Source organism: Mobula birostris, chromosome 8 (assembly GCF_030028105.1).
Source record: "Mobula birostris isolate sMobBir1 chromosome 8, sMobBir1.hap1, whole genome shotgun sequence".
Lineage (NCBI taxonomy): Eukaryota > Metazoa > Chordata > Chondrichthyes > Myliobatiformes > Myliobatidae > Mobula > Mobula birostris.
The window spans coordinates 130,626,278-130,914,635 of record NC_092377.1 but is presented as its reverse complement, the minus strand read 5'-3'; the positions used below and the strand labels follow the sequence as shown (position 1 = coordinate 130,914,635).

Genomic DNA, 288,358 nt, shown 5'->3' with positions numbered 1-288,358 from the left:
CCTCCTCACCACCCCCCCCACAGCACAGACCTTCCTCCTCATCCCCTCCCACATGATAGTGCTCCCTCCTCACTGCCCCCCTACAGCACAGTGCTCCCTCCTCACCACCCCCTCCCACAGCACAGTGCTCCCTCCTCACACCCTCCCACAGCACAGACCTCCCTCCTCACCACCGCTCCCACAGCACAGAGCTCCCTCCTCACCTCCTCTCCCACAACACAGTGCTCCCTCCTCACCACCCCCCACAGAACAGACCTCCCTCCTCACCACCCCTCCCACAGCACAGTGCTCCATCCTCACCGCCCCTCCCACAGCACAGTGCTCCCTCCTCACCACCCCCCACAGCACAGACCTCCCTCCTCACCACCCCTCCCACAGCACAGTGCTCCCTCCTCACCACCCCTCCACAGCACAGCCCTCCTTCCTCATCCCCTCCCACAGCACAGTGCTCCTTCCTCACCACCCCTCTCCCACAGCACAGTTCTCCCTCCTCACTGCCAATCCCACAGCACGGTGCTCCCTCCTCACCACAGTCCCACAGCACAGACCTCCCTCCTCACCACCCCTCCCACAGCACAGAGCTCCCTCCTCACCACCCCTCCCACAGCACAGTGCTCCCTCCTCACCACCCCCCACAGCACAGACCTCCCTCCTCACCACCCCTCCCACAGCACAGTGCTCCTTCCTCACCACCCCCTCCCACAGCACAGTGCTCCCACTTCACCACCCCCCCACAGCACAGTGCTCCCTCCTCACCCCCTGCCACAGCACTGACCTCCCTCCTCACCACCCCTCCCACAGCACAGACCTCCCTCCTCACCCCCTCCCACGTCATAGTACTACCTCCTTAACTCCCCTTCCACAGCACCGACCTCCCTCCTCACCCCCTCCAACAGCACAGTGCTCCCTTCTCACCACCGCCCCACAGCACAGACCTTCCTCCTCACCCTCTCCCACAGCACACTGCTCACTCCTCACCACAACCTCCCACAGCACACTGCTCACTCCTCACACCCTCCCACAGCACAGTGCTCCTCCTCACCACACCCTCACAGCACAGTGCTCCCTCTTCACCACCCCTCCGACAGCACAGTCCTCCCTCCTCACCACCCTCCACAGCACACTGCTCCCTCCTCACCACCCCTGCCACAGCACCCTTCTCCCTCCTCACCCCCTCCCACAGTACAGTGCTCCCTCCTCACCACCCCTGCCACAGCACCCTTCTCCCTCCTCACCCCCTCCCACAGCACACTGCTCCCTCCTCACCACCCCCTGCCACAGCACAGTGCTCCCACCTCACGCCCTTCCACAGTACAGTGATCCCTCCTCACCCCCTCCGACAGCAAAGTGCTACCTCCTCACCCGCTCCCACGTCATAGTAGTACCTCCTCACCTCCCCTCCCACAGCACAGACCTCCCTCCTCACCACCAGTCCCACAGCACAGTGCTCCCTCCTCACCCCCTCCAACAGCACAGGCCTCCCTCCTCACCCCCTCCCACGGCACAGGGCTCCTTCCTCACCACCCCCCCACAGCACAGCCCTCCCTCCTCACCACCCCTCGCACAGCACAGTGCTCCCTCCTCACGCCCTCCCACAGTACAGTGATCCCTCCTCACCCCCTCCCACAGCAAAGTGCTCCCTCCTCACCTTCCTTGCAACAGCACAGACCTCCCTCCTCACCACCCCTCCCACAGCACAGACATCCCTCCTCACCACCCCTCCCACAGCACAGTGCTCCCTCCTCACTACCCCCTCCCAAAGCACAGTGCTCCCTCCTCACCACCCCTTCCACAGCACAGACCTCCCTCCTCACCACCCCCTCCCACAGCACAGTGCTCCCTCCTCACCACCCCCTCCCACAGCGCAGTACTCCCTCCTCACCCACTCCTACAGCAGAGTGCTCCCTCCTCACCACCCCTCCCACAGCACAGTTCTCCCTCCTCTACCGCTCCCACAGCACAGTGCTTCCTCCTCACAGCCCCTCCCACAGCGTGGTGCTCCCTACTCACCACCCCTCCTATAGCATAGTGTTCCCTCCTCACCCCCTCCAACGGCACAGTTCTCCCTCCTCACCTCCGTTACCACAGCACAGTGCTCCCTCCTGACCACCCACCCACAGCACAGCCCTCCCTCCTCACCACCCCTCCCACAGCACAGTGCTCCCTCCTCACCACTCCCTCCCACAGCACAGTGCTCTCTCCTCACCGCTCCCTCCAACAGTACTGTTTTCCCTCCTCACCCCTCCAACAGCACAGTGCTCCCTCCTCTCCACCCCCACCCACAGCACAGTGCACTCTCCTCACCCCTCCCACAGCACAGTGCTCCCTCCTCACCACCACTCCCACAGCACAGACCTCCCTCCTCAACCCCCCCAACAGCACAGTGCTCCTTCCTCACTACCCACCACAGCACAGTGCTCCCTCCTGACCACCCACCCACAGCACAGCCCTCCCTCCTCACCACCCCTCCCACAGCACAGTGCTCCCTCCTCACCACTCCCTCCCACAGCACAGTGCTCCCACCTCACCACTCCCTCCAACAGTACTGTTTTCCCTCCTCACCCCTCCAACAGCACAGTGCTCCCTCCTCTCCACCCCCACCCACAGCACAGTGCACTCTCCTCACCCCTCCCACAGCACAGTGCTCCCTCCTCACCACCACTCCCACAGCACAGACCTCCCTCCTCACTCCCCCCACAGCACAGTGCTCCTTCCTCACTACCCACCACAGCACAGTGCTCCCTCCTCACCACCCCCCCCACAGCACAGACCTTCCTCCTCATCCCCTCCCACATGATAGTGCTCCCTCCTCACTGCCCCCCTACAGCACAGTGCTCCCTCCTCACCACACCCTCCCACAGCACAGTGCTCCCTCCTCACCACCCCCTCCCACAGCACAGTGCTCCCTCCTCACACCCTCCCACAGCACAGACCTCCCTCCTCACCACCGCTCCCACAGCACAGAGCTCCCTCCTCACCTCCTCTCCCACAACACAGTGCTCCCTCCTCACCACCCCCCACAGAACAGACCTCCCTCCTCACCACCCCTCCCACAGCACAGTGCTCCCTCCTCACCGCCCCTCCCACAGCACAGAGCTCCCTCCTCACCTCCTCTCCCACAACACAGTGCTCCCTCCTCACCACCCCCCACAGAACAGACCTCCCTCCTCACCACCCCTCCCACAGCACAGTGCTCCCTCCTCACCGCCCCTCCCACAGCACAGTGCTCCCTCCTCACCACCCCCCACAGCACAGCCCTCCTTCCTCATCCCCTCCCACAGCAGAGTGCTCCTTCCTCACCACCCCCTCCCACAGCACAGTTCTCCCTCCTCACTGCCAATCCCACAGCACGGTGCTCCCTCCTCACCACCAGTACCACAACACAGTGCTCCCTCCTCACCCCCTCCCACAGCACAGACCTCCCTCCTCACCACCCCTCCCACAGCACAGTGCTCCCTCGTCACCACCCACCCACAGCACAGTGCTCCCTCCTCACCCCCTCCCATAGCACTGACCTCCCTCCTCACCGCCCCCTCCCAAAACACAGTGTTCCCTCTTCACCGCTCCTCGCACAGTGTGGTGCTCCCTCCTCACCGTCCCTCCCACAGCACAGTGCTCCCTCCTCACCCGCTCCCACAGCACAGACCTCCCTCCTCACCCCCTCCCACGTCATAGTAGTACCTCCTCACCTCCCCTCCCACAGCACAGACCTCCCTCCTCACCACCCCTCCCACAGCACAGTGCTCCCTCCTCACCACCCCCCACAGCACAGCCCTCCTTCCTCATCCCCTCCCACAGCACAGTGCTCCTTCCTCACCACCCCCTCCCACAGCACAGTTCTCCCTCCTCACTGCCAATCCCACAGCACGGTGCTCCCTCCTCACCACCAGTACCACAACACAGTGCTCCCTCCTCACCCCCTCCCACAGCACAGACCTCCCTCCTCACCACCCCTCCCACAGCACAGTGCTCCCTCGTCACCACCCACCCACAGCACAGTGCTCCCTCCTCACCCCCTCCCATAGCACTGACCTCCCTCCTCACCGCCCCCTCCCAAAACACAGTGTTCCCTCTTCACCGCTCCTCGCACAGTGTGGTGCTCCCTCCTCACCGTCCCTCCCACAGCACAGTGCTCCCTCCTCACCCGCTCCCACAGCACAGACCTCCCTCCTCACCACCCCTCCCACAGCACAGTGCTCCCTCCTCACCACCCCCCACAGCACAGCCCTCCTTCCTCATCCCCTCCCACAGCACAGTGCTCCTTCCTCACCACCCCCTCCCACAGCACAGTTCTCCCTCCTCACTGCCAATCCCACAGCACGGTGCTCCCTCCTCACCACCAGTACCACAACACAGTGCTCCCTCCTCACCCCCTCCCACAGCACAGACCTCCCTCCTCACCACCCCTCCCACAGCACAGTGCTCCCTCGTCACCACCCCCCCACAGCACAGTGCTCCCTCCTCACCCCCTCCCACAGCACTGACCTCCCTCCTCACCGCCCCCTCCCAAAACACAGTGTTCCCTCTTCACCGCTCCTCGCACAGTGTGGTGCTCCCTCCTCACCGTCCCTCCCACAGCACAGTGCTCCCTCCTCACCCGCTCCCACAGCACAGACCTCCCTCCTCACCCCCTCCCACGTCATAGTAGTACCTCCTCACCTCCCCTCCCACAGCACAGACCTCCCTCCTCACCACCCCTCCCACAGCACAGTGCTCCCTCCTCACCGCCCCCCACAGCACAGCCCTCCTTCCTCATCCCCTCCCACAGCACAGTGCTCCTTCCTCACCACCCCCTCCCACAGCACAGTTCTCCCTCCTCACTGCCAATCCCACAGCACGGTGCTCCCTCCTCACCACCAGTACCACAGCACAGTGCTCCCTCCTCACAGCCTCCCACAGCACAGACCTCCCTCCTCACCACCCCTCCCACAGCACAGTGCTTCCCTCGTCACCACCCCCCCACAGCACAGTGCTCCCTCCTCACCCCCTCCCACAGCACTGACCTCCCTCCTCACCGCCCCCTCCCAAAACACAGTGTTCCCTCTTCACCGCTCCTCGCACAGTGTGGTGCTCCCTCCTCACCGTCCCTCCCACAGCACAGTGCTCCCTCCTCACCCGCTCCCACAGCACAGACCTCCCTCCTCACCCCCTCCCACGTCATAGTAGTACCTCCTCACCTCCCCTCCCACAGCACAGACCTCCCTCCTCACCACCAGTCCCACAGCACAGTGCTCCCTCCTCACCACCGCTCCCATAGCACAGACCTCCCTCCTCACCCCCTCCCACGTCATAGTAGTACCTCCTCACCTCCCCTTCCACAGCACAGACCTCCCTCCTCACCCCCTCCCACGTCATAGTACTACCTCCTCACCTCCCCTTCCACAGCACAGAGCTCCATCCTCACCACCCCTCCCACAGCACAGTGCTCCCACCTCACCACTCCCTCCCACAGCACAGTGCTCCCTCCTCACCACCCCTCCCACAGCACAGTGCTCCCTCATCACCACCTCCCACAGCACAGTGCTCCCTCCTCCCCAGCCCCTCCCACAGCACAGTCCTCCCTCCTCACCACCCCCCCACAGCACAGCTCTCCCTCCTCACCACCCCTCCCACAGCACAGTGCTCCTTCCTCACCACCCCCCCACAGCACAGACCTTCCTCCTCACCCCCTCCCACAGCACAGTGCTCCCTCTTCACCGCCCCTCCCACAGCACAGACCTCCCTCCTCACCCCCCCCCCCCCACAGCACAGACCTTCCTCCTCACCGGCCCTTTCCACAGCACAGTGCTCCCTCCTCACCCCCTCCCACAGCACAGTGCTCCCTCCTCACTACCCCCTCGTACAGCACAGTTCTCCCTCCTCACTGCCAATCTCACAACACGGTGCTCCCTCCTCACCACCCCCATCCACAGCACAGTGCTCCCTCCTCACCCCCTCCCACAGCACAGACCTCCCTCCTCACCACCCCTCCCACAGCACAGTGCTCCCTCCTCACTACCCCCTCGTACAGCACAGTTCTCCCTCCTCACTGCCAATCCCACAGCACGGTGCTCCCTCCTCACCACCCCTCCCACAGCACAGAGCTCCCTCCTCACTACCCCCTCCCACAGCACAGCCCTCCCTCCTCACCACCCCGTCCCACTGCACAGTGCTCCCTCCTCACCAGCCTTCCCACAGCACAGACCTCCCTCCTCACCCCCTCCCACGTCATAGTACTACCTCCTCACCTCCCCTCCCACAGCACAGACCTCCCTCCTAACCACCCCTCCCACAGCACAGACCTCCCTCCTCACCACCCCCTCCCACAGCACAGTGTTCCCTCCTCACCGCTCCTCCCACAGTGTGGTGCTCTCTTCTCACCGCCCCTCCGACAGCACAGTGCTCCCTCCTCACCACCCCCTCCTGCAGCACAGTGCTCCCTCCTCACAGCCCCTCCCACAGCGTGGTACTCCCCACTCACCACCCCTCCCATAGCGTGGTGCTCCCCACTCACCACCCCTCCCATAGCATAGTGTTCCCTCCTCACCCCCTCCCACGGCACAGTTCTCCCTCCTCACCTCCGCTACCACAGCACAGTGCTCCCTCCTCACCACCCACCCACAGCACAGTGCTCCCTCCTCACCACCCACCCACGGCACAGCCCTCCCTCCTCACCACCCCTCCCACAGCACAATGCTCCCTCCTCACCCGCTCCCACAGCACAGTGCACCTCCTCACCACCCCTCCCACAGCACAGACCTCCCTCCTCACCCCCTCCCACGTCATAGTACTACCTCCTCACCTCCCCTTCCACAGCACAGAGCTCCATCCTCACCACCCCTCCCACAGCACAGTGCTCCCACCTCACCACTCCCTCCCACAGCACAGTGCTCCCTCCTCACCACCTCCCACAGCACAGTGCTCCCTCCTCCCCAGCCCCTCCCACAGCACAGTCCTCCCTCCTCACCACCCCCCCACAGCACAGCTCTCCCTCCTCACCACCCCTCCCACAGCACAGTGCTCCTTCCTCACCACCCCCCCACAGCACAGACCTTCCTCCTCACCCCCTCCCACAGCACAGTGCTCCCTCTTCACCGCCCCTCCCACAGCACAGACCTCCCTCCTCACCCCCCCCCCACAGCACAGACCTTCCTCCTCACCGGCCCTTTCCACAGCACAGTGCTCCCTCCTCACTACCCCCTCGTACAGCACAGTTCTCCCTCCTCACTGCCAATGTTACAACACGGTGCTCCCTCCTCACCACCCCCGTCCACAGCACAGTGCTCCCTCCTCACCCCCTCCCACAGCACAGACCTCCCTCCTCACCACCCCTCCCACAGCACAGTGCTCCCTCCTCACTACCCCCTCGTACAGCACAGTTCTCCCTCCTCACTGCCAATCTCACAGCACGGTGCTCCCTCCTCACCACCCCTCCCACAGCACAGAGCTCCCTCCTCACTACCCCCTCCCACAGCACAGCGCTCCTCCTCACCACCCCGTCCCACTGCACAGTGCTCCCTCCTCACCAGCCTTCCCACAGCACAGACCTCCCTCCTCACCCCCTCCCACGTCATAGTACTACCTCCTCACCTCCCCTCCCACAGCACAGACCTCCCTCCTAACCACCCCTCCCACAGCACAGACCTCCCTCCTCACCACCCCCTCCCACAGCACAGTGTTCCCTCCTCACCGCTCCTCCCACAGTGTGGTGCTCTCTTCTCACCGCCCCTCCGACAGCACAGTGCTCCCTCCTCACCACCCCCTCCTGCAGCACAGTGCTCCCTCCTCACAGCCCCTCCCACAGCGTGGTACTCCCCACCCACCACCCCTCCCATAGCGTGGTGCTCCCCACTCACCACCCCTCCCATAGCATAGTGTTCCCTCCTCACCCCCTCCCACGGCACAGTTCTCCCTCCTCACCTCCGCTACCACAGCACAGTGCTCCCTCCTCACCACCCACCCACGGCACAGCCCTCCCTCCTCACCACCCCTCCCACAGCACAGTGCTCCCTCCTCACCACCCCCTCCCACAGCACAGTGCTCCCTCCTCACAGCCCCTCCCACAGCGTGGTGCTCCCCACTCACCACCCCTCCCATAGCATAGTGTTCCCTCCTCACCCCCTCCCACGGCACAGTTCTCCCTCCTCACCTCTGCTAACACAGCACAGTGCTCCCTCCTCACCACCCACCCACAGCACAGCCCTCCCTCCTCACCACCCCTCCCACAGCACAGTGCTCCTTCCTCACCACCCCTCCCACAGCACAGTGCTCCCTCCTCACCACTCCCTCCCACAGCACAGTGCTCCCTCCTCACCGCCCCCTCCCACAGTGCTGTTTTCCCTCCTCACCCCTCCCACAGCACAGTGCTCCCTCCTAACCACCCCCTCCCACAGCACAGTGCTCCTTCCTCACCAGCCCCCACAGCACAGTGCTCCCTCCTCACCCCCCCCCACAGCACAGTGCTCCCTCCTCACCACTCCCTCCCACAGCACAGTGCTCCCTCCTCACCGCCCCCTCCCACAGTACTGTTTTCCCTCCTCACCCCTCCCACAGCACAGTGCTCCCTCCTCACCACCACTCCCACAGCACAGACCTCCCTCCTCACCACCCCCTCCCACAGCACAGTGCTCCTTCCTCACCACCCCCCACAGCACAGACCTTCCTCCTCACCCCCTCCCACAGCACAGTGCTCCCTCCTCACCACACCCTCCCACAGCACAGTGCTCCCTCCTCACCGCCCCCTCCCACAGCACTGTGCTCCCTCCTCACCCCCCGCACAGCACAGTGCTCCCTCCTCACCACCCCCTCCCACAGCACAGTGCTCCCTCCTCACCACCCCCTCCCACAGCACAGTGCTGCCTCTTCACCGCCCCCCCAACAGCACAGTGCTCCCTCTTCACCACCCCTCCCACATCATAGTACTACCTCCTCACTGTCCCTCCCACAGCACAGTGCTCCCTCCTCACCCCCTCCCACTGCACAGTTCTCCCACCTCACCTCCGCTCCCACAGCAGAGTGCCTCCTCCTCACTGTCCATCCCACAGTACACCCTCCCATAGTGCTCCCTCTTCACCACACCTCGCACAGCATTCCCTCCTCATCCCCTCCCACAGTGCTCCCTCTTCACCCCCTCCCACAGCGCTCTCCCCTCACCCACTCCCACAGCATTTCCTCCCCTCCCCCTTCCACAATATTCCCTCCTCACCCCCTCACATGCTGTTCTCTCCCCACCTTCTCCCACAGCGATCTCTCCTCACCCCCTCCCACAGTGATCCCTTCCCACCCCCTCCCACATCGGTCCCCCCTCACCCCTTCCACAGCACTGCTTCCTTGCTGCCCTTTTGTCAGCCCTGCACTGGGAACATTGTCCTTGACTTTGAGCGGACTTCTCTGGAGAGTAGACGGTATTTATATTTCAACAAACACACAGAACAGGCAAAATCGCCTTCAGCTGTGATGAATTCATTATCTCACATCCGTATATTATTCAGGAGGGCAGTCTGCAGCAGCAGAACTCTGAGAGGATCGCATTCGTTTCTGCAGAGTGTTGAAACTTCAGAGGAAGAGCTGACGTGAGGAAAAGGTTCGGGGAATATCACAGACTCACCTCAAAATTAAAAGAGAGCATCAACTACTAGTAGTGGGCAGACAAACTTGGGTTGTTTTATCTGAAGCAGTGGAAGCTGAGGAAAGACATGATAGTTTATGAAATTTCAGCAGGCAGGGGTATGGTAGATTATATCCCCCTGGTGGAAATATCATATACAATGGAGCATAGTTTTATGTGAGAGGGGGAAAGTTTAAAGGACATGTGCAGGGCAAGTTTTTTTTAACACAGGGATTGGCGGATGCTGGAATGTGCTGCCAGAGGTGTTGATGGAGGCAGATTTAACAGAGATGTTTAAGAGGCTGTTAGACAGCACGTGAATGTGCAGGAGATAGAGAGATATGGACATTGTGCAGACAGAACGGATTAGTTTTAGAACATAGAACATACTGTCAGACATAGAAAATACACTCATACATTGGCCACGTTATTAGGTATGCCAGTACACCTGCTCATTAATGCAAATATCTAATTGGCCAACCAAGTGACAACAATTCCCTGCATAAACGCACATAGACGTGGTCGGGAGGTTTAGATGCTGCCCAGACGAAACATTAGAACGTGAAGGAAATGTGACCTAAGTGACTTTGACTGTGGAATGATTGTTGGCGCCAGGTGGGGTGGCTTGAGTCTCTCAGAAGCTGCCGATCCCCTGGGGCTTTCCCGCACAGCGATCTCTGGAGATTACAGAGAATGGTGTGAGAAACGAAATATATCCAATGAGCATCAGTTCGGTGGGTGAAAATGTCTTGTTAATGAGAGAAGTCGCCATTTTGGTTGCAGCAGCCTCTCCGGATCCAAACAAAGGTGTAATTGTTCGTTCTTTGCACGTCTTGTGCAATTACAAGACCCTGCTGGATACTGAGAACATCAACTACTGCAGGTATGTCCTACTGGAGAGATGCTTGATGGCAGTGGAGCTGGACTTGTTGCACATGGTGATAAAAGGCAGACAAGGAGGAAGGCTTCCTAGGCAGTGTGTGGAGTCCAGAAAGCGATACAAATGATTGATCAGGACACTTGCCTTGTGATCGGAAGACCCTGCAGGACGTTGGTAAAGTAGAATTGTGCAAGTCTGGTTCACTGGCCCATTGCTGAGACCGAGGGGAGGTGAGCTGCGTGGCCCCAGTCATTGCCTGTTGCAGGGGAGACGCTGGGGCCCGTGGTGTGGGGAGCTGGAGACCACGCTGGGTTGGGAGCTGGCCTCTCCCATCCAGTAGAAGACGAGTTGGATTGTGTTTGTCTGTGGTTGCACTAGTGCGTGATGAGGACTGCTGCACCATCAGAATCAGGTTTATTATCACCATTGTGACGGGAAATTTGTTAACTTAGCTGCAGCAGCTCAATGCAATACATAATCCAGCAGAGAGAAAAAAATAATAATTAATAAATAAAAATACTAATAATAAATAAAGTAAATCAATTATGTATATTGAATAGATTTTTTTAAAACGTGCAATAACAGAAATACTGTATTTTTTTTTAATGAGGTAGTGTCCAAAGATTCAATGTCCATTTAGGAATTGGATGGCAGTGGAGAAGAAGCTGTTCCTGAATGACTGAGTGTGTGCCTTCAGGCTTCTGTATCTCCCACCTGATGGTAACAGTGAGAAAAGGGCATGCCCTGGGTGCTGGAGGTCCTTAATAATGGACGCTGCCTTTCTGGGACTCTGCTCCCTGAAGATGTCCTGGGTACTCTGTAGGCTAGTGCCCAAGATGGAGCTGATGTCATTTACAACCCTCTGCAGCTTCTTTCGGTCCTGTGCAATAGCCCCTCCATACCAGACAGTGATGCAGACTGTCAGAATGGTCTTCATGGTACAACTATAGAAGCTTTTGAGTGTATTTGTTGACATGCTAAATTTCTTCAAACTCCTAATAAAGTATAGCCACTGTCTTGCCTTCTTTATAACTACATCAATATGTTGGAACCAGGTTAGATCCTCAGAGATCTTGACACCCAGGAACTTGAAGCTGCTCACTCTCTCCACTTCTGATCCATCTATGACCATTGGTATGTGTTCCTTCATCTTACCCTTCCTGATGTCCACAATCAGCTTATTCATCTTACTGACGTTGAGTGCCAGGTTGTTGCTGCAGCACCATTCCACTAGTTGGCATATCTCACTCCTGTACGCCCTCTCGTCACCACCTGAGATTCTACCAACAATGGTTGTATCATCAGCAAATTTACAGATGGTATTTGAGCTATGCCTAGCCACACAGTCATGTGTATGCAGAGAGTAGAGCAGTGGGCTAAGCACACACCCCTGAGGTGCGCCAGTGTTGATCGTCAGCGAGGAGGATATGTTATCATCGACCTGCACATGTTGTGATCTTCTGGTTAGGAAGTTGAGGATCCAATTGCAGAGGGAGGTACAGAGGCCCAGGTTCTGCAACTTCTCAATCAGGATTGTGGGAATGGTGGTATTAAATGCTGAGCTATAGTCGATGAACAGCATCCTGACGTAGGTGTTTGTGCTATCCAGGTGGTCTAAAGCCATGTGAAGAGCCATTGAGATTGTGTCTGCCATTGTCCTATTGTGGCGATAGGAAAATTGCAATGGGTCCAGGTCCTTGCTGAGGCAGGAGTTCAGTCTAGTCATAACCAACCTCTCAAAGCATTTCATCACTGTCGATATGAGTGCTACTGGGAGATAGTCATTAAGGCAGCCCACATTATTCTTCTTAAGCATTGGTATAATTGTTGCCTTTTTGAAGCAAGTGGGAACTACCGCCCGTAGCAGTGAGAGGTCGAAAGTGTTCTTGAATACTCCTGATAGTTGGTTGGCACTGATTTTCAGAGCCTTACCAGGTACTGCATCGTGACCTTCTGCCTTGTGAGGGTTCACTCTCTTTAAAGACAGCCTAACATCAGCCTCTGAGATGGATATAACAAGGTCATCAGGTGCAGCAAGGATCTTCACAGCTGTAGTTGTGTTCTCCGTTTCAAACGTGCATAGAAGACATTGAGTTCATCTGATAGTGAAGCATCGCTTCCATTCATGCTAGTGGGTTTCGCAAGAGGTAGTGTCTTGCAGCCCCTGCCAGAGTTGTGCATCTGATGTCACCTCCAACCTCATTTGAAACTGTCTCTTTGCCCTTGAAATAGCCCTCCACAAATCATACCTAGTTTTCTGGTACGGGCCTGGGTCGCCAGACTTGAATGCCACAGATCTAGCCTTCAGCCGATGACGTACCTCCTGGTTCATCCACAGCTTTTGGTTTGGGAATGTACAGTAGGTACTCACTCATCCACACAGGCTTTAATGAAGTCAGTAACAACTGCAGCACACTCATCCAGGTTCGAAGATGAATCCTTGAATACAGTCCAGTCCACTGATTCAAAGCAGTCCTGTAGTTACTTCTGTGCTTCCCTTGTCCATACCCCTCGGTCCTCACTGCTGGTGCTGCAGTCTTCAGTCTCTGCCTATACTCAGGGAGTAGAAGTACAGCCAGGTGATCAGACTTCCAGGCACAACACACTCACAGGCACATCCCAAGTCCATATGGCCCAGCACCCACGTCACGCTCCTTTCTCACTGTTGCAATCAGGAAGAAGGTACGGGAGCCTCAGGACTCACACCATCAGATTCAGGAACAGTTATTACACCCCAACCATCAGCCTCTTGAACCAGAGGGGATAACTTACCTCAACTTCATTTGCCTCATTATTGAACTCTTCACACAACCTATGGACTCACTTTCAAGGACTCTTCATCTTATGTTCTTGATACTTATTGCTTATTTATTTATTAATATTCATTTTTTCTCATCTTAAGGCGATAAACCCTTAGGTATGGGCAAAGACAAGCACACTCATTTCTCAATTGCTAGGAACTTTCAGACTATTCTAGTGGTGTTTAATATTGTGATTTGTGATGATTTACATAAATATTGCCGTGTAGGCCTAATTGTTTAATTGTGTAGTGGCTTTGGGATGTTACTATTGGGACAACTTTCTCTTTTAATTCAATGTACTTCTGGTGTTTTAACTTACTGATTTCCCTTTATTATGTATGCTTGGAAAGGCTATATCTATTAAGTAAGTTGTTCTTGCACGTTTTTTCTGTATTATTATAATCAGACAGTTATTGTGGATTGTCCTGTCTGTAATAACAGATTGGTCATAATATAATTTGTAGCACTCTGACTCTAAAACTGGGCCAGGCTAGTATTTATAGTAAGGTATGGTGTCTTTTATGAGTTTGTATCTTAAAGCTAGATTTTGCCTGTGTAAGTATTCAGATTGAGTTAAACTGCTGCAGGAACCTCTTATGTGTCAGATTGTTTCTGGCGTCTCTTGGCATTTTCTGCATTTATCTTGAATTTGTTGGTCTTTTATTATGTATTTTTGATTTTTTTTTGTGTGTGTGTTAACCACCTAGTTCTGTATTGCCAAGGAACCCTACTGTTCCTAGGAAGAGGTCTCCAACTCTGAGCCAGGTGTTCAATGCTTCCTTATCGATATCAAGTTTGCTCAGATCATGGGAATGTCTTCCACAGAGTGCCATGTTCTTCCATTGGTTAACCTTTTCTTCAATAGTAATAACTGCTTCACTTTTCTGGGTTGTGCCGTCATTTAAGGTGGTATGTACTTCGTATCAAAATTGCATATGCTTGCATGGATTGCCGAATCCCATACTCAGAGATAAAAATATATCATAAGGGTCTTATCCAACTGTTGTGTAAACTTGTCTATTCCTCCCTCTGTCCTAGGTCATGCTAATCTAAGTGCATTCGAGTGTACATAGTGTTTTCTGAAATTTGTCACGTCTTATTTTTCTTTGTAAATTTCAGATTGGTTTTGGACCAAGATATTATGCCAAAATAATACGTTAATTTGGCAGATTATCTTAAGCATTGAACTAAATTCTGTCACAAGTTTCCCCAATAGTGCACTATGATCTATTTTCTCTGCTTGATGATATCCCAGATATTTACATGTTTTATATATCCATTGGCTGTATTGGATCCTGCTGCTCTGTTTATATTCGACTAGCTCTATTGCATCTTTCTTTATGCTTAGTGTACTGCACTTATCTAATTCAAAGGTCATCTTTATATCCTCAGAAAGTAGTTCTAATATCTGAATTAATTGCTTTAGCTTTACTGATGAAGTTGCATATAATTTCAAATCATCCATATATAGGTGTGTTAAAGTATAATTCATCTGGTTATTTCTGACTTAATGCCCTATTTTCACCTGATTGTTTCTTTCTCTTTCTTTCTTTTTGTATTCGCCAAGTTTGTTGACTTTTGACATTGGTTGTCCACCCCACTGGTACTGTCTTTCATTGATTCTATTATGGTTATTGGATTTATTGAGCGTGTCTGCAAGAAACTGAATCTCAGTGTTGTGTGTGGATATATATACAGTATATATATAAAAGCACCCCCCCCCCCCACACACACACACACACACATATATATGTATGTGTGTGTGTTACTATATATATATATATATATATATATATACTTAGATAGTAAATTTACTTCAAAGTTTGAATTGATGAAAGACTGCAAACAACCAATGTGCAAAAGGCAACAAGCTGTGCAAATGGTAAAGAGAAAACAAAACAATAAATAAATAAACAACAAATATCAAGAACATGAGATGAAGATTCCTTGAAAGGTTGTGCGAGCCGTTTAGTGATGAGGCAGGTGATGTGGAATTAAGTTATCACCACTGGTTCAAGAGCCTGATGGTTGAGGGGTAATAACTGTTCCTGAACCTGGTGGTGTGAGTCCTGCGACTCCTGTACCTTCTTCCTGATGGCAGCAGTGAGAAGAGAGCGTGGCCTGGATGGAGGGGCTCCTGATGATGGATGCTGCTTTCTTGTGGCAGCACGCCATTGAGATGTGCTCAATGGTGGGGAGAGCTCTACCTGTGATGGACTGGGCCATATCCACTACTTTTTGTAGGATTTCACTTCCAGGGCTGGGCTTGCTCCAAAGATGTTTGAAGTAATCTCGTTTTGCGATGGAAGAAACATAGTTCTGCCATATGAGAAATGCTTCCTGCTTCTCTTCCAGTACCCTGGTGTTATTTTCGTCATTTTCCTCAAACCAGTCCTGATAGGGTCGTAGAGTCAAAGAATCAAAGAAAACTACATCGCAGAAAAAGGCCATTCTGCCCACCTAGTCTGTGCCAAACCATTTAAACTGTCTGGTCCCATTGACCTGCACGCAGACCACAGTCCTCCATACCTATCTAAACTTCTCCTAAACGTTGAAATCAAAATCACACACTCGCTGCACTGGCAGCTCATTTCACACTCTCACCACCTCTGAGTGAAGAATTTTCCCCTCATGTTCCCCCTAAACATTTCACCTTTCACCCTTACCCGTGACCTCTGGTCTCACCCAACCTCAGTGGAAAAAGCCTGCTTGCATTTACCTTATCTATACCCCTCATAATTTTGTATACCTTTGTAAACCCCCCCCCTTTCAGGATTCCCCATCCCCTTTTCCCTCTCTCATCTTATCTCATTGCCCATTTCCTCCCTCATGTGCTGCTCCCACCTTTTCTTTCTCCCTTCTCCAGCCCTGTATCGGCCCAAAACATTGACTGTACTCTTTTCCAAAGATGCTGCCTGAGTTCCTCCAGCATTTTGTGTATTTTACAACCCTATCTATCTGTGCCAACGCTTTCAGGGAATTATGGACCTGTATTCCCAGAACCCTTTGTTCTACCGCACTCCTCAGAGCCCCACCACTCATCATGTGAGACCTACTCTGGTTGGCCCTACCAAAGTGCAACACTTCACACTTGTCTGCATTAAATTCCATCAGCCATTTCTCGGCCCATTTTTCCAACTGATTCAGATCTTGCTGTCATCTCCGATAGTCTTCCTCGCTGTCCACTGCACCCCCAATCTTGCTGACATCCGCAAAGTTGCTGATCCAGTTAACCGCATTATCATCCAGATCATTGATATAGATGACAAGCAACAATGGACCCAGCATCAATGCCTGTGGTGCTGCACTAGTCACAGGCCTCTAGTCAGAGAGGCAACTATCTACTACTATTCTCTGGTTTCTCCTGGAAAAGTCAATGTCTAATCCATTTCATCTTGAATGCCAATCAACTGAGCCTTCTTGACCAATCCCCCATGTGGGACCTTGTCAAAGGCCTTGCTGAAGTCCCTATAAGTGACATCCACTGCCTTGCCTTCATCAACTTTCCTGGTAACATCTTTGAAAACCTCTATAATATTGGTTAGACACAACCTACCACACACAAGACTAAGCTGACTATCCCTAATCCGTCCATGCCTATCTGAATATTCATATATCTGGTTTCTTAGAACAGGGGTCCCCAACCTTTTTTGCACCGCGGACCGGTTTAATATTGACAATATTCTTACAGACCGGCCAACCGGGGGGTTGGTGTTCAAGCTCAACAGTGCGTGACAGGGAATGAGGAAAGGTGCAGCTGACTCATATTGTTTCATATCGCCAAATCATATTGTTTCCTCGCGGCCCGGTACCAGTCCGCAGCCCGGTGGTTGGGGACCTCTGTCTTAGAATACTTTCCAGTAACTTTCCCTCTACTGATTTCAGAATCGCTGAGCTATAATTTCCTGGTTTGTTTTTAGAGCCTTTCTTAAATGGTAGAACAGCATTAGCTATCCTCCAAACCTTCGGTACCTTGCCTGTTGCTATGGGTGATTTAAATACTTCATCTGAGGTCCCTGCAATTTCTGCACTGGCCTCCCACAGAGTCCGAGGGAACACCTGGTCAGGTCCTGGGGATTTATGCACCCTAATTTGCCTCCAGAGAGCAAACACCTCCTCCTCTTTAATCTGTATAGAGCCCATGAACTCGCTGTTGCTTTTCTTCGCTTCTATAAACGCTCTGTCCATCTACCGAGTAACTATAGATGCAAAAAAATCCATTTATGGTTTCCCCCCATCTCTTTTTGCTCCACTCATGGGTTACCATTCTGATCTTCCAGAGGTCCAATTTTGACCCTTGCAGTCCTTTCACTCTTAGCATATCTGTAGAAACCCTTAATATTCTCCTTTACCTTGTCTGCTGGAGCAACCTCATGCCTTCTTTTAGCCCTCCTGATTTCTTTCTTAAGTGTTCTCTTGCATTTCTTGTACTCCTCAAGTACCTCATTTGTTCCTACCTGTGATGCATCTCCTCTATTTCTTAACCAGATCCTCAATATCTCTCAAAAACCAATGTTCCCTAAACCTGTTATCCTTGCCTTTTATTCTGACAGGCACATACAAGCTTCGTATTCTCAGAGTTTCACTTCTGAAGGCCTCCCACTTACCAAGTACACTTTTGCCAGAAAACAGCCTGTCCCAATCCACACTTGCCAGTTCCTTTCTGATACCATCAACGTTGGCCTTTCTCCAATTTAGAATCTCGACCAGAGGACCGGATCTAACCCTTTCCATAGTTACCTTGAAGCTAATCGCATTATGATCACTAGATGTAAAGATCTGTCACAAACTTCTGTCACCTGGCCTGTCTCATTCCCTTATATGAGATCAAGTATTGCACACTTTCTCGTTGGGACTTCTATGTACTGATTGAGGAAACCTTCCCGAACACATTTGACAAACTCTATCCCATCTAGTCCTTTTACAATATGTGAGTCCCAGTCAATATGTGGAAAGCTAAAATCACCTACTATCAGAACCTTATGTTTCTTGCAATCTCTCTACAAATTTGTTCCTCTAAACCTTGTGGCTTGCTGGGGCATCTTAGCCACATCTATTAATGCGGCCATAGCTCTGACTTTCTCAGTTCCACCCATAATGCCTCACTAGATGAGTTATCCAGTCTTCCCTGACTGAGCACTTCTGTGACATTTTGCCAGACCATTTACGCCACCTCTCCCCCTTTATTCCCTCGCACTATATCACATCTGAAATAACAGAACCCTGGAATATTGAGCTGCAAGTCATACCACGTGACCAAGTCTCACCAATGGCTACAATATCATAATTCCATGTGTTGATCCATGGCCTGAGCTCAACTCCTTGCATTGTAATACACTCAACTCAGAACATTAGTCTCACCTTGCTTAACCTTTTGCTTCCTGACTTTGTCTGAGGTCTGAACAACATGTCTCCATAACCACTCTACCATCTGTTCTTGCACTTTAGTTCCTAACCCCCTGCAACTCTAGTTTATCCACCCACCCCACCGTGCAATACTAGCGAACCCTCCCACTAGGATATCAGTCGCCCTCCAGTTTAGGTGCAAACTGTCTCTTCTGTACAGGTCCCGGCTTCCCTGGAAGAGAGCCCAATGATCTAGAAACCTGAAGCCCTTCTTCCTACACCAACTTCTTAGCCTTGTGTTAAACGCTGATGACTTATGAGAAGGGCAGCTTTCTTTTTTTGGTCTGAGGGATGACTTTGCTAATTTCATCACTGGTGCCATATGTTGATCCCACTTCTGTGCTGCAGTTTCATTCAGGGGCCTATGGGATGCCAGTGAGCCATCAAGACTGCTTACAAATTGTGCTCAATGTTCACGGAGCTGCAGCTTGTTGGTACCAAAAGGTTGTCGGATTACTTTAGGTTTCTTTCGATGCAGCTGGACGATGTGCAGTGAGAGGACTGATCTAACCAGGTGATGATCAGTCCAGCACTTCACTCCACACATGGCTCTAGTAGTCTTGAAATCACAGTGTCCCACCTGCGACAAGTGATGTAATGGCAGAGCAGACTCAATGGGCCAAATGGCCTAATTCTGGTCTTATAGCTTATGGTCTTATGGTCTTCTAACCATGACGTGGTGAGAGCAGTTGAGTGGAAAGTGGTGCGATTAGTAATTCATTGACATATGTTTGCAGTGTTGGTAGGCAAGGCAGGAACAAAGTCTTGATGGCTAATCCTACTCCATGTATTCGATCTTCATCTTCTGGCTTGCCTTTCCAGCAAAAGGTGTAACTGCCCTTAGGCTCAGAAATAGAACTTTTGTTTGCGAGCCTGGTCTCACTTGATGCAGCAACATCGATGTTGTAGCATGCTAGCTCTCATGCTATGAGAGCCATTCTTTGCTCAGGCCTATCTTCTGTCAGCAGATGGCACATTCCTGCTCAGAGAGTAAAAGAGCAGGGGAAGAGAGCGCTTCAGAAATTTGTTCATGGACCCTCTACCTTAAACTAGACTGCACTCAGTCGGGTCCTCAGTAACCCACTGCAACGGTCTCGACCTCCCTCCTACAATGGTTGAAGTCAAACAAGCTATTGCTCGCTTAAATTCTGGAAAAACCTCTAGGAAGGATGGAATCCCTGCTGAGATCTTCGATAAATGGGTCCATTTGCACTGGGCTTTCCATGACATCATCTGGGAAGATGAAGACATACCCAAAGAATTCCGAGATACTTTGATATTATCTCTCTTCAAGAAAAAAGGCTGCAAAGCTGACTGCAGAAACTACCGCAGCATCTCACTGCTGTCGATCGCCATGACGATCCTACCCCGCATCATTTTCAGCCATCTAATCACCTCCATATCACAGAAGAACCTGCTGGAGATGCAGAGTGGGTTCTGCCCCCGGAAGGTGCTTCAATCTCTCGTTCCTACAGTTGGAAGTCACTGCCTGCTTCAAAAGGGCAGCAATTGTTAATCCCAGTGCCCAAGAAGAGCAGGGTAAGCTGCCTGAACAACCGTCATCCAGTAGCACTCACATCTACGTTGATGAAATGCTTTGAGAGGTTGGTTATGCAAAGGGTTAACTTCTGTCTCAGCAAGGATCTGGACCCACTGCAATTTGCCTATCATCACATCAGGTCTACGGCGGATGGGATCTCATTGGCTCTTTGTGTGGCCTTGGATCACCTAGAAACTCCACAAATATCTATGTCAGGATGTTGTTTATTGACTATGGCTTAGCGTTGAACACAATCACTCCTACAGTTCTGATCAAAAAGCTCCAGAACTTGGGCCTCTGTACCTCCCTCTGCAACTGGATGCTCGACGTCGATCAGAAATTACACTTCCACCTCACTGACAATCAACACTGGCCCACCTCAGGGGTGTGTGCTTAGCCCACTGCTCTACTCTCTCTACATCCATGACTCTGTGGCTAGGCAAAGCTCAAATACCATCCATAAATTTGCTGATGATACAACTATTGTTGGCAAAATTTCAGAGGTGACGACAGGAGCGGGACGTATCAGCTAACTGAGTGGTTTTGCAGCACTTGCACTTAGCATCAGTAAGATCAAAGAACTGATTGTGAAGTTCAGAAAGGGTAAGACGAGAATGCACATACCAGTCCTTATAGAGGGATCAGAACTGGAAGAAGCGAGCAACCAAGTTCCTGGGTGTCAAAGTATCTCAGTGCAGGATATCTCATGATTCTCCTGAATCTCATTTAGTGGGCACGTGTCCAAGTGGTTAAGGCATTCGTCTGGTGATCTGAAGATCGCCAGTTTGAGCCTTAGCTGAGGCAGCGTGTTGTGTCCTTGAGCAAGGCACTTAATCACACATTGCTCTATGTCTGTGTGAGGAGTGGCGCGCCACACAGTCTTTCGTTCTGAGCCTTGTAAGGCATGAAAATGCCCAACGCTGGCCTCTTAGGCCTGAGTCAACGATCCCTCCCTCCCCTCATGATTCAGGAACAGCTTCTTCTCCTCTGACATCTGATTTCAGAATGGACATTGAATCTATGAGCACTCCCTCACTGTTATTTTAATTTCTATTTTTGCACTGCTCATTTAATTTAACTATTTAATATACTGTAATTCACGCTTTTTCTATTATTTTGTATTGCATTGTATTGCTGCTGCAAAAACAACAAGTTTCATGGAAAGTTTCAGGGATAATAAACCTGATTCTGATCGATATGTTCGCTGTCTATCAGGTTCAAGAAAAATATGTCGAGCAGAACCTGGCTCTCTGCATTGTCTTCATAGTCTTTGACACAGTAAACAGGGAAGCACTCTGGACAATCTTGTCAAAGTTGGGATGCCCACACATTTCGTCAATCTTACTTGCTTCTTCCGTGACAATATGACTGGCCTTGTCCTCTGAAATGAGGAAGCCTCCGAGTCACTCAACATCCCAAATAATGTGAGGTAAGGGTGTGCACTGGCCCATGTGCTGTTCAACCTCCTTTTCACATGCATACTCAACCACGCAGTTGGGAACCATGAACACAAGGTGTACTTACAGACTTTGATCTGTGTCACCTAAAAACCAAATCTAAGATGGTTAAAAGAGTCATCCTCAAAGCACTCTATGTGGACAACTGCACTCTAAGAGCCCACACAGTGTCAGATCTGCAACTTGTCATTCACAGGTTCGCAGAAGTCTCGCTTTTGTTTGGCCCCACCATCAGCCTGGACAAAACAGAGGCCATACCTCAGCCTGCTCCTGGATCTACTGGTGTGCTCCCTTCTATCCCCATTGAAGGCACAACAGTGAGGGTAGTAAAGGAATTTAAATATCTCCACAGTGTCATCTCCAGTGAGGGTTCCTTGGATTCAGAAATTAACGGCAAGATTTGCAAGGCTAGTCAGAGGATGGGCCGACTGCGATCACATGTGCTCAGCCAGCACAATACCCAGATGTCCATGGAGATCAGCTTGTACAAGGCTGTTGTCCTCACTCTCCTCCTGTGTGGCTGTGAAATGTGGACTGCAGACAAGAGGCAACTCAAGGTGCTGGAGCACAGCCACACACACAGCCTGAGATCCGCTGGCATGACCGTGTCACAGTCCTGCAAGTCCTCAATAGGAAAAAGACTGTCAGTATTGAAGCCATGATCCTGGAAGCCCAACTTCATTGGACCAGACATGGTTAATGCATGGAGGACTCCAGACTTCCTAAGCTGCTGCTCTATGGCCAGTTATCATGGGAAAGCAGAAACCATAGTAGACTTCATGAGAGATTTAAAGGCTGTGTGAAAGCCAGCATTGCTTATAATGGGCTTTCTCCCTGGCACCTGGAACATAGGACATGAGACAGAGCTGGTTGAGATGCCTTGGTTTAGCTTACTCTCAGCGACTTAGAAGATAGGTGTTCCGTGGAACCGGAGACTACCGTACAGGAGAGAACAGCGACAACCCTATGGAATCCCTGCAGAATTCCTTTGTCCACACCGTGAACATCTATACCATTCAAGAATTGGACACCAAGGTCACCTCCAAACACATATCAGAAGAGCTGCACAAACACAATCATCACAACCAAAATCAATGGACAACCAACCCACTGTGTGTGACTGTTCGCACTGTCATTTGTACCTTGGCCCAGCAGGAACGCTGTTTTGTTTGGCTGTATTCAGGTATATAGTTGAATAGCAATTCAATTTCAACTTTAACTTGAATTTGGGGTCAGAGAAGAATGGCCAGACTGGTTCAAGGTGACAGGAAGGCAACAATAACTCAAGTAACCACACATTACAACAGTGCTTCTTGAACTCACAACACGTTGAACCTTGAAATGGATGGGCTACAGCAACAGAAGACCATGAACATACACTCAGTGAGTGTAGGACATAGAACACAAAACAGTAAAACATCGGACAGGGCATTAGCCCACAATGTTGTGCCAATCTTGAAGCCAATTCTTACTAACTGTTCTCCTCCTGTGTAGCAAGGATCAGTTCTATTTGCCAGGTACATTCATATGGAAAAGGAATTTGCTGTGGTGAGTTGGCGTCACATGCAGCAAAAATCAACATTCAACAATTATTAGAATAAAGAATAAAAAATTGAATCACAGGCGAAAGTACAGAAATGGAATAAAATGTACAGGAATACATAAATAGCTATTTGTATTGACAATGTAAACAGCATTATAAAAAGTGGTTTAAGTTGGCTGCAGTGCAGTGGTTTTGGTAATAGATGGGGGGGTGAGAGGAGGCAAACTAGAATGAATGAATGAATATCCCTCCATTCCCTTCACATTCCTGTGTCTATCTGAAAGCCTCCTAAACTACACAAGGCTGCTTATTGCCACCTCTACCCCTGGTAACCCATTCCAGAGACCCACCATTCTCTGCCCCTCACATCTCTATTAAACCTTTCCCCCTCATCTAAAATATATGCCCTCTAGTATCTGACATTTCTACCCAGGGCAAAAGACTGTCCAACTTATCTATGCCTCTCATAAAGGGTAGCGTGACACTTGGGGTGGTCTGGACTTCAGAGTTCATTTCAGGCGCTGTCTGTAGGTTGTTAATACCTTCTCCCCTTGAACCATGTGGGTTTCCTACAGGTGCTCTGGCTTCCTCCCACAGTCCAAAGACCTACCATTTAGTAGATTAATTAGTCATGCAAATTGTCCGGTGAGTAAGGTTAAGCAGCTGGGTATTGCAGCTCATTGGGCCAGAAGGGCCTGTTCAATGCTGTATCTCTAAATTTAAAAGAAAAATTATTTTATAAACTTCTATCATGTCTCCCCTGAGCGTCCGCCACTCCAGAGAAAATATCCTATATTTGTTCAATCTCTCCTTACACTCTCTAATCCAGGCAGCATCCTGGTGAACCCCTTCTGCACCCTTTCTGTAATGGGACAACCACAACACTTCAAGAGCAGTCTGACTGAAATTTTACATGCTACAACATGATTTCCTTGCTCTCATACTCAAAATTCCAACCAATGAAGGCAAACATGCCATACACATATTCTCTGTGCAGTGAACAATGAGTGACATAAAATTAGAAAACTGAGGAGAGAAAATCCTACGTTAAAAGACAGAACATTCTTTTCTCTCTATGGTTGTTCAAAATTGGAGCAGGAACTGAGTGTTTAGATCTTGAGCCTCTGCCCATATTTCATCATCATCATCAGGTTCTGTGCCCCCAGTTTGAGCTTTGACTGCCATGGCCCACACTCTCCAGTTTCGGGTCAAGTGTATCAATTCATTGGTATTCATTTACAGTTCTCTGGCTGCTGTCTCCATCATCATTTGTCTTTGGTTTCCTCTTGCTTTCTTCCCTTCAATCTTTCCCTTAATTACCATGCACTCTAACTCCTCTTTCCTAATCATATGTCCAATGAAGTTACTTTACCTTTTCATGATCTCATACATTATTTCTCTTTTTGTGTTTGCTCGGTTCGTGACATCCTTGTTAAATATTCGTTTCATCCATGATATTCTTTGCATCCTCCTCAAAAACCACATCTCTGTTGCTACAATTCGTTTCCTCATGTTACTAGACGTTGTCCAACATTCTGAGCCATATAACATAACTGGATAAACGTAACATTTCAGTACTCTGAGGCGGGTTGTCATGCCTTGTTTAGCATTGGTCAGTATACTCTTCATTCTCGTAAAGGTATCTTTTGCCATCCCTATTCTTCTTCTGATGTCCATGTCGCACCTGCCATCTGATGTCACCCAGCTTCCTAAGTAGCAAAAGTTACTATATCTGCCCATATATACCAAGCTCATAACACCAACTACCTGCACCTTGAAATTTCTGGGTGTTAACATATCAGATGACCTGTCCTGGGAGCAACACACAGGTGCAATCATAAGGAAGGCGTGGCAACGTCTTTACTTGGGATGTTAAGGAGGTTCAACTTGTCAGTGAACGCTCTAACAAACTTCTACAGATCTACTATTGAAAGTATCCTGATTGGTTGCATCACGGTCTGGCATGGCAATTCAACCATGCAGGACCATAAGAAGCAGCAAAGAGAGAAGTAGACACAGCCAATACACCACGGGCACATCCCTCCCCATCATTTGTAGCATCTACAGGAGGTGCTGCTTCAAGAAAGCAACATCCATCATCAAAGATCTCCACCATCCGGGGCCACGCCATCTTCTTGCTGCTCCCATCAGGCAGAACGTACAGAACCTTGAAGTCCCACACCACCAAGTTCAGGAGTAGTTACTTCCCTTCAGTCAATTGGTTCCTGAGCTAACCAACACAACCCCCAATCACCACCTCAGTATAGCAATACTGTGACCACCTTGTACTCCAAGGACTTTATTTTTTTTGGTTCTATTTGTGTTCTTTCTTGTAAAAATTGGCTGTAATTTATGTTTTTCTTGTAAATATTGTGTCTCTCTGTGCCTGTGATGCTGCTGCAAGTAAGTTTTTCATTGCACCTGTACACACATGGACTTGCGCATCTGACAATAAACTCGACTTTGACTTTGAGGTAGGCATGGTGGCCAGCATGGAGGCAATGGCCGAAAGGTCTGTTTCTATGCTGTACAACATCATGACTCTAATGGCTGCAAGGTTTGGATGCTTCTGTGGTTTCTCAGCAGTTGTAAGAACATCAAACGTGGAATAGTGCTGCAAGAACAGACCCTTTTGTCAATGAGGTCTGTGCCTTCCCCAATGCCAAATGAAATTAATTATATCTACCTACGTATGGTCTGTTTTGAATTGACTTTATTTCTTACATCCTTCACATACACAAGGAGTAAAAATCTTTATGCTACCTCTCCGTCTAAATGTGCAATGTACAATTTATAGTAATTTGTAATAAATTGTATGTACAACAGGACAGTCAATATAGCATAGAAATACAATTGTATCAGCCTGGTGGAAGAAGCTGTCCCACCTGGTTTTTATGCTGCTGCAGCAGCTGGAACAGTTTGTGGTTGGGGTGACTTGGGTCCCCAGTGATCCTTCGGGCCCTTTTAATGCACCCGTCTCTGTGAATGTCCTGAATACTGGGAAGTTCACATCTACGGATGCGCTGGGCTGTCCACACCACTCTCTGCAGAATGCCTGCTTTGAGGGAAGTACAGTTCCCAGACCAGGCAGTGATGCAGCCAGTCAGGATGCTCTCAATTGTGCCCCTGTAGAAAGTCCTTAGGATTTGGAGACTCATGCCGAACTTCTTCAACTGTCTGATTTGAAAGAGGCACTGTTGTGCTTTTTTCACCATACAGCCGGTACGTACAGACCATGTGAGATCCTCGGTAATGTGTATGCCGAGGAACTTAAAGCTGTTCACCCTCCCAACTCCAGATCCATTGATGCCCATCTCCATTCCTCCTGTAATCCACAACCAGCTCCTTTGTTTTTGAGACATTGATGGAGAGATTGTTTTCTTGACACCACTGTGTCAGGGTGATGATTTCTTCTCTGTAGGCTGCCTCATTATTATTTGAGATTAGGCCAATCAGTGTAGTGTCCTCAGCAAATTAGCAGATTGGAGCTGTGGGTGGCGACACAGTCATGGGTATACAGAGAGTAGAGGAGGGGGCTTAGGACACAGCCCTGAGGTGCTTCTGTGTTGAGGATCAGAGGGGCAGAGGTGAGGGCACTCACTCTTACCACCTGCTGGTGACCTGACAGGAAGTCCAGGACCTAGCTGCGCAAGGCAGGGTGAAGGCCGAGGTCTCTGAGCCTCTTGTCAAGCCTGGGGGGGAGTTATGGTGTTGAATGCTGAACCGTAGTCCAAGAACAGCATTCCCTTCATCCCCTGCCTGTTCATGTGCCTACAGGGCCTCTAAAAGCGCAATGTTATTACGGCTCGTGCATCAGAGTTTGGAGTTCAGTTCTATCGTCCTCTGTAAGAAAGTTTGTACATTCTTCTTGTGTGCACGTGGGTTTCCTCCAGTTTTCTTCCACGTTCCAAAGACATAGAAGGTTAATTAATCATTATAAATTGTCTGGTGACTTGGCTAGGGTTAAGTCAGTGGGTTGCTGTGTAGTGCGGCTGGAAGAGCCTGTTCCATGTTTCATCGGTAAGTAAGTAAGTAAGTAAATAAATAGTTCCTGCTACGTCTGGCTCCACCACCCCTTCTCCCCGGCTGCACGTTCCAGGCACCCACTCTCTGTAAAAATATTTGCCCACACATTCCTTTGAACTTTCCTCCTCTCACCATTAATCTTAGGCTTCTAATGTTAGACATTTTTACCCTGAGAAAAAAACTCTGACTGTCTTTGCCTCTCATAGTTTTATTAATTTCTCCCCTCAGCATCTCATGCTCCAAGGAAACCACTAACTTCTCCTTATAGATCATGCACTGTAATCCAGGAGCATCCTCGTGAACCCCTTCTGCACCTCATCAAGTTCTCCACAGCCTTCCTGTAACAGGAAGACCACAAATGCACAGTACTCCACTAAAGTTTAGTAGAGGCCTTAACTAAAGTTTTATATGGTAATGTGACTTCCTGACTCATATACTCAGTGCCCTGAACGATGGAAGAAAGCATGCTTTACCTCTTCTTTTACCACCCTGTGTACCTGTGCCGTCACTTTCTGGGAGCTATAGACTTTGACCCCAAAATCCTTCTCTGCATCAATGCTGTTAAGGGTCCTGCTGTTTACTGTGTACTGTCCCTTACATTAGACCTTCCAAATTGCAACACCTCACACTTGGCTGGACTAGATTAGATTATGAGAACACTCAGTCCTCGTTTATTGTCATTTAGAAATGCATGCATGTATTAAGAAACGATACAATGTTCCTCCAGAGTGATATCACAGAAAAACAGGACAAACCAAAGACTAACACTGACAGAACCACATAATTATAACATATAGTTACAGCAGTGCAAAGCAATACCATAATTTGATAAAGAACAGACCATGGGCACGGCAAAAAAAAAGTCTCAAGTCCCAATCGACTCCCAAGTCCCCGACAGCAGGCGGCAGAAGGGAGAAACTCCTTGCCATAAACCTCCAGGCACTGTCAACTGCCGCTGCATTGGAAGCACCCGACCACAGCCAACACTGAGTCCGTCCGAAAACTTCGAGCCTCCGACCAACTCCTCCGATACAGCCTCCCGAGCGCCTTCCTCTGCCATGCGCTTTCATCCTCGCCCAGGCTGCCGAAACAAGCAAAGCCGAGGATTCGGGGCCTTCTGCTCTGGAGATTCCGGACCACATAGTAGCAGCGGCAGCGAAACGGGCATTTCAGAAGTTTCTCCAGATGTTCCTCCGTACTCTCACGTCTGACTCCATCAAATCAGAATTGTGCACGGTCCCCTACTTGACAGATAACAGATATCATTCACCGGAGAGTCTGTGTGCACTGCGTCGCACTGCCATCTTCTCCTCCTCCTCCCTAACTGGGCCTAAACCCTAACCGGGATTAAACCCTAACTGCCATTTCTCTGCCCATATCTGCAACTGATCCTTTGATCTGGCCTTCACTGTCAGTGACTCTACCTATTTTTAACGTAAATAGATGATAGTGTGCCTCAAACTGACATGCAGTGATGATTCATCACTTCCTCAAGTCAGTAATCAGAGGGGCAAAGGGACTCATACAGGATTCCATTATGGTTCACTTGCAGGTTGAGTCAGTAGTAAGGAAGGCAAGTGCGAAGCTATCATTCATTTTGAGAGGACAAGGATATAAAAGCATTGCTTAGGTTCTATAAGACATTGGTCAAACTGCACTTGGTGTATTGTGAGCAGCTTATCTAAGAAAAGATGTGTTGGCATTGGAGACGGTCCAGAGGGGGTTCACAAGGATGATTCCGGGAATGAAAGGGTTAACGCATGAGGGCCACTTGGTGGCTCTTGGTCTGTACTCGCTGGAGTTTAGAAGAATGAGGGGGGAATCTTATTGAAACCTATCCAATATTGAAAGGCCTAGATAGAGTGGAGGTGGCCAGGATGTTTCCTATAGTTGGGAAGTCTAGGGCTAGAGGGCACAACCTCAGAATAGAAGGATGGCTCTTTAGAACAGAGCTGAGAAGGAATTTCTTTATCCAGAGGGTGGTGGATCTGTGGAATTCATTGTCACAGTTGGCTGTGGAGACCAAGCTCCTGGGTATATTTAAAGCAAAGATTTCTAGGTTCTTGGTTAGTAATGGTTGCAAAGGTTACAGGGAGAAGGCAGGAAAATGGGGTTCAGAGGGATAATAAATTGGCCATGATGGAATGGTGGAGCAGACTTGATGGGCCGAATGACCTAATTCTTCTCCTATGTCTTATGGGTCTTCTCTCAGAGGTAATTTGTTGGGATCAGGCGTGGGCTACTCAGTCTCTTCAGGCTCCTCCCCACCCCCACCCCCGTAACATCACGGATTATCTCAAAGTAGGCTGAACTTTTCGATCTCAATAACCTCCCTCCTCCCTCCTCCCTCCTCCCTTGTCAGGAACCAATCTCCATTGCTTTAAAAATCTCCAGAGACTCTGATTCCCACCGTTCCCTCAAGGACAAGAGTGCCAAAGGTTCACACAGCGTCTGGGAGAAGAAAATTTGCCCCATCGCTATCTTTAAAAAAAGACTCTCCTTTTCAGAGCCATTGAGCCAGGCAGCATGGGAAAGAGGTGCTTCCGCCCAACTCCTCTGTGCAGACTCATTTGATCACTCTTGGCCCATAGCCCTCTAAACGTGTGGGCACGTGGCCAAGTGGTTAAGGTGTTCGTCTAGTGATCTCAAGGTCGCTAGTTCGAGCCTCAGCTGTGGCAGCGTGTTTGTGTACTTGAGCAAGGCACTTAACCACACACTGCTCTAGTCTGTGCGAGGAGTGGCGCCCCACACAGACTTCCAATCTGCGCCTTGTAAGGCACGAAAATGCCCGACGCAGGCCTCTTATGGTCTGAGCCGACATTCCCCCTCTAAACCTCCCCTCTCTGTGTACTTACTGCATCTCGATGACTTTTAAACATGGATAATGTGCCTGCCTCACCACTATCTCTCACAGCTTGTCCCAGATACACTCCAACTTCAGCGTGAAGAAGCTGCCCTTGATGTCCTTTTCAAAACCCTTGACTCTGATCATAAGCTCGATTTACAGCACACCACACCCACCCCGGGATAAAGAATTGGAATCAGGTTTATTACCACTGACATATATCATGAAATTTGATATATGGCTACAGAAATACAAAAAAGGCATTAAAAATTACTATGTTATACTAATAAAAAAGTACACAAGAGGAATAGTGAGGTAGTGTTCATGGGTTCATTAATTGTTCAGAAACCTGATGGTGGAGGGGAAGAAGCTGTTCCTAAAACATTGAACTTGAGTCTTCGGGCTGCAGTACCTCCTCCCTGTTGGTAGTAATGAGAAGAGGGCACGTCCTGGTTGGTGAGAGTCCTTAGTGATAGATGCCATCTTCCTGAGGCACCACCACTTGAATATATGGTCAGTGGTGGGGAGGGTTCTGCCTGTGATGGAGCTGGGTGAGCTTACAAAACTCTGCAGTCTCTTGCGATCCTGTGTGTTGGAGCCTCCATGTCTGGTGGTGAGGCAACCAGTCAGAATGCTCTCCACTGTACGGCTGTAGAAATTTGTTAGAGTCTTTACTGGCATATTGAATCTCCTCAATTTCCGAATGAAGTAGAACCAGTCTTCTTTATGATTGCCTCAGTGTTTTGGCCACAGGATAGATCCTCTGTGACTCCAAGGAACTTGAAGCTGCTCACCCTTTCCACCGCTGACCCCTCAGTGAGGACTAATGCACTGGCTGTGCCCACAGCTCCCTGCAGCTCCTTGCAGTCACAGGCTGAGAAGTAAATCTGCTATACAGAGAGTGGTAGGTACATGAAGTGCACTGCTGGGACGGTGGTAGAGGCAGATGCATGAGGGATCTTTAGGAAACTCTTAGATAGGCACATGGATGATGGACAAATGGAGGGCTGTGTGGGAGGGAAAGGTTACATTGATTTTAGAATAAGTTTAAAGGTCAGCACAACAGAATGGGCTGAAGGGCCTGAATGGCTTGTACTGCACTGTAATCTTCTATGTTCTATAAAATCCAGAGTTGAATCTTCGATGATTCAATCCAGTCCCCCTTCAATGCTTCTAAACCCCAGCAATGTTTGCAGGTGCACCACAGAAAGCATCCTGTCTGGATACATCACCTTTCGGTACAGCAACTGCTCTGCCTAAGATTGCAAGAAACTTCAGAAAATTTGGACGCAGTTCAGCACGTCATGGAGACCAGCCTCCCCTCCATGGACTCTCTGAGCTCCTCGCTACCTGGCTAAAGCAGCCAGCAAAATCAAAGACCCCACCCACCTTGGGCATTCTCTCTTCTTCCCGTCCCATCGGGCTGAAGATACAAAAGCTCAGAGGCATGTACCACCAGGCTCAAGGACAGCTTTTAAACCACTGCACAAAGACTACTGAATGGACAAAGGTGAACTCAGAATCTCCCAACTTACCTCATCGTGGCCCCTGCACTTTCTCTGTCCACCTGCTCTGCATTTTACAAAACTAAATGCTTCATCAGACCTGATGAAGTCTCTGTTTATTCCCCTCCATTGATGCTGCCTGACCTGCTGCGTTCCTGCAGAATTTTGTGTGTGTTGCTCAAGATGTGTTTATAGTCTTCATTCAGCCTTCTTTTCACTACCTGGATGTGTTTTATGTTTGGAGGAGGCTGTATGGATGGCATGCAAACAAGTTTTCACTCTATCTTGATATATGTGACAATAATAACTTGTCCACCCTTCACTCATTCTAGGAATCAGGGAAGTAAAACTATTCTGACTGCTCCCAACACATTAACATCCTTTCTTAGATAAGGAGCCCACATTGTGTTCCAGAGATAGTCTGGCCAGTGTCATATATAACCGCTGCCTACTTCTCAAATCGGTTCCTCTTGCAACAGGTCGCAGTTAAAGTCAAAGTCAAGTTTATTGTAAAATGAGTAAGTCCATGTATGCACAGGGTGCAGGGACAAAAATTACTTGCAGCATCATCACGGGCACGCAGCATCAGATAAGCAGCATTCACAAGAAAAAAATAATTTCAGCTTAAGCTGTTCACAATTTTTACAAGAAAAAGCACATTGAGGTATAAGGTGGTCACAGCATAGCTATATTGATGCACTGATTAGGGTTATGCCGGTTGGTAGAAGGGAAGTAACTGTTACTGAAGCTGGTGGTTTCCTGTGCTCGGTGTCAGATGTGGGAGGTCCGGGAGTCTCCCTGCCTCCCGGACGGCCATATCTGCACCCGGTGTGCTGAGCTGCAGCTCCTCAGGGACCGCATTAGGGTGCTGGAGATGCAGCTTGATGACTTTCGTCTGGTCAGGGAGAGCGAGGAGGTGATAGAAAGGAGTTATAGGCAGGTGGTCACACCGGGGCCATGGGAGACAGACAAGTGGGTAGCAATCAGGAGAGGGAAGGGCAAGAGTCAGGTACTACTCCTCAGGCAAGAGGAGTTCTGCCTGTGCTACGCAACCGTGAGTTTAGTAATAGAATGAGGTGGAGGATAAATGCGTGGCTGAGGGACTGCAGCAGGGGCAGGGATTCAGATTTCTGGATCATTGGGACCTCTTTTGGGGCTGGTGTGACCTGTACAAAAAGGACAGGTTGCACTTGAATCGGAAGGGGACCAATATCCTGGCAGGGAGGTTTGCTAAGGCTACTGGGGAGAGTTTAAACTAGAATTGTTGGGGGGTTAGACATGGAGGAAGAGGCGGTTGGATCACAAATAGAGAAAGCTTGTAGACAGTGTGAGAGGCAGGATAGGCAGGTGATAGACAAAGGACACTCTCAGACAGATGGTTTGAGATGTGTCTATTTTAATGCAAGGAGTATTATGAACAAAGCGGATGAGCTTAGAGCATGGATCAGTACTTGGAGTTATGACTTGCTGGCCATTACAGAGACTTGGATAGCTCAGAGACAGGAATGGTTACTTCAAGTGCCAGGTTTTAGATGTTTCAGAAAAGACAGGGAGGGGGGCAAAAGAGGTGAGGGTGTGGCACTGCTGATCAGAAATAACGTCACGGCTGCAGAAAAGGTGGACGTCATGGAGGGATTGTCTACGGAGTCTCTGTGGGTGGAGGTTAAGAACAGGAAGTGGGCAATAACTTTACTGGGTGTTTTTTATAGGCCACCCAATAGTAACAGGGATATCGAGGAGCAGATAGGGAAACAGATCCTGGAAAGGTGTAATAATAACAGAATTGTCATGATGGGAGATTTTAATTTCCCAAATATCGATTGGCATCTCCCTAGAGCAAGGGGTTTAGATGGGGTGGAGTTTTTTCGGTGTGTTCAGGAAGGTTTCTTGACACAATATGTAGTTAAGCCTACAAGAGGAGAGACTATACTTGATTTGGCATTGGGAAATGAACCCAGTCAGGTGTCAGATCTCTCAGTGGGGGAGCATTTTGGAGATCATGATCATAATTCTACAAACGTATCTCCTTTACAATAGCATTGGAGGGAGATAGGAGCAGACAAGTTAGAAAAGCATTTAATTGGAGTAAGGGGAATTAAGAGGCCATCAGGCAGGAAATTGGAAGCTTAAATTCGGAACAGATGTTCTCAGGGAAAAGTATGGAAGAAATGTGGCAAATGTTCAGGGGATATTTGTGTGTGGTTCTGCATAGGTATGATCCAATGAGACAGGGAAGTTATGATAGGGTACAGGAACCGTGGTGTACAAAGGCTGTAATAAATCTAGTCAAGAAGAAAAGAAAAGCTTACAAAAGGTTCAGAGAGCTAGGTAATGTTAGAGATCTAGAAGATTATAAGGCTAACACGAAGGAGCTTAAGAAGGAAATTAGGAGAGCCAGAAGGGGCAATGAGAAGGCCTTGGCAGGCAGGATTAAGGAAAACCCCAAGGCATTCTTCAGGTATGTGAAGAACAAGAGGATAAGACGTGAAAGAATAGGACTTATCAAGTGTGACAGTGGGAAAGTGTGTATGGAACCGGACGAAATAGCAGAGGTACTTAATGAATACTTTACTTCAGTATTCACTATGGAAAAGGATATTGGCGATTGTAGTGATGACTTGCAGTGGACTGAAAAGCTTGAGCATGTAGAAATTAAGAAAGAGGATGTGCTGGACCTTTTGGAAAGCATCAAGTTGGATAAGTCTCTGGGACCGGATGAGATGTACCCCAGGCTACTGTGGGAGGCAAGGGATGAGATTGCTGAGCCTCTGGCGATGATCTTTGCATCATCAATGGGGATGGGATTCCAGAGGATTGGAGTGTTGCAGATGTTGTTCCTTTATTCAAGAAAGGGAGTAGAGATAGCCCAGGAAATTATAGACCAGTGAGTCTTACTTCAGTGATTGGTAAGTTAATGGAGAAGATACTGAGAGGCAGGATTTATGAACATCTGGAGAGGTATAATATGATTAGGAATAGTCGGCATGGCTTTGTTAAGGGCAGGTCATGCCTTACGAGCCTGATTGAATTTTTTTGAGGATGTGACTAAACACATTGATGAAGGAAGAGCAGTAGATGTAGTGTATATGGATTTCAGCAAAGCATTTCATAAGGTACCCTATACAAGGCTTATTGAGAAAGTAAGGAGGCATGGGATCCAAGGAGACATTGCTTTGTGGATCCAGAACTGGCTTGCCCACAGAAGGCAAAGATTGGCTGTAGACGGGTCATATTCTGCATGGAGGTCGGTGACCAGTGGTGTGCCTCAGGGATCTGTTCTGGGACCCTTACTTTTCATGATTTTTAAATGACCTAGATGAGGAAGTGGAGGGATGGGTTAGTAAGTTTGCTGATGACACAAAGGTTGGATGTGTGGTGGATAGTGTAGAGGGCTGTCAGAAGTTACAGCGGGACATTGATAGAATGCAAAACTGGGCGTGGCAGATGGAGTTCACCCCAGGTAAGTGTGAAGTGGTTCATTTTGGTATATCAAATATGATGGCAGAATATAGTGTTAATGGTAAGACTCTTGGCAGTATGGAGGATCAGAGGGTTCTTGGGGTTCAAGTCCATAGGACGCTGAAAGCAGCTGCGCAAATTGACTCTGTGGTTAAGAAGGCGTACGGTGCATTGGCCTTCATCAACCGTGGAACTGAATTTAGGAGCCGAGAGGTAGTGTTGCAGCTATATAGGGACCCTAGTCAGACCCCACTTGGAGTACTGTGCTCAGTTCTGGTCACCTCACTACAGGAAGGATGTGGAAACCATAGAAAGGGTGCCGAGGAGAATTACAAGGATGTTGCCTGGATTGGGGAGCATGCCTTATGAGTGAACTTGGCCTTTTCTCCTTGGAGCGACGAGGATGAGATGTGACCTGATAGAGGTGTATAAGATGATGAGAGGCAGTAATCGTGTGGATAGTCAGAGGCTTTTTTCCCAGGGCTGAAATGGCTGCCACAGGAGGGCACAGGTTTAAGGTGCTGGGGAGTAGGTACGGAGGAGATGTCAGGGGAAAGTTTTTTTACGCAGAGAGTGGTGAGTGCGTGGAATGGGCTGTCGGCAGTGGTGGTGAAGGCGGATATGATAGGGTCTTTTAAGGGACTTTTGGATAGGTACATGGAGCTTAGAAAAATAGAGGACTATGGGTAAGCCTAGTAATTTCTATGGTAGGGACACGTTGGGCACAACTTTGTGGGCCGAAGGGCCTGTATTGTGCTGTAAGTTTTCTATGTTTCTATGTTTCTATGGTGGTGTGGGACTTCAGGCTTCTGTATCTCCTGTCCAACGGGGACAGTGAGTAGAAGGCTTGGCCCAGACCGTGGGGATCTTTCACGATGGACGTTGCCTTCTTGAGTCACCACCTCCTGTAGATACTACCGATGGTGGGGAGGGATGTGTCTGTGGTGTACTGGGCCTGCAGTTTCCTCCATTCCTCTGCATTTAAATTGAACAGCATGTAGTCAGCGATGGGTGTAAAATCATTTAGGGGATTTGAAGTGAGTTGGAGGCACCTCAGTCTCTGTCACTGTCTGTGAATGTAGTTGAAAACAAAGGCATTTGAATGAATTTCTAAGTTTTGGTGGCTCGGGAGTGTGAGCTGTGGTGAGGGTCAATCAAAGGGAAATCTATTAACACTCACATTAAGCAGATCATTGACGTAACTGACCTTACAAGTTTAATTATCCACTCATCATTATGAAAGATCTGATCTGGTCCCACCCTGTGATCAATCAAAACACATCAACACTATCTTTATCAAATAGTCACTGAAGGTAGAGATCTTTAAACACTGAGGTATACGGGCATTCTCATTCTTTTGCCATGGCTGAAGATTCACACAGGTGGGTACATACACGTACATGCACAAACACATTGGCACACCCATACACACACACACATGCACACACACTCACACTTCCTCTCTCTCTCACACACACACTCACACATGACTTCTCCATCTCTCTCTCAAACACACCCACATATGCATGCACGAATGTAACATGTACACACACATCATAATAAAGACAACGCATACGCGTGTGCATGCACCCCATCTAATACAAACATACACGCAGACACATAACTCACATGCAAGCTCATGTCTGCATACACACAAATAGCAAATAAATGTATGGCACATGCATGTTCACACAGACATACACAAAGGAGGGCTTGAGTTATAAAGGGAGCAGGATAGGCCGGGTCTGTTTTCCTGAAGTGAAGGAGGTTTGCTAAAGAGGTTTGTAGAATCGTGAGGGGCATAGATAAGGTGGATGGTCAGAATCCTTTTCCCCAGGGTAGGGGAGTCTGTAATTGTACTCGTCTCAACCACTTCCTCTGGCAGCTCATTCCACAGACCCACCACCCTCTCTATGTAAAAAAAAGTTGTCCCTCATGTCCCATTTAAAACTTTCCCCTTTCACCTTAAACCTCTAGATCTTGGTTCTATTTCTCTGGGAAAAGGACTGTCTCTGCCCCTCATGATTTTATACATGTCTATAAGGTCACCTCCTCATTCTCCTATGCTCCAAGCAATAAAGACCCCGTCTAGTCAATCCTTCCTTGTAACTCAGGCACTCAAGCCCTGGCAATATTCTTGTACAACTTCTCTGCGCTCTTTCCAGTTTAATGATGAGTTTCCTATAACTGGGTGGCCATAGCTGTACACTGGATCACCACCATTTTGTCCAGCTACAACATAACATCCCAACTGTCTGATAAAGACCACCTTCACTAGGTCTGTGTGGGTCCCTGGATGGTGGGACAGGAAAGAGGTAAATGGGCAGGTCAGACATTTAAAAACTCTTAAGATCCTGAGAAGTCTCAAAGGGGTTGCATTTGGGGAGTGTGTCTTCTCCTGTAAGAGAATCTAAAACAGGTGGCGGAATAACTTTTAAAACTAAGGGGGTGTCTGTTTACAAGAGAATCATTTCTCCCAGCAGGGAGGTGGGTCTCCAGTGCTCTTTCCCACAAATGGGTTGGGGAAAGCAGATTCTGTGGGTGTTTTTACAGTGGGGGGGGGAGGCAGAGTTCGTTTCTTGGTAAGTGAGGGGCGAGAAAGGTCAGTGGGATCAGAGGGGAGGTGGAGTGGGGCTCACTGTCAGATAAGGTGTAATATTTTTGAATGGGCAGTGTAGGGATGGGACTGGCAGTGGGAGGATGGAAGGTTGTTTCAGAGGGACTGTATCCCTGTTAGTGGTGGAACTGGTGCTGACGTCACTGGTGGTGATGATGTGAACAGTGACGTCACAATAGAGGTTATTATGTTACACTGGAGATAATTATGCCATATTAGAGATGCTTATATCACAGTGTAGCCAATGATGTCATATTAGACGATGATGTAATATTACAGGCAATAATGTCACTAGAGATGGTGTCACATTACATTAGAGATAATGGCGATGATGTTATATTTCAGGCAATGGTGTCATATTAAAGGCACCATAGTAACGTAGCAGTTAGCACAGCGCCATTACAGCTCGGGGCATAGGAGTTCAGAGTTCAATTCGAACTTCAACTGTAAGGAGTCTCCCTGTGGAATGCGTGGGTTTTCTCTGGATGCTCAGGTTTCCTCCCACAGTCCAAAGACTTACCAGTTGACAGTTTAATTGGTCATTGTAAATTGTCTGCGATTAGGCTTGGGATGAATCAGGGATTGCTGGGCGGCATATCTCGAGGGTGCAAAAGGGCCTACCGATAAACAGATAAGGTCAGTTTGGAGTCATTAATGTTGCATTGGAAGTGACGCTGGAACAGTGTGGGCAATGATACCCAACATTGTATGCAATGGTGTCACATTGTAGCGATGATGTCACATGGTATATGATACTTCCACATTGTAGGATGTCACGTTGGAGATGATGACATCAGATGTGATGAAGTCAGTTTGGAAGTGCTGATGACTCATTGACTGTAGTATCTGCTGGGGCATGGCAGCTCTGTGTTGGACGTGGTGATATCACGTCGGCAGTGTTGACAACACAGGGCAACACACATAAAAAGCTGGAGGAACTCAGCAGGCCAGGCAGCATCTATGAAAATGTGTAAAACAGTCGAGACCCTCCATCGAGTTCCTCCAGTATTTTGCTTAGGAGTTCCAGCATCTGCAGATTTTCTCATGTTTGACGAAACACGGGATGCGATGACATCACGTCAGGATATCGTGGCATCGCACTGTCCGTGATGACATCATCCCTGGAAGGGACGGACCTTCCTGGAGTGATGAAGTCACATCGGGTGCGGTGACCTCGCCTCATCTGAGAGTGCGAGGGGCAGACCAGGGGATACATGCGTGGGATCCTGCCGTGCGCGGAGATGCCACCAGGGTTGCAATAGGCTGCTGCGGGACCAGCTCTGTGAGTGGGATCTTGCCCTGCGCGGGCCACGGGACAGACCGGCCGCAGCAGATTCAGGCAGCCTGACTACAGAACACCAGACTTGGCAGCACTTCACACAGAACAGCACTTGCACACATTCTCTGCAAAATCGCCTTTGATAAACTGGCTGATTGAAGGCGATCGTTTGTCAATTAAGTTGCTCTCTCTCACCGCAGGACGTTCCTCCCCAGCTTCCCCCTTCCTTCCTCGCTGCCGATCACATCTGGCACTCTGCGTCGGCGGCTCCCTTCACCTTTCCGGCTCTCCTTCCCTCCCTCCCCTCCCCTCATCTCCCATTATTCCACCACTTATCCTGCTCCGCGACACCCCTTCCTTCTATCCCTCTATTCTCGACCTCTCACCTCTGTCACACACTCTGTCTCTCTGTCCTACCATCCTACCCTCTCTTTCACTATTGATTCGCCTCATCCTTCCCTTCCTATATTATCACCTGTAAACATTTGTATTTCTCTCTCTCCCCCTCTCATGACCTCTTCCCCTCTCACCGCGCACTCTTTTCTCTTTCTCCTTCTCACTGATTCTCTTTGTCGCAGTCTCTCCTCACCTAATCTTTCCTCTCGCTATCTCTCCTCTTTCGCTTTTTACCTCTTTGCTCTCGTCATCTCCCTCCTCTTTTCACTATCTCATTCCTCTCATGATCTCTCCTCCCTGCATCTCACACTCTCATCTCTCTTTCCTCTCACTCTATCTCTCTTCCTCACTCTCTTTCGTCTCTCCCCTTTCCAACTTCCAACTTCCTGGCTTTCCTTCCCCATCTCTCCCCACGCTCTCTCTCACACCCTCACCATCTCTGCCACGCTAACTCCAGACCTTTGCCCCTCTCTTTTACCTTTCCCCTTCTCTCTTTTTGACCCCTCTCCTTCTCTCAACACGCATTCTCTCTTCCTTTCATCCGCTTCTCTCTCCCCTCTCTCACACATCCTCCCTCTCTCCAACGCTTCCTTCCTCTCGGTCTCTCTAAATCCACACTCTCCATGTCCTATTTCCCTTCTCTTTCCCTCCCTTTCTGTCTCCCTCCCACACCCCCCTCCTTCACATTCTGCTACTCTCCCTCTCTCCCCTCTCTTTCACACCATTTCCCTGGCCCCTCCCTCGCCCCCTCTTCTCTCTCTCCCTCATCTTCCCAACCCAACTCTCGCTCTCCTCCTCTTTTCCCTCTCCGTCTCCCTCTCTCCTTCCTTTCCTTTCCTCTCTCTCCATTTCCCTCCCCTTCCTTCTCTCTCTGTGCATCTATCTCTCCCCCCACCGTTCCTTCCCCATTCCTATTCTTCTCTCGGCTTCCCTCTATGTCCATTTCTCTATATCTCCCTCACTCTCCCTCATCTCTCCCTCTTCCCTCCATCTATTTCTCCCTCAGCCTCTCCTCTTATTTCTCTCTCCCTCTCTTTAAAATTCCTCCCCTATATTTTCCTTTCCACGTCCCACACCCTCCCCTCCTTTCCTCTCTCTTCTCCCTCTCTCCTTCCCTCTTTCGCTCCTCTCTCTCCCTCACTCCCTCCTCTCCACACTACACCCCCCCTCTCTCTCTCTCTCTCTCATTTTTTTTAAATATTTAAAGCCCCCCTCTCAACTGCGCGGCTCCAACACAAACAGATCAAAAGGCTGGCCCGGGCCATTAGCTACAGTTGGTGATTGATAAGTTATCGATCCCGGAGTCAGACCGAACACACAGTGTTCTGTGTACCGGTTGCGCGTTGAACTCTGTAAAGTTGTAGCCGCGGGTTATATAACAATGAGGCGAGTCTGAACGGTAGCAATGTTTGAAACGCAGCTAACAGCACAGCGAGTAACTAAATCGATAATTAATGACTTTGAATAATTTAAATGATCGATTTTTTTCTCTCACACAACAAGGAAAGCGTGCCTGCTATGTTTTTTTAGCCTGAACGCCAGAGAGATTCAAACCTTTGCAATCCAGCTTCGATATATTTTTTAATAACAGTAAACTTAAGCGAGTAAGTGGATTTATAATCAGACACCCCATGTAAAGAACAACCTTGCTTTCGGGCTGATGTACGACGGTCTAACTAAAGGGAAAAAACAACATCAGCCAACTCCCTCAGCTACTTGTTATAACGTTACTTCGGGAGGATCGGACAAGTTGAAAGCGATTGTAAAGCGCTAGTCAAAACTAACAAGGAAGTTAAAAAAAACAGCGCTTTATATCTGCGCTGAGTCGCTGCCGGCAGCCCACGGGGTAGAGATGGTATTCCGCTTTGATAGCTAAAAAATGTATCACCTCCGAAATCAAACAGTAAATTACTTAAAGCCGCAGAGAGCCAGGGAGGAGGTCGACATCACAGCAGAGGCAGGGAGAAAGGAATGTGCGGGAGGGGGTGGGAGGAGGAGGTGGGAAGGGAGACTCGGAGAGGGGGCTGCAGACAGTCCCGAAGAGTCAGGCGAGGGCAGGGGTTTGGGGAGAGGGAGGTGGGAGAGGGGTGACGGGGTTGGGGAGGGGGCCACAGAGCTATAAAAGGTGCTCAACAGTACACGGGCGTACACAGAGGACACATCAGTACACAGATATACAGAGTCCCATTGTTGGTGCAGCCGTTGCTGGAGTGGGCCAGGACTGGAGTGGGAGACCTTGACTCAACAGGTTTTGGCGAGAACAGGTGGAGGGTAAAGGTGCGGAGTCTTTTGGAACCGTTTAGTGATTGTAGACCTTAAGCTGCAGAAGTTAGTCAAAGGTATAACAAGTGTGGGCAGGATGGCATCTACGGCAGGGGAATGCTCCTCCAGTAAGATGTGGGATTGCAGGGTACCCTGATGAATATATCTGCAGGAACTGCCCCCAACTTCTTCTCCTGAATGCCGAGGTCCACAAACTGGAGGTGCTCAGGACCAACCAGGAGGCCAAGAACCTCATAGATGAAACCCATAGGTCACACCCAGAGTGCACGCTTCACACAGTTCGATGGGTGACCACCAGGAGAAGTAAGGTGTGTAAGCAGCAGGTGCAGGGTTCCCCAATGGCCATTCTCTTCAGCAACAAGTATACTGCTGAGGTGGGGTGAAGCAACAGCCAGGCCAGTAGCACTGTGGCCAGCTCTGAGGCTCTGCAGGGAAGGGTAAAGTTAGGCAGAGTGACAGCGATAGGAAACTCCTATCACTGGGAATGGACAGGAGATTCTGTGGCCATGAAAGAGACACCAGCATGGTGTGTTGCTAGGGTCCAGGATGCCTCAGAGTGGCTGCAGAATATTCTCAAGGGGGAGGATGAGCAGCCAGAGGTCATGGTGCAGATTGGCACCAATGACATAGGTGGAAAGGGGGAAAGGGATCCTTCACTGTGAGTATAGGGAGTTAGGAATGAGACTGAAGAGCAGGACCTCCAAGGTAGTAATCTCTGGATGGCCACGTACGAGTCAGGGTAAGAATAGACTGATAGTACGAATGAATGAGTGACTGAGGAACCAGTGCAGGGGGCAGGTTCAGGTTCTTCGATAATTGGAATCTTTTCTGGGGTAGGCGTGACTTGCACAAGGGTGAAGGGTTACACCTGAACTAAAGGGGTCCCAGTATCTGGGAAGTTTGCTAGTGCTACTTTTCAGGGTAAAAGTAATTTGGCAGGGGGTTGGGAACCAAAGCATCAGGTCAGAAAGTGAAGGGATGGAGAGGAAGGTAGATGTCAGGGCTGGTAAGATAGACAGGAGCAAAGTAATAGATATGGTGGGGTGGATAGCTTGAGATGTCTGTGTTTTAATGGTAGGAATACTATGGGTAAAGGCGATGAACAGAGCTCGAATCAGTACGTGGGTCTATGATGTTGTGGCCTTTACAGAGACCTGGTTGAGAGAGAGACAGGCATGGGTGCTTAATGTCCCAGGGTTTGGATGTTTTAGAAAAGATAGAGAGGGAGGTAAAAGAGATGGAGGAGTTATACTACTAATCAGGGACAATATCACAGCTTCACTCAGAGGGGACATAATGGAGGGTCTATTCACTGAGTCTATATGGGTAGAACTCAAAAACAGGATGAGTGCAATTACTCTAATAGGATTGTGCTACAGAAACCCCGACCCCTCTTACACACACACACACACACACACACACACACACACACACACACACACAAGTCACCAGGACATCGAGGAACAGATATGCAAGCAGGTAAAGGACAGGTGTGAAAACAATGTTGTCATGGGGGATTTCAACTTCCCTAATATAAACTGAGACGTTCTGAGCGCAAGAAGTTTAGATGGGGCAGAATTTGTTAGATGCATTCAGGAGGGTTTCTGAAATCAATATGTAGACAGTTTAACAAGAGGAGAGGCTGTACTCGACTTGGTGTTCAGTAATGAGCCTGGCCATGTGGCCAACCTGAGCAGTTAAGGAACAGTGACCACAACTCCTTAGATTTTCAGGTAGCCATGCATACAGATAAGTATAGACCTTATGAGAGTATTAAATTGGAGTAGGGGAAATCATTAGAGCATTAAGCAGAAACTACAGAGAGTTAATTGGGAACAGCTGTTTTGGGGCAAGTCCATATCTGACATGTGGAGGATGTTTAAAGACCAATTGTATAGAGTAGAGGACAGGTAAGTGGGTCAGAAGGTAGAATAAGGACTCTTGGATGATGAGAGAGGTGATGAATTTTGTCAAGAACAAAAAGGAAAAGTATGTAAAGCTTAGGAAGCTACAATCAAACAGAGCCCTTGAGGCTTATAAAGAAGCCAGAAAAGAAATGAAGAAGGAATCAGGACAGGCAGGAGGGGCCAAGGAAAGTCAATGGTAAGTAGTTATTGAAGAGAATCCCAAAGCATTCTACATACGTCAAGAGCAAGGAGATAACTAGGGAGAGGGTAGGACCACTCTAGGATAAAGGGTGGAATATTTGCTTGGATGAGGAGGTTGTGGGCGAGGTCCTTAATGAGCACTTTGCATCAGTATTTACCACGGACGAGGACGTGGAGGATAGGGAGATTAGTACTAAGCATATTGATAGGCTAGGGCACTTTAAGGTAAAGATGGAGGTAGTGTTCAATCTCTTAAGGAGCAGTAAGGTGGATAGGTCCCCAGAGTCTGATGTGATATACCTCAGGTTATTGAGAGAGGCAAGAGAAAAGATTGCTGAAGCCTTGAACAATATCTTCACATTCTCTCTAGCCACATGCAAGGACTGGCAAGTAGCTAATGTTGTTTCATTATTCAGGAAGGGAACCAGGGATAATCCTGGAAACTATAGGCTGATGAGTCTCACGTCAATGGTAGGGAAGTTACTGGAGAGAATTCTGAGGGATGAGCATTTGGAAAAACCATGGCCTAATTAGGGAGATCCAGCATGGCCTTGTGCAGGCAAAATCTATCTTACTAACCTGATTGAGTTTTTTGAAGAGGAGACAAGGGTAATTGATGAAAGTAGAGCTGAGGCTGTTGTTTACATTGATCTTAGTAAGACGTTTGACAAAGTCCTTCATGGGAGGCTTACCCAGAAGATTAAGATGTATGGGACAAATGATGAATTGGCTGTTTGGATTCAGAACCGGTTTGCCCATAGAAGCGAGAGAGTAGTGATCAAAGGGACTTATTTTAGCTGGAGCCCAGTGATCAGTAACATTCCACAAGGACCTGTTTGTCATCTGTACTGGGACCTGTTTGTCATATATACAGTATATGTTCCCAGGGTTGAAACATCTAATACCAGCAGGCACGCATTTAAGGTGAGAGGGGGTAACTTCAATGCAGATGTGACTTCAATGCCTGGAAGGCACTGCCTGGGGTGGAAGCAGAGACATTAAAAACATTTAGGAGATGTTTAGGTAGGCATGTGAATGTGAGGAAAATGGAAGGGTATGGACATTTGGTAGACAGAAGAGATTGGTTTAGTTCGCCAATTTAATTGGTTCGGCACTCATTGTGAGCAGAAGGGCCAAGTTCTGTACAGTAGTGTTCTATCTTCAATGTACATAACAGTAGACAAATATACACATCCATACACAGATATACAGAGAGTACATGTTGGTACACAGATATACACAGACTACACATCTTTACACAGATAGACACAGAGTACACATCTGTACAAAGACACCACTGAAAGTGTCACAGGGTTCATACCATCACTTAGAACAGTAACACATTCTTCAGCCCGGTTGGTCCATACTGACCATGATTCCCATCTAAACTCGTCCTATTCCCATATCCTTCCAACTCTTTCCTATCCGTGTACCCATCTAAGTTCCTTTTAACTGTTAATGTACTAGTCCTGCCTCAACCACTTCCTCTGGCAGCTCATTTCAAATTCACTTACCACCCTCTGTGAAAAGAAGTGGCCCTATTAAATCTCTCCCCTCTCACTTTAAACCTCTTATGGTCTATTCTCCACCTGGCAAAAGGACTCAAGAGTATTCACACTGTCTATGCCCCTCAGGATTGTATTTGCTTCTGTAAGTTCACCCTTCAGTCTGTTACGCTCCATGGAATTAAGTTCTTGCCCACCCAACCTTCACTTATACCTCAGTTTCTCAAATTCTGGCAAGATGAAACTATAAGACCATAAGACATAGGAGTAGAATTAGGCCACTTGGCCCATCGAATCTGCTCTGCCATTCCATCATGGCTGATTTATTAATCAGCTCAACACTATTTTCCTGCCTTCTCCCTGTAACGTTCTGACTAACCCAGAACCTGTTAACCTCCGCTTTAAATATACTGAATGACTTGGCCTCCACAGCCATCCATGGCAATGAATTCCATAGATTCACCACATTCTGGCTAAAGAAATTCTTTCTTAGCTTTGTTCTAAATGGGCATCCCTCTGGTCCTAGTCTCAACCACTATAGGAAACATCCACTCTGTCTAGGCCTTTTAACATTCGATAACTTTCAATGAGATCCCCACCCCTACTTATTCTTCTAAACTACAGTGAGTACAAGCCCATATCCTTCAAACTCTCCATATACTTTACCCCTTTAATTCCTGGAATCATTCTCAGGAATCTCCTCTGGACCCTCTCCAATGCCAGCATATCTTTTCTTAAATAAAGGACCTAAAACTGCTCACAATACTCCAAGTGCAGTCTGACCAATGCCTTATAAAGGTTTAGCAACACATCCTTGCTCTTATATTGTAATCCTCTTGAAATGAATGCTAAGATTGCATTTGCCTTCCTTACCACCGACTCAACCTACAAATTAACCTTTAGGGATTCTTGTACAAGTACTCCCAGGTCCCTTTGCACCTCAGATTTTTCAATTTTCTCCCCATTTGGAAAATAGTTTATACCTTTATTCCTTTGACCAAAGTGTATGACCATGAACTTCCCTACACTGTATTCCATCTGCCCATTCTCTCAATCTTTCCATTTCCCTTTGTAGACTCCCTGCTTAATCAACCCCTTCACTTATCTTTATTTCATCTATAAACCTGGTTACAAAGCAATCAGTTCCAACATCTAAATCATTGACATATAACGTGAACAGAAGTGGTCCTAATTCCAAACTCCGCAGAACACCACTTGTCACCAGCAGCTGATCAAAATAAGCTCCTTTTATTCTGACTCTTTGCTTTCCGCCAATCGGCCAATTTATACATCCTTATGAATCTTTTCTCCACTCTTCCCAGTTTAATAACGGCTTTTCCAAATCACATTTGCTGGTTCCCCCTTAGCTATTCTACAATATAAAAGGCAGTGCCTCAGTAGGGCAGCATCCATCATTAAGTACTCCTGCCACCCAGTATTTGCCCTCTTCTCATTGCTATCATCCAGGAGGAGGTACAGGAACTTGAAGACACACATTCAATGATTCAAGAACAGCTTCTTCCCCTCTGCCATCAGATTTCTGAATAGTTCATGAACCCATGAGCACTAAATCACTATTTCTGTGCTCTTTTTACACTACTTGGTTTATATTATAATATTTCTTATTATAATTTATAGTATATTTTGTGTACTGCATTGTACTGCTGCCACAAATTTGACGGTGTATGTCAGTAGCATATATGTAAGGATATATCTGCAGAGAGATGCCAGAGCCAATAACATCCTGAAGGACCCTACCTGCTGTTTGTTCCGCTTCCATCAGAAAGGAGCTCAGGTCCACCAGACTCAAAAGCAGTTGCTTTCCTCAAGCAGTAAGGCTGATCAACCCCTCCACCCACGAGCCCACCCCTCCACACCCCCAACCACCACTACTTTATCATTCCCTGTCAGGGTCACCTTATGTACAGACACTGCCATGCCTAGTGTCAATTTGTGGGCATACAATCCAGCGATGTCTATAAGCTATCTTATGTATTTATATCTATTGTGTTTTCTTATTATTGTGTTCTTTTTTGGTTGAGTTTTTTTCTGCTGCATCGGATCTGGAGCAACAATTATTTAGTTCTCCTTTCCATTTGCATACTGGAAATGACATTAAACAATCTTAAACAATAATGAGCTGGATTTTTGATATCACATCTTCAGAAGATTCTAAAAAATGTAATCAAACATATTTCTTTTCCCTATTTCCCTATTGACACTGTTTGCCAATTATCTGGAGCGTAGGCTGTTGTGTGTCCTGATACAGCTATTTCTGTAAAATAGATAGACTGTGATTACACGAAGATCACCTATATTTTACACTCAGTGTCCTGACTGATGAAGGGCAGTGTGTCAAATGCCTTCTTCAGCACCCTAACTCCACTTACAGGGAACCATGTGCCTGAACACCAAGGTCCCTCTTTTCCATTACCTCCAGGACTTACCATTAACTGTGCAAGTCCTACTTTTTTTTGACTTGCCAAAATGCAAAGTGTCGCACTATCACTGTAGACTAGAACTAAGGGACATAGCCTCAAGATTCAGAGGAATAGATTTAGAATGGAGATGAGAAGGAACTGCTTTTCCCAGAGAGTGGTGAATCTGTGGAATTCGCTGCCCAAGGAGCAGTGGAGGCCACCTCAGTAAGTATATTTAAGACAAAGTTGGATAGATTTTTGCGTAGTAGGGGAATTAAGGGTTATAGGGAAAAAGCAGATAGGTGGTGATTAGCTCATGGCCAGATCAACCATGATCTTATTGAATGGCAGAGCAGGCTCGATGGGCCAGATGGCCGACTCCTGCTCCTATTTCTTATGTTCTTATCAGAATTAAACTCCATTTGCCGTATCTCAACAAATGTAATCAGCAGATCGGAATGCCCCTGCAAATTTTGATGATAATCCTCTGTACTACATATTTTAGTGTGTGGGCACGTGGCCAAGTGGTTAAGGCATTCGACTAGCAATCTGAAGGTTGTGAGTTGGAGCCCCAGCTGAGGCAGCGTGTTGCGTCCTTGAGCAAGGCACTTAATCACACAGCGCTCTGCGACGACACTGGTGCCAAGCTGTATGGGTCCTAATGCCCTTCCCTTGGACAACATCGGTGTCGTGGAGAGGGGAGACTTGCAGCATGGGCAACTGCCAGTCTTCCATACAACCTTGCCCAGGCCTGCGCCCTGGAGAGTGAAGACTTTCCAGGCGCAGATCCATGGTCTCGTAAGACTAACGGGTGCCTTAATTTAACATATTTTATCTGCAAACTCACTCCCCATGCCTTGTGCATACTAATCCAAGTCGTGAATATGGGTGACAAACAACCCAGCTCTGACCCCTTGAAGGTGGTGAAGAAGGCATTTGGCATGCTTGCCCTCATCATTTGGGGGACTGGGTTAGGATGCATTGCAGCTTGGTAGGGCAACGTCTCTGCTCATGACTTCAGGAAACTGCAAAGAGTTGTGGACACAGCCCAGACTTGTGGCCAGGATAAAACGCCCAGCATTATCAAAGACCCCACCCACCCCGGACATTCTCTCCTCTCCCCCCTCCCTTCAGGCAGAAGACACAAAACCCAGAAAGCACATACAACCAGACTCAAGGGAAGCTTCTACCTCTCTGTTCTAAGCGGTTCCCTAGTACAATGAGATGGACATGACCTCACAATCTTTGTTGTGACCTTCCAACTTATTGGTCAACATGAGGACTTGGACTACCAGAACGGGTGACAGCTTCTTCCCTCAGGCTGTGAATACCACCACCAAGGTCTCGTCACTAGGACTAGGAGCTGTTTACTGTTTACCTGTACACTTCATATGCATTTTAAATTATATTTTGTTAAATTATTTGGGAATTATATGTATTGCAGGTGCACCATTGTCTGGAGGAATGTTGTATCATTTGTCTGTATATATGTACAGTCAGATGACAATAAACTTGACCTTGAACCATTGTCTGATTCCATTGTCTGCCTGCTCTGCACTTTATTCTGCATACTGTTATTATTTTACCTTGTTCTACCTCAACGCACTGTACAATGATCTGATCTGTATGGACAGTATGTAAGACAAGCTTCTTGCTGCATCTCGCTCGGTACATTTGACAATAATAAACCAATTTCAATTCCATTTCCAGTTTCAAACACCGGTTAGACCACACATGGAGTATTGCGCGCTGATGTGGATGCCCCACTATGGGAAGGTCTGGTAGTAAGAGAGGGAGTACAGTGTGTTGCCTGGAACAGAGGGCTGTGATTATCAGGTGAGATTGGAGAGACTGGGTTTATTCTCACTGGAATGGAGGCGGCTGAGGGGGTAAACCTTTATCATAATGAGGGCCACAGATAAGAATAAGAGACAGAATTCTTCTCCCAGGGGAGGGGAGCCTCGAATGTGAGAGCACAGGCTGGACGTGAAGGTGGAGGAAGTGTGCAGGAGTGAAAGGTCTCCATTGCATTCCAATGGCACTGGACCCGGAGCCCGACCTGGCTGGGACTGTGTGGTGGCTACCAATGCATCAGCTCCCCCATGTTGAACAAAGCCATGTACAGGTGTTCTCCATTCAGGAAATGCACCCTAACATATGTGAATCCTGAACCTGGATGTAGATCAAACACCCCCACAGATATAATCTGTCTCCCAGCACAAACACACCCACGCACTCCGAGGGGAGACTGTATATGAGCTGAACACTGGCACGATGAGGGTTAACGAGATCCGTTCACCACTTATATAAGACAAATCCCACAATATCCCAATCACACATTGCCAAAAGCTCATTAACTCTTTCCTCTCCAGGGAAAGCCTGCTTCCCAGAGGAATAGCTTGTTCGGATATCCCAGAGCTAAACAGGAAAATGCAGAGTATTTGAGATGCTGGAATTCGGCGATGTAAAATCATACCGCAGAATGCCTTTGTGTGCTGGTTACAATGTGTTCACCAGCTTCAGTGAGCTCTGCAGAAATGTAAACCAGAGGCCAGGGTAAGTTATCAGGGAAGGAGCAAATGTGTACATGAAAAGGAAGGGCCAAACCTGAGAGCGGGAGAAAGCAGAGGGTGTGTGGGACAGCGAGGGAGAGGGAGAGAGAGAGAGAGAGAGAGACAGACAGACAGACAGACAGACAGACAGAGAGAAAGGCAGAAATGGAGGGGGAATTGGACAGAGACAAGTAGAGAGAGAAAATGGGAAAGTGGAGTGTAAGAGAGAGGGGGAGTATTTCAGAGAGATAGACAGAGAGAGAACAGGGAGGAGAGATAAAGCCTGAGAGACAGAGAGGAATAGAGACAGAGTGAGAGTGAGAAGACAGACAGACAGAGAGATAGAAAGAAAGAGATTGAGTGGGAAGAATGAGTGTGAGATACAGAGAGAGAGAGAGACAGTAAAACAGTTGGAGGAACAGAGAGAGAGGAAGATATAGAAAATCACAGAGAGAGAAAGAGAGAGAACAAGGCAGAATGAGAGAGACAGAAGGAGGGAAAATAGAAAGACAGAGTGAAAGAGAGAGTTTCTGATTCCAATTCTAATAAACATAAGTTCGAGCCCCAGTCGAGGCAGCGTGTGTGTCCTTGAGAAAGGCACTTAACCACACACTGCTCCAGTCCACCCAGCTGAAAATGGGTACTGGCAAAATGCTGGGGGTTAACCTCGTGATAGACTGGCATCCTATACGGGGGGAGTCTCGTACTCTCAGTCACTTCACGCCACGGAAACCGGCATAAGCACTGGCCTGATGAACCTATAAGGCTCGGGACAGACTTTAACCTTGAGCCCCAAAGTAGTCTTAAACCCTGCAAAGGAGGGACTGGCAATCCAATAATCATGGGTGTTATAGACTCATTGAGTTGAAAAGCATAGGAACGGGTTTTTGACCCAACTTCAAATCAGAATTAGAATCATCTTTATTATCACAGACTTAGATGAAGGGAAACTTGTTTTGCCAGAGCAGTAAAATGCGAAGGCATACAACTACTACACAATCATCGAAACCTTTCCATATTGAATGGCCCAGGTAGAGTGGATGTGGAAAGGATGTTTCCTGTAGTGGGTGAAGTCGGGGGTCTCAGAATAGAAGAATGCCCCTTTAGAACAGAGAGCAGAAGAAATTTCTTCAGCCAAAGGATGGTGAATCTGTGAAATTCTTTGCGCGTACGGTTGTGGAAGCAAAGTGATTGGGTATATTTAAAGTGGAGGTTAATAGGTCCTTGATTAGTAAAGGCGCCAAAGGCTATGGGGAGAAGGCAGGAGAGTGGGTTGAGAGGACAAATAAATCAGCCATAATGAAATGGCAGAGCAGACTCAATGGGCCGAATGGCCTAATTCGGTTTCTATGGTCTAATGGTATTATAAATTACAAAATAAGCAAAGAGTGAAATTAAGGAATAATGAAGTAGGACCTTTCAGAAATCTGATGGCGGAGAAGAAGAGCTGTTCCTGAATTGCTGAATGAGGGTCTTTATACTCCGGTACCTCCTGGTTGTGATGAGAAAAGGGCATCTCCTGGGTGGTGAACGTCACCTTCTTGACACACTGCCTATTGATGACATCCTCAGTGATGGGAGGGTTGTGCCAATGATGGAGCTGGCTGGCTAAGTACAACCCTCTACAGTTTCTTGTGATCCTGTGCACTGGAGCCTCCATACTAGACAATGATGGAACCAGACAGAATGCTCTCCACTGTACATCTCCAGAAATTTGCTGGAGTCTTTCATGGCATCCCAAATCTCCTCAACTTCCAAATAAAGTAGAGCTGGTGTGTCTTCTTCATGACTGCACCAATATGCTAACACCCAGGAAGGAGAAGCTGCTCACCCTTTCCACCACGGACCCCTCGGTGAGAATTGGCGTGTGTTCTGCCAACTTCCCCTTCCTAAAGTCCACAATCTGTCCCTTAGTCTTTCAGATGTTTCCTGCAAGGTTACCATTGTGACTCAGTTCAGCTAGCTGATCGATCTTGCTCCTGAATGGCTCCACATTGCCGTCTGAGATTCTGCCAGCAACAGTAGTGTCATCAGTGAATTTATCAATGGCACTTGGCCTGTGCTTAAACCTTGGGTGCCTTGAAAATGCCAACTTTATTTCCCATCTCTACTAATCCTACTTGGCCCCATTAGAGTCTCTTAAACCTAGCAATTGTATTTGATACCACCACCTCCTCTGGCAGTGAGTTCTGATATCAACCAGTCTCTGTTTTCAAAAAAAACCTTATCCCTCTGATCCCCTTTAAAACTCCTTCCTCTCACTTAAAACCTCTGCCTTCTTGTTCCTGTTCTTGATACCCATACCAAGGTGGGGAGGGGGGGAAAGTTCTGACTATCTACCTCATCTATGTCACCCTTACATACTCCACTGCCTCATAAAGTCAGAGTAACACGGCATGTTACTTGATTAACCTTTGAACCAATTTGTCCATGCAGAACATCTAAGCCAGTCCCACTTGCCCTCATTTGGTCCATATCCTTTTAAACCTTTCCTATTCATGCATCTGTCCAAGTGTCTTTGAAACTTTGCAGTTGTACCTGCTTCAGCCATTTTCCGTGCCATCTCCTTCCATAAACCCACTGTGTGTGTGCAAATCTTATCTCTCCAGTCTCCCTTAAACCTTTCCCCTCTCATCTTAAATCTGTACCTTCCCCAACCCTTGGGAAAAAGACCGTGACCATCCAGCTTATCTATCATGACTTAATAAACCTCTATAAAATCATCTCTTAGCCTCCTTTGTCCCAGAGAAAACGGTCCCAGTCTATCCAGTTTCTCCATATAACTCAAGTCCTCCAGTCCTGGTAGTATCCTTGTGATCCTTGTTTACACCCTCTCCAGCTTAAGAACATCCTTCCGATAACTGGGCAACCACAACTGCACACAGTACTCCAAGTGCAGTTTCACCAACGTCTTGTACAGCTTCTCGGCTTCTCGGCTTCTTAGGCTTATTATTGGAAACACAGAACATAGAACATTACAGTACAGTACAGGCCCTTCAGCCCATAATGTTATGCTGACCTCTTAAACCACTCTAAGGTCAATTGAACCCTTGCCTTCCACATAGCTCTCCATTTTTCAGTCATTCATGTCCCAAACTAAGAGTTTCTTCAATGCCCCTATAATGTATCTGTCTCTACCATCTCTGACTCTCTTCACTCTGTGTAAAATAAACTTACTTCTGACCACTCATACTTTCCTCCAATCATCTTAAAATGATACCCCCTGATATTAACTATTCTCACCCTGGGAGAAAGTGTCTGGCTGTCCACTCTATCATTTTTATCATTTTGTACACCTTTATCAAGTCACCTCTCATCCTTCTTCTTACTAATGAAGGCCAATATGCCTAACATCTTCACCATTCTGTCTAGCTGTCTAGCTCTATTCCATAGTACTCCTCAGGGTTCTACCATTTGCTGTGTAAGTCCTGCCCTGGTTTGTCTTACCAAGGTGTAACACCTCACAGTTCATTGACTTAAACTCCATCTGCCACTCCTTGCCCCACTTCCCCAGCTAATCAAAATCTCATCGAAATCTTATTTAACTCTGTCTACACTACTGACACATTTCTTTATTCAGGGTATGAAAGGCTACGGGGTGAGGGCAGAATAATGGGGTTGAGAGGGAAACTAGATCAGCCATGATGAAATGGTGAAGTAGACTGGATGGGCTCCAGGGAATCAAGCCCAGCTTTTGCCCAGACAGTCCCCATAAATGTATCGATAAATAGACCCCATAGATAGGTAGTTAATAAAGTTTTGGCGCATTGGCACGTATATCGGGACATTGAGTACAGGCTTGGGATGTTGAAGTTGTGTAGGTCCTAAGTTAGTTCTATAAGTTGGTGAGGCCAGATTTGGAGTGTCATGTGCTATTCTGGTCACCTACCAACAGGAACGGTATTGTGTTGGTTTCGGGGAGAAGGCAGGAGAATGGAATTGAGAAGCATAATAAATCAGTCATGATGGTGACGCAGACTCGATGGGCCGAGTGGCCTAATTCTCCTCCTATGTCTTATGGTCTTGAAAGAATGCAAAGAAAATTTACAGGGATGTTGCCAGGGCTTGATACCTGCGTTAAGGGGAAAGGTTAGGACTTTATCCCCTGGAGCATGGGAGAATGAGGGGAAATCTTACAGAGACATACAAAATTATGCAGGGTATAGATGGGGGTCAATGCAAGCAAGCCTTCCCCTTGGGTTAGACGACTAAAACTAGCGGTCATGGGTTAAGGGTGAAAGGTGGAATGTTTAAGGGGAGATTTTTTTCACTCAGAGGATGGCGTGAGTGTGGGGTGAGCTGCCAGCAGAAGTGATAGACGCATTGGGGTTTGACAAAATTATAGATAGGTACAGAGATGGGAGGGGTATGGAGGGTGGTAGTCTGAGTGCAGGAAATGGGACTGGGCCGACATGGAAAAAATAGGCCAAAGGGTCTGCTTCTGTACTGTGGTGCTCTATGACTCTATGACTATATCTAAAGTAATTCAAACCACCTCCTTCTCATAGTGTGGGTGACTAGAACAGAAATGGGTAATGACTGAAGGTCTTTCACTAAAGAACTCCAACTAGTGAACATTTAAGGTTTAAGATCGGGCAGCGAGGAGGGCAGATGATGTGTTGCCCACTATTGTGAGAGGATTTGCATACAGGCCATCAAGTCATAGAGTCACGCAGCACGGAAGCAGGATCAAAGGGATATTCTGACCGAGGTCCCACCAACCTTGACCTATTGAATTGGATTGAATTGACTTTATTACTTACATCCTTCATATACATGAGGAGTAAAAATCTTTACATTATGTCTCCATCTAAATGTGCAATGTGCAATTTATAGTAATTTATAGTAAATATTATGTACAACAGGATAGACAATATAGCATAGAAATACAATTGTATCAGTGTGAATTAAGCAGTCTGATGTCCTGGTGGAAGAAGCTGTCCCAGAGCCTGTTGGTCCTGGCTTTTATGCTGTGGTACCGTTTTCCAGATGATAGCAGCTGGAACAGTTTGTAGTTGGGACGACCTGGGTCCCCAGTGATCCTTCAGGCTCTTTTTACGCACCTTTCTTTGTAAATGTCCTGAACAGTGGGAATTTCACATCTACAGATGCACTGGGCTGTCCGCACCACTCTCTGCAGAGTCCTGCGATTCAGGGAGGTACAGTTCCCATACCAGGCAGTGATACAGCCAGTCAGGATGCTCGCAATTGTGCCCCTGTAGAAAGTTCTTAGGATTTGGGGGCCCATACCAAACTGCTTCAACCGTCTGAGGTGAAAGAAGTGCTATTGTGCCTTTTTCACTACACAGCTGGTGTGTACAAACCACACGAGATCCTCGGTGATGTTTATGTCGAGGAATTTAAACTTGTTCACCCTCTCAGCCCCAGATCCATTGATGTCAATAGGGGTTAGCCTGTCTCCGTTCCTCCTGTAATCCATAACCAGCTCCTTTGTTCTTGCCACATTGAGGAAGAGGTTGTTTTCTTGACACCACTGTGTCAGGGTGATGACGTCTCCTCCATAGGCTGCCTCATTATTATTTGAGATTAGGCCAATCAGTGTAGTGTCATCGCAAATTTAATTAGCAGATTGAAGCTGTGGGTGGTGACATAGTCATGGCTATACAGAGAGTGAAGGAGGGGGCTCCATTGGCCCATGTTTGGGCCATACCCCTCAAGCCAGGAGTTTCCAAGCTTTTTTTAATGCCATAGACCAATAACGTTAGGCAAGGGGTCCATGTACCCCAGGTTTGGAACCTCTGCTCTAAACCCTTCCTACCCATGTGCCTGTCCAAATGTCTTTTGAATGTTGTTACTGTACCTGTCTCAACCACTTCTTATACGACTGCAAGACCCAGGAGCAGAGTTAGATCATTACCTGTATTTCTAGGTCTCTCTGTTCTACAACACTCCCCAGAGCCCTGCTGTTCACTCTGAAAGTCCTACCATGATTTAACTACAACAGCTTACACCTAGTTCAATTAAATTCCATTTGCCATTCCTCGGCCCACTTACAGTGCCTAGCTGGTCAAGATCCCTCAGAAAAATTTGATAACCTTCTTCACTATCTAAGGTGCCATCCAATTTTTTTGTCATCTGCAAACACGGTAACCATACCTTGTACATTCATGTATAAACCTTAGAATCCTAGAAGTAGGTTTATTGCCAGTGACATCTGTTGTGAAATTTGTTGTTTTTTGGCAGCAGTACAGTGCAAGACATAAATAAATTACTCGTTCAAAATAAAAAATAAATAAACAAATAGCACAAAAGAGGAATAGCGAGGTAGTGTTCATGGGCTCATGGACCATTCAAAAATCTGATGGTTGCATGGAAAAAGCTGTTTCTAAAATGTTGTGCCAGACACATAAAAATTTCTGGTGAACGCAGCAGGCCAGGCAGCATCTATAGGAAGAGGTACAGTCAACGTTTTGGGCCAAGACCCTTCGTCAGGACTAACTGAAAGAAGAGATAGTAAGAGATTAGAAAGTGGGAGGGGGAGGGGGAGATCCGAAATGATAGGAGAAGACAGGAGGGGAAGGGATGGAGCTAAGAGCTGGAAAGTTGATTGGCAAAAGGGATATGAGAGGATCATGGGACAGACAGGAGGCCTAGGGAGAAAGAAAAAGGGAGGGGGGAAGCCCACGTTCCATTCCCATTATGATATGTCTATCCGCAGCCTGCTCTACTGTCAAGATGAAGCCATACTCAGGTTGGAGGAACAACATCTTATATTCCGTCTGGGTGGCCTCCAACCTGATGGCATGAACATTGACTTCTCAAACTTCCGTTAATGCCCCACCTCCCCTTCGTACTCCATCCATTATTTATTTATCTTTTATTATTATATAATTTTTTTCTCTTTCTCTCTCTCCTTTTTCTCCCTCTGTCCCTCTCACTATACTACTTGCCCAACCTCTGGGCTTCCCCCCTCCCCCTTTAATAATGAGAAGAGGACATATCCCTTATGGTAAGGGTCCTTAATGATGGATGCTGTCTTCTTGGGTCACCGTCTCTTGGAGATATTCTCGATGGAGGAAGGCTTGTGAGCTAGCTGAGTCCACAATCCTCCTCGTCCTCTTGCGATCCTGTGCATTGGTGTCTCTGGACCAGGCGGTGATGCAACCAGTCAGAATGCTCTCCACCCTATATCTGTAAAAATTTGCTAGAGTTTATGGTGACATACCAAATCTCTTCTAAACTCTGAATGAAGTATAGCCGCTTTAATATTATATAGATAATGATTGATGAACAAGAAAGGTCCCAGCATCAATCCCTGTGGCACAGCACTTCTCACAAACCTCCAGTCTGAGAAACAACCCTCGATCATTACCCTCTGCTTCCACATGTCGAGCCAGCTATGAATCCAATTTGTTATCTCTCCCTGGATCCCTTGTGATCTAACCTTTCAGACTAGCCTATAGTACTTAACAAGTCGGAAAATCGACCATGCACTGAGTTCCCACACAGCAGAAAATGCCTGCAAAGATGGATTGTTCCAACAGAATAGATAGATTGGAGAAACGTTTCAAATCTTTCTTAAACAATAGTGCAATCAATGCCAGCAAGGCCAAGGAACGGATTGTGGACTTCAGAGAGGGGAATTGGGGGAGGTCACACACCAGTGAGATCAAGTTCCTGGACATCAACATCTCAGAGGGTCTATCCCAGACCCAACATACGGTTTTAATGCAATCTTGAAGAAGGCACACCAGAGCCTTTACTTTCTCAGAAGTAGAAGTTCAGGATTCAAGAGCCTGACAGATTATATACATGGTGAAAAGTTTCTATAGTACGGTGGAGAGCATTCTGACTAGTTACATCACAGCGTTGTATGGAATCTCCAAAGCCAGGAATGCAAGAGGTTGCACAGAGCCAGAATCATCACAGGTACAGCTTGCCTCACCAGAGGAACATCTACAAGAGCCAATGTCTCAGGAAGGTGACATCCATCACCAGGGGCCCTCACTATTCTGGCAATGCCTCCTTCATCAGGCAGGAGGTACAGGAGCCCGAAGACTCACTCCTCGGGGTTCAACAACAGTTTCTTCCCAACCATCATCAGGTTCCTGAACCAACCTGGAAAACCCAAATACTACCTTGGACTATATTTCATTTTCTCTCTCTCAATTTTCACTAGAGTCATTTATACTTCTCACTGCCTTAGCATAAAGCCAGTGTAATCGAAGACCCCACCTACCCAGACATTCCCTCTTCTCACCACTCACACTCTCCCAGAAGATACAAAGTCCTGAAAGCATGCCACCAAGCTCAAGGCCAGCTTCTGCCCCACTGAACGGATCTCTTATTCAATATGATGGATTCTTGGCCTCATTATCTACCTTGTTACGATCTTGCACTTTATCATTTACCTGCACTGCACTCTTTCGGTAGCTGTTACACTTTATTCTGCATTGTCATTTATGCTTTACCTTTTCCTACCTCAGTGCACTGTTTAATGAGCTGATCCTGATGAACAGTACGCGAGACAAGCTTTTCACTGTATCTTGGTACATGTGACAATAATAAATCAATTTCAATACCGTGTTCATCTTCTTCTGTAAGTAATGCATAATTTATGCAAATTTTAATATTAAATTAACCCATGTTTGTAATGCACTGTGCAAAAAGCTCATTTCATTGGCACTTATATATACCCATCGCAATAAACTTGAACTTAAAAGTGAGGCTTCTTTACAAGTCCTACCCCAGCTTACAAGGGCATGCATTTAAGGTAAGGGGGGGGTGGTAAGTTCAAAGGAGATGTGCACTTTACACAGAGAGTGGTGGGTGCCTGGAATATGCTGCCTGGAATGGTGGTGGAGGCAGATATGATAGAGGTGTTTAAGAGACTCTTAGGCACATGAATGCACAGAGAATGAGGGGATGGGGATCATGTCATGGACTTCATTATGACCTGGCACCTTATTGTCTCCCTGCACTGCACTTTCTCTGCAGCTGTTATGCTTTGTTCCGCATTCTGTTATTGTTTTACCTTGTCCTACCTCAATGCACTGTGTAATGATCTGATCTGTATGAACAGTATGCAAGGCAAACTTTTCACTGACTTTGGTACAAGTGACGATAATAACTAATTCCAATGTGCAAGCAGAAAGGATTAGTTTAGTTAGGCATTATTACTGGTTTAATTAGTTCAGTGTTGGTGCGTGGCTAAGTGGTTAAGGCGTTCGTCCAGTGATCTGAAGGTCGCTAGTTCGAGCCTTGGCTGAGGCAGCGTGTTGTGTCCTTGAGCAAGGCACTTAACCACACATTGCTCTGCGACGACACCGGTGCCAAGCTGTATGGCTCCTAATGCCCTTCCCTTGGACAACATTGGTGATGTGGAGAGGGGAGACTTGCAGCATGGGCAACTGCCGGTCTACAACCTTGCCCAGGCCTGCACCCTGGAGACCTTCCAAAGTGCAAATCCATGGTCTCATGAGACTAATGGATGCCTATATACTATACTATAATTAGTTCAGCAGAGTATCATGGGCTGAAGGGTCTGTTCCTGTGCTGTATTCTTCTAAAACTGATTTTAGATTAGATTAGATTAGATTATGAGGACACTCAGTCCTCGTTTATTGTCATTTAGAAATGCATGCATTAAGAAATGATACAATGTTCCTCCAGTATGATATCACAGAAACACAGGACAGGCCAAGACTAAAACTGACAAAAACCACATAATTATAACACATAGTTACAACAGTGCAAAACAATACTGGAATTTGATAAAGAGCAGACTATGGGCACGGTAAAAAACATGTCAAAGTCCCGATAGCCTATCATCTCACGCAGATGGTAGAAGGGAGAAACTCTCCCTGCCATGAGCCTCCAGCGCCGCAAACTTGCCGATGCAGCACCCTGGAAGCGCCCGACCATAGCCAACTCTGAGTCCGTCCGAAAACCTCAAGCCTCCGACCAGCCCTCTGAGACCGAGCACCGAGCACCATCATCTCTGCCGAGCGCTTCGACCCCACCCCAGCCGCCGAGCAACAAGCAAAGCCGAGGACTTGGGGCCTTCCCCTCTGAAAATTCTGGACCACACAGTAGCAGTGGCAGCGAAACGGGCATTTTGGAAGTTTCACCAGATGTTCCTCCATTCTCTCACATCTGCCTCTATCAAATCAGGATTGTGCATGGCACCCTACTTGACAGATAACAGATATTCATCACCGGAGTGGCCGCAGCACGCTGCGTCGTGCCGCCATCTTCTCCTCCAGGCTTATTAACAAATTAATCCAGGTTAATACTAATATTCTTTTGAAAGATTTTACTGCAGATGAGTTTTTAAATGCCATAGATAGCACAGAGGGTGATGGAGTACAGCAGTGAGATAGGCCAGCTGGCTGAATGGCAATGAAACAACATCCTTGCGCTCAACTTCAGTAAGACCGAGGATTTGACTGTGGACTTCAGGAAGGGTAGGTCCAGGGAATACCCACCAGTCCTTGCTGAGGTATCAGCAGTGGAAAGGGTGACCACTTTAAGTTTCTGGGTGTCCACGTCTCTGAAGATCTATCCTGGGTCCAACATATTGATGCAATTTTGAGAAGGCACGACGGCAGCTACATTTCTTTAGGAGTTTGAGGAGATTTAGCATGTCGCCAACGGCTCTAGCGAATCCCTACGGATGCACCGTGGAGAGAATTATAACTGGTTACATAACCATCTGGTACAGAGGGGCCACGAACCAGGATCAGAAAAAAGTTGCAGAAAGTTTCACACTCAGTAAAGCAAGTTCTGTATGGGCACTAGGCTCCCCAGCATTGAGGACGTCTTTAGATAGCGATGCCTCAGAAAGGAGGCATCCATCATGAAGGATCCTTATCACCCAGGACCTGCCCTCTTCTCATTGCTACCAAGGAGGAGGAGGTACAGGAGCCTGAAGACACACACTCAGTGCTTTAGGAACAGTCTCTTCCCCTCCACCATCTGATTTCTGAATGGACAATGAACCCTTGCTCACAACCTCACTACCTCACTATTTTCTTTTTCTCTCTCTGACTGCACTAATTATTTAATTTATAATTTATATTTTTGTAATTTATTATATTTTTTTATGTATTGCACTGTACAATCTGATCACAAAACTACAAATTCCACAACATAGGCCAGTGATATTAAACCTGATTTGACTGTGCCTCTGACAGGATACTACATAAGGTATATGGCACACTTGCCTTCACCAGTCGGGGTACTGAGTATAAGGGTCAGGAAGTTAGGCTGAAGCTGTAAAAAACTCTGATCAGGCTGCACTTACAGTTCAATGTAAATTTATTATCAAAGTATATACTTATCACCATATACAACCCTGACATTCATTTTCTCGTGGGCAATCACAGTAAGCACAAGAAACACAATCAATGAGGACTGCACCCAACAAGATGGACAACAACTAATGTAAAAAAAACACAGCAATCTACGCAAAGTACCTAGTGCTAGGTACGATATGTTGGTTAGACAATTTAAACACCGGTCCAGTTCAGAGGCGAGAGCCAATTTCATTCATTCTCCGCGATGGTCACTGCTTTCTCCAGAGCGCCAGAACCTTTCGCTGTTATTATGATAGGTCGGTTTAAACACCGGTTCAGATAGACTGAAAAGACAAGGTGTCAGCTGGGACAAGAGCTGATTCTGCTCGTTCTCCACGATAGTCATCTCCATGGTGCTGAGGCTATGAAGACTGCCCCGAGTGCTGTGCTTCATGCCTGCTAATATGGTGAACTGATAAGCAAGGCTTTAGGCCTACTCTGGGCTGCTCTGGGTTCCGATCTGCAGATTCAATTCTAGTTCGGAATGCTGTTGTTCGCTTCAATTGTCTACATGATTTATATTTCTGATTCTTTCTCCTGCACATTGAGTGCTAGTCTTTTTTTTCTTTAAATTGGGTTCTTTTGAGTTTCTTGCTTTGTGACTATCTGTGAGCAAACAAATCACAAGGTTGTATAATTTATACATTCTTTGATAATAATTATGCTCGAATCCTGAATCTTGAACCTTGAAAGTAGAAAAAGGAGAAAAAGAAATTATAATAATAATAAAAAACAAGTAAGTACTAAATATTGAGAACATGCGATGAAGAGTCCTTGAAGTTGAGTCCATAGTTTGTGGGAACAGTTCAGTGATGGGGCAAGTGAAGTTGAATGAAGTTATCCCATTTGGTTCAAGCTTGATGGTTGAGAGATAATAACTGTTCCTGACCCTGGCGTTGCGAGCCCTGAGGCTCCTGCACCTTCTTCCTGATGCAGCAGTGAGAAGAGAGCATGACCTGGATGTTGGATGCTGCTTTTCTGAGACAGCGCTTTGTGTAGATGTGCTCAATGGTAGGGAGGGCTTTAGCCATGATGGACTGGGCCGTATCCACTACTTATTATAGGCTTTTCCATACAAGGGTACTGGTGTTTCAATACCTAGCTGGGATGCAACCAGCCAGTAAACTCCTCACCACACATCTATAGAAGTCTGTCAAAGTTTTAGATGACATGTTGAATCTTTGCACACTCCTTGGACTTGCTGACAGTGAGGGAGAGGTTGTTGCTGTAGTACCACTCAGCCAGGTTTTCTATGTGCAGATTTGTCACCATCTTTGACTTGGCCGAAGCAGTAGAGTTGGCGAACTTAAACATGGCATTGGAGCTGTGCTTAGCCTCACAGTCATAAGTATAAAGTGAGTAGAACAGAGGGGTGGCCTTGTGGTGCACCTCCCCTGAGGGAGATTGTGGAGGAGAAGTCGTTGCCAATCCAAACTGACCGGGGTCTGCAAGTGAGGAAGTCAAAGATCTCGTTGCACAAGGATGGATTGAGGCCAAGGACTTGAAGCTTATTGATTAGTTTTGAGGGGATGATATTATTGAATGCAGAACTGTAGTCAATAAAGAGTGTTGTGTTAAGTTCTGGGTGCCCCATCACAAGAAGGATGTGGAGGCTTTGGAGAGGGTGTAAAACGGGGTTACCAGGATTACAGGGTATGAGCTATAAGAAGTTGTTGGATAAATTTGTTTTTATTGGTAAGATTGTATTTGGAATATTGTGAGTATAATCTGGGTCCTGTATCCAAGGAAGGATGCGTTGGCCCTGGAGAGAGTCCAGAGGAAGTTCACAAGAACGATCCCAGGAATGAAAGACCAGCGCAGTATGGACATTTCAGACCATGATGCTGTGCCTAGCTTTTAACCTACTTCAAGATCTCTAACCCTTCCCTCTTACTTAGACTTCCATTTTTCCTTCATCTGGGAGTCTACTATACGTCCCAAATGTATCTGCCTCTACTACCACTCTGGCAGTATGTTCCACACTCCCACCACTCTCTGCGTAAAAAAAGTCATCTATCACATTCCCCATTTTTTCCTCCAATCACCTTCAAAGGATGTCCTCACGTATTAAGCATTGCATCTCTAGTCATCCTCCTTCACTCTGAAGAGAAAAGCCTTAGCTTGCTAAAGCACACTCAAGGGTTGATGTACCTGGACCAGTTGATGTCTCTGAGCCTGTACTCAATGGAGAATGAGGGGGGATGTCCCAGGTACTGAAAGGCCTGCACAGAGTGGACATGGAGAGGGCATTTCCATCAGCAGGAATTCTAGGATTCAAGGGCACAGCCTCAGAATAAAGAATTGCGCCGAGGAGGATTTTTTTCAAGCAGAGGGGTGGAATTCATTGCCACAGAGGGCAGTGGGGGCCAAGTCATTGTACATACTTAAGGCAGAGGTTGAAAGGTTCTTGACTGACTTGTCTTCAATTTGTCGCTGACATCTTGCCTTTTTCACTGTATGGTATACTTTTACATATAATTTATATTCCATGTGTTGTACCTACAAGCCTGTGATGCTTTTACAAGTAAGTTTTTCATCACGCCTATACCTCACCATAACGGTGCATAGGACAGTAAACTTGACTTGAGTTCTTCCGTTAGGTAAGTGGTAATTAGTTTGTTGTTCGTCCTTCGTAGTCGAAGATGACCATGGCTTCAAAGTCAAATGGGAGATTGGTGGCTGTGGGTCCGGAGGTGACTGATGAGGCCAATCCGGGCCCTGAAGGCTCGCCCACATGTGGGACACAAGTGGGTGGGTGCTGTCGTGGCAGTGGATGCTGCTCGGGCCTTGCGCACAGCACACTTTCGTTGCGCCTCGATGATGCACCTGACTTCAGCTGCTCGGGCTCCTGTGGTGATCTTGCTGCGCCAAGCTGGACAGTCGAGGGCAAGCGTCTCCCATGTGTTGATGTCAACACCCAGGCCTTTGAGGGACGCTTTGAGGCAGTCTTTGTAACGTTTCTTCTGCCCCCCGACTGAGCGCTTGCCCTGACACAGTTCTCCGTACAGCAGCTGCTTAGGCAATCGGCTGTCTGGCATTCTGACCACATGTCCAGCCCACCTGGCTTGGGCTTTCAGTAGGAGGGTAGACGCTGCAGAGCCCAGCTCGTTCCAGGATTTCCGTGTCAGGGACTTTGTCCTGCCAGCTGATGTGGAGGAGTCTGCGGAGACAGCTCAGGTGAAAGTGGTTGAGCTGTTTGGCGTGTCTGCTGTAGACAGTCCAGGTCTCGCTGGCGTAAAGGAGGGTGGTAAGGACCACTGCACAGTAGACCTTCAGCTTGGTGGTAAGGCTGAGTCTTCTCCGATCCCAGACGTTCTCACGGAGTCTCCCAGAGGCGGCGCTGGCTTTAGCAATCCTGTTGTTGACCTCAGCGTCTATGTTCACTGCGCGTTTATTAATGCTATATATACTATAGTATAGTGAAAAACTTTATCTTGCCTGTCATCCATACAGTACATCGAGGTAGTACAAGGGAAAAGCAATAACAACACAGAATAATGGATTTTTTGCATCTGTATTTACTCAGAAGATAGACACAGAGTGTATAGAATTGAAGCAAAGTAGGAGCAAGGTCATGGACCGAAGGAAGAGGTATTTTGAGGTAAATTAAGGTGGATAAATCCCCACAGCCTTACAAGGTATTTCCTTGGGCCTTATGGAAGGCTTTTGCAGAAATTACAGGGGCCCTAGTAGCGATATTTTAAACATGTGGGCGAGGTGCCGCAGGGTTGGAAGATAGTTAATGCTGTTCTGCTGTTTAAGAAAGGCTCTAAAGGTAAACCAGGAAATCATAGGCTGGTGAGCCTGACATTATTAATGAAAAAGTTATTGCAACATATACTAAGGAACCGGAAATATGAGTATTTTGATAGGCAAGGACTGATTAGGGATACTCAGCATGGCTTCGTGTATGGTAGGTTGTATCTAACCAATCTTGTAGAGTTTTTTGAGGAAGTTTCCGGGAAAGTTGATGAAGGTAAGGCAGAGAATAGTGCTTACACGGAATTTAGCAAGGCACTTGACAAGGTCTTGCATGAGAGGTTGGTCAGGAAGGTTCAGTCACTCGGCATTCAAGATGAGGTCGTAAATTGGTTTACACATTGGCTTTGCGGGAGCAGCCAGAGCCTGGTAGTAGATGGTTGCCCCTCTGATTGGAGACCTGTGACTAGTGGTGTGCCGCAGGGATCGGAGCTGGGTCCATTGCTGTTTGCCATTTAAATCAACAGTCTGGATGATAATGTGGTTAACTAGATCAGTAAATTTGCAGATGACACCAAGATTAGGAGTGTAATGGACAGTGAGGAGGACCATCAGAGCTTGCAGCAGGATCTGTAACAGCTGAAAAAATGGGTTGAAAATGGCAGATGGAATTTAATGCAGACAAGTGTGAGGTGTTGCACTTTGGAAGGACCAACCAGGGTAGGTCTTACACAGTGAACAGATGGGCACTGGGGAGTGCAGTCGAACAAAGGGACCTGGGAATACAGGTCCATAATTCATTGAATGTGGCAACACAGGTAGAAATGGTCATAAAGAAAGCTTCATAACACGAAGTATTGAGTACAGGAGATGGGATATTATGTTGAAGTTTTATAAGATTTTTTAAAGGCCTAATTTGGAGTATTGTGTGCATTTTGGGGCACATACCTACAGGAAAGATGTAAATAAGGTTGAAGGAGTACAAAGAAAATTTACAAGGATGTTGCCAGGACTGGGAGACCTGAGAAATAAGGAAAGATTGAACAGGTTAGGACTTTATTCCTTGGAACGTATAAGATTGAGGGGAGATTTGATAGAAGTACACAAAATTATGAAGGACATAAATAGGGTAATTGCAAGCAGACTTTTCCCACTGAGGTTTAGTAGGACTACAAGTAGAGGTCATGGGTTAAGGGTGAAAAGTTTAATGTTTAAGGGGAACAGGAAGGGAAACTTCTTCACTCAGAGTGTCATGAGAGTGTGAAACAAGCTGTTAGCGCAAGTAGTGCATGCAAGCTTAATTTCAACATTTAAAGGAAGTTCAGATAGGTACATGGATGAGAGAGGTATTGAGGGCTATGTTCCGGTGCACGTCGATGGGACTAGGCAGTTTAAATGTTTCAGCATGGACTAGATGGGCCAAGAGGCCTGTTCCTGTCCTGCACTTTTCTATGACTCTAATAAAGTGTTACAGTTACAAAGAAAGTGCTGTGCAGGCAGGCAGTGAGGGCCACGTCGAGGTAAATTGTGAATTCAAAAGTTCATCTTTATTGGAAAGGATATCCATTGAACAGTGGGGTAGAAGCTGTCCTTGAGAATACTGGAACATATTTTAAGGCTTTGGTATCTTCTGCCCGGTGGGGGTGGGGGGGGGAGGCAGAAAAGAGAATGAAAAGAGACAGAGTGTGTATGGTCTTTGATTATGCTGGCTGCTTTACTGAGGCAGAGGGAAGTATAGACAGAATCCATGGAGAGGAGGCTGTTTTCTGTGATGTGCTGAGCCGTGTCCAGAACTGTCTGCAGTCTCTTGCAGTCAAAGATAGGGCAGTTGCCGTCCCAAGCCATGATCCATCCAGATAGGATACTTTTTATGGTTCATCTGTAATATTGGTGAGGGTCAAAGAGGACATGTCAGATTACCCTAGACTTCTCAGCACGTAGAGCACTGGAGAGCTTTCTAGGACGTAATATCAATGTGTTTGCACCGGGGCAGGTTATTGGTTACATTTACACCCAAGAAGCTGAACTTCTCAACCAGGGGGTGTGTACTCCGCCTTGCTTCCTGAATCAATGACAAGTTCTTTAGCTTTGCTGATATTGAGGTAAAGATTTTTGTATTGATACCAATCTTTTTTCCTGTACTCTGTCCAATGTCCTTTTCGCACTAATTGTCGAGCAGTGGGTTCCGGTTAATTGGGCCATCAGTTAATTGGAACAGCCGCTTATTTGGGACAACTCTTTAAGAACAAAAAGTAATCAAGAAAATAGCCAGGACTCGCTTTGTTTTTTTTTTTGGGACACAATGCCACTTAATTGGGACAGAGGATTGTTGCTGAATGGTTTCTAACTAGCATCAGTCACGCATGCTCGTGTGCCCATTAGACCATTCACCGTGTTTAGAGTGAGCAGTTTTTAAATAGTGTCAGTTGCATAGGTTTCTGTTCAAAAAGCAGTGACTTTTGTCACTAATGGTCGGTGAGACATAAACTGCCTTGCTCACTGCAGTTTCAAGCATTCAGGCGTGGTGATGCCAGTGACAGCTGGGAGTGAAAATGAAATAATGTTGCTACTTCAGGAAGTTAGGAACCATGAAGAATTTGAAGATATTCACAACCATCTTGAATGTCACAATGAAAATAAAGATTTGGAGGATGCAACCATCAAAAGCATTGTATGAAGGCACTAGGTGTCTGCAGCTTTACAGTCAATCAAAAGAACATGGCAGCATACACTGAATGAATGTATTAGGAACTGTTATATTCCATTGTATACAGTACCATTGTATAGTACTGTAGTAGTGTTTTAATTTGTTTTGAATTTCATTTAAAAACATAATTTATGCTCAGATAAATGCTAGTTTATCTTTTTTATATTTGTTTAACTATCTCCATGAAACTTCAGCTAATCGAGGCAGCCATTTAATTGGGCCAAAATATACTGGTCCTGATGCGTCCCAATTAGTTGGAATTCACTGTGTTTATTGTTGTATTTATTATTATCTTGTGCACTGTTTACTCTGTGAACTTCATATGTTCCAGGAACTTCATTGCACCGCTTGTGCATATGACAATAAACAAATTCTTTGGTCCATGATGTTGTGCTGAGTTAATAAAACCAGTACTGAAAATCCCAACTAAATGAATTCACTTCTGCCTATACGTCTCCTCATTCACTGCACAGTAATGTACTGACCTAAGAGCTTCTGATATACCTCGACCATATCTGCCTCCACCACCACTCCTGTAGCACATTCCAGCCACCCATCACTCTCTGTGTCGTAAAAAAACTTGCCCCACACATCTCCTTCGAATTTATCCCCTCTCACCTTAATGCCCTGTAGTGTTAGACATTTTGATCCTGGGTTAAAGATTCTGACTGTCTATCCCATCTAGGCCTCTCAGAATTTTATTAACTTCATCCTTCAGCCTCTGCCACACCAGAGGAAACATCCCAAGTTTGTCCAAACTCCTGTATTGGTCGTGCCTTCTAAGCCAGGCAGTATCCTGGTGAACCTCTTCTGCACCCCCTTGAAAACCCCCACAACATTCCTGTAACGGGGTGACCAGAACTGCACACAAAGCTCCAAGTCCAGCCTAACCGAAGTGTTACCCAGCGGCAGTATGACCTCCTGAGTCTCACACACGATGCCCCGGCCGACGGAGGGAAGCGCACCCACCCCCAATACGGGGTTCCTCTAGCTAGAGCTTTGCAAGGTGCTGTAGAACAATTTTGTGAAAAGGAGGAAGTGATGAGAGTTGGCTACCGTTGTCGTACATCTGCTATTGGACTGAAATCTCGCTGCCTGTTCCGGAGGCCGAAGAGAGTGCGCGGCTGCGCCGGCTACCGACGCAAGGACTGGTCGCCATCCTTTGCAATCCCTTCCCCCGGCCGGACGAGAGGCAGGGGATGTGCTTCCGATTCTGGCTCAAACAAGAAGCGATTTTATTCTCTATTTTTCTTCCCCGATGACAATTTCTTGGAAGAGGTAGACTTTCTCTCTCTGTCTGCCCGTGCGCTTGGGAGCATGGCTCCTGTTCCATGGAGAGACTGACATACCCGCACCATCTGAGATAGAATTCGGCAGAATTGCCCGGGGAAATATAGCCCAGAGATTAGCCGCTCCTACAGATTCCAACCCTTCAGAACTCATTAAGAGACTATTTATAAATATAAATTACTTGTTTTATCATTTTCTTACATTTTAATGTCATCTTTAGGAAAATATTTTGCGCATAACTGTCTATATATTTATATATGGATTTTCATTTGTTATATTTTACAACACTACTGGAATTTAGACAGGTTACTTCTATCACGTAGTTTGTTTTATACCTGTTAGTTATGTGATACATATCGTTTCACATTAATAAATCAATTACATTCACGGGAAATTATACGCACAACAAATTCTGCAGATGCTGAAAATCCGAAGCAACACACACAAAATGCCGCAGGAACACGGCAGGCCAGGCAGCATCCATGGAAATGAACTAGCGGTCGACGTTTCGGCCCGAGACGCTTCTTCGGGACTAGAAAGGAAGGGGGAAGAAAGCAGAATAGAGAGGTGGGGGGGGGGAGGAGAAGCCAGGTGGGTGGGAAAGGTGAAAGGCTGGAGATGGAGGTCAGGAGAGTGGGCCATAGGAGAAAGGGAAGGAGGGGAGGGGATAGGCGGGTGAGAAGAGATAAGAGGCTAGAGTGGGGTATGGAAGGAGGGGGAATTAAAGGATATACATTAATTATACAATTCGTTTAATATATACACAGCCAACTACTTTCATTATATAGCCTGTTTAATGTAGTTTTCATTGTGCATTTTCGATATAAACTCTATGTGCACTTTCTGTATGTACCAGCTACTTTCATTATAGTCTGTTTAATATATGATTGTTCAATATACTGCATATAGGTCCATTACATTTTATTACGATCTGGATTCATTACGTGGTTTCAATGCATAGTTAAATTATATAATGTCATCGTATAGTTTCAATATATAGATTGATTATGTAGTTTCATTATATAGTTTATTCCCTGGTTTTATTATGCTCTGCTTTTACAGTACTGCGCAAAAGTCTCAGACACATAAAAAAATTGTAAAACAAAGACGCTTTCAAAAATAATGAAAAGTTACTAAATATCAAAATTTTGTTATAAGGAGCTGAAAACAGTAAAAATGAAACTAAATCAAATCAATATTTGGTGTGGCCATCCTTTGCCTTTAAAACTACATCAATTCTCTTAGATACTCTGTCGTGCAGTTTTATAAGAAAATCGGCCGGTAGATTGTTCCAGGCATCTTGGAGAACTTGCCACAGTCCTACTGCAGAGTTTGGCTGTTTCACCTGCTTCTGTCTCTCCAGGTAATCTCAGACAGCCTCTATGATGTTGAGATCAGGGCTCTGTGGAGGCCATACTATCTGAAATCATATTTTAAAAACCTAGTGTGCCTGAGACTTTTGTACAGTACTGTATATGCTTTCATGATTTGGCTGATTTTTGAGTTTCATTATATGGTTTCATTAAACATTGCTATTCTACAGATCATTTATTTTACATATAATTGTACCGTTTATTTTACCCTTTATATATAAACAGCTACTTTCATTATATAGCCCGCGTTTAAAATATACAGTAAACCCAGTTAATTTTCATTTTGTATATAAACTAATTACTTTCATCGTGTAGTCCGTATTTAAAACATTTTTTTTAATTTTATATGTGCAAAACTGTTCTTTCTAGCTCTTTTTATAGCTAACGTGGCTTTAAATTTAACTCAATACCATCTCTCTCGCCCTTTTTTCCTTTAACCTCGCCCTCCTCGTCAAACCTCTCGCTCTCTCTGTGTCGCCGTTCACTTCAATGTTAACAATTATCCTCCATTTCCAACGTTTTACATTTCTACAGTACACCGTTAAAGCTCCATGTTCTAAATCTTTAATTCCCTTTGGTGAATTTTTTATTTGTTTTAGTTATTTTTTTATTTTAAAACGTACTTAGAGTTAATTTTTTTATATAAATAATGTCATTTGCAAAATAAATAATACTAAAAGACTGGCTGAAATATATACGGCCTGATTTTTCATAAATACAAAAGTATGGTAGGGACAGCTAAGCGTTTAAATGAATATGTATAATTAAAATATAACGTCAATAGATAACATGAGTTCATAACGCCAGTTTATATGAATATAGAACTACCTTTCAATATGTATTTTGAAGAAAATACAAATAACATAAACATATAAATAAAATCTTTCTATGTTTGTAATTATACATTTGAATGAAATCAAACGTAACCAACTTAGATATAAAATACATTTATGTAATGTTATTTGCAAACATTTGAATAAAATATTAATTCATATGAATATGAAATGCATTTATAATTGTTTCATTGATATACAAATACAAATTATATAGAATATCCTACATAATATGCAATGTGTTTTCTACAATAGTTATATGTGAATACATCTAATCAATAATAGCAGTTTATGTAATTATTAACGTTGTATGTAAAATTATTCCAAACGTAGAGATCGTTCAATTCACTCAACACGTAGCTTTAGTTTTGAAAAAAATTGAAGATATGTAATTTCGAATAATTGAATTTATAAAACAATTTATTATATAAGTATACATTTAAAAGGTGTATATTTATAAATTTATAAAACAGAATTATGACACTCACGGCATTAAAAACAAACATGTTTGGATAATCATTCAAAGTTTAAATAACATGATTTTCTGGAGGCGCTGATTGTTGCATGATGTAACAGTTACTTTTTTTAATGGATTAATCCTCTTACTCTTCAACTTTCGCAGACTGCTTCACTTTGACCGGCATGGATTGCAACTGTGTCTCGGACCTGCTATTAACTCCCCCAATGCCGACTCTCTGGACGCCAGGTAGGGCTTAACTTTGCTGGCGATGGAGAAGATACTCGGACTAGAATGGGCGTGCGGAGAGAGCCGAGCCTGTCGCGGGTCGTCTCAGCTGGTTTGGAGAAAGCGAGGAGAGGAGAGAAAAAGATAAGAGGAGCGAGAAAGAGAAATAGAAGAGAGTGACAGATTAAAAAAAAGAAACAGAGAGAGAAGGGGAAGTGGGAAACGTGAGTGTCTGTGAGAGGGAAAGAATGGATGAAAATGTGTGGGGGGAAATGAGAGAGAGTTTGTATAAAAATTGAAGCATGGTGTTTGAGGTTTTGCTTTCGTGTGTGTGCTGTGTAAATATGTCAGCGTTTCTCTGTGTCTGTGGTGTGTATGTGAACGTATGCCTGTGTCTGTGTTTTGATGTTTGCTGTGCGTGTGAGTGAGAGGAAGAGAGAGAGGAGAGTATGCGTATGAGTGTGCAATAGAGAGAGGGGGTGAGAGAGAGAGAATGAGAGTAACCCTATGTGAGGGACGAGAGTGGGTATTTGAGGGGGCAGGGAGTGAGAATGTTTGACAGCTGGTGACTCACAGTGTTATCGTCCATCACCCCCGGAGCAAGACTTTAGGAGTGGAAGGGGGGAGGGTAACTTCACACTGTGCACGCATCATGCGCCAAGAGTGAACACCAGTGTTAGAGCTGAGATGTCATCAGAACAGGGTGGAAAACAGTCCATCCTAGACACTAACCTCGCTATGAGTAAAAAGTCAATGGGCAACCGTTCCCGAACTCTGACTACAACCCCTACTCACACAATGTGAAAACAACCACTCCGGCTGACTGAGCGCCCCCTTTGACGCTCACCGGCTGTAAATCTTCATCTACAGTCCAACAGGGTCAGCAGAACGTAAGAAGGGATGTTCAGTGAGCACATTGTTTAATGCAAAGTTCGTGTGTAGTCTATAACAGCGTCAATAACACTGACTGTAATGTTGTCCTCAATACGGTCCGTGATTCAGAGTCAATAATGTCCAAAGCACTGACTGTAACATTCTCTATAATAGTGACTTCAACACTGTCTATGAACTGATAGCAACACTGTCTTTAACAATGTACATAATACTGTCTACAGTACTATTTAGAGTCCTATAAATAATACTGACTATAACACAGACTACAATACTATTTGTAACACTGTCTATTGTAAGGCCCTACAACAGTGACTATAACACTGACTACAACAGACTACAATACTCTCTATAATGTCTACACATTTGACTATAACAGTCTAAAGCACTGTATATAACAGTGACTATAACACTGTCCACAACACTGATATGACAGTCTGAAGCACTGTGTACAACACCATCTACAACAGTGTCTACACCATGATCTATAACACCATTAACATGACTATCTACAATGCCATTTATTAATACCGTCTCCAACATTATCTACTGCACCATCTACTACACCACCTACAACGCCATCTACAGCACCATCTACAATGCCGTCTACAGTGCTGTCTACAACACTGCCTACAATGGCAACTAAAACGCCGTCTACAGTGCCGTCTACAACACCATCTAGAACATCATCTACAACACCATCAACAATACCGTCTACAACACCATCAACAACACCATCAACAACACTGTCTACAACACCATCTCCAACACTGTGTACAGCACCATTTACAATATGCACAGCACTGTTTACAGCACCATCTACCACATCTCCACAACATGGTCTATGACACCATCAAAGTGACCACTTATAACACTGTCTGCTGCTCTGGTTGCTGCACCATTTACCACACCATCTACTACACGGTCCAGAGTTCCATCTACGGCACCAACTGCAATGCTATCTACAGCGCTGTCTACACCGTCCACAACTTGGTCTATCACATTAACAAGATCTTGTACAATACCATGTCCAACATTGTCTACAGTACCGTCAACAACACCATTTACAATACTATCAACAAAACTGTCAACACTATCAGCAACATTGCCTACAGTACCATGTACAGAACTGTGTACAACACCATTTACAGCATTGTCTACATCTACACCATCTACAGTGCCATCTACAACACCAACAACATCACCTACAACACTATCTCCAACATTGTCTACAATACCATCTACAACATCATCTACAGCAACATCGACAGCATCTACAACACTGTGTACTGCACCATCAACACTTTCTATAATACCATCTATAACAACATCTACAACACCATTAACAACATTTTAAAAACCATCTACAGTACTGTACAATATCATCAACATCACCATCTACAGCACTGTCTAGAGCACAGTCAATAACATAGTCAACAACACAGTCAACAACATTGTCCACAAAACAGTCTATAACACCATCAACATGACTGTCAACAACTTCATCTATAAAACCATCTCCAAAATTATCTAAGCACCATCTACTTTGCTGTCTACATTGCCACCTACAGCTCCATCTACAGCACTGTCTACAGAACAGGCAACAACACTGTCAATTGTCTACAACTCTGTCTATAATACCATCTCTAACGTCTACAGCGCCATCTACAGCACCACCTACAATGGCAGCTACAACGGTACTCTCTGGAATTTTGAAGAGTGCATGGGGATCTCATTGAATCCTACCGCATGTTGAAAGGACTAGATAAGGTGGACGTGGAGAGGATGTTTCCTCTGGTGGAGGTATCCAGAATTAGAGGACACAGCCTCAAAATTAGGGGGCAACCTTTTAGAACAGAAAGAGAAATTTTTTTTAGCCAAAGAGTGGTGAATCTGTGGAATACTCTGCCACGGACTGCGGTGGAGGCCAAGTCCGTGGGTATACTTAAAGCAGAAGCTGATAGATTCCTGATTGGTTGGGGCATCATGGGATATGGCGAGAGGGCAGAAGTATGGGGGTTGAATGGGATCCCGGTTCAGACATGATGAAATAGCAGAGTGGACTCGATGGGCTAAATGGCCTAGTTCTGCTCTATGTCTTACAGTACCATCTACGACCCTGTCCAGAGCACAGTCAACAACACCGTCTATAACATCATCAACAAAATCATCCACAACATGGTCTATAACACCATGAAAACAACCAGCCACAGAACAGTCTACAGCACTGTCCACAACACCATCAACATGACTATCTACAGCACCATCTATAATACTGTCTCCAACATTGTCTACAACACCGTATGCAACACCAACTACAACACCATCTACATCATCTATAAAACCATCAACAACACAGACAACAGTACTGTCTACAGCACCATCTACAGCATCATCCACAACAGTCTAATGCACCATCTACAAAATAGTCTACAGCACCATCTACTGCACTTCCTACAGCACCATCCACAGCTCTGTCTGTCTACAACATTGTCTAGAACACAGTCTATAGCACAGTGTACACTGTCTACAATGCTATCTCCAACATTGTGTGCAGCACCATTTACAATATCCACAGCACTGTCTACCATACCATCTAAAGCACCATCTAGAGCACAGTTGACAACATCATCCACAATATTGTCTATAACACCATCAAAATGACTACCTGTAGCACTGTCTACAGAATTGTCTACTGCTCAAGCTACCACACCATCTACCATATCATCTACAGCACCATTTGCAATGCTACCTACAACGCTGTCTACACCATCCGCAACACAGTCTATAACACCATCAACAAGACCTTCTACAATACCGCATCCATCTAGCACCATCTATAGCACCATGGTCTGTAACACCATCAAAACAACCATCTACAGCACTCTCTACTGTTCCAACTGCCGCTTCATCTACCACACCATCTACTACATGGTCTAGAGTGCCATCTACAGCACTGTTAACATCATTATCCACAACATGGTCTATAACACCATCAAAATGATCACCTACAACACCATCTACAGCACTGTCTACAACACCTTCAAGGAAACTGTCAATAACACTGTCTACAGTGCTGTGTACAGCACCGTTTACACCATCTGCAATGCTGTCTACAATGCCATCTACAACACCGTCTACAACACTATTAACAATGCCATCAACATCATCTGCAGCACTAACAATAACACCAGCTACAATACCAACAACACTGTCCACAAACCATAAACAATATCATCAACACCACCATCTGCAATACCATCTACACCATGTACAGTACTGTTTACAAGACCATTGATAGCAACATCTAAAACACTGTCTATAACAATTACCTATCTCTCTCCCTGTAATGCTGAATACAACAGTGTCTACAACACTATGACACTGACTAGGACAGCATCTAGAACACCATCAATACACTATTTGCGACACTGTGTATAACATAAACTTTAAGGCTATCTACACCACTGACTACAACATGGTCTATAACACTGACTATAAAACTAACTACAACACTGAATATAAAACTATTTAAGTGACTATAACACTGTTTTCATACCATCTATAACTCTAACTACATCATGCTCTGTAGCATTGACTATAACAGTGTATAAGTGTTTATAATACTGACTACTGTATAACTCTCTCCACAACATTTCTGTGAACAGCAACTAAAACTCTGACTATAATCCTGACTACAGCAGTAACTCGATAAACAATACCAATTCATCAATAGGACCAATCCACCTACAGTACCACTCCATCAACAATAACAATCAATCAGTGGCTTCAGTGCAAGTCATCAATAGTATCACTCCATCATCAAGATTAGTGGATCAACAGATGCAATCCAACAACAGTGCTGCTTTACTGGTGGTACCAATAAATCAACAGTACCAGTCTACTGACTGATCCAAACCATCAACTAGATCTAATCCATCTACAATACTAATTCATCAACAGATACAATCCATCAACAGTACTAATCTATCAACAATACATATATGTCAATGGGAGCAATCTATGAATAGTATTAATCATTTATCAATTTATCCACCAGAAGCATTAATCATTTACAGAGTTAATCCATCAATGGTTCCTAATCATCAACATTATGATGTTTTGTAGATCCAATCCATAAACAGTACCAATTCATCAACAATCCAAACCAAAGTAATACCAATCCGTCAATAGTACAAGTTCACCAACAGTACCAATTCATCAACAGTATCAATCCATCAACAGCCCAGTTCATAATAGTACTAGTTCAACATGCCAATCCATCTACAAACAGTACCAGTTAACTAACAATACTAATCCATCAACAGTAGCAGTCTATCAACAGAAACTGTTCACCAACAGATCCAATCCATAAGGAGTACCAAATCCGTAACATTACCAAAGCATCAACAGAACATGTTCACTGGCAGTACCAATTCATCTTAGAATCAGTTTATCGACTGTAACAATTTATCAACCGAACCAATTCACTCACCAATCCATTAATGAAACCAATCTGTTGTAACCAGTTATTTATCAATGGACTTTATCAATCCTTTGATAATACCAATGCATCTAAACTACTAATCCACTGACCACACCAATAGATCAATGGTACTAATTCATTAATAATATTAATCCATTTACAAAATGAATCCATTATCAGCATTAATCAATTAGTTGTATCCATTATTGACAGTACTAATCCATTCATGTTAACAGACTATTCATAGCAGCATTCCATTGACGATACTAATTCATCAACAGTTTTCCAGTAGATACCCATTGAAAGTAATAATCTATTACTAGCTCCAATCCATTGGCTTGACAGTAAAAATCCATTCTTAATATCTATTTACAGTACTAATCCATTAATATATCATTGCAATAACAAATATTGCACTAAGCTACTTGGTAAAAAATTAAATAGGCTTATTATTGCCACATCGCAAGTTACAGCGAATAGCTTTATTTTTCATGCCATCCATGCAGATCATTTCATCACATTAGTGCATTGAGGTAGTACAAGAGAAAACAATGCAGGAGGCAGAACAAAATGTAACAGTTACAAAGAAAGTAAGGTACAGACAGACAATGAGGAGCAAGGTAACAAGGGACAGTAGATAGTAAGAATGAAAATCCATCTAATGAGGAACTGTTCAAAAGTCTTAGCAGAGCAGGAGAGAAGCTGTCCGTGATCCTGGTGGTATGTCCTTCCAGGCTTTTGTATCTTCTGCCTAATGGAAGGGTGGAGAAGAGACAATATCCGGGGCGGGACAGATCTTTGATGAATCTGGCTGCTTTACTAATGCATCGAGAAGTATCCATGAAAAGGAGGCTGGTTTCCGTGATGTACAGCTTCTTGTAGTCATGGATAGACCAACTGCCATACCAAGCCATATGCTCATTTAAATTGGAATGCCCTAGTTCTCAATGTGGGATTTGAAACCACATTCTCTGAATCATTCTTCTGGACACCAGACCAGTAGTGTAACCCCTCTGTGCTATGACACCCTGCCATGCTTCCTGGAAATCTTTGACGTAATCTGCATCTAATACTGAATCTCAGTGTGTTGGGAGTTACTCAGTCTAATCTCACTGGATAGAAGCCTCCACAACTTGCCTTACATTGAATCACTACCCCCCATCCCCCTTACAGGCTTTGCATTTCCGGACTGGGCCTACAAGCCGGAGTCGAGCCCCGGGTCACGGCAGATCCAGCTCTGGCACTTCATTCTGGAGCTGCTGCAGAAGGAGGAGTACCATGACGTGATCGCCTGGCAGGGCGACTATGGCGAGTTTGTCATCAAGGACCCCGACGAGGTGGCCAAGCTGTGGGGCGTCCGCAAGTGCAAGCCCCACATGAACTACGACAAGCTGAGCCGGGCGCTGAGGTAACATCTCCACCAGCTCCTTAGCTTCACCCTCCTTATCTGCATGCCCTTTCCCTGTGAGCCCATCCTTCCCTGAGGAGCTTCTCATTTGGAAGCAGGCCCTCCAGCCCAATGCATCCATGCCTACTGAGATGCTAGTCCCATTTGCCTGAATTTGGCCCATATCGGTTACCTCTCCATATGCCTTTTAATGTCATTATACCTGCCTTAAACACTTCCTTGTTCAAAGCACCCACCACCCTCTCTGTGATGTTTTCCTTTGTATTTCCTTTAAAGTCTCTCCCTTCTCACCTTAAACCTGTGCTCTCAGATCATGACTCCCCTTCCCTTGGAAAAAGACTGCACATTCACCCTAATCAAGTCCCTTGTGATTTTACACACCTCCGAGGAGAAGGTACAGAAGCCCAAAGACACACACTCAATGTTTTAGGACAGATCCTTCCCCTCCACCATCAGATTTTGGACAGTCCGTGAACCATGAACACAACCTCACTGCTTTCCTCTCTTGTTGCACCACGTATTCATATTTTATATTTCTTATTGTAACTTATTGATATTGTTTTTTATGTACTGCACTGTGCTGCTGCCACAAACAACTGTGTTTCACAGCATATGCCAGTAATAATAAATTGAATTCTGATTGTACAGCGATGTCTCACTCCTGGTCTCGGTGCCCTGTCTGACGAAGGCCAGCACGCAGACTACTTCTTCACCACCCTGTCCACCTGCATCTCCACTTTTAGCTCTCACCTTTGGGGTCTTTCTTAGGGGGAGGGGCTCCCTAGAGTTTGGTCTCATTGGATGTGGATGTGACTTTGAGCAATGAAGAGACCACCCTCCTCAAGGAGAAAGACACTCCCAAAATGACCTCGGGCTCCCGGGGGGAACACAGCCTATGGGAGTCATTGGGAAGTTAAACACAGGTAGACCTTCACAGCGAATGTAGAACAGAGGGACTGAGGAGTACACGTACACAGTTCCCTAAAAGTGGCATCACAGTCAGACAAGATGGTGAATAATGCGCTTGGCACAATGCCCCTCATTTGCAGGAGTTGGGCTTCATGTTCAGAATCAGAATCAGGTTTGTTATCGGTTACACATGTCATGAAATTCGTTGTAAACAGCAGCACATAAATTACTATAAGTTATATAAAAAAGTAAATAGTGCAAAAGAGAAATAGCAAGATAGTGTTCATGGGGTAGGTAAAGATAAAGTTAACATTTGTCATTTGTATATCAAAGCACACGGTGAAATACATCATTTGCATTTAATGACCAATACAGTCTGAACGTGTGTTCGGGGAAGCTCTCAAGTGTCATTGTGCTTTCAGCGCCTACGTAGCAAACCTCGAACTTAACAAATCTAACACGTATGCCTTTGACTGTGGGAGGAAACCAGAGCACCTGGAGAAAACCCATGTAGTCATGGGGAGAACGTACAAACTCCTTCAGACAGCAGTGGGAATTCAAACTCCCATTACTGACCATTCAGAAATCTGATGGTGGAGAGGAAGAAGCTGGTTCTGAATCATTGAGTGTGGGTCTTCAGTCCTCCTCCTCATTGGCGGTAATGAGAAGAGGGCATGTCCCACATGTTGAGGGTACTTAATGATGGATGCCACCTTCGTGAGACATTCCCATTTGAAGAAGTCCTCGATGGTAGGGAGGCTTGTGCCCATGTTGGAATGGCTGAGTCTACAACCCTCTGCGGCCTCTTACACTTCCGTGCATTGGAGCCTCCCATGCCAGATTGTCATGCAACCAGTCATAATGTTCTCCACATTACATCTGTAGAATCTCTGAATGCAGAACAAATCTCCTCAAACTCCTAATGTAGAACTGCTGGTGTGCCTTTGTCATGATTGCATCAATGTATTGGGCCCAAGACAGATCTTCTGAGATGTTGACACCCAGGAACTTGAAGATGCTCACCTTTTCCACTGCCGACCCCTCGATGAGGAACAGGTGTGTGTTCCCTCGACTTCCCCTTCCTGAATGAGAGGTAGTGGGCTCAGGCTGTCCTGGCAGTAGGTGCTTTCAGGCTTTTGCATCTTCTGTTCGATGAGACAGGGGAGAATACAGAATGGTCAGGGTCAGAGGGGTCTCTGATGATATTAGCTGTTTTACTGAGGCAGCGAGAAGAGGAGTAGCTGGTTTCCGTGATGTGCTGAGTTGTGTCCACTACTCTCAGCAGTTTCTTGTGGTCATGGGCAGAGCAGTTGCTGTACCAAGCTGTGATGCATTTGGATAGGATGCTTTCTATGGTGTATCAATGAAGGTCATTTGAACACTCAGAGTCATGCTGAGTTACTGGAGGCTCTGAATTATTGTCAGAAGAGGTCCCAGAGCATTCCTCTCAAACGCCCCCCATGCCATCACTGTGGACATCCTGTCTATCTGCCTCATCCTGATGGTCCTACAGACCCCCCAACTCTCCCTGATTCACTTGGTGGGACCTTCTCTCACTCTGTGAGGCATCCCTCAGAGGTGTTCCAGGTTGTGTGGGAGGGTAAGGTTTCTGTTTTTCCTCTGACAACCTCTGTCCTATTGATGGGGTCCTGGCCTCCCTGCTTCACGCTGCCGGTGGTCCTGGCTTTTCTCCAAGGGTCCCTGCATCCATACTGTAGACCATCATCTACCAGTGGGTCAGAGTCTTATTGAGATGCTGCCTATCTCAATACTGTAGGGAGGGAGTACATTGTTTTGTTTCCCAAGGGTCTCCACCTCTTTATACATTTGACTGTCACTCCTGGTGTACCTCATTCCCTCTGAGAGTCTTCTCTCCAAGGGTCTTGTTTCCTTCTGAAGATTTCTATCTCCATGATAGGGTCTCTCCCTTCCTCCAAGAACCTATCCCTCTTACCAAGAATTTTGTCTGCTTCTGAAGGTTTCCATCTCCTTCTGAGGGTTTCTGCCTTCTTCTGAGGGCTTCTACCTTGCACTTGATGTCTCTTGTCTCCCTCCAAGACCTCTACTTGCTCTCTCCCTCCAAGTCTCTGAGTGTCTCTTCTTCACTCTGAGGGTCACTTACATCCTTCCAAAAGTCTCTGTCTCACTCCCACCCTCCAAGGGTCACTGTTTCGCTCCAAGTATCTCTCCCCCTTCTAAGGATCAAACCCTTCACCAACTTCACCTGAAGATTTCTATCTCCTCCTCATGGGATCTATCTCTCCACAGGTTTACATCTCCCTTTGACAATCTCTCTCACCTTTGGAGAACCTTTATCTCCTCTAGAAGATCACCTCAGGGTGTCTCCCTTCCTCAAAGTGTCTCTGTCTTCCTCGTCTCTATCTCACACTGAGGGTCTGTGTCTTCCCTGAGGTTGTTTGTCTCTGCAAGGTTTTTACTTCCTCAGTCTGAGAGAGAGTCTCTCTCTCTCTTGCTGAGGGTCTCAACTTGCTCCTGATGCTTCCTATCTCTCCATGAGGTTCCCTATTCCCCTCTAGTCATCTTCATTTCCCTCTGTGGTTCTCCCTCTCCTTCCAAGGGTTTCCTGAAAGTCTCTCCTATGAGCACCTCTCTGTCCCTCCAAGTGTAGCTTTTGCCTCTTAAGGGTCTCTCTCCCCGTCCAAGGTAACTTCCCTCCAAGGGTAACTATCGCCTGCCAAGGGTCACTCCCTCACTGTGTCTCCCCCTCCCTCTAAGGGTTTCTCTGTCTCCTCCTCTCTTCAAATGTACTTCCGTCCCTCTAAGTGTCTCCCCCTCCCGCCCTCTGTGGGTCCCATCCTTCTAGAGTCTCTAACACTCTCTAAGCATCGTCCATTCCCAAGGTTGTCTACCATCTGTTCTTCCCTGCAAGAGTATTCCCTAAGAAACTCTTGTCTCCTTCGCCCTTGGCTGCACTAACTCCCACTGTCCACCTCTCCAGGTATTACTACAACAAGCGCATCCTCCACAAGACCAAAGGCAAGAGGTTCACCTACAAGTTCAACTTCAGCAAGGTGATTCTGGTCAACTACCCCCTACTGGAGATGGGACACTCCCAGCTTCTGCTCACGCCCAACCCATTCGGCAGCACCCAGGGTCCCGAATGCAGCAGCATCACTCCTGAGGTAAGAACCTGCTCTTTCTGACCTTCGACTGCTGTACAGAATCACGGCTAATCCAGCATGCCCTTTGCCCCGATCCAGCTCCACAGTCTCCCCCACGACCACCCCTTGACATTCTTCTCCTTTCATCAATTCAAATGACATAAGTAGACCATTCCGCTCATCAGGTCTGCTTCACCATTCCATCATTTATTGTTTCTGTGATGGGACGGTGTGGAGGGAGCTTCACTGTGTCTGACCCCGGGAGTGTGATGGGATGGTGTGGAGGGAGTTTCACTCTGTGTCTGATCCCGGGAGTGTGTGATGGGACACTGTGGAGGGAGCTTCACTCTGTGTCTGACCCCGGGAGTGTGTGATGGGACGGTGTGGAGGGAGCTTCACTCTGTGTCTGACCCCGGGAGTGTGTGACGGGACAGTGTGGAGGGAGCTTCAGTGTGTGTCTGATCTTGGGAGTGTGTGATGGGACAATATGGAAGGAGCTCGACTTGTGTCCTGACTCTGACCTACTGTCTGTGTTGTTTTCACGAAGACAATCCAAAGTTTGTTGAACCCGCCCAGACTCCCTGATGCACGAGCCGGCGATCTGAGAAACCCGATCTTCGAACGGGCTGTCCCGTCCACAGATAACGAGAAACATCGACTGGAGACTGGACTCGCTTTCCTCAGCTCGGGTAGGTGAAGTAGAAGTATGGATTGCAGGGTCACATTCATGTAGGAGTGGGGGGAGGAGGGGAGTGGAGGAAGGATAGAGGAGGGACGAGAGAGGAGGGGAGGGAGAGGAGAGAAGAGAGAGAGAGAAAGGGAGGGGAGGAGAGGAGAGGAGAGAGGAGAGAAGAGGAGAGGAGGGAGAGGAGGGAAAGTCCACAGGAGTTTCTCAGGAATGAAAGGGTTAACGTATAGGGATGTTTGATGGCACAGGGCCTGTACTCGCTGGAGCTTAGAATAATGAGGGGCTACCACTTTGAACGTTCAAATATCGTAACGTCTAGATGGAGTGAATCCAGAGCGGATATTTCCTACGGGCGGGGGCGGGGGTCTAGGATCAGAGGTACCAGCCTCAGAATAGAGGGACATCCACCTAGAAGAGATGAGGAGGAATTTCTATAGCCAGGGGGTTTGGCGAATCTGTGGGATTCACAGACGGCAGTGCAGGCCAAGTCATTGGGAGAAAGATGGACAATGAAGAAGAGTGAAAGAAATAGTTTAGAACAAATGAAGGTGAGAGTGAGAGAGTTTGAGAGAGAGAATTGCAGAGAGGAGGGGGGAATGGGAGTGAGGGAGATTGAAAGGGGGCTAGCAAGAAAAAAAGGGCTTGAAATTGTATACGTATAGAATGAGAAAGGATGAGAAATGGGAAGGTGATAACGAGAGGGAGAGCGAGAGATACAGAGAGGTGAGAGATGGGGGTAGAGTGACAGACGGTTATGGGACGGATAGGGGGTGAGACGGGGAAAGGGCGAGAGACGGGGGAAGGGGTGAGAGACGGGGGAAGGGCCGAGAGACGGGGGAAAGGGAGAGAGACGGGGAAAGGGAGAGAGACGGGGAAAGGGAGAGAGACGGGGAAAGGGTGGGGACAGACAGAGAGGGAGAGAAGGAAGGGAGAACGGCAGAGAAGGAGGAACATACGAAGATGACCGTATCTCCCAAGGGTGGGCACGGGAGGGGTAGCTGACCTGTGCCTCCGCACACCACTCACTCTGCCTTCCCTTCTTCCCGGCAGGGACCCACTACTACTCCAAGCCTCCCGCCGTGCTGAGCGCCTACGGACGGAGCGGCCATCTCTCCGAGTACCCTTGGGGTCTTCCCTCCTACCCTCCGCCCCCCTTCAGCCTGTCTGCCTCCAAGGTGTCGCCCCTCTACCCTCCTCACTACTACCCGGGCACGCTGGCGCACATCCCTGCCCAGGTCTCCCTCCTGCCTCCCTCTTCCTCCGCTTCCTCCTCCTCTGTTTCCTCCGACTCAGTGGCGGAGAGGGTCCCTCCGCCTCTGGGACCCTACCCCCGCCTCTCCCTCGGTCACAAGGGCTTTCCGCCCTGTCCGGTGATCCAGACGCTGAGGGCGGACCTGGCGCCGACCCCTCTGTCCTCTTCGTCCTCCCACCAACCGCCCCAGCTCCCCTCAGCCGCCTCTGCCCCCTCCTCCTCCGCGTCCTCGGGTAAGGGGCTGGGTTCTGCGGAGGGAGGGGCGCGGACGTGGGTCAAGTCGGAGACGGACTCGGAACTGGAAGTGACGGACCTCAGCGGCTCCGGCTCGGAGGGAGAGGGCGGAGTTGATCCCCGGCCGAGAGGTCGGGATTGGTGCGTCTCCTCCACACCCCTCGTCGGTCAGCTGGGGACCCGTCCTCACCCTACCCGGGACATCCCGGAAACTATCCCTGTTGGGGTGGAGCTGCTTCGTGAATCCTAACCCCCCTCTCCTGCCCCTTCCCTCCGTCTTTTCCCACCCCACCCCCCTTCCTTGCTCACTGCCCCTCCGTTCCCCCCTCCTTCGGCCTCTTGCTATCCTCCTGTTCCCACCAGCCAAAGATCAGCGAGGTCGCGAACAGCGGTGTTTGGGAGGGAGAGGGCAGGAGGAGGGAAAATGAAGGCGAGAGTCCCCATGCCCTCGCCCGTTTATTCTGAGCGCAGCCGCATCTTGCGGGATTGCGGACCCGGAGCTTCCAAACGGATGAGTTCTGAGGCAGATGGCGACATCAGTCTAGATCGGGGATCCTTTGAAATGTCCCTCATTCTTAGCGGTGTGGGGGAGAGTGCCTCATTTCCCACTTCAAGTTGTCCTGTGATTTTTTGATCCCAGCTGTAAGTCGTCGGGGAAGAAGGGAGGGGCAGGGGAGAGAGAGGGAGTTTGGGGTGTCTCATGACCATTCTCGCTCTCTGGACTTTGGGGTTTACCCAGGGAAGCTCCAATTGAATAGAGGCTCGAGTAAGTCGCCCCCTCTTCTTCATTCCCATCTCTTTGTACTCCGGGTACAGTCCTCTCTGACTAGCTCTTTTATCCCTTGCCTCTCCTCTTCTCCCAGCTTGCAGACTCTCTGTTACTGACCCCCTCTTTTGCTGCTCCTGTTTATTTCTGTCGTGCTCACTTTTACAGAATCTTCCTCTCTCTTGCCCCTTTTACAATCTCTCACTCACTCTCTTAGTATGTCTCGCTCTATCCAGCTCTCTGTTGCCTCTTTTAACATATCTCTCATTCACTCTCGGTATATCTCTCTGTCATTCTTACCTGTATCACTGTCTCTCTCTCTCCCTCCTTACCTCATTCACTCTGTATCTCCATTTTATCTCTGTCTCTCTCTCTCTATCTTGCTCTTTTTCTCTCTATCCATCTCTTACTTCCCTTGCTCTTGATTAGTGTCTCTTCTTGTCTATATTTTCTTCTTCTGCTTTCTGTTCCCTCTCTTTATCTCTTGCTTCCCTCTGTTCCTTTTTCACTCATTCTGTCTGTCTCTTTTCCTCCCTCTATCAGTCACTGTCTCTCTGACTCTATTCTGCGTCCCTGTTTGCCTCCCTTTCTCTTATCACTCTCCCCACCCATTTCTGCCTCTCCTCCCTCTCTAGGTCTTTGTTTCTGTAAACTTTAATAACCATTAGTCTGAATTGTTCTTTCCCTGTCTCTTTGCATATCCTTCACCCCTTTCTTCTCTGCCCCCCTCAATTTCCATCTCTCTCACTCTTTCATTCCTTCACCCTTCTCTCCCTCCCTCCCCCTCATTCTCTGTCTCCTCATTCATTCACCCCGTCCCTCTCCCCCCCATTCGCCATCTTTCATTCCTTCACCCTCTCCCCCTCATACCCCATTTCTCTTTCTCTTTCAATCCTTTGCCCTCCTCTCACTCTTCACCTCTCTCTTTCATTCCTTCACACCCTCTCCTTCTCTCCCCCATCTCTCTCTGTCATTGCTTGGCCCTCCCCTCCCTCTCTCCCTCTCAATTTCCATCTCTCTCTGATTCCTTAATCATCCCCTCAAAGCACAGGTTTAGATCAGTTAATTTTCCCTGGTGAAAAGGCTTAGACATTTACACCATCACACAGTTCAAACCTGAAGCTAATATTAAATTCCAACTTCAGCAAGGATCAAAACTCCCCAGCAGAAACAGACACCTCATGTAAATGTTACAAAATTATAATTTGTGTGTGAAGTATTAAAACTACCAAAATAAAGAAACTTGCCAATGTTTAAGCTCTAAAATCATATTGTGTTTGAAAAATTTAAAAATAATAGATTTTGTTGATCTTTTTAAAAATTAGTATTAAAATTACAAATTTATTCTTAGCAGCGAAATAAAGAATCTTACCTCTCATTAATTTGATTATAAAATTATAATTTTGAACATACAGAAGTAAAAATACAGGAGTGTGGAATCAATAATTCCAGTATAAAATTATAAATCTGAACTTACTGCATTAAAAATTCAGGTTTTTTAGGGTAACAAATGTTCCTTTTTTACAGATGCCCTACAGTCAATTTTGTAAATCAGAAAATATATAATCTTTTGATATGGTAACTACACCTCCACACATTGTAATGAATGTCTGAAAACCAGGAGTCTGATAAGGAAAGACAATTACTAAATACCTATAATTCGTCTTCCTTATCAGACTGATGGCATTCATGGAGAGAGAGAGAGAGAGAGAGGAATCTAGTTCTGTTATTTTAAAGAAGAAAAATATATACGCTAAACTGTTGAATTTACTATAATGGAAACTCGTTCACATGGAGGGAGCTTGCATCTAAGGCATGAGTTCATAACCCAGGGGAGGAGCTTTAACAGAACTTGCCAATTGGATTTCACATTTATAAATTTGTGCTTGCAATATTTTTAAAAAGTATATTGTTGATTACTAATTTAGTTATAAAATTATGATTTATAAACTTATTAATTATTATAAAATAAAGAATTTGTTAATTGTTAATTCAATTATAAAATTAAAAATCTATACTTACAAAATAAAGAACAGTCAATTAGAAGATCTTGTTATTATTTAGATTATAATATGACACATTTATATTTCCAAAAATTAAAAAAACAATAATGTGTTAAGATAGATTGTCAAATTCGGTTATAAGTATCCCACGTAATCAGTATTCTCTTTTTGAGCTGTTACACTGCATTCATCTCAGACAAAAGTTTCTAATTACTGTCATCTGTAATCCAATATGTTTTCAGAAGAACTAGGAGATGGAATATTTCTTGGGTTTTAAAGTTTCCCAATTCACTTATTTGAATGCAAAAAAAAACAAGTTGTGGGTCAGGCAGCTTTTGTGGAGGGAATTGGGTGGTTGCTGTTTCAGCCTGCAGCCTGTTGTCATCTGGACTGAAGGAGTAGCGAGGAGATAGTAGGGTGGTGAGGGCGAGGGGTGGAGCAGGCAATAGGTGAGGAGGGTTGCTAGGCAGATGAAGCAGGGAGAGTTTAGATGGTGACAGGTCAAAAATGTTAATAAAATTAATATGTCATGCTTATTGTCATATATAAAGGTACTTACTGATATGTGCCTGTGTTCTGCTGCAATGGAAGACTTACAGCACCATCTCAGACCCACAGGATCACATAAAGCTAACACAATTCTTTAAAGAAAGGATACAATTAGAACAAATCAACGTCCATTGTGGTGAAAGTGGTCATAGCGTTTCTATACTGAGGCATTGATTAGGGTTGTGCTGGTTGGTTCAGGAACCGAATGGTTGAAGGGAAGTAGCTGTTCCTGAACCTGGTGGTGTGGGACTTCGGGCTTCTAGACCTCCTGGGGGCTGCTAGAAGATTGCATGGCTCGGACGGCGGGGATTTTTAATTATAGACATTGCCTTCTTGAGGAGGCGTCCCCTATAGATACTACCAATGGTGGGGAGGGATGTGTCCATAATGTATTGGGCTGAGTCCGCTACTCTGCAGCTTCTTATGTTCCTGTGCATTCGAATTGTTGTACCAGACCAAGTGCAACCAGTCAGGATATTTACAACAGGACAATCTGTGGAAGTTTGTTGGAGTGTTTGGTGACAGTAATCTCCTAAGAAAGTAAGGACACTGGCACACTTTTCTTGTGGTCGCATCTGTGTGCTAGGCCCAAGACAAGTCAACCGAGATGTTGACACCCCAGGTATTTAAAGCTGCTGACTCTCTCCCAGTGTAGACTGGCACTCATTCACCCTCCTTCCTCTTTCTGAAGTCAACCATCAGCAGGTAGAGGTGACCAAAGCAGATACAAATGATGGAATCTAACGTGAGAGGAAGGTAGAGCAGGGAACTAAGTAAGGGAGGTTGGAGAGGGTGGAGGAGGGAGGAAGAAACAGGGTGATGAGGGGCAGGGAAAAGATTGCAGGAGGAAATGGGGAAGCCAAGAAAAGAAAGGGGGGGCAGATTACCTGCCCTCTGATCTCCCCTTCACTCCTACAGTCCAGATGAAGGGTCTCGACCCAAAACGTCGACTGTCCATCTGCCTCCGCACATGCTGCTTGACCTGCTGGGTTCCTCCACCACATTTGTGTATGCTCCAGATTCTTCTGTCTGCAAGTTCCTTGTGTCTCCACTTATTCCCATGCCGGGGGTGAGGTCCGGTTGGAAGCATAAACACCTTCGCAGATCCCTACACGAACTGCCATCCAGGAGAGAGTCTGTTAAAACCCAACAAACATTCGAAACCCCTTCCAAACCTGAAACAAACACTATATTGGTTTGCTAAAATAAATATGTGTAGATATTTAAACAAAAAACAAGAACTTTACAAAAAAAATGGGGTCTTCAGTAAATGATAACAATTGAGAAATAAATGTTTATCTATTTATTTTTTTTAATTATAAATATTCTCTGCACCATTGACGTACTGTGGATTTAAAGTCTGCATTAAGCCCTCCTGTACCAGTGTAAAGTGTCCCTAAATGTTAATTGAGAGTGCTGTTTTTATTGTGTATGTTATGTGTGGAGAGATGTTATTGGCTTTGTTCTCTGTTGAAAGAGAGTTTGATTAAAAAAAGTCTTCACTGAAGTTCAATGTTGGAAGCAATATAAACAAACAGAAGGATTTAACCTTGGCTGGCCTTGTTCAGTTCGGTCTTTTGTGGAGTCAGAGAGAGGAGACAGGCCATTCGGCCCAGTGAGTCTGTGCTGTTCAGCAACCACCCATTGATCCCATTTTGTCCTCCCCACATTGCCATCAACTTCACCCCTGATTCTACACTCCAACCACGCACTGTAGAGACAAATCAGCCACAGATGAACCCACCTACCCAGCTCACTTTTATCTGGGGCGTGGGAGGGAACTGGGGCAACCGGGGGAAAACCATGGGGTCATAGGGATAACAAGAAGGTGTAAACTCTACACATACGCATACGCACGCGCGCGCACACACACACACACAAATACAGAGGTGGAGGTGGGAATCGAACCTGGGTCTCTGTAGCTTGGAGTCAGCTACTCAACCCACTGTGCCACTGGGCTGCTTACTCCATAGAAGAGTACATCACATTATGAGCCTTTTCAGCCTGCAATGTTGTGCTGACTTTTTAACCTCACCCTTCCTTCCCATACAGCCCTACATTTTTCTTTCATCTGTGTGCCTATATAAGAGTTTCTCAATTGTCCCTAATGTATTTGCCTCTACCACCACCCCTGCAAGTGTGTTCTATGCACCCACAACTCACTGTGTAAGACCCTACCTCTGAAATCCCTCCTATATTTTCTTCCAATCGCCTTAATGTTATGTTCTTTTGTACTAGCCATTTCCACCCTGGGAAAATGTCTCTGGCTATCTAGTCTTTTAACATCCAAGTTGCTTGAATTTCCAGCACCTGCAGAATTCCTCATGTTTAGTCTTTTAACATTTTGTACACCTCTATCAAGTTGACACACAACCTCCTTTGCTCCAAAGAGAAAAGTCCTAGTTCGCTCAATCTTACTTCAGAAGACACGCTCTCTAATTCAGGCAGCATTCTGGTTTATCTCCTCTGCACCCTCTCGAAAGCTTCTACATCCTTCCTATAATGAGGCAACAGAACTGAACACAATACTCCCAAGTGTGTTTTTGGGTTTTACAGAGCTGTAACATTACCTCGCAGTTCTTGAACTCAATCCCCGACTAATGAAGAGCAACGCACCGTATGTTTTCTTAACAACCCTTTCACCTTGAGTGGCAACTTTGGAGGATCTATGGACATGCACCCCAAGATCTGTCTGTTTCTCCTGGAGCTTGAAGGCAGAGGATCTGCCCATGCCCTGCAGTACAGACTATTATCTGCACAGAGTTTTAATGTCGTAAGAGACTCCCTCTCTCTCTGTCTGTCTGTTGTCTCCCTGTTGCTCGCACAAACACACACACAGTGCAGGAGGTCAGCATCAAACCCAAATTGGAAGACAACATCTCTACCCATTGCACCACCATGGAATCAGTCTCCAGTTTTCCCATAAAAGATATTTACAGTATTTCAGTAATGCATCAGAATCAAAATTACTGGTGTAGATGGCATGAGATTTGTTTCTTTTTAAACAGCAGTATAGTGCAGGCATGAAATTACCATAAACTATGAAAAAAATAAACGGTACGAAAAAAAGGGAATAATGAGGTAGTGTTCATGGGTTCACGGACCATTCAGAAGCCAGATGGCGGAGGGGAAGAAATTGTTCCTGAATCACTGTGTGCATTTTCAGGCTCCTGTATGTCCTCTCTGATGGTAGTGACTGGGTGGTGAGGGTGCTTAATGATAGACACCTTCTTGGGGCACCGAATTGGAGGATGTCCTCGATGGCGGGGAGGGTGTGTGCCCAGATGGAACAAGAGATTATACAAACATATATAAACAAGTATAAGAACAGATAATCTACAAGGGAAGTAACAATTTAAGTAGTAGTTTAGATCCTAATCCAACAGTGACCTGCAAAGAGTGACAACCCTAATCCATTCCACTATCTGCAGACCCTAATCCGTGCTGGCCAGGCTGAGTTCGGCTCGCAGCATCACCATCGTTACCACTTTGTTAGGTTCACCTATACACCAGCTCGTTGATGCAAATATCTACAGTAATCACCCGATCATGTGGCAGCAACTTAATGTAGAAAGGCATGCAGACATGGTCAAAAGGCTCAGCTGATCTTCAGATCAACCATCAGAGTGATCTAAGCGACTTGGACCGTGGTGATGAATTTAGTTGAAAAGTATGTAAAACTTCGGAAGTCAGGATGAAATGAAGCACATGAGGAGTGTTAAGAAGCCAGAAGAGAACTAAAGAGGGAATTAGGAAAGCCAGAAGGGGCCACGAAAAGTTTTTAACAAGTAGGAATAAGGTGAATCCCAAGGCATTCTATACATACATCAAGAGCAAGGGGATAACCAGGGGGAGGGTAGAATCATTCAAGGATAAAGGGGGGATGCAGAGAATGAGGTACTTCATGAGTGTTTTGCTTCAGTGTTTAACGAAGGAAAAGGATATGGAGAGCCAGAAGATCAGTGCTAAGTGTATAAATATGTTACAGTGTTTACAGGTCAAGGAGGAGGAAGTGTTGGGTCTCCTGATGCATATTAAGGTGGATAAGTCCCCAGGGCCTGAAGAGATTTACCCCGGGTTATTGAAGGAGGCAAGAGATGAGATTTCTGGGGTCCTGACCAGTATCTTCATATCCTCTTTAGCCACGTGAGGTCCCAGGGGACTGGTGAGTGGCTAATACTGTTTAAGAAGGGGAGAATGGAAAACCCTGGGAACTATAGACCAGTGAGCCTCACACCAGTTGTAGGGAAATTGCTGGAGAAAATTTTTAGGGAAAGGATATATGAGCATTTGGAAACCCATGGGCTAATTAGAGAGAGGCAGCACGGCTTTGTGCAAAGCAAGCTGTCTCACCAACTTGATGGAGTTTTTTGACAAGGTGACGAGAGAGATTGATGAAGGTAGGGCAGTGAATGTTGTCTACATGGATTTTAGTAAGGCATTTGAAAAAGTCCCTCATGGGAAGCTAATTGGAAGATTAAGATTCATGGGGTCGGCGGCGAATTGGCCGTTTGGATTCAAAACTAGCCTGTGCATAGGATACAGACGGTAGTGTTTGAAGGGACTTAATCAAGCTGGAGGTCTGTAACTGGTGGTGTTCCACAGAGATTTGTGCTGGGGCCTCTGCTGTTCGTGATGTATATAAATGACCTGGATGAAAATGTAGGTGGGTGGGTTAATAAATTTGTGGATGATACCAAGATTGGTGGAGTTGTGGATTGTGTAGAATATTGGCAAAGAATACAGCACAGTATAGATCAGCTGCAGATATGGGCAGAGAAATGGCAGATGGAGTTTAATCCAGATAAATGTGTGGTGTTGCACCTTGGTAGGGCAAATGCAAGGAGACAGTACACTGTTAAGGTCCTTAACAGCATTGCTGAGCAGAGAGATCTTTAGAACCAAGTTCACAGCTCCTTGGAAGTGGCCACAGGGGTCAATAAGGTGGTTAAGAATGCTTTTGGAATGCTTGCTTTCATTGGTCGAGACACTGAGTTCAAAAGTAGAGGGGCTATGCTGCAACTCTATAAAACTCTGCTTAGGCCGCATCTGGATTTTTGCATACAGATCTGGTTGCCCCACTATAGGAAGGATGTTGAGGCTATGGAGAGGGTGCAGAACAAGTTTACCAGGATGCTGCCTGATTTAGAGGGCATGTGCTATCATGAGAGGCTGTATTAACGTGGGTTGTTTTCTCTGGAGTGGAGGAGATCTGATAGAAATTTAAAAGATTATGAGAGGCATAGATAGAGTGGACTGTTTCCTAGGGTTAAAACTTCTCACATTAGAGGGCATGCATTGAAGGTGAGAGGGGGTAGTTTCAAGAGGGATGTGATGGATAAGGTTTTTACTCAGAGAGGTGTGGATGCCTGAAATAGGTGATAGAGGCAAATACATTTCAGGATTTTGAGAGACATCTGGATAGGCACATGGACATAAGGAAGATGGAAGGATATGGATATTGTGTACGTAGGAGGGATTAGTGTTTGAGAGTTGCTGATGTGCTTTTCAGTGGGTATGGCACATCACTGTGGGGCCAAATGGCCTGTTCCTGTGCTGTACAGTTGTACGGATGATTGTTGGTGCCAGACAGGGTGCTTTGAGTATCTCAGAAACTGCTGATCTCCTGGTATTTTCACATACAACAGCCTCTAGCATTCATCGAGAACGGGGCGACAGACAAAATTCATCCAGCATGCAGCAGATCTGTGGGTGAAAATGCCTTGTTAACCAGAGGCCAGAGAAGAATGGTTCAAGCTGACAGGAAAACGACAGTAACTAAAATAACCACGCGTTACAACGGTAGTGTGCAGAAGAGCATCTCTGAACACACACCACATCAGACCTTGAAGTGGACGGGCTACAGCAGCAGAAGACCACAATCATACATTCAGTGGCCACCTTATTAGCTACCGGAGGTAACTAATAAAGTGTGCTGCAGCTTTACAAAATGCTGGTTCGGCCGTGTCTGGGGGATTGCATTCAGTTTTGATGGCACCATTACCAGAAGGGAGTGGAGGCTTTGGAGAGGGTGCAGAAGAGGTTTGCCATGATGCTGCCTGGATGAGAGAAAAAATTAGACCAACTGAAGTTATTTACTCCGGAGCAGCGGAGGTTGAGGGGAGACCTGATAGAAATGTGAAGTTATGAGGTGCATGGACAGGGTAGACCGTCAGAAAATGTTCTCCCAGGGTTGAAAATGTTTCTCCCTCAGGAGCAAGTTTTTTTACACGGAGAGTGGTGGGTGTCTGGAATATGTTGCCAGGGGAGCAAGTGAGAGTGAGAGAGATGAGAGAGTCAGAGAGGTGGGGAAATGGAAAGATGGAGTGAAAATGAGAATTTCTTATTCTAATAAACAATAGACAGCCTTAATCCCTGAAAAAGACAGACGGATAATCCAACATCTATCGGTGTAGCAGACTTGTGCAGCTGAAAAGCACAGACACAGGCCAGGTGCATTACCACTGACCGAGATGATCCAAATTTTGTTATTTTGCAGTGGTACAACTTAAAATTACAAAATAAATAAAAAGTGCAAAAATAATGTGTTGGTGGTGGTCATGAGTTCATGGACCTGATGGCAGAGGGGAGGAAGCTTTTCCTTAACTGTTGAGTGTGTGTTGTCAGGCTCCTGTACCTCCTCCCTGATGGCGGTAACAGGAAGAGGGCATTGGGCTGTGCTGGATGGAAAAGGGACGATAGTAATCGTCAAAGGGGTTCTGTAACAAATCTTTCTCAGGTACACACACTCTGAATGGTTAAGCGGACCTGGCGCCCTGGTGAAACACATAACTTGGGCTGTGGATCGAGCTTTAAACTAAATAGTGGGTGGGGGGGGGCTAGGTTCAACAGCTTGGGAAAGTAAGGATAAAGTAAAAAGAGCGTAGGCGAGGCTACGGAAGTCTTCAGAATAAAGAAAAGTTAAGAAAGGGATAAGAATTTAACTTCCAGTGACATAAGGGCAAAATTGAAAAGAAGGATGAACACAGGTCTGAGGTGTAATATTTGAATGCACACAATTTACAGAATAAGACAAGTGATCTTGTAGCCCAGTTAAAGGTTGGCAGGTCGGATGTTCTGGGCACCTCTAAGGCTGCTGAAAGAAGATCACAGTTAAGAACTTAATATCCAAGGATACACATTGTATTGAACTGACAGGCAGGTAGGCAGAGGGGGTGGGGTGGCTTTGTTGATAAAAAGTGAAATCAAATCCCTAGAAAGAGGCAACATGGGATAGGAAGTGTAGAACCTTTGTGGATAGAGTTAAGAAACTTCAAGGGGGGAAAAAAAGACCCTAATGGGGTTTATATACGGGCCTGTGAACAGTAGCCAGGATGTGGGCTACAAATTACAATAGGTGGAAAAGAAGTTTTTAAAGATCAATTAGGAGAGAAAAGATAAAATGAAGGTAAGCTAGCCAATGATATAAAAGAGGATACCAAATGTATTTTCAGATATATAAAAAGAGAGGTGAGAGTTGATTTTGGACTGCTGAAAAATGGCACTGGAAAGATAGTAATGGGGGACAAAGGAACGGCAAGCCTTTTTGTCAGTCTTCACTGTGGAAGACACCAGAAATTCAAGAGTGTCAAGGGGCAGGAGTGAGTGTCCTTGCTATTACTCAGGAGAAGGCGCTTGTGAAGCTGAAATGTCTGAAAGTAGATAAGTCACCTCGACCAGATAGACCACACCCCTGGAGCTGAAGAGATTGTGGAAGCAGTAGTTTCGATTTTCAAGAATCACTAGATTCTGGAATGTTTCTGGAGCACTGGAAAGTCCCAGAGTCACTCCAATCTTTAAGAAGAATGGAGATTATAGATAGGTAGATAAATATACTTTATTGATCCCGAGGGAAATTGGGTTTCGTTACAGCTGCACCAACCAAGAATAGAGCATAAATATAGCAATACAAAAACCACAAACAATCAAACAACAACATAGCTCATGGTCGTCTGACTTCAGTGGCTGGCAAGGGGTTCGCGTCCATTATTACAGATTAGGTTTTGGGGTACTTAGAGGCACATAACAAAAAATGCTGAAGTCAGCATAGGTTCTTTAAGGGGAAATCTTGCCTGATGAATCTGTTAAGAATTATTTGAGGAAATAAAAGGCAGGGTTAACAAAGAAGAGTCAGTGGATGTTGTTTACAGTACTTGGACTTTCAGAAGGCCTTTGTCAAGGTGCCTCAGAGGAGGCCTCAATCAGCACGAGAGGTCATTCATTGGTGATACAGCACAAGGTTTAAAATGAGCTCTGGTGCAATCAGCGGGGGGAGGGGCAAAGAAAAGGGAGGAGTAAGCAGAGCGGCCATTGTTGGAGTAGGTCGGTGTTTGAGTGGCCAGGCTTTGGTCAGAGCGGGCGGAGATTCTAAATAACTAAGTAAGTAAGTTTCTATTAAGTTTTCCTTCTGTTAATACACAGCCAGTGCACTGAGAATGGGCTCAGAGTTACTGGTATGTTCTTTGTGTGAGATGTGGGAATTCTGGGATACCTCCTGTCTCTCTGACAACTACATCTGCATGAAATGCACTGAGCTGCATCTTCTTAGCGATCATGTTAAGGAACAGGAGCTGCAGCTGGATGACCTTCAGCTCATATTAGAGATGAGGAGCTGATAGATAGGAGCTACAGGGAGGTAGTCACCCTTAAATTACATTACAGGAGGCGGGTACCTGGGTGGCTGTCAGGAGGGGGAAAAGGAACAGGCAGCCAGCACAGAGTGTCTCTGTGGCCGCTCCCCTCAATAATAAATGTGCCATTTTGGATACTGTTGGTGGGGATGGGGGTTGGGGGGTGGGGTCAACATAATGAGGAAAGCCGCAGCAATGAGTTTGGCAGTGAGTTTGGTGCTGTGGCTCAGAAAGGAAGGAGGGAGGTGGAAAAAGAGGAGTGGAGTAGTGATTGAGGATTCCATAGTTAGAAGGGCAGAAAGTAGATTCTGTGGATGTGAAAGAGACACCGGGATGGTATGTTGCCTCCCAGGTGCCAAGGTCAGGGATGTCTCTGATCGGGTCCCCTGCATTCTAAAGGGGGAGGGTGCATATTAAAGAATATAGGGAGTTAGGCAGAAAGCTAGCACCAGTGTGGAAGTATCTAGACTGCTGCTGTGCCACACGCCAGTGAGGGGAAGAATAAGATGATTTGGCAGATGAATGCATGGCAGGGGGCAGGGTCGCAGATTTTTGGATCTTTGGGATCTCTTCTGGTGACAGCCTGTAGAAAAGTTATGACCTATAAAAAATATGGGTCACACTTGAGCCCAAGGGGGACAATTATCCTTGTGGGCAAGTTTGCTGGAGTTGTTGGGAGGGTTTAAACTAAATAGGAAGAGGGACAGGGCTGAGGATAGGGAGCTGGTTTACAACTAGATGTGGTGTGTAGTGAGACTGAGGAAGGACAGGCAAATGACAGGGCAAAATTGTAGTCAGTGAGATGAATTAAAGTGTAACAAGGGGCCAAAATCCAGAAGGGTCATGAATACAGGACTGAACATGTTATATTTAGATGCACACAGTATATAGAATAAGCTAGATGATATTGTAGTGCAGTTAGAGAATGGCAGGCACCATATTGTGGGGATCTCTGAGACGTGGCTGAAACTGGAAGCTTAACATCCAAGGATACATGTTGTATTGAAAGGACTGTCAGGAAGGCAGAGGTAGCTCTTTTCATAATAAAATGAAATCAAATCCTTAGAAAGAGGTGACATAGGATTGGAATGCGTAGAATCCTTGTGGGTAGAGATAAGAAACTGTGAGGGTAAAAAGACCCTGTTGGGAGTTATAAACAGGTCTCCAAACAGTGGTCAGGATGTGGCCTACAAACTACAATGAGAGATAGAAAAGGCATGTCAAAAGGGCAATGTAGAGATAATTATGGGGGAATTTCAATATGCAGGTAGATTGGGAATATCAGGTTGGTGCTGGATGGCAAGAGGGAATTTGTAGAGTGCCTGTGAGATGGCCTTCCAGAACAGCTTGTGGTTGCGCCCACTGGGGGAATGGCAGTTCTGGATTGGGTGTTATGCAATGACCCATAATTGATTAGGGAGCTTAAGATAAAGGAACCTTGAGGAGACAATGATCGTCATATGATAGAATTCACCCTGCAGTTTGAGAAGGTTAAAATAAAAGGTAAAGTTCCTCCCTGCACCTTTTTTCGTACATTGGGTGGAAACCTTGCCACTTCTTTAGCATTGGTCTGTTTTACGAGGCCAAATTGCTAGCTGAATGCTCAACCCAGCATGGATGGAAAGCATACAAGGAACCAGCTGGATTCAAACCCAGGATCATTCGCTCCAAAGTCAGTGTGGATGCCACTACACCACTTGCAACAGATGCAACTTGAGAAGGAGAAGCTAAAATTAGATGTATCAATTGGATGTACAGTGGAGCAAGGGGAATTACAGAGGCATGAGAGAGGGACTGGCCAAAGTTGTTTGGAAGGGGAGACCAGAAGAAATGATGGGAGAACAGCAATAGCTGGTGCTTCTGGGAGAAATTTGGAAGGCACAGGAAAGATTCCAAAGATGAAGTATGTTATAAGGGAGGATGAGACAACCATGAATGACAAGGGAAGTCAAAGGTGGCATAAAAGAAAATGAGAAAGCATATAGTATTGCAAAGATTAGTGGAAAAGTAGAGGAATGGGAAGATTTTAACAACTAACAGAAGGCAACAAAAAGCCATAAAGAGAGTAAAGATGAAATATGAAGGTAACCTAGTCTGAAATGGCAGGCAGACTCAATAAGTATTTTGTGTCAGGCTTCACTGTGGAAGACACTAGAGGAATGCCAGCAATGTGAGAGTATCGGGGGTAGAAGTGAATGCTATTACTAAGCAGAAGGTTCAACGTTCAAAAGTTCAAAGTAAATTTATTATCAAAGTCACAATATACAACCCTGAGTTTCATTTTCTTATGGATATACGCAGTAAACCTATACTAGAATAATAACCATAATAGAATCAATGAAAGACTGCACCAGCCTGGGTGTTCAAACAGCGCACAAAAGAAAACTGTGCAAATACAAAAAGAAAGAAATAATAATAACTAAGTAATAAATATTCAGAAAATTAGATGAAGAGACCCTGAAAGTGAGTCATTAGGGTATGGGAATATTTCAGTAACGTGACAAGTGAAGATGAGTGAAGTTATCCCCTTTGGTTCAAGAGCCTGATGATTGAGTGGTAATAACTGTTCTTGAATTAGTGGTGTGAGTTCTAAAACTCCTGTACCTTCTTCCTGATGGCAGCAATGAGAAGAGTACCTGGGCGGCGGAGATCCTTGATGATGGATGCTGCTTTTCTGTAGCACTTCATGTAGATGTGCTCAATGGTGGGGAGGGTTTTACCCATTATTTGCATTGGTGTTTCCATAATAGCTGTGCTGCAGCCAGTCAATGAACTCTCCACCACACGTGTAGAGGTTTGTCAATGCTTTAGGTGTCATGCCAAATCTTTGCAAACTCTAAAGGAAGTAGAGGTGCTGTCGTGGTTTCATGCTAGGTCCAGGTCAGGTCCTCCAAAATGATAACACTGAGGAATTTAAAGTTGCTGACCATCTCCACATCTGATACTCTAATGAGGACTTGCTCATGGACTTTGAATTTTCTCCTCTGAAGTAAATAATCAACTCCTAGGTCTTGCTGACACTGAGTGAGAGGCTGTTGTTATGGCACAAGTCTGCCAGATTTTCAATTTCCCTCCTATATGCTGATCCATCACCACCTTCGATTCAGCCTAAGCAGTGGTATCATCAGTACCTTGAATATGGCAATTGAGCTGTGCTTAGCCACATAGTCATATATGTAAAGTGAGTAGAGCAGGGACCCCCTCCTCTTTATGACTTTTGTAAATGACCTGGACGAAGAAGTAGAAGGGTGAGTTAGTAAGTTTGCTGATGACACGAAGGTTGGGGGTGTTGTGGATAGTGTGGAGGGCTGTCGTGGATAGTGTGGAGGACTGTCAGAGGTTACAGCAGGACATGATAGGATGCAGAACTGGGCTGAGAAGTGGCAGATGGAGTTCAACCCAAAAGTTCAAAGTGGTTCATTTTGGAAGGCCAAATTTGAAGACAGAATATAGTATTAATGGTAGACACTTGGCAGTGTGAAGGATCAGAGAGATCTTGGGGTCTGTGTCCATAGGACACTCAAAGCTGCTGTGCAGGTTGACTGTGTTGTTAAAGTGTATAGTGTGTTGGCATTCATCAACCATGGGATTGAGTTCAAGAGCTGTGAGGTAATGTTACAGCTACATAAGACCTTGTTCAGTCCCCACTTGGAGTATTGTGCTCAGTTCTGGTCACCTCACTACAGGAAGGATGAGGATACTATAGAGAGAGTGCAGAAGAGATTTACAAGGATTTTCTTGGATTGGAGAGCATGCCTTATTATGATAGGTTGAGTGAACTTGGCCTTTTTCCTTGGAGCGACAGAGGATGAGAGGTTACCTGATGGAGGTGTATAAGATGATGAGAGGCATTGATTGTGTGGATAGCCAGAGGCTTTTTCCCAGGGCTGAAATGGCTAACACAAGGATGAATAGTGTTAAGGTGCTTGGAAGTAGGTACAGAGGAGATATCAGTGGTGGGTTTTTCACACAGAGAGTGGTGGGTGCATGGAATACAATGCCAGCAATGGTGTTGGAGATGACTACAATAGGGTCTTTTAAGAGACTCTTCGATAGGTACATGAAGCTGAGGAAAATAGAGGGTCATGTGGTAGAGAAATTCTAGGCAGTTTCTAGAGAAGGTTACATGGTCAGCACAACATTGTGGCACAAAGGGCCTGTAATGTGCTGGACAAAATAGGCCAAATTCAGCACGGTTTTCTCAAGGGGAAGTCTGCCTGACTAATCTGTCAGAATTTTTTGAGGAAATAACAGGCAAGATAGACAAAGGAGAGTCAGTTGATGTTGTTAACTTGGATTTTCAGAAGGCATTTGACAAGTTGCCGCATATGAGGCTGTTCAGCAAGATAAGAGCCATGGTATTACAGGAAAGGTACTTGCATGGATAGAAGACTGGCTGACTGGCAGGAGGCAAAGAGAGGGAATAAAGGTGGCCACTCATGTTGGACTACTGGTGACAAGCGGTGTTCCATAGGGGTTGGTGCTGGCTCATGTTATATATCAGTAATTTGGATGAAGAAAAATAATGGTGTCATGCCACGTTTGTAGCATTTAATGTTAGCATTTGTTTCAAGAGGACAAGAATATAAGGACAAAGATGTAATGCTGAGGCCTTATAAGGTATGGTGAGTAGTTTTCGGCTCTTCCCCTCTAAGAAAGTTGTGCTGGTATTGGCAAGGATCCAGAGGAAGTTTATGAGGATAATCCCAGGAATTAAAGGGTTAATGTATGAGGAGTGTTTGATGGCTCTGAGCTTGTACTCACTGCAGTTTAGAAAAATGAAGCAGTTTCCAATAGTGAGAGAATTTAGGATCGGGGACACAGCCTCAAAATACAATGAGGAGGAATTTCTTTTACCAGCGGGTGATGAATCTGCGCAATACATTGCCACAGACAGCTGTGGAGGCCAAGTCATAGGTATATTTAGAGCAGAGGCTGATAGGCTCTTGATTAGTAAGGGTGTCAAAGGTTACAGGGAGAAAGCAGGAGAATTGGACTGACAGGGATAATAATTCAACTATGATTGAGTGGCAGAACAGACTTGATGGGCCAAATGGCCTAATTCTGCTCCTATGTCTTATGACCTTACTATGGAACACTGAATTCACCAAATCCTGTCACAGTTTGGTAATTGGTAAATAGGTTTATTATTGTATGATAAAAACCTGTATTTTGCATGTTGTCATCACACAAGTATCAAGGTAATATAGGTACTGCAGAAACAACAACAAAATGCTAAATAAAGTGATATAGTTACAGAGAAAGTGAAGTGCAGGTAGACACAATGAGGACAATTGAGAGATCAAAAGTTCACCTTCATAGTGCAAGGGGTCAGTAAAAGAACCTTATAACAGTGGGATAGAAGCTGCCCTTGGGCCTGGTGGTATGTGCTTTCAGTCTTTTGTATCTTCTGCCTGATGGAAGAGAGGAGAAGAGAGCATATCTGGGATGGGTGGGGTCTTTGATTATGTTGGCTGCTTTACCGCAGCAGCAAGGAGTATGGACAGAGTCTACGGAGGGGAGACTAGTTTCCGTGAATTTGTGAGCCGTGTCCACACTCTGTAGTTTCTTGCAGTCACAGGCCATGTACCACGACTTGATTCATTTGGATAGGATACTTTCAATGGTGCATCGATAAAAATTGTGTGGATGGGGACATGCCAAATTTCTTCAGCCTCCTGAGGAAGAATAGGCGCTGGTGAGATTTTTGGCCTTAGCAACGAGGTGATTGCGCCATGACTAAGGCCTGATGTTCACTCCTGGGAACTTTAAACTCTCAACCTCAGCACCATTGACTAAACAGGAGCATTTGCACTGCCCACATACCTGAAGTCAATGCCCAGCCGTTTTTTTTTTTTGCTGCCACCACCCAGAGCAAGCTGCCTTCTCACTGCTGACATCAGGAAGAAATTACTGAAGCCTCAAGACCCACACCACCAGGATCAGGAAAAGTTATTACCACCCATCTCTTGAACCGGTTGGGATAACTTCATTTGCCCCATCACTGAAATGGTCCCACAGCCTATGGACTCACTTTCAAGGACCCTTCATCTCTTGTTCTCGATATTTATTGCTTATTTATTTCTTATTATTTTTTTAAATATTTGCACAGTTTGCTGTCTTTGCACATCAGTTGTTTGTCCGCCCTGTTGGGTGCGGTCTTTCATTGATTGCATTGTGCTTCTTGGATTTACTGTGTATGCCCGCAAGAACATGAATCCCAGGATTGTATACGGTGACATTTATGTACTTTGATAATAAATTTACTTTGAACTTCAAACCATTCTGTGGTATTTAGCACCAGATGTGACCCATGCAAGATGTCTTTAAACTGATCCCACACTGACACCTATTCTTCAATATTTGAATTACAACAATTTTGCTGAAATGCATTTACTGGTTGCAAGGAATGAAGTTCAAGTTCAAACTTATTGTCACGAGCATACATACCCAAGGTAGATGTGTAAGTGGCTGCACAATTCCAATAGGGGGGGGTTAAAGAGGACATACAGCACATTTGCATTTATTAATCCGGGCACTAGATTCAAGAGTCAAGAAGTTACGTTGCAGCTTTGTAAAACTTCGCTGGGCCACATTCAGAGCATTGCATGCACTTCTGGCCACCCCATTACAGGAAGGATGTGGAGGCTGTAGAAGAGGTTCCCAGGGATGCTGTCTAGTTTGCAGAGGATGAGCTACAAGGAGAGGCCGGACAAACTCGTGTCATTTTCTCTGAAGCGGCAGAGGCCATGGGGAGACCTGATAGAGGCTTATAAGATTATGAGAGTAGACAGCCGGTACCTTTTCTCCCATGTCTAATGTCCAATTCTAGAGGGCATGCATTGAAAAGTTCAAAAGAGATGTGTGGAGTAAGTTTTTTTTTAAACACAGAGAATATGCTGCCAGTAGTGGTGAAGGCAGATACGATAGAGACATTTAGGAACCTCTTACACAGGCACATGAATGCACAGAGAATGGAGTGATATGGACATCGCAATGAGTTGGGCATTTAAATAATTACTAATTTAATTAGTTCAGCAGAACATTGTGGGATGAATGTTTCTTTGTTCTATGTTGTAATATTGCACTCTCCCTTCACTCCCTCCTCCTAGTGAGTGTGTATGAGTGAGTGCGGCTGAGTGTGAGCATGTGTGTGTGTCTGAGTTAAGAAAGACAAGTACATATATTTCTTTATTTAATAAAATGTTTATTCTTTTATTGTTTATATTAAAAAGCCCCATTTTTTTTTTTTGAAAATCCAGCACTGGATTACAAAGATATAAAATACCACACTTGTTCCCTTTGTCAACAGGTTGGAGAATCAATTGGCACAACATGCCCCTCCCACAGAGTGGTGTGGAGATAGCTAGAGCAGCCTGGCATCAAGTGCCCAGCCTCTCCCTACTGGCAACAGTACAGTTTGAGTCTGCAGGACTGAGTGAGAGTGCGTGTGTGTGTGTGTGTGTTTTTGTGTATATCTGTGAGTACCAATGTTTGTAATGTGTGAGGACTGTGTCTGCCCGTTTATAATGTATGTTGACCCATGTTTGTGACACACGGACACGTGTTTGTAACATGTGGAATGTGTGTGTGTGTGTGTGTGTGTGTGTGTGTGTGTGTGTGTGTGTGTTTGTGTGTGTGTGTTTGCATGTTGTGCATGTGAGAGGGGCCTGCAGCATGTACAGTGATCCTGCCTGTTTTGGGACAAGTGCTAACAACGGCAGACAAAGCAAAGTCAAAAACTTTAAAACAAATAGTATTTTCCTGAATATATAAAAACCTTTCCGCTCCGTGGCGACAGGTGAGGTGAGGTGAGGGTGTGGGGACGCAGGCAGGCTCGAGGGGGAACTGCACATTATTACTTCCCTGAGAGGGACACATGGTGAGCATACACTTGTGTAGCACGTGTGGGCTAAGATTATGAGCGTGCGCGCGCGCACACACACACACACACACACCAGAAGAGCCACATAAACCCAGACATCCATGCACCAATGCAGACATGCATGCACACATAGATGTACAGACACACAAAGACATATAGACCTAAGCATACATAGAGCCGATCACAGCAACACACTCAAACACCAAATGCACACTCACATGAACGCACACATTCATAACACACATGTACACAGAATCAGAGATGTGCACACCCCACACAGAAACTTACTCAGACATGTGCACAGTAACACAAACTCACACGCCCACTCATGCACGAATCCCATACACACTCTCATGTCCAAACACACACCCATACACTCATACTTGAATGCACATGCACATTTACACACACTCTCATATGCACACTCGTACGCCAACACACACACGGGTGGTGCAGAGTGATGGATGGAAGGGCAGTCCCGGGCGGGGGGGAGGAGGGTGGACAGGGCAGTGAGGGAGGGGAGTGACCCAGTGTACAGTGGCATAGGCTGGGATAAGTCAGGGAACAGAGGGGAGGGAGGGGTAGGGGTTTCTGTGCAGGCGCAGAGGGAGGGAGATGAAGCATCTCCTGCACCTCCTCTGTGATACACCCCGTCTCCTGACCCAGACAAGCAACAAACGAGAAGGAAATCCCTTGACCAGCTCGACAATGGCCGTTGCGTGAGCTCAGAAATAAATCGAATAACTTCTTAGACATATCAATATAATAATAAAATAACAACTAGGAACAAAAACATACCCCGGTACAAAGTTTAGTGCAGGAAAGGCACTTGAGTACAGACGGAACAGCATGCAATATTACAAGGCAATGATCTGAAGAAACCAAAGGCCTCCTGAAGATCCAAAATCCCCTGGGACAGACATGTCCCCGTTTGCCTGGGAGACATTTTGACCCAGCAACCACCCCCCCAACCCCAATTCCCACTGAGCTCCCCTTCCCTGTCCTCGAAAGCCTCCCCAAACCCCCCTGAAACGTCCCGCCCAGTTGAGGTTTCAGATTTTGGAAGTAGCTGAATTCAGATGGCACCGGTGGAGGGGTTGGTGTTGGGCAGCTCTTTTGGGGAGGTGGATGGCTTGGGATCCGGAGGGAGGAAGGGTTAGGGACTTAGGAGACAGAGTTGTAGGAGGGGGCCAGAACTTGGGTGATGTTGAGAGAAGAATTCTTATTTCTTGCGAGAGTGAGGTGGGGTGACTGATAAGGCAAGAGTTAATAGTCGGTGGGTATGGTGCTCCCTCCTCTTGGACCACCCCCCCACCTTGCAGTGACATGCTTCCTCGTCACCACCCCTCCCACAGTATGCCAGTCTTGCCGTCCTTCTGCAAAGTGGAGCTCCCCACTCCTACAGTTCAGAGCTCCCTCATCACCACCCCTCTGCCGCAATGCGAAGCTTCCTCCATGATGCACCCCCCTACCCCCAGTGACACGCTCCCCACTTGACTCCCACTCCCTCGATGCTCTCTCCTCACTGACTGCCCCTGTCGTGGAATGAAACCTGCTACGCCAGGGCGACACTCTGGAGTTGGGCTTGAACCCCGGATTCAGGAGCGAGAGGTGGGAGATGGGGTGGGGTGGGGGGGGGGAGTAACGGTTGACATTGGAAATACTCAGCTTGAAGAATCGGGGCACAGAGGCAGTGATTGAGTGGGGGGGGGCCAGTTTCCCATTGGCAAACTCAACATATGAGGGGCTGCTTCGACACCTGCTGCTCCCTCCTGCCAACCTCCACCGAAGTGACACCTAAAGCACAGCAAAATTCCGGTAGGGGAGTAGGGGAGGCGAGGAATAGGCTGAGTGCAGAGTCATGGAGTCCAGTGACAGACAGTGCCTTGCCTTCCAGCCGCACCTCGGCCCTCTCGCCTACCACCCGCCCCTGGATCTGGACAGTAGTAAGCAGGCGCATCGAGAGGTGATAACTTGGAAAGCCTTTGGTAGACATCATGGCAATGGAGGGGGTTGTCCGAAGTGAGCGGGAGTCTTCTACCCAATGACAAGTGAGTCCAAGAGTGGCAGATGCCCTTGCCTACCCACTTGTGAGGAGAGAGAATGACGCTCGAATCGGGCGGGGGAGAAGTGGTGTCAGGGAGTTAGCGCCTGGATTCACCACCTCTCACCTACAGGAGGAAAGCAGAGGATGGGTTAAACAAACATAAAGAGAAGAGGCCCGTCACTCAATCTCATCACACACCCCCGGGATCAGACACAGAGAGAAGCTCCCTTCACACCATCCCATCACTCACTCTCGGGATCAGACACAGAGAGAAGCTCCCTCCACACCATCCCATCACACACTCCCGGGGACAGACACAGAGTGAAGCTCCCTCCACACCGTCCCATCACACACTCCCGGGGTCACACGGAGTGAGCTCCCTCCACACCGTCCCATCACACACTCCCGGGGTCACACGGAGTGAGCTCCCTCCACACCGTCCCATCACACACTCCCGGGGTCACACTGTGTGAAGTTCCCTCTACACCATCCCATCACACTCTCCCGGGGTCACACTGTGTGAAGTTCCCTCTACACCATCCCACCACACACTTCTGGGGTTAGACACAGAGTGAAACTCCCTCAATACCATCCCATCACACACTCCCGAGGTCAGACACAGTGAAGTTCCCTTCACCCCATTATGGAGTTGTGGAATCGGGTTCAATTTCCATATTAAAGAGAAATTTGGATCAGTACATGATAGGAAGGATATGGAGGGCCAGGGTCCAGTTGCAGGTCAATGGGATGAGGCAGAGTTACAGTTTGGCACGGAGATGGGTTGGAGGGCCTGTCTCTGCACTCTGTAGTTCTTCCAAATCCTTGACGCAAATGCCAAATACCAAGGGACGCAACATCAACCCCTGTGGCACACCCCCACCACCTCTGAGCCAATTTTGTGTCTATACAAGTCGCTCTTGTGGACCACATGGGAGAAGACCAGCCTGTCACATTGGACCTTGAAAACCTTGCTAATGTCCAGATAGGCATTATCCACTACCCTACCTTCATCTAGCCTTTTCAGCTACCTCTTCAAAACAACTTGCCCCTCAGGTTCCTATGAATTCTCTCCCCTCTCACCTTAAACCTGTGCCCTCTAGTTCTTTATTTCCCAACCCTGGGGAAAAAGGGTGTGCGCATTCACCCCATCTCTTTCCTTCATGATTCGTTTCACCTCTAGAAAGTCACCCCTCAGTCTCCTGTGCTCCAAGGAATAAACCCCTAGCCTGCACAACCTCTCCCTTTATACTCGGACCCTCGAATCCTGGCAAGGTTCATATTTATCTCCGCTGATCTCTTGTTCACTGCAAAAGGCAAGATCTCGTGGTGGTTACCCACCTCAGTTTGACTTCCCATTCCCAATCTGACATGCCTTTCCACGACCGCTTCTACTGTCACAATGAGGTTGCAGGCTCAACTCCTCATATTCCATGCGGGAAGCCTCCAACCTGATGGCATGAAAAATGATTTCTCTAACTTCAGCTAATGTCTCCCCCCCCCCCCCCCAACTCCTGTCTGTTTCCATTCTACATTCTGGCTTCCTTATCACCCCTATCTCCTCATCTGCCCATCACGTCCCTCTGCTTCCCCCTTTCCACGGTCCACTCTCCTCTCCTATAAGATTCTTTCGTCAGCCCTTCACCTCTTGCCTCCCAGCTTCTCACTTCATCCCCACTCTTTCACCCAGCCACTTCACTCCTCACCTCTTCCGCCTACCTCTTGCCAGCTAGCACTCCTTCCCCTCCCCCCTTCTTTTTCTGGCTTCTGCCCCCTTCCTTTCTAGTTCTGATGAAGGGTCGGCCCAAAGTGTCCACTGCTTATTCCCCCTCCATAGTTCTGCCTGACCTGCTGTGCTCCTCCAGCTTCTTGTGTTTATTGCTCAATACTTCCAGCATCTGCAGAGCTCTTTTGTGTTTACCCTCTGCATTCTTTCCAGCGTAACAATATCTTTCCTACAGCAGGACGACAAATCTAAGCACAATACTCGTAAGTGCAGCCCCACTGACGTCTGTAAAACCACGCCATGACCTCGCAATGTCACACTCAGTGCCCCGATTGATGAGGGCCAGTACGCCAGACCAAACCCGAACATTCTGGGCTCCAGTGTGCCCACCTGGGACCTTATCAACAGCTTTACTGAAGTGTATGTAGCTCACATGCTCATCGATACACATTGCAATCTACAAAGAGGTCCCGGCAGATTCCTGATGACTCAGTCCCGTTGAGTCCTGGCGACATCCATGTAAATCTCCTCCTCAACTCTTTCCAGTTTAATAACATCCTTCCTGTAGCAGGGCGACTGAGACTGTGCCCCTCTTCTCCCGACAAACGCCCCCCTCCAGAGGACTCTGTTCCACATGCTCCCCAGCACTTTCTCAGGAGAAGGGGCCAGACTGGGACATCTAGCACGAGCGGTGACCTGGGCAGGGATCAGCTCCGTGCTGGGAGTGCATTTGGGGCGTAGCTTTATGGATGAAGGCAGGGGGTTGGTTGGGGTGGGGATGGGGGGGTGGTAGGGAATATACTCACCGGACACCATCCTGTAGTTGCCTAGGGAATTCCCCTGTGCCATCGTCAGGGCGACCAGCACCTGCTTCATCCGCAGGTGCTCCTCTTCCACCGCCTGGGAGATGAGAGGGGCAGGCATTAGTGAAGCACGACAAGTCACAGAGATGCAGGGAGTGGGCGCAGCGACAGTTTGCAACTGGGAAGCAGTGAGATGCAGCGGAAGGGGCACTGCGTTGGGAGTGCGGAGAGCCAGTACGGGATCATGGCAACGCCAGGATGCAGTGCGGGTGCAGCAACAATGCAGAAGGGGGCAGAATTCAGCTGAAAATGCAGGTTTGTATAGAGATGAAACGCAAACATGAAACAATAAAACTGCACAGGCACAGCACAAGGATGCAGCACAGGACACCACCAAACAATGAGCCAGTGCGGTCCAGGCGTGCAGCGACTGAGCGCAGATGCACGCACTCAGCTGCTCGCCAGGGAGCAGCAGCAGCTTCTGGGGAGCCAGGGGCCTCACCTTCAGGCGCTGCAGCTTGACCACGAGGCTGTTCATCTTCCGCTCTATCTTCTCCACCTGATCCCGTGAGAGTACAACAGGGGCGCCGCCCGATTCGGGCTCATCACCGCCCGGCGCCGGACCCCCGACGCCATCGGCAGCAGGGGATTTTGCCAGCCCATCCTCGGCTAAGGGTCGGAAAGAGGAGCAGGGATGAACCACTCGGACCATCTATCCGCTCATCCAATTCAATAAGCTCCCCTCTTATATACCTGGCCATCCAATTCAATAAGCTCACCACTGATATACCTGCTCATCCAATTCAATCAGCTCCCTATTACTGTCTCACCAACAATCCCTACCCCCACATCCCCCATCTCTACTACCCTTCCCCCACGTTCCCCCACTGCTACTACTGTCCCACCAATATTCCCTTCCCCGGGGTCTCCTCACCCCTACTACTGTCCCACCAACATTCCATTCCCCAGGCTCCCCCATTCCTACTACCGTCTCACCAACATTCCCTTCCCTCATCCCTACCACTGTCCCACCTACATTCCCTTCCCCCATCCCTACTACTGTCCCATTTCATTCTCTTCCCTGGGGTCTCCTCATCCCTTCTACTGTCCCACCAACATTCCATTCCCCAGGCCCCCCCATTCCTACTACTGTCCCACCAACATTCCCTTCCCCGGGGTCTCCTCATCCCTACTACTGTCCCAACAACATTCCATTCCCCAGGCCCCCCCATTCCTACTACTGTCCCACCAACATTCCCTTCCCCGGGGTCTCCTCATCCCTACTACTGTCCCAACAACATTCCCTTCCCCAGGGTCTCCTCATCCCTACTACTGTCCCACCAATATTCCCTTCCCCAGGGTCTCCTCATCCCTACTACTGTCCCACCAACATTCCCTTCCCTAGGGTCTCCTCACCTCTACTACTGTCCCACCAACATTCCCTTCTCCAAGGTCTCCCCATCCCTACCACTGTCCAACCAACATTCCCTTCCACGGGGTCTCCCCATCCTTACTACTGTCCCACCAACATTCCCTTCCCCAAGGTCTTCCCATCCCTACCACTGTCCCACCAATATTCCCCTCCCCGGGGTCCCCCATCCCTACTACTGTCCCACCAATTTTTCTCAAGGATCCCATCGCTATAACTATCTCACAAATATTCCCTTCCCGAGGCTCCCACCCCTGTAATTATCCCACTGAGACACCCTTCCCCTGAGATCTCTCTCCCACTAACATTCCCTTGCCTTGGGATCCTAACCCTGTAACACACGAACACACCATCCCTAACTATCTAACAAACATTCTCTTCTCTCGGCATCATATTCCCATAACTGTCCATTCAACGTCCCATCCCTTCAACAGTCCCACCGATATTCCCTTCCAGTACTTCCATGGCCTAAGACTCCCTCACCTTCCCAGTCCTCCTGCTCCTCCCCATCTCCGGTCCCCTCCGGCGTCTCCTCTCCGTCCTCTGTCTGTCCGCTGGATTCTCCGGGGTCCGCTGGGGTCCCCTCCCTTTGCTCCCCACCGCTGGACAAGACTTCCCCCAGGGAGGTCCTCTTGCTGGAGCACAGCTCCCACTTCATCCTGTGCACTGCGGAGGTGGAAAAGGTTTAAGAGATGATCGTTAGGATCGTTCTCCACACCACCGCCCTCTCCAAGCTGTTTCACGGCGGGGGACAGGTGGAGAGAGTGGGTGTGGGGTATTTGCAGACAGGGCAAAGGGAACAGTTGGCAGGGAGGAACGACATATCGGCATGGAGAAGGACAGGCCAAGAAAAAGAGCATGAGGGGAATGGGGGTTTGAGAGAGAAAGGAAGAGCTGGGTACTGAGTGACCGAGGAAAGTGAATGGAGGAGGAGGACTGAGTGGGGGGCGGGGAGAGTGAGTGAGGGTAGGGAGAGTGTGATGGGGTGGGGTAGAGGGCGACGGGGGGACAGAGGGCGACAGGGAAAGAGGCGGAGGGGAGCAAGGGGTGGAGAGAGGGGGAATGGGGAGAGAAGGGCAGAAAGAGTGGGGAGGGGTGAGATGGCGGGCAGAGAGGTGGGTAAGAGAGAGTGGAGAGAGGGGGATAAGAGGGGATGGGGAGTGAGGTGGGGGAGGAGAGGGGGGTGTGGAGGGAGACTCGATGGGGGGCACAGACTGGAGTGGGGGGGGACGGCAGACCGGGGATTGGAGGCTGACGAGAGAAATGGGAGATGGGGTGCAGCGGGGATAGGCTAGGGAAAGTAAGACAGTGTGGGGGAGTGAGTTGGGGTTTAGAGATGGAGGGAGTGGGTGGTAGAAAGAGTCGGGCGTGAGGAAAGCCGGGCGTGCGTGTCCGCCGGTGTGCATTGTCCTTGTCTATGTTTGTCTGTGTACATGCATGTACATTCACATGTGCTTGCATGTATACAGGTAGGTTGTGTGTGTGTACACGCGCGTGCATGCGTACCTGTCTATGGCTATGTGTGCATGTACTTGTTTGTTGCCAATGTCATTGACTCAAAGCACGAGAGCTCAGAATCAGGCCCTTTGGTCCATCTAGTCCATGTTGAACTGGTATCCTTCCGGGCCCCATCCACCTGCTCCGGTCTATACCCCTCACATCATGGCTACCTGTCTCACTTTCGCATCAACCTCTGAGTGAAGATCTCCCCCACCCCAAAGGTTCCCTTAAATATTTCACCTCTCTCCCCAACCTAGTCTTAGTGAATCTCAGTGGAAAAAGCCTGCTTGCACTTACTCCATCTATACCCCTCATGATTTTGTATCCCTTTATTAAATCTCCCCTCATTCTCTTGTGCTCAAGAGAATAAAGTCTGAATCTGTTCAACCTTTCCCGATACCTCAGGTCCTGAAGTCTGGGCAATATCCTTGTCAATTTTCTCTGTATCCATACCTTTCCTGTATGTGGGTGACCAGAGCTATATATAATACTCCATATTTGGCTTCACCAACTTTAACATTACATTCCATCTCCTGTACTCAGTGCTCTGATTGACAGGGTCCAATGTACTAAAAAGTGTCATTACGACCCTATCGACTTGTGACGCCACTTTCAAAGGATTATGGATGTGTATTCCCAGATTCCTCTGTTCCACCGGACTCCTCAGTGCCCGACTGCTCACCATGCAAGTCCTACCCTAGTTGGTCTTTCTAAAGTGCAACACCTCACACTTGTCTGCAATAAATTCCATCTGCCATTCATCACCCCATTTTCCCAGCTGGTCTAGATCCTGCTGCAAGCTTTGATAATCTTCCTTGCTGTTCACTACGCCCCCAAACTAGGTGTCATCCGCAAAGTTGCTGTTCCAGTTTACCACAATATCATCCTGATTATTGATATAGATGACAAACAACAATGGATGCAGTACCGAAACATCTGGCCCACCGCTGGCCAGAGGCCTCTAGACAGAGACGCCACTATCTACAACCAGTCTCTGCTTTTACCTCGAAGCTGGTATCGAGACCAATTTAAACCTAATTCTGAATGCCAAGCAACTGAACCTCCATGTGGGACCTTGTCAAAGGCCTTGCTAAAATTGATATGAATGTGTAGGTATCTCTGTGTGTGCATGTTACAAATATGTGCATGTAAATGTGTGTTTACGTGAAAGTGACAGTGTTTATGTAAGTGTGATTGAGAGAGAGAGGGTAGAGAGAGCACACGCAGGAGAGGGGGGAGGGAGAGCGCACGCGAGAGGGAGGGTGGGAAAGGGGGAGGAGAGGGGGAGGAGGGGGGGAGAGGGGGGAGAGGGGGGAGAGGGGGGAGAGGGGGGAGAGGGGGGAGAGGGGGGAGAGGGGGGAGAGGGGGGAGAGGGGGGAGAGGGGGGAGAGGGGGGAGAGGGAGGAGAGGGAGGAGAGGGAGGAGAGGGAGGAGAGGGAGGAGAGGGAGGAGAGGGAGGAGAGGGAGGAGAGGGGGCGGGAGAGAGGGGGAGGGCGAGAGGGGGAGGGCGAGAGCGGGAGGGCGAGAGCGGGCGAGAGAGAGAGGGGGCGAGAGAGAGAGGGGGCGAGAGAGAGAGGGGGCGAGAGAGAGAGGGGGCGAGAGAGAAAGACAGACAGACACACACACACACACACACACAGTGCATTCAGTTGGGAGGTTCCGCATTTCTACCCGTGATGGGAGTTTGGGTGGAGGGAAGAGAGTGGACCCTCACCATCCTCCAGTGCCTCATCTGCCCACCGCTCCGTAGGTCCTGAGGCCAGTTTGGCTGGGTCAACGTCGTTGGCCTTGAGTTGCTCAGCCAAGAGCTGGGCTAGGGCCTCTGTGGGGGGCCGCTCATCCATCCCCGACTCTCCTGCGCCACCATCCTGGGGCAAACCGTCACTCAGCTTCCCTGTGGCAGGAACATGTCAGATGGTGACAAGTGACGCAAAGACCCGGACCCAAGGTCACATCCTCAACCCAGTGTCACGACAGCAACCTGGGGTCACAACAACATTGCTCAAATTGACCCAAGTCAATCTGACCTGAGCCTGGGGTCATGACCTGACCTGAGCCCAGGGTCACGAACCAATCCAAACCCAGGGTCATGACCCTCCTAGGTCTAGTGGAGGGGGGAATTAGCATAGGATCACGCCCTGGAGCTCACTTCATGAGGAGGGATTGCCAGCAAGGGTCAATGTCCCACTCGGCCTGACCTAGGGGTCAGTTATGACCCTAAATCAAGACCTCCATTCCTGCAAACCACCCCCCGCCCTTCTGCCAGTGCTGACCCAGACTCCTGGCAACTTGAGCTCCAAGCTTGACTCCTGCCAAAGGTGAGAGGTCGAGCCCTCAGGCTCAAGAGAGGTGTTGCCCCATCGAGGAGCCCCCATCTCTCCCCTTTACCCCCACTGTCACCCGTAACTGCTCCCCCACAATCCACGTCCCCTCTCCTTACTCTCTTCCCCATCCTCACAGCCCTCTGCTAACCCATCCCTCATACCAACCTCACACTCCCACTTCTCCGCAATCTTCCCCCCCACCTCAAACTGCTCGCCAATTCCTGAACTCCAACCGCCCATGTCTTCCTCCCCTCATCTGCCTGCAAAGTCACACCCTCTCCTTGCTCCCGCCCACTCCCCTCACCCTCCCCGCTCCCTCACACCCCTCACCGGTCAGCTCCGAACCGATCCGCTCGCGGGAGGAGAAGCCGTTCTCTGAGCTCATCATCGGCTCCCTGCAGTGGATAGCAGAGTGGGGGGGAAGGGGGAACAGAGCGGGGAGGTGCGTCGGAGGGGTTGTGGGGGTCAGGGGGAGATGGGAGTAGTTGACGGAGGGTAAAAAGGGGTGGGAGGTATTGGGGCAAGGGTGAGGGGTGGTCAGAAAGGGGGAGGAGGAGCTGGGAGAGGTTGAGTGGGTGGTAGGGGAGGTGAGGTGTAAAAGTTGTGTGAGGGTTTAAAGGTAAGGATCAAGAGGGCAGTGGGGAAGTGGAGTTGTAAGAGGGTGATGATGGAACAGGGAGGTGGGAGGGAAAATAATTGGGGAAAGAGTGGATGGGGAAAAGTGGGTGAGGCAAAATGGATTTGGGGGGACGTGGACATGGGGGGAAGATGAGTGGAAGAGGGGAAATGGATTAAAAGGGGGTAAGGGTGAAAAGTCGATGGCGTTAAAGTGTGAAATGGGATTGAAGTCAAGAGGATGACAGGGCAAAGGTGGCAATGTGTGGTGAGAGCAATTGAGAGGGGTGAGGGGAGAAGGCAAGATGATTTGATGGGGAAGGGGGTGAGAGGTGTTGAGGGGGTTGCAGAGGGGGTGAGGGGTTATGGAAAAGGGATCAGGATGGTTGAGGAAGTGAAGGGGAAAACATTGGAAGAGCGAGGGATTTGGGGGCGAGGGATATTGAGCGTGATGAAAAGGGCACAAGAGGAATTGAGGGGTAAAGGTGGGGGGGGCAAGAGAGGGTGAGAATGGGAAAGAGGTGGAAGCAGTTGAAAGGAGGTGAAGAGGGCAAGAGGGGTTGAGGGAAAGAGATAAGAAGGGTTATAGAGGGCAAGAGGACCAAAAGAGGCAAAGAAGATTAATATGAAGGAAATGAAGGGTTGAGGGGGTAAAGAGGAAGAAGAGCGGACAGGAATTAGATCAACAGAAATGCCTGAACTGTACACACTCCCGACCTCTCCCGCACCCCATGCATCTCTCCAAACCAGTGTCCCTCATCACTACCACCCCATCCCTCCCTCCCGGTTTCACACACCCTCCCATCCCTCCGTCACGCAGGAGACTGTCACAACGTTCGTAGACATTCCCAGTCATATAAGCCTCTATCAGATCTCCCCTCAGCTTCTGAAATCAATCCGAGTTTGTCCAACATCTCCTACAGCTCGTGCCCTCTAAACCAGGCAGCGTCTCAGTAAGTCTCTTCTGCACCCTCCCCAAAGCCTTCGCATTCTTCCTGTAGCAGGGCAACCAGAACTGAATGCGATAGTCCAGATGGGACTGATCAGAGATTTATAAAGCTGCAGCATTAACTTACTGACGCTCAAACTCAATGGTCCAACTGATGAAGGCAAGCAAGACATGCACCTTCTTTACCACCTTGTCCACTTTCAGACCGGTCTGCTTGACCATATACCATCCCTTTACATTTGAACTCCCAAAGCACCACTCCGCAGCTTGTCCAGATTAAACTCCACCTGTCATTCCCGCCCCCCCCCCCGGGTCTGCAGCTAAAACAAGGGATGCTGTACTTACGTGGGACTGAGGGGGGCATTTCCCTGAGGCGGTACCAGGCTGTTTCTGCCTGTCATTGATGGCTTCATTAGATTCAGGGCTTCTTGCGTAGTCCGTATTTTATCACACCAGCTGCGGGAGATAGGAGAATGTTCTTAATTATCTCAAACGGCTCAACGAGGTCCCGTTTCCCCCAACAAACCCTCAACTCTGGCCGCGACTTCGGCCTCACCTGCGTCTCTCAGACACCGTCGGTGCGACCAGCTCGTAGATCTGGGCCCCCGTAGATGTCTGGAAGATGATGAAGAAGGCCTTACGGTCTGGAAGAGAGGAAGGTGGAGAGCATTAGAGGGGGAGATGGATGGCGGGGGAGGAGTTGGACAGGAGCTGAGCCTCGGCTAAATGCGTGATTGGACCACACATGCACACTCAGGTGTGTACGCAGGGAATACATGTGGGGAATAAACTCGCAGGACACACACAAAGGAAACTCGCACACATGCACACAAAACACAGGAATAGACACAGGACACACACAAAATACATGTATCAAGTCACAAGAACACACACACACGCAATACAAATGCACTCACACCACACAGGGATATGTGCACAGAAATATACTCAGTAGGCAACACACACTAAACACTGGCATGTGCATACACACGCACACAGAAGCAAGGAAGCGCGTGGGTGAGGAAGTGGGGGGGAAGAGGATGACGGGAGGATTATAAGGGTGGGAACAAGGCAGGGGACAGAGAGGGACAACGTGAGTTAGGGGAAGATGGAGGGGAGCGGAGAGCAAGAGAAGGTGAGGAAGGTGACAGGCAGCGAGGAGGTGGAAGGGCAGTGCGGAGAGGGTGGGAGCGATGGGGGGGGAAGGAGAGGAGACTAGGGAGAGAAAAAGGTAGAGAAGACGAGGGGAGAGAGGGGAGGGAGAGAGACAAGCTAACACCATGAGCGGCAAACGGAGGGAAGGCGAGAGGGAGAAGCAGAGCATGGGAGAGAAAAGGAAGGGAGGGGGGAAAGAGAACAAGAGAGCGAGAGGGAGAGAAGATGGTGGAGACTGAGGGGAAGAGTGATGGTTGAGTGGAGAGGGAGACAACAGGGAGAGGACAAACTGATACAACATCAGACTCGCATTCCCAAACCTGCACCCCATCCTACCCACCCCATGCCTTCCCACTCCTGGGTCTGTCACCCACGCTGTGCCTACCTGTGGCCACGTCGCGGGCCAGCACACTGCCAAGCTTGACGATGGGACACAGAAGCTGCTTTCCCTCGGCGGTACTGCTCGAATTCTTGCTGTGGCACTTGAGAACCATCCGCTCATCCACCTTCTGCATCAGCACCAGGCTGTCGTCCAGCAGCAACACATGCACATCTGCAGACGGAGAGGCATTAGACAAGGGCTGAACCCCGGGGGGGGGGGGGGGAGAGAGGGTGACGCGGAGGAGCAAGAGGGGGGTGGGGAGTGGTGTGGTGAGGGAGATGGGGGAATGCATGGGAAGGAACTGGGGGGATGGGTGGGAGATGATGGGAATGGGTAGGAGATGGGGGGAGAGAGAAAAAGAAAGAAAGAAGGAAAGAAAAAGAAGAGAAGAAGGAACCCAGAATAGGGGACACACTCAGTGCTGGAGGCACTCAGTAGGCCAGGCAGTATATTGGAAAAGAATATAGTTGACGTTTTGGGCCAAAACCTTTCGGCTGAATAGGGACCCTACTTTGTATCTTGGATCCTGACTCCACATCCCAGATGGAGATAGGGATTCTAGAACCACACCTTTGTCAGTCTCTTGACACTGCCCACCTCTGGCGCAAATCACCTCAAACGGGGTCCTGAACCTGCACTATGGACTCCACACTTCATAATAAAATCTTTTGTACCCAGACATAAGCTCCTAACCCCCTTTGGCTTGTTCCACAGCCTCACTCACCAATTGCCTTCTCCTTAGTCAACCTCCAGACCAGTGGCCCTTCATGCTCCATCCGTTTCTGCGTGAGATCCAGGTTCTGTAGCAAGAGGCACAGGGGTCAGGGTGAAAGTCAAGTTTACTGTCAGATACACAAGTCCATGTATGGGCTGGTGTAATGAAAACCTTACTTGCAACAGCTTCATAGGCACAGAGCATCACGTAAGCAGCATTCACGAGGAAAATATAAATTAATCATAAATTATGCACCATTTTTACAGAAAATAACACAATTAGAACAAAAGCTGTCTATTGTTGTTGTACAAAGTGCTCACATTGTTGCTGCACTGAGTCAGTGATTGGGGTTGTGCTGGTTGGTTCAGGAACCAAATGGTTGAAGGGAAGTAGCCGTTCCTGTATATGGTGGTGTGGGTCTTCAGGCTTCTGTACCTTAAGTTCGATGAGAGAAGCAAGAGGACAGCTTAATTGACGAAGCACCTCCTGTAGATAATACAAATGGTGGGGAGGCACGTGCCTGTAATGTATTGGGTTGACTCCACCACTCTCTGCAGCTTCTTGCATTCCTGCACATTTGAATTGCCCTCTCAGGCACAATGCAACTAGTCAGAAGGTTGTTAGAGTGCTCAGTGTCAAGCCAAACCTCCTAAAACAGAAAAGGCTTTCCTTGAGATTACATCTATGTGCGTGGCCCAGAACCGGTCACCCGAGACGTTAATGCCCAGGGATTTCAAGCCGCTGACTCCACTTCCTTCTCCTTCCTGAAGTCAGCCCTCAGCTCTTTATCTTCAACGACGGTGAGCAAGAGGTTGTTGTTGGGGCACCACTCGACCAGTGGTAACGCCTCATTCCAGTAAACTGACTCATCAGTGCCGGCGATTCGTCCAGGGACGGCAATGATATCAGCAAATCTGAACACAGCCGTGGAGCCGAGGGCAGGCATTGGGATAATTATCCCTCCTGTGTTTGCTGCAGATTCAGTCCCACTAGGAACTGCTCCACCCCTATTTATTAGGATCCAAGCTTTAATACTTAACTTGTATTTAATAAGGGTGGATGGGAGTCCCACGTACTCTGCAGTGCTGAAGAAATAACATGCAGGGAGAAAAAAAAGGACCAAGAAACTTATCATTAAACTTTTAGTTCCTAACTTCTACAGTTGTTCCTGGATATCAATATCTCAGAGGATCTATCCTGGGTCGAAAACATTGATGAAATCATGAAGAAGGCAGGCCAGCAACTTTTTGTTTGGGGTATGAGGAGTTAGGGATATCACCAGGTTTCTGCAAGATGGGCAGTGCAGAGCATTCTGACTGGCTGCATTGCTGCCCAGTATGGAGGCTCCAATGCGCAGGGTCGCAAGAGGCTGCAGTGCATTGGAGACCGGCCGGCCCCACCACAGGCACAACCCCTCCCTTCTCCAGAAGGTGGTGCCTCAAGAAAGTGGCATCCATTAGAAAGGACCATGCCCATATGACCATCCGCAACATGCCCCCTTCTCATTACGACCATCAGGCAGGTGGTACAGGAGCCAGAAGATCCACACTCAATGATTCAGGAACAGCGGCTTCACCTTCACCCTGAGAATCCTGAGTGGTCCATGAACCCATGAACACCAGCTCATTATTCCTTTATTCTGCATTATATACTTATGTTGAAATTTATAGTAATTCAAGTTCTTATCTCACGGTACTGCTAAGTTAGAGATAATAAATCTGATTCCATACATAGTGGGGTGAATTTTTCAGAGAATATAATCTCCCTAAAGTAAAGGTGCCAGGAGATGTTTATAATGGGTAAGACTTGACTCGAGAATTAGAATGGGTATATCATGACCAGGTGAGACTTGGGGGTCTTTTAAGAGTGTTAATACTCTTCAGGTCTTGGGGTGGGGGGGGAGCTGAAGACCGGGGGAGTGATGTTGGGGTGCAGCAGAACAAAGTTTAACATGGGACGCTGCCTCCAGAGGAAGAGGGGAGGTGTTACAGGTACAGACAGATAGGGGGAAGGGGACTGGGATGGAGCGAGGGGTAAGGGGATTGCAACTTAGAGGGAAAAGGGGGATTGAAATGGAGAGTGGGAGTGAAGGGGAATTGAGACACAGAGAGAAGGTGGTAAGGGAGATTGGGATGGAGAGGGCGGAAAGGGGAATTGGGACCAAGAGAGCGTGATGAGGATTGGTACACAGTCAGAGAAGGAAGTAAATTGGTACAAAGAGAATATGGGAAAGGGAATTGGTACAGAGAGATGGGGAAGCGGGTTGGGATGGATAGAGAGAGGGAAAGGGATGGAATGGACAGAGAGAGGGGAAGGGATTGGGATGGACAGAGAGGGGAAGAGATTGGGATGGACAGAGAGGGGAAGAGATTGGGATGGACAGAGAGGGGAAGGGATTGGGATGAACAGAGAGAGGGGAAACGATTGGGATGGACAGAGAGAAAGGAAGGGATTGGGATGGAGAGAGAGGTGGTTAAGGGGGTTTGGGACAGAGAAAAGAAGAGATGGAACAAAGAGAGAGGAGAGGATGGGATGGAGAGAGAGGGGAGGGGTTTGGGATGGAGCGATGAGGAAAAAGGCGGATTGGAAAGGAGAGGGGGAAGGGGGTCAGTGAGAGAAGTGAAGGAGTTTGGGACAGAGAGGTTGGGAAAGGGGTTGTGATAGAGAGAGAGAGAGGCGGAAGGGGTTGGACAGAAAGAGCAGGGGATTGAACAAAGAAGGGAATGGGGACAGAAAGAGAGGCAGGGAAATGATGAAAGGAAGAATCTATTGATTGGTAGGTGCGAGGGGTTGATTGGGGGAGGTGACGTTGACAGAGACAGGGGACTGTGAGAAAGAGAGGTAGGGGAAATTGATAGAGAGAGAAAAGACAGTGAGCTTGGACAGGCAGTTGGGAGGTGGGGGTGGGGGGGGATAAATGCTACTTCCATTTCCTATACTGAGACCAACCCTTCAGGTACATGGTAATAACCTCGCTCACACACAGCCCGGACAGAAATAATCTCACAGTGAGGATTGTCTGTTGTCCACATCAGATTAGTTCACCTCCCACACACCCCTCTTTTGACAACACCAACCCAACGACATTACCTTGATATATTCAACCGTGAAAGGATCTGTACTCTGTTTTAGGTTTGTGACATCGAGTCGACGCTGGTAATCGTTCAGGCGCTGCAAGGGTTAAATGTCAGATCTCAACTCAGACACACAAACTGCAGAAACTGCCCTCTCTCCACACTGTCCCACTGTCCCATCACCCACTCCCGGGATCAGACACAGAGTGAAGCTCCCTCCACACTGTCCCATCACACACTCCCAGGGTCAGATGGAGTGAAACTCCCTCTACACCGTCCCATCACACACTCCTAAGGTTAGACACAGAGTGAGGCTCCCTCCACACTGTCCCATCACACACTCCCAGGGTCAGACATAGAATGAAGCTCCCTCCACACCGTCCCATCACACACTCCCAGGAAGATCCCTCCACACTGTCCCATCACACACTCCCAGGGTCAGACATAGAATGAAGCTTCCTCCACACCGTCCCATCACACATTCCCGGGGTCAGACACAGAGTGAAGCTCCCTCCACACCGCTCCATCACACACTCCCAGGGTCAGACACAGAGTGAAGCTCCCTCCACACCGTTCCATCACACACTCCCAGGGTCAGACACAGAGTGAAGCTCCCTCCACACCGTTCCATCACACACTCCCAGGGTCAGATGCAGAGTGAAGATCCCACCACCCACACTACCTGTCCCACAGTGCAGCAGTTCCCTCCCCAACTTCCCATGGAGTTTCATACCCGCAAGTTCTCCATGTCCCGCACTTCCTGGTTGACATCCTTCAGGATATTGCGACAGCATTCCGCTGCCTGCTGTGCCTTCTGCTTCTCATCACCTTCCTCTGTTGTGGTGGAGACAAAGGGAAAGTTACACACGGCCCAAGACGGGACAAAGATGATCAACACCCCCTGTTCCACTGGTGTAGGACACATGAAATGCTGGAGGAACTCAGCATGTCAGGAGGTGAATAAACAAACGATGTTTCTGACCAAGGCCCTTAACCAGGACGAGAAGAGTAGGGGGAAGAAGCTGGAATAAGAAGGTGGGGGAAGGGGAGGGAATACAAGCTGGAAGGTGGAAGGTAAAGGCAGGTGGGTGAAGGAGGAGGAGGAAATGAAGGAAAAAGCTGGGAAGTGGGGTTGGGAAAGGTGAAGAGCTGAAGGAGAGAGGAGAGTGGACCTCGGTACAAAGGGACACTAGAGCGAGGTGATAGGCAAGTAAGGAGAAGTGAATAGGTGAGAGGAGAGCCTGAATGAGGAATGGAAGAAGAGAGAAGGGGGAGGGGGCAGAAATTACCGTAAGATAGGGACACCGATGCTCATGCTTTCAGGTCGGAGGCTACCCAGGTGGAACGTGAGGTGTTGCTCCTCCAACCTGAGCACGGCGCCATCTTGGCAGCGGAGGATGTTGCGGAGCGACGTGTCAGAACGCGAATGGTTGGCCACCGGGAGATCCGGCTTGTAGCGGACAGAGTGACGGTGCTCAACAAAGCGGTTCCCCGACCTATACCTGGTTTCGCCGATGATTACTTTAGTTATTTAGTGATACAGTGTGGACGGACCAGTCCCTTCAAGCCACACCACTTCCAGCAACCACCCACAAACCCTAACCTCATCACAGGACAATTTACAATGACCAGTTAACCTGCCTGGTATGTCTTTGGGCGGTGGGAGGAAACTGGGGCACCCCGGGGAAAACCCATACGCTTCACAGGGAGGACGTACAGAGACTCCTTACAGACCAGTGCCAGGATTGAACTCTGATGGGGAGTTCGGGGAGGCGGAATGAAGTTAAGATGGCACTAAACGGTGAATCCTTTGCTTGCATCTTTGGAAACAGCTCTATTTCCATCTTTAATATATTTATTTTTCCATTTCAGGGTTCTTTTGAAGACCCTGACCTGGAGTTACATGCTGACTACAGTTCTTTGCAGGAATGGGACTCATTCTCGAGGTTTCAGGACCGGCCGTTGTTCACACGCCAAGGGTTCAGCCTGAGAGTCCGGCTTGGATTTGGAAGCCTAAGATCTCGGGGCTCTGGAGACGGGCGGATCAAGGGTCGGTATCATGGCAGGAGACCCAGGTGTCGTCGGGGGAGTCGCAAAATCTTCTGCTGTGTGCCCAAAGACCCGGGATCTTTGAGATCTTTGGAAACAGAGCTCAGAAAAAGCGACATAATGGATTTTTAACATCATAAACCAGCGAGTTGTTTGTCATGTCTCCCCGCTCGCTGGGAAAATAGAGACACCTTCTTCTCCTTTATTAGAGAGAGAGAGAGAGAGAGAGAGAGAGAGAGAGAGAGAGAACCTGTGGTATGTCGAATGCCAGGTGAAACACAAAGTCTTTGGGGTAACTGCAAGTCTGTGTCTTCGTTATTGCTTTGCTCACACTTGAGTGCTCAGTGGCTGTGACAATGCTTTTTTTTTGCCGGTGGTGGGAGGGAGGATTGTTGTTCACTTCCACTTATGCTTAGGAGGGAGGTTAGCTGGGGGGGGGGGACTTTGGGGTTCATATGTTTAACTGTTGTTCATCCTTTGGGACAATTCTCTGTTTTTGAGGATGTTTGCGAAGAAAAAGCATTTCAGGAGGTATATTGTGTACATTTCTCTGACATTAAATTGCACCTTTTGATTTTGATTCTGTACAGCGAGAGCTCAGGGAAACCGGCACCAAATTCCCTGTATGTGTCCACGTACTTGGCGATAATAAAGGATTCTGATTTTGACCTTTGAACCCTGGAATGCCCCAAGCTGTAATAGCGCGCGCTAACCACTACGCTACAGTGATGTCGAGGAGGCCACACTGGGAGCACCAGATAAAGTAGACAACAGATGAAATGTTGCCCAACCAAGGTGATCTATTTGGGGTCCTGAATGGTGCTGAAGGAGGGGGTGAATGGGCAGGTGTAGCACCTCTTCTGCTTGCAGGGCTCAGTGCCAGGAGGGAGATTAGTGGGGGGGGGGTGATGAATGGAATCAGATTTATTATCACCGGCATGTGAGGTGAAATTTGTTAACTCAGCAGCAGCAATTCAATGCAAGGGGATCGTGGCGGGAGTGATCCCTGTGGAAAGCAGAGACTTGGGGGGGGGGGGAGGGCAGGAAAAGATATAATTGGCGGTAGGATCCTGTTGAAATTGGCGGACTTTATCACTCATGGGGCGATAGCTCAGGACACGAGGAACTCTATCCTTGTTAAGGTGGCAGGAAGAAGACGAGAGAGTGGATGTCCGGGAAATGGAGGAGACACAGGCGAGGACTTGTGTTGGAGGAAGGAGAACTGTTCTTTGAGGGAGGAGAACAGCTCTGATGTACAGGAAAGGAAAGCCTCAGCCTGGGAAGAGCAGTGCAGGAGAAGCTGGTGTCATCCAATCCCCGGAAACAAATATATACTCTCTGGAATAACTTTTATGAAGATCAACTTAATATACATGTAATTCATTTACGATCACTAATGTATCCACAATAAAAGTCACTTAGTTAGTTCAAGTAATACAAATGGTTCAGACAAACAAATCTTAACCAAATTCATAGTAAAACTCAAATGAAAATTAATCTGACTCTGAAAACTGGTGAACGGCAGGGCCCTTGGGAGTGTTTTAGAACAGAGAGACCTATGGCTTCAGGTACTTGGTATCCCTGCGAGTGATGTTACAAGGTGGTGAGGAAGGTGTTTGGAATACCAGTCTCCATCAGGCAGGGCACTGACTGTTACAGCTGGGACATCCTGCTGCAGTCATGCAAGGTACTGGCGAGGCCGTGCCGGGAGTATTGTGTACTGTTTTAGTTGCCCTTTTAAAAGGGAGATGTCATGTAAGCTGGAAAGAGCTCAAGGACGATTCACGGGAATGTTGCCAGGATTTGAGGGCCTTCAGTTATAGGGAGAGGTTGGGCAGGCTGGGTCTTTGCTTCTTGGAGCGTAGGAAACTGAAGGGTGACCTGAAAGGGGGCATAAATAGGGGAACGCATTGAAGTCTACTTTGCTAGGGAAAGGGAGCAAAAAGCTAGAGGTATAGGTTTAAAGGGTGTGAGGACACCCAGCAGGACTAAAAAACACAAGACCTGACAAAGGGCGGATGTGCTCCTTGTGAGCCAACAGCCATCTTCCACGGAAGAGATTAAAGCCTCACCACATATCTACGAATCATATGCTGTGCACCTAGTTAGAAGAGACATGATGAACTTGGCGCTGCACCGTGTGCCTGGACCTGCCCAAGGCCTCTGCCTAAGGAAGGGCCGAGCTCGAAGAAGCGGCCGTGGCTGGAGGCCAACACGGCCTCGGACTCGAGTTTGGCTGGGGCAGCGGCGGGCAGTGCCAAGGCGGACAGCGAGAACAAACTGGAGGAGAGGCTGTACTCGGTGCTGTTGCAAGATCGAAGAAGATGGAGGTGCATAGCCACCAACCCCGGATTCGGGACGGCATCCACTGACTGGCTGATAGGTTTAAAGTGAGAGGAGAGTAGTTTTAAAGGGACTTGAGGGGTAACTCGCTTTTTTTTGCTGTTTGCACAATTTGTCCTTTTTCTTGGCACGTTGGCGGTTTGATTTTTTTTTCTTTGAATGGGTTCCATGGTGTTTCTTTGTTTCGTGGCTGTCTATGGGAAGACAATCTCAGGGTTGTATGCTATTAAATGTACTTTGAATCTTTGCAATTAATGGATTAATGTATGGGGAGCAGCCAATCTCTCTTGGTCTGTACTTGTTAGGAGTTCAGAGGAGGAGGGAAATTTCATTGAAACTTACTAGATCCTGGATTGACCAAATGTGGTGAGCATGTTTCCATCAGCCAGAATAGAAGGGTGTCCCTTTAGAACAGAGATGAAGACGAATTTCTTCAGCTGGACGCTGGTGAATCTGTGGAATTTATTGCTATAGGTGGCTGAGGAGGTCAAGCCAGCGGGTACGTTTAAAGCAGAGATTGATAGGTTTTAGATTGGTAAGGGGTGAAGGGTTACAGGGCAAAGGTGGGAGAATAGAATTGAGAAGGAAAAATATCTCAGCCAAGGTCGAATGGTGGAGCAGACTCCATGGGCAAAATGGACTAATTAACTGGTTTATTTATCACACTTTTCCTCAAAAACAATCACTGCAATCAGTAGCCTGTAATTTCCCTCTCAGAGTCGAACTGTTGAACTGCCTGTATGACCTGGCAGTGTGAACGAAAGTCTCGTTGGTACAGGGCGGTTAAGGCATGGTATGGACAGGCCAAACTGAGGCAGTGGGGCCCAGGCCCAATTATGTGGAACAAGACAATTCTTGGCTGCTGGAGTGCACTCGGAGGCAATTTGAAGCAGCATAACTGAGGACAGGTAGTCAAGGTAGTGGGGCCTGAGGAACAACCCAGGGTTTGACCGATTTAAGTGCAGGGCTGAATTGGAAATTCTGTGCATGGTCTGAATTGAGGTGATGGATCTAGGGCCCACAGGCGCATTGAAGTAGCAGGGCCTGGGGTTCAAGAGCAAGGAACAATCCGCTGTTTGGCCGATTTATGCACTGGGCCAGATTGAAAAGGTCAGGGTGACGGGGTGGTGGCGAGGGACAGGTCTTCAGCTTGCTGATCCTCAGTGTTTACTCATCACAATGCTGAACTGAGATTGTGGCCTGCAACTAATGGGCTCCTGGATCAGCTATGACCTGCTTCGTGGCTGTGGACTCCTTCAGTTCTGAAAGTCACTTGCTTATTTTTATTCTTTGCATGATTGGTTCTCTCTTTGCACATCGGGTGTTTGACGGTCTTTTTTTAAAAGTGGGTTCTATTGGCTTCTATATTTTGTGGCTGCCTGTAAGGGGATGATTCTCAATGTTGTATATAGTATCACAAACATGAGAAAATCTGCTGGTGCTGTAAATCCAGAGCAACACACACAAAATGCTGGAGGAACTCAGCAGACCAGGCAGCAGCTGGGGAAAAGAGTTAACAGTCGACGTTTTGGGCCAAAACTCTTCATCAGGACTGGGACTTTAGGCTCCAGAGGCCAAAAATGACCATGTATAGTACACATCCTTTAATAATAAATGTACTTTGAACTTTGATCTCCGTTTCAGATATGATCTTAGATGCAGAGAGCATCATACAGAATAGCAAATGGCCCTTGTCCACGCAGTCCACCCAATCATTTTAACTAATTTATTCTGACTGGTTAGATCATGCTCTGGTATGGCAATTCAAATGCAGAGGAATACAAGCAGCTGCAGAGTAGTGGACTCAGCCCATACATCATGGACACATCCCTCCCCACCACCAGTAGTACCTACAGGAGGTTCTGCCTCAAAAAGGCCCCCATCGTCCAGGCCACGCCGTTCCTCTCACAGCAGTTACAGAAGCTGGAAGGCTCACACCGGCAGGTATTCAGGAACAGCCACTGCCCTTCAGACATCAGAGTTTCGAACTGACGGGCAGAACCCTAACCCTGCCTCAGCGATGGAATGTCTCTTGCACAATCACGGATTTGACTCTGCTTCCCTCTATCACTTGAGTCATTGAGTAGAAGGATCAGGTTATGTGACAGCTTTACAAAACTCTGTTTAGGCTGCATCTGCAGCTTTGCATTCAGTACTGGTTGCCATTACAGGCAGAGTGTGAACACTTTGGACAGGCTGCAGAGGAGATTAGCCAGGATGCTGTCTAGATTAGAGGGTATATGAACTACAAAGATTGGTTGGACAACTCGGGTTGTTTTCTCTGGGGTTTTGTGGGCAGCGAGACCTGATCAAGGTTAATAAAGTTGTGAGTGGCATACCTTTCTCCAAGGGGCAAAATGTATTAGACTAAGATTCTTTGGCAGTAGGATTGGACGTGTGTTGGGAACACACCTGTTGATGTTCCACTGTACCTGTAAACGGTAAACTGTACCTGTTTACCTCGTGACGCTCCCCTTTGGTGGTATGGAATCTGAGATGGGACGGTAGATGTGTACCTGGTGATACTTCCCTGCAGTGGGATGGGTATGGGGCAGTACTCGTGTACTTAGTAATACTTCCCAGTGGAATGGGAAGAAGGGACAGTACCTGTGTACTTGGCGATGTTCTCCAGCAGCAGGGGATACTTGGTCAGCCTCTGCATCTCAATGGGGATAATATCCTTCAGCTGAAGCCTCCGGCACTGGGGGTTACTCTGGGCGTCCTGTAGGCAAGGGACACAGAATGAGGAACAGAGGAAGGGAGCAAGCTGGAGGGGGTGGAAGAGATGGCGGGGTAGGGAGAAGCAGAGAGGGAAAGGAGAGAGATGGACAGAGAGGAGAAAGAGATTGGGGGAGCAAGACAGCAACAGGGAGAATGAGACAGAAGGAGAGAGGAGGGCAATGAATGAGGGTGGTAGAGAGCTGCAGCGAGAGTGTGAGTGTTACAATGAAAGATAGTGGGTGACTTTAAGAGTATCAGTCAGAGAAGTCAATGAGAGAGAAGGGGAACATCAGGGAGGAGGAGAAGGGAGACAGAGAGGAGAAGGGTGAGAAGATGGTAAGGTGAGGGTGAAATGGAGGGGTAGATGGGGTGGTGGGAGTGGGCGAGGGGGAAGAGCTGTGAGTGAGAGGGGTGAGATAGGAAATGGGGAGATGGAAGGTGGGAGGCAGAGGGGAAAGGTGAGGGAGAGACCTGACAATAATTGGAGGAGCTGGGGTGAGTGGTTGGGTCTGAGGTGATATGAGGAGTAAATCTGCTCCCTTGCTCCTTCTTGGAAATGCGACTCTTCTTTCCCTGTTGGAGATCTCAAATTCCCACCGTCTCTCCATTATTCCGATGTCCTTTCCCCTCTGTATCTTCAGGACTTAAGATCCTTCTTCCTCTGCACCCACCCCCCATTTCCCATCCCCTCTCCCCAACAAATCTCATGCCCTCTCCCATTTCCTATCATCTCTATCTCCAACCCCACATCCCATCTTCCATCCCTCTCTCTCCCCTCCCTTTTCTTCCCATCACCCAATATCCCATCTCCTCTTTCCCCAGATCCCTGGAGACTGAGTATCCCACTAACCCTCCTTCTGCCCCCACTACCCCGGAGGGTGAGTCCCTACCTGGATGAACTGGCTGAAGCGCGGATCCTTCCTGCTTTTGCTCTTGATCAGCTCCAGCGCATAGGACTGCACGCTGCAGAAACGCGACGCAAGCTTCTTGAACCAGTCTCCCTCAGTCCCGTGGAACTGAAGGGGATGAAGACAGAGGCAGCAGCTGAGCAACGCAGTCTCATTGTTGTCCCCCACTGTCCTGCACGCGCCTCCGAGGTAAGCTCCCTTTGCTGTCCCGCACACATCCCCGATGTACGCACCATGCGCGTTCCCAGTGTACAGACCCCACCTTGTCCCGCATGTGACCCCAACGTACGCACAGTGCTGGACGCTTGCTGTGCGCATTCTCAATGTATAGACCCCACGTGTCCCCAATGTACGAACGCCATTCAGCCCCCCGATGTATGCACAGTGCCGTATGCACCCCACACTGTCCCACGCAAGTCCTCGCTGTACAAGCCCCACATGGTCTTCTGCTCGTCCCCACGTTCCCTGTAGTGTTACCAGTATACAAACCCCGCCCTGTCCCTCGTGCCTCTCCAATGTACGCACAACACCCCGCACACCCTATATACATCCCTGATGTAGGCACCCCACGCCACCCCACATGCACCTACCATGGCGAGGAGGGTGTCGCCGATCTCCATCACCAAGTAATCATTGTCTTGACGAATCTTTTTCATGTTGTTGTAGAACGAGGCTGTGGCGTGGAGGGAGATGGGCAAGGGGTTAGTGGTGGGCAAGGGGGTACAGTTGCACAAAACACCCAGACAGATGGCAGTAGAAGGGGAACTGCGACCGCTCCCAGACCCAACCCGTACCTCTCACCCCTCCTGGCCTCATCACCCAATCCTATCACAGAACCCTCCTCATCACCGACCTCTCCCCCTCAACCTTTGCCTCCCCATCAGCATCACCAACTGCCCCCCTCCCATCGTCCACTCCCTCACCCGTACCTGTATCTACACCTCCATCCCTCCCAATTTCTGCCCCTCCACCACCCCTCGCCAAACCCGCCACAAGACTCCCACCCTTGCCTCCCCAACAGCCCGCACCCAGCACACCTCCTGCACCCCCAGTCCTCGAGGGGTAGGAGACGTACCGTGGACTTCGATCAGCTCGTCCAGGCTGGGGAAGATGCTCTGGAGTTCGGTACCGGTGAGGATGCTCTCAGCCAGCATGCGTTGGTAGAATACCTCATAGAGCACCTTCAGCATTCTCATATGGGCATGCTCTGTGATGATCAATTCTGAGGGGGACAGTGAGTGTCAAAGACTGTTCTCCCCTCTTCTTCTCCCCTATCTTCTCTCCTGTCGCCCTCCCCTCACACTACACAACTCTCCATATCTCCCCTCCCTTCACCCTATGCCCTCCATCTCCATTCGCCCTTCGTCCTCCATCTCCATTCTCCCTCCACCCCCCATACCCTGCTCAGTTCTCCATGCCACCCCTTCTATTTTCTCTCCCCCACATCTCCCTTCCTCCCCATCTCCACTTTTCTGTCTAGCCCATCTCTGCACCCCTCCACTTCCCTATCTCTGCACCCCCTCTACATCACTCTCCCTCCTCCATCTCCTATACTCTGCTCAGTTCTCCACCCCTCCCCTCTCATCTCCCATCTCACTTCTTCCCCATCATCCCTTCTCCATCTAGCCCATCTCCGTACCCCTCCACCTTGCTACCTCCCCTCTCCTCTCTTCTCCCATATTCTGCTCAGTTCTCCACCCGTCCATCTCCTCTCCGCCAATATCTCCCCATCTCTCTTTCTCCCCTTCTCTGTCTAGCCCATCCCCACACTCCCTCCGCTCCCCTCCATCTCACCCTCCCAGTCTAACTCCCTTCCCTCTTGCTGACCTACCCTCTCCTTCCTCCTCTCCCCTATCACCTCCATCTCCCTTTATCCTTCTGCCACCAAGACTGGGGAAGGTTTGGGAAGGATGCCAGAGGTTTGTGAATGAGGAGAGGTGGAAGTGAAAGACTGTGGGGGTTTGAGGAGGTTGGGGAGAGATGGAGAGGGGTCCAGTTGAGGGGAGTGCATAAGGGAGCCATAGATATTTAGAGGAAGAGTGTGTTGCGGGGGAGAGAAAAGGGGACAAAGGTTGGAAAAGGAAGGGGGGAAGGTGTGTGGAAGAGAGGGGGAAAGGGAGGAGTGTGGAAGAGAGGGGGAAGGGGAGGAGTGTGGAAGAGAGGAGAACGGGAGGAGTGTGGAAGAGAGGGGAACGGGAGGAGTGTGGAAGAGAGGGGAACGGGAGGAATGTGGAAGAGAGGGGAACGGGAGGAGTGTGGAAGAGAGGGGAACGGGAGGAGTGTGGAAGAGAGGGGAACGGGAGGAGTGTGGAAGAGAGGGGAACGGGAGGAGTGTGGATGAGAGGGGAAAGGAGGAGTGTGGAAGAGAGGGGAACGGGAGGAGTGTGGAAGAGAGGGGAACGGGAGGAGTGTGGAAGAGAGGGGAATGGGAGGAGTGTGGAAGAGAGGGGAACGGGAGGAGTGTGGATGAGAGGGGAAAGGAGGAGTGTGGAAGAGAGGGGAACGGGAGGAGTGTGGAAGAGAGGGGAAGGGAGGAGTGTGGAAGAGAGGGGAAGGGAGGAGTGTGGAAGAGAGAGGAATGGGAGGAGTGTGGAAGAGAGAGGAATGGGAGGAGTGTGGAAGAGAGGGGAAAGGAGGAGTGTGGAAGAGAGGGGAACGGGAGGAGTGTGGAAGAGAGGGGAAGGGAGGAGTGTGGAAGAGAGGGGAACGGGAGGAATGTGGAAGAGGGGAACGGGAGGAGTGTGGAAGAGAGTGGAAGAGAGGGGAAGGGAGGAGTGTGGAAGAGAGGGGAAGGGAGAAGTGGGGAGGAGTGTGGAAGAGAGGGAGAGGGGAGGGAGGCGAGGGATGGGTTGTGTAGTGTCTCCCTCGCCCTGCACTCACCGTTGATCACCTCCTGCCGCTTGACCTCGGATTTCCTCAGCCTGAGGAGCTGTTCACCGCTGACCAGCTGCCGCCAGTTGGACGGCTCCGTCTCCAGCGGAGTAACGCGCGGCCCACTGTCCTCAGGCTGGGCAGGCAGAAAGGACGGCTGGCCGTCTGATCCTCCGCTCCCCCCAGGATCAACGCTGTGGGCACATCAAGGGCATTCTGTAAGCACGGGAGGCCAGTGGCAGCAACATACCCAGATGAACGGTGGGTGAGGGGGTGGTGGGGGAGTGCAGGGAGGTGAGAGAGAGAGAGAGAGAGAGACAGACAGACAGACAGTGAGAGGGAAAAGGGAGGGGGAGGAGGCTGGTGGGTGGTGGATGGGGGAGAGGAGGATGGGGGAGAGGAGGATGAGGGGGAGTGTGGGATAGGGAGGGTGAGGGGTGAGGAGGATGAGAGGTGAGCGTAGCAGGGATGGGGTAAAGATTGTGGGATAATGGGTGGAGGGGTGTGGTAAGGTCTGGAGGGGTGGGGTGGTGGAGGGATGGGGTGGAGGGGTGGGGTGGAGTTGTGGAGGAGTGGGGTAAGGGGTAGAGGGGTGGAGTGTTGTGGAGGAGTGGGGTAAGGGGTGGAGAGGTGGGGTAGTGGAGGGGTGTGGTAAGGGGTGGAGGGGTGGGGTAGTGGAGGGGTGTGGTAAGGTCTGGAGGGATGGGGTGGAGGGGTAGGGTGGAGGGGTGGTGGAGTTGTGGAGGAGTGGGGTAAGGGGTGGAGGGTTGGAGGGGTAGGGTGGAGGGGTGGAGTTGTGGAGGAGTGGGGTAAGGGGTGGAGGGGTGGAGTTGTGGAGGAGTGGGGTAAGGGGTGAAGGGGTGGAGTTGTGGAGGAGTGGGGTAAGGGGTAGAGGGGTGAAGTAGTGGAGGGGTGTGGTAAGGGGTGGAGAGGTGGGGTAGTGGAGGGGTGTAGTAAGGGGTGGAGAGGTGGGGTAGTGGAGGGGTGGGGTAAGGGGTGGAGAGGTGGGGTAGTGGAGGGGTGGGGTAAGGGGTGGAGAGGTGGGGTAGTGGAGGGGTGGGGTAAGGGGTGGAGAGGTGGGGTAGTGGAGGGGTGTGGTAAGGTCTGGAGGGGTGGGGTGGAGGGGTAGGGTGGAGGGGTGGAGTTGTGGAGGAGTGGGGTAAGGGGTGGAGGGGTGGAGTTGTGGAGGGGTGTGGTAAGGGGTGGAGAGGTGGGTAGTGGAGGAGTGGGGTAAGGTCTGGAGGGATGGGGTGGAGGGGTAGGGTGGAGGGGTGGAGTTGTGGAGGAGTGGGGTAAGGGGTGGAGGGGTGGAGTTGTGGAGGGGTGTGGTAAGGGGTGGAGAGGTGGGGTAGTGGAGGAGTGGGGTAAGGTCTGGAGGGATGGGGTGGAGGGGTGTGGTAAGGTCTGGAGGGGTGGGGTGGAGGGGTAGGGTGGAGGGGTGGAGTTGTGGAGGGGTGTGGTGAGGGGTGGAGAGGTGGGGTGAAGGGGTAGGGTGGAGGGGTGGAGTGTTGTGGAGGAGTGGAGTAAGGGGTAAGGGGTGGAGGGTTGGAGGGGTAGGGTGGAGGGGTGGAGTTGTGGAGGAGTGGGGTAAGGGGTGGAGGGGTGGAGGAGTGGGGTAAGGGGTGGAGGGGTGGGGTAAGGGGTGGAGGGAGTGAGGATAGGGAGGGGGTAGAGGGTGTGAGACAGGGAAACAGAGTGACAACAAAGAGTGAGGCACTGACAGTGAGGGAATGTATGGGGAGACGGGAGAGATACAGACAGGACAGAGGGGGAGACGTGAGGGTAGAGAGGCCAGGAAACAGCCAGTTGCCGACAACCTTGTGAGTCAAATTGCAAGACAGACGGACGCAGGTGGCTGCTGGGAGGCAGACGGACACAGACGGCGAGCAAACGAGACGGTGTGACACAGCAGTGAGTGGGGAGACAGCTCAGCACAGAGACAGACGTCTGCCCGCCCTGCTCGCACCCTGGCGCCGAGATGCCAATGTTGCCTCCATCCTGTCGCTACCTTAATCCTCTGGAACACACACCCTATTCTCCCTCACTCCCTTCCCCCTTGCATCTTCTCCCAGCTCAGTTCCGCCAAGGGATGTGGGGTAACTCACAGCAGCCATTTAACCCCGCCATCCTCCGTGCCTTTCCCTGGGATGTGGGAGGAAACTGGAGCATCCGGGAAAACCACGGGGTCACCGGGAGAACGTAAGGAGATATGGTGCTTCACCAAAGCCTGTTGCAAATTTCTACGGTGGACAGCATTTTGACTGGCGGCCTGCTACGGCGGTTCCAGTGCACAGGGTGACAAGAGGCTGCAGACGGTGGCAGACTCAATCAGCTCCAACACCGGAACCACCCTCCCCACCATCACGGACACCTTCAACAGGCAGTGCCTTAAGCAGGTGGCGTCCATCACTGAGGGTATCTCTTCACTACCATCGGGGAGGAGGTACAGGAGCCTGAAGACACACATCCAACATTTTAGGAACAGCTTATTCCCCTCCCCCATCAGATTTTAATACAGTCCATGAACACTATCTTGCTATTCCTCTTTTGAACAATTCAGCTATTATTTCAGAACTTGCAGCAATTTGATGTCTTTATTCTGCACTTCTGCCACAAAATGACAAACTTCATGGCATATGTTGGTGACAATGCACCTCATTCGGATCCACGAAGAGAGTGCCTGAGATCGAGATTGAACCTGGGGTCTCTGGATGGTAAAATGAGCAGAGTTCTTCCCACTTTCAGATCTGAGTGACAAGTATAGTTCACAGTACGGAAACAGGCCCGTCGGCCCAGCTTGTCCAAGATTCCCATCCAGCTACTCCTCCTTGCCCATGTTTTCCTATCCATGTACCTGTCCAACACTCTTCTAAGTATTGTAAGTGTACCTGCCTCAACCACTTCCTCTGGCAGCTCATTTCATAGACCCACCATCCTGAGTGTGAAGACGTTTCCTCTCAGGTCCCAAAATATTGACAATTAAGACTTTCACTCAATTGCATTCAATGTCACCAAGACCAGGAAACTGATTGTGGACTTCAGGGAATGGAAGTCAAAAGAACACACACCAGTCCTCATTGAGCGGTCAGCAGTGGAAAGATTGCAGCTTCAGATTGCTGGGTGAAAAAGAGTATGTGCTTTCACTGTATCTATACCCCTCCTGATCTCATATACCCCTATCAGGTCACCCCTCAATCTCCAGGGAATTAAGACCTTGTCGATGCAACCTTCCCTTGTAACTTAGGCTCTCCAAGGCTGGGCAACATCCTCATAAATCTTTCTAGATTAGTAACAATATTGAGGCCCTCCATTGGTTGGGGTTGACCATCGATGTTGTGTCCTATTTGTCCACGTTAGTTTAGTAACACCTTTCCTTATATCAAGGTGGCAGAAATGGTACACGTTTTTCCAAGTGTGGCATCAACAGCGACTCCGATAATGCCCACTGAAGTCCCCTCGCGTAATCTCGCCATCGTGCACTACATTTGGTCGTGCTTTGTAAGGTTCAGCCCATCTCACTATCCGACATCAGCCCAAGAGCCCCGTCTCCCCCTCACCCGACCGGATGCAAATTAAAACAAAGGGAATGCCTCGTACATACACTCACACACATACTCGCAAGACAGGTGGGGGGGGGGCACAATTGAGTAGGGGATCTAAGCCTGCACACATGACAAGGTCCCAGAGCCCCACACTGGCTTCCATGCCCCCACATCCGCCATCTGGATGGGGTGGAGGGTGGGAAGGGTGACTGAGGCCAGTGGGATACCCTGGGAAGGCTCGACGGACATCGTACATGGAAGGACTGGGATTTAGGAGAGGAAGAGGCGGATGGGTTTGGGGACAGGGACACGCGCTACTTGACCCCTGACTGTGCCAAACCCAGTCATCTCCCCCAAAAGTGCTCCCCACCATTGACCTGTTAAAATGTTTATCCATTCTATCACCTTCAACTCTCTTTGCCTTTGATCCCTGTGAAATTCCACCCCCGTAGCCCTCCACATCCTTGACCTGTTGACCCTTAACTATTATCACTCAACTCATCTAACCTTTGAACCCAGTGACTGTCCATGCCTAATACTAACCCTCTATCCCTTGACCTCTTCCCATCACCCATCTGCATCCCTTCCCTCTCCACATTTGAGCCCCACGAACTTCCAAACATCCCCAACGACCCTCCCACATTTAATCGTTGGCCCTCACACATTCTCCCATCAATCTGACACCACAAACTTCTGCTCCCTCCAGTGACCCTCCCCACCCTTGAGCTCTTTCACCACCCATCCCGACCACTTTTGACACCCACTAACCTCCAGAGCCCACAATGACCCACCCCGTCCTAAACACCTGGTCGCCACTCAACCTCGACACGGGTGACACCATACCCTACATCCTCCCAGCAGACCCCCATGCTGACTCCTTCACACTCCCTGTCCCTCCATACCTCCTTAGCACCTGTGACTCACCCTCCTCCCCCGACATCACCCCTGTCCATTTCGTCTCCATCCCCTCCCCACCTCTGAACCTCTGCAAATTCCTGAGTCCATTGACACTTGTTCTTGTCCTGGGATGACCCGCACTCACACTAATTCAGTACCAAGAAGGGCTTAACCACCCATTTACCAGCCCACCCTTGACAATTCCCAACGCACTGATCTTTTTCCACACCCACCATCCTTATCCTCACCCCTGGGTCAACCTTTGATGTTGGCGGGCTCCTCCACAAAATACTGACCTCCTCATTGATCTTTCTGCAACCCTTCCCTGCAAAAGTTTGACCCCTATCACCTTCTCCTCACTCTGCCCACAAACCCACCCTACCCCACCCAAGGGTGCCATGGCACCTACTTCTGACTCTGGAGGTCGGAGGCCCTGGCGGCTGCCTGGACGTCGACGTCACTGCGGGACCGGGGTTGCTTGCCCTTGGTCGTGCCCTTGTGCGATCGCCGGCGGTCACTGTAGGTGCGCAGGCTGGCCGAGCGACCCAGCTTCCCTGACAGTCTTGAGGGAGGTCATTGTGGGGCATGTGGCAGCAGGGAGAGGGAAAAGAGTGGGTCATCTGTGTCGAAGGGCGGGGCATACGTGCCAAGAGGAGGAAGGGAAAGGAGAAAGAGAGAGGGAGAAATTCGGGGAGGGGAAAGGGGTGAGAGAGAGAGAAAGGAGAATAGTGGATGGACAGAGAAAGGGAAAGGGGACAGAGAAAGGGAAAGGGGAAAGAGAAGGGAGAGAGGGGCTGGCGGAGAGTGGAGAAGAGAGAGGGAGCGGGCGGGCGGGGAGAGAGAGAGGGGGAGCGGGCGGGCAGGGAGAGAGAGGGGGGAGCGGGCGGGCAGGGAGAGAGAGGGGGAGCGGGCGGGGAGAGAGAGAGGGGCGAGCGGGCGGGGAGAGAGAGAGGGGCGAGCGGGCGGGGGGAGAGAGAGAGGGGCGAGCGGGCGGGGGGAGAGAGAGAGGGGCGAGCGGGCGGGGGGAGAGAGAGAGGGGCGAGCGGGCGGGGAGAGAGAGGGGCGAGCAGGCGGGGACAGAGAGGGAGCGGGCGCGGGGAGAGAGAGGGAGCGGGCGCGGGGAGAGAGAGGGAGCGGGCGCGGGGAGAGAGAGGGAGCGGGCGCGGGGAGAGAGAGGGAGCGGGCGGGGAGAGAGAGGGAGCGGGCGGGGAGAGAGAGGGAGCGGGCGGGGAGAGAGAGGGAGCGGGCGGGGAGAGAGGGAGCGGACGGGGAGAGAGAGGGAGCGGGCGGGGAGAGAGAGGGAGCGGGCGGGGAGAGAGAGGGAGCGGGCGGGGAGAGAGAGGGAGCGGGCGGGGAGAGAGAGGGAGCGGGCGGGGAGAGAGAGGGAGCGGGCGGGGAGAGAGAGGGAGCGGGCGGGGAGAGAGAGGGAGCGGGCGGGCGGGGGACTGGCAGAGAGAAGGGGTTCGGGGGGTGGGAGAGAGGGGGGCTGTGAGAGAGGGGGTGCTGGGAGAGAGGGGGTGCTGGGAGAGAGGGGGTGCTGGGCAGGGGGAGGGGGCGGGCGGCCGGCCGGCTGGGCAGGGGGAGTGGGTGGCTGGAGAGGGCATGGAGGAGAGAGAGAGTGGACGGGGAAAGGAGGGGTTCAGGTGTGTCGTGTGTCGGGGAGATGACAGGGGGAGACGGGTTGTTGTGGGGTTTGGGAACCGGCAGATCTGGGACTGACGTTGATGGGGTGAGAAAGGTGTAGAGCTCAGGATAGAAAGCAGTTCCGTTTCCAAAAGGGGAGAATTGGAAGGTGCCTGGGCGGGGCGTTAGTTCGAGGGATGGGGGGCGAAGTGGGTGACATCAGGAGGGAGTGGTGGAGTGGGTTATTTCACCTTCACTCCCCACTTCACCTGTCGATGCCTCACTACGTCGGGTGGGGGCGGGGTTTCAGTGTGACGCCACAGACACGCAGAATCTACAACAACTTCACCAACCTGGATTTCCTTCTGCAAATAAATATTGCAATCCATTAATAGGCACCCCAGAGATGGGGGTAAGGAGAAGGGAATGGCAGGTAGTTGTGAAGGGCTTATGAACAAATTAATGGACAGGCCCCTAGCAGAGTGAGGAGAAAGGTGCTCTCAATCCTCCCCTTCCTCGCTGGCTCCTCCATGGAAAAGAATCCTTCAACCCTTACTGGGGGAGCAGATGAGCAGGAGATGGTGATTCAGTTCATTCCTAAAGCCCTGGGACGGGTAGGGGGTTGGGGGTGGCAAGGTGAGAGTACACCATGAAGGCCGGTTTGTTACCGCTTGGCTCTGAATGTGACAGTGAGTGAGTGAGCGAGTATGTGAGAGTGAGTGAGCATGAGTGAGTGAGTATGAGAGAGTGAGTGAGTATGACAGAGTGAGTGAGTGAGCATGAGAGAGTGAGCATGTGAGAGTGAGTGAGTATGAGAGAGTGAGTATGTGAGACTGAGCATGAGAGAGTGAGTGAGCATGTGAGTGAGTATGAGAGAGTGAGTGAGCATGAGAGAGTGAGTGAGCATGTGAGAGTGAGTGAGTATGAGAGTATGAGAGAGTGAGTATGTGAGAGTGAGTGAGTGAGTATGTGAGAGTATGAGAGAGTGAGCATGAGAGTGAGTGAGTATGAGAGACAGTGAGTATGTGAGACAGTGAGCATGTGAGAGTGAGTATGAGAGTGAGAGTATGTGAGACAGTGAGTATGAGAGAGTATGAGAGACAGTGAGTATATGAGGCAGTGAGTATGAGAGACAGTATGTGAGAGTGAGTGAGTATGAGAGAGTATGTGAGAGTGAGTGAGTGAGTATGTGAGAGTGAGTATGAGAGTGAGTATGAGAGAGTGACTGAGTATGAGAGTGAGTGAGTATGTGAGAGTGAGTGAGCATGTGAGAGTGAGTATGAGAGAGTGAGTGAGTATGAGAGACAGTGAGTATGAGAGACAGTGAGTATGAGAGAGTGAGTATGTGAGAGTGAGTATGTGAGAGTGAGTATGAGAGTGAGTATGTGAGAGTGAGTATGAGAGAGTGAGTGAGTATGAGAGAGTGAGTATGAGAGAATGAGTATGTGAGAGTGAGTGAGTATGAGAGAGTGAGTGAGTATGAGAGAGTGAGTGAGTGAGAGTGAGTGACTGAGTGAGTGCACATGCGTAACAGCAATCGTGGGCCTGTGTGAGCAGGTGCCAATAGATGTGCATGAGAGATTGTGCATGTGAGTGTGACAGTCTTTATGAGTGAATTAATGTGAGTGTGAGTGGGTGAGGGTGAGAGTGACGGTAATTGTATGTGAATGACCTGTACATACACCCAGACTCTCTTTCACACACACACACACACACACACACAGATTCTCTCTCTTACACACCCATCATCTCTCACTAAGAAACACAGCAACTCTCTCTCACACACACAGTCATTCAGCAAACTTCATACTCTCATCTACACAAAATACACCACTTTCTATACACGTCCACTTGCTTGTGAACTGTCACCCACTGTCACACACACACTTGCTGAGACACATACAGTCCCCCCTCCCACCATATACAGCCAAATCATCTTGGTCTCTCTCTTATACACATACACACACTCACTCAGTATCTCTCTCTTACACACACATCATCTTTCACACAAAAACACAGCGACTGTCAGAATCATTTAGCAAATCTCACGCTCTCATCCACAGACACCTCGCCACTGTCTGTACACACCCGCTCATCCCAGCATTTGTGAATCGTCCACACTCTCGCTCATTCTCTGGTGAACAAAATAAAAGTACAGAGAACAAAAACCTATTCAGAGCTAATGGAAAGAAGGAACGTATTATTAGTACAAAACTGAAAAGGCACTTCGAATCATGATGTCTACATTAATCCCTTCTGCCTACACCATGTCTACATTCCTCCATTCTCTGCACATCCATGTTCGTATCCAAGAGCCTCTTAAATACCCCTATCCTATCTGCCTCCATTACTATTTCTGGCAGCACATTCCAAGCACGTAGTACTCTGTGTACGAACACTTGCCCTGCACTTCTCCATGGAATATCTCCCTCACCCTCTAATATCAGACATTTTGGCCTTAGGGTAAAAGATACTGGAAGTCTTCTCCATCTATTCTCATAATCTTACAAATCTTCATCAGGTCTTCCCTCAGCCTCCCCTGCTCCAGAGAAACAACCCAAGCTTGTCCTTATACCGCAGCTCAGTCCCATGTTAAGGAAGAAAGTCAGAGGAGAATGGCTGGACTGGTTAAATGTGACGCGTTCTGCCTGACCAGCTGAGTTCTTCCAGCAGTTTATATGTGTTGCACTGGATTTCCAGCACCTGCAGAATCTCTTGAGTTACAGAAACAAGCATTCCCTTCCATAGATGCTGCCTGACCTGCCGAGTTCCTTCAACATTTTGTGTGTGTGTGTGTGTGTGTGTGTGTGTGTGTGTGTGTTGCCCTGGATAAGCACCAAGATCCAGAAATGTTAAACTACGCAGGCATATTTGCACCAAAGATGCTCACCTCCCCTCCGGCCCCCCTGCCCTGCCTTGTACACTCACATCTGGGCTTTTGCACACACACACCCAACTCCAGCACACGGACATCCTCCAAACATGCCGTTGTTCCCTGTCACCATCCACATATTCAATCACACGCGCACGCACTTGAGAGAGCTCGGTTTCCGAGGCACCTTCCCAGCACACGAGTACAGTTTTGCAAAGTGCAAACGGACTCTTGCCCTGGAAGGGGAGAGGTGTCTCATGAAGAATTTCGCTCTGCCCCACACCCCATCCATCTAGCAGAACAGCTCCAAACCCTCCCATCTCCCAGACTCATTTTGTCAACAGTGGGGCAGCCCCTACACTCTAGAACAAGTTCCCTGCTCCAGGGAGGGGCACGTGCTCCTGAGGTTTGAAGCCAATCAGCCAGCAGCCAGCATTACCCCTCGCTGAATTCTCATGCCCCACACTCTAAACCAAAGAAGAGGGTTCTAACTGGGATGGAGTAAGGGAGGTGGGTGACAAATAGTGTTTGGGAGGAAGGGTGTGGAGGGAGGGTCCTTGGCCCCCTGACACACACACACTGACATGCACTGAGGGATGGGTCAATCACTCTCTCTCTCACATACACACAAACACTGGGGGACGGGGGTCTCTCTCTCTCTCTCACACACACACACACACACACACACACACACACACACACACAGACCCTCACTGGGGGACGGGGGTCTCTCTCTCTCTCACACACACACACACACACACACACACACTGACCCTCACTGGGGGACGGGATCTCTCTCTTTCTCTCTCACACACACTGACCTTCACTGGGGGAGGGGGTCTCTCTCTCTCTCTCACACACAAACACACAGACCCTCACTGGGGGAAGGGGTTCTCTTTCTCTCTCACACACACACACTGACCCTCACTGGGGGACGGGGGTCTCTCTCTCTCACACACACACTCTCACTGGGGGATGGGGTTCTCTTTGTCTCTCTCTCACACACACACTGACCCTCACTGGGGGATGGTGATATCTCTCTCTCTCTCTCACACACACACACTGACTCTCACTGTGGGACGGGTTTCTCTCTCTCACACACACATTGACCCTCACTGGGGGACGGGGGTTTCTCTCTCTCTCACACACACACTGACTCTCACTGTGGGACGGGTTTCTCTCTCTCTCACACACACACTGACCCTCACTGGGGGACGGGGGTTTCTCTCTCTCACACACACACTGACTCTCACTGTGGGACGGGTTTCTCTCTCTCTCACACACACTGACTCTCACTGGGGGATGGGGACTCTCTCTCTCACACACACTGACCCTCACTGTGTGATGGGGGGGCTCCCTCTCTCTCTCACACACATACTGACCCTCACTGGGGGATGGGGGGGGGGGCTCTCTCTCCCTCTCTCTCACACACACACTGACCCTCACTGGGGGACGGGGGTCTCTCTCTCTCTCTCTCACACACAGACACACACACACCTACCATCACTAGAAGACAGGTCACATACACACACACACACACCCTCACTGGAGGATGGGAGTCTCCCTCTCTCTCACACAAACCCTCACTGGAGGACAGGGCAGATCTCTCTCTCACACACACACACACACACACACACAACTGGAGGGCAGGTCAGACACACACACACTCACTGGAGGGCAGGTCACACACACACATACTCACTCTGACCCTCACTGTCACACCCACACACCCAACCCCCCCGCGCAGTCAGCAAAGCGAGGCACTGCACAGGAAGCTCGCACAGCGGCAGGAGGTAGGCCAGCCATGGGCAAGGGCGGAGGGGGGGGTGTGATGAGGAGGTGTATGCAGGTAGACAGCAGATGGATGGTAACGGGGAGGGGGATTTGGTCTATGCCAGTGGATGGTGAGGGTGTGTATATAAGGACAGAGGTGAGCCAAAAACAGGCATGCATGTCAGGGGGGAGAGATTTGGAGGGAGGGGAAGTCTTAGGGTGGCAGACGGGGTAGACACAGTCATGAGAGGGGAATGCCTCTAAAGGAAGGATGTCTGTAACATGGGAAGGGGTGTTGTGTTGGAAAGGGGGGAGTGGGTATGTTTTGGAGAGGGGTAGGTTTAGGAGAGGGTGTAAGTTTCGGAGGGAGGGGGGATAGCCACAGAGGGAGAAAAGGTGTCTTTGGCCAGGAAATTCAGGGGATGCGGGCAAGATGCACGTAGGGAAATATGGGGGCCATAGAAAGTTGAGTCACGAGAGAGGAAGGGCGTGTCCCAGGAGATGTGAGGGTAAGGTTTCCTCTCGGCCCCCCCTCCTCCTCCACCCACAGAACCAGGTCAGTCTGAAACATTGGCAGAATCTGAAGGCAGAAAGCAGCACAGAGAGCACCAACCCCCACTCCCCCCCACCCCACCCGCCACCATCGGGTCCCAATCCTACCCCACCGATTGCCCCTGCACACTCCGGCTCTCCAGCCCAGTCTCCCTTCCCCATTGGCTCAGCTACCTCCCCATCCGCATCAACTTGGGGCCCCCTTACCAACACCCCCAGCCGCTCTCAGCGCCTGGGCACAGGCTGCCTGACAGCCCCTCCCCGCTCCCCCACCAGACACACCTCAGCGGTGGGTGGGAGGGGATGCACTCCTCCACCCCACCCGGTGAAACACAGCTTCCAGATGGTGGCTAAGATTTGCAGCCTCCAGGATGACCCCTACACTGGGGCGCAGGGTGGGCTTGTCCCTCCATTCCTTCTCCCTCACTTTCTCTACACTCTTTCACTCCATATTCTCCCACTCTCTCACAGTACACCTCTCCCCATCTCTCTCAATAACCTCTCCTCTCAAAAATTCCCTCTCCTTCTCACTCTCAATATCCTTCTCTCCACTTGGTTTCTCTCAAAATCTCTCCTGCTTGCGTTTTTTTCGGCTTCCTCTTTCACCTTTTCTCATTCTTTCTCTCTCCCTCCCTTCCCCCCTTTAACTCTACCCTTTTCTGTCTCTGTCTCCCTTACTTTCTCTATCTCTTGTTCCCTCTCTCTCCTCTTTCCCCCACCTTCTCCCTCTCTTCCCCCTCCTGAACACCCTCTCTTTCTCCCTCCCTTGCCCACCTCTCCCACACTCTACACCAGCAGACTGCCCAGACAACACTAGGCTGCAACATGGTGACACGATATACTGCATACAGAGCGAGCGCAGACACACGGAGAGCGACAGACCTTCATGGACAGATGGCAGGGGAGCCGTCAACAGAGGAGCACTGGTGACGACGGACACGAGAATCACGGAGAGGGCAAGGCATAAGCAGCAAGGGCGTGGTATGAGACAGGACTGGGAAGGTGATGTTAGAAGGGACAGGGAGAGGGGGTGGGGATTATAGGGGTGGGTTTACGGGGAGGGGGGGTCGTAGGGGAGAGGTGTCTAGGAATGGGGGTCGTGGAGGGGGGATGGGGGGATGGGGTGGAGGGGGACTGGGGTGGAGTGGGGGATGGGATGGAGGGGGGACTGGGGTGGAGGAGGGGTCGGGGTGGAGGAGGGGTCGGGGTGGAGGGGGCTCAAGGAGAGGAAAGAATAGGGGAGGGGAGCATGCGACTGAGGTGGAGATTGATCGAGGAGTGGTAAGGGCTTTCAGCAAGGCAAGCAGTGGCTGGAACGTACTAGTGGACTGGAATGAACAGCGCTTGGACTGACCTCTCGCTCTCGGTGCCGTCTTCGGCTCCACCATCGCCACTGGGAAGTTGCTCTCCTGCTGATCCACCTCTCTGGCTGCTCTCCCCTGAGTCCCGAAAGGACTGGTTGTCGTTCTGAGTTCGGCTGGTGCCGGAGGTGTTAACTGCGAGAGGGACATTGACAGAGACACAGAGAGAGAGAGAGAGAGACAGAGACAGAGAGAGAGACACAGAGACAGAGACAGAGAGAGAGAGAGAGAGAGAGAGATTAGTGCAGTAAAGACAGAAATGGCTTGTTTCTATCTCCCAGTAACCCCTCTCCCCAGTGCCGTGTCACTGACTATATCCCCACTGACATTAATCCATTACTTGCTTACTCCGTCCCTGAGTGACCCCTCTCCCCGTGTGCCCTGTGGCAATGACTGCATCCCCACTGGCATTAATCCAGCTCTCTTACAGTTCCTCAAAAACCCCTCTCCCTCAGCGCCATGTCACTGAATCATATCCCCAATGACGTTAATCCAGCTCCCTCATGCATCCCAACATCCCCTCTCCCCAGTACCGAGTCACTGACTATATCCACACTGATGTAAATCCAGCTCCCTCACACTGTCCGTCAGTGACCCCTCTCCCCCAGCCCCCTGTGTCACTGACTGTATCCTCAATGACATTAATTCAGCTCCCTTACTCCATCCCTTAGTAACTCTTCTCCCCAGTGCCCTGTTCACTAACTGTATCCCTATTGTTGTGTTGGTTTATTATTGTCACATGTACCAAGGTTCAGTGAAAAGTTCATCTTGCATACTATTCAGATCATTGAGGTAGTACATTGGGGTAAAATAAGGGAAAACGGTAACAGAATGCAGAGTGAAGTGTATCAGCTATAGATAAAGTGTAGTGCAGATAAACAGAAAGGTGCAAGATCACAATGAGGTAGGGTCTGAAATCAAGGGTGCATTTTATCGTACTGGTGGACTGTTCAATATCCTGTAACAGTGGGGTAGAACTGTCCTTGAGCCTGGTGGGATGTGCTTTCAGGCTTCTGTACCTTCTGACTGATTGGGGGGGCGGGGGGGGAGAAGAGATAATGTCCGGGACAGGTAGGGTCTTTTATTATGCTGGCTGCTTTACTGAGGTAGTGAGAAATGTTGACAGAGCCCATGGAGGGGAGGCTGCTTTCTGTAATACACTGACCTGAGTCCACAACTCTCAGACAGAAATGCCCTCTACGGGGCAATGATAAAAATTGGTAAGGGTGGGCAAGCACATGCCAAATTTCATTAGCCTTCCGAGGAAGTAGAGGTATTGATGAGCTTTGATGGCCATGATGTCCGTGCGTGGTTGGACCTGGATAGGCTAATGGTGACTGATGTTCACCTTACGAACCTGAAGCTCTCAACCTCAACACTAATGCTGTAGACAGGAGCATGCGCACCACCCCTCTCCCTTCCTAAAGTCAATGCACAGCTCTTTTGTTGACATTGAGGGGAAGTTTGTTGTCATGACATGTTACTCATCACTATCAGAGACGTGATATCGCTTGTAGAAGAAGTTCGAGCCGCATCTGGCTGATCTATTTTGTGCACTTCTGATCGATCCGTTATAGTAAGGGTGTGGTTAGAGTGGAGAGGAGTTTCCCCAGGATGTTGCCTGGATTGGAAGATGTTAGTTACAGGGACAGACTGCCTTCCCTGGAGTGAAGGAGACTGACGAAGTGACCTGATAGAGTCCTACAGCACAGGGATATACCCTGGGTAACCAGGACTAGCTGTGATTGGAACATTGGTCAGCATGGGCCAGAGGCCGTGTGGCTCCCAAGGACAGGGTCCCAATACCCGAGCGGCTAGTGTAAAGTTCAAAGTGTCCTGACTGGTTACATCACAATTTGAATGCAAGAAGCTCAGAGAGCTGTGGACTCAACTCACCATCAGTAGTATCTACAGGAGCTGCTGCCTCAAGAAGGCAAAAAGTTTCAAAGTAAGGTTACTATCAAAGTGCGTACATGCCATCATATGCTACCCTGAGGTTCCAGAACATGAGTTGTAGAGCTCTTGAAAGTGAGTCAATAGGCTGTGTTCAGTGATCAGTTTAGAGTTGAGGTGAGTGAAGTTATCCGCTCTGGTTCAGGAGCCTAATGGTTAAAGAGCGATAACTGTAATAAACTGAACCTGCTGGTGTGGGATCTAAGGCTCTTGTACGTCTTTCCTGACGGCAGCAGTGAGAAGACAGCCTGGCCAGGATGGTGGAAGTCGTTGACGGTGGATGTACTGCTTTCCTGTGGTAGCACTCATTGTGGATGTGCTCAATGGCGGGGAGGGCTTTTCCTGTAATGGACTGGGTTGTATCCACTACTTTTTGTCAGTTTTTTCCATTCTTGGACATTGGTGTTTCAATACTAGACCATGATGCAACCAGTCAGGATACTCTCCATTGTGCACCTATAGAAGTTTGTCAAAGATTTAGATGACATGCCAATCTTAAAGGAAAGGAGAGGTGCTGCCATACTTTCTTTGAAATGGCACTAATTGGTCTCAGGACAAATCTTCTCATGTGATAAAGCCCAAAAATTTAAAGTCACTGACCCTCTCCACATTCACACTTTAATCGAATTTCATACTTACACTTTCAATTTCAACTTTACACTTTAATTTTGTTCTTCCCCTTTATTCTGCACTCTGTATTGATTTCCCTTGTTACCTCAACACACCGTGTAATGATTTGATCTCCCAGTGCCTTGCCAGGGAGAAGAAAGCATGGCACATCGAACCCTGACTTCAGCCTTCCTCCTCTTAGTAACAAAGGGAGTCTCATTTTCCAATCTTCCAGTACCTTCCTTGGAATTTACCAAGTTAGGAAAAAGTTCAGCCAATGTGTCTACTACAGTTTCTACCACGCTGTTATAGGACCATCGTACGGCTCCTTAATACGACAAGTAGGACACTTGACCTCACAGTCCCCTCGTTACGATCTTGCACCTTATTGTCTGCCTGCACTGTACTTTCTCTTTAGCTGTTATACTTCACTCTGCATTGTTATTGTTTTACTTTGTTCTACCTTGATGCACTGTGTAATGATCTGATCGGTATTTAAGACAATCTTTTCATTGTACCTCAGTACACCTGACAATAAACCAATTACGGTTCTGAAGCAGGTCAGAAACCACGTACCTGACTCTCCCTCGACATCATCCCTTGACGGGACACTTGCCGGTGCCAACGTCCCTGCTGCCTCCGAACCATCCACACTCGCCTTGTGCTTCCCGACCAGGCTGTCCGACTGAAACCGCGAAGCGAGGCTGGAGTTCTTCCTGTCGATGGCCAGCTTGACTGCAGAGAACAAGGAGGAGACGACAAGGGCCGTGATTGTGGCAACTCCAAAGGCAAAAGGCCAACCCCCTGCCCCTTCCCCAAAAACCTCCGCCGGCCACCTCAGGACTTTGGGGAATGCATTCACAGCATGCAACAGCCTTGGGGTAAGGGTGGGAGAAATAATGATCGATGATCATGCACTAAAACCGACCACCTTCGTTAATGATTCGTCATTAGTAAGGGAAGGGTCACCAGGGCAGCAAGGAGATGCATTGGCAGGGAGCCAGTCACTTGCACCCACCTCTAAAAAACACATTCTGGCAACTTCCGGGGCTAGGGGAAGGGAGACGTTGAGTAGGATGGGGGAAAAGGGAGAGGAGAAAAGTTGAAGGCAAGGGCCTGTGTCCAATAGCAGTAGATCGAAAATAGTTGTTCAAACTTGAATCTCACCCTCCCTTTACACCTTCTGCTATTGAGTGTCCCAATGATCCTTCCCCAAACTTTCTCCCACAGGGCTGGGTGTGCTCGAGAGGAGAAGGCAAGGACACTACTGGTTCTAGCAGAACCTGAAATGGCGACGGAGGAGCAGCACAGGAGTGAGGGAGATCGGCTTGTCAAGTAGTGTTGCAACAGCAGGCTTGCGTTCAACGTCACAAGACCAAGGACCTCAGGAAGCTGAAGTCGAGAGAACACACACCAGTCATTGAGAGGCATGATGTGCTGAGCAGTTGCCGTACGAAGTCGTGATGCATTTGGATAGGATGCTTTCTGAAATTCATCTGTTAAAAACCGGCAAGTGCTGATGGAGATATGCTGAATTTCCTCAGCCTCCTGAGGAAGTAGAGGCACTGGTGAGCTGTCTTGATTGTGAGGTAAAAGACAATAGACAACAGACAATAGGTGCAGGAGTAGGCCATTCAGCCCTTCAAGCCAGCACCACCATTCACTGTGATCATGAGGTCTATGTGCTTGGACCAGGACAGGCTATTGCTGATGTTTGCTCCCAGGAATCTGACGCTCTCAAACCTCTTGGCACCACTAAGCGTAGCTGAAGAGGTTGCTTCATATAGCGGGGAAAGTCTCAGACCAGACTCCAAATAGGAGGGCTTTCCTCCAGAATAGAGATGAAGAGGAACTTCTTTAGCTGGAGGGTGGTTGCTCTGTGCAATTCACTGTCAGGTGGCTGTGGAGATCAAGTCATTGGGTCGATTTAAAGCAGAGGTTGACAGGGGTATTCCAGAAGTCAGCTGAAGGTGGGGAAAAGCAGGAGAGTGGCAGCAAGGGAAAATAAATCAGCCATGATGGCAGAACACTCCTGATGGGCCAAATGGTCTGTTTCTCTCCTATGTCATATAGAACATGCTGGCAGGCTTTGCTGGAGGAGGTTGGTGGAAACCGGAGCACCTGGGGGAAAGCCCAGGGTCACAGGAAAATCATGCAGATTCCACACTGGTCAAGAACGAAACTAGGGCTCTCCAAAATCCCTGAAAATCTGTAAGCTCGACAGTCAACCTTTCTGCCGAGACCCTTTGTTGCTTGAAATTCCAGCATCTGCAGATTTCCTCGTGTTTGAGGAAAACCTCAAGGATGGGTACAAGGGCTTTCTCGGGGAGGGTGGGTAGGAAATTGACGGAAGAGTTAGTTCAGAAGAGGCACATGCAGACTCCCCACCTCCCCTCCCTCCCAAATGCCCCGCAGTCCCACTCCCCATCCAGTGTGGAGATTTGGGGTGTGGGTGGGCATGCTGGCCGGTGCAGGGATGAGGGGGATTCTACCTGAATCCGGCCGCGGGTCGACGCCTGAAAAACAAGGAGCAGAGACACCATAGTGAGTGATCAGGTGAGGATTGGAGGGTAGGGGGATGTGTGGGGTGAGGAGGAAGGGGGAGGGCAAGTGGGGAGAGGGTGGAGAAAGGAGAGGAAGTGGGGGAGTGGGAGAGGAGAAGGGGGAGGGAGGAAAAGGGGATGGGGAAGTTGGGAGAGGGGGAAGGGAGAGAGGGAGGAGTGAAAGAGGGGCTGGGGATAGGGTGGTGGAGGGGAGGGAGATGGGTTGGAGGGGAAGGGTGGGGGGTGTGGTAGATGAGGGGTAAGAGACGGGTAAAGAGACGGGGGAGAGACGGGGGGGGAGAGACGGTGGGGAAAGACAGTGGGATGAGGGAGGGAAGCAAGAAGGGCAAAGATTCACAAGAGGGGATCAGTGAGAATTCTTGACCCCAGATGCTCTGACACCCATCGTGACCTCCACAGACTGTCCCCTCCACTCCTGCTGGTGGGGTTGTCATGTGTCCAACTCCACTTCTTCCTACCCCATCTGACTCCTCTTTGCCCTCACCCCCTTCCCAGCCCTCACCCCACACTGCTGGTTGAGTCGTCGTTCCCCCTTCACCCTCCGACTCATCCTGCACCAACACACAAATCCCCACCACTGCTGGTCAACTGACTGTGAATCCTCCACGTCTCCCGCTCAACTCTCCCCCCACCCACAGCTGGCTAGGGCCTTCTGATTCCTTTCCCTCCCACCCACCACCTCCCCCTCATCCCTCAACCCTGCCCTTCCTCCTATCTCTAGCCCCCAGAGTGCCGGCTGGAGCCCTCCCTCTCATTCCTCTCCTCTCACTGTTGGTAGGGTTGTTCATCCTCACCCCCTCTCATCTCCACCCCTCCATTTCCCTCATCCCTTCTTCATCCCCCCTCCTCCATCTCCACCGCCCTGCCCTTCAGCCTCACCCACCCTCCAACACCCTTTTCCCACACAGTGCAGATTGGGCTGCTTTTCTTCCCCCAACCCAGCTCCCTCCCTCACCCTATCCCCCCCCCCACCTCCCACTCTCTGCCAGACGAACTGTTTGGAATCCTGTTCCCATCACCCACCCCTCACGCCCAGTCAGGGTACTTTCAGACCCCCCTCCCCCATCAATCTTACCCCTCCATCCCTGACTCCTCCTCGTCGCACCACCAACACCATTCCCTCCCTCTCTTCCCTCACCCTACTCTCTCCATTCCTACTGCCGGTCGGGATCATCAACTCCTTCTCCCACCTGCCTGACACCCCTCACCACCCCTGCCGGTGCCACCTTACCACAGGCCCCTCCTCTCTTACTTCTAGTCACCAAGCATCCATTAGGCTCATGAGACCATGGATTTGCGCCTTGGAAGGTTTCCAGGGCGGATGCCTGGGCAAGGTTGTATGGAAGAGACTGGCAGTTGCCCATGCTGCAAGTCTCCCCTCTCCACACCACCGATGTTGTCCAAGGGAAGGGCATTAGGACCCATACAGCTTGGCACCGGTGTCGTTGCAGAGCAATGTGTGGTTAAGTGCCTTGCTCAAGGACACAACACGCTGCCTCAGATGAGTATCGAACTAGCGACCTTCAGATCATTAGACCGACGCCTTAACCACTTGACACGCGCCAACACATTTCCGGTCAAGGGTCACTCGAATTATCCCCCACCTCCTTGAACCCCTCCCTCCCCATCCCTCAACCCCAGCCCACTCATTAGCCAACTGGTTGTTCCAAATACTCTTCCCCTGTCCCCTGCTACTCAGTCCTGATCGAGCTTTCATATGCTTACCCCACGCCCCCCACTCCCATCCCACTCCCCCCTCCACTTCAACCCCGCTCTCCCTTCCCCCCGCGCCCACACTCACTGCTGGTGGGGTCGTTGCGAGTCTGCCTCCGCAGGTCCAGGATACTGCCAATTCCTTTCCTCTTCTTCTCATCGGCCTTCACCGCTTCCACCTCTTTACGGGGGTTGGGACCCTGTGGGGGTCGGTGGGGAGAGCCACACTCAGTCCACAGACAAACGCCCACCCCTCCCGCTCTCCCGCTCCCACACGACACTGGGGAAAGGGGAGGCTCAATGTCAGGGGGTGGGGGGAGGAGGAGGCCAGAGGGAAGGAGGGGAAATGCACTCTACTCCCACACTTAACCACTCCTGGACGGCTGGATGTGTTAGGAAGTTTGGAAAATCAGAGAGAACCACCGTCTGACCCAGGAGTATTCTGGGAAGAGGTGAGGGAATAAGGCATCCCAGTCCCCAGGACAATCCCTCTCCCAAAGAGCAGAATGCAAGTGAGGGAGAAGTGGGGCTAGGGGGAGGAGGGTTGGGCAGGCATATGGGAAAAGGCCAAATAGTCCATCCAGGTAAATCATGGAATCTCAGAGGTTAGTGAGGACAGGAAATTAATCTATTTTCACACAGGGCTGCAGGAAGAGAGCAGGACAGTGGGATTAGTCTAGTGTCTGATATGGGGCTATGGGAGGCAACTGGTGAGTGCGTTTAGTTTGGGACTGATACGAGGATGTGGGGAGAGAGCAGGGCGATGGGATTAGTCTGGGGTTTGACACAGGTCTGCGGAAGACAGCGGGGCTGTGAGATTAGTTTGGATTTGACACAGGACAGTGAGATTAGTTTGGGGACTGATACAGGGCAGTAGAGAGAGAACAGGGCAGTGGAATTAGTTTGGGGATTGACAGAAGTGTGGGGAGAGAGCAAGACAAGGCATTGGGATTTGTTTGGGGTTCGATACAGGGCTCTGGAAGAGAGCTGGGTGGTCGGATTAGTTTGGATCTCATACAGGATTGTGGGATTAGCTTGGGGACTGGCATGGCTGTGCGGAGAGAGCGGGGCGCTGGGATTAGTTTGGGGACTGACACAGGGGGCATTTTGGGGACTGATAGATATCAGAGGTGTGAAACTCACCTTTCTACGCATTAAGAAATGCCTCTTTTTCTCAAGTACCCGAGGTTCCTTGGTCTTGACGCCCAAGTACTTCATGTAAGTCACGATAGCATTGTATATTGTTGTACTATGGGATAGAGGGGTGCAAAGAGGGGAATGGATCAAAGACAAGGGCTAGAACGGTCTACCATCACACTCAATTGCCTTGTCCAGCAACTCCTTCCCATACCCCCAATCCAAACTCTTGGAAACCCCGACCAAAAGCAATCCCCATCACTGAGAAGGTACCGAAGTCATGTTGCCATGTTTTCCGAAGTCCCTCCACAAACTCCAAGAATTTTCTGTGGAGTACAGGGTTAGGTCAGAGCACTGGCCAAGGGCCCAAGTCCCACCCTTTACTCCTGGAGATTCTACTAAACGCAGGGTGGCTTCAAACCTCCTGCTGAGATGATCATGGAGAGTGTCGGTAGGGACAAGGGCAGTGTCTCTGCTTTGCTGCGTATTGTGTGATTGGACGGTGTGGAGGGAGCTTCACTCTGTGTCTGACCCCAGAAGTGTGTGATGGGACAGTGTGGAGGGAGCTTCACTCTGTCTAACCCCGGGAGTGTGTGATGGGATGGTGTAGAGGAAGCTTCACTCTGTGTCTTATTCCAGGATGTGTGATGGGACAGTGTGGAGGGAGTTTCACTCTGTGTCTCAGCCCGGAAGTAAGGGACAGAACAGTGTGGAGGGAGCTTCACTCTGTGTCTGACCCTGGAAGTGTGTGATGGGACGGTGTGGAGGGAGCTTCACTCTGTGTCTGACCCTGGAAGTGTATGATGGTATGGTGTGGAGGAAGCTTCATTCTGTGTCTGACCCCAGGAGTGTGTGATGGAACAGTGTGGAGGGAGCTTCACTCTGTGTCTGACCCCGGGAGTGTGTGATGGGTGTAAAGGAAGCTTCACTCTGTGTCTGACCCCAGGAGTGTGTGATGGGACGGTGTGGAGGGAGCTTCACTTGTCTAACCCCGGGAGTGTGTGATGGGACTGTGTGGAGGGAGCTTCACTCTGTGTATTATTCCAGGATGTGTGATGGGACAGTGTGGAGGGAGTTTCACTCTGTGTCTCAGCCCGGAAGTAAGGGACAGAACAGTGTGGAGGGAGCTTCACTCTGTGTCTGACCCTGGAAGTGTGTGATGGTATGGTGTGGAGGGAGCTTCACTCTGTGTCTGACCCTGGGATTGTGTGATGGGACGGTGTGGAGGGAGCCTCACTTCTGTGTCTGACCCCGGGAGTGTGTGATGGGATGGTGTGGAGGGAGCTTCACTCTGTGTCTGACCCCGAGAGTGTGTGATGGGACAGTATGGAGGGAGCTTCACTCTGTCTGATCCCAGAGTGTGCAATGGGACAGTATGGAGGGAGCTTCACTCGGTGTCTGACCCTGTAAGTGTGTGATGGTACGGTGTGGAGGGAGCTTCACTCTGTGTCTGACCCCGGGAGTGTGTCATGGGACAGTGAGGAGGGAGCTTCACTCTGTGCCTTATTCCAGGATGTGTGATGGGACGGTGTGGAGGAAGCTTCACTCTGTCTGATCCCAGAGTGTGCAATGGGACAGTATGGAGGGAGCTTCACTCTGTGTCTGACCCTGGAAGTGTGTGATGATACGGTGTGGAGGGAGATTCACTCTGTGTCTGACCCCGGGACAATGCTGAAGAAATGACTCAGAACTCACAGAGCCTCAGTATGTAGAAAGAGTCTGGGCTTTATGAAGCCTGATCCAGTTCTCCAACATCTCCATGTCAGGATTTCTCTGTCTCTCTCTCTCTCTCTCTCTCTCTGTGTCAGTGTTACAGAACTGAGGAACCAATTAGCTGGGAGTTCTGTTTTGCCTGGTGTTCAACTTTGTTATTCTGAAAAGCTCTCTTCCATTCCATTTCCTGCTTGTTAACATCGGCAAGTTTGTCTTTTAATTTTGTTTCACCTCAAATCTGAATGGTATAATCTCTCCCACCCCCTCTCACTGATCCTCATTTCCCCAGCCTCCATCTCTCACAAACACACACGCTTCGAGTCTCTCCCTCCTTTCTTTTTATAACTCCGAACATCCTCCCATTCTTTCCTCCTCTCTTTCTCTACCTCCCTCTTTCACCCCATTTGTCCCTCTCTCTCTGACCCTTCTCTTCCACCCGCCTGTCCTTCTCCTCATCTCGTTGCTGTATTGCATCAGCTATCTACTCCCCAACCCCTCCCTCCCTTTCCCTCTCGCTCCCTCCCCTTCTCTTTCTCCCATCCTTCTTTCTCCCTCCCCTTCTCTCGCTCCCTCCCTTGTTCGCTGCGCCTGCTTTGTCCTGCTCTCCTCCGTCTCTCTCCCAACTCTTGCCCCCAGATTGCATCAGCCTTCTGCTCCCCACAGCAGAAACCAGTCCCGTTCCCAGCCTCCAGCTCCCCATGGGGAGTGTCCTCCCCGGGAGCACAGCGCAGGCCAGGGGACAGGCTGCCACGTTGATGGGAGGAGGGGGGAGAAGGTGTCAGTCACTTTGTGGTTAGGGACTATCACTGACTCCCAAACCAGATCCTTCCTTCTCCCTCTCCCACTAACCTCTTCACTTTACACACTCTCCACTTTGTCTTTCTCCCTCCCTTTCTCAACCACTCCGTCTCTTTAGCTTCCCACACCCCTCTCCCTCTGCTTTCTCTTTCACTCTCTCTCCCCCTCATTCCCCCTTTCCCTCTCACTTTCTGTATCCCCTCCCAACTCATTCTCCTCTCTCCCCCCCCCCCCCCACGCCTGATGACTGTGGAAGGCATCACTGAACATCTCAGTCCCGTGCTCTCACACGTGCACAGTCCATCTGCCCTCCGTCAAGCACAGTTTGCCTGCCCGTGGGTGTCGACGTGTCCACGTTCCTATGCGCCCGAGTGTCCAAGTGTGTGGCATGTGTTGTACTGAACCTTGCAGTAGTGTGTGTGTGTGTGTGTGTGTATGTGTGTGTGCACATGCGCGTGTGTGCGCAGACAGGTAGGCATCCGATGCCGCAGTGAGCAGGCATTTATGAGTATAAAGCTGTGTCTGTGCAAGCACAGGATAGTGCCCTGACCTGGCACCAGGGGAGTCTCCTCCGATCCTCCCCTCCCCCCCCTTGTCCTTTGCCACCCACAACCTTTCACTAGAAGGAGAAAAGAGACACAGACAAAACAGAAAGAGCAGATGGGAATGGAGGCATCGATGAGGAGCCAGGGTGCAGAGAGCAAGGGATGCCGATTGAGAGAGGGGGACGAGGACGGAGAGTGTGAGACGCAGACGGATAGCTGTGTGCAGACAAGACAGCCAGAGGGTGACAGAAGCACCAGGCACGGTCAGTCCCCCTTACCTTTTCTCGTCGTCGGTGTTGGCGCTGTGTGTGAGAGAGAGGGAGAACAGAGAAGAGCGTTAACCAGATAAACCCCAGCCAGCACAAGACTCGGGACTCCCACCCACAGCAACCTGAAGGACATTTGGTTTATCATTGCCACACATACCGAGGTACAGTGAAAAACTTATCTTGCATACTGTTCCTAAAGGTTGAATCATTACACAGTGCATTGAGGTCGTACAAGGTAAAATAATAACACAGAATAAAGTGCAACAGTTACAGAGAAAGTGCAGGTAAACGATAGTGGAAAACTGTAATGACATAGACCGTGTGGTCAGGAGTCCAATACAAGGGTTAAAGGACCGTTCAATAGTCTGAAAACAGCAGCCTGGCAGCTGTCTTGAGCCCGGGGGTACCTGCTTTCCGTCTTTTGTAACTTCAGCCCAACAACAGGGGGTAGCAGAGAGAATAGGTGGAGTCTTTGATTATGTCAAGAGGTTATATGAGGTCAGGGGTCCATCTCATTGTACAAGGGTCTGTTGATGGACTCCAGACTTCATAACCGACCTTGTTCTGACATTTCAGATTATTGTTTACCTGTATTGCACTCTCTCTGTAGCTGCAGCACTTTATTCTGCACTCTGTTATTGTTTTACTGTCTCGATGCACTGGTCTGTATGACAAGCTTTTCACTGTGTCTCAGTACTTGTGACAAAGGAAACAATTCACCAGTTTGAGCAGCCTTACAGCAGCGGGATGAATGCTCATTCAGATTCTTAGCAGCAGACAGAACGAAAACACCACCAGCCCCTAAACTATCAGCTACCCCCCCCCCCGCCACCCGAACCTCATCCCCTCTCTCAGGCTCACCGGCGAAAAACATCTTGCTGGATGTGTCGGCTGTTGTAACCAGAGGGGTAACCAGTCATGATCTAGGAGCAGGATGCTAGTTGGAGGGACCCGATGACTTCGAGCGGAGCAGGCGTCTCAGTATGGAAGAGGGCGGAACCTCTCTCTCCTGCTTTAAAGCTTCACGTCCCGGGCTGATGCAACAACATCCGCCCCTGGGTGGGGGGGGGGGGGGGGGGAGGGGAGGGGACTTGTTCAAACCTCTGATTCGCTGGTTCAGGGAAGGGAACGAGGATTAGATGTTGTTGGGGAGGGGGGAAACGGGTTCAGGCAGAGTGTTGTTCACATCAGAGAGGAGGGGGCTAGATCTCTGCATGGCCAGATGGAACCTCTCCCCCACTGACAATAACTTGTCAGATCTGCTGTGGGCAGACAGAGTCAGGGAGTCCATTCCTCCCATCTGCTCCCTGCTCACTCTATCGACAGATTTCTCCCCCCACCCTCTCCAGACCTGTCCTGAGCACTGCCACCTATTCTCACAGAATGGAACAGCACAAGAATAGGCTCTTCAGCCCAGGACATTGTGCCAAACTACTTACCCATCCCTCCTGCCTACACAACATTCATATTCCCCCATTCCTTAACTATCCGTCTACCTGTCTAGAAGCCACTTAAACACCTCTGTCATATCTGCCTCCATCACCACCCCGGCAGCGTATTCCAGGCACTCACAAATCTCTGCGTAAAAACAAAACTTGCCCCACACATCTCCTTTAAACTTCACCCTCCCCCTACTCCAGCCACCAAAATGCATGCCTCTTAGTATATGAAACAGTACAACACAGGGAGAGGCCCTTCAGCCCATTGAGTCTGTGCCTTACACGAGACCAAACTGAACTAAAACCCTGCTGCCTACCCGTGATCCATATCCCTCCATTGTGTGCCTCTTCGTATGCCGGTCCAACAGCCTCTGATACCCTCTACTCCTGTCTCCACCCTGGCGGCATCTGTCAGGTACCCACCACCCCCTGTCGAAAATAAACTTGCCCTTCTCGCCCTAGGTGCATGCCCTCTTTTAGTAGGCCTTTCGACCCTGAGGATAAAGGTTCTGACTGTCTATATGGACGCCTCTCGTAAGGTTACAGACCTCTATCGGGTCTCCCCCTTCCGCCTCCACCACACCTCTCAGCTCACCCCCTCCACCCCCCGCCCAGCACAATGTTCAGGTCGAGCTCGACACTTCGTGACTCACCCCCCCCCCCCCCCCCACCAGCATGCAGTATGTACGATCTACAGTCACCGAGACTCGTCCCAAAGCTCCAGCCCACACCACCTCTCCCCACCAAGCTGGACATGGGCGGCAAAGGTGAGGGGACAACCATCACACCACATCCTCCAACCAGCGCACCCCTCCCCTCCTGAACTTGGAAATACTTTGGCCTTCCCTCATTGCCGCAGGGTCTAAATCCTGGGACTCCGCTCCCTAGGAGCACCACACACTCAGGGCTGCAGAAGTGCAAGAAGGCAGCTCATCGGCACCTTCTCAAGGGGGCTCCAAGGAGGGGGTAATTCAATACTCTGATTACTCACAGCCCCTTAAAATGAACAAAAAGATTAAAACCAAGGCATGTCAGGTGAACTAAATCAAAAGGTACTTTAAGTGGTAGCATGGGAGCACAGCGGGTAGTGAAACACTATTACAGTGACAAGGACGTGGGTTCAATTCCCGTCACTGCCTGTGAGGAGTTTGTACGTTCTCCCTGTGTCTGCATGGGTTTCCTCCAGGGGCTCTGCTTTCCTCCCACATTACATTTGACGTTTGGATTAATAGGTTAATTGGTCACACGGATGTAATTGGCACCGCAGGCTCATTAGGCCAGAGGATCCTGCTACTGTGCTGGGTCTCTAAACATAATATAAGACAAAAGAAAATTAATCAATCTACAAATAGGGCCAGATTACTTTTATCTGGGGCGTGGAGTTTGTTGCAAAAGGGGTTCTGTTCACCCAGGAAATCCAGCGGGCAGACCATCGACACAACGATGGGCGAATGTTGATTCAGCCACTCACTGTCTGCCTGCTGTCAGCAACCGGCCCAGGGAAGATGATCAGGGTGACACAGAGTGCACCAGGGTAGAGCAGGTTCAGCAGGTAGAACACATCCAGTGGCACCATGCCCAATGCTACAAGGAGAATATCACCAGACCTACAGGCAGACAGTGAGCCATCCTACAGGGAAACTGCTCAATGCCGCAGATCGACTGTGAGCAACACTACAGGGAAACAATGCCCGGTGTTATAGCTCAAAAGTTGTCAATGCTACAGACACACAGTGGCCAATAGGACAGGTGGAATATATCTAACACTACAGCCATGCAGTCATCAACGCTGTGGGTAAACAATATCCAACACAAGTAGAATATGACAAACACTGTTTTTAAAAAATGATTTCTGCTTTTACACTTTTAATTTAACTATTTAATATACATATATACTTAATGTAATCCATTGTTTTCTGTATTGTTCATGTATTGCATTATACCGCTAAGTTAACAAATTTCACGACAAATGCCTGTGATATTAAACCCAATTCTGATACAACAGGCAGACTGTGTCCAATGCTACAAGCAGACTGTGTCCAATCCTACAGGCAGCATACTTCCAAAACTACAAGCCCATGGTGACCAACACTACAGGTAGAATATTTCCAATACTACAGGCAGATTGTGAACAGCACTACAGGCATAACACATCCAATATACAGCACCACAGGCAGACTGCGACTAATCTACAAGTAAACAATATCACCTGTTATTGAGAGGGAAGATGGTGGCGCGACATAGCTCGCAGCAGCCACTCCAGTGGTGATGTCTGTTATTTGTCAAGTCGGATGCCATGCACAATCCTGATTTGATGGAGACGGACGTGACAGCACAGAGGAACATCTGGTGAAACTTCTAAAATCCCTGCTTCGCTGCTGCTGCGTGATCCAGAATCTCCGGAGAAGAAGGCCCCGAGTCCTCGGCTTTGCTTGTTGCTCGGCGGCCAGGGGAGGGTCAAAGCGCTCGGCAGAGGATGGTGCTCGGAGAGGCTGTGTCGAAGGACTGGTCGGAGGCTTGAAGTTTTCAGACGGACTCAGAGTCTGCTGCGGTCAGGTGCTTCCAATGGTGCTGCATTGGCAAGTTTGTGGTGCTTGGAGGTTCATGGCAGGGAGAATTTCTCCCTTCTACCGTCTGCATGAGATGATGCGGCTACTGGGACTTTGAGACTTTTTTTTTACCGTGCCCATGGTCTGCTCTTTATCAAATTACGGTATTGTCTTGCACTATTGTAACTATATGTTATAATTACGTGGTTTTGTCAGTTTTAGTCTTGGTCTGTCCTGTGTTTCTTGTGATATCATTCTGGAGGAACATTGCATTGTTTTTTAATGCATGCATTTCTAAATGACAATAAACGAGGACTGAGTGTCCTCATAATCTAATCTAATATCCAAAACAGTCGAGCAGTGACTAATGCTACAGATGAAATACACTCAACATTACAGGCAAAACATGACTTCTACTACAGACAAAAGGTATCAAAGGCTACAAGCAAATTGTTATCAGCACTACAGGTGGGATCATGCCCAGTGCTTCAACAGGAATACTTCTAATGCTACAGGTAAACAGCAATCAATGCAGCAGGTTCAATACATACAGATGGAACACGGCCAATGCTACAGGTAAACAGGATCCAACACTAGGAGAATACAAACACAAGACATATTGCAGATTCTGGAAATCCAGAGTAACACACATACAAAATGCTGGAAGAACACAGCAGGTCAGGCAGCATCAATGGAAAATGGTAAACAGTTTTGGGCCGAGGTTAGAATATTTCCAGTGCTCCAGGCAGACTACTACCAATACTACATGCAATTGGTGCTCACGACAGGTAGAACACTCCCAGTGCCACAGGCAGACTGTACACCACACCACAAATTGGAGCACAATCAGCACAACAGACAGGGAATGTCTGGCACAACAGGCAACCCACATCCATCGGTGCACACAGCCCTTGACCGACACCCAAAAACTACAAGCGAGCCCTTCCGACTGACAGGCATCAGAGGACATCCCCCAACTTCCTCGATCAGAAACATATGGGACCCTATCACACCCGCCCCCCCCCCCCCGATATTCCTGCTGCTGTTCCAATCTTTATCCCCCCGGTGACCACCATGCGAGGTCAGTCTCTGGATCTTAGAGAATGGGAAGGACGAGATTCACTTACGTTGCCTCCTCCACCTTGGGCAACAGCTGCTCTGCATATGCCTTTTCCTTCAGGTCCATGGTTTCACGGTCCAGATCGCGATCCGCATCTAATTCCGACAGCTCCTTCTCGCCAATCGTCATGCCCATCATTCTCTTGTTCCTGATTCCAAACAGAAACACCAACATCAGCACCTTGGGACACTACTGGAGTCAGACCAGAGTGAAGCTCCCTCCACGCCGTCCCATCACACAATCCCGGGGTCAGACACAGAGTGAAGCTCCCTCCACGCCGTCCCATCACACACTCCTGGGGTCAGACACAGAGTGAAACTCCCTCCACACTGTCCCATCACACACCCCCGGGGTCAGACACAGAGTGAAGCTCCTTCCACACTGTCCCATCACACACCCCTGGGGTGAGACACAGAGTGAAGCTCCCTCCACACTGTCCCATCACACATTCCCGGGGTCAGACACAGAGTGAAGCTCCCTCCACACTGTCCCATCACACAATCCCGGGGTCAGACACAGAGTGAAGCTCCCTCCACACTGTCCCATCACACACTCCCCGGGTCAGACACAGACTGAAGCTCCCTCCACACTGTGCCATCACACACTCCTGAGGTCAGACACAGAGTGAAGCTCCCTCCACACTGTCCCATCACACACTTCCCGGGTCAGACACAGGGTGAAGCTCCCTCCACACCGTCCCATCACACACCCCTGGAGTCAGACCAGAGTGAAGCTCCCTCCTCACTGTCCCATCACACATCCTGGAATAAGCCACAGAGTGAAGCTCCCTCCACACCGTCCCACCACACACTCCCCGGGTCAGACACAGAGTGAAGCTCCCTCCACACTGTCCCATCACACACACCCGGGGTCAGACACAGAGTGCAGCTCCCTCCACACTGTCCCATCACACACTCCTGGGGTCAGACACAGGGTGAAGCTCCCTCCACACCGTCCCATCACACACCCCTGGAGTCAGACCAGAGTGAAGCTCCCTCCTCACTGTCCCATCACACATCCTGGAATAAGCCACAGAGTGAAGCTCCCTCCACACCGTCCCACCACACACTCCCCGGGTCAGACACAGAGTGAAGCTCCCTCCACACTGTCCCATCACACACACCCGGGGTCAGACACAGAGTGCAGCTCCCTCCACACTGTCCCATCACACACTCCTGGGGTCAGACACAGAGTGAAACTCCCTCCACACTGTCCCATCACACACTCCTGGGGTCAGACACAGAATGAAGCTCGCTCCACATTGGGAGTGTCAGGGGTGGGGTGGGGGGTTAGATGTCAGGGACTGGGTGGGAGATGGAGGAGGGAGGGAGCATGAGGGGAGGGTGAGAGGGTGCGGGAGGTGAGACAGAGGGAGAGGGAGTGTGAAGGGGGGAGATGGAATGAGAGAGGGAGATGGCCCGTTGGAGGGAAAGGAAGTGGGCAAACAGATGGAGATCACGGGTTTGGTTCCCAGAGGGATGAAGAACGAGATTACGTGGCCTTCACCTGAAGTCTTCCAGCTGGATGAAGATTTCCTGGGTCAGGGCCTTCTGCATGGCCTTCACAATATTCCTCAAACTCTCCTCAACCAGCATGTCAGGACGGCAGCGGTCTGCAAACAACGAGACAGGACCATCGTCAAGTGAGAACACTCTCTCAGTCCCTCCCTAGCTAACTTCTCTCTCACTCCCTTTCTCACTCTTACATCCTATATACCTCCCCTCCCACCCTCCCTGCAATGAATCCCCATTCCTCACTCACTCACCCTCCCCCTCTCTCATCCCATCACCCTCCCTGCCTTATCCACCAACGAGCACCGTCACTGACATAAAAGTGACCAGATCGTTCCCCAAACCATATTTTATTTCGATCCATTGTTTTCTCGAGAAAGTCCCCGCCAGCATTTACTACCCCTGGAGAAGGTGAAGGTGAGGCTGCACTTTGAAGAGTTACAGAGGGTGTGGAGAAGGAGGTTCCATGGTGCTGTCGGGGGGTGGGGGAGAGTGCCTCGGCGTCCAGACCCTGCCACAGTGAAGGAACAGATGACGGATTTCTGAGTCAGAGGAGGGGTTGATGGGAAGCGGAGATGAGAACCTGGGGGCAGTGGTTTCCTCACCCTGCAGGGTGAGGAGAGATGTGCGGGGGGGGGGGTGGTGGTTTGGGAGGAGCTGTCAAAGAAGCACTGGCAGGTAACCACAGTGCACGCTGCAGACACTGTCAGCCAGTGGTGGAGGGAGGGGGTGGGTGAGGTGCTGATCAAGCAGCTGCCCTGTCCTGGACAATGTCAATCTTCTCACGAGTTGCTGGGAGCCGCATTCACCCAGTCAAATAGGGTGGGTCCCATCACACTCCTGACTCGCGCCTTGTAGATGTGGGGGAAGGTAATAATGTGGCAGATGTGGAAACCATGGACTAGCACCACCCAGACCAGTGGGGAGTGTCTCATCACGCTCCTGACTCGCGCCTTGTAGAGCTGGGGAAGGTAATGTGGCAGCGGCATACAACTTGGGGCAACTGGGGGATGGGCGATAAATGCTGGCATTGTCAAAGACACCCACAGTCTTCAGTCTGACCATTTATCTTTCATCTAAACTTATAAATAATCTGGAGAAAAATCTCTGTAGATGTCTGAAATGTAAGCTGGTAATTGGTTTGTTACAACCATAGAACACTACAGCACAGAAAACAGGCCATTAGGCCCTTCTAGTCTGTGCCGAAACATTATTCCGCTGGTCCCACTGACCTGCACCCAGTCCATAACCCTCCAGACCTCTCCCATCCATCTATCCAATTTATTCTTAAAACTGAAGAGTGGGCCCGCATTTACGTCAGATGGCAGCTTGTTCCACACTCCCACCACTCTGAGTGAAGAAGTTCCCCCTAATGTTCCCCCTAAACCTTTCCCCTCTCACCCTAAAGCCATGTCCTCTCGTACTTATCTCTCCTAATCAAAGTGGAAAGAGCCTATTCACATTTACACTGTCTATACCCCTCATAATTTTGTAAACCTCTATCAAATCTCCCCTCATTCTTCTACACCCCAAGGAATAAAGTCCTAACCTGATCAATCTTTCCCTGTAACTCACTCCTGAAGACCCGGCAACATCCTAGTAGATCTTCGCTGCACTCTTTGACTCTTGTTGTGGTCACAAGTACCGAGTTACAGTGAAACCTTTGTTTTGCACGCCATCCATAGATACTTCAATCATATCAGAGCTTTACCTCGTCGGTCAGGGCATTGGAAGATGAGGGGCAGCACAGCGGTTAATGTAACACTTTACGGTGTCGGCAATCAGAAGATCGCGGTTCAATTCACGGGACTGTTTGTAAGGAGTTTGTATATTTTCCCTGAGACCACGTGGGTTTCCTCCGGTCTCCTCCCACATTTCAAAAACGTACGGGTTAGGGTTAGTAAGTTGTGGACATGCTATGTTGGCATCCTTGGACTGAGTGGGTTGTTGACACTAACGACACTATTTCACTCTATGTTTTGGTGTACATGTGACAAATAAAGCTAATCTTTAATCTCTAGGAGACAGTAAGTGATGTTGCAGCTGTATAAAACTTTGATTCGGCTGCACTTGGGAGTATTGCGTGGAGTACTGGTCGCCCTGTTAAAGGAAGGGCGGAGAGACTTTGGAAAGGGTGCAAAAGAGGTTCACCAGCATGCTGCCTGCATTAGAGGGCATGGGCTATCAGGACAGGTTGGATAAATGAATTGTTTTACCTGGAGTGGCAATGAGGAAGATCTGACTTGTACAGAGGTACAAATCGCGTAGGCAGGGCTGAAATGTTACACACTGGAGTACACAGATTTAAGGTGAGAGGGGGAAAGTTTGAAGGAGATTTACAAGGCAGGTTTTTCACAGAGAGTGGTGGGTGCTTGGAATGTGCTGCCAGAGATGATGGGGGAGGCAGATATGATAGAAATATTTAAGGATATGGATGTGCAGGGAATGGAGGGATGGAGGGAATGGAGGGATGAAGAATGGAGGGACTGAAGGGAGGAAGAATGGAGGGATTGGAGGGATGAAGAATGGAGGAATGGAGGGATGAAGGGATTTTACTCATCACTCAAAGCACAGTGGATATTTGGAACCCTTCACCACGGAAAAAAGCTGAGGATGTTTAAGAGACACGAAGCTGTGAATTGGACACGCTGCTGGTGTAGGAAAATGTCACTCATAAAAAACATCCTGTCCACAGGCATCACGGTTTAGTACAACATCTGCTCTGCACAGAACTGCGCACACATCTCAGCATGTCACAGAAACCAGCCTCCCCTCCACGGACTCTGTCTACATTTCTTGCTGCCTCAGTAAAGCAGCCAGTATAACCAAAGACCAGCAACACACATCAAAGTTGCTGGTGAACGCAGCAGGCAAGGCAGCATCTGTAGGAAGAGGTGCAGCCGACATTTCAGGCCGAGACCCTTCATCAGGACTGAAACGTCGACTGCACCTCTTCCTAGAGATGCTGCCTGGCCTGCTGCGTACCAGCAACTTTGACGTGTGTTGCTTGAATTTCCAGCATCTGCAGAATTCCTGTTGTTTGCGTTAGTATAACCAAAGACCCCAGCCACCCCGGAAATTCTCTCTTCTCCCCTCTCCCATCGGACAAAAGATACACAAGCCTAAAAGCACGTGCAAATAGGCTCAAGGACAGCATCTACCCCTGCTGTTATCAGACTCTACAACACTCCTCTTCTAAGCCAAGATGGACTCTTGCTCTCATAGTCTTCCTTACACATTGTTTATCTGCACTGCACTTTCTCTGGAACACTTTACAGTGTCTGCCTTCTTTGTGACCTCGAGGTACTGATATATGGAACAGTCTCTCCGGGTGACACACGGATAAAGCCTTTTTGTATCTCCATATGTGTGACAATAGTAAACCAATCAGACTGCTTATGGGTGAACAGCAGTGAATGGAGCTACAGGAAGAATTCCAGCGAAGAGTGATGAACCCAAAAAAGCAGGACTACAGACCAGAAACAATGCTATAAACTCCTACCATGCTAAGCTGGATGATGACACCACACACGACCCTCTACTTACCCAATTCAAACGATATCTCGGGTGGGACAGACACTTTGAGAATCTGGAAAACAAGCAGAGCAACAAAATGTTAGTTTCACCATAGCCTGACACCCTGTGCCATCCCCTCTCCTCCTGTCTCTCTTCTCGGAGAAGGTACAGCAGCTTGAAAGCCCAGTCGAACCCTCTCAAGAACACCTTCTTCCCCACTGCTATCAGGCTCCTGCACCAATCCCCACCCTTCACACGCCCTGCACCTTCAAAATCGAGTTTATTGTCAGATGCACAAGTCCATAATATGCACAGACGCAATGAAAAACTTACTTGCAACAGCATCACAGGCATATAGCATCAGATAAGCAGCATTCTCCAGAAAAAAAAACATAAATTAAACATTAATTAAAAACAATTCTTACAAGAAAGGACACAATTAGAATGAAAAAAGTCCATTGTAGTGCAAAGTATTGCGATACTGAGACAGTGGTGTGCCAGATGGTTCAGGAACCGAATGGTTGAAGGGAAGTAGCTGTTCCTGAACCCGGTGGTGTGGGACTTCAGGTTTCTGTATCTCCTGCCCGATGGGATCTACAAGAAGACGGCATGGCCCAGATGGTGGGGATCTTTGATGATGGGCGTTGCCTTCCTGACGCAGCACCTCCTGTAGATACTATCGATGTTCGAGAGGGATGTGCCTGAGATGTATTGGGCAGAGTTCATTACTCTATAATTCACCCATGACCATCAGAAGCAAACAGAGAATTGTGGACACAGTTCAGCGTGTCACATAAACCAGCCTTCCCTCCATGGACTGTGTCTCCACTCCTAGCTGCCTTGGTAAAGCAGCCAGCGTAATAAAAGACCCCTCCCATCTTGGACATTCTCTCTTCTCCTCCCCCTCCCATCAGAATCATGTTTATTATCACTGGCATATGTCATGAACTTTGCTGGTTTGTGGCATCAGTAAAGTGCAATGCATAAAAAAAGATCTTTAAGCAGAAGGCACAAAAGGCTGAAAGCACCCGGCTTAAGGACAGCTTCTACGTCGTTGTTTTCAGACTACTGAATCGTCCCGAGTACAATATGATGGACTCTTGACCTTACTGTCTACCTCTAGCTTGCATGATATTTGCCACACAGCACTTTCCCTGTAGCTGTTACAGCTTATTCTGCATTCTGCTGTTCTACCTCAATGCACTGTGTAATGAAATGATCTGTATGAACAGAATGCAAGACAGGATTTTCACTGTACCTCAATATATGTGAAAATTATAAACCAATTTACCATTAATCTAAGCTAATCTAACCAAATTGCTCACCGGCGCCTCTACTTTCCAGCCGCATAAACAGAGAATTCTCCAATTTCAGGTAACGCACTCCCCCCACCACCTGTCCCTTTCTCTCTCTGGTGGTGTCCCAGACTTCCCACATCCCACAAACAGTAAAAAACACTGCCCTGATGCCATTCTCACTACACTGCTCTCCCCTAACAGATGAGGAATGAACAAATAAGAACAAAAAGGGAGAGATATATACCTGATACTTTACCTCGCGCAAGCCTGATGAGCCAAACACTGACACACTCAAAAGAATGGCCGCTCTGCTTGCAGTTGTATCATTTTTATTCACCCTTTCTAAAGAATCTCTCTCATTGATTGGCTGCAGCCCAACTCCTGGAAACTGCCGCGAAGCTCTGCAATGTCTCCATCGACCCTTACCAATTTTTATTCGTGCACCACAGTAAACATCCTACCTGGCTGGATTACAACTTGATACTGCAGCTGCTCTGTCCATCTCACAAGAAACTGCAGAGTTGTGGACGCAGCTCAGTATCACAGAAACCAGCCTCCCCTCCATGGACTTCCTGCTGCCTCAGAAAAGCAGCTAGCATAATCAAAGACCCCACCCACCCTTGGGCATTCTCCCTATCCCCCATCCCGCCAACTGAGCAAAAGATTTTTAAAAAAACCCGAAAGCATGTACCACTGGGCTCAAGGACAGCTTCTGTTCCACTTGTTATAAATTGACTGAACGGTCTCCTAGTACACTAAGATGGGACACTTGACCCCATGGTCTAGCTTGTCCTGAGCCTTGTACCTTATTGTCTGCCTGCACTGCACTATAGCGGTGTTATTGTCCAATCTGCGGATTCTGGGGGGAGAGGCCTGAGGGGGATAACACACTTACCGCGGCTCGGTCCAGGAACATATGGAAGTAGTCCACAAACATACGACGGGCATCCTTGATGTTGGCACCTTTGAACATCTCACCGTGCAAGTAACAAAGCTGATGGGTGGAGGTGGGGAGGGAGAGAGAGAGAAAGGCAGAGGGCAAAATGAGAACAATCCATACCGATGGGTCTCTGCCTAGCTTGGGGCATGGGGTGGGGGAGGGGCAACAGCTCTCTGCTCTGCACGAAACCACCTGTACCACAGTCTTAAAGAGCCCAAACTGCTCTCCTTCTGGGCAAACCTCCTCTGTAAAGGACTAGGCACTGCCAGAACACGTCCACCGCTCTGGGCTGTTCCCCTCACATACCCCTCATTCCCCACAATTACCCCTTCACTCCACCACAATTACCCATCTTTCCCACACAATTCCCCATCATTCCCCCAGCTACCCACTCATTCCCACAGTTACCCCCTCATTCCCCCACAATTACCCCCTCATTCCTCCAGTTACCCATCATTCCTATACATTTACCCCATCATTCCTGACAATTACCCCTTCACTCCACAATTACCCATCTTTCCCACACAATTCCCAATCATTTCCCCACAATTACCCCCTCATTCCCAGTTACCCCCTCATTCCCACACAGCTACCCCCTAATTTCCCCAGTTACTTCCTAATTCCCCCAGTTACCTACCATTCCCACACAATTACTCCCTCATTCCCACAGTTACCCCATATTCCCATACATTTGCATCCTCATTCCCACACAATTACCCATTATTCCCACACAATTACTCCCTCATTTCCCCACAATTACCCCTTCATTTACCCACAAGTAAGCCTTTCCCATTGAAAAAGATCGTCGATTCCGTCCTTCCCTCCACGATACCACATGTCCTTCCGAGTATCCCAATCCCCTGTGACATTTGACTCCCAGCGTGCTTCACTGCCTCCAAATGCACTTTCTCTTCCCAGCCCACAGAGCACCCACCCCCCCACACAGGACTGACTCACCCCCTCGCTCCCAGTCTAAAAGCTAACGCACCCTCTGCACAAAGTGTGGGTGAGAGCAGAGGGGACGTGTGGGGTTAACAGGTCACTCACCACGGATGAAGCATCGAACTGCAGGATAACGTGGTGGAGAAAGATGATCAGGTAGGTGGGCCTGTCCTTCAGCAGATCGATACATTGGAAATGGCTACAGGTATCGTCAACTTGCTGAGGGGCAAAAGGAATAGGTCAATCACCCGCGCAAAGTCCAGATTATTGTCCAAAGCTCAAAGTAAAACATTATCAAAGTACATATACAGTCAGTATCAGATACACCTGTAAACCTGCTCATTAATGCAAATATCTAATCATGAGGCAGCAACTCACTGGTTCAGTTGTTGTTCAGACCAAACATCAGAATGGGGAAGAGGAAATGTGATCTAAGTGACTTTGACCGTGGAATGATTGCAGGTGCCAGACAGGGTGGCTTGGCCATCTCAGAAACTGCAGATTCTCTTGGGATTTTCACACACAACAGAGTTTACAGAGAAAGGTGCGATAAACAAGAGACATCTAGTGAGTGGCCATTGTGGGCAAAAATGCCTTGTTTAATGAGAGAGGTCAAAGGAGAATGGCCAGACTGCTTCAAGGTGACTGGAAGGTGACAGTAACTAAAATAGCCACACGTTACAACAGTGGGGTGCAGAAGAGCATCTCTGAACGCACAACACGTTGAACCTTGAAGTGGATGGGCTACGGCAGCAGAAGATCACATCGAGTTCCACTCCTGTACCTAATAAAGTGGACACTGAGTGTACAAACACAAAATCCTGGAGGTACTTAGCAGGGTAGGCAGCATCCATGGAAAGATATAAAGAGTTGCCATTTCAGGCCAGGCTCTTCATCAGGATAGGTGAAGGAAGGAGCTATCCCATCTCGTTGACGCCTGACAAGCCGAGTAACCCTAATCGAATCACGGGACAATTTACAAAGACCAATTACCCCACCCTGGTACCCGGTACGTATTCAGCCCGGGGGAGGAAAGCGGAGGACCCAAGGAAAAGCCACTCACTCCACAGGGAGTATACACAGAGGCTCCTCACGGAACGGCGCCGGAATTGAACTCTGAACTCTGGAACGCCACATGCAATAATAGTGTCCAACTAACCGCTATGCCGAACTAAATGAAGGGCAGCGTGAATTATGCTGAAACCAATCTCAGCACGAATTAGCGAGTCTTTACTCCTTCCCACTAATGTAAGATTTACTAGACTGTTACCTGGGTTTCATCACCTAAGTTACAGAGAAAGGTTGAAAAAGTTGGGTCTTTATTCTTTGGAACGTAGAAGGTTGAGGAGAGACTTGATAGAGGTATTTAAAATTATGAGGGGGATAGGTAGATAGAGTTGATGTAGATGGGCATTTTCCATTGAGAGTGAGGGAGATTCAAACAAGAGGACATGAGTTGAAGGTTAAAGGGCAAAAGTTTAGGGGTAACATGAGGGGGAACTTCTTTACTCAGAGAGTGGTAGCTGTGTGGAACGAGCTTCCAACAGAAGTGGTTGAGGCAGGTTCGATGTTGTCATTTAGAGTTAAATTGGACAGCTATATGGACAGGAAAGGAACGGAGGGTTATGGGCTGAGTACAGGTCGGTGGGACTAGGTGAGAGTAAGAGTTCGGCATGGACTAGAAGGGCCGAGATGGCCTGTTTCTGGGCTGTAATTGTTATATGGTTAAAATGCTGCTTGACTGCTGAGTTCCTTAGGCATTTCGTGTGTGTTACTCTGAAGTTCCAGCATCTGCAGATTCTCTTGTATTTATGTTACCATAGACTACCCCTGAGATTCATTTTCTCACAAGCGGGGGAAAAAAAAACAATAGAATTTATATATTTTTTAAAAACTGCACATAGACAAAGACTGACAGACAACCAATGTGCAAAAGAAGAGAAACCATGGCTATAGGTAAATAATACGGAGAACATGACTTGTAAGCAGTCCTTGAAAGTGAGTCTGTAGGTGTAGAATCAGTTCAGAGTAGTGTGAGTGAAGTTATCCATGTCAGATGTACAAGTACATGAATTACAGAGTATATCAGCACGGAAATAGACCCTTCACCCACACAGGCCCAATCCGACCACAGCATCCTCCCTGTTCGTCCCAATTGCCCGTATTTGCTCATAACCCTACAAGCCCATGTACCTATCCAATTGCCTCTGCAACGTTGCAATTGCACATGCCTCAAGGTAAAGAAGTTACCTCTCTGGACTCCTCTAACCCTCTCCCCTCTTATCTTGTATCTGTGGCGTCTAGTTTTGGACTGCCTAAACCGCTGAGAAAAAACCATGACTGTAAAGCCTAAGGCGGCATCCATCATTAAGGATCCCACGATGCAGGACGTGCCCCCTTCTCACTAATACCATCTACAGCAGCCTGAAGGCATGCATTCAACACTTCAGGAAGAGCTTCTTCCTCTCTGGCATCGGATTTTTGAAAGGACAATGAAACGAAGAAAACTACCTCGCTACTTTTGCCGCCTTCTTGCACTGTTTATTCATTTTTTCTCACACCTGTGCACACACAGACTTGTGCATCTGACAATAAACTCAACCGGGACTTAAAACTCAACTTGATAGGAGGTAGATTCAGACAACAGTACAGTGCACGGAACACAAGTTAAACTTCTCATTGTGACCTTGTAATTTACTGTCTACCTCCGCTGCACTTTCTCTGTAACTGCTACACTTTATTCTGCATTCTTTTACCGTTTTACCTTGTTCTACCTCAATGCACTATGTAATGATTTGATCTGTATAAACAGTGTACAAGACTCAGTACATGTGACAATAATCATCCCTAGCATTCAGTGGCATCACCATCACTGAATCCCCTGCTATCAACATCCTGGGGTTACCATTGACAGGAAGCTGAACTGGTCTAGCCATATAAACACAGTGGCTACCAGAGCAGGTCAAAGGCTAGGAATCCTGCGGTGTGTAACTCACCTCCTGACTCCCCAAAGCCTGTCCACCATCTACAAGGCTCAGGTCAGGAGTGTAATGGAATACTCACCACTCTCCTGGATGAGTGCAGCTCCATCAACATTCAAGAAGCTTGACACCATCCAGTACAAGGCAGCTCACTTGACTGGTTCCCCTTCCACAAGCATCTAATCCCTCCACCAATAAACAGTTTCAGCAGTGTGTACTATCTACAAGATGCACTGCAACAACACACCTAAGTTCCTAAGGCAGCACCTTCCAGACTCACGACCACTACGAGAACAGCAGGTACCTGAGAACACCACCACTTGGACATCCCCCTCCAAGTCACTCACCATCCTGACTTGGAAACATATTGCTGTTCCTTCATTGTTGCTGGGTTAAATCCATGCAGTTCCTTCCCGAACAGCACTGTGGGTGTATCTTCACCTCAGGGACTGCAGTGGTTCAAGAAGGCAGTTCATCACCACCTTGTCATGCGGGAGTTGGCGGGAAGAGAGATAGCAGCGCGCCGTGCGTGCACAGCCCTCCGGTGAAAATGATACTGTATCCATTAAATAGGGGCCATGGACAATTCTGATTTGATGGAGACAGACGTGAAAGCACAGAGGAACATCTGGAGAAATTTCTGAAACGCAAGTTTGCTGCAGTTGTTACTACGCGATCGAGAATCTTCCGGAGGGAAGGTCTCAAAATCCCCGGCTTTGCCTGCTGTTGGCAACCAAGATTGAGGTCGAATCGTTCGGATAGAGGTGGTGCTCGGTACTTGGAGTCGGAGAGCTGATCAGAGGCTCGAAGTTTTCGGACGACTCAGAGTCGGATTGTGGTCGACATGGCAGGGAGAGTTTTTCTTCCTTCTCCCGTCTGCGTGAGATGTGGGACATTTGAGAGACTTTGAACTTTTTACTGTGCTCATGGACTGTTCTTCATCAAGTTATGGTATTGTTGCACCGTTGTAACTATATGTTATAATTATGTGGTTTTGTTAGTTTTTTCAGTCTTGGTCTGTCCTGTGTTTTGTGATATCACACCGGAGGAAATATTGTATCATTTCTTAATGAATGCATTACTAAATGACAATAAAAGAGGACTGCGTGTCTTCATAATCTAATCTAAATGCTGGCTTAGCTGGCAAGGCCCACATCCCGTAAATGAATAAATTTTAAGAGGTAAGACATGACCAAACCAGACTCCTGACTATACCACTAATGCCTGATTGAGAGATTCCCACACACTTTACATACCGAGGCAAGGTCATTCTCAAACTCCTCATCCTCAGCTCCAATGATGAGCATCGTGGGATTGGCAGAGCTTGCACCCTTCCCGAATGGCAGGCGCTGCAATGAGACCCGGAAACACCGTCAGTCAATGCAAAGTAGCTCCATTTCCATAGGCAAAACAGGGCAATGAGGAGATAGAGGGTTCGGGAGTGGGGGTTGGGGGGGAGAGCATGCGGAGGGGCGGTGAAGGGGGGTGAAGAGTGGGGGTGAATGTGGGGGGGATGAGGTGGGGGGGTCAAAGAGGGGGTTGTCAAAGATGGGGTTGTCAAAGATGGGATGCTAAAGAGGGCAGGTGTTTAAGATGGGGGGTTAAGAGGGGCAGTGGCCGGTGAGGGGGGGGGCAAGAGGGGTGGCAGGCAAGGGGGGTCCAGTGAGAGCGGGGGGGGGATCCAGCGAGAGGGGTAGAGGGTGAAGGTTGTGGGGGTAGAGCATGGAAGGTTCAAGGAGGGGGGGGTGATACTCACTGCGTCACTGGAATCTTCGGTGTCCATGGAGATCACTGCCTGCCTGGCCCCCCTGTGTGGGGGCTCGCTGCCAAACGTCCTGTTTTGGGTGCTCCTGATCTGGTAGTTTGCCTGACAGGGAAAGGGAGAGAGGAGCATGAATGGATTGTGACTAGCACTTCGTGGGTCAATGGAGTTTGCATCCTGGTCCTCTGGAATCCAAGGAGATTCTGTAGGTCACCAAAGATTCCTGCAAATTTCTAGAGATACAGGGCGGATTCTGACCAGTTGCAGCACTGTCTGGTCAGAGCCTCTAGTACACAAGATCAGAGGTGGCTGCACAGTGCTACAGACTCAGCCAGTTCCATCACAAACACAATCTTCCTTGTCTGTGAGGACATCTTCAGGGGGCAGTGTCTCAAGAAGGCAACATTTGTCATCAGGGACCCTCCCCACCCTGGATATGCCCTCTTCTCAGGGAGGAGGTATAGGAGCCTGCCAACCCATACTCAACATTTTAGGAACCCATGAACTCTACCTTGTTTCAGGAACATAAGAACCAGGAGCAGGAATCGGCCATCAAGCCTGCCCTGCCATTCAGTAAGGTCACAGCTGATCTGGCGTGAACGCAGCTCCACCTACTCATCTTTTCCCCAGAGCCCTTACTCCCCTGCTGTGCAGAAATCTAGCTCACTCATTTCGTGGTCAGAGAATTCTACAGATTCACCACTCTCTGGGAAAAGCAGTTTCTCCCCATCTCTGTCTTAAATCCATTCCCCTGAATCTTGAGACTATGCCTCGCAGTTCTAGTCTCACCTACAAGAGGAAACAACTCCCCTGACTCTTATATTATACATGCCTTTCATACTTTTGCACATTTCTCTCAGATTCCCTCTTATATTTCAGAAGTCAAGGCTGTTCAGTCCTGCATTGCTGCAGGGAGGGAGGTTGTGGGTCGGGGGGGGCAGGATTGGGGGGTTCTGGTGGGGTAGTATGGGAAATTGGAAAATGGATAGGATGGGGTGGGAGATGGCAGTGGAATGGACTCCTCGCACGCCTGCGGCACTCTTCCTCCCCAAGGGAGAGGGCGAGGAGGTGGAGTAGGGGTCAGAGTGTCCTGGCGATTTGGTCTTATGGCAGTTCCTGTCAGAAGCCGGGCAACAGTGAGGAGGGAGGGGATGGGATGAGGGGAGGTGGAGGGGAGGTGGAGGGGAAGAGGGAAGGGGGATGAGGAAATGGAGGGGGAAAGGGAGGGGTGAAGAGGTGAGAGGAAGGAGGAGGGGAAGAGAAGAGGGGGCAGGTGACGGGGTGGAAGGGAGAGCAATGGGGGGGAGGAGGCAATGGGGAGTCTTGGGGAAGGCAACACAGGAGGGAAGGGTGACATGGGGAAGGAGGAAAGGGCAACAGAGGGAGGGGGCCCCGGGAGGAAGGGAGGATGATGGGGGTGGGGCAGGGAGGGCAACACAGGTGGGAGGCAAAGGGTAACCCCGGGGGGAGGGGGTGGGGGGAGGTCACATGGGGAGGGAGGGAAGGGCAACTCAGGGGAGGAGGGGAGGGCAATGAGGGCAGAGAAGGCGACAGGGGGAGAGGGGACGGCAAGTAGGATTGCACACAAGCTCTCTCCCTGCCGCTCTTCCTGTAGCAGTGGGAGCCACGAGAGCTGGACCAGTTCCCAGATCATGATAGTGCTGCTTTAATTTGAGAACTATGTAAATGTTCCAGTGGAAAGTATGTAAATCTGTGAATGAAAAGAAGGAGCAAATCCCTGATCCCTGCCTTGAATCACCTGGCCTGCTGTCTGTGGAGACACAGTCACACTTCTACCTCCTTTTCTCTCTCAAGCTATTTCTCTCACTATTTGCCTCCATCTCTCCCCCTTCCCTTCTCTACCTTACCACTCTCTCCCCTTCTCCTCACACATTCCCTTCCCCTCTCTTCATCCCCCCTCCTCTCTTCCCTTCTCTCTCAAACCTCCCCCACTTGCCTCTCTCTTCCCTTCCCATCCCTCTCCCATATTCCCCCTCTCCCAAACCACCCTCACAAAGGACAAACAGGCTATTTGCTTTCATAATTACTCACAGTGCACAAACGCCAGTGCAAACGCAAGAGGCTGCAGGCGCAACAAACAGGTTCCACACGGAAATTATGACATTTAGAAGGCACTTGGACAGGAAATGTTTAGCGGGCTACCGGCCAAACACTGGCAAACGGGACTGGCTGCGATGGGCACCTTGGTCAGCATGGATAAGTTGAGCCAAGGAGCCTGTTTCTGTGCTGTGTGACTGTACCACACCAAACGTCTGAGGGACTGAACAGTAATGAATAGGTCCTTCAGCCCACTCTATAATTAAACAGCTAACTAAACTAATCCCCTCTGCCTACACAATGTCCATATCCCTCCATTCCCTGTACATTCATGTCTGTCTAACAGTCTCTGACACTCTTCTCGCACATCTGCCCCCACCACCACCCCTGGCAGCAAATTTGAGGCATTCACCACTCTCTGTGTAAAAATTGCCCTAAACATCTCCTTTGAACTTACCCTCTCTCACCTTAAATGCATGCCTCTGGTATTCAACATTTCAACCCTGGGGAAATACTGGCTGTCTACTTTGTCTGTGCCTCTCATAATCTTATTGACATCGACAATTCCTTTTCTTCCCCCTGCTGGGTTCCTCCAACACCTTGTTTGTTTTACATACACACACACACACTAATGTTCTCTCTATAAGCAACCAAAAACCAAACTTGATTTAACTAGTCTGACAGGACGATTCCAATTTTAAACACTATGGCCTCTTTCTCTCTAAGAGGGCAGTAAAGAGGTTTACTAAGTATAGACATTTCACAGGTCGCGTCCCTAACCCAATGTTCCAGCTAACAGGAGAGGTTGAACGAACTTGAATTCAAGACCATTGCTCCCTAAAAGCACCAAGGCAGGCAGATAGGTGGGTATAGAAGGTGTACGACATGCTCGCCTTCACCAAAGATTAAAGATTAGCTTACACCACTAGATACCCTGCAGAGGCTGGAATTCCTGAGTAAAGCTGAAAAACTTTCCTGAGTAAGGCTGGAGGAACTAGGTGGGTCAGGCAGCATCTATGGAGAGGAATAAACAGTTGACGTTTTTGGGCTGAGAACCTTCATCGGGACTGGAAAGGAAGGGGGAAGAAGCCAGAATAAGGAGGTGGGGGGGAGGGGGGGGGGGTGGAGAGGACTGCAAGCTAGAAGGTGATAGGTAAAACCAGGCGAAGAGGAAAGGCGGGTGGGTGCGGGAAGAACGATGAAGTGTTTACTTATCTTGTTTATTATTTATTGTAGTGCCTGCACTGTTTTGTGCACTTTATGCAGTCCTGGATAGGTCTGTAGTCTAGTGTAGTTTTTGTGTTTTTTCTTACGTAGTTTTTGTATTTGTATTGTTTCACGTAGCACCATGGCCCTGGAAAACGTTGTCTCATTTTTACTATGTTCTGTACCAGCAGTTATGGTTGAAATGACAATAAAAGTGACTTGACTTGACTTGACTTGACTTGACTTGAAGTGAGAAGTTGGGAGGCGATAGGTGGAAAAAGTAAACGGATGAAGAAGGAGGGATCTGATAGGAGAGGATTAAAGATTTGCTCGATTTGTCACGTGTACATTGAAACATACCGGGAATGTGTCATTTGTGACACCCAACACACACAGTGCCTGCAAGTGTTGCCATCATAGCACGCCCACAACTTACTAACCCTAAACCATTACATCTCTGGAATGTGGGAGGGAACTGGCACAACCTGAGTAATCCCACACAGTCAAGGGGAGAACATAGAATGTTTTTTTAGACAGTGGTGGGAATTAAGCCCAATTGCAGGTGCTGTAAGCTGCTATGCTAACCACTACGCTGCCAGACTGCCAGCACTGCACCACCATGCCATCACTCAGCATGGCACTAAGCATAAAAAATTGGCAAGCTACTTTGCAAATGCAGAAAACTTTGGTCGGACTGCACATGGAGCGCCTGTGTGCATTTCTGGTCACCCCATTACAGGAAGGCTGTGGAGGCTTCGGAGAGGGTTCAGAAAAGGTTCGTGGAAAGCATTCTGGCCACCTGTATCACTGCCTGGTACAGGAACTCCAAAACAGGAACGCAAAGAGTGGCGGCTCCGTCACAGACACAGCCTTCCCCGCCAGAGCAGCATCTACAAGAGGCGGTGTCTCAGGAAGGCGACATCCATCACCAGGGTCCCCCGCCATCCGGGCATACCCTCGTCACTATGCTGCCATCTGGGCAGGAGGTGCAGGAGCCTGAAGACGCACACCTCAAGGTTCAACAACAGTTTGTTCCCTGCAGCCATCAGGTTCTTGAACAACATGAACACTACCTTGGATTATATTTCTTTCTGTTCCTCGTCTTACACCAGGGTTGTTATATCTATTTTGTCATGGAAAATATTAAAATTTATGTTAATTTAAGATAATTTTAGCTTATGCCTGTAATGCACTGTGCTGCTGCTGCAAAAAGCTAATTTTCATGATATTTATATCCCGGATATGTATGACAATTGGGGAAACATGGTAACAACTGTTGGTGCAACGTTATTACAGCTCGAGCGTCAGAGTTGAATTCAGCATCCTCTGACAGGGGTCAGTATGACCCCTCTGTGGAATACTTAGGTTTTCTCCAGGTGCTCCTGTTTCCTCCCACAGTCCAAAGACGTACCTGTTAGTAGGTTAATTGGTCATTGATTTAACCCTAGCCTAATCATGGGGCAAATTGCACAGGCTGTCGGGGGGAGTTGCTGGGCAGTGCAGCTTGAAGGGCCAGAAGGGCCTATTCAGTTCTGCATCTCTAAATAAATAAGTAGACCTGAACTTGGAAAAGGTTCAAGGATATGCTTGCAACTTCCTTGAAGGAACACCACACCTATCAGGATGTCCTTGAGCTGGGATTGTAAACATCGAAGGGATCTTGGACTCCAGGTCCGCAGTTCCCTGAATGTGGTGGCACAGATTGACAGGAGGAATATAGCATGCTGGCCTTCATCACTTGGGGTACTGGGCTCAAGAGTCAGGAAATCTCACTGCAGCTTTGTAAAACTTTGGACAAGCACTGTGTATAGTTCTGGTTGCCCCATTATAGGAAAGATATGGAGGCTTTGGAGCAGGTGCGAAAGAGGTTCCCCAAGGATGGTGCCTGGTTTAAGGGCATGAGCTGAAAGGAGAGTGTGGACAAACTTCAGTTATTTCCTCTGGAGCAGCAGAGGCTGAGGGGAGACCTGGTAAAGGTTTATAAGATTATGAGAGGCAAAAATAGAGTAGACATCATTTTCCCCCCAAGAGTTGAAATGACTAATACCAAAGGGCAGGAATTTAAGGAGGTAAGTTCTAAGATGTGCAGGGCAAGTTTTATTTTATACAGAGAGTGGTGGATGCTGGAATATGCTGCCAGGCTTGATGATGGAAGTACATACGATAGGAGGTTGATAAACTCTTAGTTAAGCACATGGATGAGCAGAGAATGGAGAGATATGGAACATGTGCAGACAGGAGGCACAGAAGCCTGAAATCCCACACCACCAGGGTCAGGAACAGCTAATTCCCTTCAACCATTTGGATCTTGAACTAACCAACTCAACCCTAATCACTACCTCACAGCAGAACACTACAGACCACCTCTTGCATTACCAGGGACTTGTCTCTGACTGTGTCTTTGTTCTTTTCCTTAATGCCTTAAAGATCCTAAGTCCAAAAGATTCTGAATTTTCTCCCCATCTATTGTCTTGTTCCTTCTACCAAAGTGCATGACCTATAGTTGGGGAAGTGATCTTGTAATCTTTGATTTGTAAATCTTGCACATCTTATTTTTAAGGTAACTTATTTTTACTCTTTCTTACTTCTCTTTTAATATTTATATAGATGTACACTTGTAATGTTACTGCGACACTAATTTCCCTTGGGATCAATACACTTCCCTATACTGCATTCCATCTGCTACTTCTTTGTTCATTCTCCTAATCTTTCCAAATTCTTCTGCAGACTCCTTGCTTCCTCAACACTTTGTATTGTCTGCAAACAGCCACAAAGCCATCAATTCTGCCATCCATATCATTGGCATATACTGTGAAAAGAAGAGATTCCCAACACCAACTCCTGTGCAGCACCACTAGTCACCAGCAGCCAACCAGAAAAGGTTCTCTTTATTCCCACTTCTTCCCTACTGCCAGTCAGCCAATCTTCTCCCCATGCTAGTATCTTTTCTGCAATCCCGTGAGATTATCTCTGCACAGTCAATTTCTTCAGTGTCTTATAGAACTGCTGTGTGTGGGAGGGTGGGAGAGAGGTGGGGGTGAGGGGGGAGGGGGGTGGGGGAGGGGGGTGGGGACTGGGGGAAGGGGAGGAGCTTCAAGCCTACGATGATTCTGCAAACAAGTATTTCATTATACCCGTACCTTGCCATTCTTGTGCATAGGACAATGAACTCAACAATGCAAGTGACATGGAAAGGGCCTGGAGGAGGTCGAAACAGTCTGTAGGGTGAGTGGTCAGGGTGGAGATGGGTAGGGTCAGAGAGACACCAGCCCCTCTCTCGACAAGGACTAGCCTAAACAATAGATGTGCCCCTAGCCCTGAGAAAGCATTGTAACCTCCATGAACCTCAAGAACCACTCGCCAGGGCATCACCACACTGAAATATTTCCCCTTCAACAGTCCTGTGCAGGAAAATGAACCACGAGGGAATTTCCTGAGAAGTGATTGAAGAGGTTCCTGGGATGGACAGGTTCCATTGTGAGGGCATGTCAGATGAGCTGAATGCTACAATGGCAAAGCAGTTATCATGATGTTATTACAAATCAGGGCGCTGGAGTTCAGAGTTCAATTCCGGCAACATCTCCAAGGTGTTTGTACGTTCTCCCCGCGACCACATGGGTTTCATCCAAGTGCTCCAGTTTCCTCCCACAGTCGAAAGGCGTACCGGTTCGTGGGTTAATTGGTCATTATAACTTGTCCGGCGACTAGGCTAGCGTCAAATAGGTGGGTTGCTTGGTGGTGCGGTTCACTGAGCTGGAAGGGCCTGTATCTCTAAACAAACTTTTAAAAAATAGATTAAAATTTATCTGTTGAGTTTGGAAGAGGGAAAGAGAACCACATTGATTTTGTGGATGATATTAAATTCGGTTTGCATAGTGGATAGTGAAGATTATCTTAGACTATATTGGGATCCAGACCTACTGGGGAAGTGGGCTAAGAAATGGGAGAGGGAGTTTAACCCAGATCAAGTGCGAGGTGTTTAACTTTGGGAGGTTAAACCAGGGCAGGATTTGCACAGTGATGGGCAGGGCCCTGAGGAGTGTTGTAGAACAGAGAGACATAGGAATGCAAGTGTATTGTTCCCAGGTCACAGGTAGGCAGAGCGGTGAAAGAGGCATTTAGCACGCTGGCCTTCATTGGTCAGGGCACTGAGTACAGGAACTGGGACATCTTGTTACAGATGTACAAGACATTGGTGAGACCACACTCGGAGTATTATGTGCAATTATGGTTGCTCAGTGAAAGGAAGGATGTAATTAATCTGGAGAGGGTGCAGGAAAGATTCACAAGGATGTTACCAGGACTGGAGGGCTTGAGTTATAAGGAGAGGCTGGATAGGCTGGGACTGCTTCCCTGGAGTGAAGGAGGCCAAGGAGGATGGCTACTGTCTTCTTCCTCACAGTAGAGGAGTCTACAAGTTTAAGGTGAGAAGGGAAAGACTTAAAGGGGCAAATTTTCCATACAGAGGAAGATGGGTGTGTGGAACAATCTGCTAGAGTAAGTTGTTGACACAGATACAATTACAATATCTCAAAGCCATTTGTACGGGTACATGGATAGGAAAGATTTAGATGGCTATGGGCCAAATGGAGGCAAATGGGACTAGATTAATAGACACTTTGGTCAACATGGATGAGTTGGGCTGAAGGGCCTGTTTACTACGTTCAATATATTAGATTAGATTCAACTTTATTGTCATTGTACTGAGTACGGATACAAAGCCAATGAAATGCATTTAGCATCTGACCAGAAATGCAAAGAATAGTGTTATTTACAAAATAACTGCGAATTAAAAAAGTGCTACAGCACACAAATTTAAAAGTACGGAGACAGTACAATATGGATGCAATACTGCTTAGCGCTGTGACGAGAAGTTCAGCAGTGTCACAGCCTCAGGGAAGAAGCTCTTTCTGTGCCTGTTGGTGCAGGAGCGGAGGCTCTTGTAGCGCCTAATGGATGGGAGGAGAGTAAAAAATCCATGGTTAGGGTGAGATGCATCCCTGATAATGCTTTTCACCCTGCCCAGGCAGCATTTACGGTAGATGTTCTCAATGGTGGGCAACTGGGTGCTGATAATCCGTTGGACAGTTTTCACCACACGCTGGACTCTTCACAAAGACTCACACTCAACTACAGATGAACAGCTTCAAGTTTCTGAATGGTCCATGAACCCAACCTTCACTCTTCTTCTTTTCCACCATCTATTCATTGTAATGTGCGGTAATTTTTTTTTAGAAACGTCATGCCCTGTACTACAGCCACAAAACGTAATATGCCAGTGATAATAAGGCCAACTCTGAGTACATCAAACAGTACAACACATCAACAGGCCTTTCAGCCCATATGTCCCTGCTGACCTCGAGACCAATTGAAACTGGACTTCAGCCTCCGTGGATGTGGTGCATATCCCTCCACCTGCTCTCTGTTCACTTGTCTAATCACCTCTTCAACATCTCTATTGTCTCTGCCTCCACCACAACCCGTCAGCACATTCCAGGTGCCCACTACTCTGCATTAAAAAAATGCCCCCGTAAATCTCCTTTACACTTTTCACCACTCCCACCTTTAAACCAAAACCCAGATACTTGAAGTTCCCACACAAACTGCCTACCCCACCGATGCCTTGTTACAAACTTCTATTCTGCTCTTCCCTCCACCACTGTTGCCCCAGAGAAAACAATCCACGCTTTTCCAACCTCTCCTCGGAGATACTTTCCAGTGGATAATATCCAGTTCTCCAACGCACAGGATCGCGAGGGTCTGGATGGGGTTTTAGACTCGGCTACAGGCACAAGACTCACCTCCATCAAGGACATCTTCAAGCGGCGATGCCTTAAAAAGGTGGCATCCATCATTAAAGATCCAGACCAGCTGGGACATGCCCTCGTGCCATCACTACCATCGGGGAGCAGGTGCAGAAGCTTCAAGACTCCCACTCCACGATTTACAAACAACTTCACTGATTCTGTTATGGTTATTATTCCATTATGGATTTATTGAGTATGCCCACAAGAAAATGAACCTCAGGATTGTATATTGTGACGTATACGTACTTTAATAAACTCACTTCAAACTTCTTCCCATCCACCACTAGATTTCTGAATCCATGAACACTACCTCATTATTCCTTTTTTTGCTGTTTATTTTGAAGTTTATAGCAATTTTCTGTTTTTCCACTGTACCGCTGATGCAAAACAGCAGGTTTGACCTCATAATAATCTTGCTTCTGATGCAGGCAGCATTCCACGAACTTCTACCCACCTACTCACGTCTAAAAGCTTCTCAAGTGCCTCCATGGTACCTACCACCCCTGGCAAAGCATTCAGTGCACCCACCGATCTCCGTGTAAAATAAACTCGCCCTGTACGTCTCCTTTGAACTTTGCCCCCCTCACCTTCAATGCATACCTTCCAGCATTAGACACTTCCGCAGTGGAGAGGAAAAGATTATCTATCTATGCCTGTCACAATCTTACAACCCTCTATACAGTCTCCCCTCAGACTCCATGCTCAGAAAACAACCCAAGTTGGTCCAACCTCTTCTTATAGCTCACGCCCTCTAATCCAGGCAGCACCCTAGTGACCCTCGTCTGTCTCCACATCCTCCCTGTAACGGGGTGACCAGAACTCCACGCTGTACTCGAAGTGTGACCCGAACAGAGTTTTATCTGGAATGCGACTGTCAGAATCTAATATTCAACACCGACTGAGTATGCAGGACGCCATGGGAAATAGGACCCAGATTCGTACCGTGTGTGTGAGATCTTGCTGTGCAGCAGACCGTTTGGAGACACCCCACTCACCCCCCCCCCCCCCTCCACCCAACCCACCAGGTCTCCCCGTCAGATGAATTAAACGTTCCGGGACACGGAAAGGGACCAATCTCGACCTTTGACACTCACCCCAGTACCCGATCTCAGCCGGGTTCTCACGTTCATTGTGTCCCCGGGGTGGGCGTATCCACCGTCCGACCTTCAAACTGCCAGCTGGGACGATTCCGTTAGACAGTAGATACTCACCTCCCCAGCCTCGGAACGTCCCGCTCCGGAGGGGTGCGGCGAGGGCAGAACCCCGACCAAGGCTCCGCCTCCCCCACCCCACTGGACTTGGTCAGGGGAGAGTGCGTTTGGTGTAAACCCACTCCGCCTCCTTCCAGTGTCCCCTGGAACTTCTGCCCCGCTCTCGCAACATCCCGTCCCTCCTCTCCTCCGCTCTCTGAACGTCCCGTTCTCTCGTTTCCTGCGCGGAGCAAGAGACCCCTCACACCGATGGAAGGTGTTTCTCCCTGTCTCCAGGCTCCCTTTCACCGCCTAAAAGTGAGTCAAACACTTCCCCTACTGCTGTCCGAGAATGAATGGGGCAGTGTTCGGGGGGGGGGGGGGGGGGGAGTCTGCAGCTTTCACGGAAAGTCTGACATCAGTGTTGAAAGGGCCACGTCAGTCTCCTGAGGCAGGACCCACCTATTGGACCCTTTTGATCCTGCACCGCGGCCGGGCCGCGTACCAGCCCTCGGAGACCTCGCCCGCCCATGCACACAAAGGTTCACAGTGCTTAAACCAGACGTTTGGAACCGCAGCCGCTTCCAGCTCTGAGAAGGCAAAGGATTCCACTGTGGGTCGCAGCCTTGGAGACTCGGGTTCGATCCCGGGCTCGGGCGCCCATTTAGAATTATAATCACCCACTAACCTAACCAGCGTATTATCACTAATCTGGCTGGCGTGGAATCTGGTTACGCGCCATAGTACATGCAAAGACGTCAAAATCTATAAATTACTAAAACAGATAAATAATGCAAAATAAAGGAGGAGCGAGGAATCATTCAGAAAACTGATGGAGGACGCGAAGAAGCTGTTCCTGGATCGCTGTGTGTGGGTCTTTAGTCTCCTGTACCTCCTTCCCCATGGTAGTAATTAGAAAAGGGCGTGTCTCGGGTGGGTGTGTGTGTGTGTGTATTTTCACTGTGACCCTATGAGCTTCCCCATGTGCTCCAATTCCCTCCCACATCCCAAACAAAATAAAACGTGGAGTGAGTGGGTTAATCAGCTCACTGTGAATTCCCCCTCTTTCACCCCCCCCACAAAAAGTGTCTGGGTGAGGATTCAAATCAGGAGAAATTGGAGGAAATGCGGGATGCATCGGTATAACTGGGTGGCTGTTGGTCAGGATAGGCTTGATGGGCCAAAGGGCCTTGCTTTTTGTTCCTTGTTGAGTGCATGGAAACAAGCCATGTGCCCAACTCATTACATTTGCCAGTGTTTATCCCATGTACCCGTCCAGGTGACTTCTAAATGCAATTGTTCCTGCTTCAACCACTTCATCTAGTAGTTCGTTCCATACACCAGGTCTTGATGCAAGACACTGGGGGAATCTAGGACCAGAGGGCACAGCCTCACAATGGAGGAATATCCTTTTAGAACAGAGATGATGTGGAATTTCTTTACCCAGAGGGTGGAGAACCTGTGCCACAGGTGGCTGTGGAGGCTGTCATTCCTTAAATTTAAAGCAGACGTGTCTGGTGTCGGAGGCTCTAAGTTTTCGGATGGATTCAAGAGCTGACTGTGGTCGGGTGCTTCCAGGGTGCTGCGTCAGCAAGTTTGCGGCGCTGGAGGTTCACGGCAGGGAGAGTTTTCTTCCTTCTGCCATCTGCGTGAGAAGATGGGACTTTCGAGACTTTGAGACTTTTTTTTACCGTGCCCATGGTCTGTTCTTTATCAAATTACGGTACTGTATTGCTTTGCACTGTTGTAACTACAGGTTATAACTATGTGGTTTTTGTCAGTTTTTTAGTCTTGTGTTTCTGTGATATCATACAGGAGGAACATTGTATCATTTCTTAATGCATGCATTACTAAATGACAATAAACGAGGACTGCATGTCCTCATAATCTAATCTAATCTAAATATGTTCTTGATTAGTCAGAGTGCTAAAGGTTATGGGGAGAAGGCAGGGGAATGGGTTGAAAGGGATAATAAATCAGCTATGATGAATGGTGAAGTAGTCTCAATGGGCTGAATGGCCACCTACGGTCTTATGATGTGAGAGGCAATAAGTGGAGACAGCAAGGGGCTGTGGAGAGAAATGGACAGTCAATGCCAGAGGGATCTTGGGGTTCAGGAGCAGCCTGAAAGTTGGCATGCAAGTCAACAGGGTTGGGGGAGCCTGATAGGAAAGGAAGGTGGAGCACAGAACTAAACAAACCATGGTTGGTTGCTTGCTTATCAGATTCGGTCCTCATCCACCTATTACTAACTCGATGTGTTCTATGTTCTAGAGAACACAGTGTGTTCCTGTACAGCAAAGGAACAGGCCATTCAGCCCACAGTGTCTGGGCTGGTCACAATGCTGAATTAAATTACATTCCTTCCATCTACATATAATCGATATTCCTCCATTCCCTACACCTTCATGTGTCTCTTAAACAACCGTCTTATCTGCCTCTACCATTACCAATCCAGGGACCAGCCACTATCCAGATAAAAATATTTGCCCCACACATCTCCTGTGACAATAACGAATCAATCTCAATAAACCTCTATCAGGTCTCCCCATCAGCCCTCGCCACTGCAGAGGGAAAAACCTGTTTGTCCAACGTCTCCTGATAGTTCATGCCCTCTAATCCAGGCAGCATCCTGGTGAACCTCTTCTGCACCCTCTCCACAGCCTCCACATCCTTCCTGTAATGGGGTGACCAGATTGAACACAAGCGCAGCAAGAGGAAAGTTTTACGCAGCTGCAACATGACTTCCTGACTCTTTGTACTCAATGCCCCAACAATGAAGACATGAAAGCCAAACACCTTCTTTACCACCCTGTTTACGTGCATTACGACTTTCACGTGCCGTGGTCTTGGACCCCAAGACCCCTTCGTACAGAGAATGTCCATTTCCCTCCACAGATGTTCCTCCAACAAGTTTACCCCTCCTATGTTGATAGTCCATCCTCTGGACAAGGGAAATGTTCTACTGCCCCTCTGTGACAAACTCATTCAAACTTTGTGTTTCAGCTACAAAGGGCCAGGACACTTCCTGAACTATTCTCTCTCGAATTTCCTCACCAGACCAAGAAGCTAATGTCACACTTCATGACATCGACAGCACGAAATCTGGCCTTTCGGCCCACCAGCACTCAACCTGTACACTCACTTTACCTTAGCCGTTCAAGTGTTTGTCTGGATATTATGAAGGTCTTTGCCCAGCCCTATTCTCCCACTTCCTCCCCCTCCTCTCTCTCTCACACACACACACACACCGTTTCTCATTCTCGATGCATTGCTCCCTCTATCTGCCCTCTTTACCTGTGATTCTCCCTCTCACTGTCCGTCTCTCTCACTCACTAGGTCTCTGTCTCTCCCTCACACACTCACTCTCTCTCTCTCACACACACACACTGTCTGCCTTTTCCTCTCTCTCATTCACTGCTGCTGTCTCCCTCTCTCACCCTCTGCCTCGCCCTCTCTCCCCTCCCCATCTGCCTCTCCCATCCACCACTGTCTTTCCCTCCCTCATTCTATCTTATCCCCCCTTTCTCCTACTGCCACACCCACCCCTTCGCACTGTCACACTCTGTCTCTCACATACTAGCTCTTTCACTCACTGTCTGCCTCTTTATGTCTCTCCCTCCCCCTCCCTGTCTGTTGCTTCCTCTCGCAGTCTTCTTCTCTCATTCCCTGCTGCTCTCTCCCTTTGTTTGCCTCTTCCTCTCTCAAACTCTCCCCTCCCTGATGAAGGGTTCCAGCCCGAAACGTCGACCAATCTTTTCTACGGATGCTGCCCGACCTGCTGAGTTCCTCCAGTGCATTGCGAGTGTTGCTTTTCTCTCCTCTCCCTGTCTGCCTCTTCCATCCCTCACTCGCTTTCCTCCCTCTCACTGTCCTTATTCCCCTTCCTTTCTCTTTCTGCCACACCCTCCCCTTTGCACAGTCACACACACCCTCTCACACATACTGTCACCATTTCTCTCATTCTCTTCCCCTGTCTCCCCCTCCCTTTTTCACTGTCAGTCTCTCCCTCCATCTCTGACTCCCACTCACACCATCCCTTTCACCCTCGCAACCAGTCTCTCCCTCCCACATTCTCCCCCTCACCCTCCCTTACCCGATCTCTATCCTATATTCCTCTGTCCATCTCTCCCCCTCATATAAGTCCCTCTGCCCCCGCCTCTCTCTCTCAAACCCCCATTTCAATAACACCCCTCTCTCAACCCCATTCTCTCTCAGCCCCCTTCCTCTCTCTCTATCCCCCTCTCATTCCCAGCTCTCAACCACATCCGGATCCGCACCCACAGTGCATAAAGCCACACTCACCTCCTACCTACCCTCCCCCCTCTATGCCCCCTTTTTCTCGCTACCCACCACCAAATGCAACTGCCCCATCCTCACCCCGCCCAACGCACTATGGCTACTTCCATCCCCGTCTGGCACTCACCCTCAGTTTTGCCTCCGTCTTGCCAGACTCTTGAGAGGCCTTCTGGGGAGGGGTGAGCAGCTGCATCCTGCCTCCCTCGTCCCGGATCACCAGACGGCGGGAGCCCACTCCCTGCATCCTGCTCTCGGACAGCCTGGGCTGGTTAGCGCGAGGGACGGAGGGTGTGCAAAGCTTCTGGGGCTGGACAGTGAGTCCGGCCCTATTGAAAGGCGGACGGGCCAGGAAGAGAAGGGCTTCCAGTCAAATCAGACGTCTGTCAGACAATGGAGCCAGTGAAATCCAGAGGGAAGATCTCTCTGATTAGAAACCCCGTGCACCACACACCCTCAATGCAAATTAACTTCCTCTTTCCTGCTGTCACTCTCACCTGCCCTCCTCTTACTAACAGAGAGACCTGGGAGAAAAAAGGCAGAGACATACAGGAGCTGGAAATCTTGAGCAGAATACTCAAGAGGAACGTAGTAGGTCAGGTAGCACCTACAAAGGGAGATCAGCAATGTTTTGGGCTGAGATTCTTCATCAGTACTGGAAAGGGAGCAGGCAGAAGCGAAGGTGACAAGGAAATGTCGACTGTTTATTTCCCTCCATAGGTGCTGTCTCACCTGCAGAGTTTCTCCAACATTTGATGTGTGCACCATTCAAAAACGATCCATCAAAGTATGTATATACTAATTTGAGATACATTATCAGAATCAGGTTTAATATCACTGACGTACGTCGTGAAATCGGCGGGAGGAGAAGATGGCGGCGCACCTGCGTGTGCGCAGCCCTCCGGTGAAAAATGATATCGTATCTGTTAAATAGGGGCTGTGGGCAATTCTGATTTGATGGAGAATGGTAGTGAAAGCACAGAAGAACATCTGGAGAAATTTCTGAAACGCCCGTTCGCTGCTGTCGTTACTGTGTGGTCGGGAATCTTTCGGAGGGTAGGCCTCAAAATCCCCAGCCTTGCCTGCTTTTGGCGACCAAGAAGGAGGTCGAATCATTCAGACAGAGATGGCGCTCAGTACTCGGTGTCGGAGAGCTGATTAGAGCTCGAAGTTTTCGGATGACTCCGAGTCGGATTGTGGTCGGCATGGCAGGGAGACTTTTTCTTCCTTCTCCCGTCTGCGTGAGATGTGGGACATTTGAGAAACTTTGAACTTTACTGTGCTCATGGACTTTTTCCATCAAGCTATGGTATTGTTGCACTGTATAATTATATGTTATAATTATGTGGTTTTGTCAGTTTTTTTCAGTCTTGGTCTGTCCTGTGTTTTGATATCACAACGGAGGAAATAATGTATCATTTCTTAATGCATGCATTACTAAATGACAATAAAAGAGGACTACGTGTCTTCATAATCCTAATCCTAAATTCGTAGTTTTGCATATAAATAAGTAGTGCAGAAAGAGAGGAAAACAAAAATACTGAGTATTCATGGGTTTATTGTGCACTCAGATATGTGATGGCAGAGGGGAGGAAGCTGTTTCTGAAACCTCGAGTGTGTGTTGTCAGGCTCCTGTACCTCCTCCCTGACGTGGGGAGTGAGAAAAGGGTATGTCCTTTCTTTTTTTGAGGCATCACCTTTTGAAGGTATCCTAGATGCAGGATGGAGCTGGCATTTCTTGCAGGCATTTAAAGAGGAAAAAAAAATACAATAGAATTTACAAAAAAAACACTATATAAACAGACAATGACTGAAAAAACAACCAATGTGCAAAAGAAAAGCAAATAAAATTAATACTGAGAATGAGTTGTAAAGATTCCTTGAAAGTGAGTCTGTAGGTCACAGAATCATTTCATAGTTGTGAATGTCATCCAAGAAATACAAACAAAATGCTGGAGGAACTCAACAGGCCAGGCAGCAACTATGGAAAAGAATATAACTGATGTTTCAGGCTGAGGCCCTTCAGCAGGACTGGGGAAAAAATGGTGAAGTTATCCATGCCAGTTCAGGACTGATGCTTGTCGGGTAAGAACTGTTCCTGAACCTGGTGGTGTGGGGCCTAAGCCTTCTGTATTTTCTTCCCGACGGCAGCAGCAAGAAGAGAAGATGGCCTGGTTGGTGGGGGTTCTCGATGATGGATGCTGCTCTCTCGTGGCAGCGCTCCATGTGAATGTGTGAGGGTTTTGCCTGTGATGGACTGGGCTGCATCCACCACTTTCCACTCCTGAACATTTGTATTTCCATACTAGGCTGTGATGTGACCAGTTGGGATACATTCCACCGTACATCTACAGAAGTTTGTCAAAGATTTTGGTGATATGCCACATCTATGCAAACCTCTCAGAAAGTAGAGGTGCTGTTGAGCCTACCTTGTGATGACACTGTACTAGTCCCAGGACAGATCCACTGATATGTTAATGCCAACGATTGTAAAGCTACTGACCCTCTCCACCTCAGCTCCCCTAATGCTCAAGATTCCTAGCGTTTGCAGTCTCTTCTGTGTCGTGAGCATTCCCAGTGTGTTGTTCTGGGAGTACAAGGACATGGTTCTGTGAAAGCAGCACCACAGGTAGGCAGCATGCTGAAGAAGGCATTGGCACGCTGGCCTTCATGAGTCAGGGCAGTGTCTACAGAAAGCACAATGTCATGTTTCAGTCGTACAACAGTGTTGCACGCTGTACTTGGAACACTGTGAGAAGTTTGGACACCCTGCTATGAGACAGATCTGTTAAGCTGGAGAGAGGGCGGAGGAGATTGACGAGGATGTTGCCAGGACTCAAGGGACCGAGTTACAGGAAGAGATTGGCTAGGCAAGGACTCTATCCTTTGGAGTGCAGGAGAATGAAAGATCATCTTCTAGAGCTATATAAAATGATGAAGTGCAGGAGACAGAACAGTGTATAAAACCATGAGGGGCATAGATAAGGTCAAGACACGATAACTAGAGGACACGGGTTTAAGGTGAAAGGGGAGAGATTTAAAAGGAAACAGAAGGACAATTTTTCTCATCTCACACTCAGGGTGGCAAATAGAAAGAGCTGCCAGAGGAAGTGGTTGAGACAGGTACAACAGCAACTTTTAAAAGACGTGGATAGGAAAGGTTTAGCAGGTTGCGGGCCCACAGCAGGCAATTGGGACTAGCTCAGATGGCAACCTTAGTCAGCATGGATCAGTTGGGCTGTAGGACCTGGTTCCGTGCTGCATAACCCTATGACTCCGCAAGATGAACTGGCCATCAGATCATCTATGACAATAGGGTGGCTTGGTGGCATAGCAGTTAACAATGCTGCCTTGGCACACCAGGGTCCTAGGTTCAATCCTGACCTCTGCCACCTATCCCTGAAAGAGTCTTCCCTGAAGTGAGCTGCAAGGTTAATTGGTCACTCTCCTACAGTCATACAGTCTTTCAGCACCGAAACAGGCCCTCTCCGCCATCAAGAACAGCTTGAAAGCAGTGTCTCAAAAAGCCAGCATCCAGCTCCGAAGACCCTCACCATCTGGGACATGCCCTCCTTTCACAACTACCATCAGGGAGGAGGCCTGAGGACTCCTGAACAGTTCATGGACCCATGAACACTACCTTGTCATTTTGCACCTATTCACTTACTTATTTTTGTAATTTACAATAAAGATAATTTTGTAATTATTAGTAGGTAGCCACCAGGGCAGTCATGGCCAATACCAGAGGACATCCATCCAAGGTGAGTGGGGGAAATGTCAGAGGTAGGATTTCTTTTATCACAGGGGTCCAGAATGCACTGCTGAGGTTGTGGTAGAGATGGGTGCATTAAGGAGACTGTTAGGTAGACATAGCTGTAAGAAAAATGGAGGTTTATGTGGGATGTAAGAGTTACATTGATCATGGAGTAGGTTTATATGGGTTGATGCAACATCTTGGGCCAAAGTGCCTGGTCTGTGCTGTACTGTTCCATCTTCTAGTCTTATGTCCTTGCACTGTACCACTGCTGCAAAATAACTTTCACATAATCAAAGTCAATGATGTCTGATGCTGTTTCTGATTTATGTCACTCTAGCCAGGCTCAGCACAAATCCGAGTGACACCACTTCACCTTCCACCTGTACACAGTATTACCTCCTGGCACTCGATACCGAGTTCAACGATTTCAGATAAGCAACCATCCCTGTTTGTTGGCCAGTCCAACTTTTCACCCAGCATCCTGCTGGATTTTTCCTTTTGACAGACCAAGATAAACTTTAACCCTGAACTGTAATAACAAATTGGTTTTTCATTCATCAAACTGAGGGCGCTAGCGGCAGATCCAAACAGTGGCCCCAAGGCCGAAGTATAAAGGGGCTTTTTTGCCTCCTGTTCAAGCTATCAATGCTTTCAAGACAGGCCCAAAGTTCAGAAAGCAGTCAAATAATTAACAAAAAGTTACTTTTTAAAGACAATTGTGGAAAAAATAGAAGCCTTCAAATCCAAATACAATTATTCAAAAACTGTAAAATTAAAAAAAGGAATATCTGATAATTTATCCCCTAATAAATAACTTACATGAAGGACAGTCAATAGAATATTCACAGCTGGCGATTTCTTCTCAATAGAATATACAATATAGAACAGTCCAGTACAGGAACAAGCCCTTCGGCCCGCACTGTCTGTGCTGAACATGATGTCATATTAATGTGGTCAATATCCCTCCATTCTCTGCTATTTGACATTTTGACCCCGAGGGGAAATATACCAGCTGTTTACTCTATCTGTGCCTCCCGTAATCATATAAACCTCCATCAGTTCTCCCCCCAGTCTCCGCTGCTGGAGAGAAAACAACTAAAGTTTGTCCAGCCTCTCATGCCTGGTAATCCAGGGAAAACTCTTCTGCACCCTCTCCAAGTCCTCTACATCCTAACATTTCTCTATTTCACTCTTTTCTCCATTCTCCTTCTCCCCTTTCAATCTCTTTGCCCTAACAATCCCCGCCTTCTGTTTCACTCCTTCTACCCCAAATCCATTCTCTCTCAGGCCACCCATCCCCTCTCCCTCTGCCCATCTCTCCCAATCCTAACCAATTCCCTCCCTCTCCTTTTTACCCCTCTGTCTGCCATAACCCATTCCCCTTCCCTTCTTTCCTGTCTCACTCAACCACATCTTTCTCCACTCTCACATACTCTACCCTCTCCCTTCCTCTCTCCCCTAACCTATTCACCCTCTCCACCCTAACCCACTACCCCTCTCTCCACCCTAACCTATTGCCCCTCTCCTATCTATTCCTCAAACCTTAAACCATGCCCCCTTTTCCCTTCTCCCCCACTTTCTCCACCCCAACTCCCCTTCTCTCCCTCCCTCTACCCTGCCATTCCTCCTTCTGCCCTCACTTTGTGCTAACCCACTTCTCAACTCTCCCTCCCCTTTTCTCCCCTCCCTAACCCACAAGCCCCCCCCTCCACTCCCTAATCACTCCCACCTCCATCTTTCTCCATCCTAACCTACTCTCCCTCCCTCCATCTCTCTTCAGCAGAACCCACTCACTATCTTCCCTCCCTCCCTCATCCACTGCCTCCCTCCCTTTTCTCTTCACCCGAACCCGCTCCCCAGGTCTCCCTCCCTAACCCACTCCTCTCTCCTCCCCGTCTCGGGCCACACACAGGCTCTGCTCCAGCCCCTAATTACTCAGTTTATCACTCTATCTGAGCAGGAAAGGAAAGCCCTGTTAAGCGAGCAGTCTGCTCTCCTCAGTCACCAGACCGTAGAGCCGCTCTGCTGGCTGTCTGGGACAGCCGGCACCAGCTTGCTCTCCCTGCTCTTAAACACTTCTGAAAACAGCCCAGCAGAAAGGGAAATTTCTCTGGAAACTTCTTCCTGGGCTCCTTAAATCTCTGGCAGAAGCTCCCAAATTCAGCATTTCCAATGTTAATCCTTCACACCATGCCTCAGTAACCCCTCTCGCCATCTCCCTTAGTAACATTAATCGAGGTCCTTCACACCATCCCTCAGTAACCCTCTCCCCCAGTGGCCTGTGTCACTGGCTGTATCCCCACTGATGTTAACCCAGCTCCCTCACACCATCCCTCACTGTCCTCTCCCCCAGTGGCCTGTGTCGCTGACTATATCCCCACTGATATTAATCTAGCTGCCTCACACCATCCCTCAGTGTCCTCTCTCCCTCAGTGGCCTGTGTCACTGAAAATAAACCCACTGACAGTAATCCAGATTCCTCAAACTCTCTGTGTCCCCTCTCCCCCAGTGTTTGTGTCACTGACTGTATCCCCACTGATATTAATCTAGCTCCCTCACACCATCTCTCAGTGTGCTCTCTCCCCCAGTGGCATGTTTCACTGGCTGTATCCCCACTGATGTTAGTCCAGCTCCCTCACTGTCCTCTCTCCCAGAGGCCTGTGTCACTGGCTGTATCCCCACTGATGTTAATCTAGCTCCCTCACACCATCTCTCAGTGTCCTCTCTCCCCCAGTGGCCCATGTCACTAACTGTTATCCCACAGATGTTAATCCAGCTCCCTCACACCATCCCTCACTGTCCTCTCCCCCAGTGGCCTGTGTCGCTGACTATATCCCCACTGATATTAATCTATCTCCCTCACACCATCCCTCAGTGTCCTCTCTCCCAGTGGCCTGTGTCACTGGCTGTATCCCCACAGATGTTAATCCAGCTCCCTCACTGTCCTCTCTCCCAGGGGCCCGTGTCACTGGCTGTATCCCCGCTGATATCCAGTTCCCTCACAGTGTCTCAGTAATTTCTCTCCCTCAGCGGCCTGAACCAGATGGAATATGAGGTGTTATTCCTCCAACCTGAGTGAGGCCTCATCGTGGCAGGATCAACATGTCGGAATGTGAGGTCGAGCTGAAATGGGAAATCCCTTCTGTGGCGGACAGAGCAAAGGTACTCGGCATGCAACCTGACGGCGTGAACTTCTGGTAATTTCCCTCCTTTTCTTTTTATCTATTCTTACCCCTCTTCTTCTCCTCATCTGCCCAACACCTTTCTCATGCCCGTCCTCCTTCCCTTTCGTCCATGGTCCACTCTCCTCTTCCATTAGATTCCTTCAGCTCGTCACCTCTTCCACCTCTCACCCCTCACCTTCTCACATCACCTTCCTTCCCACCTTTCCCCTCGCCTGGTCTCACATATCACCAGCCAGCTTGTACTCCTTCCCCTCCTCCCACCTTCTTATTCTGGCTTCTGCCCCCTCCCTTTTCAGTCCTGACGCAGGAATAAATGTCAACTGTTTATTCCCCACCTGCCATGCTGCCCGACTTGCTGAGTTCCTCCAGCATTTTTTGGGTATTTCCAGGATCTCTTGTATTTGTGGATAGGAAATGGATAGCAATGTTTAAACTTACGAGAGACATAGATAAGATGAATGGTAAAAGTCTTTTCCCCCAGGGTAGGGCAGTCTAAAATTAAAGGGAGGAAAATTTTAAACAGACATGAGGGGCAACTTTTTTCACTCAGAGGGAGTCTGTAAATTGGATGAGGTATCAGAAGAGATTGGGAGGCGCGTACATGAACACTTAAATGACACTTGAACAGCAACAAGAATGGAAAAGGTTTGGAGGGACATGGGCCAAATGAGGGCATATGGGACTAGCTTGCATAGGCATCTTATTTGATATGGACCATTTGAGCTGAAGGGTCTGTTTCTGTGCTGTGAAACGCAATGACTCTATAAACCAGTTGTGCATAGCTCTACCAAACTTTAGCTGGACCACACCTGGTGTAATGCACCCATTTTCTAGCCACCCAGTTGCCGGAAGGAAGTGGACACTTTGGGGAGGGTGCAGAAGAGGTTCATCAGGACACTACCTCGATTAGAGGTCAGACTAACTTGTTTTTCCCCCTCTGGAACAGCAGAGGCTGAGGGGAGACTTTACAGAGGTTTATCAGATTATGGGAAGCACAGGTAGGGTAAACAGTCAGGATCTTTTGTTCCCCACTGTGGAAACGTGTAATTAATACTCCAGAGCAGGCATTTAAGGTGAGCTCAAAGGGGATGAGCAGAGCAAGTTAATCAGACAGAGAGTGCCGGGTGCCTGCGACGTTCTGCAGAGCTGGTAGTGGATTCAAGACATTTAGAGGCATTTTAGAGGCTCCATCACAGCTAAAGCTCTCCCCACCACTGAGCAAATTTACAGAGAGTACTGTTGCAGAAAAGCAGCATCCATCAAGGACCCTCGCCCCACCATCCAGGCCAGGCTCTCTTCTCACTGGTGCGTCAGGAAGGAGGTACAGGAGCCTTGGGTTCAGATACAGCCATGACCCCTCAACCATCAGGATAACTTCACTCACCCCAACACAGTACCGGTTCCGCATCGCATGGACTCACCTTCAAGGATTCTACAACTCATATCCTCAATATTTGTTTCCCTGCTCCCCCCCTTTTTTTTTCATTTGCTCAATTTGTTGGCTTTTGCACATTGGTTGTTTGTAGGTGTGTGTGTGCACCGTTTTTCATTGATTCTATTGTGTTTCTTTGTATCTGCTGTGACTGTTGGCAAGAAAATGAATCTCAGGGTAGTATATGGTGACGTATATGTACTTTGATAATGAATTTACTTTGAAATTTGAAGGGACGAATGAGGAGAGAATCGAGAGTTGTGGACACTGTGTAGGCAGAGGGATTAGTAAAGTTAGGTGATTCATAACTAGTTAAATAAGTACTCCATTACATCATGGGCAGGGGCTGGTCCTGTGCTGTTCTGTGTTCCATGTTGGTTTCCTGCTGATCACCTGCTGATCACCCTCCAAATTGTCACTACTCTTCCTTCCCCATCATTCTACACCCCTCCTCAATCCCCCAATCACCTACTGCCTCACCCCTCCCCTTCTCCCCTCTCAGCCCCGGTGCAAGGCCTCAATCTGAAACATCAACAATCCCTCTCACATGCCCCTTCCCCTGCCAAAATAGATGTCACTTGACCCACTGAGCTCCTCCGATGGACTGGCTGGTTGCTACCATCAAACCATTTAACCACAGGCGGCCGTGAACTGAACTAAACCACACTCCTGCCTCAGACTGAGAAGTTCAAGTTCCCCAGGAAGTTTGGTCATGAACTCTGGCAGGAGAACCTCACCCAGAGAAACGCAGAACCATCACAAAATGTTGAATCAATTTGCTCTGGTCCTGTTCCTTTTTGAATCTCACACCATGCACAAACAGATCCCAATCCAACCACCTCATTAATGGAGCTCTGAGGTACAGAGGGACCTTGGGATCCAAGTTCATAGCTACATAAAAGCGGCCAAGCCAGATAGACATGGTGGTAAAGGAGGCATATGGCGTGCTTGACCTTATCGGTCAGGGTGCTGTGAATAAGAGTTGGGAAGTCCCGTTGCAACCATACGAAACTCTGGTCAGGCCACACTTGCCGTCCCATTTACAGGAAGGGTGCGGAAGCTTTAGAGAGGGTGCAGCAGAGGTTCACCAGGATGGTCAAGTCAAGTCACTTTTTATTGTCATTTCAACCATAACTGCTGGTACAGTACACAGTAAAAACGAGACAACGTTTTTCAGGACCATGGTGTTACATGAACAATACAAAAACTACACTGAACTACGTAAAAAACAACACAAAACTACACTAGTCTACAGACCTACCCAGGACTGCATAAAGTGCACAAAACAGTGCAGGCATTACGATAAATAATAAACAAGACAATAGGCACAGTAGAGGGCAGTAGGTTGGTGTCAGTCCAGGCTCTGGGTATTGAGGAGTCTGATGACTTTGGGGAAGAAACTGTTACATAGTCTCGTTGTGAGAGCCCGAATACTTCGGTGCCTTTTGCCAGATGGCAGGAGGGAGAAGAGTTTGTATGAGGGGTGCGTGGGGTCCTTCATAATGCTGTTTGCTTTGCGGATGCAGTGTGTGGTGTAAATGTCTGTAATGGCGGGAAGAGAGACCCCAATGATCTTCTCAGCTGACCTCACTATCCGCTGCAGGGTCTTGCGATCCAAGATGGTGCAATTTCCGAACCAGGCAGTGATGCAGCTGCTCAGGATGCTCTCAATACAACCTCTGTAGAATGTGGTGAGGATGGGGGGTGGGAGATGGACTTTTCTCAGCCTTCGCAGAAAGTAGAGACGCTGCTGGGTTTTCTTTGCTATGGAGCTGGTGTTGAGGGACCAGGTAAGATTCTCCGCCAGGTGAACACTAAGAAATTTGGTGCTCTTAACGATCTCTACGGAGGAATCGTCGATGTTCAGCGGAGAGTGGTCGTTCCGTGTCCTCCTGAAGTCAACAACCATCTCTTTTGATTTGTTCACATTCAGAGACAGGTTGTTGGCTCTGTACCAGTCCGTTAGCCGCTGCACCTTCTCTCTGTATGCTGACTCATCGTTCTTGCTGACGAGACTCACCACAGTCATTGTCAGCGGCAAACTTGATGATGTGGTTGCCTGGATTACAGAGGATTCACTACAAGATCTTAGACTGTTGTAGATTTATACAAGTCTGGTCAGCCATATCTGGAGTATTACATTCCGTTCTGGTCACCCTCAGTACAGGAAGGGTGTAGAAGTTTTGGAAAGGGGCCAGAAAGGTTCACCATGATATTGCCTAGATTAGGAGGAGTGGTTATACAGACTTGGTTTGTTTTCTCTGAAACGTCGGAGGCCGAGGTGAAGTTCTATAAAATCATGAGAAGCAAAGACAGACAGAGACACAAGGGATTCTACAGATGCCAGAAATCTAGCTCTACACACACAGGCACACAGAATGCTGGAGGAACCCAGCAGGTCAGGCAGCATCCAAGGACTCGGCGCTCAGGCCGACACCCTACGTCACAACTTCTTTTACCCTAGGGTGGAAATGTCAACTACCACAGAGCACAGTTTTAGGGTGAGAGGGGGAGGAAAGTTTACGGGAAATTTATAAGGCAAACTTTTTATTTTAAAACAGAGAGTGGTGGAGTTTTTGTTTTAATAGCCCAATACCACTTTCCAGAAGGAAGCTATTGGGAAAGGCAGTTTGCAGGGTGGCTATATCCACCCTAGTTTTCCTACCTGCTCCTTTGTCCTGGACACATACAAATCCTACAGTGATGGGAGAATGCAGCCAATGACCTTTCCCACAGACCTGACAGTTCACTGTAGTTTTTCATATATTGTGTGAGGATGCTGCACCAAACCAGACAGTAATGGCTGATGTGGGGATGGAGTCCCTGTTGTCCTTACCTACCACCACATCCAACACCAACTTCCACCATCTCCCAAGTGATACTACTGCTAAAGACATCACCCCCCCCCACACATTTTCCCAGGGATCGCTTCCTCCCTGACTCCCTCCATTCGCGCCCCCCCCCCGCCAGTCCGATAAGGACTCATCACTGCAAACGGCCTAAGTTTGTCCATACACCTCCCCTCAGGGCCCCAAACAATCTTTCCAGGTGAGGCAACACTTCACCTGCGAATCTGCTGGGATTGTCCAGTGTGTCCGGTGCTCCCGATGCGGCCTCCTCTACACTGGTGAGACCCATTGTAAGCTGAGTGACCGCTTTGTCAAGCACCTCCTCACCATCCACCACAAGCGGGACTTTCCGACAACCAAACATTTTAATTCCCATTCCAATGTGTTGATCCATTGGCCTCCTCTTGTGCCAAGATGAGACCACCCTCAGGGTGGAGGACCAACGCCTTATATTCCATCTGGGGACCCTCCAACCTGATGGCATGAATATCGATTTCTCCTTCCCTTAAACAAACTCCAACCCCTCCCCCTCTCTATTCCCCATTTTACTACTTCCCACCTGCCTATTACATCCCCCTGGGTCCCCCTCCTCCTTCCCATTCTCCTATAGTCCACTCTCCTCTCCTATCAGATTCTTTCTTCTCCAGCCCTTGACCTTTCCCACCTACCTGGCTTCACCTATCACCCTCCAGCTAGCCTCCTTCCCACCTTTTTATTCTGACACCTTCCCCTTTCCTCCTCAGTCCTGAAAAAGGGTCTTGGCCCAAAACATCAACTGTTTATTCCATTCCATAGATGCTGGCTGACCTGCTAAGTTCCTCCTACATTTTGTGCGTGTTGCTGTCTATGATGACAGTATTGTATTAGTATGTTGTAAGGAAGATGGAATTTTACCAACTACTGAAAGTAGTACATCCTCTGCCAAGCCTTTTAGTTAGTAAAGGAGATATAGTTCTCCCACATGATGTCTTGTGAATTAATGATGCCCAGGAACCTGGATGTTGAAACAGTGCTAACTGTAGAGTTGTTGATGATGGGTGGGTGGAGAGGAGACACATTCCTCCTGAAGTCGATATGCATCTCCACAGTTTTGTGGGCAAATTCTAAGTTGTTGGAGGACACTAGCTTGTACACTTCCTGATGGTACTAGGACTCATCACGGATTGACCTGGCAACTGCTCTGCACTTGACGACAAGAAACTGTAGAGGCTTGTGTTGAGCTGTGTCCACACCAGGGAACCACCCTTCCCTCTACAGATTCTGTCTACTGTCTCAGTAAACCAGACTCCACCCACCCAAGCTATTCTCTCTTCTCTCCCCTCCATTGGGCAAAAGACTTACAAGTCTAAGATCTCAGATCCACAATAGAAGGATTACAGACCCATAATTCCTTGGAAGTGACATCTCGGGTAGATAGGATTGTAAAGAGAGACCACTGGCACATTGGCCTTCACAAGTCAAAGTACAGAAGTTGGGACGTTCAGTTGAAATTGTCTAAGACATTAGTGAGGCCTTATTTGGAGTATTGTGTGCAGTCCTGGTCACCTACTTACAGAAGAGTTATCAATAAAATTGAGAAAATCTACAATGTTGCTGGGACTTGAATTCTAGGGAAAGGTTGAATAGGTTAGGAGTTCATTCCCTGGAGTGCAGGAGAATGAGGGGAGATTTGATAGAGCTATACAGAATCCTGAGGGTATAGATAGGGTTAATGCAAGCAGACTTCCTCCACTGAGGTTGGGTGAGGCTAGAGTTAGAGGTCATAGGTTAAGGATGAAAGATGTAAGAGGGAGCTGACGGGGAACTTCTTCCCTCAGAGGGTGGTGCAAGTGTGGAATGAGCTGGAGGAGTGGTGGATGTGGGTTCGATTGCATCATTTAAGAGGCTTGGATAGGTGCATGGATGGGAGGGGCATGGAGGGCTATGATTGATAGGACTAGGCAGAATAGTTCAGCCCAGACTGGATGGCAGAAGGGCCTATTTCTGTGCTGTAGCACTATGCGACTATGACTCTATCACGTACTACAGGCTCAAGAAGAGCTGCTATCCTGCTGTTACCAGATGCATGAATGGACCTTTCATAAGCCAAAAGATAATCCCTTGATGTTCCAACCTGTCCTAACCTGATCACTGCACCTTATTGTCTGACTGCACTGCACTTTAACTGGAACCGCATTCTGCCTTCCTTTGTACCCCATACAGAATGGGCCATCTCGATGGCACGTCAAAGCTCTTCACAGTATCTTGGTATTCGAGACAATGATAAATCAATACCAAATGCACAAAAGTCAACAGTCAGCTCTACTTGTCACACGTGTACAGTAAAAGATGCAGTGAAATGCACTGTTCGTGTCAGTGACCAACACAGTCCGAGGATGGCACCCCGAGAGTGTTGCCACGCTTCCAGTGCCAACATAGCATGCCCACAACTTACTGTCTTTTTGGAAAGGGGGTAGAAAAGGGAGCACCTGGAGGAAACCCACGGTCACCCGGAGAACATACAAACTCCGGTGACAATGGCACTTGATATTAAAGATGTACCTCCACATTATTGTAATGAACGGCATCAAAAACAAAACCCTGATCTGAATAATCACCGGATGTGGGGAGACGGGGGAGACAGGGGAAAATTAGTTTGTTCTGTGTAACTCGAAAGACTACATTTGGACTATTGTATTCAGTTCTGGTCACCTCATTATAGAAAGGATGTGGAAGCTTTAGACTGGGTGCAGAGGAGTTTTACCAGGATGTTGCCCGAATTAGAGGGCATGTCTTTATGAGGAGAGGTTGAGCCATCCAGAACTTTTCTTTATAAGGTGAAGGAGGATGAAAGGTGATTTGATAGAGTTGTACAAGGTTAGGGTGGACACCTAGCACCTTTTTCTCAAGAGCAGCAATGGCCAACAGCAGAGGACATACATTTAAGGTGGGCAGAGGAAAGTTTAGGGGAAGGTTTTATCTTTAAAAACGGAGTGTGGCAGGTGCCTTGAATGCACTGCCAGCAGGGGTAGTGGTAGAGGCTGATACATTAGGGACATTTAGGAGACTGTTAGAACAGCACATGGATGTAAGAAAAATGGAGGGTTAGGGACTGTGTAGTCAGAATCAGAATCAGGTTTATTATCACCGGCATGTGTTGTGAAATTTGTTAACAGCAGCAGCAGTTCAATGCAGTACATAAGAAAATAATGATACAATAGTAATAAATAAATAAATCATTACAGTATACACATATTGAATAGATTAAAAACCGTGCAAAAAAACAGAAATAATATATATTAAAAAGGTGAGGAAATGTTCAAGGGTTCAATGTCCATTTAGGAATCGGATGGCAGAGGGGAAAAAGTTGTCCCTGAATTACTTCTGTACCTCTGATGGTAACAGTGAGAAAAGGGCATGCCCCGGGTGGAGAAGGGTTAGATTGATCATGGAGTAGTTTATATAAGTCAGCACAATATCATCAGGACATGGAATTTAATAAAATACAGGACTCATTCATACGTACAAGTGGCCCACCACTGCAAGGAGTTTGTATATTCTCCCCGTGATCACATGGGTGCTCCTGTTTCCTCCCACAGTCCAACAATGTACCAGTTGGCAGGTTAAATGGTCATTGAAAATTGTCCTGTGATTAGGCTTGGGTCAACTGAGGGTTACTGGGTGGTGCAGCTCGAAGGGCTAGAGGGCCTATTCCAGACTGCATCTCAATAAATAAATAAACTAAATTGGCTGTTTGTAACTCAGGGACAAAATGTCTCCGAAAGGGCATGATCTCTTCAAGTGATAGAAACAATCACCCCGTGTTCTTCCCCACAGACGCCGCTCCACCTGCAGAGAATTTGCACTGACCTCTGCTGTCGACAGTGAAAATTACCACACGTTACTGGGGGGTTTGAACCAGTTACGGAAATTGGCAAAGGGGTTTCAATACAGATAAGTGTGAGGTGATGCACTTTGGAAAGTCAAACCAGCTAGGACCTGTAGTATGAATGGTAGGACCCTAGGGAGTGTAATGGAACAGAGGGACTTGGGAGTACAGGTATATTGTTCCCTGAAAGAGGCAACACAGATAGACAGGCTGGTGAAAAAGGCATTTAGCATACTGGCGTTCATCAGTCAGGGCACTGAATGCAGGAGTTGGGACGTTATGTTGCAGCTGTACACGTAGACGGTGAAGCTGAACTTGGAGCACTGTGTGCAATTTTGGTCACCCTGTTTTGGGGAAGACTTGGTTAAACTGGAAAGAGAACAGAGATGATCTATGAGGATGTTACCAGGACCAGAGGGCCCGAGTCATAGGGAGAGGTTGTCTTTATTCCTTGAAACGTCAGAGAATGAGGGGTAAATTTATAGAAGTGTTTAAAATTATGGAAGGTAACAGGGCAGGGAAGTCCAGAACTCAGGGGCAGAGGTTAAGAGTGAGAGGGGAAAGATTGAAAGGGACCTGAGGGGCAACATTTTCATGCAGAGGCCGGTGAGTATATGGAACGAGCTGCCAGAGGAAGTGGTAGAGGCAGGTATTATAGCATATCATTTAAGAAGCACTTAGAAAAGTCCATGGCAGAGTGGGGCTTGAAGGCATACAGGCCGAACTCGAGAAATGGGGCTAGCTGGGGGTGGTGGGGGGGGGGGGGGGGAGAGAGGCGGCAGGGGAAAGCCAGCATAGCCAGCACAGACTGATTGGGCCAAAGGGCCTTTGCTTGTGCTGTATTGCTTTAAATTCTGCTTTTATTTTGACACTCGAGCATCTACTTTGCATCTTATCTTGTCTTTATCTCTTCATACGCTATCTGCCACTGTTCAGATTGAAGAGGCCCTGTGTGTGCCAGAACGGAAGTACAGAGCATCAAACTCATCAACATCACTGCTGAACGGAAGGCTGACGCCTCGTTCCCATTACACAGAGCCTCAGCAAGACCACAGCGGCACAGAATCCATCCAGATAGGTGGAGGGGCAGGTAGTGCTGAGGAAGCAGGGAGCCTGTAGAAAGACTTGGATGTTTTATGAGCACAGGCTAGACAGAGGCAGATGGAATATAGTGCAAGGAAGTGTATGGGCATGCACGTTGGTAGAAGGAATGAAGGCGTGGGCTATTTTCTAAACGGTGGGGCGGAGGGGTTTGCAAACTCAGAAATCAAAGGTGCAGAGACACTTGGAAGCCCTAGTGCGGGATTCCCTAAAGGTTAACTTACAGGTTGAGTCAGTAGTAAGGAAGGCAAATGCAATGTTAGCATTCATTTTGAAAGGACTGGAATATAAAAGCAAGAAATATAACACTGAGCAGCCCACACAAAATGCTGGAGGAACTCAGCAGGCCAGGCAGCGTCTGTGGAAAAAAGTACAGTCAACACTTTGTGCCGAGGCCTTCTGAAGGGGCTCGGCCCGTAACTTCAACTTCACTCTTTTCCGTAAGTACTGCCTGGACTGCCGAGTTCCTCCAGCATTTTGTGTGCGCTGCTCAGATTTCCAGCATCTGCAGGTTTTTTTTTCTCTTGTTTATGAAATGTAACGCTGGGGCTTTATAAGAAACCGGTCAGGCCACACTTGGAATATGGTGAGATGTTTTGTGCCCTTATCTAAGAAAGGATGTGCTGGCACTGGAGAGGGTCCAGGGGAAGTTCACATGATTGAAAGGGTCATCATATGAGGAATATTTGATGGTTCTGGGCCTGTACTCACTACAGTTTAGAAGAATGGACGGGGTGGGGGAGGGAAATCTCGAAACCTACTAAATATTGAAAGGCCTAGACAGAGTGGATGTGGAAAGGATTATTCCAATAGTAGGGGAGTCTATGACCAGAGGGCACAGCCTCAGAATCCAGGGATGTCCCTTTCGAACAGAGATGAGGAGGAATTGCTTTACCAGAGGGTGCTGAATACGTGGAATTCATTGCCACAGACAGGTATTGGGTCTATTTGAAACTGAGGTTGATAGGTTCTTGATTAGTAAGGGTGTAAAATGTTATGGGGAGAAGGCAGAAAAATGGTGTTGAGTGGGGAAATAAATCAGCCATGATGGAACAGCAGAACGGACTTGATTGGTCGAATGTCTTATATCCTCTGAACCAAAGCTGTCTATACTGTACTTTTCGCTGTCTCAGTAAAGCAGCTAGCAGAATAAGTAACTGAATAGCTTCTGTCTGTGCTGTAATTAGTGTTTCCCACTGCCCTTCCCACTGATGATGGGAGAGATCGTATCAGGAGACACAAGTGACTGGCACCTAGAGTAACAGACCATCTGCTGGAGGGCCGTCTGCCCCGGGGAGGGTTTCAGAGACACACCACAGAGAGCATCCCAAATGATCTGCCCATGACCACAAGAAATCAGAGAGAATTACAGACACAGCACAATACATAACAGAAACCAACCTCCCCTCCATGGACTCTATCTACACTTCTCACTGCCACAGTAAAGCAGCCAGAATAATCAAAGACCCCACCCACCCTGTACATTCACTCTTCTCCCCCCTCCCGTCAGGCAGAAGGTACAAAAGACTGAAAGCATGTATCATCAGGTTCAAAGACAGCTTATACCACACTGCAATAAGACTTTTGAAAGGTCCCCTAGCACAAAGATGGAATCAGCCTCACAATCTATAATCATGTACCTTATTGCTTACCTGCACTTCACCCTCTCTGTAGCTGTTACACTTTATTCTGCATTGTTATTGTTTTATCTTGTTCTACCTCAGTGCACTGTGTAATGATCTGATCTGCATGCAAGCAAACTTTTCACTGTATCTCAGTACATGTGACAATAATAAATCAACACCATCACAAAAACACTGTAGCAAAGATCCACAGGACTGGTTTTGGGGATTTTGGTGAGGCAGGATGAGGATGTGGAACGCGAGACTGAACAGACTGGGGTTCATGCCCAAACGCAAACTTGAACAGTACCCCATGTTCTGCCTAGGCATTCTACAGCCCAGCTGCATAAACAGAGAATTCTCCAATGTCAGGTAACCTGCTCCCCTCACCACCCGTCCTTTCTCTCTCTAATCTCTCCAGGTCCTTTCATATACCCTCTGCTTTCCAAAAAAAAAACCCCTAGTTCCCTAGTTCCTACACCACCTGCACAGCCAACTTTATCAAGCACCCCTCCCAGCCCGGATATTCACCCTTCTCCTCTCTTCCGCTACATAGAAGATACAAAAAGCCTGAAAGGATGTACCACCAGGCTCAAAGGCAGCTTCTACCCAAGTATAGACTCTTCACTTCACAATCTTTCTTGTTATGGCCTTTGCACCTTGTAGTCTGCTTGCAATGTACTTTCTCTGTAACTGTTACACTTTACTCTGCCTAGACATTCACTCTTCTCCCCCCTCCTATCAGGCAGAAGGTACAAAAGTCTGTCTAGAAATTTGAAACAGGCTTTGGTGACACACAATACCTCCTCAAACTCCGAATACCGGTGTGCCTTCTTTGTAACTGCAGCACTATGCTGGGCCCTGGATCCCTGGATGCAGCCGCAAGCAAGTTTTTCATTGCACCTGTGCATACGTGGACTTATGTATCTGACAATAAACTTGACATTGACTGCCATCACCTGCTCAGCTGGATCATATTATGTATAACTAACATCATCTTTAAGTGCCATTGTATTTCAAAAGAATGAGATATCTTATTGAGGGAGTTTTCTCTGGTGAAGAAGTCAAGGACCAGAGAACTTGTCTCTGAAACAAAGTGTTAAATAGCTTTAAGAAATTCGACATGTCCCCTTCAACTCTTACCAATTTTTATTGATACACCATAGAAAGCATTCTGTCTGAATGCTTGGTACCACAACTGCTCTGCACTTAACTGCAGACTTGCAGATACAGGCCACCACACCACACGAACCACCCCTCTGTCTGCACTTCCCACTGCCTCAGTAAAGCAGCCAGCATAATCAAAGATCCCACCCACCCTGGACATTCTCTCGTCTTCCCCAACCCTCCCCTCCCCATCAGGCAGAAAATACAAAAGCCTGAAAGCACCTACCATCAGGCTCAAGGACGGCTCCTAACCCACTGTTATCAGACTTCTGATTTGATCTCTTGTACAATAAGATGGACTCTTGGCCTCACAGTCTACATTGTTATGATCTTGAAGTTCATCATTTACCTGCACTGCACCTTTTCAGTAGTTTTTACACTCTATTCTGCATTGTTATTGTTGCACCTTATTCTAGTTCAATAAACTGTACAATGATTTGATCTGTATGAACAGTATGCAAGGCAAGCTTTTCACTGTATCTTGGTACATGTGACAATAATAAACCAACTCCCAAAGTTTCATTCAGACAAAACAATCTTCCTTTGCAATTTCAGTATCATTTTAGACTGCCTGATGTACAAAAGTGTAAGGATGGGAGAATAAGTACATACTTCTGTGAAATTGGCATCACAGGTAGACAGGGTGGTGAAGAAGGTGCTTAGCACTCTGGTCTCCATCAGTCAGGGCACTGAGTACAGAAGTTAAGATGCTGTGTTGCAACTGTGCAGTCATTGCTGAGAACACAGTATGCAAAATGTGTAAAATTTCAGTTACTCTCTGGCTGGAAAGTGTGCCAAGAAGATTTCTGAGAACGTTGCTTGAGGGCATGAGTTAGGGAGAAATCAGGCAGGCTGAGACTTTATTCCTTGGAGCGTTGGAGACTGAGAGGTGACCTAATAGGGGTGTACAAACCCACGAGGACCACGGAAAGGGTGTATGTGCAGTGTCTTACCCAGGATTGGGGAAATCAAGAACGAGAGAACATAGGTTTAAGGTGAGATTTAAAAAGGACCGGGGGGCGGAGGGGGGGCAACCTCTTCAATTGAAAAGCTGGTGACTTTGCGGAATGAACTGCCAGAGGAAGTGGTTGAGGCAGGTTCAATAGCAGCATTTAGAAGCACTTGGACAAGTAGGTGGAGAGGAAATGTTTGGAGGAACACCAATCAAAAGTGCACTACTTTTACATCACTTTCTTATTTTTTATTATAACTTATGCCTGCTGCCACAAAACAACAAACTTCATGACTTGAGGTTCTCCGTTGGTCTGGGTCGACCACGGATGTTGCCTCCCAGCTGTCTACGAATATGCAAGTACACAAGCCACGGCAGCACAATATGGAGAGCAAGCTGTCGGCTATGCAGCAGGCTCCCCCTCTCCATGCAGCTGATGACTCCAAAGGAATGGCAGAGACCGTACAGTTGGCACCAGCAGAATCGCAGGAGCTGCCAGTCAGCATTGACCTCAACGTACAACTACCTCAGGGAATTCACCTCAGGGTTTACTCCCGAAGCCTTCCCCATGAGTGGGTATGGCCACAAGGCAGCAGAGGTTTAAAAAATAGAGCTTTCCTTCTCCGAGATGAGCTGACAACCATGGCTGATGAGCCCCATCTGACCGAATGACTTTCATGGCTCATGTGAGTCATAATAAACCTGATTCTGATTGTGAAATGTGAATAAAATGGGACGAGATTAGGTGGGTCAACTCGGACAATTTTGGATGAAGGACCTGTTTCTGTGCCATATGCCTCTATGCTGCAAGTTTGCATGCAGTCAATCAAAACAATAGAACTTGACCTCTATTCCAGCACGTAGCCATGGAGATGGCATTCAAGGAAACCAGGGCGTGTTAATTACCATATGTAAGTGTCCCACAGTCTGAAAGTTAAACTGAAGCTAAGTGAGACCTACTCATTCAACAAATATCAAAGCAACAGTGGGTTTGGAACACCCATAGAGAGTTCAGTAAAAGGAAGGTCGCATTTCAGCAGCCTGGAGATCCAAGGCACTCAGCAAAAGCAATTATCAACACAAACAATGAAGCAGCCACTGTTCAGCACTTCATTCACACTGTATAGATTCTACAGCAGAAAATGGAAGAAAATATTCCCATAAAGGCACTGGACTCTGCAGTTTCTTGCAGTCACATGCAGATGAGAGAGTAGAGGACTCAGCCCAGCTCATTCCTCACCACCATTGGGAGATAGTATCTACAACAGGCACTGCCTCGAAAAGGCAACATCTGTCATCAAAGATCCCCACCATCTGGGCCATGCCATCTTCTCACAGCTACCATCAGGCAGGAGGTACAGAAGTCCACATCGCCAGGTTCAGAAACAGCTATTTCCCTTCAACCATTCAGTTCCTGAGCCAACCAACACAACCCATATTACTACCTCAGTATAGCAACACTGTGAGCACTTTGCACTAAAATGGACTTTGCTCTAATTGTGCTTGTAAAAATGGATACAATTTATGTTTACTTTATGTTTTTCCTGTGACGCTGTGGCAAGCACGTTTTTCATTGCACCTGTGCATACATGGACTTGTGCATCTGACAATAAACTCAACTTTGACTGCACAAGGCCCTACTATTAACTGTGCAAACCCTGGTCTTTCATACCAAAATACAACACCTCTTTCTAATCTGGCTTGTCACACCTGCAGAGACAAAGTTGTTGAAATGATTAACTGCCTCATGAATGCATCCTATTCAGAATCAGAATCAGGTTTATTATCAGAGGCATTCTCCTTACTGCTCCAGTCACTATACTCATCCTTCTGTGCCACCACCCGAGGAAAGGGTCCCTGATAGGCAGAGCTACTCGGACTTGATGTTTCAATCCCTATGGTAAATTGGCACTCTCGATGTTGGCAGTGGGTTTGGAGTGGTGACAAGGAGGGAGGGCAGGTATGTCATCGGGGTCACCAGGTGGGCGCCCTCCTTCTTTGACATTTCGTTGGTAAGCCCACGACGTCTCCAGGGGGCTCAACGGTGCTACCTGGCATCCCAGATACACCCCACCTCCTGTCTTCATCTTGCAGCCCATTTGTTGTCTTTCCTTTTAATCCAAATCCAATTGCTGCTTTCTTCTGCTGCATTTGACAAGGACTTGATTGCTTGTTGGAGGGAGTGACCCCTCACCCCCATCTTCTTCAATAGACTGGTCGTAGATGTAGCAACGGTTTCTCCCCCCACATATGCTGCCTCACCTGCTGAGTGTTTCCAAAGATGAGAACATCTGTAGATACTGGAAATCTGCTGGTGTGGGTTGCTGAGCGTTCCCAATGTTTTCTGGTTTGATTTCAGATTTGCTGCATGCCCAGGTCACATTTTTCTGCTGATTTTGACTTAGCAGCCAAGGCTCTCAGTGCTGTACTCCGCATCCGCCACTACAGGCAGCGGGGGCTGGGGGTTAAGTGGTGCTAGTGGGGGACAGGGGGAAGGGTGTGTGTGTGTGTGTGTGTGTGTGTGTGTGTGTGTGTGAGAGTGAGTGAGTGAGTGAGTGAGAGAGAGAGAGAGAGAGAAAGAAATATATTTGGGTGTGTGTCCCGCGTTTTTAAATGTGTAGGTGTGTGTGTGCACATACCAGACACATACATATTATATACACGAGGGTACGTGTATATCTTACTGTAATTTATGCTACATTTTATGCCTTGCACTGTACTGCCACCGCAAAGCAAATTTCATTAAATATGTTAGTGATAATAAACCTGATTCTGACACTTTATCTGCCTGTGCCTGCATTTTGATCACTGCCCTCGGACGCTCACAGGTCCGCGGTTAGGGACGGAAGTGACTCACCGGCGGAGCTCAGGGGCCTCCTGAAATAGCCCCGGTTCTATTTGTGGCAGGTCCCAGGGCGCCCCACATCTCAGCGCCGCCCACGCCTCGGATTCCGCTCTCCCTCGGCCCGCCCCGCCTCTGTGGCCCTCCTCCCCTCACCCGGAGCCCGTTCCTCATCACCTCCCCCCTCCCACCAATCCTTCCTGTCAAGCTTCGGAGCGCTGCCTGGAACGGTCAGGAGCCGGAGACGCGGGTTCGATACCGACCACCGACGCCGACTGTTTGCATGTTTTCCGTCTGTCGCCCCAACGGCAGATCTCACTCACACTCACTCATACACACACAGCGCCAGGGGTCGGCATTGTGGGGGGGGGGGGGGGGAGGAATGGAAAGAAGGAGAGAAAGGGAGTCGTGGGGAGAATGGAAGTGGGTCGGCGCAAATGGTCAGCACGGACTGGATGGGCCGAAGGACCTGGCCGCATGCCGTGTGGCCTCCTGCCTCGCTGTCTTGATACAGCGTCAGGCTTCCTCCCCTCGGTCGCTCCAGTCACGAGGTAAAAGGACACCAAGTTGTAACAGGTTCTCCCGGATAGAGATCTCTGAAAATTCCACAGCCCAAAGCGAAATGGGGCCGTCAGACAAACAAGCACGCTCAAAGGCGCAGATATATACATACACATATTTCTCTCTCTCTCTCTCTCACACACACACACATCCATTCAAAAACAGGCACAGGCACCCCCCCCCCCCCCCCGTCTCACAAACAAACACTTGACAGTCACTCACGCATAAATGTATATTCAATAACAGGCATATTTATCCAGAAGCTCCTTCTACAACAACCCAACCTTCACAGAGTGCCACTCAGAATCAGAAAAGGAATTAGGTTTAACATCACTGGCATATATCATGAAATTTGTGAAGCTCCCTCCACACCATCCTGTCACATACCCCCAGGGTCAGGAACAGGCACAGCACTGCTCAAACCCCAGAAGGCCATTCAAACACCTGAGCTTTGGGAACTAGAGTGGGTTATGGGGTAGGGGTAGGGGGTGGTTGGTGGGGGGGGGGGAAGCTGAAGGGAGAGCTGGTATTCCAGTCGAGAGGGGTGATTCGTGGTCAGCAAGACTCAGAGAAATCTTCAGGGGGAGATGCCATGGGAACCCCTTCATTTGGGAGGAGATGAAGTGGGGAAGATCTTCCGTCCAACCAGCTGAGTGGGTAGGGTCTGCTTACAAACACAGGAGAGCTGTTTCCTGGACTGTCCCATTATTGTGGTAGCAAGACCAGGTTCTGGTTGGGGTGGGGGGAGGGTAGGGGTAGGTTAACCACAGTGATCTGGACAGGATGTATTGCACAGTCTGTGCCAATAGCAGCTCCTCCGGTTCAGCTGGTTGAGAGGTGTCACAACAAACTCACACCGAATGTCAACAAGACCAATCGATTGTGGACTTCAGGGAGGGGAAGTCCAGCGGAAACACACAGCATCCTCATCGAGGGTTCAGTGGTTGAGAGGGTGAGCAGCTTCAAGTTCCTGAGTGTCAACATCTCCGATGATATACTCAGAACCCAACATACTGTTGCAAGCACAAAGAGGGCATGCCAGTGGCTATATTTCATTAGGAGATTATGGAGATTTGCCAGTCAGCAACGATCCTGGCAAATTTCTACGGATGAGCCGTCAAAAGCATTCTGACCGGCTGCATCATCACCTGGGTATGGAGGCTCCAAGAAACAAGATCAAAAGGGGCTGCGGAGGGTTATAGGCTCAGCCAGGTCCACCTAAGGCACAATTGGCATATCGGACGGAGATTGAAAATCTAGTTGAATAGTACCATGACAACCTGTCATCAGCAGCAAGACCAAAGAACTGATTATTGACTAAAGGAGGAAGAAGACAGAGGTCCATGACCCAGTCCTCGTTAAGGGATCAGAGGTGAAGAGGGGCAGTAGCTTTAAATTCCTCAGCATTATCATTTCAGAGGATTTGCTGGGACCAGCACGCAAGTGCCATCAGAAAAGACACGACAGCACCTCTACTTCCTTAGAAGTTTGTGAAGGTTCAGCATGCCATCTGAAACTTTGACAAACTTCCATAGATGCAGAGTGGAGAGTATCCTGACTGGTTGCATCATGGCCTGGCATGGAAACACCAATGTCCAGGAATGGAAAAGTCTTTTAAAAAGTGGTGGATACAGCCCAGTCCATTACAGGAAATGCCCTCCACATCATTGAGCACATTTGCAAGGAATGCCATCACAAGAAAACAGCATCCATCATCAAGGACCACCCCCCCTCATCCAGGTCATTCACTCTTCTTGCTACTGCCAGTGGGAAGGAGGTACAGGAGCCCAAAAGGTTCAGGAACAGTTATTACCCTAGAACCATCAGGCTCCTGAACCAATGTGGAAAACTCAACACCGAACTGACTCCACAATCTATAACTCACCATCAAAGACTCTACAACTCATTTTCTCAGATTTATTTATTTATTCCTTTATTATTTGCCTGATTTGTCTTCTTAAGTATATTGATTGTCAGTCTTTGTTTATAGTTTTTCATAAATTCTATAGTTATTTTCCTATAAATGCCTGCAAGAAAATGAATCTGAAGATAATTTATGGTGACATTTACATACTTTGATTACAAATTTGATTTTGAACTTTCCCCACCGTCAAGGACATTGTCAAGAGGCAGTGCCTCCATCTTTAAGGACCCTCATCATCTGCGACATGCCTCTTCTCATTACTAACATCAGGAGCGAGGTACAGGAGCCTGAAGACCCACATTTGACATGTTAGAAGTTGCTTCTTCTCCTCTGCCATCAGGTTTCTGAACGGTCTATGAACCCTCCTCATGATTCCTCTCGTCCTTTTTATTTTTTATTGTAACATAGTAATTTAATTTATAGTTTTTTTTACATGTCTTGTTCTGTCTGTACTGCTTCTACAAAGCAACAATTTCGCATCACAGGCCAGTGATAATAAACCTGATTCTGCTTCTGCCTTAAGGCCCAGAAGCATGGAAGTGAGCGACTTGTTCTCAAACTTCCTCAGACTTTAACACTGGTTTCAGCCTACACCAACACCCAAGATAATCTGGAAGTTTAGCAGGAAGAAGGTCATTCTGTCCTGTTTATGCCTGCTGCATTCTTATATGGCAAAGGAATAGGCCATTTGGTCCAACAAGTCTATGCCAGTCATGTCTATTGGCATTAATCCTTTCTTAGGAGGTTAAGAAGGATTGGCATGTCACTGAGCACTCAAACACATACTGAACATTAACATCTCGAGTGATCTGTCCTGGGACCCACACACAGATGTAATCACAAGGAAAGCGCGCCAGTGTCTTTACTTTCTCAGGAGGTTAAGAAAGTTCAGCTTGTCACTAAACACTCTAACAAATGTCTACAGATGTCCTGTTGAAAGTTTCCTGACTGATTGCATCATGGTCTGGTACAGCAATTGGAATACACAGGAACGCAAGACCCTGCAGAGAGTAGTAAACTCAGCCCAATACATCACAGAAACATCCCTCCCCACCATCAGTGGGATCTACAGGAGGTGCCACCTCAAGGTGGCAACATTCAAACATCCCTACCATCTGGGCCATGCCATCTTCTCACAGCTTCCATCAGGCAGGAGGTAAAGATGACTGAAGTCCCACACGACCAGGTTCAGGAACAGCTTCAACTATTCGGTTCTTGAACCAACCTGCACAGACATCTCGGTATAGCAACACTACAGCCCCTTTGTACTGTACAATGGGATATTTTTGTTATTTCTAGTTAAAAAAAAAGGTGCATTGAGCAGCAGGACGTGGTAGGAGGGGTGACGAGTGGATAGAAAGGATACAAAGTCAAGCTGTTGTTTAAACTTCTCAAATGCTGGTTCAGACACACTATTCAGCCCTTTGTGATTACTCAAGCCCCTCGAAATCCCTGACCCCTTGTGGTTTGCCATCCAGCTTCCTTTCTCTATATCCCAGACAACACCAAGGAGTACAGGAATGAGACCGAGTACAGTAGCATGGTGTCAAGACAAAATCCTTTCCCTCAGTATCAGCAAAACCAGAGAGCTGCTCATTGACTTCAGGAGGTGGTGGGGTGTGGGGGATGGGGGTGCACATGCTCCTGTCTACGTCAATAATGCTGAGGTCAAGAGGATTGAGAGCTTCAACTTCCCAGGTGTGGACATCAACAATAGTTTTTCGTGGTCCAATCACATGGACACCACACCCAAGAAAGCTAACCAGTGCCTTTACGTCATTGAGGCTAAAGACATTTAGAATGGCCCTGTCAACTCTCATCAATTTTTACCGATGCACCACAGAAAGTATCCTAACCAGATGCATCAGGGCTTGGTACGGCAACCGCTCTGCCCGTGACCCGCAGAGAGTTGTGGGCACAGCTCAGCCTCCCATTCCATGGACTTTGTCTACACTTTGGTAAATCAGCCAGCATAATCAAAGGCCCCTCCCACCCATTCGCTCTTCTCCCCCTCCCCCCACCAAAAGTATATAAACCTGAAAGCACATACATCCAGGCTCAAAGACAGCGTTTACTCGCTGTTAACAGGGTTTTGATAGGACCTCTCGCACAATAAAGACTTCCTGATCTCTCAACATACCCTATTGTGGCCCTTGCACTTTATTGTTTACCTGCACTGCACTTTCTCTGTAGTTGTTGCACTTTATTCTGCATTGTTATTTCTTTTCCCTCATACTTCCTCAATGCACTGATGTGATGAAATGTCTAGAGAGCATGCAAGATAAAGGCTTATTTTAAACTCTATCTCGTGGCAATAACAAACCAATTACCTCATCCCTAGAGGTGAACAGGAATCATCTTGCCCATGACCCTTAATTAAACCCTGCCACCCCCTCTGGTTCCAGTACACAATCCCACCTTGGTCAGTCACTGTACTTATTGCCGCGAAACCATCCTCCTACACACCCCCTCCCACCTCCTTCACAGCCTCTCCGGAATTCGTCATATCCTTCCTGTATTGCGGTGATCAGAATTCAATACATTACTCCTCTGTGGTCTTGCACCAATGAGGCAATGGTATAAAGAGTAAAAGTGAAGGTCGGTACAACATCGTGAGCCAAAGGGTCTGACCTGTGCATCTGTACCCCCTCCATTGATCTACCACCACCCACTACAACAATAGATTTATGTGGTTTTGCCAAATGCTGCAGAATATTGAGTGTCCTAGAAGAAGTGAATATTTCCAGTGGTTGGAGGCTTTGGCTGCTGGAGTGGGGGGTTCACAGTCTTAGAGTGGAGAGGTGTCCCTTTAGAACAGGAGAATTTCTTTAGCCAAAGAGAGGTGATCCTGTGAAATTCATTGCCACATGTGGCTCTGGAGGCCAAGTCATTGTCACTGGGTTTATTTAAAGTGGAGGTTGATAGTTCAGTGTGTCAAGGGTTACAGTGAGAAGGCAGGGGAATGGGGTGGAGAGGGAAAATAAATGAGCCATGAATGAATAATGGAGCAGACTCGATGAGCCAAATGGGGTAATTCTGCTCCTCTTCAGTAAGAAAAAAGTAAAGGCTAGTAACTTGCTCTCCTGATCAATACAGTCAAGTCTCATCACATCACCAGTTATACCCTGTTCTCTCCCCAAATCCCTTGATCCCTTGAAAATCTAAAGTTGCTAAAGCCACTGTGTATCTGGTGTGTGAATCTCTTAGGTACAAACTTGCAAAGATTCAGCAGCCTCTACGATATGACTCTTCTGACCATCTCTCCACCATCAAGGACATCTTTAATGGACAGCGCCTCAGGAAGTCAGCAGCCATCATTAAGACCCGTCACCATCAGGAACGTGCCCATTTCTCATTCCTACCATCACGGATGAGGTATATGAGCCTGAAGATCCACACTCAGTGATTCAGGAGAAGCTTCCTCTCCTTTGCCATGAGATTTCTGAACAATCCATGAACTCATTGTCACCTCCTGATTATCCCTCTTTTGCACCATTTGCTTTTGTAATTTACACTAACTTTTGTCTTGTAATAACAAACTCTTCTCAGGCTTCCAGCCAGATACAGATAGCGATTTTAACCAACGCTTTGATGACAAAATCTGCCATCTTCATCAGGGATGATGCCCGGGCACATCTAGTCCGGTGGTATTTATACCCCTCTTCTTCATCTCTCCTGATTGGTTTGTCCTCATCCGATCAGGTTTCCACTCTCCCACCTTTCTTACGGTCGAATTCTAGTTCTTGCATAGAGTGAGAGCTGAGTCTTTATTAAAATTGGTGTGCCTCAGGGATCTGTTGTGGGACCCCTACTCTTTGCGATTTTTATAAATTACCTGGATGAGGAAGTGGACGGATGCGTTAATAAATTTGCTGATGACACAAAGGTTGGGAATGTTGTGGATAGTGTGGAGGGCTGTCAGAGATTACAATGGGACATTGATAGGATACAAAACTGGGCTGAGAAGTGGCAAATGGAGTTCAACCCAGATAAGCGTGAGGTGGTTAATTTTGGTAGGTCAAATATGATGGCAGAATATAGCATTAATGGTAAGACTCTTGGCAGTGTGGAGGATCAGAGGGATCTTGGAGTCAGAGTCCATAGGACACTCAAAGCTGCTAGCAGATTGACTCTATGGTTAAGAAGGCATACGGTGCATTGGCCTTCATCAACCATGGGATTGAGTTTAAGAACCGAGAAGTAATATTGCAGCTATGTAGGACCCTGGTCAGACCCCACTTGGAGTACTGTGCTCAATTCTGGTTGCCTCACTACAAGAAGGATGTGGAAACCATAGAAAGGGTGCAGAGGAGATTTACAAGGATGTTGCCTGAATTGGGAAGCATGCCTTATGAGAATAGGCTGAGTGAACTCGGCCTTTTTTCCTTGGAGCAACGGAGGATGAAAGGTGACCTGATAGAGGTGTACAAGATATTGAAAAGCATTGATTGTGTGGATAGTCAGAGCCGTTTCCCCAGGGCTGAAATGGCTAGTACGAGAGGGCATAGCTTTAAGGTGCTTGGAAGAGGGTACAGAGGAGATATCAGGGACAAGATTTTTTTTAAATGCAGAGAGTGGTGGATGCATGGAATGGGCTGCCGGCAGCAGTGGTGGAGGCGGAAACGATAGGGTCTTTTAAGAGACTCCTGGATGGCTTAGAAAAATAGAAGGCTATGGGTAAATCCTAGGTAGTTCTAAGGTAGGGACACGTTCAGCACAGCTTTGTGGGCCGAAGTATTGTGCTGTAGGTTTTTCTGTTTCTAAAAATACTTTTCCTCTAGTTTTATTTTAATGGCTTCCTTCACCAGGCAGTCCCAAAAGCCATTGGCGTGGAACAGTAGTTTTGAGCTATTGAAGTCAATCCTATAGCCATTGTCTTGTACTGTTTTTTTCTTGTACAAATTTCATGCCATATGTCTGCAATAATAAAGCTGAATCTGACTCCATGAATTTTTCTACCCATCTGTCCCAAAAGCCGCCTCCTTGCTTTGACACATTTTTAAGTTTGATTTTTGTGAGATACAGTACAGAACAGGCCCCTTCCAGCCCAATCAGCCCCGTTGCCTAGCAACCCATCTTTTTAAAAACACTAACCTAATCACAGGACAAGATACAAATTCTTTACAGACGGCACTGGAATTGAACTCCGAATTTCTGGAATGTCCTGAGCTGTTGCATTTATGGAATCTCTAACCAAAGGAGTGCATCAACCCAACTTTCCTCTGCCAAACCCCATCAGAATACTGTGCATATTTTTTTAGGACACCTCTGGTTAGCACAACGCTTTACAGTACCAGCAACCTGGGTTCATTTCCTGCTGCCGTCTGCAAGGTGTTTGTACGTTCTCCCTGTGACCACGTGGACTCTCCTCCAGGTTCCCCAGTTTCCTCCCACAGTCCGAAGACATACCAGTTGGTAGGTTAGTTGGTCATTGTAAAGTGTCCCGCGATTAGGCTAGGGTTAAATTAGGGGGTTGCTGGGTGGCGCAGCTCAAAGGCCTGGAAGGGCCTCCTCCACATTGTATCTCAATAAATAAATAAATAGGTAAAACACCCGGTGGAGATCATCCTGAATGGATGCATCACCACATGGAGGCTCCAACGCACAAGATGCTGCAGAGAGCGGTGGGACTCGGCCAGTTCCATTTCTCCCCACCAGAGGAACACCTACAAAAGGCGATGTCTCATGAACGAGACATCCATCACCAGAGTTACACAGCATCTGGGCCTTGCCCTCTTCAGGATGCAGGAACCTGAAGACCCACGGCTCAGGGTTCAACAGCAGCTTCTTCCCCACCGCTGTCAGGTTCTTGATCCCACCTGAAAAGCCCAAACACTACCTCACACTCTATTTCTTTTACTTTCTGTCAACTTACCCAATGGAGGCACACCAGCTTCTTGACTTTACCATGACAGGCTGAGGAGGCTCAGCTTGTCCCTGACACTCTAGCAAACTTCTGCAGATGTCCTGTTGAAAGAGTTCTGATTGGCTGCATCATGGTCTGATGCAGCAATTCGAATGGGCAGTAAAGTAAGAAGCTGCAGAGAATAGTGTACATCACAGGCACATCCCTCCACATAGGCATCCGTTAGTCTCGTGAGTCCATGGATTTGCGCCTTTGAAGGTTTCCAGGGCGCAGGGTGCAGGCCTAGGCAAGGTTGTATGGAAGACCGGCAGTTGCCCGTGCTGCAAGCCTCCCCTCTCCACGCCACCGATGTTGTCCAAGGGAAGGGCACTAGGGCCGATACAGCTTGGCACTGGTGTCGTCGCAGAGCAGTGTGTGTGGTTAAGTGCCTTGCTCAAGGACACAACACGCTGCCTCAGCTGAGGCTTGAACTATACTGACACCTTAACCACTTGGCCACGCGCCAACACCATCGGTAGTATCTACAGGAGGTGCTGCCTAAACATCATTTATCAACAATCCCTACTAACCAGGCCACCTTCTTGCAGCTCTGAATGGGCAGGAGATACAGAAGCCTCAAGTCCCACACAATCAGAACAGCTACTTTCCTTCAACCATTTGGTTCTTGAGGCAAAATGGCAGAATCCTGATCACTACCTCAGTATAGCAACACCAGACCACAATGGATTTTATTTTGCAATAATTGTATCTTTCCTTGTATAATTATGTAGAATTAATGTTTACTTTCTGCTTTCCTTGTGAATGTTGTGTCTCTGTGTGCCTGTGATGCTTCTGTAAGTAAGTTTTTCATTGCCCCTGTGCACACATGGACTTGTGCATCTGACAATAAACTTGACTTTGACAGTAAGGGTGCTATGTTTATTTTCTTGGGTAAATTATGAATATTTTATGTTAATTTAACTCATGTTTGTAACATACAGTACCGCTGCTGCAAAACAAAACTAATTTTCAGGTTGGTTATACCTGGGTATGTATAACTACCATAAACTGGAACCTGGCTTGTTAGTAACATCACAGCCAGCAGCATCTTGAAATTTGGGAGTCGCGGGTAGGAGTAGGTGTGGGACCCTATGCAGAGATCTTGCCCCGTCATCCAGTCTGGCAGCACCAAAACTGAACTGGGTACACGGGACAGAACAGCCACCTCACTAGGAAAGGTTCGGGGCAAGGCATCTGTCAGGATTCTAGAGTCATAGAGTACTACAGCACAGGCACCATGGTAGTGTGGCAGTTAACGTAACACTATTACAGGTCAGGGCAGAGTTCAGAGTTCAATTCCAACGTCATCTCTAAGGAGTCTGTATGTCATCCCCAAGGAGCGGTGGGGGGGGGCTTTCTCTGGGTGCTCCAGTTCCCCCCACCACAGTCCAAAGACGTACCAGTTGGCAGGTTAACTGGTCATTGTAAATTGTGCTGTGATTAGGCTAGGGTTAAATCAAGGGTTGGTGGGGGGGGGGGCGCGGTTCGATAGGCCAAAAGGGCCTATTCTGTGCGCATCTTAGTAAATAAACAAATAAACAGGTCTTTTGACCCATTTACTCCATACTAGCCTTGGCTTCTGCCCTGACCGAGCATGCTAGTGAGAGAGAAAGTCTCACTGTGGTCATTCTCTCCGTGACCCCGCAAGTATTCCCTAGATTCCCCCCGCCCCCACCACTGTCTGTCTAGGTACCATATCTGATGTGGACGTTGGTGACCATGATTTTCCATATAGATCCATCCTTTGTTCTTTGGATGACTTCCATTTCCTTGATGTGCAGCCATCTGGCTATGCTTTTGATGTACATAAGCCAAGGTCTTCCTCTAGGTTTACTCCCCTCAATCTTTCCAGAGAGTATGAGCTTTTCTAGTTCATCTTTCTGCATGATGTGTCCTAGGAATCTGAGTTGTCTTTCTCTTATTGTTGGTATGAGTGATCGAACTGCTTGGGCTCTTCTGAGAACTTCTTCATTTGATGTGTGTGTGGTCCATGATATTTTTAACATTCTCCTGTAGAACCATAATTCAGCTGCTTCTAGTCTCTTTTCCATTGCTGGAGAAATGGTCCAGCATTCACTTCCATAAGTCAGGATAGAATAAATGTAGCACTGCAGTATTCTGTTTATACTGTACGTGCTCATCTTTCTGTCTGTTAATATGGTCTTCATTTTTTGGAAAGCTTCTTTCGCCATTGCTATTCTGTATTTGATATCTGTGTCACACCTGCCATTACTTGTTATTAGGCTGCCAAGATATTTGAATTTGTTCACTTGTTTGACATCATCCCAAAAAGGCAAGATGGCTAATCAGCCACCGTGATTTGTTCCCTACTAAACGACAATGAAACCATGCTGCAGACCTTCAGTCTGTGGAACTGTGGTCAGGAAGTCTCTCCCTTCCCTACAGAGTCCCAGAGTCATACAACGTGGAACAGGCCCCTCGGCTATCCGGTCCAAGCCATCCAAAATTCTCCTCCAAGCCAGTCCCATCCCATTTGCCCGAGTTTGCTCTCTGTCCATCCAAACCTTTCCTATCTGCGATCCTGTTATTATGTTACAAGTCATCATTAAACCTGCCTCAACCACGTTCTCTGGCAACCCGAGCCTTATATCCATGACACTCCGAGTGAAAAAGTTGTCCTTTTTCCTCTCACGCTAAACCTTTGCTGCGCAGCCTTCCCACCACCCCCCAGTTTTGAACTCCCCAACTCTAGGGAAAAGACGGCTACCATCCACATTATCTATGCCTTTCAGAATTTTAAGCACTTGTATAAGGTCACCCATCCAAGGAATAAGGACCCAGCCTGACCACCCTCACTAAAACCCAAGCCTTCTAGTCCTGCCGACATCCCAGCACAGAAACAGGCCCTTCAGCCTGTCTAATCCATGCTGGCCTTGTCTTTTACGTCAGCAATCCATTGGGCCAGTGGGGCCACCTTGTCTTCAACCTTCCCAATTTACCCACATCTTCTATCAGGGTGACCAAAAGTGCCCCAAGTGTGGCCTCACCAACGACTACAACTGAAACATAATTCCCAACTCCTATAGTCAGTGCCTGACTGATGGAGGCCAGCCGTTTCAACTTGTCTACTTTTGACCATGCTTTCAATGAATTATGTACCTGTTTTCCTACGTCCTTTGACCCATTACACTCCCTAGTACACTACTGTTCACAATACAAGTTCTACACTGGTTTGACTTTCCAAAACACATCACCTCACATTTATCCATATTGAAATCCATTCGCCATTCCCGGGCCCACTTCCCTAACTGATCAACATCCCTCTGTAATTTACAAAAACCTTCTTCGCTAGCAACATCACGTAATTTCATGCCATGCACAAACTGACCCATCAAGCCTGTGCATCCACATCCAAGTACCAAGGGCTCCAATAACCACCCACATGGTACATCACTAGTCACCACCTCCATTCTGAGAAACAATCTTCAACCACCACCTTTTGTTTTCTACCTCCAAGCGAATTTTAATCCAACAGAACTGAATTGAATTGACATCCTTCACATACATGAGGAGTAAAATTCTTTACGTTACGTCTCCGTCTAAATGTGCAATCATAGTAATTTATATAATAATTTATAATAAATCGGACAGTCAATGTAATATAGAGTACACTCAAATCAGCGTGGGTTAATCAGTCTGATGGCCTGGTGGAAGAAGCTGTCCCGGAGCCTGTTGGTCCTGGCTTTTATGCTGCGGTACCATTTCCCAGATGGTAGCAGCTGAAATAGATTGTGGTTGGGGTGACGATCCTACGGGCCCTTTTTACACACCTGTCCTTGTAAATGTCCTGAATCATGGGAAGTTCAGAACTACAGATGTGCTGGGCTGCGCGCACCACTCTCCGCAGTGTCCTGCAATTAAGGGAGGTACAGTTCCCAAACCAGGCAGTGATACAGCCAGTCAGGATGCCCTTCCTGGATTGCATGGGACCCAGACCAGCCTACCACTCTGGACCTTGAAGACCTTGCGAACATACAAATAGACAACATCCACTATCCAGCCCTCATGTAGCCTTTTGGTAACTTCCTCAAAAGAATCTTTGCCCTCAACTTTGTATTAAGTCTTCCCCTCGCACCTTAAACCTTTGTCCTCTAATTCTTGATTTCCCAGTCCTGGGAAAAAGACTGTGTGCATTCACCCTGTATACACCCCTCACGGTTTTATTTATCTCCATAACATCACTCCTCAGTCTCCTACACTCAAGGAATAAAGTTACAGGCTGTATGCAACATCTCCCTGTTACCTAGTCCCTCAAGTCCTGACGCAGTCTCTCACTGGTTGTGGGATGCTGTGTAATATTGGTTGTGGGGCCTGTACCTTATATGGACACAGAAAGAGGCCATTCAGCCCACTGGGTGAATGCCATCTCCCAGAGGAGCAAAGCTATTCGTCCCACTGTCCCTCTGTACCCATACAACCTATCTTCTCACTCGACCCCCTAATCCCTTATAACATGTCTAGAGTAAGGGAGTGAGTATCGATGGCAGCCAAAGCAGTTCTATCATTTACATTTAATTTAGAACTTACTTGTGAGGGTTGTGTCTCTAAAGGTAAAGACTTCGGTAGAGGAACAAATTATACTTTCTCACAGTGTTCTTTACCATTGCATCTTCAGCACAGTACCATCTACATGAGGTTCAGGACGGCTATCCCCTTCAGCCACTCGTTTTTTGAACCAAGGCAACATCCAACAAGGATCCCCACCATCCGGGCCATGCCATCTTCTCAGAGCTCCTACTGGCAGGAGGTGCAGAAGCCTGAAGTCCCACACCACTGGGTTCAGGTACAGCTACTTCCCTTCAACCATTCGATTCTTGAACCAACCAGCACTAATCACTGCCTCAGTATAGCAACACGAGGACCACGTTGCACTACAGTGGACTTTTTCTTGGTTTAATCGTGTGCTTTCTTGTAAAAAATGGGTATGATTTGTACCCAGTGCTGGTTATCTGCTTCAAAGTGCCTGTGATCCTGCTGCAAGAATGTTTTTCCTTGCACCTGTGCACCTTGCACATCAACTTGTGCATCTGACAATGAATGCAACTTGGACCTGATCCCCCACCAGCACGCTATTGGGATGTGGAAGGAAACCAGATTATGGTGGAGGAAACCACATGTGGTCAGAGACAAAGTCCTGCAAAAAGACCCAAGGTCATAGGATACTTCAGCAATTCGGCCATTCAGTTCATCCAGTCTGCTCCCCATTCAACCCTCACTGAACTCTCTTTCCAACCCTAAGCTTCTGTCTACTCCTCATAACCCTTAACCTCCTTACCAAAGACTTTTCACCCTCTGCCTTAAATACACCCAGTGACTCGTCCTCCACAATTCTCTGTGACAACGCACGCCAAAGATTCACCACACACTCCCTAAAGATATTCTTCATTTTGCTTGTTTATTTAGAGATGCAGAGCCAAACAGGCATTCCAACCCCTCAAACCATGCCGCCCAGCAACCTTCCGATTTAACCTGAGCCTAATCACGGGGCAATCTACAATGGCCAATTAACCTACTAACCGGTACGTCTTTGGACTGTGGGAGGAAACCAGAGCACCCGGAGGAAACCCACACCTTCCACAGGGAGGATGTACATACTCCTTACAGAGGGCAACGAACCTGAACTCCGAACTCCAATGCCCCGAGCTGTAACAGCATCGCGCTAACCACCACCTGTTACCAGAGATGGGCGCCACACTAACTGCTATACCACTTGTGACACTAATCTTTGTTCTAAAGCCAGTGTCTTACAAGTGTAAGGAGGTTCCAGTTGTCACCAAACACTCTTAACAAACTTCTAGTTTGAAAATGACCTGTCTGGTTCCATCAGGGTCTGGTACGGCAATTTAAGAAGCTGTACAGAGTAGTGGGCTCAATCCAATACATCCCTTCCCACCAGGAGGTACTGACTCAAGGCGGCAAAATTCATTATCAAAGGGCCATGCCATCTTCTCACGGCTCCCGTGGGGCAGGAGATACAGAAGCCTGAAGTCCCACACCCCCAGGTTCAGGAACAGCTACTTCCCTTCAGCCATTCGGTTCTCCAACCAACCGGCACAACCCTAATCCCTGCCTCAGTGTAGTAACACTAGGGCCATCTTGGATGCCTGTGTCACAGGAATTCCCCCCACAAAGTTTAAAATAAAATTTATTATCAAAATACATCTATGTCACCTAAGATTCATTTTCATGCGCACATTCATTGTAAATAAAAAAAACACAATAGAATCAGTGAAAAACTGTACATGACAGAAATGACAAACAGCCAACATTCAAAAGACAACAATGTGCAAATAGAAAAACAAAAAATAATAATAAATATTCAATAAACATTGGAAACACGAGTTGTAGAGTCCTTAAAAAGTTGTGGAAATAGTTCAGTGTTAGGGCGAGTGAAGTTCAGAAGCCTGATGGTTGAGGGGTAATAACTGTTCCTGAACCTGGTGGTGTGAGGCCTGAGGCTCCTGAGCCTCCTTCCTGAGGCAGCAGTGAGAAGTGAGCCTGGCCTGGATGGTGGGGGTCCTTGATAATGGATTCCTGGATGCACTAATCGAAACAGTCTCGTTCTGGAACTCCAAACAAGCTGACTTGTAATAAACCATTTTCCGTTGCATTAACAGAGCTCCCATTTCCTGTTTGTTGTTTAGGCTAGGGCTATTTTAATGCTGCTGACTTTCATATCCCGCTCGCTCAGGGTGAGGTCTGCAGTTATGTGATTAGCTTACTGGGTTCTTTGCAGCAAGGCCTCACCACTCTTGCTGCCTGGCCGCTAGTACTGCACCATGTGCTTTGCTCCACTGCCCCACTCAGGGCTGTGCAAGGCCTCCCTTTTGTCTGTCAGGCCCTTGCAGAGACGACAGGATCTTTAAGCGCACCCAGCACTTACTTGCCAGCCACCACAAACTCCGCCTCTCCCCGTCTCATTGCTATCCAACCAGTTCTCGCTCTCCCACACCCCACTGACAGTGCTCACCATCTCTGCCTTTGTCTGACCTTCCTTTCCTCATCTCCCTCCCCACCTCTGTATGCTGACTCTCCCTCTTTCCCCCTCTGACTTTCGATTCCTAAACATCTCTTCATATTCCTATGCTCGGTTGTCTCTCTCTGTTCCTCTCTCTCTTTCTCTCCCCATCTCTGTCTTTTTGATTGCCTTTTTCCTCTCTTCATGACTGTGTCTCACTCCATCTTTACTGTCTTCTATCTGGATGCATGTCTCTCACCTCCCCCTCTTTCACAATGCCCATTTCCCCTCTCACACTCTTCTTCCCTTTTCACATCATCTCTCCCTCCTGCACTCTCTCTCCTGCCATCTCCCCCTCTCTCATTCTCACCCTTTATCTTTTTTCTCTTCCCTTTCAACCTCCCACTTTCCTTGCCCCTTCTCTCCCCATTCTCCTCTTATCTCCCCACTCTTTAGACCCCCCCACCCGATCCTCAGCACCCCACCCATTCCTCTCTCCCCTTCCTTCTTTTCCCAATCACATGTCAGGGGCCTCCGATCTCTGTTGTCCAGAGACTGCCAAAGACTGGATGGAGACCTTGTAAACCTCCCCAACGCATCGTACAGGCCTGAGGAATGGGAGAAAAGGTCTGGCAGATTAACCACATAAGGAGTGTGAAGTCCACTGGATCTTCAAAGGATGGGAAGGAATCTCATCAAAACATACAAAATTCCAAAAGGGTCCAAAAGTAGAAAAAGTTGCCCCTCAAGTTTCTATTAAATCTCTTCCCTCTCACCTTAAGACTGCACCTGTAGTTCTTGATTCCCTAACCCTGGGGGAAAAGACTGTGCACATTCACCCTATCTATGCCCCTCATGATTTTATACACTCTATAAGGTCACCTCTTAGTCTTCGATACTCCAATGAATAAAGTCCCAATCTGCTCAACCTCTCTCCATTATGGGCAATATCCCTCCAGTATGGGCAATATCCTTTGAAACTTTGTTTTCTTGGGGAGGGGGATTTTTTTTTAAAGAAGTAGGTCACAGTTTTAGATCATACAGTGGACTCAAATTCTTTGAATCCAAACCTCACCCAGCCTCCCCTCCATGGACTCTCTACACTTCCCACAGCCTCAGGAAAGTAGCCAAAATAATCAAAGACCTCAGACATTCCCTTTTCTCTCCCATCAGGTGGTATAACCAATTTCCCCCGGGATCAATAAAGTATGACTATGACTAAAAGCCTGAAAGCACATTACCACCAGGCTCAAAGACGTCTTCTATCCTACTGTTAGCAGACTCTTGAACCGAACTCTCATACACTAAAAGATGGACTCTTGATCTCCCAACCTACTTCATTGTGGCCCTTGCACTTCTTTGTCTTCCTGCCCTGCACTTTCTCTGTAACTGTTACACTTCATTCTGCGATCTGCTTTCCTTTGGTACTATCTTGACGAATGCTCTGTCTGGATGGCACACAGGCTAAAGCTTTTCACCGTATCCTGGGACAAGTATTCAGTGTGTCACCAAATGCTCTTAAAAATTTTTACAGGTGGTCAGAGGAGAGCATTCTGAATGGCTGCATCACCGCCTGTTGTGGAGGTTCCAATGCACAGATCACAAAAGGATGCAGAAAGTTGTCGACTCAGCCAGCTCCATCAGGGGCAAAACCCTCCCTACTGTTGTGGCAATGCCTCAGGAATAGAGCAAGGACCCTCACCTTCCCAGACACGCCCTCTTCTCATTACGACCATCGGGGAGGAGGTGCAGGAACCGGAACACCCTAATCCAATTATTCAGGAACAGCTTCTTCCCCTCTGCCAGCAGATTTCTGAACAGTGGATGAACTGTCCCAAGCCCGGCTGTGAAAGGAGATGGGTCGGGCACGGGGCTGACAACCCCATCCCATAAAAGTCCAGTGCTACAGCCACACTAGCACTGGACCTCATCTCTGGCTGAGGAAAGAGAAGATGGACTACATCCAGGGACAACTTGAAAGGCTGGCCCAGACAGAGGGCTCTGGCAAGCGGCTGTCGGTGGCCTGGGCCCCAGCAGGGATGATGGGCTTATGCAAGTCCATGGAGCATTACCTCATTATTCCTTTCTTGCACACGATTTAGTTTTAAAATCTACAGTAATTTTATGTCCTTGCACTGTACTGCTGGCGCAAAACACAAACTTTTACTTCTGTGTATGTGATATTAAACCTGCTTCTGGTATGACAATAAACAAATCACAAAATACTCAGCAGGTCAGACAGCATCTGTGGAGAGAGGCACCATCATGCTTTTGGTGTGTGACCCTTCAAGAGGAAGAACCTGAAGTGGTGAGCCCATGGGGATCTTTGTCCCAGGGGCTGTGGGAAGCTGAGATTCTGAGCTCAGTTAGTGAGGAACTGGATGCATTTTTCAGCTTGGATGTTAAGGGGGGAAAAAGCAGGAGTAGACAGAGAGGGGAGCCCACCCCCTCCCCCACACAGATCTCTGCGCCTCCAGGTTATCGTCTCGTTCTGCTCCCTGACATGTAACCTCTCCTCTCCATCCTCATTGACCTCTGCTGTCACCCCTCCCCCACCCTCTGCACCTCAAGTGATCTCCACTTCCTGCTGCCACACACTCTCTCACATCAAAAGTGAGGCCGGAAACCTGCAGCATCTCTGCAGAGCTCGTCTCGACACAGTGCCAGCCTCTGCCTCGCAGACTGATCTGGGGACAGATCCTGGGAGAGGCTCCCCTCAACAACGAGACCTTGCTTCCACCTCTCCCCACTCCCTCCTCTCTCCTTCCCTCTGTGTCTCTTTCCCAGTCTTTGTCCCAGTCTTTATTGTCTAGCCCTTTCTGTATCTCCCTTTTTCTCTCTCTCTCTCTCCCTACCCCCCCTTTCTTTCCCATTCTCTCTCTCCTTCCACTTCTGTCACGCTCTCCCTCCACCTATACCCCTCCTCCCTTCTCTTCTCCATTCCCCTCTCTGCCCCTTTCTTTCCTCATCTCTCTCCCACTCACTCCCTCTCCACCCTCCTCTCCTACTCTCGTCCTTTCCACCTCCTTGCTTTTTCCCTTCCTGTGTCTCTCCCTTCCTTCCCCCCTCACCTCTCACTCTTCTCTCTCCTCTCTCCCTTCTCTCTCCTTCCTGTCTCCCTCACTGCTCCTCCCCATCTCTCATGGATATTGAGATGCACCCCTCTTCACTGAGGGAGCAGGTCACACACACACACCACACATTCACTTTTGAAAATCTATTCACAGGCAAAAATCACACCTACATAGTTACACCTATAGATACACTGGCATAAAGACACATCAAATCATGCAAACATACAGGGAAATGGCCTCAGACATGTACACAAACTTACAGTCACATGCAATCACTCTTGCTCTGATGCACACGCATTACAATAAAATTTGCTCACATTATAAAGTTTGCACACACTATAAAGTTTGAGCGAGCTGGTGCTTTTCTCTTTGGAGCAACAGAGGACGAGAGGTGTCTTGATAGAGGTATAAAAGATGATAAGAGGCATAGATAGAGTGGACAGGCAGCACCTTTCCCAGGGCAGAAACAATTAATACGAGAGGGCATAATTTTAAGGTGATTGGAGGAAAATATAGGGGGGGGGGAGAGAAATGTTTATGTTTCTTTTCGCCACAAAGTGTTGTACATGTCTGGAATAGATTGCCAGGGCAGATAGGGACATTTAAGAGACTCTTGGATAGAAAAATAGAGCATACATAGGACGGAAGTGTTAGAATGATAGTGGAGTAGGTCAAGAGTTTGACAGAAGATCGTGGGCCAAAGGGCCAATGCTGAGCTGTAGGGTTACGTGTAAACACACAGGCAGGGAGACACTGACACATGAAGACACAGAAACACCTTCCAACATGCTCCTAGTGAATTATACTGGACACCAGATCAACATCCAACTAAATGATAGCGTATAGGAACTTAACAACATCAGTAACTTCATACGGTTTGTAAGTGCAGCATTTGACACAGTTTTGCAGTGCATGTAGATACATGTCAGCTTGCTGCCTGCGCAGAGACCGTAGATCAGGGGATGAGTCGCACAGCCACATCAACCCGGAAACCAGTTCTGCTGTAATGGGTACCAAAGCGGAGGCGAGGGAGAGGTAGACATAGACACGTCCCTCGATAGCGGTAGATGTGAGAGAGACCTGTCCCCTGTGAGTGTCTGAGTGGGTGACCTGTATCCCAATGAGGGTCAGTGTGCAAGTCCCAGACCTGTCCCACAGTGAGGGTTATTGTGTCCTGTACCCTTTGAGACCAGCTGTCCCTTTCACCCAGAACATGACGGACTTTCTACCCCATCACCTCCTCGCCGTCCTATACCCCACTTCCTCGACTCCCACAATGTACAGAAACCTCCACTTCTGTTACGAGTCAACTTGGTGAACGAAACCTGCCTCCACAGGCATGAAGAATTCCAGTGAATCCTCACCCTACTGAAGAAAAAATTCCTCCTCAGGTCTGTCCAGAATGACGGCCCCTTATATTCTGAGACCCTTCCAGGGGGAAACACCTTCCCTACATCCAACCTGTTAGTTTTAATTATTGTCACCTGAAGTTCAAACTTGATCATTTTTCCAGAACATCTCCAAAAACAGACTTACTAGAATCTAAAACCTGAATTAGAAGGAACAACTCAGAAAAAGAAAAGTTCAATGGAGAGAGAACAAGTTGCTGCAATCCAGAGTGACACACACAAGATGCTGGAAAAACTCTGAGTCAGGAGGCATCTGAGGAGGAAAATGGACAACAGATATTTCAGGTCAAGACCCTTCATCTGAACTAGTCCTGGAGTTCATATTTACATTCCTAGGTTATAATTTCTAGGGGTACATAACCTCAAGGTTTGGGAGAACAGACTTAGGATGGAGTTGGGAAGGAAGTGCTTTTTCCCTCCATCCATTGACCCCCACAGACACACACCAGGATCGAACCCATATGTCCAGAGATGAAAAGCAGCAGCACTACCCACTGCAATGTTGCCTCTCCTTTTCCACTCACATCCCTCCAACTCTTACCTCTCTCTGCCCCTTACTCTCACCTCCCTCTGCCTCTCATCTCTCTCCCTCACTGTCTCCAGCTCTCCCTCCGTGCCTCAACATCCTTCTCCCGCTCTGCACCGCACCATCTTTCTTTGTCACTCACCAATCTTCTCACCCTCTTCCTCCAACCATTTCTCTCTGTCTCTCACGACTCTAGCTCTCTCTCTCTCTGCCTTTAACCATATGTCTCTTTCTCTCTCTGTCTCCAGCCCTCCCCACCTTCATCTCCTTCCCTCTCTGGAACTCACCTCAGCTCATTGCCTATCGCCCTCTGACCCCCTCCCTCCACCTCTCGCCATCTCTCCCCTCTCTCTCCACCTCTTGACCTCTAGGCCCCCCTCTCTCTCTCCCCCTCTCTCTGCACTTCTCGCCCTCTACCCCCTCCCTCCGCCTCTCGCCCTCCCGCCCCTTCTCTGCCTCTCTTCCTCTCTCTCTCCATCTCTCCCTTCTCTCTACGCCTCTTGCCCTCCACCACCCTCTCTACACCTCTCGTCCTTCAGCCCCATCTCTCCGTCTCGCCCTCCGCCCTTCACTGCCTCTCTCTCTCCGCCTCTCACCATCTGTCTCTCCCCCCTGCCTCTCGCCATCTCTCCCGTTCTCACTTCGCCTCTCGCCCTCTCTCTCCACCTCTCATCATCTTGCTCCCTCTCCCTCGCCTCTCACCCTCCACCTCCTGCCCTCTCGCCACTCTCCCCCTCACTCTCCCTCTCTCATCATCTCTCCAGCTCTCGCCATCTCTCCCCCTCACTCTCCCTCTCTCACCGCCTTGACCCCTCTCTCCGCCTCCCCACTCTGCCTCTTGCCACCACGCCCCCTCTCGCCACCTCACCCTCTCACCCCGCCTCTTACCCTCTCTCTCCGCCTCTCCCCCTTGCTCCGTCTCATCCCTTCTCTGCCTCTCACCACCTCTCCCTCTCTGCCCCTCGCCCTCTCTCTCGCCATCTCTCCCTCGCCCCACCTTTCTCTCTCTCCCCCTCTCTCCCTCCCTCTCCCGCCCCGCCTCTCTCTCTCTCTCCCCACCTCCCCACTCTGTCTCTTGCCACCACGCCCCCTCTCGCCCCCACTCACCTCTCGCCACCTCACCCCACCTCTTGCCCTCTCTCTCTGCCTCTCCCCCTCACTCCACCTCGCCCCTTCTCTGCCTCTCACCACCTCTCCCTCTCGCCCCCTCAGCCTTTCTCTCTCGCCATCACTCCCCATCTCTCCCTCGCCCTGCCTCTCTCCCTCTCCCTCCCTCTCTCCCTCTGCCTCTCCCCATCTCTCCCTCTCTCGTCACCTCTCCCCTCTCTCTCTGCCTCTCACCATCTCTCTCCCCCTCTCTCGCCATCTATCCCGCTCCCTCTCTCCATCTCTCCCCTTTACCTCTCCCCCCTCTACATCTCACTGCATCGTCTCACTTTCTCCCTCAGCCTACACCATCTCTCACTCCCTCCACCCTCACCACCTCTTTCCCTCACTCTTCCTCCGCCCACACCACCTCACTTTCTCCCTCCACCCTCACATTTCCCTCACTCTCTTCCTCTGCCCACACCTCACCCTCTCCCTCCACCCTCACCACCTCTTTCCCTCACTCTCTTCCTCCACCCACACCACCTCACTCTCTCCCTCCACCCTCACCACCTCACTCTCTCCCTCCACCCTCACCACCTCTTTCCCTCACTCTCCCTCCGCCCACACCACCTCACTCTGTCTGCCTTCTCACCACCTTTCATTCTGCTTCCCACCACCTCACAGTCACTCTCCCTCGCCGTCACTTGCTCGCCCTCCACTTTCTTACGCCTATCTCTCCGCCCACCCTCCCTCTTTCTCTCCCCTCTCTGACTTTCCCGACCCACGGCTTCAAACTGCTGGACTGCGGGCTGCGGAACTGCAGATACAGTCGGGTCTAAACATAGGATTCACCTTCCGGCCTCCGGCGCACGTTAAACAATCCCACTGTGGCAGAAAACGGCAAAGACTTCAGGCAGTCGGCGCACACTTCCTGTCACAGAGCGGCTCCCTCTGACAGAAGAGGGGGAGAGAGGGGGAGAGAGGGTGAGAGCACAATTTACTCACACTCCTCCCGCTTGCTTCTTTCTGTCCCTCTGTCCCTCCGTCGCTCGCCCCCCCACCCCACTCGCTCGCACAGGTCCCACGGCCGAGGAAAGAGGAGCTGGAAAACCGCCAGCTTACCTTTGGTCCCGCCGCTCAATCTAGCTGACAGCAAAGTTTGGTGAAGTCTCGGCAGGAAGCAGTCGAGAGCGGCTGCTCAGCCCGACTTCCTCCCCGAGCAGACCGGTCACGTGGCAACCCAGACAGCTGATGGGAGCCGCTCCTCCTCCCCGTCCCCCGATCGCAGTGGCGGGGACGGCGATCGAATCTCCCTCCACACCCTCGGGCCCGTGACGCATTCCCAGAGTGGGGCTCCCTCTACACCAGCCTGGGGTCGCTTATTGCGATGGGTCCTCGTTTGATGGAAAGGGTCCAGGGCAGAAACAAATCTTGGGAACCCTTGCTCGACACTTTCCCATCACACACTCCCGGGGTCAGACAGAGAGTGAAGCTCCCTCCACTCCGTCCCATCGCACGCACTTCCTAGGTCAGACATAAGGTGAAACTCCCTCCACTCCATCCCATCACACACACCCAGGGTCAGACACAGAGTGAAGCTCCCTCCACACCGTCCCATCACACACTCCAGGGGTCAGACACAGAGTGAGGCTCCCTCCACACCATCCCATCACACATACCCAGGGTCAGACACAGAGTGAAGCTCCCTCCACTTTGTCCCATCACACACTCCAGGGGTCAGACACAGAGTGAAACTCCCTCCATTCCGTCCCATCACACACACTTCCTGGGTCAGACATAGAGTGAAACTCCCTCCACACCATCCCATCACACATACCCAGGGTCAAACAGGGAGTGAAGCTCTCTCCACACTGTCCCATCACACACTCCCGGGGTCAGACACAAAGTGAAGCTCCCATCACACATACCCAGGGTCAGACACAGAGTGAATCTCAGGCGATGCTGTCCCATCACACACTCCTGGAGTCAGATACAGAGTGAAACTCCCTCCACACCATCCCATCACACACTCGCGGGGTCAGAGACAAACTGAAACTCCCTCCACACCATCCCATTACACATACCCAGGGTCAGACACAGAGTGAAGCTCCCTCCACTTTGTCCCATCACACACTCCAGGGGTCAGACACAGAGTGAAACTCCCTCCATTCCGTCCCATCACACACACTTCCTGAGTCAGACATAGAGTGAAACTCCCTCCACACCATCCCATCACACATACCCAAGGTCAGACACAGAGTGAATCTCAGGCGATGCTGTCCCATCACACACTCCTGGAGTCAGATACAGAGTGAAACTCCCTCCACACCATCCCATCACACACTCGCGGGGTCAGAGACAAACTGAAACTCCCTCCACACCGTCCCATCACACATACCCAGGGTCAGACACAGGGTGAATCTCAGGCAATGTTGTCCCATCACACACTCCTGACTTTGGACACTTGGGGGAGCTTTCCCCACACCCTCCCATCAGCAAGTGTGTCTTCACACCAGTGGGGAAGTGTACTGTTGGGCACTATGTTGCTGCTGTGTTCCGCTTCAGCAGATCAGAGCTACTGAGGCGCAGAGAGACATCTGCTCCCATCTCCACCCTCTTCACCACCCCCCAACTCCCCAGGCGCAGAAAGCGAGTAAACATCCTGTCAGCCCAGGTGGCGTGGGTTCTCAGCTCTCTCTGCGATACCGTGCTGGGTCAGTTTGTCTGCGTGCCCCTCTCTGCCATGGTCCGTTTCTCAATACCAGAGCTCCTGTTAACAGTGGCCTTCATTTCCGGTGAGTCTGGGAGATGGGAATGGGACGAGAGGTGGAGTGGAGGGGAAATTGAAGATTGCCTGTTCAGACTTGGGTTGGTTTTGTTGGGCGGTTGGGAGGTTTCCTCGTCTTCGAGAATGGCTGATCTGTGACATCTTGGTCCGTCTTCTTCCGAGAAAGGTGGTCTTCAGTAGGCAAGAAAATGATCACAACATCTCCACACCAGGTCCGATAATACTCAGAGGTGATTTAGTCCATGGACCATAAGGTCTTCAAATACAGGAGCAGAATTAGTCCTTATGGCCTATTAAGTCTGCTCTGCCACTCGATCATGGCTGATTTATTATTCCTCTCAACTCTACTCTCCTTTTATCCTGTGGCACCCTAACTAATCAAGAAGTTAGAGAAGATTACATTTGTCACATGTACATCGAAACATACAGTGAAACGTGTCGTTTGCATCAAATCAAACTAGTGAAGGTTGTGCTGGGGGCAGCCAGCCCATAAGTGTTGCCACGTTTCTGGTGCCCACTATTCACTAGCCCGAACCCGAACCAGAATCCTAACCTGTAAGCCTTTGGAATGTGGAAGGAGACCCGCTCAGCTACGAGCAGAAAGTACAGACAGGGGCAGAAATCAAACCCATTCTCACAGTAAAACATAGTGTTAACCATGACACTACCATATGAACCTCCACTTTGAATACACCCAGTGACTTGATCTGTACAGCCACGTGTGGCAACAAATTCCACAGATTCGCCACCCTCTGCCTAAAGAAATTCCTCCTCAGCTCCATGCTGAAGGGCCATCCTTTCATTCTGAGGCTGTGCCCTCTGGAATCTCTCAGTGTTGAGACCCTGGGCAGTCCCTGCTATTGATGCAGCCTGGTCGCTCCTATTTGGATCAGAAGTGGGCAGTGGTCCTAACCACTGGGTGATGTGGCAGGTACTAGATTCGAGAGTGGGGGGGTGGTGGGTCAGAGGTGTGCGGGGAGTCACAAGGTGCTGGTGGTGGGTGAGGGAGGTAGGAAGAGAGCAGGTGAAGAAGAGGAAGAGGGAAGGGGAAGGAAATGGAGGGGGGATGGAGTAGAAGAGGAAAGGTGTGGCGGGCAAGGAGAGGGAGGTGGGAGTGGGTAGGGAGATGGGAAAGAGGGGGAGTGGAAGATTTGAGGAGGAGGAGATGGGAGAGGGAAGGACAAGGGTGCAAAGGGAAGGGAGAGTGAGCTGAGCAGGGAATGGTGGGGTGAGGGGGTAGAGGGGAGATTTGCATGGGGACATGGGGAGGAAAATGGGGAGAGAGAGTGATAGGAGAGTTGAGCAGAAGGTGGTGGGTGAGGGAGGCAGAGAGGAAGGGAGAGGATAGCTGAGAAGAGGCCGGGTGCGGAGGGGAGGAGAAGAAATAGGTGAAAAGGAGGTGAGCATAAGGAACAGAGGGGAGTGAGTGGGAAAGTGGTAGGAAAGGGAACTGGGGAGGAAGGGACAGAGCATGCTGTGAAGAGAGAGAGAGTCGAGGAGTGCGGGGCAGAGAGCAAGAGGCAGAGTTGAGTTCCCAGTATGTTTGAGATGAGAGATTAGTCTCTAGTCTCCCACTCACTCTCACACCCTCAATGGAGGACATGTTCCACATATACACACACAAAGACAAACGCACACACACACACACAGACATGCAAAAACACACGCAAAAGCGCGCACACACACACACAAACACACTCAAGCACACGGAAAGACATACATGCACACACACACACACAAGCACACGCAAAACACAGACAGACACACAAACACAAACGCACACAGACACACAAACACACACACGTACACAATTGCAGACGCGTACACGCACACACTCTCTGAAATTCGCTCAGTACAGCAGGAAGGAGCTGCAGGGGGATTCCTGAACCGGCCGCCAGTGTCATGTTCCAACTACGAATCGATTGTTCCTCTGAACTTTCCTCACCTCCCAAGGGATGGAGCGACCTTCACAACTCCTGAACACACATATCCTGCCGCGGGACACCCGATACAAACAGTTGGCAACAGTGCAAGCACACACACACACACCTATCTCAGTATTGTCCCTCCCTTCTCACCGGCCCTCCCCAGCGCTCCCTCCTCGCCACCCTCTCACACCAGTCTCTGCTCACCACCCTCCCACACCAGTCTCTGCTCACCACCCTCCCACAGCATTCCTTCTAAATGCCCCTCCCACAGCGCTCGCTCCTCACTGTCTCTCCCACAGCGCTCTCTCTTCACCCCTCCCCCCGCCCCGAGGTCTCCCCCTAACTACCCTGGGATTTGGATTCAGTGTGGTGGTGTCTGAGGCTGGACGGGAGCAGGTGACTGTAATGGGGAGGCGGGGGGGGGGGCGGCATCGATCAGAAGCTCCGTCGCCACAACCACAAGCACAGAGCAGGTTTCACATCCTCCTCCTAGAAGAACTGGTCGGCAGCTGCCATGCATTGTGCCCAGACAGTCAGTGGGTAAGTGGATGTTCCTAGACAGCCAGTGGGTAGGTGTGATGTTCCCAGATGGGCAGTGGGATGTGTGATGTTCCCAGACGGCCAGTGGGATGTGTGATGTTCCCAGATGGGCAGTGGGATGTGTGATGTTCCCAGACGGCCAGTGGGATGTGTGATGTTCCCAGATGGGCAGTGGGTACATGGGATGTTCCCAAACGGCCAGTGGGTAGGCAAGATGTTCCCAGACGGCCAGTGGGTATGTGCGATCTTCCCAGACGAGCAGTGGATATGTGGATGTTCCCAGACGAGCAGTGGATATGTGGATGTTCCCAGGCGACCAGTGGATATGTGCAATGTTCCCAGAAGGCCAGTGGGTATGTGCGATATTCCCAGACAGCCAATAGGGATGTGTGATGCGCCGAGTTGGGCAGTGGGATGTGTGATGTTCCCAGATGGGCAGTGGTTACATGCAATGTTCCCAGACAGCCAGTGGGATATACGATGTGCCCAGATGGGCAGTGGGTATGTGGGTGTTCTCAGATGAGCAGTGGGTATGTGCAACATTCCCAGACAGGCAGTGCGTACGTGCGACATTCCCAGACAGGCAGTGGGTACGTGCGATGTTCCCAGACGTGCAGTGGTTATGTGCAATATTCCCAGACAGCCAATAGGGATGTGTGATGCGCCCAGATGGGCAGTGGGATGTGTGATGTTCTCAGACAGGCAGTGGGTATGTGTGATTTTCCCAGATGGGCAGTGGGTATGTGTGATGTTCCCAGACAGGCAGTGGGTATGTGCGATGTGCCCATATGGGCAGTGGGTATGTGTGGCATTCTCAGACGGGCAATGGGTATGTGCAATTTTCCCAGACAGGCAGTGGGTTCGTGCGATGTTCCCAAATGGGCAGTAGGTACGTGCGATGTTCCCAGATGGGCAGTGAGTATGTGCGATGTTCCCAGATGGGGAGTGGGTACATGTAATGTGCCCAGACAGGCAGAGGATATGTGTGATGGTCCCAGATGGGCAGTGGGTACGTATGATGTTCCCAGATGACCAGTGGGTATGTGTGATGTTCCCAGATGGGGAGTGGGATGTGTGATGTTTCCAGACGGGCAGTGGGATGTGTGATGTTCCCAGGCAGCCAGTGGGATGTGTGATGTTCCCAGATGGGGAGTGGGATGTGTGATGTTCCCCGATGGGCAGTGGGTACATGGGATGTTCCCAAACGGCCAGTGGGTAGGCAAGGTGTTCCCAGACGGCCAGTGGGTATGTGCGATCTTCCCAGATGGGCAGTGGATATGTGGATGTTCCCAGGTGACCAGTGGATGTGTACGATGTTCCCAGAAGGCCAATGCGTATGTGGATTTTCCCAGACGGCCAGGGGGATGAGCGATGTGCCCAGATGGGCAGTGGTTACATGCAATGTTCCCAGACAGACAGTGGGATATGTGATGTGCCCAGATGTGCAGTAGGTATGTGGGTGTTCTCAGATGGGCAGTGGGTATGTGCAATGTTCCCAGACAGGTAGTGGGTACGTGCGATGTTCCCAGACATGCAGTGGTTATGTGCGATATTCCCAGACAGCCAATAGGGATGTGTGATCCACCCAGACGGGCAGTGGGATGTGTGATGTTCTCAGATGGGCAGAGGGTATGTGTGATGTTCCCAGACGGGCAGTGGGTACATGCAATGTGCCCAGACAGGCAGAGGGTATGTGCGATGTTCCCACACAGGCAGTGGATATGTACCATGTTCCCAGAAGGCCAATGGGTATGTGGATGTTCCCAGACGGCCAGGGGGATGTGCGATGTGCCCAGATGGGCAGTGGTTACATGCAATGTTCCCAGACAGACAGTGGGATATGTGATGTGCCCAGATGGGCAGTAGGTATGTGGGTGTTCTCAGATGGGCAGTGGGTATGTGCAATGTTCCCAGACAGGCAGTGGGTACGTGCGATGTTCCGAGACATGCAGTGGTTATGTGCGATATTCCCAGACAGCCAATAGGGATGTGTGATCCACCCAGACGGGCAGTGGGATGTGTGATGTTCCCAGACGGGCAGTGGGATGTGTGATGTTCCCAGACGGGCAGTGGGTATGTGCGATGTTCCCAGATGGGCAGTGGGTATGTGTGATGTTCCCAGATGGGCAGTGGTTACATGCAATGTTCCCAGACGGCAAGTGGGATATACGATATGCCCAGATGGGTAGTGGGTATGTGGGTGTTCTCAGACGGGCAGTGGGTATGTGCAATGTTCCCAGACAGGCAGTGGGTACGTGCGATGTTCCCAGATGGGCAATGGGTACATGTGATGTGCCCAGACAAGCAGAGGATATGTGCAATGTTCCCACACAGGCAGTGGGTACGTGTGATGTTCCCAGACGGGCAGTGGGTACATGCGATGTTCCCAGACGACCAGTGGGTATGTGTGATCTTCCCAGATGGGCAGTGGGATGTGTGATGTTCTCAGATGGGCAGAGGGTATGTGTGATGTTCCCAGACAGGCAGAGGGTATGTGCAGTGATCCCAGAGGGGCAATTTGTATGTGTGCTGTTCCCTATGGGTGCTTGTGGTGTGGGAGCAGCTCTCCAACTGACTACTGCCCCACCTCAGTGAGAACGGGACGGGTGGTGAGGATGTAGTGATGTGGGAGTGTTGTCCATAACAAATTAATTGTATGCCGCAAAACAACAAATTTCATGGCATACTGTATTTCAGTGATATTAATTCTGATTCTGATATTGATTCTGAGATTATCCATCTGGAACATCCTCTCTCCTCTCAGATGCTGACTGACCTGTTCAGTAATTTAGCTTCTTCGATATTTACTTTAACTTTAAAACATTAACTATGTTTCTCTTCTCACAGATGCCAACTGACCTGCTGAGTGTACCCCTCACTGTTTTAACCTCGTATATGGCTCTAGGCATGGATAAATTATGTTAATGTGTGATGTAAATTCACAGGAGAATGGAATTAATAGAATAGGAAGAGCCGGGCTGTGAGTCAGAATCAGGCCTATTATCACAAAAGGCACGAAATTTGATGTTTTGCGGTAGCGGTACAGTGCAAAGTCAGAACATAACAATGAATTACAAAACAACAAATGTGCAGAAATAAAGGAACAACGAGGTATTGTTTATGGGTTCATGCTCAGAAATCTGCTGGCGGCGGGGAAGAAGCTCTTCCTGAACCATTGAGTGTGGGTCTTCAGGCTCCTGGAGAGGACATGTCTGAGATGGTTAGGCCATAGAATGTCTGAGAATGCTTAAAGATGTCCTTGAGAGTTGGGTCCATGTTGGAGACCGATATTGGCCAGTACCCTGGTAATGCCAAAGACAAAGTTAATGTTGAGTTCATTGTCAGACATATAAGAACACTTCTGTATCTTACTTGCAGCAAGTGTCTGTGTGTCCCCTTACCCTTACCCTGTGTATGTATAAGACCATAAGATATAGGAGCAGAATTAGGACATTTGACCCATTTGCCATTTCATCATGCATGATCCATTTTTTCCCATCAGCCCCAATGTCCTCCCTCCCCACCCCCACCCCCACATCTCTTCATGCCCAGACCAATCAAGAATCTATCAACCTCTGTCTTAAATATGCATAAAGACTTGGCCTCCACAGCTGCCTGCAGTAACAAATTCCACAGATTCTCACCACCCTGTGGCAAAAGAAATTTGTCCTCATCTCCGCTCTAAAAGGAACCCCCCTCTATTTTGATGCTGTGTCATCTGATTTTAGACATTCCCACCATAGGAAACTCTTCACATCCACTGAAGGCCTTGCACCATAAGATCAGTTTCAATTAGGTCATCACTCATTCTTCTAAGTTCCAGCAAATACAGGCCCAGAGCCGTCAAACGCTTTTCATATATAAGCCTTTCAATCTGGGAATCGTTTTCATGAACCGCCTTTGAACCCTCTCCAGTTTCAGCACATCCATTCTAAGATAAGGAACCCAAAACTGTGCATAATACTCCAAGTGAGGCCTCAATATTACATCCTTGCCTTTATATTCCAGTCCTCTTGAAATTAATGCTACTGTCGCTTTTTCCTTCCTCACTACACACTCAGCCCGCAAATTAATCTCTAGTGAATCCCACAAAAAGACTCCCAAATTCCTTTGTGCTTCAGACCTTTGTATTTTCTCTCCATTTAGAAAATAGTCAAACCCTTCATTTCTTCTACCAAAGTGCATGACTATACATTTCCCAACACTATATTCCATCTGCCATTTCTTTGCCCATTCTCCTGATCTATCTAAGTCCTTCTGTAGCTTCCCCACTTCCTCAAAACTACCTACCCTCCACCTATCATCGTATCATCTGCAAACTTCGCAAAAAAGTGATCAATCCTGTCATCTAAATCATTGACATATAACGTAAAAAGAATCGGTCCCAACACAGGCCTCTGTGGAACACCACTAGTCATTGGCAACTAACCAGAAAAGGCTCCCTTTGTGCCCAGTCTTTGCCTCCTGCCAATCAGCCACTGCTTTATCCATGCTAGAATCTTTAATACCATAGGCTCAAAACTTGTTAAGCAACCTCTTTTGTGGCACATTTCAAAGGCCTTCTGAAAATCCAAGTACACAACACCAACCGATTCTCCTTCGTCTATCCTGCCTGTTATTTTTTCAAAGAATTCCAACAGATTGTTCAGGCAAGATTTTCCCTTGAGGAAGCCATGCTGTCTACGTTATCACGTGCCTCCAAGTACCCTGAGACCTCATCCTTAATAATCGACTCCAACATCTTCCCAGCCACTGAGGTCAGACTAACTGGCCTATAGTTTTCTTTCTTCTGCCTCCATCCCTTCTTGAGGAGTGAAGTGACATTTGCAATTTTCCAATCCTCCAGAACCATTCCAGAATCTAGGGTTTCTTGCAAGATCATTATTAATGCCTCCACAATCTCTTCAGTCACCTCTTTCAGAACCCTGGGGTGTACACCATCTGGTCCAGGTGACTTATCTACCTTCAGACCTTTCAGTTTCCCAAGAACCTTCTCCCTGGTAATGGTAACTTCACACACTTCATGACCCCTGATACCTGGAACTTCCACCATACTGCTAGTATCTTTAATAGTGAAGACTGATGGAAAATACTTATTCAGTACATCTGCCATTTCATTGTCCCCCATTACAATCTCTTCAGCATCATTTTCCAGGAGTCCAATATCCACTCTTGCCTCTCTCACACTTTTTACAGTTGAAGAAGCTTTGGGTATTCTCTTTAATATGATTGGCTAACCTACTTTTGTATTCAATCTTCACTTTCTTAATGACTTTTTTAGTTGTCTTCTGTTGGTATTTAAAAGCTTCCAAATCCCCTAACTTCCCACTAAGTTTTGCTCTATTATATGCCTTCCCTTTGGCTTTTATGTTGGCTTTGACTTCCTTTGTTAGCCACGATTGTCTCATCTTGCCTTTACACTACTTCTTCCTCTTTGGGATGTATGTGTCCTGAGCTTTCTGAATTGCTTCTGGAAATTCTGGCCATTTCTGCTCTGCCGTCATCCCTGCCATTGTTCTTTCCAATTCTGACACTCCTCTGTCATACTTCTATAATTCCCTTTACTCCACTGTAATTCTGATACATCTGACTTTAGCATTTCCTTTTCAAATTTCAGGGTGAATTCGACCATATTATAATCACCTACTCCTCAGGGTTCTTTTACCTTAAGCTCTCTAATCAATTCTGGTCCACTGCACAACACCCAATCCAGAATAGCTGATACCCTAGTGGGCTCAACCAGGAACTGCTCTAAAAAGCCATCTTGTAGGCATTCTAGAAACTCCCCATCTTGGAATACCGTACCAACCTCATTTTCCCAATCGCCCTGCATATTGAAATCCCCTATGGCTATTGTTACATTGCCATTTTGGCATGCATTTTCTATCTCCCGTTTTAATTTGTAGACCACATCCTTACTACTGTTTGGGGTTCTGTATATAACTCCCATCAGGGTCTTTTCACCCTTGCAGTTCCTTTACTCTATCCATGATCCAACACCTTCCGAACATAAGTCACCTCTTCCTAATGATTTAATTTCTTTTTTAACCAACAGAGCCACGCCAACCCTTTAACTTCCTGCCAATCCTTTCAATACAATGTGTATCCTTGGGCATTCGATTCCAAGCTATAATCTTCTTTCAGCCATGATTCAATGATGTCTACGACATCATGCTTGCCAATCTGTAACTGTGCTACAAGTTCATCAACCTTCTTCCATGCACAGTCCACACTCAAATATATCACATTTAGTCCTGTATTCACTTTTTTTTGATTTTGTCCACCTTTTACGTTGCAACTCATCCTGTTGACTGCAATTTTGCCCTATCATCAGCCTTTCCATGTGAGTCTCAATACACATTGCCTCTGTTTGTAAACCAACTACCTCATCATGCACACTATCACTACAGTTCCCATCCCCCTGCCAAATTAGTTTAAACCCACCTGAACAACTCTAGCCAACCTGCCCTTGAGGATATTGGACCCACTTGGGTTCAGGTGTAACCTGTCCCTTTTATACAGGTTATACCTCCATAAATCTGTCCACTGCACCAATTCCTCAGCTACACATTCACCTGCCAAGTCATACTACTCTTACTTTCACCGGCATGTGGCACATCTAGAGATTACTACCCTGGTGGTCCTGTTTCTCAGCTTTCTACCTAATTCCCTAAAATCCCTGCTCACGTTATCTACCTATGTCATTGGTACCAATATCCACCAAGAATTCTGGCTGCTCATCCACACCCTTGAGAATGCAATGGATACAATCTGAGACATCCCTGATTCTGGCACCAGGGAGGCAACATACCATCTAGGTATCTCTGTCAGGCCCATAGAACTTCATTCCTGTTCCTCTGACTAAAGAATCTCTTAACAACACTGCAGTCCTCCTCACCTCTCTACTCTTCAAAGACACACCACCAAACTCAGTGCCAGAGACCCAGTCATGTGGCTCCCCTCAATAAAATCAGAAGTTATTATTGAGGGGAACTGCCACAGGTGTACTCTGCACTGCCTGTTCGTTTCCACTCCTTCTCCAGTCACCCAGTTACCCTGCAACCTATGGGTGACTACCTCCCTGTAGCTCCTATCTATCACCTCCTCATTCTCCCTTATGAGTTGAAGGTCACTGAGCTGTAGCTCCAGTTCCTTAATACATCTCTCAGGATCCGTGGTTTGGTGCACCTGGTGCAGATGTGGTTATCTGGGAGGCAGGTGGTGTCCCAGACTTCTCATATCCCCCACACATAACAAAATACTGCCCCTGGAGCCATCCTCACTATACTATGCACTAATAGACGATAGGTGAACAAATAAGAACAGAGAGAGCAACTAGAAAGTATGCGTGTTGGCGTGGGTATGTTCATGCATGTGTGGATATGTATATGTCTTGGGTTGTGTGTGCGTACACAAGTTGGCACAGAGTTGCATGATCAAACTTATCCTTGCTCTGAATCACAGGGGCTGAGATGAGCATTCCACCGCCCACTGTCCGAGCTGAGTTTGGGGGTACAGCCATCCTGCCTTGTCATCTTGAGCCTAACGGTGCCATCAAATGGGAAAAGAGGGCCTACAACAGTTCCATATGGGATGTTGTCCACTCGGAAGGCCGGCAGCTCATCTTGAAGAACGTGGGTTTGAGCGACCTTGGCATTTACCGCTGTCGCAATTCAAACAATGACACCTCTTGTGAAATCGGGCTGCGAGTCTTCAGTAAGTGTCTCAGTCTGAGACTAGGCTAATCAATGAATTGCTTCGTTATTGTCACACATCCTGCTATACAGTGTAAGATTTCATGTGTATGCCATCCAAAAGTTCATTCCATACATCAGACAATTGAGGCAGTACGGAATGCCAAATATAATGTTACAGTTACAGAGGAAGGTAGACGGTACGGTGCGAGGGCCACGACAAGATTGGGAGGTCAAAGGTCCATCTTACCATACTTGGGAAGCGGTCAAGTCTTAAAATAGAAACTGTCCTTGAGCCTGGTGGTACGTGCTTTCAGGTTCTTTTTTTATCAGTGGGGGGGGGAGAAGAGAGAATGCCTGGGGTGGGCAAAGTCTTTAATTATGTTGCTTGTTTCCCCGAGGCAGTAGGAAGTGTGGATAGAGTCCATGGAATCTGCTTTCAGTGACGCTGAGCTATGTCCACAGCCTCTGCAGCTTCCATAGCAGTTGCCATGACAAGCCATGATGTCTCCATGTCATAGGATGCTTTCGATGGTGCTCTGTAAATATTGCTGAGGGTTAACGGGACATGCCAAATTTCATTAGCCTCCCAAGAAAGGTGAGGTTCTGGTGCACTTTCTTGACCACAATGTGCTTGGACCAGGACAAGCAATTTATGATTTTTACCCCTAGGAACCTGAAGCTCTCAACCATCTCTAACTCAGCACCTTTAACACAGACAGGGGCATGTGCACCACCCCTCATCCTGAAGTCAATAAAAAGCTTTTGTTCTGCTGACACTGAGGGAAAGGTTATTGTCTTGAGGCCATGTCACTAAGCTTTCAATCTCCTTGCCAATAACTCCCCAACCAAGTACCCGTTGGTATCAAGTTTGAGCCTTTCACTCTGCAGGTATCTCCTTGTTCCTCATGCCAATTTGTGCTATGTCACAACGATCCAGCCTGTCTCCTTCCTCCTGCCCCATTTCCCAAAATTGGCTCTTCATGGACATCAGAACCTCTCCCTTCCAGGATTTTGCGTTTCAATTTTATCAGATCTGGGGTGGGTGGGTGTGTGCGTTTTGCACACTCTCCCTGTGACCATATGGATTTCTCCCAGTGCTCCAGTTTCCTCTCGCATCTAATGAAATTCCCCAACAAAGTTTGCTGGGTTTATCATCTGGCATTAATTCTCTGGAGAGGGTGTGGAGGAGATCTCCCTGCACTTGACCTTGACCGTACCTAGCAGTAAGTCTACCCTGATGTAACTGTACCTGGATTTAACTGTGCCTAGATATAACTGTATCTGACTGTACTTATAGTTTATACTTTATTGTCGTCAAACAATTGATACTAGAATGTACAATCATCACAGCGATATTTGATTCTGCACTTCGTGCTCCCTGGATTACAAATCGATAGTAACTATTAAAAATTTTAATTATAAATCATAAATAGAAAATAGAAAAGGGAAAGTAAGGTAATGCAAAAAAATACTGAGAGGCAGGTCTGGATATTTGGAGGGTACGGCCCAAATCTGGGTCAGGATCCATTCAGCAATCTTATCACAGTTGGAAAGAAGCTGTTCCCAAATCTGGCCGTATGAGTCTTCAAGCTCCTAAGCCTTCTCCCGGAGGGAAGAGGGACGAAAAGTATGTTGGCTGGGTGGGTCATGTCCTTGATTATCCTGGCAGCACTGCTCTGACAGCGTGCGGTGTAAAGTGAGTCCAAGGACGGAAGGTTGGTTTGTGTGATGTGCTGGGCTGTGTTCACGATCTTCTGCAGCTCCTTCCGGTCTTGGACAGGACAACTTCCATACCAGGTTGTGATGCACCCTAGAAGAATGCTTTCTACGGTGCATCTATAAAAATTAGTGAGGGTTTTAGGGGACAGGCCAAATTTCTTTAACTTTCTCAGGAAGTAAAGGCGCTGGTGAGCCTTCTTGACAGTGGACTCTGCTTGGTTGGACCAAGTCAGGTCATTTGTGATATTGACCCCAAGGACCTTAAAGCTTTTGACTGTTCCACGTGCGCACCACCGATGTAAATGGGGTCGTGTGGTCCACTACTCCTTCTGAAGTCAACGACCAATTCCTTCATCTTGCTGACGTTGCCACCAGGTTCTTAATTTCCTCTCTGTACTCAAACTCATCGTTACCCGAGATACGGCCTACAATGGTTGAGTCATTAGCAAACTTATATATTGAGTTCGATGGAAACTTGGCTACAAAATCATGGGTGTACAGTGAGTACAGCAGAGGGTTGAGTACACAGCCTTGTGGGGCATCGGTGCTCAAAGTGATTGTAGAGGAGAGCTTGTTCCCTATTTTTACAGCCTGGGTCCTGTCTGGGAGGAAGTTGAAGATCCAGCTGCAGATTTGAGTGCTAAAGCCCAGGTTCCAGAGCTTAGGAATCAGATTATTTGGAATGATGGTATTAAAGGCAGAGCTGTAGTCAATGAAAAGGAGCTTTACATATGCGTCTTTATTCTCCTGGTGTTCTAAGGAGGAATGTAGGGCCAGAGAGATGGCATCTGCTGTTGACCTGTTGCTCCGGTAGGCGAATTGCAAAGCGTCGAGGTTGACCGGTAGGCTGTGGTTGATGTGTGCCATAACCAATCGCTCGAAGCACTTCATAGCAGTCGATGTCAGAGCCACAGGTCGATAGTCATTCAGGCATGCCACCTTGCTCTTCTTCAGCACCGGGATTATCATTGCCTTCTTAAAACACTTCAAAACCGTCATTCCCTCAGGACTAATGAATAACCTTCGAAACCTGGACCCCTGTAACTCCCTCTGCAATTGAATACTCAACATCCTCATCAGGAGACCACAGTCAGTGCAGATCAGTAATAGCAACTCCTTCCTGCAGACGATCAATATTGGCACACCTCAAGGATGCGTACCTAGCCCACTGTTCTACTCTGTCTACACTCATGGCTGTGTGTCTGGTCATAACTCAAACACCATCTATATATTTGCTGATGATACAGCTGTTGGCAGAATCTCAGATGGTGATGAGAGGTGTGCAGGAGTGAGATAGATCATTTGGTTGAGTGATGTCGTAGCAAAAAAAAACTTGCTCTCATCATCAGCAAGACCAAGTGACTGATTGTGGACTTCGGGACGGGGAAGTTAGGAGAAAACACACCAGCCCTCATTGAGGAGTCAGCAGTGGGAAGGTGAGCAGCTTCAAGTTCCTGGGTGTCAACATCTATCCTGGGCCTGACACAATGATGCAATCACAAGGAAGCACGAGCTCTGCTTCATCAGGAGATTGAGTAGATGCAGTGGGCATGCAAACGTTTGGGCACCCCTGGTCAAAATTTCCGTTACTGTGAATAGCTAAGTGAGTAAAAGATGAACTGATTTCCAAAAGGCATAAAGTTAAAGATAACACATTTCTTTAATCTTTTAAGCAAGATTACTTTTTTATTTCCATCTTCTACAGTTTCAAAATACAGTAACAAAAAAGGAAAAGGGCCTGAAGCGAAAGTTTGGGCACCCTGCATGGCAGTACTTAGTAACACCCCCTTTGGCAAGTAGCACAGCTTGTAAACGCTTTTTATAACCAGCTGAGAGTTTTTCAGTTCTTGTTTGGGGGATTTTCGCCCGTTCTTCCTTGCAAAAGTCTTCTGGTTCTGTGAGATTCTTGGGCCGTCTTGCATGCACTGCTCTTTTGAGGTCTACCCACAGATTCTCGATGGTGTTTAGGTCATGGGATTGTGAGGGCCATGGCAAAACCTTCAGCTCGTGCCTCTTGACGTAGCCCATTGTGGATTTTGAGGTTCTATTCAAAAGGTTCAAAGGAACATCTAACAAGCCTGATGCATTTTGGAAACAAGTTCTATGGACTGATGAAGTTAAGATAGAAATAGGCCGCAATGAACAAAGGTATGTTTGGAGAAAATGGGGTGCAGAATTTCATGAAAAGAACCCCTCTCCAGCTGTTAAGCATGGGGGTGGATCGATCATGCTTTGGGCTTGTGTTGCAGCCAGTGGCACGGGGAACATTTTGCTGGTAGAGGGAAGAATGAATTCAATTAAATACGAGCAAATTCTTGAAGCAAACATCACACCGTCTGTAAAAAAGCCGAAGATGAAGAGAGGATCACTTAAACAACAGAATAATGAACCTAAACATACCTCAAAATCCACAAGACGGCCCAAGAACCTCACAGAACTAGAAGCCTTTTGCAAGGAAGAATGGGTGAAAATCCCCCAAACAAGAATTGAAAGACTCTTAGCTGGTTACGAAAAGCATTTACAAGCTGCGAGACTTGCCAAATGTGTCATCTTTAACTTTATGCCTTTTGGAAATCAGTTCATCTTTTACTCGCTTAGCTATTCACAGTAACAGAAATTTTGACCGGGGTGCCCAAACTTCTGCACACCACTGTATGGTGTGTCACCAAAGGCTCCATCAAACTTCTACAGATGTAGAGTGGGGAGCACTCTGACTGGTTGCGTCATTGTCTGATATGGAGGCTCCAGTGCATAGGAACACACAAAATTACTCTACAAAAATCAATATACAGTGCAAAAAAAATAGGAATAGTGAGGTAGTGTTCATGGGTGCATGGGCTGTTCAAAAATCTGATGAAGTTGTTCATGAATCATTAAGTGTGGATCTTCAGTTCTTCAGACTCCTGTGCCTCCTCCCCAGTGGTAATAATGAGAAGAAGGCATGTCCCGAATGGTGAGGGTCCTTAATATCAGAAGCCAGCTTCTTGAGGTGCCGTCTCCTGAAGATGCCATTGACAGTGGAGAGAGCTGTGCCCATGATAGAGATAGTTGACTCCACAACCCTCAGCAGCCTCTTGTGACCCTGTGCATTGGAGCCTCTGCACTCGGTGTGTATGAGTTTGTGATCTGATTCTGTTTCTGACTCTGACTTCTCATCATCTCCCCCTGCTCTACTCTCCCTGCCCCAGGGCTTCCTTACTCAAGACTCTTCAACCTCAAGGATTCAGAGAAGAATATCATCCTGATGGTGGAGGGGATGCTTCTGCTGTGTTGTGTTATCATCCCTGGGACTATCCTTCTACGAGAGGTGAACGTGGCTTTGGTGGGGGTTGGGAGTGTGGAACGGTGAGGGTCAGGAGAGGTGATGGTTGGTGATGACCCAATCTCCTGTTGCTGCTGCCTCTCCACTGTTGCCTGGAGTGGTAATCAGTCCTTGGAGGATGAGACACAAAGTGAAGCTCCCTTCGCACTATCCCATCACACACTCCCAATGTCAGGCACAGAGTGAAGCCGAGCACCCCTTCCCATCCATTTGGCCACACTGGTGTGTGTGCACAGGTAGATCTGCCCTGGGACAAATGGTCCCCGAGGGGAGGAGTCCCCTGCATCTCCAGTGTTCATGCAGAGAAGATAAAGGTCAGCTCCCTCTCTGAGGCCAGTGTCAGGTGTATTCTGTTCCCAACAATGTCCTTACCTCTGTCCTTTGGGGCGCACACCTCAATAACTTGCATGCTCACCGTGACTTCCATCTCCGAACCAACTCCTTTAGCAAGGATTCCTCACCCATCCTATCGATGACTCCTTCACCCATCTTCAACCATCCTCCTCTTCTCGGAACTTCTCATTCCTTCTCTTTTGTTCACCTGCCAACCACCTCCTGCGCCCCCACCTTCCCATTCTTCCATGGTCCACAGTTCTCTATTATTAAAGTCCTTCTTCTTCAGCCCTTTACCTCTTCCACCAATCTCAGCTTCTTACTTCATCTTCTCCTCTCCCCCACTCACCCACTATCCCCTCTCACCTAGTCTCGCCTGTCACATGCCAGCTTGTACTCCTTCTCCATCCACCATCTTATTCTGAATTCTGCCCCTTCCTTTCCAGTCCTGATGAAAGGGTCTCATTTGGGATCAACAACCATTTATTCCCCTTCATAGATGGAGCCGGACGAACTGAGTTCCTCCAGCATTTTGTGTGTGTTGTTCAAGATTTCTAGCTTTCGTCTCTCAATTATCCAATACTGAGGCAGGACTTGTGTCTGGCGCTGGCAGTGGGTGATATGAGAATGTAGAAAAAGTTTAATTCCATGTTGACCTTGGGATTGGACGGTGTAGATGGAGCTTCACTTTGTGTCTGACCCCGGGAGTGTATGACGGCACAGTGTGGAGGGAGCTTCTCTTTGTCTGACCCTGGGAGCATGAGATAGGACAGTGTACAGGAAGCTTTATTCTGTGTCTGACCTCGGGAGTGTGTGATGGGACAGTGTGGAGGGAGCTTCACTCTGTCTGACCCTGGGAGTGTGTGATGGGATGGTGTAGAGAGAACTTCTCTCTGTGTCTGACTTCAGGAGCTTGTGATTGGATGGTGTAAGTGGGACAGTGTGGAGGGAGCTTCACTGTATGTCTGACCCCAGGGTCATTTTATCTTGCTCGAGCTCTATGCCTTTTTGGTATAACACCTGCTGTTCATTGCATTGATAACCGCACAGTCACTGGAATTATTTTTCAACTGTTCAGCTTGTTCAATCATCAGAAAAGAATTGAGAGATGATTTGATCTGCAATATCTGTGAATATCTTCCCCTGCAGAAGTCTCAGAGGAGTCTACAGGAGAGAATTCAGCGCTATAAGGAGGAAAACGAGAATTTGTATCAGGTACAAAACCCTCCCCACCTGTACCGTCCCCTCTTAGTTGAGGTTTGTGTTTCTCCCATCCTAAATGCAAAAGAGAGACAAAGGCTGGAAATCCAGAGCAACATAACAAAATGCTGGAGGAACTCAGCAGGTCGGGCAGCCTCTATGGAGAGAAGTAAACATTTAACGTTTTGGGCTGAAACCCCTTAGGCCTGAGGAGAATGATCAGTCCTAATGTAGAGTCTTGGCCCAAAACATCAACTTGTTTATTCTCCTCCCGAGATGCTGCCTGACTTTCTGAGTTCCTCCAGCATTTTGTGTTTGTTGTCCCATGTTGTCTCCCTTGTGCTAAGGCCATGCACAGTGGCTGCCATTTCACTCTCAGATCCTGTGGACTGCATGGTGTTGAAGTACAGATCAAACATTAATCCCAAATCCACTTTCATGCTTTTCAGTGATTACAGATTCACAGTACTATATTACTTCAGTGTTTCACAATAAACACTACTTGCAGTTTCAAATTATAATACAATCATCATGATCCAAAATGCATTTGAGCACCTGAGATGCTCTCCATTCCCAGAAATTCCCCGTTGTATCCATGTCCTTCCTCAGGGACACACAGGCATGGGCGTAAAGTGGAACCCTCGATGCACCTGGTGTCTCGGCCCATGTTTGGCCATTTTGGTTGGTCCCAGGAGCTACCTACCAAGAGATCCTCCCCTCCCTCCGAGCGACTTCCCACCTCTTCCTGTCCGCACTGGGTGAGCCAACATCCGAAGCGTGGGGATAAGGCGCGGCCAAATCTCAAGGAGCAGCCCCTGAGGATACTCAAGTAGAGGCTGCAACCTCTCACACTCCATGCATAGGTGATATGCTGTCTCCTCCCGGCTGCAGAAATGGCTGGAAAGTCCCTAAATCAACTTATGACTTGTAATGGTTCGCTATTGTCACGTGAACCAAGATGCAGTGAAAAGCTTGTTCATACTGATCAAAATCATTACACGGTGTATTGGGGTAGAACAATGTAAAACAATAAGAGAATTCAGAGAAAGAAGTAACAGCTACAGAGAAAGGGCAGTGCAGGGAAAATGATAAAGTGCAAGATCATAATGAAGTGGATTGTGAGGTCAAGTCGATCTCATCATACAAGGGAATCGCTCGATAGTCTTATAACAGCAGGATAGAAGCTGTCCTTGTACCTGGCGGTACATGCTTTCAGGCTTTTGTATCTTCTGCCTAGAGATCTTTATTATGTATTGCTCTTTACTGATGCCACAAAACAACAAACTTCATAATGTCTGTCAGTGATGATAAACCTGATTCTGATGGGAGGGGGGAGAAGAGAGGATGTTCAGGATGGGTGGGGTCTTTGATTATGTTGGCTGCTTTACTGAGGCAGTGGGAAATGACAATGGAGGGGAGGCTGGTTTCTGTGATGTGCTGAGCTGTGTGTCCGCAACTCTCTGCAGGTTCTTGTGGTCCCGTGCAGAGCAGTTGGCACACCAAACAATGGTGCATCGAGATTGGGTGCTCTTCGTAGTGCATTGATGCAAATTGGTGAGGGTCTATGGGGACATGCCAAATATCTTTAGTCTTCTGAGGAAGTAGAGGCACTGGAGAGCTTTCTTGGCCATGGCGTCAACATGAACGCACCAGGGCAGACTTTTGGTGTTGTTCACACCGACAACTTGAAACTCTCAACTCTGTCAACCTCAGCATTGTTGATGTAGATAGGAGCATGTACACCCCTCCTCGCCTTCCTGAAGTCAACTGTGTTACATGCTACTGTCCTATGCAACACTTTTTGCCCAGGTCCCCAGTATAAAGGGGAGGATTCCTCATTAGGAGATCTCCACTGGGAAAGTCCCTCACTACTAGATGACAAAACAGATCGGCCATGTCACATCTGGACAGCAGACAAGGGCGAGGTAGTCTGCAGCCCCAAACCACTTCGGACCTCAATGGATTGGTGTCAAGAGCGGGATGCTTCTCTAGAATCTTAGGGCGGCATCACTGTGCAGAGCCATAGTCACAGGGAATAAAATCAGGCCATCTGTGATAACCCCATCTCCTAGCACTTGGTCTGCAGACCAGGCAATTCAAGTCTTTTCAATTTCAAGGCCATTTGCTCCATCATATCCCATGCTAACACCCTACAAGAGCATCCCAATTCTTCCTCCTCCTGAATTCTGCCTTCGCAGTCCTCAGGCTCAAACACTCCCCCACACATGCCCTGGAAAGCACCCCACCACCCTCCCAGCAGCTTTTTAATTGCTTATTAACACATCAGCCGTCCCTGTCTTTGGCTGTGGGATGTGACAGGGGCGACCCTTGTTGTGGCTTAAAATGGATACTGTGAATTCTACCTCTAGTGTGTGGGTGAGAGGTAGAATCAATCAATCAATCTCTCTCTCTCTCTCTCTCTCTTCCCTCCCCCCTCCCTCTCTTCTCCCTCCCCCCCTCTCTCTCCCTCTCCTCCATCTCTCCCTTTCTCCCTCTTTCTCTCTCCCCTGCCCTTCCCTCTGCCTCCCCGCTCCCTCCTCTGCCCTCTCACTTCTCCCGCTCCTCTCTCTCTCTTGCATCTCTCTCTCTCTCTCCTCTCTCTATCTTTCACTCACACTTTCTCTCTCTCATCTCCTCTCTCTCTTCCTCACACACACCTCTTTCTCACACATTTCTCTTTCCCCCTCTTCTCCCCTTCTTTTTCCTCTCCAACTCCACTACTCCCTCTCTCTCATTCTCTCTCTCGCTTCTCCTCCTCCCAATACAGGGCCTGAATCAGGATGACCAGGCAACGTACGAGGACATCACTCGAGGACAGCAGAGCATGTACCAGGACGTGGCCAACTGCCGCCGCAGTATCGTCGATCTGGAGAAGCCCTGAGGCTCGACGAGGAGAGGCGCTCGCTTGCAGTAGGCAACCCCTCACCTCTTGCTAACTGCCCATCATTATTGGCAAGTAGGCAAGGGCACAGGACCCATTCACTCCGCACTGACCTTCATTCACCCACAGGAGGGCATGTAGACTATCTGATCTCAACTGTGTGTGATGGGATGATATAGAGGGTACTTCAGTCTGTGTCTGACTCTGGGAGTGTCTGATGGGGCAATATGGAGGGTGCTTCAATCTGTGCCTGATCCTGGGAGTGTGCAATGAGACAGCGTAGAGGGAGCTTCACCCCAAGTCCAACCTTGCAAATAAGATTGTTAAATCCTTTAGCTTCAGTGTAGATCTGGCCTACAATTTTGCATCAGAATTCAACAATGTTGTTCTGAAAGGTCCAGTGCCTTCAGTCCTTTGGGTTGTTTTCCATTGTGTCTGCACTGGTGAGAGGCCGGGAGGAAAGCTAATTCAACTCCCACATCCTGTCGAGGCAAATTAAGGCATTTTGCACCCTCTGCTGGCTTCCCTTCACTTCGTCCCCTCCAACCACTCCTGCTTCCACTGAGCCAATAAACACTGCTTGATGCTCTGAGATGTTGTTTGAGTGACATTTATTCTCCTCATCCATCACCGTGGTCAGCAATGTCCACTGAAGGTGGTGATCCAGGACGGGTCGTGGAGACAAGGGAAAGGCGGGAGTCCAGTCAACACGCCCCAGACACAAGATTTCTTGGCTGTATTATCAAGGAGGCTGGAGCAAGACATGCTACTGGTCATGTTTACATCTAGGAACCTAAAGCTCTCAACCCTCTCAACCTCAATACTGACGTACCTACTGCCCCCACTGTCCTGAATGTGCCCCTTGGAGGTGTAAGGAGTGAGCGAGGGGGAAGTGGGTTTCCAGTGAACTCCACCCCAGCACATAGCCCATCCTGACCTCGACTGACCACCCAATTCCCCCAAAACTAAAATGTTCATGTTGCTCAGAGTCTAAACTCTTTAACACTGTACCTCCACTCAGCCACCCTCTGCCCAAACCTCCCCTCCCCTATTTCACACTGCTTTTCACACCCACTCTCCAACCTCACAATACCCTTCCTTCTCATTGTCCCCCACTCTCCAGCCACCTCAAATGTCCAAAACTCTAACCCTCTTACCCTTTAGCCTACCTACATCTCCTAACCAATTGCCCCAGATCTACTCAATCACAAATTTGAACCTGCCTCAAACCTCCCACCTTTAAACACCAACATAATGGCACTCCATTCCTTGCTGGACTCAACACCCTGTTCCCCAAACACTCGGAGTCTCCACCACACACCAGTACACCAGCTAGAGTCCTGGTCCTCAAGCACCCAACACCAACTCTCAAACAAGGCCACAGATATCATCTTGTGTCCACCCCTCTCCCCTGCAACTAAGATGATTAAATCCTTTAGCCTTAGATACATTTGACGTATAATTCGACGTCAGGGTTCAACAGTCTTGTCCTGAAGTCTATCAAGCAGAGTGCATCGCTTCTGGGAGGGGCGTGGTGTGGGATCACTTCGCCCAGCACCTTTGCTGTGTTCACTGTACTGCCTGGCAATCTCCTGATGGTCAGCCATTTTAAACCCACTTCCCATTCCTGCACCAAAACGTTCGCCCACAGCCCCCTGTACTGCCACAACAAGGCCAGGTGCAGGTTGGAGAAGGAACACCTCATATTCAGACTGGGTAGCCTCCAACCCGATGACATGAACATCAATTTCTCTTCCTTCCAGTAATCACTCACCTCTGCCCCCCCACCTTACTTCACCAGTCACGATCACCTTTTTCCCCTCCCCTGCTTTCTCCATCTGTCCATCACCCACCTATTCCTCTCTCTCCACTTTCTTCCCTTTATTCCATGGTCTACTGTCCTCCCTCAGCCCTGTCTCCTCTTCCACCCATCACCTCCCGGCTCTTGACATCGTCCCCACTCTCCCCCACCATCCTACCTCTACCTATCACTCCCCTCCCTCATCTGGGTCCACCTCTCACGCACCACTCAGTCCCTCCCCCTCTTTACACCAGTTGCCTCTGCCTCCGTCTTTCCAGTCCTAATGAAGGGTCTTTTCGTTTCCCTCCGCGGATGCTATCTGACTTGCTGAGTTTGTACAGTGCCTTTATGTACGTGGCTATCAAACACTACTCGCTTGGACTCATCATGGTACTCCTCCTCCAAACTCATGGGTCCTCCCAGAGTTCAAACACGTCTGATCCCCTCATCCTGACCACTTCCCAGACATTGACCTTCCTCTTCAATACCAGCCATGAGAGGACGTCTTCGCCTTGGGCTGCGACACACATATGCAGGCAGGCTTGCATACTCAAGCACACATGCACATATGCAGACGAAGCACACATGTGCCCACCAATCCCCAGACATGCATAAGCACACGCACATGCAAGCACATGCACGCGTGCACACACACACACACAGACACTTACACATATGCACAAATGCAAGCACACACACAGTGACTCCAGGGTCCCTCTGCTGATGGTGACGATGTCTGGGTGGGTGGTCTGGGATGGGGAGGGTAGGGCAAAGGACTAGAAAGCTATTGGGTCAATAACCCAGCATTCAAAAAGATTAAAAGAAAAGATTAGCTTCAGCTTTATTTGAAGATGTACATTGAAACTACAGTTGTTTGAGTCAAATCAGCAAGGATTGTGCTGGGAGCAACCTGCAAGTATCATCATGCTCTGGAATCAACACAAAATTCCCACAACATACTAACTCTAACCTGTACATCTCTGGAATGTGACAGGAAACCGGAGTACCCAGAGGCAAGACACACGGTCACAGGGAGAACCTACTGACAGTAGCAGGAATCGAACCCTGATCAGTGATTGCTGGAGACCTAAAGTGATCACATTAACCACTATGCTACCATGCCAGTAGCTCATCGTCAATGTCAAGGTCAAAGTCCAGTTTACTGTCAGATGCACAAGTTCACTAATACACAGGTTCAATGAAATACTTGCAGCAGCATCACAGGCAGTTGGCATCAGATAAACAGCACTTGCAAGAAAAACATAAATTATATAATTTATATATCTATAATTACTATAATATATAAAATTATAAATTAAGTAAACATGAATGATTAACCGTGTTTTACAAGAAAGAACACACTTAGAATAAGAAAAACAAAACAAAAGTTCATTGTAGTGCAAGGTGGTCACAGTGTTACTGTGCTGAGGCAGTGACTGGGGGTGTGCCGGTTGGTTCAGGAACCAAATGGCTGAAGGGAAGTAGCTGTTCCTGATCTAGGTGGTGTGGGACTTCAGGCTTCCATATCTCCTGCCAGCCACAAGCTCTGAGAAGCTGGCATAGCTTGGATGGTGGGGATCTTTGATAATGGCCGTTGTCTTCTGGAGGCAGGTACAAGGGAGGGATGTGCCTGTGATGGACTGGGCTGAGTCCATTGCTTTCTGCAGCTTCTCACTTTGCTATGCATTCGAATCGCCGCACCAGATGGTGATGCAACTCTCAGGACAACTTTAACGGGAACATCTCTAGAAGTTTGTTCGCGTTAATACTCAGCAATTTAAAGCTGGTGACTCTCTCCTCCTCTGAACTCCCAGTGCAGGCTGGCACTCATTCATTCTCCTGAAGCTGACTGTTAGCTCTTCAGTTTTGCAAGCATTGTTAATTTTTTTTTAATTTAGAGTTTTGTCGTGAAACAGGTTCTTCCGGCCTAGCGAGCTGCACTACTGGCAACGCACCTATTCAAACCCTTGTCTAATCATAGGGAAACTTACAACGATCAATTAACCGACTAACCAGTGCACCATTGGACTGTGGGAGGAAACTGGAGCACCCAGAGAAAACGCACGCACGTAAGGGGAGAGCGTACAAACTTCCTTACAGAGGATGCCAGAACTGAACTCTGACCTCTGGCGCCCAGCACAGTAATATCCACTGTGCTACTGTGGCACCCTACAGGGGAAAATTATAAATTAAAAACTTGTTGTGGCTCCATTTAACCAGGTGTCCTTTCTCACTGTGGTAAGCTGACTCTTCACCACCGGTGACTTGTCCAATGTCAGTGCTGTCATCAGTGGATTTGTGTTTTTGTGTGTACAGGGAGTAGGGCAGTGTGCTGACCTCCGATGGATCTGGAGCTGATGTTGTCCAGAAAGCACTTCAGTGGTCAGGAACGTGTCGCAAATTTTGTGATTACAGCAATTTTATTAGATGTTCATTGTAGTACAGGTCCGGTGAGGTTAGTCTGTAAAAAGTAACAAAGGAACTGTAACTTCTGCAAATGAAAGTGGATACAATTAGTAGTAACTCTACCTGGCTCTCTGTGTATACAGATATACTTGACCGTAATGCTATCTGAATGTAACTGTACCTGGATATAACTGTATATGGCTGTGACTGTAGCTGACTGTAACTGTACCTGGCTGTAACTCTCTCAATGTAACTGTACCTGGATATAACTGTACCTGGCTGTGACTGTAGTTGACTGTAACTGTACCTGGACATAATTGTACATGGCTGTGACTGTAGTTGACTGTAACTGTACCTGGCTGTGACTCTATCTGAATGTAACTGTACCTGGATATAACTGTACATGGCTGTGACTGTAGTTGACTGTAACTGTACCTGGATATAACTGTACATGGCTGTGACTGCAGTTGACTGTAACTGTACCTGGCTGTGACTCTATCTAAATGTAACTGTACCTGGATATAACTGTACATGGCCTTGACTGTAGTTGACTGTAACTGTACCTGACTGTGACTCTATCTAAATGTAACTGTACCTGGATCTAATTTACATGGATGTAATTGTGGTTGACTGTCACAGTACCTAGCTGTAGCTGTATGCGGATGTCACCGTACATGCCTAAAACTGTATCTGACTGTAACTGCACCTGACTGTAAATATACCTTACTGTAAATACACCTGGTGGAAACTGTACTTGATTATAACTGTACCTTAAATAAACTCCTCTCAGGTTTCCAGCTGGATACAGTTACCGATTCTAATGGATGTTTCGATGACAAACTCTCCCATCTTTATCAGGGATGATGCCTAGGTATGTCTAGGTAGTACTTATATCCCTGCCATCTGTCCTTCCTGATTGGCTAGTCCTCATCCAATCAGAATTGGCTGTCCCACCTTGTTTACAAGTGAATTTCAGTTCTTACCAAGAGCAAGCCCTCTGCCTGTGTTATTTTTTTTTAATCTAGCTTGATTTTAATGGTTTCCTTCATCAGGCAGTCCCAAAAGCCATTGGCATAGCACAGTAATTTTGTGCCATCAAAATTAATCCTACGGCCAATGTGAACAGTACTGACCCGTAATTGTATCTCACTCTAACTGTACCAGGCTGTAACTAGACACAGATGTAACTTTAACTGGCTCAAACTGTACCTGGATGTAACTGCACCTGACTGTAACTGTAGCTTCACTGTAGCTATACATAGCTGTAACTGTGGACTTGACTGTAACTGTACCTGGCTGTAAATTTACCTGTATTTATGTACCTGGATGTAACTGTATCTCCCTGTATCTGTAGCTGGTTCTACCTGGTCCTGGAAGTAACTGTACCTGGCTGCAACTCTACATGGCAATAAATGTACCTGTACATAATTATTCATATTCAGATGTAACTGTAACTGGCAGTAACTGTACTTCACTGTAACTGTAATTGGCTGTATCTCTAAATAAACTTCACTGTATATTTACATCTGGGTACATAAAGACTGGTATGTTTACGGCCGGGTACAGTCACATCCAGATACAGATACAGTCAGGTACATTTAGAGTCAGTTGTATCTGTACCCATCTGTAAATGTAGCTGTCTCTCACTGTACTTGATAGTAACTTTACCTGGCTGCAACTCTAGCTGATTGTAACTGTACATGTCTGTAATTGTGTATGGATGTAACTTTACATGCCTATAACTGTACCTGTCCGTATCTGTACCTGGATGTCACTGTGCCTGGCTGAACTGTTCCTGACTGTACCTGTACCAGGATGTAACTGTACTTGACTGTAAATATACCAGCTTTTAGCTGTATTTGACTGTAACTCTACTTGTCTGTATCTCTACCTGGGATGTTACTATATCTGACTGTAACTGCTTGTTAATGTACGTGTCTGCCTTTATGGACCCCAATGTAATTATACCTGGCTGTCACTGTGCCTTGTTTATAACTGTCCCTGCGTGTATCTGTACATGGCTGAAACTGTGCCTCCCTGTAAAGGTATCTGGCTGTACCTGTTCCGAGATACAGCTGTGTACCCGGATGTAACTATATCTGACCCTGTTCTACTGGTTCTGAGATGTAACTATATCTGATTATAACTGTACACAGATGTAAGGGTATCTCACTGTCTGTAACTGTACCTCAGTGTAACAGTTCCTCACTGTAAGTATATATGACTATCTATACTTGAATATAACTGCACCTGAGCATGTCTATACACGTCAGTAACTGTACGCAGATGTAGCTGTATTGAACTGCTGCTGCTAAGTTAACAAATTTCATGTCACATGCCGGTGATAATAAACCTGATTCTGATTCTGATTCTGCACTGGATGTAACTACCTGGCTGAAACTACACCCTGATGTAACTGTACTTAACTGTCATGGTACCTGGCTGTAACTGTACCTCACCTTAACTCTAGATGGCTGTAACTGTACAGGACTGAAACTGTACCTGGCTCTAACTGTATCAGACTGTAATAGCACCTCATTTTTCTTGTACCCCAATGTAACTTACCTGGCTGTAACTGTACCTCACCTTAACTCTAGATGGCTGTAACTGTACATGACTGAAACTGTACCTGGCTCTAACTGCATCAGACTGTAACAGCACCTAATATTTCCTGTACCCTGATGTAACTGTACCTGCATGTAACTGTGCCGGACTGTAACTATAACTGACTCTATTATATATATGCATTTGACTATATCTATACCGGAATGTAATGGTTCCCGGCTGTAACTCTACCTGGGTGTATTGTACTTGACTGTAACTGTACCTGGATGTAACTCTACCTGACTTTAACTGTATTTGGTTGTAACTGTACATGGCTGTAAATGTACTTGTCGGTAACTCTACAGTAACTCTCAGAGACAGGATAGATGAACATTTGGAAACCCATGGCCTGATTAGGGAAATCCAGCATGGCTTTATGTGGGGCAGGTTGTGTCTTACCAACTTGTTTGAGTTTTTTGACAAGATGACTAGAGAGTTTGATGAGGGTAGGGCAGTCAATGTTGTCTACATAGATTTTAGTAAGGCGTTTGACAAAGTCTGTCATGGGAGGATAATCCAAAAGATCAGGATGCACGGGATCTGCAGCAAATTGGCTGTTTGGATCCAGATCTGGCTTGTGCATTGAAGATAGAGAGTAGTAGTTGAGGGACTTATTCAAGCTGAAGATCTGTAATTAGGGCAGTTCCACAAGGATCCGTGCTGGGACCTCTGCTGTTTGTATATGAATGACCCAGATGAAGATGTAGATGAGTGGGTTAGTAAATTTGCGGATGATACCAAGATTGGTGGAGTTGTGGGTAGCATAGAAGACTGGCAAAGAATACAGCTTGATGTAAATCAATTGGAGATATGGGCAGAAAAATGCCAGGTAAGCTCAGACAAATGTGAGGTGTTGCACCTCGGTAGGGTGAATGCGAGGAGACAGTACACTGTTAAGGTCATGGTCCTTAACGGTGTTGCTGAGCAGAGAGAACTTGAGATTGAAGTTCATAGCTTCTTGGAAGTGGCTGCACAGATCAATATGGTGATTGAGAAGGCTTATATTAGTTGAAGCATTGCGTTCAAAGTCAGGAGGTTACATTGCAATTTTATAAAACTCTGGTTAGGGTTGGGCCACATCTCGAGTATTGTGTACATTTCGGGGCACCCCACTACAAGAAGGATATTGAAGCTTTAGAGAGGGTGCAGAAGAGGGTTACCAGGATGCTTCCTGGTTTAGGAGGGTATCCTGGTTTACCAGGATGCACCTGGAATTAACTGTACCTGGCTGTAACTGTACCTGACTGTAACTGTACTTGACTGTAACTGTACCCAGATGAAAATGTACTTGACCGTAACTGTACCAAGATGTAACTTACCTAACTGTAATAGTGCCTGGCTGCATCTGTACCCAGATGTAACTCTACCTGGCTGTAATTCTACCTTGCTGTAACCTTACCTGGCTGTTTCTGTACCTGGTTGTAACTATAGGTGTCTGAAACTGTACTTAACTGCAACTGTTCTTTGTTGTAAGTGTATCTGGCTGCATCTGTACCTGAATGTAACTGTACCTGATGGTAACTGAAACTGCCAGTAACTGTACTCGAATGTAACTATATCCAGATTTACCTGTACTTGACTGTGACTGTACCTGGCTGTAACTGTACTTGACTGTAGCTGTACCTGTTTTGATCTGTAGTTGACCTTTTCTGTAGCTGGCTATAACTGAACCTTACAGTAGTTATACCTGACTGTATCAGTTCTTCACTGTAAGTGTGACTGGCTTTAACTATGACTGGCTGTGAATGTACCTCACTGCAATTGTACCTGATTCTAACTATACCTGAATTTAACTGTGTCTGGATATAACTGTACCTGGCAGTAACTGTACTTCATTATACCTGTACCTGTCCTAAAATGTAACTACACTTGGCTGTAACTGTGTCTGTACCCAGATGTAACTGTACTTGACTGTAAATGTACTAGAAAATAACAGTATTCAGATGCTGCTGTAGCTGGATATATCTTTACTTGGCTGTAATTGTACTGGGCTGTAACTGTACTTGGCTGTAACTGTGCAACGCACGCCAAATGCTGGAGGAACTCAGCAGGCCGGGCAGCACCTAGAAGAAGAGGTGCCGAAGGGTTTTGGCCCAAAACATTGACTGTACTCTTTTCCTTAGATGTTGCCTGGCCTGCTGAGTTCCTCCAGCATTTTGTGTGTGTTGCTCAGATTTCCAGTATCTGCAGATTTTCTTTTGTTTGTGATTGACTGGAACAGTACCTGGCTGCATCTGTATGCAGATATCACTATACCTGATCGTATATGTACCTGCAGTAACTGTACTTGGATGTAGCTACACATGATTGTAACTGTACCTGGCTGTAACTGAACCAGGATGTAACTGTACCTGATTGTAATTTTGCCTGGCTATAACTGTAACTATCTGTACCTACAGTATACTCAGATGTAAATTACCTGACTCTAACTCTACCTCACTGTAACTGTACTTACTGTAACTGTGACTGGCTTTAACTGTGAATGCCTGTAAATGTACCTCACTACAAACGTATCTGACTGCAACTATACCCGATGTAGCTTATGTGAATGTATCCGTCCCTGACTATATCGGTATTTGACTCTATCTGCTCTTGGCTGTAACTTTGACTCAAACTATAACTCACTGTAACTGTACCTGGCTGCAAATATACCTGATTTTAACTGTGCCAGATTTAACTGTACCCTGATGTAACTTTGACTGTTTTTTAACCATCTCTGGCTGTAACTGCTATTCTGTGACAGTACCTGGCTGTAACTGTATCTCACTGTGACACTACCTGGCTGAACCTGTACCTGGGCATAACTGTATCTGGCTGTAAAGTGACTAGATTTAGCTGAGAATGTCAGTACTGTAGCTCGCTAGATCTGTAGCATGACTGTAACTGCACCCGGATGTAGTTGTGCCTGACTGTAACTGTATCTCACTCCAACTGTACCTGACTGTAACTGTACCCAGACTTATCTTACACAGATGTAAATGTACCTGGCTGTAGGTATAACTGGATTTAACTGTACCTGGCAGTTAACATATTTGGCTGCAACTGTACCTTGTTGTCACTGTACTTGATCATAACTGCACCTGGTTGTATCTGTACCCTGATGTAATGTCACCTGTCTGTAATGCTACCTCACTGTAACTATACCTGGCTAAATCTGCATCTGGTTGTAACTGTAAGGGACAGTAACTGCACTTAACTGTAGCTGTACTTGGTTGTAACTGTATCTGACTGCATCTGTATGTTGATGTAACTGTACCTGACAGTAAATGAAACCCTACTGTAACTGTACTCAGATGTAGCTATAACTGGATGTATCTGTACCTGACTGTAACTGTATCTGATTGTAATTGTACCTGTCTGTATCTGTATTTGACTGTATCTGTACCTGGCTGTAACTTTAATTGGTTGTAACTCATTTCACTGTAACTGTATCCTGATGTAGCTGTATTTGACTGTCACTGTGTTTTATTGTAACCATACCCTGCTGACACTGTACACAGATGTAACTGTACCTGGCTGTAACTGTACACAGATGTAATATACCTAGCTGTAATTGTGTTACTTGTAGCTACCTGGCTGTAACTGTACCTCACTGTAGCTGTACCTATCTGTATCTGACTGTATTTGTACCTGTCCATAACTGTATCTGGCTGTAAATGTAACTCACTTCAACTGTGAATGGTTGTAAATCTATCTCACTGTAACTCCACATAACTGTATCTATGCATGACTGTAACTGTACCTTGCTGTAACTGTAGCTGGCTGTAACTGTGACTCACTTTAACAGTGAATGGCTGCAACTGTTCCTCACTGCAACTATACTTGACTGTAACTGTACCTGTCTGTATCTGTATTTGACTGTATCTGTACCCGGCGGTAATTGTACTTGACTAAAGCAATGCTCTAACTTAACTGTACCTTCCTGTAGCTGTAACTGGCTGTAACTTTAACTGGTTGTATCTGTACTTGACAGAAACTGTAACTCACTGTAATGTACCTACCTGTACTATAACTGTACCTCACTCTATCTCTGCCTGGTTGTAACTGTGACTGGCTTTAACTGTGATAGGCTGTCAATGTACCTAACTGTAACTGTACCTGATTGTAACTGTACCCAAATTTAACTATGCTCAGATATAGCTGTGTCTGACTTTAACTGTATCTGGATATGACTGTACTTGTCTATAACAGATCTATGGTGTAAATCTACCTCACTGTAACTTTATCTGGCTGTAACTGTGACTGGCTTTAACTGAGCAAGGCTGTAACTCCACCTCACTGTAACTACATGTAACTGTATTTGTTGACTGTAACTGTACCAGGCTGTAATTCTACCTGGATTTTACTGTGACTATCTTTAACTGTCAATGGCTGCAACTGAACCTCCCTGTAACTATACTGACTGTATTTGATCTTATCTGTAACTGTACCTGGCTGTAACTGTGACGGGCTTTAACTGTGAATGGCAGTAACTGTACATCACTATAACTGTACCTGAATGAAACTGTACTGGATGTAACTATACCTAGCTGTAACTGTACTTGACTGTAACTGTACCTGACTGTGTCTGTATGATTGTATCTGTGTACCTGGCTGGAACTTAGCTGGCTGTAACTGTACCCCAATGTAAATGTATCTCTCTGTAACTGTAAATGGCTGTGCCTGTACCTGCCTTTAACTGTACTTGACTGAAAATGTACCTCACTATACCTGTACCTGGATTTAACTGTGACTGGCTTTAACTGTGAATGGCTGTAACTCTAGCTTACTGTAACTAACCCAGCGGTATCTGTTCTTGACTATAATTGTACTTGGCTGTAACTGTACTTGACTGTAACAGTACCTCACTGTGGCTGTACTTGCCTGTAAATATACTTAGTTGTAACAGTGCCTGGGTTTAACTGCACATGTCACTAGCTATACCCGTCTCTAGCTGCACCCGTATGTAAATATACTTGACTATACTGCACCAAGATGTAACTACAATTGACTGTTGCTGGATTTGACTATAACCATACCCAGGTAACACTGTAGTGTCTGTAAAACTGTGACTCACTTTAACTGAGAATAGCTGTAACTCTACTTCACTGAAACTACACGTAACTGTGTCTGTTTTTTTTACAGTAACTGTACTAGGATGTGAATGGTTACAACTGTCCTTCACTATAACTGTACCTGAATGTAACTGTACTTGATTGTAGCTGTAACTCATGGTAGTTGTATATGTCTGTAAATGTATCTGGCTGTAACTGTGATTGGTTTTAAATGTACCTGGCAATAGCTGAAACTGTACCCATATGTAGCTGTACTTGACTGTAACTGCACCAATATGTAACTGTACATCACTGTAACTGTATCTGGATGACACTGAATGTGAATATAACTATGCAGATGTAAATATGCCTAACTGTAACTGTACCTGACTGTAACCATACTTGGATGCAACTGCCCCTCACTGTAACTATATCCATTCCTAGATATAACTACCTGACAATATCTGTACACATCAGTAACTGTAGTTGGATTTAGCTGTACCTGGATGTAACTGTACTTGCAGTCACTGTACTTGACAAACACTGAACTTGAAGTCACTCTACTTGACAGAAACCCTACCTGTCTGTAACTGTACCTGGCTGTAACAATGCCTGGCTTTATCTGTACCTCACTTTAACAGAGAATGCCTGTAAATCTACCTCACTGTAACTGTATCTGCTCTTCATTGTATCTGTACTTGGCTGTAACTGTACCTGGCTATAACAGCGACAGGCTTGAATTGTCAATGGCAGTAACAGTATCTCGCTATAACTGTACATGAATGTAACTGTACCTGGCTGTAAATGTACTTGGCTATAACTGTACCCAACTATAACTGTACTTGGCTGTAATTTACTTGATGGTAACTGTAAACCCCCCCAATGTAACTGTACCTCTCTGTAACTGGCTATAACTACACCTATCTATAACTGTACAAGACTGAAAATGTACCTCACTATAACTGTTCTTGGCTTTAACTGTGAATGGCTTTAACTGTACCTCACTGTAACTACACCCAGCTGTATTTGTTCTAGACTGTAAATTTACCTCTTTGTAACTGTGAATAACTAACCATAACTGTACTTCACTGTGACTGTACCTGCCTGTAAAAACACATGCCTGTAGCTATGACTGGCTTTACCTGTACCTGGCAGTAGCTGTACTTGGCTGAAAATGTTCCAATATGTAACTGTACTTGACTGCAAATATACCCAGATGTAACTAGACTTGACTGTAACTATACTTGTCTGTAATCATACCTGGCTGATAATTTACATGGCTGTAACAGCGCCTAACTGTAACTGTACCTGGCTGAAACTGTACTTGACTATAACTGTACCTGGTTGTAACTGTAAATGAAGTCACTGTACTTCACTGAAACAATACCTGGCTGTAACTGTACCAGTTGAAACTGTACTTGACTATAACTGTATCTGTCTGTAATTGTACCTTGCTGTAATTGTACTTGAATTCACTGTCACTGCCTGAAACTGTCCTAGCTTGAACTGTACCTGACTGTAACTGTGCCTAGCTTTATCTGTACCTGGATGTACATGTACCTGGCTGTGATTGTACTTGACTGCAACTATAACTGCGGGTAACTGTACCTAGATGTAACTGTACTTCACTGTAACTAAATCTGACTCTATCTGTTCCCAGATATAACTGTACCTGACTGTATCTGTACCCTTCAATAACTGTACTTGGATTTGGCTGTACCCGATGTAACTACCTGGTTGAAACTGTACCCTGGTGTACTGTAACTGTACTTGACTGTAACTGTACCTGGATGTAATTGTACTCTAATGTCTTCAAGATCATGACTTAATGACCTTAAGTTCCCTGGCTCCCATCGTCTCATGTTCACCATGGACATCCAGTCCCTATACACCTCCATCACCCATCCGGAGGGCTATAAGGCTCAGCTTCTTTCTAGAAGACCTAACGAGTTCCTTCCTCCAGCACTCTCTTCCATCTAGTGGATCAGGTCCTCACTCTCGATAACTTCTTCTTCAACTCCTCCCAGTTCCTCCAAACCAAAGGTGTAGCCATTGGCACTCAGCTGGTTCCAAGGTATGCCTGCCTTTTTGTTCGCTACTTGGAGCAGCCTATGTTCCAAGTCTCCACTGGCATCGTTCCCCAACTTTTCCTACACCACATCAACAACTGCATTGGGATTGTGTCCTGCACCCATGCAGAGCTTGTCAACTTTGTCAATTTTACCTTTAACTTCCACCCTGCCCTCAAATTTCCCTGGTTCTCCCTCCCCTTCCTTGATCTCTCTGCCTCTATCTCTGAAGACAGTTTATCTACTGATATATTTTACAAACCTAATTGTTCTTACAGCTACCTCTTCCCATCCTGTCGCTTGTAAAAATGCCACTCCCTTCTCTCAGTTCCTCTGTCTTCACCGCATCTGCTCTCAGGATGAGTCTTTTCATTCTAGAACTAATGCGATATCCTCCTTCTTCAAATAAAGGGACTGTATTTCCTCCACCATCAATGCTGCCCTCATGTGCATCTCTTCCACTTTTTGCACGTCTGCCCTCACCACATCCTTTTGCCACCCCACCAGGGATAGAGTTCCGCTTGTCCTCACCTACCACCCCAGAAGTCTCCGCGTCCAGCAGGTAATTCTCCGTAACTTCCACCATCTCAAGTGGGATCCCACCACCAAGCACAACTTTTCCACCTCACCCAGTCCCCACTTTCCGCAGGGATCAGTCCCTACGCGATTCTCTCGTCCAGTCGTCCCTCCCCACTGATCTCCCTCCTGGCACTTATACTTGCAAGCTGAACAAGTGCCACACCTGCCCCTACACCTCCTCTCTCACTACCACTGAGGGCCACAAACAGTCCTTCCAGGTGAGTCTGTTGGGGTCATATACTGTATCTGGCACCCGTTGTGGCCTCCTGTACATCGGTGAGACATGACATAGATTGGGAGACCACTTCACCGAGCACCTACACTCCATCTGCCAGAAAAAGTGGAATCTCCCAGTGATCACCCATTTTAATTCCACTTCCCATTCCCATTCTGACATGTCAGGTCATGGCCTCCACTACTGTCATGGTGAGGCCACATTCAGTTTGGAGGAGCAACGCCTTATATTCCATCTGTGTAGCTCCAACCTGATGGCAGGAACATCGATTTCATAAACTTTTGGTAACTGGCCCCCCTTCACCATTTCGATTCTGTTCCCTCTCTCCCTTTCTCCCCTTACCTGCCCATCACCCCTCCCTGGTGCTCCACCCCTTCCCTTTCTCCCACATGTTCTCCCTTCCCTATCAGATTACCTCTTCTCCAGCCCCTTATCTCTTTCACCTATCAGCTTCCCAGCTCTTTACTTCACACCTCCCCCTTTCCTGGTTTCACCTATCACCTACCACCTTGTACCTCTTCCTCGCCTCCCTCCACCTTCTTGCCCTAACTTCTCATCCCTTTTCCAGCCTGGTGAAGGGTCTTGGCCTGAAAATATCAACTGTGTTCTCTTTTCCTTAGATGCTGTTTGGCCTGCTGAGTTACTTCAGCATTTTGTGTGCGTGCTAGGATTTCCAGAATCTGCAAATTTTCTCTTGTCTGTACACCAATGTAGCTGAACTCGGATGAATCTGTACTTGACAGTAGCTGTACCTGACTATAACTGACCTCGACTGTAATTTTACTTGGATGTAATTGTACCTGGCTGTAACTGTACCCAATGTAACTTATCTGACTGTAACTGTACCTGGTTGCATCTGTACTCAGATTTAACTGTACCTAGCTGTAACTGTTCCCAGATATAACTGTACTTGGCTGTAATTGTAGCCAGATATTACTGTACCTGGCATAAAATGTATTTGGTTTTAACTGTACCCAGATGTAACTGTAGCTGGCTGAAACTATAGCAATATATAACTCTGACTGAAATTGTACCTGGCATAAAATGTACTTCACTGTTATGGTACCTAGTTGTAACTGTACTATAACTGTCCCTGACACTGTCTATTTTTTTTGTATCTGTACCTACCATGAACTGTACATAGATGTATTTGTAACTGGCTGTAATCTAACTAACTGTAACTGTACCTAGCTATAGCTGTACCTGGATGGAACTGTATCTGGATGTAAATGTACCTGGCTGTAATTGTGCACAGCAGTACCTGTACCTCACTGTAACTGTACCTGCCTGTATCTGCACTTGGCTGTAACTGTACCTATCTGTATCTGTACATGATGTATCTTTAACTGGCTGTAACCTAACTCACTGTAACTGTACCTGGTTGAAAATGTACCCAGCTGTAATTGTACCTGATTGTAACTGTGCACAGCTGTACCTGTACCTGACTGTAACTATACTTGCTGTAATTGTACTTTAATGTAACTGTGCTTTGGTTTTAACTGCACTTGACCTTGACTGTACCTAGCAGTAAGTCTACCCTGATGTAACTGTATCTGGATTTAACTGTGCCTAGATATAACTGTATCTGACTGTAACTCTACCAGGATGTAACTGTACCTGACTGTGATGGTGTCTGGTTAGAACTGTCCCTGACTGTAACTGTACTGAGCTGTATATGTACTGTGGTGTAACTTTACTTGGCTGTACCTCGACCTCACAGTAACTGTACTGGGCTGAATTTGTACCTGGCTACATCAGTACCCTGATATAACTGCACCTAACTGTATCTGTACCTTGCTGTAACTGTACTCTGATGTAACTATATGTGGATGTAACTGTGACTGTAACTGTACCTCACCATGCAGTAACTATAACTGACAGTAAAAGTACCCTGACTTAACAGTACCCAAGTACACCTGTACCTGACTGTAACTGTACTTGACTCTAACTGTACCTGGCTCTAACTGTATCTGACTGTGTACTTGACTGTAACAGTACCTGGATATAACTGGAGCTACTGTAGCTGTATATGTACCTGAGTGTAACTTTACCTGGCTTCAACTCAGCCTCACAGTAACTGTACCTGGCTGCAACTGAAGTTGACTATAACTGCAATTGGATTAAATTCAACCTGATTTCAAATTTAATTGTCATTGAAACCATATGTGGATACAACTGAAGGAGACACCATTCCCCTGGGGCCAAGGTGCACAAATGTACATTTGCATTCAGAATAGCGAGAGAAAAAAGAACCTAACTGTACCCGGCTGAAGCTGTACACAGATGTAACTTACCTGTCCGTAACTATACCTGGCTATAACTGTATTGGCTGTATCTATGACTGGAATAGTCTGTGACTGGATGTATTGATACCTCACTGAAACTGTACCTGGCTGTAACTGTACCTGGTTGGAACTGTAATTGACCGTAATAGTACTTGAATGTACCTGTAGCTGGCTGTAAATGTACCTGGCTACATTTATACCTGGATGCAACTGTACCTGACTGTAACTGAATCAAGTGGTGACTGTACTCGGATGTAGTTGTACCTGGAGGTATTTGTACTTCACTGTACCTGTGCCTGGAGGTACTTGGACTTGGCTGTAACTGTACCTGACCGTAAATCTGGCTGGCTTTAACTGTAAGTGGATGTAACTGTACCTCACTGTAACTGTTCTTGAATGTAATTTTTCTCAGGCAGTCACAGTCAAAGTAAATGTACCTGGCTCTATCTGTACCTGGGTGCAGTTGTCGTTGACTGTAACTCTACTTAACTGTTACTGTACATGGCTGTAACTGTGTCTGCCTGCATCTGTAGCTGGATGCAGCTGTACCGGATGGTAACTGTACATGGTGGTTACTGTATTCAGATGTAGTTGTACCCGGAAATATCTGTATTTCACTGAAACTGTAATTGGCTATAACTGTACCTGTGTGTAACTGTAGGTGACTAACCCTGTACCCATACGTACCTCTAACTCACTGTAACTGTACCTTGCTGTAAGTGTTCTTCACTGTAACTATACCTGATTGTAGCTGTACTTGACTGTAACTGTACCTCACTGTGACTATAAATGTCTGCATCTGTCCCTGGCTGTAACTGTACCTCACTGTAACTGTCTGTAATTGTATCTGACTGTAACAGTACTTAACTGTACCTGGATGCATCTGTACCCGGATAAAGCTGTAACTGATTGTATCTGTACCCAGCAGTAACTGTACTCAGATGTAGCTGTACGTGGATGTAACATGAGTTGACCATAACTGTACTCAGCTGCAAATATACATAGCTGTAACTGTTCTTGATTGTAACTGTGCTTGAGTGAACCTGCACCTGACCATAACTGTGCCTGGATATAACTGTACTTGGCTGCAATTGCACCCAGATATTACTGTACCTGGCAGAAACCATACTTTGTTGTAACTGTATCTAACTGTAAATATACCTGACTGTAACTATATTTGCCTCTACCTGTACTTGACTAACTGTAATTCATTGTAATTGTACCTGGCTGTATTGCACCTCATTGTAACTGTAGTTGACTGTAACTCTACTTAACTGTTACTGTACATGGCTGTAACTGTGTAACTGTGCCTGACTGTAATTGTACCTAGCAGAAATCTGTCCCTAGATGTAACTGTACAAGGCTGTAACTGTACCTGATTGTGACTGTACCTAGCTGTATCTGTACCAGGGTGTTACGGTACCTGGATGTACCTGTAGCTGGTTGCATCTGTACCCGGATGTAACTGTACCTGACCATATCTGTACCCAGAATTAACTGTACTCGGATGTTGCTACACACGGATGTAACTGTACCTGACCATAAATATGCCTGGCTGTAACTATATTTGCCCCTACCTGTACTTGACTGTAACTGTACTTGGCTGTAACTGAACTTCACTGTAAATGTACATATATAGGCATCCGTTAGTCTCATGAGACCATGGATTTGCACCTTAGAAGGTTTCCAGGCATGGGCAAGGTTGTACGGAAGACCGGCAATTGCCCATGCTGCAAGTCTCCCCTCTCCACGCCACCAATGTTGTCCAAGGGAAGGGCACTAGGGCCGATACAGCTTGGCACCAGTGTCATCACAGAGCAATGTGTGGTTAAGTGCCTTGCTCAAGGACTCAACACGTTACCTCAGCTGAGGCTCAAACTAGTGACCTTCATATCACTAGATCGGCGCCTTAACCACTTGGCTACGTGCCAAAACAAAATGTACATAGCTGTATCTCTATCAGCTTGTAACTGTACCTGAGTGTAACTGAATCAAGTGGTAGCAGTATTTAGATGTAGCTGTACCTGAAGGTATTTGTACTTGACTGTAGCTCTGCCTAGATGTACTTGAATTTGCCTGCAACTGTACCTGACTGTATCTGTACCTGGTGTATCTGTAGTTGGCTGTAATTCTACTTGTTACTGTACATGGCTGTAACTGTGGCTCCCTCTGTAGCTGGATATAACTGTACCTGCCTATATCTGTACCTGGTTGTAACTGTACATGACTGTAACTGTACTTATCATTATCTCTAACTGGTTGTAAACTGAATCACTGTACCAGTACCTGGCTATAACTGTACATGGATGGAACTGTACCCAGATGTAAATGTACCTCACTGTAATTGTACCTGCTTGTATCTGCTTCCAGTTGTAATAGTACCTGGATTTAACTGTGCCTGGATATAACTGTATCTGGCTGTAACTCTACCAGAATGTAACTAAATTTGCCTGTAACTATACCTGTACCTGACTGTAACAGTATCTTGATGTAACTGTTCCTGACCGTAGCTGTACCCAGCTGTATATGTACCCTGGTATAACCTTACCTGGCTGTACCTCTCCCTCACAGTAACTGTACCTGATTGCTTCTGTACCTGGCTGTAACTGCACTAGGATGTAACTGTATTTGACTGTAACTGTACCTCACTGTATAGTGACTATACCTGACTGTATCTGTACCCAGATTTAACTGTAAATGAACCTGGCAAGACTGAATTTGGATGAAGCTTTATTGAGCTATAGCTGTACTTGACTGTAACTGTACCTAGCTGTATTTGTACTTGGACGTAACTGTACCTCACTGTAAGTGTACCCTGCTGTGTCTGTATCTACTTGTAAATGTAGTTGACTGTAACTCTACTTAACTATAACTGTACATGTCTGTAACTGTTTGGTTGCACCTGTAACTCTGCATGGATGCAGCTGTACCCAGAAGTATCTGTACCAAACTGTAACTGTACCTGGCTAAAATGTAACTGTAGCTGGCTGAAACTGTAGTCGGATGTAACTCTAACTGACTATAACTATACCTGGCTGTGACTATTCTTCACTGTAACTGTACTTGACTGTAACTCTATCTTCCTGTAACTGTAACTGTCTGTAACTGTGACTTGCTTTGACTGTGAATGGCTGTGATCTATCTCATTGTACCTGCATCTAACTGCATCTGTTCTTGACTATAACAGTAGCTGGCTGTAACTGTGCTTAACTGTAACTGTGACCTGCTTTATCTGTGAATGGCTGTAGGAGTATCTCACTGTTACTATAACTAACTGCATCCGTTCTTGACTGTGACTGTGACTGGCTTTAACTGTACCTGGCGGGAACCATACTTGGCTCTAACTGTACTCAGAAGTAACTGTACTTGACTATAGCTTCACACGGCTGAAGCAGTACACAGATGTACATGTCCCTGGCTTTACTGTGCTCAGATGTAACTTATGTGGCTCTAACTGTACCCTAATGTAATCATACCTTGGCTGTAACTGTACTTGACTGTAACTGTGTATCACTGTGATTGTGCCTGACTGTAACTATACCTATCTGTATCTGTACACAGGTGTAACTGTAACTAGCTGTAACCTAACTCAGTGTACCTAGTTGTATCTTTACCTGTCTGGAACTGAATCCAAATGTAAAGGTACCTGGCTGTACCTGTGCATGGAATTTTACTGTTCCTGACTGTAACTATATTTCACTGCAATTGCACTTTAATGTACCTGTTCTTGGTTGTAACTCTACTTGACTGTGCCTGTACCTAGCTGTATATCTAGTGATGTAACTGTACCTGGCTGTAACAGTGCCTTACTGTAACTATACCTGCCTGTATCTATTCCTGTTTGTAACTGTACCTGGCTGTAACTGTACCTGGATTTAACTGTGCCTGGATATGAATGTATCTGGATGTAACTCTACCAGCATGAAACTGTAGCAGCCTGTAACTTTACCTGACTGTACATGTGCTTTGCTGTAACTATACTTGCCTGTACTTGATGGTAAATGTATCTGGCTGTAACAGTACCTGACTGTAACTATACCTAGTTGTATATGTACCCAGGTGTAATTTTACCTGGCTGTAACTATACCCCACTGTAACAGTACTTTGATGTAACTGTACTTGACTGTAACTGTCTGTAACTGTGACTGGCTTTAATTGTGAATGGCTGTAATTTATTGCACTATAACTACATCTAATGGTATGTGTTCTTCACTATAACTGTACCTGGCTGTAACTATGCCTGCTTGTAAATGTGACTAGTTTTATGTGTAGATGGTAGTAACAGTACCTCACTATTGCAATACCTAACAGTATCTATTCTTGACTGTACTTGTGACTGGCTTTAACTACACCCAGCAGTAACCACAATTTGCTGTTGCTGTACTTGGACCTAACTGTACTTGACTGCAACTGTACTTGACAGTGACTCTACATGGCTGAAACTGTACCCCGATATTACTGTATTAGGCCGTAACTGTGCTTTATTGTAACTGTACCTGGCTGTAACTGTGTCTGATTGCAACTGTACTTGAATGTAAGTACACCTAGCTTCATCTGTAACTGGATGTAACTGTGCCTGGTTGTAACCGTACTTCACCATAACTGTATGACTGTAACTGTACTTGAATGTAATGGTAACTGCCTGTAACATTACCTGGTTGCAATAGTACCAGGGTGTTACAGTACCTGTACCAATTGTACCTGACTGTAACTGTACCCAGATGTATCTGTACTTGGTTGTAACTGTACTTGACTCTGGCTTTACCTGATAATGAATATAACTGTACCTCACTGTTACTAGTCCTGAATGTAACTGTACATGGATGTAGCTGTACTTGACTATAACTGTACATCACAGTAACTGTACCTGGCTGTATCTGTACCTTGTAACTGTACCTGATTGTAACAGCATCTGGCTTGACTCTGGCTTTATCTGTTGATGGATGTAACATATCTCACTGAAACTGTACCTGACATAACTTTACTGTTATGTACCTTTATGTAATTATACTTGCCTCCACCTGTACTTGAATGTAACTGTACATGGCTGTAACTGTGACTGGCTGTAACAGTACCTCACTATTACTGTACCTGACTGTATCTGTTCTTGACTGTAACTGTACCAGGTTGTAACTGTATCCAGATGTAACTTTCCTGGCTGTTCCTGTACAACTGTAACTCTACCTAGCATTACCTGTTTCTAGTTGTAACTGTACCTGCCTGTATCGGTACCCAGCAGTAAATGTACTTGGATGTAGCTGTACCTGGATGTAACTGTACCTCATGGTAATTGTACCTCACTGTAACTGTACCTGAACATAATGGTTCCCGGCTATAATTGTACCCAGGTGTAATTTTAGCTGGCAGAAAGTGTTTTTCACTGTAACTGTATGTGATTGTATCTGTGCCTGACTGTAACTTCCTTTAACTGTGAATGGTCATAACTGTACCTGGTTTGAAATGCAATCGACTGTAACTATAACTCATCGTAAAAATGCATAACTAACTGTGAATTTCTTTAACTGTGAATGGCTGTAACTGCACCTCACAGTAATTATACCTGACTGTAACTGTATCTGGTTGTAACTGTGACTGGCTTTAAATATGAATGGTTGTAACTACCTCACATGTAACTATATCTGGCTGTAACTGTACCTCACTGTAACTGTAGCTGCCTGTAATTGTGTCTGCCTTTAACTCTGAATGACTAACTCTACCTCACTGTAAGTATGCCTAAATAAATCTGTTCTTGACTATAACTGTACAAGTGCGGAGTGAGAGACACTGAAGCAGGTCGATAGTTCACAGACTTCAGTTCAGAAAAAGGGAAAATAAAACAATGAACGCTAGGCCAAACTGGGCCGTTAACTAAAACTCTCAAAAGGGAAAGAAAGCCTTCACTGCAGCTGAAAAGAACATTTAAACGTTGAACAAACACCGCTAGTCTTCAGAGTCAGTTGATTTTGAAAGTCCAGTTTCTCAGGGAAGGCCGAATGCAAAACTGCAGCGAAGCGTTGCTATGCTCTGTCCAAGTCTCGACAAGCACTACGACAACAAGAATGGAGTTAAATACTATCACTATTAAATACTTATTACCTGACACATTCAAATTCACAAGTGCAATTGCCATATCTACTGCACTGCTGAATCTGTGGTTGTAACTGTACTTGGCTATAACATACCTCACAGTAATGGTACCTGGCTCTAGCTGTAGCTGGTTGTAATTGTACTTGACTGTAACTGTACCCGGCTGCAATCTGTACCAAGGTATGACGGTACCTGGCTGCATATGGATGAAACTATACTTGACTGTAACTACACCTGACTGTAACTCTGACTGACTTTAACTGTACCTGGCAGTAACTGTACCTCACTTTAATTGTACCTGGATATAACTGCACTCAACTGTGACTGTGCTTCACTGCAAATGTACCTGGCTGTAACTGCACCCAGATGTAACTTATCTGCCTGTAACTGTACCTGGTTGGAATTGTACTTCACTGTAACTGTACTTGATTGTAACTGTACCTGTCTGCATTTGTACCAGGGCATAACTGTACCTTGCTGTAACTGTACCCAGCAGCAACTGTACTCAGAAGTTGACTGTGGCTGTATAAGTACTTGACTGTAACTATGACAGGCTTTAACAGTGAATGGCTAACTGTACCTGACTGTAACTGTAGCTGGCTGTAACTCTGACTGACTTTAACCATACATGACTGTAACTGTACCCATACATAGGTAACTGCACTTCATTATAACTGTACCTCACTCTAACTGTACCTGGGTGTAACTGTAACTGGCTTTAACTATGAATGGACATAACTGTACCCCACTATAACTGTATCTGACTGTAACTATACCTCACTGTAACTGTACCTGACTGCAAATGTACTTCACTGTAGCTGTGATTGACTGTAATTGTGACTAGCTTTGACTGTGACTGACTGTAACAAATGAATCTGAGCACATGGTTTCCTTTTACACTGATTCCATTTGACTCCTCATTCCTACACAACATGTCTGTTTATGAGCTCTTCTACTACCATGATGAGGCCACTCTCAGGTCAGAGAGCAACACCCCCTAATCCATATGGGTATCTTCCAACCTAATGGCATGAACCCCATTTTCTCTAACTTCTGGTGATTTTTCCCTCTGCCTCTTCTCCCCTTTTCATTTCCCCTTCTGGATACCACTCACCCCTTATCTTCTCATCTGGCTGACATCTCCTTGAGTTCCCCTCCTCCTTCCCTTTACTCCATGGTCCGCTGTCCATGATTGAATTCCTTCTTTTACAGCCCTTCAGTCCTTGCACCCATCCCTTCCCAGCTTCTCCCTTCACTCCCCCTGCCCCATTCACCTTCCTCCTCACCTGGTCTCACCTACTACCTGCCGACTTGCATAACGTTCCCTCCCACCATCTTCTTATCATGATTAGTGCCCCCCTCTATCGCAGTGCTGGTGAAGGGTCTCCGGCCAAAATGTTGACTGTTGATTCATTTCCATCGATGCTGAGCTCCACCAGCATTTTGTGTGCGTTGCTCAGAATTTCCTTGCGTTTATGGGCCAGGTTTGCAAACAAGCAGGTGATTGTACAAGCAGTGGTGACCTTGTTAGGTACAGGAGTGCCCCTAATGAAGTGATCGCAGGAGAGGAACCCGCTGAGGCCACCTGCTGCTGTGGCCCAGGGACATCTAGGTTCCACATGTTGTGCATTCAGAGATGCTCTTCGGCGCACCACTGTTGTAGCATGTGGTTATTTGAGCTACTGTCACTTTGAACCAGTCTGACCACTCTCCTCCGACTTCTCTCATTAACAAGGCATTTTCACCCACTGAACGGCCACTCACTGGATTTTTTTTCCCGCACCATTCTCTGTAAACAATAGAGACTGTTATGTGGGAAAATCCCAGGAGGTACAGTATTCAAAGCATCTCATCTGGTGCCACAATCTTCCACAGCCAATGCCATGTAGATCACAGTTCTTTCCCATTCTGATGTTTGGTCTGATCCTCTTGGCCAGGTCTACGTGCTCTTTTGCATTGAGTTGCTGATTTAAGGACCGTTCAGAAATCTGATGGCGGAAGGGAAGAAGCTGTTCCTGAATCGTTGAGTGTGGGTCTTCAGACTCCCATGCCTCCTCCCCGATGGTAGTATTAAGAAGAGGGCATGTCCTGGATGGTGAGGATCTTTAGTGATGAATGCTACCTTCTTAATGCACTGACTGGTGTAGATATCCTCGATGGTGAGGAGGGCTGTGCCCGTGATAGAACTGGCTGAGTTTACAACTCTCTGCAGCCTCTTGTGATCCTCTGAACCGGAGCCTCCATACCAGGCAGTCATAATCCTGTCCACAGTACATCTGGACTCTATTCCAACAGCATGCATCCCTGAGGCGCACCTGTGTCGACGATCAGTGAGGAGGAGGTGTTATCACTGATCCTCGACGATTGAGATTTGCTGATGAGCGTGGTAGAGGTGCTCCCATTTGATGTCTCACTAGTTAAATGGTCAATAATTGATTCAAAGACTGGGGCCAGCACTCTGTTCTGGGTGAACGTGAGGACGCTGAAAGAGTGACATTACGGCTCCCCCTGTTGTTTAAGCATGGTACTACAGTACGATACAGTCCCTTTGATAAACTGGTCATCCAGAAGACTCATTATTTTTGTCATGTATATTGAGATTAAGTGAAAACTGAGAGGTGTTAAAGTTGTAAAATCAGAGTGATACACTGATAAATTAAATTACTAAATCGGTTTATTACTGTACTGAGATACAGTAAAAAAGTTATTTTGCATTATTTCATCACAACAGTACATTGACACTGTACTTTTAAGTACAGTGCAAGTAGACAATAGGCTCAAAGTAAATTTATTATCAAAGTACATATATGTTTTCATATACAATTTGTTTTCTTGAGGGCATACTCATTAAATTTAAGAAACGTGAAAGACCATTGGGGGGGGGGGAACAAACAACCAATGTTGAAAAGACAACAAACTACAAATACAAAAGAAAAAATATAATAAATAAATAAGCAATAAATATCAAGAACATGAGATTAAAAGTTCTTGAAAGTGAGTCCATAGTTTGGGGAACTGCTTAGTAGTGGAGTGAGTGAAGTTCTCCCCTCTGGTTCATGAGGCTGATGGTTGAGGGGTAATATCTGCTCCTGAGCCTGGTGGTGTGGGTCCTGAGGCTCCTGTACCTTCTTCCTGCTGGCAGCAGTGAGAAGAAAGCATGGCCTGGGTGGTGGGGTCCTTGATGCTGGATGCTGTTTCCCTGCGACAGCATTTCATGTGGATGTGATCAGTGGTGGGGAGGGTTTTACCTGGGATAGATTCGCCTGTATCCACTACTTTTTGAAGATTTTCTGTTCAATGGCATTAGTGTTTCCATACCAGGCTGTGAAGAGGTCAATATACTCTCCACTACACATCTATAAAAGTTTGTCAGAGTTTTAGACGACAAGCTGAATCTTCGCAAACTTCAAAGGAAGTAAAGGTGCTGCCATGCTTTCTTCATAATTGCACTTATGTGCTGGGCCCAGGATCTGCTGAAACAGTAACACCTAGGAATTTAAAGTTGCTAACTCTCTCCACCTCTGATCCCCCAATGCAGACTGGCCCATAGAGCTCCAGTTTCTTCATCCTGACGTCAATAATCAGCTCCTTGGTCTTGCTGGCATTGAGTGAGAGGTTATTGTGGCACCACTCATCTAGACTTTTAATCTCCATCTTATGTGTTGATCCGTTCACCACCTTTGATTTTTGAGAGGGTGAAATGGTCCCTTCCCTTCACCTGGTCTCATCAATCACCCTCCAGGTTGTGCTTCTCTGCCACCACACCCATTTGATTATTCTGGCTTCTGCCCACACCCTTTTCAGTCCTGGTGAAGGGTCTCAGCCCAAAACATCAACTGTTCACCTCCCACCACTGATGTGCCCGACCTGCAGAGTTCCTCCAGCATTTGCTGTGTTCTTGCAGTTCTGATTGCACTTCTGATTGAATATAGTTTAGCAGCTCACTACTGCTCTCTGCTGGGTGAATGTGGAACTGCGCCACATCCTGCCGGGAAACCACAAAAACTGCCCAGTGCTGCTCTCTGGTGGGTGTAATGGTATAGGAAACCTGGCTTATTATGGTCATACATAACCGAGATACAGCGAAAGGTTTGTCTTCTATACCGTTCATTCAGATCAATTCATTGCACAGTGTATTGAGGTAGTACAAAGGTAAATAATAACAGAATGAAGAATAAAAGCAACAATTCTATCTCCTTTCCCGTAGCATTGTGCTGTATGTTTTCTGTGTTCTATATACAAAATGCTGGAGAAACTCAGCAGGTCAAGCAGCATCTATGGAAATGCATAAATAGTCAATGTTTCAGTTTGAAGCAACACACATCAAAGTTGCTGGTGAATGCAGCAGGCCAGGCAGCATCTCCAGGAAGAGGTGCAGTCGACGTTTCGGGCCAAGACCCTTCGTCAGGACTAATTGAAGGAAGAGTGAGTAAGGGATTTGAAAGTGGGAGGGGGAGGCGGAGATCCAAAATGATAGGAGAAGACGGGAGGGGGAGGGATGGAGCCAAGAGCTGGACAGGTGATTGGCAAAAGGGGATATGAGAGGATCATGGGACAGGAGGCCTCGGGAGAAAGAAAAGGGGGAGGGAGGAAGCCCAAAGGATGAGCAAGGAGTATAGTGAGAGGGACAGAGGGAGAAAAAGGAGAGAGAGAAAAAGAATGTGTGTATGTAAATAAAAATGGATGGGGTACGAGGGGGAGGTGGGGCATTAGCGGAAGTTTGAGAAGTCAATGTTCATGCTATCAGGTTGGAGGCTACTCAGACAGAATATAATTTCCTTGTGTTTATGTTTCATTTTGAGACCTTTCTTCAGGACTGGAAATGAAAGGAGGGAAGAAAGTTGGGAGAGGGGAATGACTACAAACTGGCAGGTGATAAGTGAGACCAGGAGGATGGGGGAGAGGAGTAAAGTAAGAAGCTGGAAGGTGATTGGTGAACGTGGTAAATGGCTGAAGAAGAAGAAATCTGATAGGAGAGGGGAGTGAGCCATGGGAAAATGGAAAGGGAGGAGTGGCTCCAGGCAGAGGAGATAGACAGCGTTGTGTATTTAATATATCATTATTATTAGAGTAATATTGTAAATACATTGTTTGATTAAGCATTCTCTGTTGTTTACATCATGCATTGCAGACTACCTGTAAAAGTATGTAAATTGCACACGTCATCATGCCACTGACATATATGCACCTCACTTGAAGTAAACATGAAGGTAAACTCGTAATTCAGACGCTCCATCTTTTCTTTTAAATTAGTTTTATGTTTTGGAGTTACAAAACAGCAGACGGGTGAGAAGAAGAGAAGAGGTGGGGGGGCAGAGTGGGGAATTGAAGAAGAAGGAAAAGGGAGAGAGAAAATTACTGGAAGTTAGAGAAATTGACCTTCATGCCATCAGGTTGGAGGCTACCCAGATAGAAAATGAGGTGTTACTCCTGCAACTTGAGAGTGGCCTCATCCTGGCAGCTGAGGAGGCCATGGACCACCATGCCAGAATGCAAATGGGGATTGGAGTTAAAAGAGTATTGAAAAAAAAACAAATTAAAAATAATACATGTTCAAGTTCAGACTTCAAAGGAAATTTATTATAGAAGTCACCATATAGTACCCAGAGATTCATTTCCGAGTAGGCTGACAGCAGAACAAAGAAATACAATAGAATCAATGAAAAACTACACACAAACAAAGACTAACAAACAACGAATGTGCAAAGATGACAAACTGTGCGAATACAATAACTAATGCTGAGAAAGTGAGCTGTAGAGCCCTTGAATGTGAGTCCAGAGGTTGTGGAATCAGTTTAGTGTAGAGCTGAGTGAAGTTATCCAGCCTGGTTCAGGATCCTGGTGGTTGAAGGGCAATAGTTGTTCCTGAACCCGGTGGTGAGGGACCTAAGCCTCCTATAACTCCTTTCCGATGGCTGAAATGAGAAGGGATGATGGTCTGCATGATGGGAATCCTTGATGGTGGATGGTGTCTTCTTGCGGCAGTTAATACTCCCGAGTTAACCAGTTCGTTCAGAATGGTCTTCAAGGGAAGTTCAAACTGTGACTGGTGTCCTTCACACTGAGCATGTGTTCAGGGCATGAGTATTCAAAGCGAAGTATCCCGACTACTTCAGAAACGAGCTCCAACGTTTATGGGCACATTTCCACTGGTTTAACTGTAATGGGCCCCTTTAACTATTTATTTCGTTTACTGTAACTGTTTGTTAAAGTTGAAAATTTGATAAATATATTTCCCTGGTAATGTACGATCTGTTATATTTCTGGCGAATGATAACTTTGTACGGGGCAGTACTTGTACAGCATTCACGACAATTCATGTTCCTCCCCAAAACTCTCCAACTTTCCTGTTTGTTTGATACCGACCTAAACATGTGTTGCTCATGAAAGGTGGCGTTCCCACCATTGAATCACATGGCTGTTCGCAGAGTTAACCGACGAGACAAGCTTGTATACAAGCCCTGGTGAGAATGTTAGATTTGTGGGGTTCTCATCCATTAATTGGATGCTGTGTGAATGCTGTATAAGGATTGATTATTTGTGTGTTAAAGCCAGAGTTTAAACTAGAGATTGTGGGAAGTGAGGTGCATCGTAATTAAGGTATTCAATTTACAAATCCATTGGGGTCCTGAAGTCACAACATCCATTCGAATACTGTGTTATTAATAATGGTTTAGTAACTTCCAAAGCCATGAGAATATGACTATTTTTGGTGGGCGGAGAAGGTAATGTCCTGGTTGAGATTTCTACTGCTCTGCTGTGAGGTACTTTTATTTTAACGGTTTTCTGCAAAAGCAGTGTATCATGCTCGTAAGAGCGTTTTGGCTTCAGCTAAAGACAAGGAGCCATGTTGTCCAACTTAGGAACGTTGTGTCAGCCAGTCTGGGTTGTAACTTTCTGCCCAGTAAGATGGCATGGTCCATTTGAGAGGCCTGGTGGGATCAGTTCACTGAAGGACAGTGGTCTGGTTTGGGGTTGTTTGTGAGGAGATGCAGAGAAGAGCACGAGGGAAGGTGCTCAGAGGATCACACCCGAAGTGGAGACCCCTTTGTAAGAAGTGCTTTAGACATAGAACATAGAAAACATAGTAATCTGCAGCACAATACAAGCCCTTCAGCCCACAATGCTGTGCTGACCATGTAAACTGCTCTAGAAACTGCCTAGAATTTCCCTACCACATAGCCCTCCATTTTTCTAAGCTCCATGTACCCATCTAAGAGTCTCTTAAAAGGCCCTATTGTATCCGCCACCACCACCTTCGCTGACAGTGCACTCAACTCACCCACCATTCTCTGTGTGAAAAACTTACCTCTAACATTCCCCTTGTACCTACTTCCAAGCACCTTAAAACTATGCTCCCTCGTGTTAGCCACTTCAGCCCTGGGAAAAAGCCTCTGGCTATCCACACGATCAATGCCTCTCATCATCTTATACACCTCTATCAGGCCACCTCTCATCCTCCATCACTCCAAGGAGAAAAGGCCAAGTTCACTCAACCTATTCTCATAAGGCATGCTCCCCAATCCAGGCAACATCCTTGTAAGTCTCCTGTGCACTCTCTCTATAGTATCCACATCCTTCCTGTAGTAAGGTGACCAGAGCTGAACACAGCACTCCAAATGGGGTTTAACTAAGGTCTTATACAGCTGTAACATTACTTCACAGCTCTTGAACTCAAACCCATGGTTGATGAAGGCCATCACACAATAGGCCTTATGAACAACACTGTCAACCTGTGCAGCAGCTTTGAGCACCCCAAGATCTCTCAGATCCTCCACCCTGACAAGAGTCTTACTATTGATATTATATTCTGTCTTCAAATTTGACCTACAAAAATGAACCACTTTCAACTTATCTGGATTGAACTCCATCTGCCACTTCTCAGCCCAGTTCTGTATCCTATTGATATCCCGCTGTAACCTCTGACAACCCTCCAGACTATCCACAACATCCCCAACTTTTGTATCATCAACAAACTTACTAACCTACCCTTCTACTTCTTCATCCAGGACATTTATGAAAATCACAAAGAAGAAGGGGTCCCAGAACAGATCCCTGCAGAACACCACTGGTCACCAACCTCCATGCAGAATACAAACCATCTACAACCACCCTTTGCCTTCTGTGGGCAAGCCAATTCTGGATCCACAAAGCAAGGTCTCCTTGTATCCCATGTCTCATTACTTTCTGAATGGGCTTCGCATGGGGAACGTTATCAAATGCCTTGCTGAAATCTATATACACTACACCCACTGCTCTACCTTCATCAATGTGTTTTGTTACTGTATGTCCTCAGAAGAATTCAATCAGGTTTGTGAGGCATGATCTGCCCTTGACAAAGCCATGCTGACTACCTTAATCAGATTATGTCTCTCCAAATGCTCATAAGTCCTGCCTCTCAGGATCTTTTCCAACAACTTGCCCATTACTGATTGTGCAGATGAATGGTTCAAAGGAGGAAGTGCAAATACTTCTGAGTTAACCAGTTCAAGGGAAGTTCAAACCATAGTTAGTGTCCTTCATGCAGAATATGAGTTCAGCACGTGAGTAATCAAAGCTTCAGATCTTCAGAAACAAACTCCAATGTTTATGTGTTCATTTGGACTGGTTTAACTGTAATGGGCCCATTTTTTAGTTTTTCTTTTCTTTTTCAGTTAACTGTTTGTTGAAGTTGAAATATTGGTAACTATACTTCCTTTGTAATTTTATGCCAGTGAACAATCTGTTATTTTTCTGGCAAATGATAACTTGCACAGCATTCACTACAATTCCACAACCTTCCCCAGAACATTACAACTTTCCTGTTCGGTTGAACTCCAAATCATTCCGACCCTCGACGTGTTTTGCTTGTGGAAGGTCATCGTCTCACTGCTGAATCATGTGGCTGTTCGCAGAGTTAACCAATGAGTGAAGTTTGTATTTGAGCCCCAGTGAGAGGGTTACACTAACAAAATACAACACTAACATCAATCCCCAAACCCTCTCCACCCACACAAACAAATACAATGAGGAAGAATGGGCAAAAACACAGAATTTAAAACTCTTAAGACCGAAAATGTCCGTAGTCCACATCCATTAATGCAGAAGCTCGGTAACATCCTCTGACATTATCGAAAGAGGAAGACATTACTCCCACACAGAGGCCTACCCCCTGGGCACAGGGAATGATAGGCCGCCACGGTCTCCTTCTCCGGCAGCACAGGGATCCCATCGGCAATCAAAAGCCAGGCAGTGGGCACTGAACACTCACCTCAGTGTTTCAATCTTCCTCAGTGTTTTAATGGGCACTTAATGGATGGTTTAATTGATGAAATGGAGCCGAACCTTGGCCTCTGCCACGTCTCAATGCTCCTTCATGTCGAGGCCACTCGTGCTCTCTTCCCAGAGATGGCAAAGTGCTGGATCTCTCAGTCAATCTCCAAACTGTAAGCTGCAGGCTCTAACAGCTCTTATACGTTCAGAAACACGAAAAGCAGGCACAAAATAAGCAGTTTTGTGCACTATCTGGAAGACGTTGTCTGAGGAATCA

The 288,358-nt window shown here is 47.9% G+C and overlaps 3 protein-coding genes across 7 annotated transcripts; 2 read left to right on the top strand and 1 right to left on the bottom strand.

The window, feature by feature from the left end:
• The first annotated feature begins 72,070 nt into the window (after positions 1-72,070).
• On the top strand, positions 72,071-85,353 carry erfl1 (Ets2 repressor factor like 1). Its single transcript, XM_072266919.1, has 5 exons — positions 72,071-72,134; positions 78,664-78,898; positions 82,767-82,950; positions 83,477-83,618; positions 84,668-85,353. The coding sequence occupies exons 1-5, from the start codon at positions 72,071-72,073 to the stop codon at positions 85,351-85,353; spliced, it is 1,311 nt and encodes a 436-aa protein (XP_072123020.1).
• A 19,281-nt stretch (positions 85,354-104,634) lies between these two features.
• arhgef1 (Rho guanine nucleotide exchange factor (GEF) 1) lies at positions 104,635-234,552 on the bottom strand. Of its 5 annotated transcripts, none has more exons than XM_072266262.1 (33): positions 234,445-234,552; positions 174,518-174,628; positions 174,018-174,110; positions 169,886-169,999; positions 168,794-168,892; positions 166,631-166,673; positions 163,080-163,185; positions 161,581-161,721; positions 156,475-156,498; positions 153,147-153,252; positions 152,092-152,203; positions 150,219-150,242; positions 148,303-148,461; positions 145,158-145,299; positions 138,960-138,971; positions 137,393-137,545; positions 132,554-132,738; positions 130,749-130,895; positions 130,264-130,346; positions 129,656-129,781; positions 128,652-128,766; positions 122,386-122,486; positions 121,669-121,749; positions 118,588-118,663; positions 117,867-118,034; positions 116,883-116,970; positions 116,672-116,782; positions 115,093-115,157; positions 114,153-114,332; positions 111,422-111,604; positions 110,012-110,178; positions 109,513-109,606; positions 104,635-107,107 (listed from the first exon to the last, which is right to left on the bottom strand). In XM_072266262.1, exons 2-33 carry the CDS (start codon positions 174,542-174,544, stop codon positions 107,094-107,096), a joined length of 3,339 nt encoding a protein of 1,112 aa, XP_072122363.1. In that variant the 5' UTR covers positions 174,545-174,628; positions 234,445-234,552; the 3' UTR covers positions 104,635-107,093. The 5 variants fall into 5 exon arrangements, with proteins under 5 accessions (XP_072122363.1, XP_072122364.1, XP_072122365.1 ...); XM_072266263.1 differs by lacking the exon at positions 234,445-234,552 and adding an exon at positions 234,175-234,273; XM_072266264.1 differs by lacking the exon at positions 138,960-138,971.
• A 1,431-nt stretch (positions 234,553-235,983) lies between these two features.
• Positions 235,984-256,322, top strand: cd79a (CD79a molecule, immunoglobulin-associated alpha). The gene is made up of 5 exons (XM_072266268.1): positions 235,984-236,117; positions 246,043-246,294; positions 251,183-251,301; positions 252,799-252,864; positions 255,617-256,322. Exons 1-5 carry the CDS (start codon positions 236,066-236,068, stop codon positions 255,728-255,730), a joined length of 603 nt encoding a protein of 200 aa, XP_072122369.1. The 5' UTR covers positions 235,984-236,065; the 3' UTR covers positions 255,731-256,322.
• Positions 256,323-288,358: the final 32,036 nt, after the last annotated feature.

Coding starts and splice junctions, on each gene's coding strand:
- arhgef1 (XM_072266262.1), bottom strand. CDS start 174,544: ATGGACACCGAAGATTCCAGTGACGCA. Junction 121,750..122,385: donor GGGACATGGAGAACTTGCGG/GTATGAAACTCC, acceptor TAACCCTTGCAG/CGCCTGAACGATTACCAGCG. Junction 110,179..111,421: donor GGAGCAGGAGGACTGGGAAG/GTGAGGGAGTCT, acceptor TCCGACCCTTAG/CCGAGGATGGGCTGGCAAAA.
- erfl1 (XM_072266919.1), top strand. CDS start 72,071: ATGGATTGCAACTGTGTCTCGGACCTGCTATTAACTCCCCCAATGCCG. Junction 78,899..82,766: donor AAGCTGAGCCGGGCGCTGAG/GTAACATCTCCA, acceptor CCACCTCTCCAG/GTATTACTACAACAAGCGCA. Junction 82,951..83,476: donor GCAGCAGCATCACTCCTGAG/GTAAGAACCTGC, acceptor GTTTTCACGAAG/ACAATCCAAAGTTTGTTGAA.
- cd79a (XM_072266268.1), top strand. CDS start 236,066: ATGGTCCGTTTCTCAATACCAGAGCTCCTGTTAACAGTGGCCTTCATT. Junction 251,302..252,798: donor GGACTATCCTTCTACGAGAG/GTGAACGTGGCT, acceptor CTTCCCCTGCAG/AAGTCTCAGAGGAGTCTACA. Junction 252,865..255,616: donor AAAACGAGAATTTGTATCAG/GTACAAAACCCT, acceptor CTCCCAATACAG/GGCCTGAATCAGGATGACCA.